The 288,358-nt window shown below is 40.5% G+C and overlaps 13 protein-coding genes and 1 long non-coding RNA gene across 23 annotated transcripts; 4 read left to right on the top strand and 10 right to left on the bottom strand.

The window, feature by feature from the left end:
• Nucleotides 1-34,748: 34,748 nt before the first annotated feature.
• LOC145443235 (solute carrier family 49 member A3-like) lies at nt 34,749-36,557 on the bottom strand. The gene has a single exon (XM_080321225.1). It carries the CDS (start codon nt 36,493-36,495, stop codon nt 35,047-35,049), a length of 1,449 nt encoding a protein of 482 aa, XP_080177351.1. The 5' UTR covers nt 36,496-36,557; the 3' UTR covers nt 34,749-35,046.
• Nucleotides 36,558-41,571: 5,014 nt separating this feature from the next.
• LOC145443457 (uncharacterized) lies at nt 41,572-58,310 on the bottom strand. The gene is made up of 13 exons (XM_080321426.1): nt 58,109-58,310; nt 57,585-57,705; nt 56,798-56,940; nt 54,413-54,618; nt 52,614-52,748; nt 52,016-52,248; nt 50,430-50,491; nt 49,651-49,746; nt 48,458-48,569; nt 46,764-46,909; nt 46,080-46,285; nt 45,820-45,954; nt 41,572-42,000 (listed from the first exon to the last, which is right to left on the bottom strand). Exons 1-13 carry the CDS (start codon nt 58,170-58,172, stop codon nt 41,683-41,685), a joined length of 1,977 nt encoding a protein of 658 aa, XP_080177552.1. The 5' UTR covers nt 58,173-58,310; the 3' UTR covers nt 41,572-41,682.
• A 3,940-nt stretch (nt 58,311-62,250) lies between these two features.
• On the bottom strand, nt 62,251-76,306 carry LOC145443232 (sodium-dependent glucose transporter 1A-like). Of its 3 annotated transcripts, XM_080321216.1 has the most exons (13): nt 75,985-76,219; nt 75,234-75,411; nt 72,569-72,695; nt 68,776-68,892; nt 67,873-67,980; nt 66,963-67,114; nt 66,798-66,897; nt 65,632-65,819; nt 64,612-64,749; nt 64,451-64,544; nt 63,546-63,682; nt 63,214-63,337; nt 62,251-62,439 (listed from the first exon to the last, which is right to left on the bottom strand). In XM_080321216.1, exons 4-13 carry the CDS (start codon nt 68,861-68,863, stop codon nt 62,411-62,413), a joined length of 1,158 nt encoding a protein of 385 aa, XP_080177342.1. In that variant the 5' UTR covers nt 68,864-68,892; nt 72,569-72,695; nt 75,234-75,411; nt 75,985-76,219; the 3' UTR covers nt 62,251-62,410. The 3 variants fall into 3 exon arrangements, 2 of the variants coding, with proteins under 2 accessions (XP_080177342.1, XP_080177341.1); XM_080321215.1 differs by lacking the exon at nt 72,569-72,695 and having other exon boundaries at nt 75,985-76,233; XR_013916355.1 differs by lacking the exons at nt 62,251-62,439; nt 63,214-63,337; nt 72,569-72,695 and adding an exon at nt 64,095-64,288 and having other exon boundaries at nt 63,544-63,682; nt 64,355-64,544; nt 75,985-76,306.
• A 7,881-nt stretch (nt 76,307-84,187) lies between these two features.
• On the bottom strand, nt 84,188-96,738 carry LOC145443233 (solute carrier family 60 member 1-like). Of its 7 annotated transcripts, none has more exons than XM_080321217.1 (12): nt 96,549-96,738; nt 94,088-94,265; nt 93,422-93,538; nt 92,300-92,407; nt 89,668-89,819; nt 89,508-89,607; nt 88,746-88,930; nt 87,871-88,008; nt 87,710-87,803; nt 86,988-87,262; nt 86,798-86,921; nt 84,188-84,445 (listed from the first exon to the last, which is right to left on the bottom strand). In XM_080321217.1, the coding sequence occupies exons 1-12, from the start codon at nt 96,606-96,608 to the stop codon at nt 84,417-84,419; spliced, it is 1,560 nt and encodes a 519-aa protein (XP_080177343.1). In that variant the 5' UTR covers nt 96,609-96,738; the 3' UTR covers nt 84,188-84,416. The 7 variants fall into 7 exon arrangements, with proteins under 7 accessions (XP_080177343.1, XP_080177345.1, XP_080177347.1 ...); XM_080321219.1 differs by having other exon boundaries at nt 87,126-87,262; nt 96,549-96,733; XM_080321221.1 differs by lacking the exon at nt 96,549-96,738 and adding an exon at nt 93,954-94,031 and having other exon boundaries at nt 94,088-94,227.
• Nucleotides 96,739-103,247: 6,509 nt separating this feature from the next.
• On the top strand, nt 103,248-107,740 carry LOC145443498 (DNA-directed RNA polymerase II subunit RPB4-like). Its single transcript, XM_080321457.1, has 2 exons — nt 103,248-104,895; nt 106,733-107,740. Exons 1-2 carry the CDS (start codon nt 104,572-104,574, stop codon nt 106,982-106,984), a joined length of 576 nt encoding a protein of 191 aa, XP_080177583.1. The 5' UTR covers nt 103,248-104,571; the 3' UTR covers nt 106,985-107,740.
• LOC145443497 (E3 ubiquitin-protein ligase rnf213-alpha-like) lies at nt 107,728-171,745 on the bottom strand. Of its 2 annotated transcripts, none has more exons than XM_080321456.1 (56): nt 171,383-171,745; nt 169,706-169,834; nt 168,631-168,796; nt 166,828-166,948; nt 166,717-166,768; nt 165,825-165,908; nt 165,656-165,764; nt 163,793-163,941; nt 162,190-162,434; nt 161,599-161,849; nt 160,285-160,524; nt 159,277-159,475; nt 158,332-158,429; nt 157,345-157,528; nt 155,895-155,990; nt 154,901-154,999; nt 154,518-154,679; nt 152,235-152,424; nt 151,525-151,700; nt 150,331-150,469; nt 149,199-149,377; nt 147,885-148,068; nt 147,699-147,824; nt 145,927-146,231; nt 144,411-144,561; nt 143,062-143,279; nt 141,564-141,750; nt 140,748-140,943; nt 139,228-139,368; nt 138,577-138,697; nt 138,419-138,518; nt 137,599-137,802; nt 136,422-136,588; nt 135,694-135,985; nt 135,007-135,182; nt 134,444-134,600; nt 133,126-133,307; nt 131,877-132,014; nt 131,033-131,255; nt 128,745-130,041; nt 127,380-127,899; nt 126,295-126,465; nt 120,440-125,307; nt 119,634-119,784; nt 119,252-119,421; nt 118,420-118,562; nt 117,423-117,513; nt 116,573-116,690; nt 115,602-115,807; nt 114,019-114,184; nt 113,438-113,482; nt 113,300-113,377; nt 112,278-112,394; nt 110,537-110,717; nt 108,892-109,027; nt 107,728-108,208 (listed from the first exon to the last, which is right to left on the bottom strand). In XM_080321456.1, the coding sequence occupies exons 1-56, from the start codon at nt 171,501-171,503 to the stop codon at nt 108,055-108,057; spliced, it is 15,069 nt and encodes a 5,022-aa protein (XP_080177582.1). In that variant the 5' UTR covers nt 171,504-171,745; the 3' UTR covers nt 107,728-108,054. The 2 variants fall into 2 exon arrangements, with proteins under 2 accessions (XP_080177582.1, XP_080177581.1); XM_080321455.1 differs by having other exon boundaries at nt 166,828-166,951; nt 171,383-171,744.
• Nucleotides 171,746-177,793: 6,048 nt separating this feature from the next.
• LOC145442585 (NADH dehydrogenase [ubiquinone] 1 alpha subcomplex subunit 9, mitochondrial-like) lies at nt 177,794-179,387 on the bottom strand. Its single transcript, XM_080320534.1, has one exon. It carries the CDS (start codon nt 179,238-179,240, stop codon nt 177,954-177,956), a length of 1,287 nt encoding a protein of 428 aa, XP_080176660.1. The 5' UTR covers nt 179,241-179,387; the 3' UTR covers nt 177,794-177,953.
• A 12,162-nt stretch (nt 179,388-191,549) lies between these two features.
• LOC145443157 (POU domain, class 4, transcription factor 3-like) lies at nt 191,550-195,307 on the top strand. Its single transcript, XM_080321149.1, has 9 exons — nt 191,550-192,388; nt 193,023-193,390; nt 193,449-193,516; nt 193,578-193,685; nt 193,751-193,841; nt 194,291-194,401; nt 194,462-194,651; nt 194,719-194,847; nt 194,913-195,307. Exons 1-9 carry the CDS (start codon nt 192,212-192,214, stop codon nt 194,928-194,930), a joined length of 1,260 nt encoding a protein of 419 aa, XP_080177275.1. The 5' UTR covers nt 191,550-192,211; the 3' UTR covers nt 194,931-195,307.
• A 270-nt stretch (nt 195,308-195,577) lies between these two features.
• On the bottom strand, nt 195,578-200,794 carry LOC145443158 (uncharacterized). Its single transcript, XR_013916313.1, has 2 exons — nt 200,583-200,794; nt 195,578-196,227 (listed from the first exon to the last, which is right to left on the bottom strand). It is a non-coding gene; the product is annotated as an uncharacterized LOC145443158 (long non-coding RNA).
• A 6,333-nt stretch (nt 200,795-207,127) lies between these two features.
• On the bottom strand, nt 207,128-222,475 carry LOC145442362 (tetratricopeptide repeat protein 29-like). The gene is made up of 10 exons (XM_080320260.1): nt 222,136-222,475; nt 221,875-221,989; nt 221,670-221,811; nt 219,986-220,067; nt 219,258-219,443; nt 219,079-219,196; nt 213,015-213,186; nt 210,917-211,132; nt 208,007-208,271; nt 207,128-207,277 (listed from the first exon to the last, which is right to left on the bottom strand). The coding sequence occupies exons 1-10, from the start codon at nt 222,239-222,241 to the stop codon at nt 207,195-207,197; spliced, it is 1,485 nt and encodes a 494-aa protein (XP_080176386.1). The 5' UTR covers nt 222,242-222,475; the 3' UTR covers nt 207,128-207,194.
• Nucleotides 222,476-223,539: 1,064 nt separating this feature from the next.
• On the top strand, nt 223,540-226,855 carry LOC145442361 (ranBP-type and C3HC4-type zinc finger-containing protein 1-like). The gene has a single exon (XM_080320259.1). It carries the CDS (start codon nt 223,997-223,999, stop codon nt 225,704-225,706), a length of 1,710 nt encoding a protein of 569 aa, XP_080176385.1. The 5' UTR covers nt 223,540-223,996; the 3' UTR covers nt 225,707-226,855.
• Nucleotides 226,856-228,615: 1,760 nt separating this feature from the next.
• LOC145442364 (guanidinoacetate N-methyltransferase-like) lies at nt 228,616-234,165 on the top strand. Its single transcript, XM_080320261.1, has 5 exons — nt 228,616-229,361; nt 230,942-231,087; nt 231,689-231,752; nt 231,808-231,986; nt 234,019-234,165. Exons 1-5 carry the CDS (start codon nt 229,193-229,195, stop codon nt 234,157-234,159), a joined length of 699 nt encoding a protein of 232 aa, XP_080176387.1. The 5' UTR covers nt 228,616-229,192; the 3' UTR covers nt 234,160-234,165.
• A 431-nt stretch (nt 234,166-234,596) lies between these two features.
• Nucleotides 234,597-245,515, bottom strand: LOC145443143 (sodium/bile acid cotransporter 7-like). Its single transcript, XM_080321138.1, has 9 exons — nt 245,201-245,515; nt 244,984-245,090; nt 244,488-244,600; nt 243,717-243,867; nt 243,571-243,654; nt 240,251-240,416; nt 237,243-237,365; nt 235,715-235,884; nt 234,597-234,747 (listed from the first exon to the last, which is right to left on the bottom strand). The coding sequence occupies exons 1-9, from the start codon at nt 245,295-245,297 to the stop codon at nt 234,730-234,732; spliced, it is 1,029 nt and encodes a 342-aa protein (XP_080177264.1). The 5' UTR covers nt 245,298-245,515; the 3' UTR covers nt 234,597-234,729.
• A 10,452-nt stretch (nt 245,516-255,967) lies between these two features.
• LOC145442302 (protein-glutamine gamma-glutamyltransferase K-like) lies at nt 255,968-286,138 on the bottom strand. Its single transcript, XM_080320195.1, has 14 exons — nt 285,985-286,138; nt 285,638-285,823; nt 282,982-283,089; nt 282,389-282,541; nt 274,808-274,926; nt 272,397-272,679; nt 270,820-270,952; nt 264,846-264,993; nt 263,600-263,798; nt 260,751-260,902; nt 260,610-260,679; nt 258,466-258,701; nt 257,396-257,539; nt 255,968-256,852 (listed from the first exon to the last, which is right to left on the bottom strand). Exons 1-14 carry the CDS (start codon nt 285,992-285,994, stop codon nt 256,715-256,717), a joined length of 2,079 nt encoding a protein of 692 aa, XP_080176321.1. The 5' UTR covers nt 285,995-286,138; the 3' UTR covers nt 255,968-256,714.
• Between the last annotated feature and the right edge of the window lie 2,220 nt (nt 286,139-288,358).

The following is a 288,358-nucleotide window of genomic DNA, read 5'->3' as shown; positions in this document are numbered from 1 at the left end:
TTCGGACAGTGGCTGAGCTTGGAGCATATCACTGTTATGGGATCATTATTGAATACAGCTGCTGCCATTCTAATCACCGTCGATTATGCCGGTGTTTCGCACCATGATAATTCTTGAAACATGGTATGTAATGTCCTGAAGGTGATATTTAACACTGCTCCAAGTTTCAGGCAAGCTACTTAAAGATTAGGGTAGTAATTTCGTTTCCGAACTTCGTTGGGTGCCGATCCACCATGTACAGCGAAACAGATTTTACTGAAAAGCCGGTATTGGTCTCCATTGATTTTGACGATGTTCTATACCGACATCGGTCTTGTAATTTGGCACGGTAAGTTTTAATGTTAGTATCGACCGTTGTAACAAGTTTCAAGTTAGTCACTGAACTACTTGGGTGATAATTTCGTTTCCTAAAGCCCTATGCACAATGAGTTCACGACACGACGACGACAGGGGAATAGTGGTGAGATAGCGCAGTGTTATAATCCGCGGCTGAAACACCAATGGGTGTGGGTTCGAGTCCGACCGAGGTCGACTTCCGAATTCCGATACATAAGTGTTGGAGGTTTACCTAGGCTCCTCCTCGCCACCTCATCCGCGTCAGCGGTGTCTTACAAAAGCCTAGAGTTGGGCCGTGCTATAGGTCGGCAGTTACGGAAAATAAGAAGAATATCGGCCTGATGTAAATGACCATAGTAGTCGACAAACACCATGAATACCCCAAAAACAAACAATCGACAGGGGAATCATCCCGTCGTACACGATTCTCGCTATCGGTGATGGATAACAGGCATCGGAGTTGGATCAATTGTGTAATTTGTAATTGAGCTGAATGTAATTAAGTACATTTTTTCGTGTAATTGTAATTGTAATTGTAATTGAAACATGCAAGGAAGTAATTGTAATTGTAATTGAATTAAAATATTCTAATTGATCCAACTCTGACAGGCATTACATTCTTTGTGGTGACATAATAGTTACATAAATTTGAACTTACACATATCACATTCTGCTTTGACGTCATAATGAGTGATACTCGATTACTCAACTCGAAGCATATTACGTGATTCAGAATCGAATCATTCAGGTACTCGATTTTTCCCAGCCCTACTTAATGGTTCTTTTTGGAGTAGAACAGGGTGAAGTTGACATGTGTTCAGCTTGCCATATCTCTCTATGATGATTATCGAGAAAACGGCCGCTTAGACAAATTGAATTGGTACTTCATGCGACAAGCTTATAAATAGCAGAGTATAGCCTACCATGATTGCAGGCAGGGGCATCTCATGGGTCGAACTTGAGAACCACTGTGTGGTACTATGGTCCGGTAAACTGATGACCTGATTAGTATTTCGCATTTACTTATACGCAGCGGCCGTCTACATTAGCCTGTGTTGGCTGGCGTCAATATGCAATTCGATTTTACAAATTGGCTTTAAAATCTTTCATAAATTTTTATTCAACCCTAAAATTTTCTTCCTGCTCTGCGCGATTCAGGGTGACTGGGATTTTTACGTTTTTAATATATCAGTGTCTTTGCAATCTGAGCCTCGCCGTACAAATGCGAACCACGGAGGAAAATGATGTGCCCTATTAAACATACCATGTTGGAATCGTGCGCTTCCACGAATCAAGTTTTTTTTGGTACGTTTGAGCGATTCCAATACATTTTTACTATACCGACAATTCTGATGGGAGTTCAAGAAATAACAACACGCCCCAAAGTGATTAATAAAAACCGGAATATGCATCACTGATATCGTGCTCAAATTTTTCGAAGTCCCACCGGTAAACCTGACCAAGTGGGCTGAGAATGAATAAAATTTTGACAGAAATATGTGGAACTAACAACTATCAATAAAGCTCATTCAATAGGTTAAAAAGATTTTCGCGCCGCGCGCGACTAGAAACCCATTCTCAGTTGCTTTTCCTCACATTTATCCTCACGATTTTGGTCATACATAGTAAGCCTGTAGCGGCTGTAGGGATGTTCTGCTTCTACACGTAGAAAATCTACACGCAATGTATATGATCATAACAAATCATGCAGTGATAACACAGATAACCACAAGGGGTCTCCGCGGTGTAAAGTTTCCAGTAGCCAATTTAACATGATTAATTATGGTCCATATAGCCCATGATAACTCTCCCCTGGAATGCGCTCTGTGTGTAATCGAAATGCGGCTTACTACGGAATCGGTGCATTATCCTATGTGGTCAGGGGTGTACGAGTTTTGAGTAAACGTTAAAAGGGTGTACCACGACGAAAAGGTTGAAGAGTACTGAGCTATAGTAATTTAGCCGATGTCAGGGGACGACATCATACGACTGGCGGGACCATTTTTTCGTTTTCGGACTAGGAAACGGTGACGAAATCTGTGCTCACTGCACCGAAATGGATCAGTGAGTCCCCATGATTATTTAGGATCTAGCCCCCCGTTCCGGCCTGTCGAATCCATATCGGACCGGCGCGCTGGAGATGACGAGGTTGCCCAGCTCCTGGCATATCAGATTGATCAATGATATATACAGTACACATGTATATCATTGGATTGATGCAAAGCATCTCGCTATGTATAATGAACTATATGCTATATCAATGTATAAATTGTATAATTTCAATTTCTGACACAAGAATGAACCTGCGAAATAGTCCATCAAACTAAACAGGAAGTTGAGATATTGGTAAAGTAGCATCCTCTACCTACCATATAAAACTTACCAAGCAATCAATATATCACCGAATGAGATTTGAATTGAATGCTGCTTGAGAAAGGATAGAAGAGTGCTGACTTTGCCTTCAGAAAAATGTAGGTTAGTTCTTAACAGCAAATTCTGAGCATGTTTATAGTAGAATTGCTCTTGGAGTTCCATTGACTTGAATTGACCCGAAATTCAGTTCTGATATCCCCTCGTGAAGTCAATCGTCTAGAAATGACCCTAAGTTTGAAATAAATGTGTTATATGTAAGTTGTGTATATTGAATGGTGCGCCACTTACAATTGTAATAAATACATAGCGTTGTAATGAAATAATATAATCCGTTATCATAGCATTGTACATAGTCAAGGGTGATTGGCATGACAGGAAATAAGAACATTTTCAACATCATTCATCTGAAATAAACTTTATCCGAAAAGGTAAATTTAGAACTTGAAGCTACATACAATGGAGTCAGAACAGGAGAAACTGATAAAAGCAGACAACGCGTTAGCATCTGAAGATATGACTAGGGTTGCATCGGGGCCTACGATACTTAAGATACTTACGATAAGTATCGTAGGCCCCGGTTGCATTCAAAACAAACGGTGTTTTAAATCACTTTGCTTAAAACATGTTTTAAACAGTGTTTGAAAAAAGGCCTTTTTTAAAAAAACAAAATTGTGCTTTTTTAAATAGTAAAATTATGTCATAATTGTGTACATAATTCACAAACAACATGTTTTATGAGCCTACTGACAGTTAACACCCGATATATAGCCGACGTATATTGATATGGGATGGCTGCAACCCTTAAAATAGTCGGTTCAACAGCAATAGTACATATATTTCGTCAAAAGAGCTATTTTTACCCTATATTTTCAATTGTCAATGTCAATCCACTATGACGTCACAATTGAACATTCGTGACGTCATTAATTTAAGAAAACATAAGAAACAATATAAAACATGTTTTAAATAAGGGCCTTGTTTTAAACATGTTTGTTTTAAATGCAAACCTAATCATGACACGTTCGAGTTGCAAGAGAAGCGGTACCTGAAAACCCCTAACGATGGGCTATTCTGTTATTAGCAATGATATATATACAATGATTGGAAACTGCCACGCCCCTTAACGCTATAAGATAGTTTCTCGGCGAAATCAGTCCGTCGCGGGATATGCTTGAGTACAGGAACGGGATTGCGTATGTCGACTGTGGTGGGGTGCTGCGATCGGCCTTGCTGGCATACTAATTCACTGATTTTCCCCAATCGGTTTAGTTTTTGTTGGTTTCTTGAGCATAGTGAGGCAGTGCTGCATAATAGGATGTAATACAACTTTTAACAATGCACATTTATCAAAGTACAGACTAGCTGCGAGGTATTTTAGCATCAGTTGCAACCATGCATTTACGACACAGCCAAAAGAATTTATAGATACTGTGGGTGAGCGTCAATATAGATGTGCAGAACCTGGAAGGATTGTTGAAAGAGGATTTGAAATTTTTCTGGCAGCATTTACGTCACCTGATTTTTTAAAAGAGAAGGGTTGATTACGATAATTGTGTGAGCAACTAAGTTGTTTTAGATAGTATATATTGTAATATTGTGAGGCCGAATTCACCAAGGGCCGAGTTCACTGGCAACCATAGTATCAGTATAGCGATTGTACCTTCATAATATAATATAAAATCAAAACTAACCGGAAACTGACATTGTACTGATTGGTAAAATGCTAACAGATATAACTTTTTACCGGGTCAGGCCGTTGAATTATAGATTACTAACCTACGGATAGATACGCAGGTCCCGTCGTTACGCTCCGGCAAGCAGTGACACTTACTGCTGAGCAATCTAAAAGCAGCATAATTGGTGGTGTTATAACTTGCGACACGAGGGGTGAAATTTAATGAAACTGGTCTTAATCGAGAGCTACTGTCGCACTGATTCTGAGAATACAAATTAAAATCTTGTCAGGGAAATGGAACCACGTCAAAACATCCCTCAAAGTCTGAAAATCGGCATTGTTCTGAACAATCGCTTGACGAAATTGCCAATGTTATGTTCATCGTGTTGCGGTGGGGCCATTGTTGGAACAATGCCGATTTTCAGATTTTGAGGGCTGTTTTGAGGTGGTTCCATATCCCCGACAAGATTTTAATTTGTATTCTCAGAAACAGTGCGACAGTATTTCTCGATTAAGACCAGTTTCATTAAATTTCACCCCTCGGGTCGCAAGTTATAACACCAGCAATTATGCTGCTTTTAGATTGCTCAGCAGTAAGTGTAACTGCTTGCCCGAGCGTAACGACGGGACCTGCGTATCTATCCGTAGGTTAGTAATCTATAGTTGAATTCACATTCCGCATCAATGATGAGAATCGGCATTGTTCCAAACAATATTCCATCGGCAAAACAATGCACTAGAATGATATTGAGGATAATCACTCCATAGTTGGTATTGTGCACATCGACCTGGCGTGATATGTCGTACTACTCTCAATAGTTGAATCTTTCACACCGCGGTGTCCGAAAGCGTCTACCAATGCCCATTTATTAAAAATATACCTGGTAAACGTTTTGGCACTTTGATATGAACTACCGGTTGTGAAGTGTTCCCCATGCATTGCCTGTAAACCTTGAAAATTAACATGGAGTACTCGTTAAGATTGATAGCTGGAAGGATTGTACAAAATAGATGATTTATGCATTTGTGTACGTCTATGGTTCTTTTATGTATAACCTTCATAACTTTTCGCCATTTGCATCACGCTTTATGACCTGAGCATGAGCATCAACTTGCATTGTATGTGCTGCTACCCAGGTTATTTTTCCAGCAATGTAACTCCGCAATCATCCAATGCAAAATCTCTCTCTTGAATATGCACATTGCTCATATATATTGCATATCGGCAGTACGGTAAATACTTGACGGATTGAATAAATAACTTGATTTCAATAGTAGTTGACTGGCAAAACTGTGACATAACAAATTCCCATTCTGTAAATGTCTAATGCATAAATTTTTTACAGGATCGTTAACATTTTTTTTATAAATTATAGTCCATTCTAACTTTCAAGAAAAGATTGTTCGTGTATTGAAACAGCCGCAAAGCAACCCACAGTCGCGAGGAAATTGAAAAGGATTCAGGGATCCTAATAAAAGTGCAAATCATTATCTTATGGGATTTCGGCACGCCAGGCCGTCCATGAGAAGCAACCATTTCATGTTCCACTTTGCTTCAGACATTGAGATATTTTCAAAGATTGTAGTCAATATAAATGTTACTTTGCCGAATGGTGCCGGATTGGATTGATACTCATTGGATCGATTAATGCAGAGAAAAATAGTCTTGCTGAAAGACTATGCATATTATTCGAGTACGATAGAGGTGAAGAGATGGACACTACAATGCAACCTGTGGATAATTTCGTGTGCCTCGTGAATATGACAACCAAGTTCAGCTACAACTGCCATTTAAGCCATATTGCATTCCAGATAATATTTCTTCACTTGTACTAGCTGGAAAAAGATATGCCGCTACTGCAAAACTGGAGATATTCTTATGCCCCAGAAACAGCAACGAAATTCGTGAGCAGGAAAGCTTATCAAAGAGACAAGAAAACAACATCAATGATAAATTTGATACGGACATTTTTGCCAATCCATCGAGCAGACTACCTCATTATCACCAAGAGATTGAGTCTTGATCTGTTATTGGAATCATTTTTATTCTGATCAGGAAATCTGGCCGCACCTGCGATATGGTAATTTTCAAAGAATAATTGATTTCTAAAGAGGCTTGAAACATACTAGTGTTCAAATGCCATGGTACTTGATGCTTGAATGCCCTCCGATGTTCAACGTCATGTGAGATCGCTGCTCTACCATCTAACTGCTGTCCTGCTATTGTCAATAAGAGAGGATAAGAAAGCTCGAAAAAATAACATTTGAGAATATATATTTTTGTTACGTGACAAGAAACATTGACGTTATCAACTACTAGGCACAGTTATTCGATTGTTCGTAATAGCACAGCACAGTTTCATAGATTACAACAAAAATAGATGCAGACAGTACATTTATCGAATGGCTTAAACATAGGTATATCTGATATTGTAATTTGCATAAATATGAAAATCCCTTTTTGCTACATATTCACTTGACTTAAATGCTTTCCGTTAACTAGGATTTTGGTTCTTGTTATTCTGAATTTAGATGACAACAAGTCTGACATGATAACAAAAGTTGTTTATGCAGTTTTCAAGTGTTATAGTAAATGAAATACCCATACCCCGTATAAACTTCTCAATGATATTATGGTGTTGGTATCCTCATTGAAATTTAGACACGACTAGTATCGGAGCATTTAGGAGTCCATGAAGAGGTGAGGTATTTAAGCTGTTCAAAATCCTGCTTCTGTAATACCCATGCGATGACACATTGTTATGATTCTCGGATTCGATCAACTTCTTCCATGATCACCTGGGCCGTTGAGGGAATAGATGGTGATGTGTAAGTTCGGAGATTTGTTGAGTGAAGGGGATTGTTGGATAGCCTCTATTCCGTCCCATTCTTCGAAGTCACCATCTCGCAAGTCAGCTATGATTGTAAGAGTTGACAGACAAACTGGACTGGACATGGACAACATTACAATTTAATGACTATACAAAGTATATGCTGTGAACAATCATTTATAGATCATTGGCTGTGTACAAGTCCATCAAACCTGACAGGAACAATGGCAGGAACTTTCTACCTATTGTGGGTCGCTCTTGCGCACACATACACTTATAAGATATACCATCATATCATGGTAAATTGTACTCATGAAGTACCGTAGTTTGAAAAAGTAGGTTAAGACCAGGTTTTGCAGACGTTTCTTAGTAAATTGGATATTGAAATCTACTTGTTGAAGCAGAAAATGAACGGTCTGAAAAGTACACGAGTAGTATGAAGAAATGAGTTAGACTTTACTTTGTATACATCTGTTAGTCAATTGTATACTGTATGATCTGTATCTAAAAGCTGCTGACGATTACTGCTGATATGTACCAAACAAAAATATTTTTATTTTTATTCATTTGTATATATGAGCATTCGGATTACAAGATGAATGTCCGCAACAAAGGAATAATGACTATTATTACTTCAAAAACGTGATGCTTTTTGCGATATCCTCAAGTAGGTTTTGCCAACTTTCACAACTTCAGAAGGCCTGACTCCAGAGTCAGTTTTAGAACCTGCCTGAATTGACTTGAAAAAATTAGAAATGGAAAGGACGTAGTTTATTTTTGTCCTAGATGTTTTTGCGGCATATACACCGACTCATGATACACATCCACACGATCTGCGCATATGCATACCATGAGTGCATGATGTGCATATGCCGCTGGACAAGGAAGTGCAGATATAGCTTTTACGGCTTTCTAAGTCATGCACCACCCCTCCATGCTATCCCAGTAATGCATGAGCGCCAAGCAGGGAAGCCATGGATACCAGTGTTACTAATCAGGTCTTTGGTCTGACCCGGCCGGGAATCGAACCCACGACCTACCGATCAAGAAGCCGGACGCCTAACCATTACGCTATCTTGACTTCGTGACTTGATTAAAAATTTGTAATGACTTGAAGACAGTGACCTGATCCCAACTCTAGCTCGTACTATGAAGTATCCACCTTTATTTGATACTGCGAGACCACCTCCGATCACAATGTTCATCACGTAGGCACACTGGTACTTCAGTTTCGTCTGAATATTAAGCCATGCTACTGGTATTGGCCAAAACCTGTACAGTATGCACACAATTCACGTGCAAAAGAGGTCTCGATAAAAAACTTTTCACTACGTTAACGCCAGTTCCTGAAGAAAGATTGCTGGCGAACCGTTTGTTTACATCGATTTCATTCCTGTAGTGAAGCATGACTCGCGACGCGCTCAAACGCAGAGCTCACTGGAGTTTCCAATCATTGTATATATATCATTGGTTATTAGTCTGCTGCGTCATGGTATTGGATACATTTAGCTTTACGTTCTTCTCGTTCATTAACGCTTTGACGGCAGTGTATTTTCAAATCACTCCTATATTGGTAGATTTGTCTTCTACTATCAGCGTCATCGGGAGAGCGGGAAGCGCATTGCTTGTTTGCATGACCGGGAATGGATGATACTGAAACAGATCGTCGTGTTTGCATCTGTACTTAATGTGGTCGCGGCCATTTTTATCATCATCGGCGTGGTCACGAAAACCAACGGATTTTTACTGGTCCGAACAATTTCGTTCGGTTTTGCGTTCGGCATTTTTCTGCCGATTGGACAAGTGGTGTCGTGCAATTGGTTTCCGGCAAAAGAGAGCGGCACATCGAACGCTTTCACCTGGGTGGCGAGGCGGATTTCTAGTATTCTAACAAACGTCATCTCTACCGGAGCGACAGGATTCTCGTACACACTGCAGCTGAGTTTCAGCAGGTTGTCCACAACCCGGATAAAGTACTTGATCTCGACCAAAGATACTGATTTGCTTACGCAATCGTATTCGCGGGCCTTGCTCTAACATCGTAGCGTGCGCCATCCTATTTAAGCTTTACGTAACGGACACTCCTCCATTTTGTGGCGAAGGGCGAACAGACTCGACGAATGAAAGCACGCCTCTTGTCGCAGAAAAATCATCGTACAGCTGCAGAAGAGAGCTAAACGACGTTAAATTGTTACTATTCATTAAGTCATACGTCTGGATGACTATTGTTTACACGTTGTCATTGTCAGAGCGACCGTTAGGTACGATACCTGTTACGTCATTGATACTGGCCGAGTTTCAAAACATAGGAGATCAGACTGTTGGAATTGAGCGTACATGTACATTGTACAAGTACATGGTACATTGTACATCGTGGGCGTGTTGCTTGCCTCATTTTTCGGACCCATAGGAGGTCTGATCTTACATCGATTTTCCAGACCCAGACTGACATTCATCATCTCGAGTCTCACTATTGTAACTTTCTCGGTGTGCTTTTTCTTTCATACTACTATTGGAGTTTTTACGTCATTCTTAGTGCTGTGGTCTACTCGAGATATTATGCTGTTGGTATGCGCGTCACACCGTCTCGTCGCAACCATTTCACGTCTACCCCCATCTATGCGTGTAATGGCTTATAGCTTACCCACAATAATAATCAGTATACAGGTCTTAACAAATTCGACTTCAATGCGTTTGCTTATAGAAAATTACAACTCCGCTGTTGCCGTACCTTTCCCGCTTCCGTCTTTGCTCATCTATATTTTGACTTACATATTTCTTTGGTCATATTTGCGAGATCCAGAATAGTTGTAGGGAATCAATATCGAAGTGATGCGTTGGTTTGATGCTACAAAGTTTACATGATTTCGATATTCTCTGATTTATAATACTTGATTGTTATTTAACGTAATACTTGCTTTTAGTAGCAGTTGATGAAGCAGAAAACTTGCTGCGTCACATTTCATTTCAGTTCAGTTCGGTTTATTATCAATAATTTTATCAGATCTATACACCTTGCGTGGCGTGGCGTGGCTTGCGCTTGCGTGGCGAGATAGCGTAGTGGTATAATCCACAGTGGGTTGTGGGTTCGAGTCGGAGGTTTATCTAGGCTCCTACTAGCCATATCATCCTCGTAAACGGTGTCTTATAAAAGCCTAGAAATGGGCCGTGCTACAAGTCGGCAGCTACGGAATAAAAATGAAGAAATTGGCCTGGTGTAAATGACCATAGAAACCGACAAACACCATGCATACCTCAAACAAACAAATAAACCACAAGATTGCTTTACAATGAAAAGATAGGAAGGTGTTGAAACGACTTCGAGTAGTCTATGAAATCAGACACTACCTGGGCCTATAGGTAGGGTTACCATATTTTGGAATCGGGAAAGGAGGGCACTTTTTCAAAATTTTCAAACTCCGAATACTGGAGTAAAAATGGTAAAGTTTTCCCGACTTTGTGGTTGATTGACTAAAATAAATTCATGAAAATACGACAACCGGCAACCTTTTTTGTGGAGCGTGCCAAAATGTCAAAAAAATCTCAAATTAATATCGCTTTGCGTGCCAAACATTCAATTTCATAATACTTATCGTTTCAAGCAAGGAATACCACCATCAGTTTTTCTGCAGCCGTTCGGCACCCATTGCGCCAGTCATTGTTTATTATTGGTCGCGTTTTGGTGTCAGATTAGAGTTGGTGTGACACTAGATTTGTCTGCAAAAGTCATGCTAAAGCAGTGAAGATTGTCGTTGCTTCAGATATATTGGAATCGCTTGCACAACAGACGAAATTGAAAGAAGATCTACTTCCGAGAGCCGAACACGATCACAAATTTTGACACGGGCTCATTATTTTCCTCGGCAGGTCTCATTTGATACGTGCGGCTCAAGTGATCCCTGGAATATTAGGTGCTGGTCACTCCGGCGCCTTGACAGTGGACATAAACAATGTCAGACGTTTTGGCCAGCATGCGACAGACTCTATTTTATGTTAATTTACGAAATAATTTTGGATCGCCTATGAGCTTTGTAAATTTTGAAAACTTCTGTTTCACTTTATGCAAAAACATGATCTCAATATGTTGTTTACGTGAAATCATTTGGCGTGCCGTGAAAAATACCTGAAAGGGTCACCTCGTGAGCGATAGGGGGTCTGAAAGTACGACTTGCCATCACGGGTTTTCCATACGGCATGCCACCGCACCCATAAGAGCTCATGCAAAAAACGTTAGTTCGTTAGCGATAATACTAACTCCGTACGTAGGTATTCTAGCCTACTATACGGTAGGGTTACCATACGTCCTCCCTTTTCAGGTTTTTTAAAATGTCCTCCGAGGACGCCCAGATGTCCTTCTTTTTGAGAGATTTTTTCCTTGTCAAATTTACTATAAAATTGGAGTGAGATACCGTAAATCAGCACCGAAGTAAAGCTCCGGCGGGCATTTCGGGAGCTGAGCTGGAAATATGACCTTTTTTTTAGTCAACCGACCACGAAGTGAGAAAAATTTACCATTCTCTCAAGATTTTTCTCCGGAACTCTGGGTTTGAAAATTTTAAAAAAGTGTCATCCTTTCCCGATTCCAAAATATGGTACTATAGTATAGTACCATATTTTCGTGAAGCAAATTCCGGACACTCTTTAGCGCCCACTAGCGTATTCTAAAATTAGGTGCACCACATTGACGGTCAATATGACGTCACACTAGCAAAGCATTGCCCATCGACTGTATACACTACACAGGAATGGAGTGGAACAAAGGTGAGCTCTGGTGATTGCTACTTGCCAGGGTCTGCAATAGATTCCTCCACGGGCCGGATGAAATCATCTGGCGTGCCGTGTCTGGCCTGTCAGGATTGTGTTTGACAGCCCTGCTGTACTGTTAGGCCGGTGCGGCTATCTGTTTATGTGTTTTAATCAGGCCGGAAACAACATTTTTTCTGCCCCCTTCCGCCCAAAAAAGCACTGATCTTAGGCCCACCATAGGGTAGTCGATATAACTTTTTGGGCACTTGCTATATGCATTTGGCTGTTAAATTTTATGTATGAATTCTGTCAATAATATTGATTCTTCCATATATTAGGCTACTATAAAATGCACCAGCAGGATGCACATCCGGTGATCTCCAGCCTTTTATGGTCGCGACCTCATTTCCCACTTGAAAATGTTCCGTGGCAAAGCTCAAAACTTGATAAGCTGGTTACTAAAATAATTCAGCTTGCCCAAACTTACTCACGGCCTAGGAAGCTGATTACGTCCAACATCATCGCGATCCCCAGATGAAGACGAACGACCCCAAGATTTGGAACCGCCGTCTGTTCCTGAAGCATCAAATCGGCCTCAACCAACTCTAGAAATATAGGCTACCGTTAGCTTATAATTGCGAATATATTCAGACTTATTTCAGTAAATGATGGTTATTTATATTTATTTAGATTGTATTTTTGGCGAGTGTGGTGCCTGGTGCCCATACTAATATCATTATACGTTGCATTAACTCGCGCGCGGCGCGAAGAACAATTTTGAATAGCATAAATCCGCTTGAAAATAATATTGTTTATGCTGATTTACGAAAAACTTTTGAGCCTGCTTCAAGCCTTCAAAATTCCGGACATTTAGGCATATTTTAGAAATTCCTCCCGGACGCAGATTTTTCAGTGAAATTCCGGACATGTCCGGGAAATTCCGGACGTATGGCAACCCTATACTATACGGCCAGTCAAAGTTTCAAGGATTGAACAGTGAAGATTAGTATAGACTCTATAATTCTTGTTGATAAATCAACTGCTAGTGTTGAGAAGAGTATAATTTCAGTACCTGAAAAAATCGTCATTCACTACTCGACTCAAATCATTAAAGTTAACATTCGTCTCAGACTCAAGTACTCGAATCATTGTGACCAACCCCATTCATGACCAGTTTAGATAGTAGCCACAATTATTTCAAAGGACACCGAATCCGATCAAATCGAACCAAATTGTAAGACGTAAATCGTACCCAAATTAAAATCAAGCACCTAATCCTTCGGTTTCCACGACCCAATTACCGGTACAAACGCTGTACACACTGTGCACGACTTAAGCACACCTGAACCCTAATTGGTCTTGGTGACTAGTTAGACAGGTCTAATGGCTGAGGCGATGGTTCAGAAAACCACAAGAGGCCCCTTTTTAGCCAGAAAGGTGGCCACTCCTCAGTCTTCATATACTCACTAGGGAATCTCGGGTTTAATACCTTTGGCCGGTAGCAGGCGCTGTCGCTCCGCGATTGCCCGAAACAAGAGTTGTAGTTTGCAAAATGGTGTCCAATTTGTTACCAAATCGTTCTTTTACATTACACCGAGGCATAGCCAGCTCATGGGTCTTTCATCTACAACTGTATACATCCTTACGCCATTACTCGGATATGTGGTCAGGTCGAATAATGTTCCCATACTAGTGTTTCTGAGACTGTTTTGCGCGCACCACTAATGGTGCGCAAGGGCTATTTTAGGAGCAATCGTTGCGAAGCGAAAATCAAGTTACTGGTACGCAGTGATGAGCATCCGAGGGACTTGGATAGCATTTGGATTTTTGCCGATTTTGTGACATTCGGAGCGGAGTCGGAGATTAATACAGATATTTTTCGGAGTGTTCTAATTTTTGCCTCGGATATCTTTGGATAGCTCTGACCAGAAGTGACTATTCATTACAGACCAAACACAGACAGTTGACAGCTTGTAGACGGGTAACATGCAAAATGTTCGCCAAGGATCCAAGTGAATAAAAATCCGGCATCTGCTGTTATAATAGTATCTGTGATTAGTCATTGCTGTTCTAATAATTTCTGTGATTTGCATTGTTGTTCTAATCATATCTGTGATTTGTATTGCTGTTCTAATATTGCCTATGGTTTGTCACTGTTTTTTGTCATTTGCCTTCGGTCTTAGATGCAATACCTCCCAACGGAGATGAACTTCATTTACACTGCTTCAAGTTAGCGGTGCTCTCTCTGTGTGCTACCCTTGCTAGGTCCTTCCTATGCTTGCCAGTACAATTTTCGATTCATTATTATTTCGTTCTGTTTCAGAGATACAACTACGGTAGTGATATTCTAGTGCAGAACTATTCTCTGCGGAGCTGTACATTTGGGATTTCTCGACAATGTTATTGAATAGCCTACCTCTACCGATATGGATGTTTCGGATACTTGAAAAGATTCTTCGGATTATCTCGGAGTCTGGGATTGAGCTCTTCGGAGTCGGAGGGAGATTTCCTCAGAGACTAAAGTTGTCGGAGGGATTCGGATTCTCGAAAAGCACTTTCCGCTTATCACTGCTGGTACGTGGTGACGGATATTGAGTACTAGCGTCCTCATATAATGAAATCAAAAAAGTCGTCTAATTCGTTCTCAGTTGCGGTTCTCGCTGTAAGTTGTATATTTTCTTCGGACCACCTGAAAAGGATAAATTAAAACAATTTCGTATTTTAGCGGCCTTCATGAAATTGTACTTAGCGTGAAAGATACGCCGTAAGGTTGTTTCTTTATTGTTTCGCCATCTCGTTCTTATCAATAGTTCCCGTTAATCCGGGACAGGAAACGGTTTTTTTAACGCTCGAGAGCTACTCTTCACAGTTACAGCGCGCCGGAAACACGCATCGGGCTCATCAACCACGCCTCTGTTTACAATATCATTCTTACGCAACCTTTCATTGCAATAACTACTGATCGTGTGTAACACGCAACGCCATTTTATTTGCTGCTTCAAACCAGTTATTTCATATGGTGTCTTTGTCGTTACCTCCATCACTTTGGACTACGTTTCCCGGGGTTTCCATTCCCAAATTATTGCTTCGAGTATAATAAACGTTACCTCAGATTCTCCATGAGTCGATGCGGGGCCTACGATATTCATTAGTACATATTGGGAAAAAATCAGAAATTCTTTCTCATACAACTGTTTACTCATTTGCTGAGACCGACAACAGCAAATCCTAAATGCTCTCTCCAGCACTTCATTTTTCCACTAATATCGTAAGCCCCGGTCTATATGTAAATACAACAATCCCCGTACGACCCTTTGGGAGGCTAAGAATACGAAGGATGTGCACTTTTTCAAGACGTAAGAATCTAATTGCTTCTTTTATTTTTCCTGTAATAATCGGCACCTAATTACCGCATTTCAAGAGAATAATATGAGACGTACTGCACTTTAAATATAACGTGGTAATAAGATATAAGATAACACTCGAGAGACCCCAGTGGTGATTATTGAGGTCACTTGTGGGCGTGCTCTCTGGTTTCTTAGTCAATTTGCAAGGTTTACATACATACCAGTGCGGCCCCGCAATTACTATTGCAATTGTTCATTTATAACTGAAGCAGTAGTTATAGGACCACACAACTGTACATAACCATGTTAATTGAAACCCGCACTTATTTTTTTTGTCTAGTTCGCAAGCAGTTGTAGTGCGGTAGTGGTGAGGTTTTATCGCCAGCCTGCTTAGTGGCCACTAATTTTATAATTTGCGCTACCGAAAATATGGTATTGCCTCAACATTTGACAATATGATCCAACGTTATGCATGTAATACGTGAGTTTGATCTAGCATCAATACGCTTTTCTGCGAAATAGATAATCATCTCATCACCTATTTTTTGCGCGGCACAAGCTTTTGCACACCTAATTCCGCAAATACGCAATCCTTCGCGCGCGTAGCCCGGAGGGAACAGTGCGTATGATTTGGCAAATATTGCATCTCCCTCGTAGAGGCCCTTACATAATACACGTATACTTACCCGTCACGTTAAATGCCTTTGATAATATACGCCAGTGATCTGTGTGACGGTTCGCACCAGTGCGAATGAAAATCTGGATTCTGTGCGAATGAAAATCGCGGATTATTGTTAATTTTACTAACTTGGCACAATTCAAGTAAACCCAATAGAAAATTCAAGAGCGTAGCTTTTGTAGTTGCGAGGCAATTGTAAAAATTTGCTTAACTTACGACGCGCCACTAATCGTAGCTCCCACAATCCGTAGTGAATTAATAGCTTCGCACTATAATTATTACTTAACGAGAAGCCCGGATTGGAAGCCGGTGTCGTGGCGTATATCAGCCCATCTGAGCCTACGGTCGGCTGGAAAATGACGTCAAGTTGACTTTCTGCTATCTTTCGCGGGCTTAGCAATCATCTTATTTTCTTAATAACCGTTCGATTAGCGCGAGACACGAGGATAGTAATAAATACCGTCCTTAACAGTCTCACACCCGCAAGTCACTGCAACGCAAATTTTTACCCCTTCAAGGGTTATTTTAGTATGGAACGCAAAGGGTATATTTTCGGGTCGACACAATGCCAGAGTTATTTGTTAATACGTATGTAATAGTTGTTGAATTTATTGCGGAAATCCGTGCGATAGTTTTACATGTCCAAGGTTACTGTGCTGGGTACTGTATCCAATAAGCGAGACAAGTAAAAAATCTGGCTTTATCATGAAAATTCATGATAGCATTTGCCCGACTGTTTTTTTCCTGGAAAACATGGTCGAAGACCGTTGGGATGAACTAGTGTAGGGGTGTGCAATAGGGGGGTCTTCGAAAATGACTTTTTTCTCAAATTGTGCTGGCTACTTGATAAAATTGTTAGGTTACCTAATTTAAGCCTACACACAAAATTTGGTTCAATTCCAACGAGTAGCCGCGTTGTTACAGGAGAAGAAAGTTTATATTTATTATATGAAAATAAATAACAAAAAATTTGAAAATTTTCTGTTCACCCCATGAAAGTGTTAGGTTGTCTATAGAAACGATGTTCATCAAACTTGGCTCAATTCCAACCAGTGGAAGCGTAGTTCCTGCGTCGAAAAATTTGGATTTGAACAAAATAGGATTTACGGTGTCAGTAATAAATAATTAAAGAATTGGTTACCGTAAATACCATATTATTGATAATCCAAATTGTTCCACGGCAATAACTCCGCTTCCACTGGTTGGAATGGAGCCAAATTTGGCGAACGTCGTTTGTATAGACCGGCGGTTGAGGCCGGTGGTTGAGGCCGGTGGTTGAGGCCGGCGGTTGAGAACGACTGCTCTATAGCACCAATTTCATTATATACCCCTATTTTTCATCGTCATTTACAGCCGTCATTCACATCACTGATCAATACAAGGTGAAACACTTCTCTCCTACAATATAATGTTCTCATTAGGCCACGGCATTGGTATGGGCGGTTACTATATCTGAACCGACAATTTGATACTTAGCCTGCATAAGAATTTTACTAGTCGAGACATACTAATAGGTAGAACGGAAATACAGAATTGTTCAAATGTAGTAGTTGATGTAATGACTGAGCCTCGCAATGCATTGTTCAATCGGTTTTGCATTTTAACGAGGGCCTATTTTATACCTACGCGTGCTGGCTTCGAGACATTTAACACATTCTACTGAAGCCTGGTGAACAGTTTTGCCTAATAATCCGAATATTGCTGGAAATAATACCATGGGACACGGTGGAGAAAGAGTGTCAAGTTTACGGTCTTCTTTAGACGGCGTTGAATACTTCATGTTACAAGGCAAAGATTACCACGTCGTCAAAAAAAGATGGGGCGTTTTGCTACTGGTATGCTGTATATTGTTCATGGATATGATCAGTTTCAGTTTCTTCTCGTTTATCAACGATTTGACATCTTTCTACTTCAACGTTGAACCATACATGGTGGATCTACAATCAACAATGCATCTCATCGGTAGAATGGTTACTGTAGTCATCATGTGCTTATTCGGACAGTGGTTGAGCTTGAAGCATATCACTGTTGTGGGATCATTATTGAATACAGTTGCTGCCATGCTAATCACTATGGGCGTCTCGCTAAAAGATTTCCCGCTACTTATGATCGGTATGTTTTTAAGCGGTGCCGGAACTGCAGTTCTGTTATCATCGGTCCAGCTAAATTCGGTTAATTGGTTTCCGTTAAACGAGAGGGGCAAAGCGAACGCGTTAGCGTTTTCGGCGAGACGAATCGCGTATTTGGTCACAATCGTAATCGCTACCAGAGCAACTGGTGTCTCTTACAGCGGACAAGAACTTACTCGCATGTCACCAAACGAAACGCTGTACATTGACCAGCGATTTGAAACCACATTCACTACTGTATTCGGCGCTCTGGCTATATGTTCTTTCATTGGTTGCATGCTGTCCGGTATCTACATCGCCGAAAGCCCACCGTGTGATGATGAAGTTGATGAAGCTGCCAAACAGCTCTTCATTCTTGACGAAAGGACTCCTATAATTCCAAAGAAAACACCATCATACGATTTGAGAAAAGAGCTACGTGAAGTTAAAAGTCTATTCGCGAATCGATCGTTTCTTCTGATCGTTGCCATTTATGCCTTCGTTGCAATGGAAAGGCCGCTAGGCACTATCCTTGTATCATCGCTTGTGTTACGTGAATTCCCGAGTTTGAGTGACCAATTTGTCGGGATTATGCTCTTTATAGGCATCATACTAGCGTCGGTCTTCTCTGTGATAGGAGGTCAAGTTCTCGATAAATTCGGTAAGCCAAGAACGACGTTTGTTTGCATCGGTTCGCTCACTATCGTAGGTCTGGCTGTTTTTTCGCTGTCGTTTCATATCCGTAACGTTATTGCGATGTTTGCTTCATTTCTCTTGCTGTGGTCGACACGAGACGCGTTGCTCGTATGCATAACACACCGTCTGTGCGGCATTACGGGAGATCAACCTGATTCTATCCGAGTCAAGGCGTACTCCATACCAACTGCGGCTACCTCGCTATTTGTTACAATTAGCACGGTAGTCATTCGGGTTCTTTTTGAAAACGTGAACACTGCTGCAGCCGTTTTGTTCCCTATGCCTTTTCTCATAATCTCTGTGCTCTGTTACGTGTTACTGTGGTCATACTTACGCGATTCTACTTCAATATAAGCCGCAACTTTCGGTTTAGATTAGGAGCCGTAAGCTACAATAAATATTTGCTTGAACGTCAATTTATTGGCGAACTTTGTAAATGTGAGATCTGTGAGTTCAAGAGGCTTGGGCACAGGAAATGTCTATTAAAAATCCGTATACAAATACGTCGGGGTTCGACTACATTGATACACACGACTCCATAAATATGTTAGGTCTAGTATCGCATATATGCTTGTATATCGTGTTCGTTGAATCCACGATGTTTGATTGCAATAAATTGCGACATTCAGCAAAATCTTGTCTTTTGTCATCATTGGTGCACTCCGATCATTGAGGTTGGATAGCTGGTAGAGTAGTATGGAATCCATCCGGCTAATACAAAAATGCCAGGTTTTTCTGGGTTTTGATATATTCAGAGATGTTAATATTTGAAGTACCACCGTCCGTTGAGAGCCGTTATCGTGCGCCTAGTTAGTAATTACCAGGGATGACTGAGTATCTGAGTTATTCGATTATGAATAGGGTATCGCTCATTACGACGCCACAACAGTGGGGATGATGTGGAAAGCTCATGTATGTACGATTGTACGTTTCCAGTCTTACAGCCAGCGTCTACATACATTTTCGACCATGAACATGAAAAAGACAAAGCTGCGTTCCAATCGAACTGGTGTTCACGCGCAATATTTACCAAGGGCTTCTACGTCCAACATGCATCCAGAGTTGAAAGAACGTGTTGACAACTTTGATCGACCACATATGTCTCACCGACTTCAACAGCTACGACAGCTTCAACAGCGTTAATAAATTCATGAATACTGTTTTTACATTAAATACGACTTGTTCCTTGATTAGGTTGATAAATACGCGAATAATGTATCGATTCAGTATTCCGGCCCGCCAAGTACTTAATTTTCCCACATCCGGCCCACCGACTGGAGAATTTGTCGTCTCCAGGTTTAAAACATGCTTTGAACAAGGCGTTTTTAAAACATCATTTGTTTTAAATGCTTCCCTAGTTACAGCGGAAATGATAAGGAATTAAACATGACCAGTGAGAGTGACCACTGACGAACGAGGTCCAATACTCGGAAGCGCACCGCACCGTCTTTCGAAAAGGAATTGTAGGATCAAAGAAGGGTTTTGAGAAACCATTCGTACCTGCTGGTCGCGTGTATAGGCAAATGATGACACCATTAGGCACCATTTTAACATAATCTATATTGCTGAATGAAAGTTTCCTCAAATCAATAACTGTTATAGTAGGCCTATTCACGGCTATATTCTCAACAATAACTAGACAAGTTCTTTTCCAATTCTACAAGACCAGATTGACTTATTTATGAAACAGTACTATATAGACCGCTGCTATAATATCATTATCTTTATTCCTCCATTATCATGTTCTTCCTGGGGCTGTCGCATCATTCGTTATTACGTGGTCGATTCAAGATGGCTTGCTTGTCAAGCTTGTCTGCGTCAGCCACCGAGTGTCTGGAATCACCGCACGCTTGGCTTTTACGGTTCGTATAAAACCGTACTTTCTCGTTACACTGGAAATACTAGTTGTATCCGCCATCAGTACCATTGTAATTCGGTTGCTTTTGGGAAATCTTAGTTCTTCAGTCGCGGTGCTGCTCCCATTATACCTTTTGTTGTTACGTGCGTGCTTTAATACGTATTTCTGTGGCATTTATACCTCGCCATATCGAATCCTGGTTCAATTCCAACCAGTGGAAGCGGAGGTATTGCCGTCGAAAAAGTTTGGATTTGAATAAAATAGTATTTACGGTGACCGATTCTTTGCTTGTTTATTATTGTTGTGCTCACCGTAAATACAATTTTATTCCAATCAAAATTTTTTTACGGTAATAACTCTGCTTCCACTGGTTGGAATTGAGCCAAATTTGGTGAGCATCGTTTCTATAGACAGCCTAACACTTTCATGGGGTGAACAGAAAATTTTCAAATTTTTTATTATTTATTTTTATTTAATAAATAGAAACTTTCTTCTCCTGTAGCAAAGCGGTTACTGGCTGGAATTGAACCAAATTTTATGTGTAGGCTTAAATTAGGTAACCTAACAATTTTATCAAGTAGCCAGTACGATTTGAGAGAAAAAGTCATTTTTGAAGAGCCCTAATGTACATTGTACACTTACAGGCTCTGCACGCACGTAACAGGCTAAAAGTAAACGCTTTTCCGGTTCAGTTCATGGTTCAGTCCACGCATTACCATTCCAAATTAGGTTTATGTTCAAAATTCCAAACGACTTTTCGCGGGTCGCTCAGAATCACGTCACGGGCCGCAGTTTGCCCAGGTGTCATATATACAGAAGTACACTGAGTGTTACCCCGAGTGCGTCCGCCTTATTGGGGTGCTCGAGCGGGAAAGATTAGGGTGCTCGATCGGGTCCCCCTGCTTTGAAACCAGTGAGTTACGATGGGAATAAATCCAGTATGTCCAGCGCGATTAAGCTAATTCCGCCGAAAATGTTGGTATGACACTATAACGAAACTTTTTCGCAGATGAAGCCTACTTTTTGAAACACAACTGCGGTTCAAAAACCATCTCGAGACCCACTTTTGGGAAATAGGACGTATGAATAAGACGTTGTATATTTTTGTCCTTGATGTTTTGCGGCATACACACCGACTCATGATATACATACACTCGATCTGTGCACATACTTTGGATACCATGAGTGCATGGTGTGCATATATGCCGCTCAACAGGGAAGGTGCGGAATGTTGATATAGCCTTGTAAGGCGTTCTAAGCCTTGTACCAACCCTCCATGCTATCCCGGCAATGCTGAGCGCCAAGCGGGAATGAAGTCATGAATACAAGTGTTATTAATCAGGTCTTTGGTCTGACCCGGCTGGGGATTGAGCCCATGGGCACCACCTATACCGATCAAGAAGCCCGGGCTGTGGAGCACGGCTCACACTTGTCAGCCACTACATGCCCCAGGTCAGCGTTGGTTTTGCAACGTAGTTTTCAATGTACTTGGCCCAACTTGCATAAAAACGTCGATATTCATTATATGTCTTGCTTTACTAAATTCCAAAAATTCACAGATCTCGCGTTACAAAGTTTATGAATCACTGCCGTAGTCAGCCGCATCTATACATGACTGTGGCGTAACAAGAGAAACTTATTGTCGTGACCGGAGTGCTGTGATCCTGTGAAGGAGCCTCATTGCCGCTGTGATATATTGATGTCGTATCGGCCATCATCCAGTTATAACCATGGTTATAAAACCTGATATTGCTGGAAATGATTGTATATGTAGGCGAAACCAGACTGAATAGTCTCATAACGATGCTATGTAACATGGCATATGAACATAAATTTGCATATTAATCTGTATCATAGTCAGAAACAGAACCCGAGTATACATGCATCTAAACTAGAACCATCGTGAGATCCAATTTTAATTTTCGAGTATACCTGAAAATCCCCTCCCTGTCCAAATATTTCTCATCTTTGGTGTACAACATATGCGATGGCAGTTCAGAAACAATGCATTTGACAACTACGCAATCACCTGGAAACGTTTTGCAACTTCATGCAGGTATCGTATTCTCTTTCTACCGATGGAATGAACGACCATGTATTTCCTTTATTATTGAGCTAATAAAATTGATGTAGCCAATGGAAAACTCACGCAGTCCAAGATACACTGTAGCAGGAAATCGCTGGACTTGCCTTGTAAGAAGTGGGATCACTGCATGTTGTGCTCAGTATGTACGATACGAAAGAACTGATAGTTGACGACAATAAAAGCTTCAGCTTACAGGGCCAACGCTACCAAGTTGTAAAGAAGAGATGGGGAATTTTATTCCTTGTTTGCTTCATACTATTTTTGGACATGTTCAGCTTCAGCTTTTTCTCGTTTATCAACGACCTCACGGCTTTATACTTCGATATTGAACCTGCACTGGTAGATCTGCAATCCATATTGGGCCTAGTTGGCAGAATTGTTACCGTGCTCGCCATTTGCCTTTTCGGAAACATGTTGAATTATAATTATATCATCTTACTTGGCGCTGGAACGAATACCATAGCAGCGACACTGATTTCAATCGGTGTAGCAGTGAAGATGTACAACCTATTGCTAGTTGGGATGGTGTTATCTGGCGTGGCGTCTTCGATCTTGATAGCTCTGATTCAGCTGACTCCCGTGAGCTGGTTTCCACTGACAGAAAGAGGCAAAGCTAATGCTTTTGCATTCACATCAAGAAGAATGTCGTATTTGTTCGGAATTATCATCTCAACACGAGCTATGGGTGTCACGTACAGTTACGAAGAACTTCAAGTTATACGCATGAACGAAAATGAGACACAAATCATAAGACAAAAGTACAGAGCGGCGTACTCTTCTGTTTTCGGGGGACTGGCTTTTTGCTCACTGGTGTGTTGTGTCCTTGCTAGAATATTTGTTTCAGCGAATCCTCCTATTCTGGGGGATGATAAAAATTCAATCGTGACCACAGACGAAAGAAGTCCAATACTAGGAAGTACATCAGCTTACAGTTACAAAAAGGAAATACAGGATATGAAAAGTGTTCTATGCAATCGCTCATATCTCTTGATAGGATGTATATTCAGTTTTTGGATGATGATTAGACCGTTGGGCACCACCCTGACATCATCCATATTTCTGAAGGAATTTCCTCAAATCAGTGATCAGCTCGTTGGTTTGATGTTAATAACTGCTTTGGTAATCGCGGCCATATTCTCGACAATAACTGGTCAGATTCTTGATCGATTCTACAAGCCTAGATTGACTTATTTATGCAATGGTACCATATCGCTTGCTGCTCTAATATCATGGTCGCTGTCCCTTTATTACCACACACTTCCCGGGGCAGTCGTGTCATATGTTATCATGTGGTGTATTCGCGATGGATTACTTATATGTATTAGCCACCGAATATCTGGAATCACCGCACCCTTGTCGTATACTGTTCGTATTAAATCATACAGTCTCGCTACACTGGGTGTAGCGTCGTTATCGGCCATCAGTACTGCTTTAATTCGATTGCTCTTGGAAAATGTTAGCCCTGCAGTCTCGGTGCTGCTTCCATTACCTTTTGCTGTTACGGCCATGCTTTTGTTCGTATTTTTGTGGCCGTATCTTCGTGACGCAAAATATGTCGAGTCATCATAGTGCTACACGGACAACATATATGTTGGTCTGATTCTAAAATAAAGTATATTACCTACAGTCAACTTTGCTTAATTCGGACACTTTGACTCCGCTCACTTTTGGTCGTATTAAGCGGAGATTCGCTTGTTCGTTTCATGGTCATGAATAGAGGCAGACAATGCGATAGAAAAGTAGAAATATTCAGCTGTTGCGTAATATATTAATTGCAGCTGCGCTATATTGCAGTAATTTACACTGATCACATAAATATAAAACGTACGGGCACTGGCGTAGCAGCATGTGCTGCCGCCCCTGGCTCTCGCTTAAAATGCCGCCCCTCTAAGTAGACCGCAGTTAATTTCGACATAGATTCATGTTCAAACAATCTTGTCAATAAAAATAAATACAAATTATATGCCGCGTCTCAGCCTCACCGTCTCAACGTTAATAAGGCCAAAAATATTAAAGACAAGAAATAGCGAACGAATGTATTGTGCAAATAGAAAATCAATAGCCGCCCCAAAACTTAACTTTTCGGGCTTTGCCGAAGCAAAATCAGCGATAATATCCACAAATGCAAGATTTTGAACGTAGTCTCTTTCTATAGACCAGTGGTTCTCAACTGGGGGTCCGCGGAGCATTTTCAGGGGGTCCGCGAAGCCTCTAAATTTGTAAAGTCATTGGCAACCTAATTCACGTTTTTTTTTTAATTGGGAAAAGCATGGGACAGTTTTCGCTTCATAATTACTAAAACTTCAGGACTCACGTCATTAAAATGGTCGTCTGAGATGAAATATCCGACTGTGCAAACTCATTTTACTGTCAACTTACCAATGGCATGCCGATGCAAACATATTGCTGTTTATAAATGTTTTGTTAAGGTTTCTGAAAAATTAAATGTTGGAGATAGCAATTTGGATTTGCAGTTGTCAGTCTCAGCAAATTTGTAAACAGTCGTTTGAAATAGAAATTCCTGAACTTTTTTCCTGATCTGTCCCAATGAAGGAATTGAAACCGCGCTACGAAATCCATTTCTCCTGTGATATAACCACTAAATACCTTCAAGATGAGATGTTAGATAGAAATGACTATAGGCTGCGTGGACATGATATGTTCGTTACAAACACACACCAAAAGCTGTCGTCGGAAGCGTTACGCGTTAATATTACATTTGCCACCAATCTTTGTGGAAATGGATTTTCGGCACTCGTTCATATCCAATCAAAGACGAGGATTTTCAAGATAATAAATACAGATGGAAAATTCGTTTCGAAATATTAAAAGTCTACCCAGTTTCGACGTGTGATGTTATTTTGAATAAAATTTATTTCCTGGCTGTTTATTACTAGCCTACAATCAATGTTTGCACGAGACAGGTAACGGTTACACGATAATTGAGCTAATTATGAACGAAAACTTGAGGGGGTCCGCGGGGATCTGCGGCGTTCCAAAAGGGGTTCGCGAAGACAAAAAGGTTGAGAACCACTGCTTCTGACAGAACCGATAGAGCTGGTAGCCGATCATCATTCATGGTAGAACATAAATAAGACTTAATCAGTTTGAGCTTTGAGAAGCTCCTCGCACGGCTCGCAATTGAAACACCAATGGTCAGAAGAAGTTCCAGACACGAGCATAAATACGGTGTCGAATGAAGTAGCTTTGCATTAACTAACCAACCAACCATTGTTAGGAACAAACGGCCTTGACGGCTATTTCGGAATGGTTCCATTGTCATGTTAACATATTAATTCGTGTTTTTGGAATTAGCGTGACACTAGCTTTCGATTGAGACCAGTTTGATTAAATTTTAGCTCACGGGACGCCAGCTATAGGACTACCAATTACGCTGCTTTTAGCTGGCTGTGTACACTGTGTTAGCCTGATTTTGCCGCCCCCTTGGAGCCTGCCGCCCCTGGCGCAGAGCCAGAACCGCCAAGTGGCTGCTACGCCACTGCGTACGGGAGTTATACCTTCAGGATAGTTGTATTTACGATATTTCGGTATCAAGTGATTCAACAGATGTTGCATATTGCATTACTGTGTAATTGACAGATTTAGGGTTAAAATATTACATTTATTGTTCAAATATGGTGCAGTAAGCCACGCAGGAAAGGCTGAAACGGTATTTTCACTGGATAAATCGACACCGCGAAACAGTGGGAATTAAAATCAAAAAGCTTTTAGCAGGGCAGAAAATTATTTACGGAAAAGCTGTTGACGCTAATTGAAGGCTGTATCCACAAAATACAATGGTTCCATGGACCCGCGCGTTTACGCAGCAGCCGTGGCTGAAATAGGGCGTCAAGTGAAGTTTGAATAATTAACATTCTGCTCTACAAGATGGACGCGATTGTGTTGAATTAAAAGCGACTATGATGCTGGCACGACTTTATATGAACTCATTGTCGATTGTTGCATCACCGATCGCCTTTGTTGCACCATATTCACTCAGCTTGTGTTAGAACAGTGGTTCCCAACCTTTTTCGTCTCATCGCCCCCTTTTGAAGCTCCACACCGATCATCGCCCCCCAAATATTGGGAACCAAAAAATGGGCATACAATCTGGGATCACCGGCGAGTTGACTAATAAAAAAAGGTCAGCTTTTCGGCTCGACCTCGAAATTACATTTCTACAGCTAAATGTTCGTGAGTTGACTAAAAAAAGGTCATTTCTCCGACTTGACTCACATCAGGACCGTAACAGCACTTCGTCAGCCCCCCTCCCCCATAAAATAAAAAATAAAAAAAACGTTGGTTATGGGCGCCCCGATAGGGTGATAAACCAAATCCCAGCCCCCTCAACCAGTCGTTACATATCAGCTATACCCTATTTCATGTGCTGTTTGGTGAGTCACTGTACTTCGCCTAAACGCGGGAAACGCGAAAAATTTATATAATTCATGCTTGAATCGGTCAATATGGTCGGGAATTGCATACATATTGCTATCAATTTTTTATCCTCTCTCTACGCATGTAATCTGATTTATCGGTAGAGCTGAGGGTGGTGTGTTGGAAAAGGTAGGACCCCTAAATAATAATTAAACATTTTCGCGCGGACCCTTTGTTATATTGACTTCGTTACATGATGCTATTTCGTGACCTCCTATATCTGCTACGTCAAAAGATATGGATGTCGCCAAAACGTACCAAACTAAAAGACGCATATTGTTTCAAATGGGTATTTCTTTAGTGGCATATAATTTTTCCCTGCGGTGTGGCATTTGTCTTGTCGGGTTCAGATCGCCAGGATAGGAACATTCGACGCCAGCCATTGAGGCGCCTAAGGACAATTAAACATATATGTATATCGAAGGGCATTCCTTTTTCGTTCAAGGTCTTCTCGCTGCTGATTGTTCTGGCACACTTTTCGGAGTTGCATGTTACATGGCCTATAACTTCATATGTATTGGTGCGTCGCGACGCAGTAAAGGCCGACGCCGAAGTCTCCATTTCCATAAATCAGGCGTATTGTTTTTGGGGGAAGGGTACCCAAAAATCAAGATATATGACAATATTAAATCGCGCCCATAGCGCGAAATTTTTTTAAGAAAGTTGCGTGAATTTCTAAAGAAATACTCCATAATTTGTGTTAATTCACGAAATAATTTTGGGCCACCTTCGAGTTCGGCCCCCAATTGGGGGTTCGGGGTGCGGCAGTTATGGTCCTGCTCCAATATAGCCGTTTTAACGCGCCATCGCCCCCCTATCCCCCCTTCGTTGTTTTCGCCCCCTATCGCCCCCTTCCTCAGTTTTCGCCCCCCTATCGCCCCCTTCGTTATTTTCGCCCCCCCCCCCTAGACCGCCAAATCGCCCCCTGGGGGGCGATATCGCCCACGTTGGGAACCACTGTGTTAGAACGAACGAAGTACTGATTATTTCGTCATAACCAAACGATAAAATTGTGAGACTGTGTCCGAATCAACCGAAGGATTGTTGGAATTCAACAGGATATTTTTACGTGCAATTTGAATTTACGTTCCCCATCATTTTTTCCGAATAAAGCGGTTTTCCGGGTTATCTGGTGTCCAAATTGAGCGGAGTTGACTGTACCTAACTTGCCCATAACTCTATAGACCTCGTCATCAGGGTCATGAATCACATAGGATGAACGTTTGAATCGCATGCGGAAGGAGTAAAAGATACCAGGGCGTGATTTGTGTTGGACCGCCCTGGACTGATTTTTATGTTATTTTGTCAATATGTAAAGACAAATAGCCACTAATCGTAAAGGGATGTGTCCATGAGCGTTCATAGATAGATAGATAGATAGATAGATAGATAGATAGATAGTCTTTTATTCGTCACATCAATAAATAAAAAAGTATACGAAACAGATTGCGGTTTAGACTGGGAGACGACGAGGGGCCGTTAGGCCTTCAGAGTCAGTCGCCACCCGTTTGGAGTGTTTGATGCATATATAAATAATTACGTGAAACATATATATCAAATCACACACATATACGTAGAGTCAACATTCAGTAAATATATGACTAACGACACGATATTAAGCTTTAATATTAATTAAGCTCATTATCATTATACATGCAGTTCGTTTGAGTCACATAAACAGTTATTTGTTGTTTGTAACGAAAATATATGTTATTATCAACTATCAAGGAGACACGCCGATTCAAGTCTTAATAAATAATGGAAACGCTAATCAGACAGAGTTAGTACAGTGCTACCAGGATAGGTAGTATAGGCTGCTTCGTACTGCACGTCTTTCTATAGGTCGCAACTGTTTCCCTCATTTTAGAGGCCATCAACATTCTTAGTCTACAATAATGGTTCTTAACTGCAGTACCTTGAAAAACGTGACAATAGATTTATTTAGGTAGCATCAACAATAATTTTTCCCGGAATCTGAATTCTCAAATATGGCAATCGTATTGTATAGATGGCGAATTGGCGAATCGCGACGCAAAAGAAGACAAAAGGATACGGTCTTGGGTTTAGGCCGTTCCGTATACCTTTCAAGAATCGGAGTTAGATTTAGGTTCCTTAAAGCGATCCGATCCGCATAAGCGGTGGCTTACTAAAGCTAGAACGAAAGTCGGTCGCTCAATATACTTATATGTCCTTGCAAGTCCTCGTCGAAATTGTTGGCAAAGCGACGGAAGATATTGATTTTATGGGATGATTGTAGCATTTGATTGCTTCAGTTTATACATATCGTGACGTTTTAAAAGTCAGCATGTACTTCAAAATTGTGACATATAGTGTGGCCTTATTCGTCGCTAATAGCGTGTACGGTATTCGTACGTACAATACATTAATCCGTCTCGTCACTAAAATGTAGGGTTCGAATTAGCAATATGACGTCGCATGACGTCTAAGTTTCACGTTCGCTTACACCAGGGGTGTCAAACTTAAATCGCGTCGCGGGCCGGATTCAAGCCTTCAAATCACTCGCGGGCCGGACCAGTCAACTGATTCCAAGATGTTTCCTTTATTAACGAACAACGGAATTGGCAAGAAGACGATGATTGTCCGGTTGAATACGGTTAAGAACCGCTAAAACAGTGGCGTTAACCACGATATAGTTGGCATATTCTATGCTACCTTTGATTTAGTCGTAATCTGGCGTTTGCCGTGCATATGCGTTGTGAGGAATACAAGATATCTGATCGGAAACGCGGACGTTGGAATTTGGTTTATTATTATTAAACCGCGAGTCTGGTTTCTCTCATATCTCGGGATCTATTGGGTCGAAAGTGACGCAGCAAAGTGTGACCACAGATATTTCAATTTTTGCGCAACTAATATGTTTTATTTCAATTATATATTTGTGCAACTAATATGTTTTCAAAGTAAACTGCATATACCGATTCCGCATTTGCGTTTTCGCTTCTGTGAATATCAACTTTTTGGTCCATATTTGTATAAAACTCAGAACTTAGTGTGCACTTTTGGCCTTCTTGACATTGGATGTAAATTTAACCGACATGTTACTAGTGGTAACTAGAGTGGAACCACAGCGCCGTAGTCGGGTGGTTATAATGGGATCTGTGAAAAAGGAAGTATTTCGTGCGAAAAATCTCCACATTTGTAAAAAATATCCTGGAAAATATAGGAATTTTTCAATCTACTCAGAATTGCTTTGCGGGCCGGATGAAATCGTCTGGCGGGCCGGATGCGGCCCGCGGGAAGTATGTTTGACACCCTTGGCTTACACTCAGAACTTTTCAAAAAGGTTCGCGTTCACACTAACCTAAACCTTTCAAGGGTTCACACCTTCCCTAGTCGGTAGGTGAGATCGATCTGTCAGATTGTGGTCAGGTAATCTTGAGGGCTGACTAGTATCTTGCGTAAACCATATGGAAAGAAACAACGCGAAAACAATACGCATATTGTTGAATTGATAAAAAGTATCAATTCCTAATCAGGTTAAACCTCTCTAGTAAAATGGAGAAATGAGTGTGCACTGTGGATTGTGTGCAATCATTAAAGAGCCGCAATCAAACGCTGAAAGAGCCGCATGCGGCCCACAGTTTGCCATCCCTGGTATAGCGTGTGCGAGTAAAGTTAACTACAGAAACAATGCATTCGACAATTACGCAATCACCTGGCTGAGTTGCGCAACTTCATGCAGGTATGGTATTCTCTTTCTGCCGATGGAATGAACGACCATGTATTTCCTTTAAAATTGATGTAGCCAATGGAAAACTCACGCAGTCAAGATAAACTGTAGCAGGAAAACGCTTGACTTGCCTTGTAAGAAGTGGGATTATTGCATGTTGTGCTCAGTATGTACGATATGGAAGAACTGGCAGTTGACGACATTAAAAGCTTCAGATTACAGGGACAACGCTACCAAGTTGTAAAAAAGAGATGGGGAATTTTATTCCTTGTTTGCTTCATACTATTTTTGGACATGTTCAGCTTCAGCTTTTTCTCGTTTATCAACGACCTCACGGCTTTATACTTCGATGTTGAACCTGCACTGGTAGATTTACAATCCATAGTTGGCCTTGTTGGCAGAATTATCACTGTGCTTTCCATTTGCCTGTTCGGCAACATGTTGAATTATAATTATATCATCTTACTTGGCACTGGAACGAATACGATAGCAGCTACACTGATTTCAATCGGTGTAGCAGTGAAAATGTACAACCTATTGCTAGCTGGGATGGTGTTATCTGGCGTGGCGTCTTCGATCCTGATATCTCTGATACAGCTGACTCCCGTGAGCTGGTTTCCCCTGACAGAAAGAGGCAAAGCTAATGCTTTTGCATTCATATCAAGAAGAATGTCATATTTGTTCGGAATTATCATCTCAACACGAGCTATGGGTGTGACGTACAGTTACGAAGAACTGCAAGTAATACGCATGAACCAAAATGAAACACAAGTCATTCGGCAAAAGTATAGAGCGGCGTATTCTTCTGTTTTTGGAGGACTGACTTTTTGCTCATTGGTGTGTTGTGTACTTGCCAGAATATTCGTTTCAGCGAACCCTCCTATACTGCGGGATAAGAAAAGTTCAAACGTGACCGTGACCACAGATGAAGGAAGTCCAATACTCGGAAGTACACCAGCTTACAGTTACAAAAAGGAAATACAAGATCTGAAAAGTGCCCTATGCAATTGCTCATTTCTCTTGATAGTGTGTATAGACAGTTTCTGGATGATGATTAGACCGTTAGGTACCACTCTAACATCATCCATATTTTTAAATGAATGTCCTCAAATCAATGATCAGATCGTTGGTTTGATGTTAATAACTGCTTTAGTAATGGCGGCTATATTCTCGACAATAACTGGTCAAATTCTTGATCGATTCTACAAGCCCAGGTTAACTTATTCGTGTTATGGTACCATATCGCTTGCTGCGCTAATATCATGGTCGCTGTCCCTTCATTGCCACACACTGCCCGGGGCAGTCGTGTCATATGTTATTATGTGGTGTATTCGCGATGGATTACTTATATGTATTGGCCACCGAATATCTGGAATCACCGCACCCTTGCCGTATGCTGTTCGTATTAAATCATACAGTTTCGTTACACTGGGGATAGCGTCGTTATCGGCCATCAGTACTGCTTTAATTCGATTGCTCTTGAAAAATGTTGGGCCTGCAGTCTCGGTGCTGCTTCCGTTACCTTTTGCTGTTACGGCCATGTTTTTGTTCGTATTTTTGTGGCCCCATCTTCGCGACGCAAAGTATATTGAGTCATCCTAGTGCTAAAAGGACACTATATATGTTGGTCTAATTCTAAAATACAGTTTATTAACAACAGTCAACTCCACTTAATTCGGACACTTTGGCTCCGCTCACTTTTTGGTCGAATTGAGTGGAAAATCGGTTGTTTGTTTCGTGGTCATTGGTCTGGTCATGCATAAAGGCAGGCAGTACGGTAGAAAACTAGAAATACTGTACTGTTGCGTAATAAATGAATTGCAGCTGCGCTCTATTGCAGTTGGCAGCACTCACGTGAAACGTACGAGAGTTATACCTTCAGGATAGTTGTATGTATGCTACATGTACAATATTTTTATATCAAATGATTCAGCAGATGCTGCATACCAGTGATAGTTCCTAACCGGTGAACCACTAGGGCAGTGGTTCTCAACCTTTTTGTCGTCACGGACCCCTTTTCGACCGTCACGGATCCCAGTAGCTTTAGTTCAAATTTAGCTCAATTATCGCGCAACCATCATCTGTCTTGTGCAAATATTATTGGTAGAGTAGTGAAAAACAGCAGTTAGATGGCATTTTTAATCAGTACCATTATACTATGTGTAGAAATTTGGCATACTTGTATGATTTTAAAGCGAATTCAGCAGCTGTGTCGAAGGACAAAATGGATTCCATGGTGCGGTTTTAATCTCGTTATTGGAACACATCAGGAAAATAAAACTACAGGAATTTCAATTTCAAACCGCTGTTCAATAATTTTCTGAGACTGACAACTTCAAATCCAAAATGTTTAGCAAGCATTTCGACTTCGCCCTGATTGACCTTATTATTACTACTCCAACCTTTTATTTTTGACAAACCCCAACCAAACAGAACAGAACGAAATTCGTATCAGTAAGCTATTGGTAATCTGGTGAGTTTTGATGTGAGTCTTGAAGTTTTAGTAGCTATGAACGAAATTGCCACGTGATTTTCCTAATTTTTTCCTAATTTTCCAGGGCGAAGCTTCGCATTTCTGAAGTTCAGTTCAGTTCGGTTTATTAGCAATTTTTAGCAGTTCAATACACCACATACTTCAACAGTAGGCGGGCCGGACATAGGAAAATTAAGTATACTTGGCGGGCCGGTTGCTGAATCGATACAATTCAAAGCCATTTCTCGCCGATAATGACGAAAACAATGTGGGTTTGAGAACGGCATTGTCATACGGAGCCGCCATGTCTGCTTCTCTCTGGTCAATTAACACACGGTGCAATCCTTAATTAAGATTTCAAGGCATTCGATAAGCCCGGTAATCCAAATTTACCAAGATATCAATTCATTAGGGTAGAGTACATCGTAAATGCCGATAACGCAAGTCTTCTCGCTTCGACGAACTTACACGTAAGCTTAGGGTTACCATATTTTACAAATCTGAAGAGGACACTTTTTCAAAATTTTCAGACTTGCAATACCGGAGGCAAATCCTGAAAAATGGTAAATTTTCCCCACTTCGTGGTCGGTTGACTAAAAAAAGTCAGCTTTCCGGCTCAGCTCCCAAAATAGCCGCCGGAGCGTTACTTCAGCGCTGATTTACTGTATCTTAGTCGAATTTTGCCCTATATTTGACCAAAATTCTAAAAAAAAGAGTATCCGGCCCGCGGGCCGTATGCTTCCCGCCCCTGGTTTAGGTCCTCCGCTATCATACTTGTCTAGTACTGACGCATCTCTTGAATGATTCAACTATATCGTGCTTGTCGATCTATTTCAGCATTTCCCTGGACGTTTAGGTTGCATTGCACATAGTGTCATCTGTAGCTGAAATTCCATATTGAGCAATATGAACTCTGGACAGATTGAGCAATTGAGCATACTTCTGTGCCCCCTGCCCACTAGGGCTGTTAAAAAAAAACTTTTCTTCCTAAATCTTGCTGACTAGGTGATCAAATCGTTACGTTGCCTTAAAAACGACGCAAACCAAATTGGAATTCATTCCAACCGGTAATCGCGGATTTCTTACAGTTTGGTGTGCGTCGTTTTTTAAGGCAACCTATCGATTTAATCATCTAGCCAGCCAGATTCAGGAAAAAAGTTTTTTTTCAACAGCCCTACTGCACACGTGATGTTTATGTCTGTCTAACATCCAGTTTATTTTCATACAGACTGCCCGCCATACAAATATGTCGAGGATGTATCCCTACCTAGTATAATAGCAGTTAATTATATGGTGCCTACATCATTCTTGTCATGCGAAGGTAGTAGCAACCGATTCTGCGAATATTCATGCCTTCTAGCGCAGCAATCCCACGTATGGATAAATAGGCCTATATATAACGGAGATATATATGACTACATATTTGAACATTTATTATGACCTTGTACCCAGTGTACAATGAATATAAGTGTACACAGTACACAATACACACACAGTGCACAGCACACACGACAAGTTCGACAGTGTCGGCATCCCACCTCGGTAATCTGTTACTGCCAATTATCGTAGTAAAATGAAGCAACAAAGGTCAACAGCCCTTGATTGTGTGGGTCAATACACTTCATCATTATCGTCATTTAGCATCTGAATAGACACTACCCATTTCACAACATGCAGCGTAGCCTTAGCTGTTAATTCCAACCATAATGTCTAGATGGCATCGCGTAAGTATCTCCACAGGAACATAAACGTAAGAGACGCCAGAACCAAGAAAGGAATAGGATATAACACAGCGAAGACAGCATTCGAGTATGTCAAAATAAGTCGTATCATTACTGTACTAATTGCGACATTAGCGTACGAAACAGATCCAGACAAACTGAAAGCCTTCACCCGTATGCTATCAGATTCCATCGCCATGGTCCCAGTTATGCGATGCGACAAGCATACCATTGTCGCGTCTCTGCAGAATAGTATTACCACGAACGCAGCGCATGCAGTTTGGATCGACTGCACGTAAAACGATACGGAGAATATGCCTAAAGCTACCGCGACTGCCCCGTTGAAACATAGGAATATCAAGCGTGGTTTTGAACATTTATCCAGAAGCTGTCCTGCAGCAGGTGACCCAAGCGATCCGATTGCTATACCGGCGCAGTACATTATTCCAACAAACTGATCATTGAGATACGGGAATGCTTCTATGATCAATGACGATATTAGAATATCAGCCAAGGGTCTTACTGATAATACAAAGCAGAAATCCATGAAAATAATCAGGAACGACTTGTTTGTAAATAGATATCCAAGTCCTTTCCATTCCCGCTTCAAGCTAAACGGCTTTTCAACGATCAGAGAAGATGTCTCGTCCACGTCAGGTAATTCTATGTCATCCTGAAAGACTGGTGGCCGTTCGGTGACGTAAAATCGGGAAATGACGCAGCAGAAAAACGCCCCACAGGCAAGAACACCGTACACTATTGAGAACACAAGGCGGAAGCGATGTACCAATACGTAGTCGTCGATCGGGTCCAGAACTTCGACGTTGTGTTTCATTTGGAAAATGAAAGTACCTAACGATCTTGTAGCAATCAAATTCGAAAATACGGTAGAAAGCCTCCTAGTTACCCATGGAAACGATAAAGCCCTGCCTCTTTCCCATAATGGAAACCAGTTGAAGGCTACTAGTTGAACGACGGATAATACTAGAGAGGACGCCGAACCGCTTATTATTTGACCCACTATGACAAAACCGAAATTATTTCGCGACAATACTCCACAGACAATGAGAACATTAGCAGCCGTCATCAGCGCAGACGCAATCATCGCAATTTTGCGGAACGTCAGCTTTTCGCTGAAGAAACATATCGCCACTCCGAATACAGCTCTTGCTACCAAATTAATGCTGGCTAGTAAGTCTGTCACGGCCGGGCTGGTTCGGAAGTAAGCCGAAGTCACGTCGTTTATGAATGCAAAAAACGCGAGGGTGATGATGTCCAACAACAGAATCCAGCATACAATCAGCAGCATTCCCCATCTTTTCGGCACAATGCAGTATCGCTTTCCACGGAATACAAACGTCTTCGACGAGTCTAATTTAGTCTCCGAATCGCCCGTACCCTCTTCTGGGATGAAGCCGAAGTTAGTGTCAGCAGTCATGAGGGCTTTGATATTATACTTTCCCACTACAGATGAATCGGGCACTGCTTCGCCTAACTCAGTCGTCCAACAATAGTTTGAAATTGAAACAACTCAGGTGAAGTAGGAAATCCCTGTATTTATTGCATCATTAAACTGACTAGTTTCGTAGAATATTACGGGATTCGCATAACGGCTCGAATGTCACCGGCCGATTGACGACGTATATCATCTCACTTAACTAGTATCAATTTATAGCATATTGCTGTAGAATCTCCAAGCAATGAGAATCTTCAGAGTCCCGGAAGGAACGATTTCGCACCACTGGATCTATGTATGATTAGCGGTTGCCGCCGCATTCTGCTACTGCACGGGCATATATAGGTTCATGATTTCGCTCTCTAGTACATTTACTTTACACATGCATCATACAGGGTGAACTAAGCTAGGGAAAGCACGATCTTCAAGTTATTGACAGTACAAACGTCACAATTGTGGGACTCGTGGTTCCTTATTACGTCAAATAATAATAATAATATATGTGCCGAAATGACGATTCTGTGCTATTCACTTAGTCTAGTTCAGGGGTCACAAACAGGCGGCCTGCGGGCCTAATGCGACCCGCGAGGTCATACTTTGCGGCCCCTTGACCTGATTTGAGATTTCGGAAAAACGCTTAGTAAATAAATAATAAAATGGTGCAATTGACTTCAGTTTAAAAGTATCATGTTTGTTGTTCGAAATAACCTATTCTCCTGTGCCTAACACCACTATTCCTTACTAGCTGATACGGACTCGGCAATGGTAATGGTAGTCCATGGAGGAATATTTAGCTGATACGAATGGTCGCTGAAATTGGTGGCTGAAATGAGTTGTCAGGTATCGTGCGCAGTTCAAAAAGGAATGAAAATGATGATCATGACTATTTTGTTGTATTTGTGTTAGTTTGGTACAGTGGTTCCCAACCTTTTTGACCTCGCGGCACACTTTGAAAATGAAAAATAGTTCGCGGCACATTAGCACAGTGGTTCTGAACTCTTTTGGCTTACGGCAAAGGCAAACTACGAGAATGCGTATAGCAGCAACCACAGTCTTACATAGGTGGTCACTGACGAAGTACTTCTTCCTTTTCGGAGTACTCTAGTAGGCTTTTCTCAGCTTCAAAGAATAAATTAAGTTTTCTTTTATCTCTGCGGACATGTCACAAATACGTCTACGAATGGTATCATTTGACATGGGGATCGTTTTCAATTCTTCTCGAACATTTTTTTTACAATTTTATTGCAGGCAGGAATAAGAACTTTCTCTGAATCCGTTTGAGGTTTTGAATTATCGGCTATTACCTCTGCTGGCACATAACTTGCCTGCTGAGATCACGTTGAAACCAGTGACGTGCGGTCCAATGAGGCAGGTGAGGCAGTGCCTCACCTGTCGTCAGGGCGAATAAGTGAAAGTTGTGAAAACCCTCCATGAGTCGATGATTATTGATATTTTACATCGATGTTCATAAATAACTAAATTTGAACATTTTTTTCACACAGCATCATCTATTTGCATTATTATTAATCAAAAATGCAGCGCGAAAGGAGAGTTGCGGCACAGGTGAGGCACGGGCAGGTCGTGCCTCACCTGCGACAATGCAATTCATCATAAATAGCTCGGAATTCATAACAACTGGTATCAATCAAATGCTATCGTCACACTGATTCCAAAAGTCCAAATATTAACAGTGCCAGATCACCAGAACCCCCACAAAATCGCCAAGGAAAGTGACATTCGGCTTTATTACAAACAATGCCAACGCAGAGAAACAATGGCCAGGTGAGGCACAAACGAATTTGCCACATGCACTATTCGCTAACAATTGGACAATTGCAGCACAGTGAAACGCGCTATCGATTTCGGACTACAACAATCTCGACTGTCTTGTAGTTGTAGGAATTATATAATAGCGACGGCCAATACGTATTGCGGAGCAAATACATTCCCTTACTTATGTAGCTGTTATTTATTTTCCGTTAAATTGTGACACGGTATGTAATAGCTATACTTACATAGGCTGCATTATTGTCGCTGCTTTATGCTTCGAATAATTTATACCGGTACTTGAAGAGATAGTTTATTATTATCCGTCTAAACTTGCCCATTTAGCACAATAGCGACCATTCCTACAAGTATTGTATAATGTGGAATTGCAACGGCTATCAGTGTGCAAAGAAAATGCTCTCTATACCAGCTGCTGTTGTTATTCACCTTTTTGAATCTATTTATCAGGTAGGCTACTTTACGTGCGTGTGTGTTTGTGTGTGTGTGTGTGTGGGGGGGGGGTCCGTGCCTCACCAGCCATGAGCCTCACCGCACGTCACTGGTTGAAACATCAGGCTGAGGTTAATTTCATAAGATTGGCTTGACAATAAAGTCTGCCCACTAACTCGTTGTCGATGTAATTAACCGTCGCATGGAAGAGTCCAATCACGATCGCCACCAACAAATCAGACGCGTAGCGGTGTCTATACTTATACATGGAAGCCAAGCGCTTTTCCATGCAGATCGTGTAATAGCTTCTGTGAGGATAGCAATACCTCAATAGTCTTACTGGCAGCCAGCCGCTGTTCAATTGCAGCTCCAGCAAACCGGGATAATAAACCTCAGAGCCGATGAAATTTGTTAAATGATATAATTTGATCAACTTTAATTCTCAATTCTCAAATTTGTTGCCTGCAACACTATGTTGCGCCCTGAGCCTACATTTTGCCTGCAATGCTGGCACGCTACCTAACAATCCCAATGTGAATGGCTATGTTGGCAATTCTAATTAGTAAACGTGAACATCACTTCCAAATGAGTTCATTTCTCGATGGTGTGAATGCCTTCCTAGGTGTTGGCTCATACTCGTCCTGCGATCTGTAAAAGCAGGGTCTTGCGAAAAGTGGGCCGTGCTGTAAGTTGGCATCTCAGAAATCAAAATGAGTAATATCGGTATGGTATAAAATGATCATCGATAACGAAGACATGTGGCAAGAATACGACTACAAATAGAAACAGAAAAAGGTCATCAACTGCGTCATGTCCCTGTTCTGCCTCCGGTCTTGATGGGGTGACAAGAAAAAGGTCACCTTCGGCCACACCTCAAAATCACGGTCCAATTGCCCGAGTTTAGTTATCTATCACCGTCCTAAATGCTACTATATGTAGGCAAACTAGCGTATCACACCCATTGACGGTGGAGGCCCCAGTTTCATTCATGGCAGTGCAGTAGCAAGTAACGAAACGTCGCAGATTTATGAAATTCTCCTATCCTATACGTTGCTGTGCTCAGAGCGTCTTTACAACAGAAAGCCAAAAAAAGACCCAATCCATGACCTAATGCTGGGGATGCCTGATTGAGATACCGTTATTACTATGGTCGTCTCGACATCCTTGTACCTGTTCACTGCATCGGATTGTATATCGCGTGTCTTGATATAGAAAATTCAATAGAAAATCCAACAATGACACACTCAAAATTGAGATTTTTGTTATATTTCGACCCAGTTTACCACATGTGCTCGCGGCACACCTGAGCAGTCCAATTGGCACACTAGTGTGCCGCGGCACACCGGTTGAGAACCACTGGTTTAGTACAATATTATTCTTTTGTGGTAACTATGTCCGTCGCTCATGCTACATAGCATACCGCCGCGCGGACGTAAAGTTTTAAAAACGTGATTTATCTCGATATTGAATTTTTGCGGCCCGCGGCCTGTATGGAATTTGAAAAGTGTCCCGCGTCCCGTTTTGAGTTGGCAACCCCTGGGCTAGTTGCCCGGTTCGTAGTTATTCACAGGCGGTGTGTAGTGTGTATATAGTCCACTATGGAGATAGTAGGGATGGTGTGAACCTTCGAAAGGTTCAGGTTCGTGTGAACGCGAACCTTTTTGAAAGGTTCTGTGTGAACACGAACGTGAATCTCATGACGTAACGTGACGTCATATTCCTGATTTCAACCCTACATTTCAGTGAAATGATAGCTTATATTATTGGCCACATAATGCCACAAAGCTGAACTACATATTGACGTTCTAAACGTCGCCAAATGTATCAACTGGTGCAATCAAATGATATAGTAATCCCCTAAAATCAATATCTTCCGTCGCTTAGCCAACAATTTCGACGACGACTTGGAAGGAATATAAGCTTACTCCTTAACGGTCTAGGCCAGACTGACAATGTATTCGGCGTCCGAGTATTGCTATTGCTTGATATTGAGCAGGTTGTAAAATGGGTTTCTATCCTTGCTACCGATATTACCCCATTATAAGTATACAGCAGTAGCCAACACCCCCATCACACGGATTTCTTTTATGATACAATAAACATATGAAATCAAGATTGACCAGGTACGCCTGCTAGATTTTTTACATCAGACAACGACATCAATTTCATTGATTGGTTGAATAAGCATCATTCGCTGACTACCTGTATGCTACATGTAGTGTATTTCGCTCTTGATGTTGAATGATTGCGGGTCAAACTCACAGCAGAGAGTCACTGAATAGTCACAAACGGAAAGCTGGATATTTCGAGCAAACTTTTGTAACAAAGCAAGTAAAATATTTGAGATTGGCAGGTGCATGCCCGTTTGGTGATGATATTTTTTATGCTGCCAACGTCATGCGAGTGTTGCGAAGTTGAAATGCAAATAATTTCAACAAAAGATGTTAAAAGGACGTGAAAAATGGTAATCTATAACAAAGGTTCACAGTGCAGAACCTACCAAGGTTCGTTTGTGAACGTGAACCTCTAGATTTCTGAGGTTCACACACAGAACGCGAACGTGAACCTCACGTTTACACCATCCCTAGGAGATAGTATCTATATAGAAGACGATGCTTTCGGTGTGTCGCAGTGTAGTCAATATGTAACCTGAACTTTTTCTTACTAAAGTTGACCTTTGCAAAGTTGCTAGGCAATTGCGTGCATATGCATAACCATTGCCTGTACATTTTGACATTCTGTACCAGACACGTCACAGTCGACGACAAGTCATGTGCCGCATTGCTCGCCACCAACAGTTAACGCTATAAGCCCGAGCCGTGTTAGAATGACGAGCAGCAGTTGCAGTATGGTTAGTTTCAATTTTTTTCTTTGAATCAACGAGACAAGTATGTCGTATATAATGCACGTGGATTGAAATTCAATCGAAATTGGAATTCGAAGAACCGTCCCTCAAGGTTGATGGAAGACTTTCATCTCTATATCCGTGGCATTGACTGCGGGGGGCGTATACTCAAGAAACGGATCCTCAGTCGCTTCGGTAACATCTTCGGCGACGTAATCAAGAAACGGGTCGTGAGTTACTCCCTCCGGGTCTTCATCATTTGAGATTCCATCTCCGTATGTTTCCAAGTCACATCCCATCAATTCTAGCCGCAACGCGATGCGGGAGTGATACTTCAGCGGCACGAATCGAATGTATCGAGCAATCACGGGTTCCGGGAACATATTCCTCTTTATGCCGTTGTTATTTGAGTTGCCAGCGAAAACCTAGTGACAGGAACGAAATACGAGACTTACATTCAGAGGTTTGACTAAGTATAGTTAGCGTTGGTGATATAGTATAAATAGAAGTAACGTCACGAATTACGTCTATAGTAGGGATGGTGTGAACCTCTGAAAGGTTCAGGTTCGTGTGAACGCGAACCTTTTTGAAAGGTTCTGTGTGAACGCGAACGTGAACCTCATGACGTCACGTGGCGTCATATTGCTAATTCCAAGCCTATCTTTCAATGTAGGGATAGCCTATATTTCAATGTAGGGATGGCCTATATTATTGTACACGATACCTAGCGACGACTCCGGCCACATAATGCCACAATGCTGAAGTACATATTGACGTTTTAAACGTCGCTAAATGTATCGACTGAGGCAATAAAATGATATAATGCTCCCATAGAAGGAATATCATCCGCCGCCTTGCCAACAATTTCGAAGAGGACTTGCCAGGGAATATAAGCTTACGCCCTAACGGTCTTGGCCAGACCGGACAATGTAGTCGTCGTCTGAGTATTGCTTCATTGATATTGAGCAGAGTGTAAAACAGGTTTTTGTACTTGATACCGATATTAGGCTACCCCACAAGTTATACAGCTGTAGCCAACACCTTGCTCGCACGGATTTAGTTTTAATGATATACAGTGAACAGATGAAGTCAAGATTGACCCCGTACGCCTGCTAGATTTGTTACATCAAAAAACGATATCAATTTCATTGATTGGTTGAATAAGCATCATTCGCTGACTACATGTATAGGGTATGTCGCACGTGATGTTTTGTGATTGTGGGCCAAGCTTACAGCAGAGAGTCACTAAACAATAAACATTCACGAACGGAAGGCTAGTAAAATCTTTGAGATTATCAAGGTGCATGCTCGTTTTATGGTGATTTCTTATGCTGCCAGCCCCATGCATAGACTGGCCCGCAGTTGAAATGCAATAAATTCGAACCAAAGATGACATAATGAAGTGAAAATTCTAATATATGAAAAAGGTTCACAGTGCAGAACCTACCAAGGTTCTGTTGTGAACGCGAACCTCTAAATTTCCGAGGTTCACACACAGAACGCGAACGTGAACCTCACGTTCACACCATCCCTAGTCTATAGTTACAAATCGAATCAGCGATTTCCGATACATGCCATGCCATAACAACTTCAATTGGAAGTATAATATGAAAAGTATACTGAAGCAAGTAGTTAACAAAGATTTGGCTGAGGGGTGGCATGATTGTAGCAGTTATTTGTATGTGGATACTTTCGTAATTGCAAGGTCGATCTACCGCAACTAATTCGCAACGACTAATCACACTACAAGTAGATGAAAGATGAAAAAATATCTAGTTATCGACCCGTGATATAGGGCAATTTCAGTCTGCCGTTGAGACAATTTCACTCATATGAATGATGTAGACAGTTCCTAAATCGCTTTTTACTAAAAAAAATGTAAAAAGTAAGTAGTTATGTTGAAAATCTGTTAAGGGGGCACTTCTGTTTAATATTAATTTTATAGGTGTTCACATTTGTGACCATAACGTCCGAACGGTAGACACAAGCCCCACGACCCACATATTGCTGGAAAGGGCAGGAAATTTTCTTCCTTTATTTTGAACCATAGGAATGCACCCCAAGAGGCCCCAACCTTAAAAACATATGAAAAGTTTTGTCACCCGTGCACAAAAATCCTAAAAAGTCAAAAGGCTCTCAAGATATTCTTCCCAAAATTGGTGGAGTGATAGTACATACAAATGTCTATAAACCAGTGTTGGGATGACTCGAGTCATGACTTGACTCGAGTCAGACTCGGGTCACCTTTTTCGCATGACTTGACTTGACTCGAGTCAATTTGCTAAAATGACTTGACTTGACTCGGCGTTTCAGAAATGTGGATTGACTCGTGACTCGGACCAAAATTCACGAGTCAATTTCAAGTCATCAAGTAATCGGTGGGGATAAAAATCACTGTATCTTGCATATACTCGGATTTTTCGCGAAACGCTGGTGTAACCCGTGAGAGCGAATAATCATTCAAATATTGTGCGCTTCACTAAGTCTCGATTGTTCTCTCACAAATAAATTGACCGCAAACGAAGTGCTGATTGAAGCTTACAGCTTACGTTGTCGTAACTTGAGTACTAAATTAATAAAATAGCGAAATGTCTATTTCTGTTCTCTGTTCTTACCTTAACCAAACCAAACTTTTTGTCTTCTTGAAATCGAATATAGTTTATATAGTTCTCAATCATTGGCGCAGGCTAGAATTGTATCATCAATTTGTAAATGGGTAATGTGTTGCATCTTATAATTATGTTTGTCTATTCTCTATTTCGGCTGGTAACTATAAACTGAGGCTATGCAAATACGTAGTTTAACAGTTACACGTATATGTGATCGATACAATCTTCTTCTTGCGAGTATATTTAACTCTGTATTCGTTCATCGGTTCGGAAGTAATGACCACTCAATCTGTATTTCAGACAGCTAGCAAATTGCAATGATGTAATAATGCATCATACTTCAAAAAGGCAACTTGACTTGAAATGTGACTTGACTCGTGATTTGACTTGACTTGACTCGACTTGACTCGAGTCACATCCAAAAATCGAGTGACTTGACTTGACTCGAGTCACCTTTGAAAATCGATTGACTTGACTTGACTCGAGTCAAAATGTGCAATGACTCGAAATGACTCGTGACTCGAAGGTAGTGACTTGATCCCAACACTGCTATAAACCTATTGAGGGATTTTCAAAAAAATGCCTCCCAACAAAGTTTATGAAATTTTTAGTAACGAACCCTAAATGTTGACTTTTTCAACATTTTTTTTCTCCGTAAAAAGATTCCTGGACAAAAGTCTGAGAAAACGCCCAACTAGAAGTGGAAATTGTAGTAGCCACAAAGCATAATCACTAGGGCAAGTTTTTGTTGCACTAAAATCGCGAGAAAGTTGCATATATTTTTAACAAAAGTTGCTGTAAAAAATTGCTTTTATAATTTTTGTTGAATTATTAGGTTTTGAGATACTCGAAATGTTCCTTTGTACAACCTAGTTCCTGTAGAGTTGTCAAATTTGTTACTTGATTGCCATTTAACGCACAGTCTGGCGAAACCGCAAAAAAATTTCAATACGAAATGCGGGAATAATTTCCCCAAAAAAATCAAACGGCATAGCCATAACCCCCTCCCCCTAAAACAAGTCATATACCATACTCCAAATACCCTAGGTCTGCAAACTAGATTCAAGGCGTTTTAGAGAGAAACTCACTCTTGGCGACTTTAACAAATCTAGAGCCTGAATAAGGTGACCCAACGAAAATGTAGTTTTTGGCGATACCGCTTGGGCGTTCGTGAAATGGGAAACTACCTCAAATTTAAACGACAGCCTCAATAAAGCGATATATTTACATATTGTTGGACACGGTCGTGCTTGGCGGGGTAGTTTAACTTTTTGCTTGCAAGCCATTGTGTCATAGATAACAAAGTGAGATGCTGCTAACCTATCACATAACTCTTTGTTATGCAAATCAAAGAGAATAGAACCATACTAGAAATAGTTTATAGCATGTTTTTAAATCACTCCTTTAAATTTTGACGCAATATTTGATAAAAGTTGCAGTAAAAATTGGTTTGAAAAATACAGAAAAGTTGCAAAAAGTTGCACTGTAAAATCCCCCAAACAGCTTAAAACAAGTAAAAAAAGTTGCAAAAGCTGCAAAAACTTGCCCTGGTAATCATCTTTTCGCACTGACGCATTGCTCAAAGTTTAAATATGGAACACATTTACCGTTGTACCCGTTAATAACCATATATACCTTCGGAATAGTCTTGTAGTTTATTCCATCTTTACTATGCTTAATCTGGAATGTTGTCACCCACATTTTCGTGCCATATCGACTCGCTCCTTGAGTCAGGATTCCAGTCACAGCTGCAGGCTGTTCAAGGTCTACCTGATATGCAGATGACATCGTTAATCATGCGTCAGTCCCAAACGTTTCTATTTCGTAATCGTCAGCAAATCATTTGCGACTATTCACAGATTTAGACTATAATACCGTGACAACATTAATCTTACCTCTAACCATTGATGTCTGCCGTTAATTTTCGGGATCCACGCGTTCACCAGATCGGTGTTGTGCAATCGCGCAATCGAAGCACTCCATTTTGAATTCGAGACCAAGGGGAAGCGTGAGTGGAACTCGGATGATGCGTACAGTTGTGAATGATGAATCGTTCCATTCTGCACCCCCAAGGGGTTTGAGCATCTCCTCGTGGAATCTCCTGAGAGTAAAAAAATCCACGATACAATTAACGAGGAGTTGCAAGGGCTTTCAAACATATACGTTTACGCATACGTAAATGTCGAGCCAACAACCAGAGTTGGATAAGTCCTGAATGACTAAGAATTATAACGAAAATAAAGTTCAGCTCATATCAAATCGCAGGGTCGTAACCAAGTCACACGGTTCCGAATTGCAAGTCAATCTCACTTTTATAGTTTTGACTGTAGTCAAGTCGAGTCATTTTCAATTCACTGTACCGAGTTAAGTCCGAGCCCAAGTCGGTGAGCAGAGGGTCGAGTCTGAGTCATAGTGTTGCGACTCGTGTCCAATTCATTTTGTTCACTGCTCAGTTTCGAGTTCATACGATGTTTTACCCACATTTAAACACTCAGCCTGGGTGATATCGAATACCTCGCATTCATAATAATGTACTAATTTTACTCACATCGGCACATATAGGCTAGATAAATGCATACCCCGAAAGCAGTAGGCGTGCCACTGGTTGTTGCCCCAATTACAGCGATGAAGACCCGCACGTCCTCCGCATTCAGGTTTGGCGTGAGTCATGGGGTAGTGAGCTGTCTTGTCTAGAGTCCACCCACACCGACACATTGAATAACCACTGAAAAATACGCGACACCGAATGAACTTAATTGTTTCTACTAGTAAAATGCATCCGGACCGACTGTGCGGTATATATATTACTAAACTGTTTAGTATCCTTCTGCAGAATCAAATTATAAGTCTGACGGATATAGCCTTATCGAAGTATCATGCCTGCTACCATCTTTAGTCAAATATTACTCAGTCCTCTTATTTTCGCGATTTTGAAACGGTATGAATATTAAGGATGTTAAAAAAACATTTTTTCTCAAATTTCATCGGCTTGGTTGTCAAATCGTCAGGTTACCTAAATAAACGTAGCACACCAAATTTGACTGAATTCCAACCAGTAGGAGCCGAGGTCGGTGAAATCGAAATTTCGGTTATTTTTGAAATATAATAGTATTTACGGTGACCAATTTCGTCACACGGCCATGACGTGATGTCTTTTCCATTTGTTTTGATCTTGACAAGGGCCTATGGTGGAGTTTGGATGAAGACATCGCCTGTAAACGAAAAAAAGTTATGACACAAATTTGCTGGAAATGCTGAAAAATTGGTGTGCAACGTTGTCTTAGGTAACCTGACGATTTGACAACCAAGCCGATGAAATTTGAAAAAAAGTTTTTTTAACACCCCTAATGAATATGAACTCGCTGGAACGAAAAATTGTGGTTCGTAATAAGCCCGTTATAGGCCTGTAGTGACTGCGTACTGCATTTTCCTTTCTAACATTCTAGACACGGCCCTCTTTATGATAGTGAAAACTTTCGCGCCCCCCTTATCGTCAAATCACAAAACAATCCAATGCAGGGAGGGTTATGACTGTTGATGAGAGAATTCTAAAATATGAAAATCAGACTATAAACAGAGCAAAAACTAGGAATTGGAGGAAAATCGTGAAGACCGCGAAAAAAAATGCAGTTGGCCTCAGCTTCGCGCTCCTCTTCAGATGCTTTCACGCACCCCAGTTTTAATACCACTGATCTATGATATGGTATTGATAAATGTGATAATCTATAGTTAGGCCTATACATGTAAAAAGGGTTGCATTTAAAACAAACAGTGCTTTAAAACACTTTGTTTAAAACATGTTTAAACAAAGGTCTTTAAAAAATTATTTTTTTTTTAAGATGTAAAATTATGCCATAATTGTGTAAATACTTTCCAAAAACATTTGTATTAGCCTACGGACAATTACCACCCGATATAGCCGACATATATCGATATGGGATGGTTAAAACCCTCAAACTATAGTCGGTTCAACATTGATAGTAGAGATATTTCGTCAACGGAGCTATATTTACCCTACATTTTTCAATGCCAATGTCAATACACTATGACGTCACAACATATCATGACATCATGGCTTAAAAACAGCTATAAAAACATGTCTTAAATTAGGGCCTTGTTTTAAACATGTTTGTTTTAAATTGATTTTTTTAAATGCAACGTTACATGTAAATAATCGTGTCTCTTGTTGTGTGACGTAACATTATACACAACATGAATCTTAATTTATGCCATCTCGAACAGATATCTTGCCTTGTTTCAACTATGTACTTACGCCCTTCTGAGTTCCTCCAATTCGTCTTTGGTAGCGAGGTGGGCTCCAAGGCTCGCGCAATGGTCAAATGCCTGTGTATAATCCATTACACGTTTGGTTTCAGAGATGAAGACTAAAATATATGCATAAAGGTAAATTGCGCTGAAGCTATAATTGCGGGAAGATCGACGGGACAGGTATAGTCTAGTCACGTACTCCCAAACACCGGATCATGGCCTAATTATGATTGGCAATCGTATTTCCGGCTCACGTATCTATAACTGACGAAATGGTCGTGTGTGTACTATTGGCCTACGGGTCATGGCTTTTCGGGATCCTTCTCCTGCTCCAATCCTGTTTGGCCAAACCTTGCGATGCGATGTAATGAACAAGTATGCGAGGAATATTTCGATATGACCAACTGAGGTCTGTCTGTATCCACGGGCACGGTAATTCTAGTATTCCTAGTAATATTTCCCGATGTAATAGGATCTTAATTTTGATATTTCGACAGCAATTTTCTTGAATATTGATGCATCCTCGCTCTTTCCATCAGTTCTTTGTCGGGTCTTCTCTGGGCCGTAAGAACAGCGACACACGAGTGGAGCTCAGATATAGGTCAACACGCGCTGTAGCCGAGACTAGAACCGCAGTCGTATTATATTATTATAGCCAATTGCTCCAACTGACTGGCTATTACGTGTCTTGTGGTATATTCCGTAACTACATATGATACCCTCGACATATGGAATGGAATGAAGGAAAACAACACCGGAAAACTCACTTTCATATCCGAGGACACAACTAGTCAATGCAAGAAGAAATCCAGATCGAATGAAATCCATGGTTCAACAATGAACGAATAGATTCTGTATCAAGTACTCGATCTGTTTGTTAGTACAACACCTAATAGAAGTTTCAATGTGTTAAATGCTGGACTCACTCAATATATTGGTTACTGGCTCTTTGCCGAGTTTAAATCCCTCAGCACTGTACAGTGTACAACACATAAGCCTACGACAATTACCAGTAGTCTATTTTCCACTATATGGTGGTCCACCGGTAACCGTTTACTGAAAACTAACACTCTTGTCGGTTTATTTGGTGGCTGGGATCATGTTACGCTAATAAACGTCTTGACATTGGTTAACTTTCCATCCAGGCCTCCACATAAACCTAAACCCGAAGTCAACCTAAGTCTTAAGCGAACTCACCACCCGCTTCACCATTACATGCAGGACACCTGCCGCCATCATCTGAGTTGCTTCCCCAATCAGCAAGATCTGCCGTATAGGCCCGTGACCATCGGCCTTATACATTTAAATACATTGGGACATCGGATGTGAATTACTTCCTATCGCTGGAAGAAATATTGATGCAAAAGAACATTCTTCAGCAAAGAGAAAATTCGAAAATGATTGCGTGCATGTTTTCGTGACGAATTCTTGAACCAAAAGAATATGATAAATCACGTATCCGATCAAGATTAAAGCAGTGCACAATGCACATAGTAATGCATGGCATGGAAAGGGAAATTCCATATTCTACTCTCCTCACTAGTTCCGTGCCACACTTACAATTTCCATACGATACCTTACGCATTTTCCGTACTTACACATATGTCCAATATTTCAGATTCAATTTTAGTTTTGATGTGTGGAAATTCGTCTGTGTGTAGGCCTACACCAGACCTGGGCAAAGTGCGGGCCCGCGAAGCTATTCTGTGCGGCCCGCGAAAGTTTGCTGGGAATTCAAAATATAATACTTGCTTTTTGAATGAATAAAACCATAGGCTGTATCAACTGAACAGGAAATTTGTTTACTTTGAAGCCTGTTAATTAATATGCCACGATTACGCTGCCTGTACGTAGGCCTACCTCGCGTGCGTAATCCAGATTCAAAATAAAGTGCAGTAGTTCCCAACCTTTTCCGACTTATCGCCGTATTATCAAGCTCAACACAAATTTTCGCCCCCCCCCCCTTACTTACGGACCCAACAAATGAGGCATATGAACGGGCGATTTTTTCACCAAAGTCTGATCGCCGGTGAATTGACTAAAAAAGAAAGGTCATTTTTCTCGTCAACTTTCGAATTATATGCAGAATTAGCCGTCTTCATTTACATTTTGGCCGTCATAATTAAATCTATCTCACTGGACGTTCTAACATTTTCGCCCTGTCGCCCCCTTTGGTATTTTCACCCCCTCGTTTCTCAAAATCGCCCGCGTTAAGAACCACTGGTTTAGAGAACTTAATATTTGTATACTGGAGTCAGGGGTGAACCAGTCCTTGTAGTTTTTGCAAAGAATATCGCCGAGATTGTATAAGGATTTTAATTGAAATCGGTCTTATGACGGAAACACGAAACACTCGGTTCAGGAAGGGCGAATTTCAGATAACTGCAAGCTTCGCTCAACATCAAGGCTACTTACTTTACACATTGCTCGGAATGCAGCGACCAATACAATAAGCTTTGTAATATCGATATGCATTTCAGTGCTGTGGTTCTCGAACTGGGGGCGTGAAAGCATCTAGAGGCGCGAAGCCGAAGTTTACTGAAAATGTTTTTCGCGCTTTGCGCGATTTAATCCCAGCGCATGGTTGTTGCCCGACCTTGTCCGACTTTGATATTTCAGAATTCTATCATCAACAGTTATAACCTTCCATACCATCAAACTATCCGTTGGGTTTGCTAGCATTCTGGTTGCGCTTTTTAATATTTTGTGATATCATGATAAGGGGGTGCGAAATTTCTCACTATCATAAATGGAGGCGTGCTTAAAGAAGTTTTAGAACCACTGTTTTAGAGTCTTAATAGAAGAACCAGAATAGGGGTTTCAAGAGACTAAAAATGTATCATCAGGCTTAATATTGTTTCGAATCATGACGGCAAATAGATATACCCTCACTTTCTCATTACCTAACATCAACACATTGACTCTCATTACCTATAACATCAACACATTCACTGAGCAGCATTTCTTAACAATGTAATTTAGAAATAAAATCAGAATACGCCGGGGAATATAGCTAGAATTTTTCACTTGGCCGCCAGCGTATTTTCTACTTCTCATTTGGCCCGCGGAGGAAAATAATTGCCCACCCCTGGTGTACACTGTACAGCATTCTAATTATTTTGTGTGTCATGATCCATATAAACAGCCCTGGTGCATACATTCCATCATCAGTGTCGTTATGTCATGTGCCAGCCATTTTGTGCGGATAATGTACATGAAGCAAGTAACGGTACACGACAATGTAAAATTATCCTGTGGTTGTATTGAACCGTAGAAAACGCTGCAAATTCTCTCGCGTACCCTGGTTTGAGAACCCCTGAACTAGGACAACTCCCGCTTGCAAAATCATATTCTGATTTCGCACCGAACAGCATCACTATATTTTCCTTATAAACGCATGTATTTATCGGATGTTTTAGCCTATATCACGAAGCAGTCAGGTACGTTAGTAGGCCTATTATGACACGTGAAAGTTGAGTAGATGACGAACGGGTCATCACCTCTCCCTTTGGTAGGCCTACATGAGTCACGACAAAAAAACGCAAATTCAGAACAGGATGACTAAGCGTCTTCAGGCTCGAATTCCAGAAACGGATCTCCGCCCGTGGTCGCCGTCTCCGTATCGTCGCCGTACAGACCGGACTCGTAGGTTTTCAGGTCGCACCCGAGCAGCTCCAGTCGCAGAGCGACACGGTTGTGGAAGGCTCTCGGGTGAAGTCGAATGTACCGGGCGAGTACAGCTTCGGGAAACATGTTTCTTTTTAGCCCGTTGTTGTTCACGTTTCCGGAGAATACCTTGGGCGATGAAATTTGATATTAATTTATAGAAGATAGGTACAAAATTTCAGTATACAATTGAATAATATATTCATGTTCAAATAAACTCAGATAATTTCCGCTAACCTAACATTCGTCAGCAACTAGTAAAGAATTGAAATAAGAACATTGAACATTGTATTTCAAAATAGTTGCTGACGATATTTGGGTTTATTTCAATATGAATATATTATTGAATTAATTTTACAAATGAACACAGTGAGTAAGGAAGCCGTAGTGCTATGAACAAGGATATACAATCCTGCTCTGGTCTGGACAAGGACTTTTCTCGTCTTGTGAATATGATAACGTTCGTTGTGTATTTCTGATCTATACGCCCTCACCTTCGGAATAGTTTTGTAGTTGTGTCCATCTTTGCTGTACTTGATGGTGAACGAGGTGATCCACATTTTCTTGCCGAATCGGCTGGCACCTTGCGTCAGAACACCCGTCACAGCAGTGGGGTTTTCCAGATCGACCTGTATACATACCGTACGATTAATATCCGTGTCGTCGATCAGCGACAGCGTCAATTCCAGTAGAACATTGCACAGAGTACTTGTATGGTATATTAGCCTAAAACAGGGGTGGCCAGCCTTTTTGCCATTCAAGGCCGCATTTCGACTACTCATGTAGCCTACGGCCGCATTCCAGGGCTGTACGTCAAATACACATGCAAAAGTGTCCGTGTCCATTTCCGGTGGACACCGGAGTAATATTTTAATGACATAGGCCCAATATACGCACCGAAATCGTGAGTGTTCAACGGTTATGTCATGGGTAGCTCATATTCGCGCCAAGCGCGAAAATTTTTGTCAGATTCACTAAGGAATTTCGTCATTTATATTATTAGTTTTGCTATCACACATTTATCCTTTCTCAGCCCATGTGATCAGATTTGCCGGCAGAGTTGATGGAGGGAGGGGTGTTTTCGAAAATTTAGGGCAATTTATACATGATGATGTATTTTCGCTTGGGCCAATTGTTATTAGTCGCTCTGTTGCATGCGTTTATTTCTTGACCTCCCATCAGGATTTTCGGTATAGTGAGGAGCACACGATTCCAAGTTGGTATTTCTATATAAGGCACATCATTTTCCTCTGCTGTTCGCATCTGTACTAGGGATCTGATGACAAAGAGCGCCATACTATGATAAAATGGAAATATGAAGTTACATTGAATCGCGCGCAGCGCGAAGAAAATTTCAAGATTAATTAAAATCTTTCAACAAATCGGGAGTCAATTCCCAAATTCAAACTGCATGTCGACGGCCGCCAATACATACTAATTGAATTACGTGACCACGGCCGCACAAATTTCCTTCTACGGCCGCAGGTTGGCCACTCCTGGCCTAAAACAATGAACATCTGGCTATGCCAATGTTCAATTGAACTCAGTACCGTTTGTTCTCGTTAATTCCATCATTCAGAACAACAGGATGGCGAACGACTAACCACTAATAATTATTATAATTTTCATCTTGGGATAGACGAGGCTGGAAAAACGATTTAGTGGAATCTCTTTCAATCAAATCACCACCACAATCGTTTCCTTGCGATTGAGAAAGTGGCGGCAATAGTCCGAAAAAACGTTCAGATTGAATTTTTCATGTTGTACGATTGTTGCGAAACGGTACCGGTATTTGGTCATGGAATTAGGAATATTCAGAAATTTCTTTGCAAGTTTTGATCGGACATGACAGCGTTAGGACATGGCATGACATTCATTCGAATTTTCATTTGTACATCGAATTGTAGCACCGATAATCCGTCATGTTATATCTAATGAACCAGGCGACACCGGATATCAAAATAGTGCTATTCAATTTAATCCACAAAAAGTGATCTATGGTGTTATGATATGCTTAGACTGCTGAGGCAATTCACTTCGAATTCGACTTGTGAAGGCGCTCGACTACTAGTTATAGTCTTGCAGCTAGAAGCTCGGCGATGTCTGCGTGTTCCTGTCCCATTTTAACTGTGCAGAAGCATGACCAACTAAAGAGTAGACTCTTAATTTACAGACCAAAATGTTGGGCGGGAAACCGTGTGTTAGTTGAACATGGCAGAAGGCATTCGTCCGCCATAGCTCACAGATTCATTGACGTTTCTCGTCTGGATCAAATACCGCCGAAACGCTTTACCTCAATATACTGGTTTCTTCCGTTGTATTTCGGAATCCAGGCATTCACCAAGTCCGCATTATGCAGGCGAGCAATCGAAGCACTCCATTTCGAATTTTGGAAAATCGGAAACCATGAGTGGTACTCGGACGATGCGTACATCTGGGAATAGTGCATATCCCCGCTCTCGATTCCAAGAGGTTTTGTGCAATTTCCTACTGCGTCACCTGAATCAATCATATTATGATGTACTAACTGTCTCTACTAATAGTAGAGTAATATAGATTCTACCAGGTATATTATGAGTGTCCGTGTTAATTCCCTTCCAAATGCTATTTTGTCAAGTCTTGAACTTGTTCCCGTATATTTATTGTTTTTCCATACGATTAGATGCACCCCGTAGTATTTATCAGCTGTTTTACGAAGTTTCATGAGTTTCATCTAACCATTGGACCAGACATTATGATGTCAATGCAGGCTACACATTTGTTTGTTGTTTGCGGTATTCATGGCGTTTGTCGACTTCTGTGGTCATTTACGCTACACCAATTTTACTTTATTTTTATTCCGTAGCTGCCGATTGGTAGCACAGCCCACTTCCAGGCTGTTATAAGACACCACTTACACGGATGAGATGGTGAGGAGGAGCCTAGATATATCTCCAACACTTGTGTAGGAATTCTGAAGTCGTCCTCGGTCGGACTCGAACCCACAACCGATTGGTGTTGTAGCTGTGGATTATACCACTCCGCATGGATTGCACGGTCGCTATTTTGATAATCACGACGCGAAAAGGTAATCTATTCTGTTGCATATATATTTCCGCTGGCGTGTAGCGAGTGTAAAAATTATGTATTAAATGTCTATTCCACACGTCTTTTTTTCTACATCAGTGTTTGGCTATGTCAGCATTTAAGAAAAATTGAAGATCATCAGATAGTGGACGGGACTTCTTGGCAATAAAATTAGCGGTAAAATGTTGGAACTTTACTTCATACTATGGTTTTCATATATACGGCAGATACAATTGCAGAGGCGGTCAGTAACGAAGTACTTCTACTTTTTCGAAGTACTCTAGTAGTTTTTCACTACTTGTCGTACTCAAGTAAATCTCATTATCGCTACTTCTACTTCGTAATATTTTCTACTTACTTACTTTTTGGTATTTTCAGTTTGTCAAGTAGAAGTACTATAATCCTCCAATTCGGAAGTCAAAGAGTATTTAATCATAGAGTATTTAATTTTCATAAAAGTTAAGTAAAGCCCAGAATTTTCATCGCGTTTCGCGCAAAGTAGATATGGAGTGACAAGTATGTTTTCACGAAAGCATTGGTGAATATAGGCTACAATTTAGGCAGCGGTAACGTGGCTCCCTTTACTCACACCGCATTGCCTCCCAAAGGAAATTGTTCAGAGTAAATATGGTCCATCATAACGTTTGAAACTAGTGGTTTCACAATCTAGCATATGCCAATGATATCGTAATCTAGCAGCCCAGCATGGCGTGTCCTAATCTGGAGAACTGGTCTCTGACTTTTTGAGCGTGATACCTGTTTTAGCAGCCAACTGTTGCAGCTATCTGGACAAGAGACATATAACACATTTTCCGATTTTCAGAAGTATAGTGCTTGTATTTCCCTTTTAATTCGCAGTATCATTAGTTTGAGTTTTGATTAGTTTCAGTTCGTTTGTCTGGATCTACATGGAGAACTTACATGTTGAAGTTTATAATCAAGTGTAGTAATGCCTCCATTTTATGAAATAAAATTACGTTATGATATGGCATTTTTACGATCCGCCATATTTTTTATTAACGTATAATAATCTCGCAAAGTTTTTACACCGTATCCGATACAACTTCCTGGTATTGCTCTTCGACTAAACTATGGGCTTACTAAAATGGGTGAGGGCGCCGCACCATGACGTTTTCCAAAACGTGTTCGCGTAAACTTAAAGATTAGCGTGCATAGCGATACTATCATTTGCATCCCATAATGCGGACGAATGCTTATGTTCTCGTAAATTGATACCTCATGTGATGCATCAATATGAATCAAGCTCGCTGCACCTTCCGTATAGATCAATTTGCAGCTTTTGACAGTCCATGCGAACGTATTATAACCGCTTTCAAAGCTACTTACTTACTTGAGTATATTTCAAGCCAGGAAATTCTACTTCAACTTCAAGCAGTTTCAGGTTGCTTTGAAAAAGAGTACTTCTACTCGTACTTGAGTAGATTATTGCGTCGCTACTTTTACTTTTACTTGAGTAGCCTTCTTGACTACTTCGACCACCTCTGGACGATTGATTGCTAATCCTATAACATAGAATGCAGTGTATGGAGGAAGGGATGAAATATATGATTTCACAATATGAGTCTGTGTATAAAGCACCAGTCATCTATACCTCTGAAGCAATACGCGTCCCATCTGTCACCCCAGTCGCAGCTATGCATAGCAGCCCTGCCGCCGCATCCCGCGGCGCTGTGAGCCATCGGGAAGTGCGCCGATCGATCCAGAGTCCATCCGCATCTGCACATTGAGTAACTCCTGCAATGTATAAACCGTTTTGTATTGGGCTATTTACGTGTAGAGAAAATACAATGCCGGCCACAAAAATCAAGTTAGATACGATTGCATCTGTGTTGGACAACAAGAAAAGTTTCATATTTTCCAAATTGAATTAGAATTAGATTATAGCTACATAGTTTTGTCCAAATTAGATTGGGAAAGAATCACTGAAGTCGCAAAAACTTGGGAGTTGAATCGACTTCCGGTTTAGGAGGAAATGCAAGAAAAACCAACTTCAGTTCACATACCATCATATTTCTTTTTCATTTTCCTAAGCACGAGAATGGTAAATGTCTGTACACAAAGCTTGGCTCGTTTCGTACCATACAGCTCTCCCGTAGTATTTTCAGAAAAAACAGAATTAGTTTAGAATGAAAATGAGAGAATAGGAACATTTCACAAATTACATTAACAATCAATTACCGGCGTTTCGCTCTAATGTCTAATTAATCCCATTAGACAACTAAACTTATCTACTTGACCTAGTACGCGTCTGGCCGACTATATCATTATGTGAATCATAAAGCTAAAGGACACACCGACGATACCTTAACCACAGTTGATAAAACGCCAATTTAGCGTGAGCGGACATTTTATGACGCCACAGTCATGACTCTACTCACGTCTTCCTGAGCTCCTCCAATTCGTCTAAGGTCGCGAGATGGGCGCCGAGACTAGCGCAGTGTTTGTGGGCATCCCAGTAGCTCATTCTATAAGCTCCGTTGGGACTGGATGAATGGAAAACTGAAAACAGTACAGCACCTTGATTTTGATGGTTCATTTGCAAATATTCGGCATGATTGACAGGAATAGTTAATGGAAATACAGATAACAGTGAGAGTGAAAGTGTTTAGCGCTTAGTCGAGTATTTACGATAACTGTGAACAGCAGGCCCCCAAGGCATACGTCTTATACTAATTTCGAACGCCTTCAACAAGTGTATAAATGCCAAGAATGTAGTTAATGAACAATATAATAACGTTGCCATATAGCACGGGTCTGATTAGTCACCGCGTATGCAGTATGCATGCAAACTAGAGTTTGGAGTTATTATGATACTTGAGATATGGGCGAGTATATAAAGATTAACAACATAATCCACTCCTTCAGATTCAGAGGTCATGAAACTATATAAGAAACAACTTACTGTCGAAGCTGTAGACGGCAGCAACGCATGTCATGCATAATATCACAATTCGGAAACCTCCCATAATGTCTCTTCAATGCGTAGTGATGTATATATTTATTTTATCAATATCAATATAAATGCTGACAAAATATAGACTGCGAGATAAGGTGAAATAGCATACGTCATGATCATATACGATAATTCCTGCCTCTGCCTCTGCGTACTTACCAGTATTTATCCATGCCACATTCTGTTTATATCTCCCTAAACGCCTGATTACTGTACTGTCAAAGTACCATCCCAATGCCTTAGCTACTAATTCTGCTCAGAACACCCAGTATATAAATCCTTCTTATCGCCACCCTTGCAACATTCTTTGTAACAAAGATACCACCACAAAGAATATGCGTTGCAACAAAACACGGTTCTTTGCGAGAACGTAAACTCAACCAGCAAAGATGTAAGTATACGATTCGTAAAACATTTATCTGGTATTGCATTGCGTTATCAAAACGGTAATCAATCAATCAAGAGCCGTAGGAACACTCATCAACTTCAATTTTACATAACCACTACATGTAGCAGATATGCCAACGCACCGCTGGCTTTGTGTCAGATTATATTGCATCGAATTCCCCTACAAATATTCAGATGGGAAGTATTTCTAGGTTATCCAGCAAATTCAGCATTTGCAGAATGACGCATTGGCAGTCGAGACGATGTCCCTTGCAATGTAGCTGTTCGATCGTCGCTTCGATTGAAATACAAATGATTAGAAAATGGAATATTTCCGCTTGAGGCGATGCCTAACTGTAGGGAATTTCGAAAAAAGGTGTTGGTGACGCGTTTGACATTTTCCAGAAAAACAATGTACAGTCGAAGGAAATGTGATTAGGTGATAAAGCAAATATGACTCATTCTCGTGTGTGAATGATGAACTGGTTTGTAGAAAACCTCTTGCATAAGAAATTAATCTCAAGTCGATCAATGTGGGCATTTGTTAGGTGGTTACATACATAGGCCTACCAGCACCAAGGGTATGGCGGTGGCAATGTGACCCGCTCGTGGTTGCAGATGATAAATTATACCTATCAATTTCATTGGTGACGTAGTAGGTTGTTCATCACGATTGTTATTGTGACGTGATGATGACCATGTAAAACAGGTGACTCTCGATCATCAAACATTAGACCTATTTAAGGGCATTGTCTGTCAAATTATGGAATATACAATATACAAGTATGTATTAACATAATACCAGTAGTATGATGGCAGATGTATTCACGGCTATTCACGACTATGACGAATAGCAACCCCGAAATATTGTCACTCGAATCACCGATCCGAACACGCAATGTCCAGAAGAGTTATTGTGTTTGTTCATTACGCAACAGACCATCGCGATCGCGCAATATAAATTCATGGACGTCTATTGAGTCTTTGTTGGAATGTCTTTAAAGCGCAAAGCTTAGCGTAATCACGAAATATGTAAAGAGTCTTCCATGGCGGACGGATGGCGAAATGACAAAAACTATTCTTGGATATATAGATTGTATGTAGATCAGTACAGATCGCTTTTAACTGTATCTTCGAATTAAGCGAACCATTATACACAGAGCTTCCTGGCTATTATCGCGAATTATAAAGTTACTAAGTACTGTTCCGTTATCTCAATACTCCGTACGCTTAGATCTTTTACCAAAAACCTAACAGTAGCCACAACACTGTGTTATATCTTGTTGCTAACCTACGGACATCAAAATACTGTCAACGGAAGTACGAATGTAGTACAATAAGTAGATCTAGCCCAGGGGTGGGCAAACTACGGCCCGCGGGCCGCATGCGGCCCGCAACATCGTTTTGTGCGGCCCGCGAGAGTCTCAAGAAAAATATGGAAATATTGATAAAATTCGTACAAAAAACCTACAGGGACCAAATTAAACTTCTTTAAAATATAATTTACCATATATGGTAATTCTAAGGTAAATACTTCCTATGTTATTTTTTATGAATAATTCCTGGCGCGACAGAGTGACCTCGAGGCCCACGCATTTTGAAAGGTTTGAACTGCTAAACATCACAGATATCCTAAACGGGATTGATATAATTCGGATCGCGAGTGTGATTCCAGATTGGCCACTTCCGCAGCAACGTTTATTACTTTTAGTGCTGTGCTTGAAGAAAGCAATTCGCGAGTGTATTGGGTAGATTCGTTCTCTGTATGCGTAAAACAGGGATGGCGAACCTGTGGCCGTAGAATGAAATTTGTGCGGCCGTGGACACTAGACACGCAATTCAATTAGTATGTGTTGGCGGCCGTCGACATGCGATTTGAATTTACGAATCGACTCCTGATTTCTTGAAAGATTTTAATTAGTCTTGATATTTTCTTCGCGCTGCATGCGATTCAATTTCACTACATTTTTCGATTTTATTATAGAAGCGCTCTTTGTCATCAGAGCCCCACAGTACAGATGCGAAAAGCAGAGGAAAATCATGCGCCTCATATAGAAATACCAACTCGTAATCGAGTGCACCTCACTATACCGACAATCTGATGGGATGTCAAGAAATAACAGCAGGGAACAAAGTGACTAACAGCAATTAGCCCACCCGGAGATGCATCATTTATAACTTGCCCTAAATTCTCGGCAACACCCCTCCATTAACGCTACCGGTGAATCTGATCACATGGGCTGAGAAAGGTTAAAGTTTGATAGTAATGTGCAAAACTACTAATATTAATGACGAAATTCATTAGTGTATCTGAAAAAATTTTCGCGCTTGGCGCGGATATGATTGTTTCCTTTCCATTTCCAGTGACCACTCGTGACTTCGGTTCGTATACTAAGCCTATATCAGTAAATAGACGAGTCCGGAGCTCACCGGAAATAGACATAGACACTGTAACATTGATATTTGGTGCCCAGCTTGTTCGTTACGAATATGCTCAGGATTGCGGCCGTATAGGCTACATGAGTAGTCGAAATGCGGCCATGAATGGCAAAAAGATTGTCCACCCCTGGCGTAAAAGTAGGCTATATTTTATCTACATAGGGTATCTACACAAGTAGGCTATATTTTATCTACACATGGTATTTTATCTACACGTGTTTGAAGCTAACATGGTTTTGATGCTGTCAGCATTGTGTGTCCAGTCCAGGAACTGACCCAAAAGTGCAATTAGCAAATCTATGAACAGATAGCTGCTCACCGATTCAAATCTCAATCCCTTTTCTAAGAATCGGGAAAACCGACTCTCATCCCTATAGTTTTGACAAATTGGCTTTTGAGGTCGACCAGCCTATAAAGTCTCGCCACTGTTTCTGACGCGTGTAAGATTTCGTCAAAGCAATCTTTGGTTGGTTTTGAATAAGCATATATATTATATCCATATCCTCGCTATACAATCAAATACCAATATTGTGTTTTGGTTTATAATCCCAATTTTATATAGTGCGGCCCGCGAATAGATCCAGATGTTGAATGCGGCCCGCGAGCTCAAAAGTTTGCCCACCCCTGATCTAGCCAGTTATCGATGTGACCCGTGCTATCTGCACGTTATATGTACAAATAAATTGTGTTTGACCGGCGATTTCGGAGAAAAATGCTTCTGTGTGTCCTTTTTCGGAAGATAATATCGAAACGTCAGTTACCGATAGGTTCAACCCGATTCATTCGTACGCTGTGATCTTTGGACTTTCGCCCACGCCTATAGCCGATGACGTAGGGTAAGCTGTATGCAGCCGATATAACAATAATATACAACAAGTATTTTATCATCATCTCTGCAGGAAATCCGAATATTTCCTACATGGAAAATCAAGACCTACAACTCCATATACATCATTCGTTATCATTTTAAATTTCGTTGTCGAGGGATTTCACCTCCCTTCTTGCAATATAAACTTGCGTAGCCTCAATGTACTCAATAGCCTTGAAGTTTTACAAGCAGCTGCTCGCACTAAAGATCTGGCCCTTGATTATCATTATCACGTCTTTAACTACGCTTACTGCGTTGCATAATCAACTCGCAGCCAGAAAATATCTTAGTTGCTTTCCTTCGAACTAAACCCTGCATGTACTCGTACTGTACAATGTACATTGTACACAACTGGAATACTCAACCGACACGTTACGGTATAGAACTAAGCCACACATTTTTCATTTGATTCACATCCCTCCATGCAAATATATTTCCAGCTATAAATTCTTTTGTAAGCAGACGAATTCGTATGTGGAACCAGAAAGCGCTTGCAACGCGGATCTTGCATAACGGACGAGATGTAGCGCCTGCAACTACCGGCTTCAACAATCAGTTCAATCCTGGACGAAAAGTTTCTTCATTTCTGAACGAAAGCCAAAATTAGATTGAATCAGTTCTGACTTTGTCTATTTCTTTACCGTGGTATGACTCAAGCGAGGGAGTCGCGTTTTCTGAGACTTCAAATATAGTTGGGTCAGATCGAGAACAGTGACTATGTACACTTCTACTCTTACAAAGTGATCAAGTATATTTCGGCTACTTGCCCTATTTACTCAAGTGGCTGTATTTTTAGACTGCTCCCACTTCCAGTTGAATAGTTTCTTTAGACAAAACTACTAACATTTTAGTACAATTTGGATTTAATTAAGTAAAAAAGTAAGTTTGGTATAGGTTGGAATCACTTTGATGTGTGAAATCGTCATAAGAACCGCGGGAAATAGTCGTCACAGTAACTGCTGGATATATTTTGATAATTACACCAATCTGTAGCAAACCAACGATACACTGCGAATAGCATGACGCCCTTGACCAGATCTACTTTTCGTAACTACTTAATTTGGTACTACTTTCATTTTCTACTACATTTTCTACTATTTTGACCCCTTCTGTTGAAAGCTACGAATCACACTCGCTTGGTGCAGCACTAAGTTGATAATGCAAAGCATAGGCGACTTGGCGCGGTTGGTATAAGTATAGGACGATATTTGAAACCGAATTTAGACAAGAAACAAGAAACGTTTTCCCGTTGTTATATTATCAAACGCAGGGATATCTAGAATTTCTAGATATCCCTGATCAAACGGATCAACACTTTTCCTGAAACAAACGACGACTATAATAAATCTCAATCTCGAACCTTCGCGTTGCCCGTTGCTTGTGAGTCTGGTCCGCTTTAAATTATTCTTGTGACGGTTACCGACGCATACCGCCACACCGTAAAATGTGGCATTCACTGCCGCCAATACGAAACACTGCATCACCTGTGAACGACATACTTGAACTAAAAAATACTTCCAAATTCAATCACATTATTCCAGATGCTCAACAGCCGCGACAGTAATATTCTTACGTCCATATTATCCGCTGACGGTAAACCAAATCTCGGATGAACATAACATACCAACAACTAGCCTGGACTCTTTGCTGTTAGACCGTAATCTATTAATTATAAATGCAATGAAACCTTACCACGCCGAACGGACTGTAGTTATAGAATATGTAGCCGGCGAGTGGCAGCATAGTAGAAGTGGCCAGGAAAACCCCGATTGAGAAGATGGACATGTACGTGATTGAAACGTTTGTAACTTCCGAGATCCACGAGACGCCTGTTCCAAAGTTTGAATAGGGTTATAGCTTAGGGTTACCATATGGCCTCGTTTTTGGCAATCCATCCTCCTCTACAACTATTACAGTTAGGCTATTGGACTGAGTCAACTGAAAATGCGCATAGATAACTCGACATAGGTATAATGCGGACGTTCGAGCAGATCATTCGGGAGTCCAATCATAGTGATGACCTTTGTTTTAGCCAACACAGTAAGATTTCCAGCAAATATTTTAAAATCAGCTGTTTTCAATTTCGGTAAACTAACTTTTATGGTTTTTAAAAAAGGATCCTCTTCTGCGGATTCTAAAATAAGGTAACCCTATTATAGCTAGGGTTGCATTTAAAACAAGAGGTGTTTTAAACCAACTGTCATTTAAAAGTTGTTAAATATGCCATAACTGTGTGAATACTTTCGGAAAAACCAGATGTATATGAGCCTTCGATCAGCTGGCACCAGATATAGTCGACGTATACGATATGAATTGGTTGGAATCGTCGAAATCGCCGTCAGTTCAACAGTTATAACACGTAGTTTCAGATCAATGCAACGAAATGGATGTTCTGATGATAATGGACCAGCGACTGTAAAAATGCTACATGACGACTTAGTCGTGGAAAGAAAAAGTAAGCGTCAGTTTTGTAATCTGACAGCTGATTGCAATATACTCACGTGTATATAATATTTGTAAGCTTGAATATCAAATTAACCTCCGCGGAATATCCAACAAAAGAATAATCCTCCACAGAATAACTAGTATCTTTTCACCTGAGGGGAACATCACTGATGTTGTTAGGCCATGCAGAAACGATACCGACCAAGATATCCACACGTGGTTCAACCCGAAAAGGGTCATGACAAGCTACAAACACGTTATACATTGAAGCGAACGCAATATGTCAGGACCATTGTCACTGGTATGCACTTACAGAATCCACAATACTGCCTGCAATGCTAGCGATGATGATCGTTCGTGGTGTGAAAAACTTGGAAACCAATATCCCCAGCAGTCGGCCGACTGCCAGACCAATCCATGTCAACGAATTCGCCAAGGTCGCTTGCGCCACCTACAGGTATCAAAAGTTAGAAACTAACATACGGACGGGGTCTCACAGATCGGAACAGTTTGAATCGAATTTGTATCACAGCTCTCAAGAGATTTCTAGGTGCGGCAGACTTGAGCAACATGAAAATTTTCATCTTTTACAAATTAGATTAGTATTAGAATTAGAATTACTCAGTTTTTTCCCAAGTTAGCTTAGAATTTGAATTACTGAATTCGCAAAAACTTAGACATTGAATCAGGTTCAGCTCGTAGCAAATGATAGTTCATTCTTACGAGCAGGAGAATGCAAAATGTCTGTGCAGCAAGCTTGGCTCGTTTTGTGCTATACAATCCTTCTGTAGCATTTACGGGACAGCCATAAATTAGATCAGAATTCGAATTAGAGCAAAAAAACATTCTGTAAAGTTGTTTTAGAAGTAGATTGCCGGCATGCGAAGATAAAAATGTATATCAAATATCGCTAGACCAGTGGTTCTCAACCTTTTTCGACTCGTCGCCCCCCAATATTTACGCGTCCAAAAAAGTCGACATACATACAGGGTGTTTATTCACTTAACTCCGATCGCTAGTGAATTGACTACAAAAAGGTCATTTTCCGAGTACGTTTCCGCGTCTACTTTCCGTTGAGTTGACCCTGTTTAGTCAATTTTCGCGTCATACGCAGAACAAGCCGTCTTCACGTGCATTTTTGCCCTGTTAATTTGATATATCTCATAGGACGCATTAACATTTCGCCCCATATCGCCCCTTTTAGTATTTTCACCACCTTGTTTCTCAAAATCGCCCACTGGGGGGGGGTGATACCGCTATCGTTGAGATCTTGGGGGCCACCGCGTTAGACACTAATAGCAGCATCAATATTCCTTTAATCGTTAGGATATACCGTGAACTGTAGACCAGAACAAACTGTGATCGAATAGATGTAGTTGTAGAACACGTTTTCCGTGGCGACGGAACAGAAGAAATATCCTATTGTGGGCAGAAGGATCCAAATCACGTCACATAGCGGCTCTTCAGTGCGTTGTTCGCCATAATAGCTTTCTTCGCGCTTCGATCTGCCAGACATCTTCTCTGGATATCCAGAGATACATGTTGAACGCAGTGTGATATCACAGTTCAGATACAAATATGCGACATATCACGTCATAATTTGTAAAATCCAAAATATCGACGGGAAGTAAAGAGTGTCTTCTTTAATGATACAGCTTGACTTCACTAGGCTAGTTTTTATCTAGTGTGGATGTGCATGATTCTCATCATCATCATTGGTTTATTAGCAATTTTATCAGTTCAACACACCACAAAAAATGCGATACAATGAAAAGAAAGGAAGATGTCGAAGCGACTAGGAGTTGTCTATGGAATCGGACACCCACCTTGGCCTAGGCGATGTAAAGAGGAGGCATGCACACTGAATGAAAGTAAAGAAGAAAGTATAGAAAAAGGAAGCGACAAGAAATAGGGCGTCATGTCATGGGAAGCAAGATCGATAGGTCAGTCGTGGTCGTTCTTATCTACATGATGTAGGTTCTGGGTGTATGATTAAAATAATACTATGTCGTTTCGATACCCTCCTATCTATTCGTTGCATCGCAATCTTGTGACGTCTTGGCCGGATGGAAATTTCAATAAAATGACTAACTATACACTTGGTTTTCCAACAGGTTGTGTACAAGGATATTGTAACCTTTGCAATTCCTGGGCAATTCATGATTTAAAAGCACCGTAGTGCTTACCCTACTTTCGAGCCGTATTACAATATAGTCGGCAAAGAGAAACGCGCACAATTTGACACCAATTGGTATTGAGTCAGTATGTGATGTCTCGCTAGCAGACGGTTTCGTGTCGGCGGTTGATGGATTAGAAATTGAGCGCGAGCATGACTTTGAATACGACCGAAATAGAGTAAAACAACTTGACAATACGAGGGAGTCCAGTTAGATATATATATACTACGGAACTTCTGTCATAATAGCAGAACAAATTCTGGAATTCAAAAATTCTGTGAAGTTGTCTCCGGTGTTTATATTACAATAGATAACAACCTACTTTCAAAGCTGCATTTCGCGAGGATAATGACCAAAGTCCCCATCATTAGCAACCAACATGCGGATATAACGTACGACCATCCGACGGGGTTAAATTCGCGCTGTTGCAGTTAGAAATATGGCAATGATTTAATCAAAATATATTCATTGTATACAAGTAAATCACCTCGTGTTTTAAAATGCTCTCTTGCGTTGCGAGCAGTTTCGACAGCATTGGAGGAGCGGTAGTGTTCGATGCGTCGTCTGCATCATCTCCGCCCGAATGGCAACGAGCGTTTTTCGATCCAGATTCGTATTCATTTGGTGTGAAAGGCTTCACTGATATTATGATGAACATAAGCTTATGTCGCAAACGTGTCGCGGTACATTCGCTATAACTATATACCTTACGAAAATGTCAAACTGAACCATTCTTCGTCGGTCGTTTCGGCAGCAGGGTGAAACCGGGTCATTGGTTTCGGTCTACATGCGGCGATTATTTTCGGCTCAGGAGGTTGTTACGAATGGCTAATACCAGTCGTGTTCCTACCATCGCAATTGTGAAGGCTATGAATTGCTAACATTGTTAACATCTGGATATTCGACCATGCTACAGACTTGTTGAGGGATGTGTCTACGTGACACAATCTTACTCTGATTGAACGGCTAACCCGACTTTGAATATCAAGGGGGCAGTTGTCAAGAACAATAAACAGAACTAAAACTGGACCAGTAAAAAAAAACCTACTACATGTTGGGAATAACTCCGCAGAAATATATAACTACAACCTAATTTGACTCAGTTGCTGATGATGTCTGACACCGAAAACAAATTTTACGCCCAAATAGTGTTTCAGTCACGGCGTAAAGCCGTATGTGGGCCGAAAAGAATGCATCCGATAATATATTGGCTGCTAAATAGCCGTCGCATGTAGGCCAAAACCTACGATCTAGATTCGTATTTGCGCCGAAAAATAAAATCCCAATCGCTGCAACGTATATAGGTTGTAGCTTTCAGAGGATTGACAGAGTTAAAGAACGATCACTTATATATTCTGTTATCACACGAATGAATATTGTCAAAATGTGCCAATTACCTATTAGCGGAGCAAACGTGGCACCGAGTACGAATGTGAAATGAAATAGTTGAATGTGAACGCGTGACTTTACATCTCCCCATATTTGCAGCAGCAAGGCTTGGAAACCTTAATAAAAAACGGAATTTTTAAAACATAATAAACGAGTCACACTCTACACGAATTAGCATATCTTGCTCGCAGATTGGTGGTTTCCGAGGTCAGTTTCGACGACAATGCCATGGATGGATCAATCCACAATAGACTGAAGCCACCTAATAATTTCTCCTCGTCGGTAATCACCCGTTTCCGCAATCAACACCCTTTGTCTTTGCTCAACGCTGAGAGCAAAGTGTTATTAGGCGGATATCGTTATATAGCGCTCGGTAAGTCGGTTAAAAATAGCCGTAAAGTTGCCTTGGGTCAAAAGGAAAGTATGACGTAACCCAAATGCAGTGAGCCGTTCAATCACGCTGTGTCCACATCATATAGGACACTATGGTTATGGTTATATATTAGGTTCGCATGATTTCGTTTGGCTAAGACTGGCTGTTATTTAAAATATCGCAAATTGGCTTTACTTGAAGGTGAACTTGAGCCTGCTGCCAGTATTATTCTGTTTGACTTCAAGTTGTATGCCCTACCATTAGGTACTTTAATGTAGTAGCATACGTGAACGACTTGAAGACACTTAGGCTGTGCAAGCGAAGATAGACACATTAGACACGTCATGCAGGACGATGGGGACATGCACAACGTAGCGATACAGCGTTGAAGTCTTAAAGGACCATGATGTTAACCCATATAAACTTAACCAAAGCCCCTATATGATAGCCAGATGTAAGAAATTGTGTGTGCTTTGACGCCATGTAAATTGAACCCATGAGTCCGTGGTGCCGTTTGCGCTGCAAAAATACGACCTACCTGCGTCAAGATATCCGTACATGATTCCGGCGAAGCCCAGGTCTACGATTAGCACCCACAAAGACGAAATCCAAGGTACCAAGAACATCGTCACGCCAAGGAATGCAACAGCCAGACCTGCGCGGAGATTACCCGTTTTCACCACGGGAAAGCGATTGAAATGTTTTTCTGGGGCCGCCGTACATAGGGGTAAGCGAAGGCAATGGCGCCTTAGTATAGTATTAGTTATGATAATAAAGTATAGGCGTTAAACCGTCGAATTAAACCAAGATTTAAATCTGGCCCGATACTACAATACAAATCATAATTAGTATCGGTATCGACTAAGTATGGAGTACCTAAACCAGTGGTTCCCAACCTGGGGGGGGCGTGAAAGGATATGAAGGGGGGCGCGAAGAAGCGGTCACCTGAAAAAAATTTCGCGCTCTGCGCGATTTGCCTCCAGTTCACGCGTGTTTCTCTATATATAGACCGAATTTCATATTTTTTAATTCTCTCATCAACAGTCATAACCTTCCATGCCATCAAACAATCTGTTGAGGTTGCTAGCATCCCGGTTGGATTTTGTGACATGACGATATTTGGGGCGCGAAATTTTTCACTATCATAAAGGGGGCGTGTCTAAATAAAGGTTGGGAACCACTGAACTAAACCTACGTCTTGCGTACAGTTGTTCAGTAGCTTTTGTTAATACGCCCTAACAAGGCTAGTGTTTCAATGAAAAATATCCTATCCTACAAGGTGAATCATTTTCATAAGGAATGGCTGTATATAGCGGATAAGTCGACAATTTATATCCTCCCGCAAATACCCGGTCAAATTAGGATAATATTCATTGACCCGAGCGCTTTGGAATATAGTGGATCGATCACCTTCGTATTCGCCTGGCATTGAATTCCTTGCTTACATTTTTGATTCGTCGTTTGTTAAAATATTATCATATAACTTACTGCGAAATATCCAGACTAGACCTAGACCCAAGAGCAGCGGTTTTTAAGCGGTGTGCGGCGGAACATTATGGTAGGGATGGTGTGAACGTGAGGTTCACGTTCACGTTCTGTGTGTGAACCTCAGAAATTTAGAGGTTCAAGTTCACAAACGAACCTTGGTAGGCTCTGCACAGCGAACCTTTTTGATATATCACAATTTTTACTTCATTATAGCATCTTTGATTGAAATTTATTGCATTTAAACTCCGGACCACTATAAGCATGGCGCTGGCAGCATAACAAAATCAACACTAAACGAGCATATGCACCTTGACAATCTCAAAAATTTTACTTGCTTTGTTACAATAGTTTTCTCGAATATTTAGTGACTCTTTGCTGTAAGCTTGACCCGCAACCACACAACATCAAGAGCGAAATAGGCCTGCACTTCAACGAACGATGCTTATTCAACCAATCAATAAAATTGATATCGTTGTCTGATGTAAAAAAAAATCTAGCGGGCGTACGGGGTCCATCTTGATTTCATATGTTTATTGTATCACTGTATAACTTGATAATTGTGATATATCGGTAGCAAGTACACTCAGCTCAATATCAACGTAGCAATACTCAGACGCCGAATACATTGTCTCCGGTCTGGCCTAGACCGTTATAAGGCGTAAGCTTATATTCCCTTGCAGGTCCTCGTCGAAATCGTTGGCAAAGCGAAGGTAGATATTGATTTTATGGGATTACTATATCATTTGATTGCCCCCGCAGTTGATACATTTGGCGACGTTTAAAACGTCAATATGTACTTCAGCATTGTGGCATTATGTGGCCCGAGTCGTCGCTAGGTATCGCGGACACTGTACAGTACATTAATATAGGCTATCACTTCACTGAAATGTAGGTGTGGAATTAGCAATATGACGTCACGTGATATCATGAGGTTCACTTTCGCGTTCACACAGAACCTTTCAAAAAGGTTCATGTCCACACGAACCTGAACCTTTCAGAGGTTCACACCATCCCTACATTATGGATTCCCTGATCCAGTTTCAGTGTTTCCTGGAGGTCAAGTGACACATTCAACTCATAAATATGATTTTTAATGACACGCCCGTCTTGGCCATCATTTACAAATCGAAACCCCGTCCTTCCGAAATAACACTTTCCAAGGTGAAGCCTCGCATTTCTGAACGGGTAGGTGAAAGGGAAAAGCAGATTAGCAATAAATTTTCATTATATCATTTGTGAACCAATAATCTACGGTAGTGTATCAGATGTGCTCTGGCAGATTTTTGTTTTTATGACACAAACGAAAATTTGGTGTTCCACGCAGGCTTGCCGATTAGCGTAAGTGTCGCGAATGGTAGTTAAGGGTCACGAGAAGAGAATTAAACCATAGATTAGCAATATCACATAACGTCGTGAAATGAACGGACTTCAGTTTGCCATTGTCGATAGATTTCGCTGTTATTGTAACGGCAGAGTCTTAATTCAGTCAAATTCACTACTAAAATGAGAGATCTTGGCGTGATGTGAGGGAACTTCATTAAAAACTGACTGCCCAAGTGCCCAGGTCGCAGAAAGTCATGTTCAACTCATTAGAACTGTTAGTCTTGAAATTTAAGATGATAAATAACGATCTGAGACTTGAATGCTATTATCATTCCAATAATTTCGTCGTCTTGCAATAAATATACTATGCAACTGTAAAGTATGCACATGCACATTGCACATGGACAGACCAGGTGTTGATCAGATGAGTAATATATCATATTGATATCTGAGTATATTTACGTCCAAGAGGGACACTCAGAGAGAGACAGTTTTGGCAGCTGTTTGGCAGTTCAAGCAAATTAGTTGGTCATCAGAACAATCGAATTAGTTGGTTATTAGAACATTCGAATATACCGTTCCCTAAAATCCATGATGTGGCAGTTTATTTTCGTACTAAACATGCCTGCCACATTTTAGGAGACAACTGTGATTGTCCCAGGGTTAATCAACCGAAATGTACTTTTAATCTGCTCAGGTCACACGAAATACCAGCAGAGTTGGGGATTGGCATTGGTATTGACGTCGCGCACGCATTGTTTCATAGCAACGCGTCGAGCAGACCACAACATATTTTTGTGGGATTTGCAGTGCTAACCGAGCCAAATTTATTGTATTAACTGTGGGAATTACGGTATCGAGGTCTAAAACTTACTTCTATTACTTGAGGTACAGAGCTTCAATATACAATTAAATAGTGTATTCATATTGAAATCAACCCGAATATTTTCGGCTGACTCTCGTCAGGGGTAATTGTCAGTAACTAGTAGAGAATTGGAAAGTTCATTGCATACCAACAATCGTATCACAGAATATGACGTCACCAGCTTGAAATGAGATCTTAAATAAGAGAGCGTTCAATGTATTATATTTTAAGATGGTACACGAACTCCTTTTGTAGACAAAGCTTGGGCTGATGTATTTTGATAAAGGTCGACTCCAAGTCACACAGATGAAAGTGTGAGCGGCCCTTTCCGATGGCGCGAAATCTGTCGTCTCGATGATTTTTCGCACTTTCATCTGTGTGCCTTTGGAGTCGACCTTTATCAAAATAGAATCAAGTACAGAGCGATCCTATTTTGATTACAGCCATATGACCGTGACTATCTGCGGGCAGGCAATGGGAGAACAATCGAATCGTCGGTCCAGTCATACTCTAGTCCGGGGGCTCTCAAACCGCGGGCCGCATGCTGCCGGCAGACCTTTATCTTGCGGCCCGCGACATCTTCCATTATGAACGCATTTACTTCTGGCACAGTATTGTTGCACATTAACTTGATTACTTAGCTCTATCATCGCACCGTCTCTGTGTCGTTTGAATACCCATTCTTTGATGTGTTCTGGTTTCTTGATTATGCTCGAGTTTAGATTTTTTGAATCGGCATTCCTCTGGACTCCAATTCAAGAGAATCCCGCTGCGTAGAACACCTTTAAAGAGTGTTTCACTCACCGCGAATGGTTTGAACAGAAACAAGAAAAAGGAACGGGAAATTAAACGGCGAAAACTGTGTTTGTAACACTGCGTGGAGCAAGCAATTTGCTTTCTCAGATATATATGGAAAACCGATTTGTCATATTTGTCGACGAACAATTGTCGTAACGAAAACTATAAGCTTAAATTGACACAACGAAAGTTTCTTCTGGATTATGCATATCGCCTGATCTTGAAAAAAGCTGCTAACTAGGTGTCAACTACAGCAATCCATATTTCGAGGCATTGTTAAAATTGCCGACGACGTTACAGACTCGTTGGAATACCGATAAACCAAAGAAATCTGCTAGAGAAGGTGTAATTTCAAAACTTTAACATACTGCGCGAATGTTCGCATGTTTCCGGAACTTAGCAGAAAGGACACAATCACATGACAAATTTCGAAGCTACAGTTGTCTGATGCAACCGTAACAAGAAGAGTAGCAGCAATGTCAGCCGATCTTTTATTGCTGGTTGCCGCGTATACCACATTAGCCTAGCATTGGACGAATCCACCGACTCCACAGACGTTGCGCAGCTAATTATCTGAATGCATTTTATTAGAGTGGACATATTTGCAGAGGAAATGCTGGCAAGCCAAACGTGGGAAGGGGGCCAGCGAAAAACATCAGCTTGACAAAAGCTGACTTGTGCAATTATTGCTGACCCCGAAACACCAGACTTTTTTTTCATATCACTGACAGCTCAGCGTGATAATGGCTTCTGTAACGAAAAAGTTACCTCGCCGCTGGAAGATACATATTCACGCAAAAAACTGCAAACTTACAAACCCTGTCCATTATTGCTTTAGAATGCATAAAAATGTACTAAACGCACGTATAGGACTGGTAAATAGGCCACAGCAGTCTAAATTTAATAGTAGCGCACAAATACATGTTTATTATTTTCTGCGACCCGCGACGTCTTTTGCAGTTAAAATGCGGCCCGTTATACATGAGAAGTTGAGAACTCCTGCTCTAGTCTATAATAGCACCAACTTATTTGTTTCATGTGACTGTTTATGATCACAATGAGCAAACAATGGGTCGTCTGCAACTGTAAGCCTATAATGTAGGCTACAAGCTGTACTATGTTAAATGATATTATCATAGGCTTATACGTCCTCTTTTAAGAGGATTTGTCCTCTTTTTTGACTTTTTTGAAAGTGTCCTCGGAGGACGCCCTTTTGTCCTCTTTTTTGAGATTTTGTCCTCTTTTTTGAAAATTTAGGTCAGATATAGAGGAAATTGCGAGTGTCCTCTTTTTTCATTTCCGAAATATGGTAAGCCTATATTATCACCGACAGTGCAAACGTCTACGATAGAAACAAAATACCGGTTGCCAAACAATTTTACCAAAAAAGTTTAAGTTGTGGCAAACCAACGTGTCGAAGAAAGTCTTTCATTCATTTCCCGATCTCAATGAATCAACTGCAATTACAAAATCATTCAGTGAATCATGGACACATTGTATGGACTTCAGTTTGCGCTGCGACGTCCCTTTCCGGAGCTCGCTGTCAACAACTTTAGATGGCAATAGGTAATCAATTTGGTAGCAATAAAGTAGGCTTACCATATTTTGGAAATCTAAAAAGAGGACACTTTTTCAGAAATTTCAGACTTGCCATACCGGAGAAGAATTCTCAAAAACCGGTGAATTTTTCCCACTTTGTGATCGGTTGACTTAAAAAAAAGGTCATCTTTTCGCTCAGAGCTAAATTCACCGTTTTTCACTCCGAAATACCCGCCGGAGCTTCACTTCTGTGCTAATTTGCGGCATATCACTCGCAATTTGCTCTGAATCTGACCTAAATTTTCAAAAAAGAGGACAAAATCTCAAAAAAGAGGACAAAAGGGCGTCCTCCGAGGACACTTTCAAAAAAGTCAAAAAAGAGGACGTATGGTAAGCCTACAATAAAGTGCATAAGTACGACACACGCGCGTTCACGTCGTCCAACTATCACATGGTAGACAAAAAAGATCATCGCTCTATCAAATATTCCGGACCGGATTTGCGGAACAGTATCTCGCCGGCTTTCCGACAGTCATTGAGCATGTCCACATTCAAGTCGAAATACAAACAATCTAAACTAGTTAATCGTCTAGTTTACCGGACCACGACCTGACATATCGATCTCACCACATGCCACCTTTTTGTCACCTGCCCTTTTATATTATATTCTTTTACTTTTCTTTCAGTGTGCATGCCTCCTTTTTACATCGCTTAGGCCAGGTGGGTGTCTTCCTATCTTTCATTGTATCGCAGTCTTGAAGTGTATTGAAATGATAGAAATTGTAAAAATAAATTAAATTGAATAAACCAAGCAATATTCCTGCAGAATAAGAACAGAAAAGACCCACGCAGCCTGAAAATATTTCTTTTGTAAAACAAATTTTTCTTTCCTTGTAAATGCGCCGCGAGCGTTATGTGATTTTTCATGTATGCCATGAGCTGAGAACGCCTGAAAACTACTGTATATTAGCGGGATAGCTTACCTAGCGTTGATAATTGGCCAGATTTCGGATAGAAACGTTTAATGAATCCACACGATACGGCCCCGATCACGATGCCGACAGCGCGACCGATAAACATATAGGAAACGGTCCCAATCGTTGAATCGACATTTGCGGCCAAATAAAGCATAGTGGGTCCAGTGATGCCTTTGAATAAGCCCTGTGATAAACACGATATTTCGCAGTAAAAGCAACCAATTGAAACAACACGATATTAAATTACATTCTGTCGGGTCTTTGACAAATTGGTCAGGTCATGGTAGGCCCAAGCCTGTAGAGTAGTTGAATCTACCTTTATTGCTAGCTTACTTCTAAGCCCCGGAAGTGTAGGGTGAATGGTGGATTGGTGGGCTTGAGAATAAATCGCTGGATGCCTCGATAGGCTCTTAAATTATAGTGCCGATGCTTTGTACGTGTACTGTAAAAGCGAAGCAATTTCTACTATATAAATACTAGTCCGCCTCCAAGATTACGTGACCACGACGTGCCACCCCATTTTTGTCGCTTGCTTTTTTATTATACTATCTTCTTTTACCTTTCATTCAGCGCGCATGCTCCCTCTTTACTTCGCCTATGCCAAGGTTTGATTGCAAAGACTACCCTAAGTCGTTTCGACACCTTCGTATCTTTTCATTGTATCGCATTTTTGTGGTGTATTGAACTGATAAAAATTGCTAATAAACCGAACTGAACTGAACCACTGTCGTCAATCTATGCGAGAAAACATACTCACCATTCCAAGTCTAACACCAGACACGGCTAATGTGAGTATCACGGCCAAATACCCTTCCATATCTGAAGTTCGACCAAGCTTTATCAAGTCGCTTCGCGACCGAACTGCGGCTCTTTGACAGCGCGAGCCAGGCAGGCAGAGTATAGCCTGAAGGGCTAGACTGACAGAGCGCGTATAGCGTAGCTGTTTGAACGTAAAGCCTATGCTCATGCGATGCAGCCAGACAGGTCGCGTACGAAGAAGCGTTCTCTCGTTTTTCGCGATCGCGCACGATCGCGTATCGCATTTTTTAACTTATGTGTCGGCGTCGGCGATTCGACTCGCTGCTTCATCCATGCCGATCAGAAGTTAACTATGCGTCACCGATCGTTATGCCTCTCCTGCTATGGCTTCGCCGCTAAAAGTCATTTAGCTCAGGGGGTGCGCGTAGCCTTAATTGCAAACGGCCCGGATATCGTTTACTGAGCTCAAACGCATGCTGAGCGTACCATGACGTAGTCTCTATGGTAGTTGCAGACACATAATTCACTCCGACTAACTATAAGTTAGTATATAATTGCAACGAGTACCAGCGTACCATAACATAGGCTTTATAGTAGCTGTGGACACACAACTAACTCCGACTAACTTGTAAATTAGTGAGGCAACGAGGACCAGCCAACCATTCAAAATGGGCAAGAACAGAGTGACTTCTCGATCAAATTATATCTGGCTAACCCCTATTACAACCGTCTGTTCCGCAAAGTCACGCAGAGAACTAATCTAGCGATAGAATAATGAATATACACTGAGAATAACAAACTGTTTTTCCCGAAAATGCTGCAAGATAAGTGAATAGTGCGAAACGAAGCCGGGCTCGGTGCAAAGACATTCGCTCTTCTCATGCATACGTGATTGAACTCTGATTTGATCTGAACCGAACTCGATTTTTGTTGTGATTCTCAGTTTCCCTCTTCTTCTTCGGAATTTCATTCAATTTCCAAGTTTTTGCGAATTCAGTAATTCTAATCAAATTTGGAAAAAGCCGTGCAACTATATAATGTTTACATTTCTATACAGTAACTATTGAAATTCTAATTCCAATCTAATCAGGAAAATCCGAAAATTTTCCAGCTCTGTCGCTAGGACAGTATAGTTCAACGTCTTTCACACCACCGAATGCTTTATATGCGTTACTAAACTAGGGTTGCCATACGTCCGGAATTTCCCGGACATGTCCGAAATTTCACTGAAAAATCTACGTCCGGGAGGAATTTCTAAAATATGCCAAATGTCCAGAATTTTGAAGACTTGAAGCACGCTCGAAAGTTTTTCGTAAATCAACATAAACAATATTATTTTCAAGCAGATTTATGCTATTTAAAATTGTTTTTCGCGCCGCGCGCGAGTTAATCCAACGTTTAATGATATTAGTATGGGCATCAGGCACCACCCTCACCAAAAATGCAATCAAAATAAATGTAAATAACCATCATTTACTGAAATAAGTCGGATTGCAATCGCAATTATAAGCTAACGGTATATTCCTAGACTTGTTTAAGGCCGATTGGATGCTTCAAGCACAGACAGTGGTTCCAAATCTTGGGGTCGTTCGTCTTTATCTGGGGATCGCGATGATGTTGGATGTAATCAGCTTCCTATGACCTGAGTAAGTTTGGGCAAGCTGTTTTTTTTTACTATCAGCTTATGGGGTTTTGAGCTTTGCCACGGGATCTTTTCAAGTGGGAAATGAGATCGCGACCATAAAAGGTTGGAAATCACCGGATGTTCAACCTACTGGTGCATTTTACAGTAGCCTAATATATGGAAGAATCAATATTATTGACAGAATTCATACATAAAATTTAACAGCCAAATGCATATAGTAAGTGCCCAACAAGTTACATCGACTATCCTATGATGGGCCGAAGATCAGTGCTTTTTCTGGCGGAATGGGGGGGGAGCGAGAAAAAATGTTGTTTCGGGCCTGATTAAAACACATGAACAGATAGCCGCACCGACCTCACAAACAGGGCTGTAAAACACAGTCCTGACAGGCCAGACACGGCCCGCCAGATGATTTCATCCGGCCCGTGGAGGAATCTATTGCAGACCCTAGTAAGTAGCAATCACCAGAGCTCACTTTACAGATGGCCCAATTCATGACCTATGTTCCACTCTATTCCTGTATAGTGTATACAGTCGATGGGCAATGCTTTGCTAGTGTGACGTTATATTGACGGTCAATGTGTTGCATCTCATTTTAAAATCCGCTAGGGGGCGCTAAAGAGTGTCCGTAATTTGCTTCACAAAAATATGGTAACCCTATACTAAACTCTTTCGGAACGTCAAACGAAATGTATTCATGACGCAGTCGAAAGAAGGAAACTGACACAACTATTTGTACACCATCAGTTTCGGCCAATAAATATGCTATACGCTGGAACTGATGGACATGCACTATAGAAATTAAACATGGAACGGCAACGACCGATTTTGCAGCTTCGTTCCGCTTCGCCGAGGCTGGAGTGGAGAATTGTTTTGCACAAGCGACTGTAGGAATTCTGGCAATCCAAAAGCTATCTTTCCGAGCGCAGAAATTATTGAATCTGGTCTTGATCGAAAGCTACTGTTGCACCGATTCCGAAAATATAAATTAAAGTAATGATCAGGCACTGATCCACCTACAATCCGTTCTCCAAGTCTGAAATATCGGCATTGTTCGAACAATCGGAGAGTCGCAACGGGTCATTGTTAGGGCCATTGTGTTGCGGTTACCCGATTGTTCAGAACAATGCCGATATTTCATACTTGGAGGACAGATTCTAGGTGGATCAGTGCCTGATCAATATTTTAATTTATATTTTCGGAATCGGTGCAATAGTAGCTTTCGATCAAGATCAGATTCAGTAATTTCTGCGCTCGGGAAGATAGCTTTTGGGTTGCCAGAAATCCTACAGTCGCTTACGCAAAACAATTCTCCACTCCAGCCTCAGCGAAGCGGAACGAAGCTGCAAAATCTGTCGTTGCCGTTCCATGTTTAATTTCTATACATGCAAGGTAAGCTATGCACACCAAGATGCTTTACTGGCGAGATAGCGTAGTGGTACGATCCACAGCTGCAACACCAATGAGTTTCGGGTTCGAGTCCGACCGAGGTCGACTCCAGGATTCCTACCCAAGTGTTGGAGGTTTTTCTAGGCTTCTCCCCGCCATCTCATCCGTGTAAGCGGTGTCTTATAAAAGCCTAGAAGTAGCCCGTGCTACAAAAGTCGGCATCTACGGAAAAATGAAGAAAATTGGCCTGGTGTAAATAACCGTAATAGTCGACAAACACCATGAATACCAGAAACAACAACAACTACCAAGATACTTTGTGTAGGGTTCAGGTTAGGAAATAATTCTCTCAGCTAGTGTATTCCGGTGTGGGTTGCAGGTTTAAAACTTACAACATACTATACTTTTCCATTTCCTTTGGAACATCCTCCTTCGACGCATATATCTTATTATTTTCCCAAGATACATTATTATAACGGAATGCATCCCGATGACGTCCGACGAATTAATAACTCCATTTTGAAAATGTATTTTCAACATTGGTATCAGTCGAATTAAGAAAATGCTCGATCGGACTTAAATGATATCTTGTGCCTGCAACCAGAGGCACACAGACCACATACACACACACACACACACGCAGAGAGAGAGATCACATGATATCTTGTGCACCCGTTGTTAGCCGCTGAACGACATTTCATTATTTGTGATATAATTGCCCAATTATATCACCATCGTTTTAACGTGGCTCTTTTACTGAAGCTGACAAATTTGCAGTTAATCAGTGTGATATCTTTTTTCATTGAATGACACTGTATTTATCCATACTCTATCACAGACCCTTGTCAAAAAAAGAAACACATGGAAAAAGCATTTCTTGCCCTAAATACTTTGTTTCCAAAAATGGCCGAAATTTCAAGTTGATCTGACGCGGCGTCTACTGGTTGGAATTGAGCCAAATTTGGCATGCAACGTTTTTTAGGTAACCTGACCGATTTCAGGAGTGAAACGCTGAAATTTGAAAGAGCATTTTAACAACCTTATTGAGCAACCAGGGCCTGGCGCTTTTTGACCTTTACACTACCCGCTACACTTGCTACAGGTGAAAATCTGCATACAAGGTTACCGTATCCCGCTTTGACAGCACTATATGGTATCGAACGGTGAGATGACCTAGTCGGATAAAACTTTTAATCTTTCTGGGAACCATCAACACTTTTATTTCTGCCACTGGCCCGAAAACTTCGGTAACTTCTTTACCTCGGTAAAAAAAAGTGCATAAGTACGACACACGCGCGTCCACGTCGTCCAACTACTACATATGGTAGACAAAAATATCATCGCTCCATCAAATATGCCGGACCTGGTTTGTGGAACAGCATCTCGCCGGCTATCCGACAGTCATCGAGCATGTCCACATTCAAGTCGAAATGCAAACAAATTCTATAGGGGAGACCGCGGTCACAAATGTTACTAGGGGCAAATGTAACAATCGACCTCACTGCTAGCAAGGTGGAGAAATCGCCTTGATATTTTGAGTACGCATTCGGTGGTTATCCCTCCTAACACGCCTGAATTTACGTTGAGCTACAACGCGAAACCCCGGAATAATTTAAATTTTAGACACTTGAGTAAATATATTGAGGTCTGGAATAATTTGTTCAGATGAATAATACCTCAAGTGGTTACAACGTGATATATGTAGCTGGAACAATTTTACCATAGTATACCGCGATGATATGAAAACTAGGACTTGCATCGCCGGGAAGGTACCATACTGAGACATTAATCATGGTCGAGCGTGTCAGGGGCAATTGTGACACTCAGTTGCTTTTGTCCCGTTACAATATCTTTTCAATGCTGAATATCTTTGTTTATATCAGTGGTTCCCAACGTGGGCGATATCGCCCCCCAGGGGGCGATTTGGCGGTCTAGGGGGGCGAAAATGACGAGGGGGCGATAGGGAGGCGAAAATGTACAAAGGGGGCGACGGGGGGCGAAAATAGCAAAGGGGGCGATAGGGGGCGATGACGCGTCTAAACAGCTGACCTTTTTCTTTCATTCAACCCACGGAAATTCAGTTACAAAAGTGTCAAATAAGCCTTCGAGCCGGAAAGTTGACCTTTTTTTAGTCAACCCGCCTGTGGTTATAGTTTGTATGCCCAATTTTCGGTACACAAAATTTGGGGGACGATGATCGGTGTTGAGCTTGAAAAGGGGGCGATGGGTCGAAAATGGTCGGGAACCACTGGATGTTGGTATAACCATTTATCTGCTACAGATGGATCTTGCAACAGCCAGAAGTTCGATACCAGAACAGATAGCCTACTACTTTGTCATACCAATTGTAGCATGATCATCTGCCGGAACGGCCATACCGAAGTGGTGATGTGAATCTTAGGGTTCGGTTATTTCCGTGATTCTACCACCCTTTCTCATCTTGATCGACTTTTGGTGTTTCGATCTTCAATGGTCCCTTAAGAACTTGCCCATGACTGAATCGTCATCCCCTGAATTGGAGCATGGCTCACTTACATTTTGTCATTTGGTATGAACAACTTATTTTAATTTTGTACAGAACAGAAGAATGCCATTAACTTTGACGCCACACGATGTTGTGTCCTCGTTTTGCTTGCACTATCGTCGGCTCATTCAAACAAGATATTTTAGCCAGGTTGGTTTCGCACCTTCGCAGGTGACCGAATGCCCAACCCATTTTGCACGCTGAACAACAGCACCTTGGAAGAAGAAGCCGAATATGTGCAGGGAGCAGAGGTGGTCAGTAACGAAATACTTCTACTTTTTCTAAGTACTCAAGTAGTTTTCCTCTACTTCTGGTACTTACTAAAGTATATCTGATTTTCGCTACTTCTACTTCGTAATATTTGGTGATATACTTACTTACTTTTCGCTATTTTCAGTTTGTCAAGTAGAAGTAGTTTAATCCTCCAAACGGGAAGATGGCCTGAGGAATTTCGGAGCTGTTTTCACGGAGCATCAACATTTAATTTTTATAAAATTTGAGTAAAGACCAGAATTTTCGTCGCGCTTCGCGCGCAGTGGGTCCGGCGTAGCCAGTAATATATCACGATAGTATCGGGGAATATAATTTATTGAGCGGGGTGGCGTGGTTCCGTTCACATCGCGTTGTCGCCCTTCGCCATATCAAATATTTCATCACAGAATATAATATTATGGCTCATCATAACGTTTGAAACTGATGTTTCGCAATCTAGCATTTACTTATCATATCGTAATCTAGCAGTCCATGGCGAGTCCTAATCTGGAAAAGTTTTAGAGCTGTTTTAGCATACCAACCTTGGAAACTTTCTGGACTAAGGACATGAAATACATGTTCCGCTTTTAGAAGTAGTATTTACAAAATATCACAGAATATAATATTATGGCTCATCATAACGTTTGAAACTGATGTTTCGCAATCTAGCATTTACTTATCATATCGTAATCTAGCAGTCCATGGCGAGTCCTAATCTGGAAAAGTTTTAGAGCTGTTTTAGCATACCAACCTTGGAAACTTTCTGGACTAAGGACATGAAATACATGTTCCGCTTTTAGAAGTAGTATTTATATTTCATTTTCAACTCCCAGTATCATGTCCTTTAACTTCTAGTTAATATCAGTTCTTTTGTCTGGATAACATACATGTTAAAGTATAAAAGCAAGTGTAGTAATGCCTTGAATTTCCGGAAATAAAGCTACGCGGTATTGCATTTTTACGATCTGGCATATTTTTTATTAACGCTTACCTATCGCGCAAAGTGTTTACACCGTATCCTATACAACTTCTACGTACTGGTCTTCGACAAAACTACGGGCCTTATAATATGGAGGAGGGTGCCATACCATGATATTTTCTAAAACGTGCTGTTCGAATAAAGAGAGGATTAGTATCGCATTTCCATATCAATACTATCATTTTTATCCCATGATGCGGGCGAATGCTTATGCTGTCGAAAATTGGATACCTCGTGGTATGCATCAACTTGAATCAAGCTCGGCACCCGTCGCATAGCTCGATTTGCACATTTTTGACAATCCATATGAACGAATTACTACCGTTTTCACATCTACTTACTCACTTGAGTAGATTTAAACTCAGTCAATTCTACTTCTACTTCAAGTAGTTTTAGGTTGCTTATGGAAGAAGTACTTCTACTCGTACTTGAGTAGATTTTGTCGTCGCTACTTCTACTTGAGTAGCTTTCTTGACTACTTTGACCACCTCTGGCATGGAGATGATAGAATGTATGTGCTTTTTTGACACTTCGAGCTCATGAAGAAGGCACAAAGGGTGACACTGTATTTAGATGCCAAAATGCGATGGGGCGTAGCCTGGAAGCGTTCAAACCTCTCTTTCTTTAGTTTAATGCAATATAACAATTTGGCTCCCGTTTTCGTTGTTCATTTCGTTTGTTTTCAGTTATAAATAACAGTGTTATTATTTCCCCGCATGGGTGGTACAATTGCCCCTGGGTACGGGGCGATTGTAACATTTGAACGGCGATTTTCGCGAGCCATAATTTCCATGATTGATTGAGTTCCATTTCAGTTTTTATATCAACTATCGAGTTGTTGGCTTATTTATATAAAACTTTGGAAATGAAATTTCCATATGTAATGTAAGGAAATACAAAGAGTGTTACAATTGTCCCCGGTCTCCCTACTGAATGAATACTAGTTAACCCTCTATAGTTAACCGGACTACGACCTGACATATCGATCTCGCCTTCCGACACATTCCACGTTTTTTGTCACCTGTCCTTTTATATTATCTTCTTTCACTTTCATTAAGTGAGCATGCCTCCTTTTTTTACATCGCCTAGGCTAGGTGGGTGTCTGATTTCGAAGACTACTCCAAATCGTTTCGACACCTTCCTATCTCTCATGTCGCAGTCTTGTGGCGCATTGAAATGATAAAATTTTTAGCAATATATTGAATCGAATTAACACGGACAGTGGCACTGTGTTGCAAAATCATGTTACGGACCACAAAAAGCTCCCCCGTAGACCTAAGCCTCGATCAATTATATACGGCCATGCAAATATCGCACGAGCTGTTCCCAACAATGATATATATATAGGCCTTTCTTTACCCCTCTCCTGATTCGCGATTAAAAATCATGCTATCCAGAAATATGCAACACACTAGGCTGATCAACTGTAATAATATCAACAACCCTTGACTTGACCGTTATAATGAAGAGTAGACCGTGCATTTGTGGTAAACAGTAAATCCGCATCCTCCAGTGCAAAAGCATGTGAAGCAATAAATTCATTGATAAATATACAAATCGAAAACAATCTTGCATTGACGAAGCGCTTGCAATTTAAATATTGCAAAACGCTACTTCATGTTTACGGATCCGTCAAGCAGTTCAATCCTGGAGAAACAATTTCTTCATTTCTGAAAGAAAATCGAAACGAGAGTGAAACCATAGTGTCCTATATGGTGTCGACACTAGCAAATCTCACGCCTCAGTGAAATTGTATCACGTCACAATTTCCATTTGGCTACAGGCAATTTGACGGTCATATTTGACCAGCTTGCCGAGCATTAAATTTGGTAAAACGGGTATCAATCGAAAGCTTACTCTGCACTGAAGACGAAAATATAAATTTTATTCCGCTCGTGGCCCTGGAACTCCCACAATCAGCCTCGAATTTTTCATTGTTATGGAGATTGGCATTGTTGCGTCCCAATGCCAATCTCTCGTTTCGCCAGACAGCATTGTTGCGTCCCAATGCTAATCTCCATAACAATGAAAAATTCGAGGCTGATTGTGGGGGTTCCAGGGCCGCGAGCGGAATAAAATTTATATTTTCGTAATCAGTGCAGAGTCAGCTTTTGATTGATACCAGTTTCACCAAATTTAATGCTCGGCAAGCCGGTCAAAAATGACCGTCAATTTGCCTGTAGCCAAATGAAAATTGTGACGTGATACAATTTCAATGAGGCGTGAGATTTGTCTGTGTCGACACCATATAGGACACTATGGTGAAACAGCTTGTTGTTCGCATGCCACCACTACGTGTGGACAAAAACTTAACCGTTCTGCATTATCGTGACCTGACCTGGCTAAGGTATATTGCTACTCAACTTAGTGCATGGGGCTTGCAACTTCTCCAGTCGGCGGGCCTGATACGGGAAAACGAAGTACTTGGCAGGCCGGATTCCCTAATTGATACATCAACTGCGTATTTATCCACCAATACAAGGAAGTAATTATTAATTTATTAGCGTAATGTACTTCAATAGCTGTTGAAGTCAATGAGACATCTGTGATCGATCACAGTTGTCAACAACTTCTTTGAACTCTGGCCGCATGTCGGACGTAGAAACCCTTAGTTTGTTTTGTTTGTTTGTTTTTGGGGTATTCGTGGTGTTTGTCGACTACTATGGTCATTTACACCAGGTCGATATTCTTCTTATTTTCTAGGCTTTTGTAAGACACCGCTGACGCGGATGAGGTAGCGAGGAACCCTTAGTAAAGACTGCGCGTGAAGACCAGTTCGATTGGAACGCAGCTTTGTCTTGCCTTGGGGACACGATTTCAAATTAGGGTGCATTTTTTCCCTCTGCGGGTCGCAATTTTGCCGCGACAGTCAGATTGCAAGGACGACACTGTTCGCTGCCGACTATTTCGACTACCGGACGTAGAGAAATATCGAAGGTTTCATCGCCGTCAATACTTTTTGGCACCGCATTTTGCCCACTAGATGTATTCAAAATGACTTCTTTTCTAAAATCGTACTGGCTACTTGATAAAATTCTTAGGTTACCTAATGTAAGCCTACACACCAAATTTGGCTCAATTCCAGCCGGTAGCCGCATTGCTACAGGAGAAGAAAGTTTCGATTTATTATCTAAAAATGAATAACAAAAAATTTGAAAATGTTCTGTTCACCCCATGAAAGTGTTGGGTTGTCTATGAAAACGATTTTCACCAAATTTGTTTCAATTCCAACCAGTGGAAGCGAAGTTATTGTCGTCGAAAAATTTGGATTTGAATAAAATAGTATTTACCATAATAATTAAATAATTGAAGAATTGGTCACCGTAAATACTATTTTATTCATAATTCAAATTTTTCGACGGCAATAACTCCGCTTCCACTGGTTGGAATTGAATCACATTTGGTGAACATCGTTTCTATAGACAAACTAACACGTTCATCAGAGTGTACTTTGAGTACACTCTGCTTTCATGGGGTGAACAGAAAATTTTCAAATTTTTTTGTTATTCGTTTTTAGATAATAAATCGAAACTTTCTTCTACTTTAGCAATGCGGCTACTGGCTGGAATTGAGCCAACTTTGGTGTGTAGGCTTAAATTAGGTAACCTAACAATTTTATCAAGTAGCCAGTACGATTTGAGAAAAAAAGTCATTTTTGAATACCCCTATGCCCAGCCGCATATTGGCCAAAACTTCCTGCCTTCATGTGTCCCGTTGCAGAAAGAATCGTCCCGAAACACATGTGCATATTCGCCCCACACCCGCTCATTGTACAATGTACATTGTACCCCTACATTATAGAGCATCCCAACCGTCTCCGACGGTGTTTCCTATTCGCCGCGTGCCACGATGCAGTAACATTGCTACGCAGCTTGCCTCAACTTATAGCTAATATCAAGATAAGGACTCAATTAGGGCACGGCTTCAAACAATATCTGGTGATCTTGAAATTTTGTTAAATGCAACAGCTATTTTTCGTGGTTCTAACAATGACACGAGGCAGAATATCAAATATAGCAAACCTTCGTTTCCCCCGTTGCTTGCCCGTCTCTTCCGCTTTGCAGTTTTCTTGTGACGGTTGCCGGCGCATAACGCCATGCCGTAAAATACCGCATTCGCTGCCGCCAAAATGAAGCACTGCGTCACCTGCAAACGACATGCAAAAACTTACAGATACTTCGAAAATCAAACCGATAATTCCAGATACTCCACCGCCGCGACAGTAACACACTTCAGTCCAGATTGCCCGCTTGTGGTTAAACAAATCCAGGCTAAACAGAACATACCGACAAGTGGTCCGGCCACCATGCCGTTGGACCGTAAATTATCGAAAGTATCATAATCCCTTACCACACTGAACGGATTGTAGTGATCGAATATATAGCCGGCGAGCGGCAGCATGGTGAAGGTGGCGAGAAACACGCCGATGGTGAAGATGGACATGTACGTGATTGAGACGTTTGTGATTTCGGACAGCCACGAGACGCCTGTTTCAAATATTAGAGAGCGAATAACATTAACATCATTTCGCATTCGGCGACACTTATCGCTATGACATGGAGTTTGTTTGAAAAAATTCCACGTATAAAGCAAAATCTATATCAAAGATATACTAGTAAGCATTTGTTTTGTCTCGGCTGTAATAGTATCCACATCCACATGGAAATCGAATTAAGAATAGTAAGCCAGAGATGGTCAAAGTAGCCAGAGTTGGTTCTCAAGGAGAAGTAACGCCGAAAAATTCTACTCAATTAGATATAGCGATTAACAAAACACGCCAAGACTGCATAAAGTGGAAGTAGAATATATAGGTATGAAAAGTACTCAAGTAGTATCGAAACTAAGATTTTGTGGGGTAGTATAGTCAGATACTGACCACTTTTGACAATATCCAACAAAAAATTTTGATCAGTAAGATGACAATATTATCTCACCCGAGGCAAACATCACTGACGTCGTCAAGCCATGCAGAAATGACACAGACCAAGAAATCCACACGTGATTCTCCCCGAAAAACGCCATAATGAGCTACAAAATTTACAAATTGAAGCGTACGGTGTTCACTGAGACCATAGTACAGCTCGTCTCTACTTACAGAATCCACAATACTGCCCGCAATGCTAGCTATGATGATAGTGCGCGGTGTAAAATACTTGGAAGCTAATACCCCCAGCAGTCGACCGATGCCAAGACCGATCCATATCAACGAATTCGCCAGAGTAGCTTGCGCCACCTTGAAATGAATTTTATCGCTAAAGAGGTCTTACTAGAAAATGATGGAACCATTTGTATCGTATTTTGTTGGCTGCTTTTATATAAAAATACGTTCGTCTTGGATAATTATAACAGTATTCTGGAACACACTTTTCTACTTGTATTGATCGTATAGGATTGTGGCGAAAAAGTAACGGAATTAATGTTTCTGAGCGAGGACTAGTCTTTCCAGATGGCATATGATATATTCAATATAGTATATGCCATATGAAATACACGTGATTTGGATGCGAGCTTGTTAGTGGTTATTCTCATTATATTTCGTAAGTTATATATACAACTATACACGTCCAATTACTTTAGGAATTTTAGTCCACCGAAGTCAGATTGACTGTTAATCCACTTGAGCGTTATAATATGTTTGGCCAGACTTATCTTTAAAAAAAGTTTATGGAAACATGGTCTACCGTGCGAGAAGCCATGCCTTATAATCACATTGCGCCCGATTTTCTAGTCAAAACTACCAAACTCGAAGGCGTATGTCAATCATTGGCAAACAGTGCTAACAAAGGTTTATCTAGGCTCCTCCCCGCCATATGAGCGGTGTCTTACAAAGCCTATGCAACGAAGTTGGCCGTGTTACATGTCAGCAGATAAGGAAACATATAAGTGAATATGGGTCTTGTGTAAATGGCCATAGTATAGTGGGAATATCATGAATACAAAACAACAGCTACTCCTATATTTGGGATTTACCGTGAATTGTAGGCCAGAACAAATTGCGATTGAGTAGATGAAGTTGTAGAGCACGTTTTCAGTAGCGACGGAACAGAAGAAATAGCCGATCGTGGGTAAAAAAATCCAAATCACGTCGCGTAGAGGCTCTTCGGGGCGTTGTTCGTAATAGCTTTCTCCGTGCTTCGACTTCACATACATCTTCTCTATAGACAAAAAATGACAAGTGTGATGCACTGGGTCAGTTTCATCATTTCAAAACACCACAAGATTGCATACAGGGAAAAGATAGGAAGGTGTCGAAAACAATTGGAATTAGTGTTTTAAAACAATGCCTTCACTGAAAAAACTATTTTTTTCAAAAGTTGCATTATTTTACCATACTTGTGGAAAAAAGACATGTTGTAAGAATTGACGGACGATTTGCACCCGACAGAGTCAACGTACGATATGACATGGCTAAAACCCTCGAAATCGTTGAATGGATGTTCTGATGGTGATAAAGATGTTTCTATCCGTTTAAGGCAGGACAGGGGGTGGTAATTGATAGACAGAAACTTGCTCGTTTCGACACTCTCCCATCTGTTCAATATCTCGCATTATACATCTTGTGTAATGCGTTGTCGATTTTGTGTCCCGTCATAATATGTATGAAAACTATAAATTACGGGATTTTCATTCGTGCATGACATCAACCTAATCCAGGAAGTGAATTTGTAATGAAGCCTCACAGTTGGAGTCGGCAAAATATCAAACATGACAAGCACTATTGATATAACTTACTCTCGAAGCTGCACTTCGCGAGGATAATGACGGACACTCCGATCGTCAGCATCCAACACGCGGATATAATATACGACCATCCGATGGGGTTGAATTCCCGCTGTGGATGGTGAAAGGATGTCATAACTCTTCCAGAATATGTCGCATTCACGGAAATCACCTGGTACTCAACAATACTCTCTTGCGTTGTCATAAGTTTCGACAGCATCGTTGGAATGCTTGTGTTCGACACGCCGTCGACTTCTTCTTCGCTAGAATGGCATCGAGCGCTTTTCGATCCAGATCCGTCATCATTTGGCGTGAAGGGCCTCACTGATATTGCGTCAGGCATAAGTTTTTTTACGAATATCGCTATACTAATAGCTACCTTTATTAGATATTATCCTAACTAAAGCAACTTTAGCTATCTAGGAGACAGTCTATATCAGGGGTTCTCAACCTGGGGGCGCGGGAGGCTCTCAGGGGGGGCGCGAGAAATTGACAAAGTCAGTATAAATTGCACGTGTCTAAACATGTGTTTCACATCCATTATGAGAAGACGATTAATGAAGATGAAATTTATTCCATATTCAAGAAAGCTTGCAAAATACAAACTCTAGCAACCGCGCTCAACGGAGTATAGTCTGATTTCAACTTCATTTAAGCAAATTTTTGAAATTCTTTGGAGATATAGAGAGCAATTCCCACGTGTAAGTCATTCATTGCTTCATAGCTTTGACAGTAGCCTAAAGCTTGTCGCGCTGGGCAGCTCTTGTTAGTAGCTTGCGAACTGCACTGCCTAAGACAGACTTATATGCAACATAGGTTGCCCGGTTTCGCCCTCAATTAGGCTATAAATCAACACAATTTAATTAATTTCCAAAACTGATCAAATTTAGCCTGGCAGGACAGAACGAAACCTTGCTCTCTGTACTCACTACCAGCATCAGGATTAGTCTCAGGGTGACCTACCTCGAAATTAATTAATGGATGTCTTGTTTGAAAATAACAAAAAAAACATTGAACAAGACATCCAATAATTAATTTCCAGGTAGGTCACCCAGAGACTAATCCTGATGCTGGTAGTGAGTACAAGCAACAAAAAAAATTGAACAAGTTTGGAGAAATTTGTCAGCAATGTAATAAAAGACTCAACAACTGGAATGCAGATTCAAAATTGGCGTAAGATATACCTTATGTATACTATTAGATCAGGGATGGGCAGCCTGCGACCGTAGAAGGGAATTTGAGCGGCCGTCGACGCCTAATTCAATTAGTATGTGTTGGCGGCCGTAGACATGCAAATTGCAATTACGAATTCACTCCCGCATTTTCGAGAGATTTTAATTAATCTTGAAATTTTCTTCGCCCTCCGCGCAATTCAACAAGACTTCATTTTTCGATTTTATTGCAGTAGCGCCCTTCTTAATCTGAGCCGGAATGGGAATTGGCAAGAAATAACAATTCGTTCGCGGCCCTGAAAGATTTTCGCGCTCCGCGCGACAATATGCACCTCCCGGCAACTATTCATAACATGGCCACTCGCGATTTCGGTGCGTACAATAGGCCGTTGTGAAAAGTAGAATAGTCCGGAGTTCACCGGGAATGGATATGGACAGTTTAACATAGGAATTTTGCGTCCAGACCGTTCATTGCGGCTATGCCCTGGAATGCGGCCTTACGCTACATAAGCAATCGAAATGCGGCCGTGATTATCAAAAACGTTGCCCACATCTGTATTAGATGATGTGCTCTTTTTGACATTACGATAAATGCAAGGGGGGTCAGGGGGGGCGCGATTTTTTTGACCATCTCCAAGGGGGGCGCGTGTCAAAAAAGCTTGAGAACCACTGGTCTATATGAAGATTGCAGTAACGTAGTAAAGTTCAAATTTTTCGCATTACTCAATTATGTATTGCTTTTTGCTCTATGCTTGCTCAAGTGGATATGTTTTTGTACTTCTTCCGCATCAACAGTTTTTAGGGATTACTACTTTTCAACTGTAGAAAGTAGTTTTGGGGTAAGTTAGTTAAGATCAAAACTGAGCGAAATTCTGATATGATAAGAACTAAAACAAATGGTTGTGTAAAAACATGTTTTAAACAGTGATTTAAACAAATGCCTTTTAAAATAATTGTGTTTTTTAAGTCGTAAAATCATTCCATAATTGTGTTAATACTTTCCAAAAAATATGTTGTATGAGACTATAGTACGGACAATTACCACCCGATATAGCTGACATATACGATATGGGATGGTTGGAACCCTCAAAACAGTCGGTTCAACTACTGTAACAAGTAGATATTTTGTCAAACGAGCTATATTTTCAATCGTCAATGTCAATCAACTATGACGTCATAGTTGAATAGTCGTGACGTCATGTCTTAAAAAAAAAAAAAATATGGTTTAAACAAGGGCCTTGTTTTAAACATGTTTGTTTTAAATTGATTTTTGTTTAAAATGCAACCCTAATAAGAACCCGTGAAATAGCCTCTGTGTCGTGTTAAATCGATATATTTTCAGTTGTGTCATCACTATCAGTCGATATGCGTTAATCGCGAAGACACATTAACTGCTAAAAATATTAAACCCCACGACCAAATTCGCTTTTTGAAACGACTTGCCAACTCTTCGGACCTATCATTTTTACTTCCCCTTGAAGCGCTTGTAACGTATCCTGGAGATGCTACTTCAACTTGAAATTGAATAGACATTTACATGTACAAACACTGACTAAACTTTGATCGCCTATCGACAAGGGATATAAATTGCGCTACATGACGAGCGAATTGATACAAAGCCGTGTCAATCACCTATAAGAGGAGCAAACGTAGCGCCAATCACGTAAGTGAAATGAAACATTTGGATGTGAATGCGCGAGTTGATATCCCCGTAAACCTGGAGCAGCAAGGCCTGGAGACCTAGAAAATAGAATAGAAAACTAATGAAAGCATGATATGGGGTTTCGGAGGCGTGTTCATGGGCTATCTGTTTCGTGGTATCTCTATAAATCTATATATACAAACATTACAGGTCTTTTGACTTTGTCCGTACACTATTCGGGATGTTATGACGTACGTATTAGTTAGCCGACTGCATGAAGCGAGTGGCGCAGTGTGGTCAGCGAGTGGCGCAGTGTGGTAAGCGACACCGTCACGACACCAATGGTTGTAGGTTCAAGTCTCGGCTCTGCCTTGTTTCTATGTGTGGGAGGTTTATTCGGGCTTCTCATCGGCGATCCCGCTCTTAAGCCGGCGCCTCGGAAAGCCTAGAAGAAGAGTGAGCCGAACTCGGCAGCATAGGCCGGAAAGTGGACGCACGAAAGCGAGAGACAATGAGGATATATAAAATGTACTGTCGTGAAGGCCTGAACAGGCGATAAGCGCCTCTGTCGTCGTGAGTCGACTCATCTTATCTAGCACATAGTCGGATTCGAACTGGTCTGGTCGTCTACATAACGCCATAGTAGTAAAGCACCGTTAAACCCACGTACAACAAAATAACAACAATTATTCCGACCTACATAGGGTTTAAGAAGTGAATACAATTAGGATGCTTTATAACTATTACGACGGTGTGTGACACGAGATAAATCTCGTGCGATTTCCATATCATTGCATCATATACCTGAATTCCAGTAATCCGCTTTTCCCTATTCGGGATGGATGCTAATTCCGTCCCCAAACCACCTCTTGGGTTAAATATAATGGCGTTATTGGCTAGGCCTGTATAAGTGTATATCAGGCTAACACACATCTTTGAAAAAGGCAATCAAGGATGAGTGATCTAGTCACTAGTCATGTATCATATCCTGTGATCATTTTTTGAGAAATATATATCGTTTCGACAGGAAATACTTCAGTCACGACTTGTTTTGGGACAGCCTGGTCGCTGTCGTTCCGGTGACATTCAACATGCACATTGGTATATCTTACCTGCATCAAGATATCCGTACATGATTCCGCCGAAGCCCAGATCTACGATTAGCAGCCACAGGGTCGAAATCCAAGGCACCAGGAACATCGACACGCCAAGAAATGCAACAGCCAGTCCTGTGTGGAGATTTGCAATTGCCAGCACGGGAATGCAACAAAAAATCCTCTTCGGCACCGTCGCACGTTATGGTAATCGGTGCTATATTAGGCTATATTGCAGAAGTGATGGTCGCGGATGCGTCTAACAGTCGACATAACCTATCAAGGATATAGGCTACTTTTATCAACATACTTATAAATCACTAATCAGTAAGCTAATGACTATGTAGTATATTGCTTATTCAAAGCCCTATGATCAGATATTTAGTTTTCGTTTCTAATCTACAAGAGTGAAGAGGGACATATATTGTCATATGAAACGTTAACATAAAAGGACTGGTAGTAGGCCCAGACCAAGTAGTACACAGTAAATACCATTGGTTACGATGATTCATATTTGTAATTGCCCGAATATTTTAGATTTGGCGCTTACCATTGACGAATATTTGTGAATCTTACCGTGTATCTTTGCCTCGATATAAAGTTGAGAAGACTTATCGAAACGCAGGACCTGACTGACATAGCATTAATGAAACAAAAACAGCAAGCACCAGTGGGATATCTTACCGAGAGTGGATAATTGTCCAAACTTCGGATAAAAGCGTTTAATGAGTCCTCCCAGCACGGCACCGATCAGAATACCGCCAGAGCGACCGAGAAACATGTAGGAAACGGTGCCAATCGTTGAATCGATATTTCCAGCCAGATAAAACATAGTGGGTCCGGTGATTCCGTTGAATAGGCCCTGTGACAAATACGATATTTCACAGGAAAGGATGCTATCCATGCTAACTCCCGGATGTCTATCATCCGCATTTTTCACTACAAGATAGAAATTGAACATGTTTTTATTTGGTCCCGGTGAATCGTCATAATGGCGAAGTTTCGACTTCTATTATTCTCCTGGCACAAATTCCGGAAACTCTTTAATGCCCCCTAGCGGGTGTAAATTGAGGTAATAACGATGATGACGTCACACTGGCATGTCTTGCTTATCGATTGTATACAGGAGTGTTATTTTAATATAGGTCGTGAATTAACTAGTAGACTATCAAGCCATCTTTAATGTGAGCTCTTATGATTGCTGTATTGTATTCTCATTTGGTTTGCAACTAACTTCTTTACGGACCGGATAAAATTGTCTGGCCCGCCAGCCGTGTGTTTGACAGCACTGCTATACTGTTGTTGGTGGGGATATTATGACTGTGTGTTGTAGCCAGGGCCTCAACAACACTTACTCTCGGCCTAGAAGCGGATTAAGTTCAACATCTTCGTGATCCCCAGGAAAGAGCGAAGGACCAAGCTTGAGAAACACTATCTGTGACTAAAGCATCCAAACGGCCTTACCGACGCTAGTAATATACGGTTCTCTTAAAATTGGGATTACTTCAGTAAATGATAGCTATTTTAATTCATTTTTATTGTAGTGTATGCGAGGACAGAGGTACCCATACTAAAATTAAAATGAGACACTAAATCGGGCGCAGCGCGAAGAAAAATTTCAAGTAGTATCTATCTTCCCAAAAATAAGATTTTTTTTTATGTTGATTTACGAAAACATTTTCAGCTCCCTTCAAGCCTTCAAAATTCCGGACATATGGGCATGGGCAATTTCATATTTCCTCCCGAACGTAGTTTAAACAGCGAAATTCCGGACATGTCAGGGAAATACCGGACGTATGGCAACCCTATGTGAGAACTACTTTCAGATACACGCACACACACAGTCCGCACACCCAAACCACGTACTTCTATTCTTAATAATGCTTTGAACAGTCGGCACTCAGCAATAATATGTTTTGTACACGGTAACGCTTGACTGAAATTCCACAGCAGCCTTGGTTTTATCTTGCTTTGTTGAAATGACCTACATATTTTTTCTGGAAGCGTACACAATGGATTCAGCAAAGATGTATACTGGAATGATAACAAATACGTTACGCGCATTCGTCGTGTCCGCATTAAAATGGGCTTTGAATTAATGTGGTCATATGACGATAAACATTATGGCATTATGGCATTACGGCATTATGCTCATCATTCACGAAACCCTACATATGGTGTGCACCGAATTCTATCCGACTTAGTTTGATAGAAGCTACGTATCTCGGTAGGCTACTTACTTCCTTTCATGATGGATATACGCTTCTCCGCAACTATATTTCGGGCGACGTACGTATTACGAAGAATATTAGGAAACACTTTCTACTTCCTGATTCGGAAATGTAAAGTATAAGAAAGTATTGAATAAAATCAGTGCGGAAGTCCATTTACCGGTACTGGCGACCAAATTGAATTGACTATTTCCGCAAATCTCATCGGTGTAACAAACACAAAACTCACAATATTTCGTATCACCGGCAGGTGTTACTGAATTACACGCAGTATGTGATTGTTTGTCGATTTACCCTACGAAGTCCAACAATATATACGTATTTTTACCCGCATGCATGTACCGTACAGTACATACTGATGAGGTTTTCACTACGATTTTAGAGGCTTACGGAATTACGCACATTTCCGGAAACCATCCGCAATGCTGTTCAGAGTGTTCACTGTCCAGTTTTCACGTTATAGAGCGCGCGTGACTATAAAGGCGAGTAGCGAAATGTGCTGCACAATTGAACATACCCCGACGGCATGTGCATTGTGCACAATATTTATGTGAAGGCATTCAGTTGCTATGGTCCTCTTTTTATGCATAGTTTCTACAATGCGAAGATCTGCAGCGTATGCGTAATTCGCACCTGCATAAGTTGCTGCAGGACACTGCGATGACATTGATGGGCTGCATGCTGAGAGACTTGTAAAATTATCCGTATCAGGTAGCATGTCTATAACTACTGACGGTATTATTTCTATGACAACCAAAACTGACTCAGTCTCTTTGAGAAATATGATGATATGTAGGCTACTATATTACACAACTTTTAACTTTATACATATTATTATTGCTTTGTAAATCAAACAAGCGTACGCATTTTTACAAACGTAAAACATAACAATAGATACAGCATAGGCTACTTACCATTCCAACTCTTACGCCAGACACTGCCAAAGTTAGAATAGCTGTCAAATATCCTTCCATATTTGAGGCGTTTATCAATTATGTTTTACCAACTACCTCTGTGACCGAACTGCGATACCGTACTGTAATGGCGGAATGCTTCGACGAATCGACGCTGTGTATCTCGCGCTTTTTTTCCCCTGCGGTTGCAAGGTTTGTAGCCAGAGGCACGTCACAGAAGCAATGATCGAGATACATACGCGTAAGCGTTTAACGTAGCAATTCAGTATGGATAGGCCTATATGTATTAAATATTATATAATCTGTTTGTGAAACGATGCGGATTTTTCATAGCTCGTCCAACATTATGCATTTTGAAGGGATGTCGTGTTCTGTGTTCAGTCACTACTATTACGAGTCGGAAAAATCAAGAAGAAGGTTAATTTGACTTCGGTAACTGTTGGAGTAGCAGTATAATAGCTTAAATACAAAACAGCACGACTAGCCTAATATATGAATAGGGGAACCCTGAGCAGGGCAACAGTTTATTGGTTTATTTCATACATAAAACAGTGGTGCGTATCGCCTATTAAGGTCATGTGCTACGACATTGACTTTGTAATGTTCAGATTCTTTGCCTTCGTAATCTTCAGGACGACTTTCACACTCTTGCGCTTCCAAAATGCATGCAGATGCAGTCCCTCGTTTTGCATGCGCCCGAAACTTTATCTTTGCTTCCGAATGTTTTTTCTCGGCTCACCATCACTCCGGGATTATTGATACACTGCTATGGCATTGAGGTCAGCGATTAACAACCCAGTTAAACGTCCGACACATAGAAACTTGGCAAAGTCGAGACTCTAACCAACAACCATTGGTGTCGTGACGGTTTCGCTTCGCACACTGTACCACTCGCTTCCTAGCAGGGTAGCAGTGGTCATCGTTGGTACACAATTAGAAGTAACTTAATGTGATAATCCCATGATTACAGTACGCGACTTCGTCAACAATGGCATGCTGGCAGAATCATTCCTCACATACAAAAAACTTCGACCTGCGTGAGTTATGGGGTCTGTGACAAATGATCAGAGGTGGTCAAAGTAGTCAAGAAAGCTACTCAGGTAGAAGTAGAAGTAGAGACGAAAAAATCTACTCAGGTACGAGTAGAAGTACCTTTTCTATAAGCAACCTAAAACTACTGGAAGTAGAAGTAGAATTGACTCACTTTAAATCTACTCAAGTAAGTAGTTGTAAAAACGATCGTAATTCGTTCGCATGGATTGTCAAAAGGTGCAAATTGAGCTATGCAAAAGGTGCCGCGCTTGATTCATATTGATGCATACCAGGAGGTATCGAATTTTCGACAGCATAAGCATTCGTCCGCATCATGGGATGAAAATGGTAGTATTGATATGGAAATGCGATGCTAATACTCTGTTTAATCGAACAGCTAGCACGTTTTAGAAAATATCATGGTGTGGCCATGGCGCACTACCCCATATTATAAGGCCCGTAGTTTAGCCGAAGAGCAATACGGAGAAGTTGTATAGGATTCGGTGTAAACACTTTACGCGATATGGTGGATCGTAAAAATGCCATATTGTGTAGCTTTATTTCCAGAAATTAAAGACATTACTACACTTACTTTTATAACTTCAACATGTATGTTATCCAGACAAAAGAACTGATATTAATTAGAACTCAAAGTATATGATACGGGGAATTGAAAGTGCAATATAAATACTACCTCTAAGAGCGGAAAATGTATGTCATGTCTTTAGTGCAGAAAGTTTCAAAAGTGATGGTATGCTAAAACAACTCATATATAGAGGCTGTAAATCATAGTTACCTGTGGTGTTTTCTCGCTATTAGAAGGTATTTGAAAGTCAAAAGGTCGATTTTCCGGTCATATGCATGTTGCTTTACTTTTGTAAGTTTCGGCGGAAATCAAAACGTGATTTTATCCCAACATTTGCGTTGATATAATTTATTTAATTCTTGTAGGTTGCGATGAAACATTCTTCATTGGCATGCTGAGGCTTAGATTATAGTACACAGCAAAACAAGTTGAAAAATTTGAGTTTTGAGCGTTTGTCTCAAAGGTCCCATGGTCGTGCATGTGCCATTGGACCCACCGGCGATGACACGTTCGAGTAACAAATTTTAAATGTTTCTAAAAAATTTGGAAAAGGAGGATATCCAAGTGAACGCCCGCGATAGTTAGAGCTTGTATCAAAGTGTTGAGACAGCAACAGATCCGCTATTCTCGGCTGAAGATGTGAGGGACAGAGATCATTTTGCAATTTTTGATCCCTGGGTAGCCTACCACATCTCCCCTAATTCTATTTCATTTTATTCTCTTTCAGGCCACATGATCGGATGTATTGATAGAAACGGTGGAGGTGATAATGTTTGTCACGATTTTATTGATTCTGTCTGATAACTGAGAACAGTGAACACATTATATTATGAAAAAAAGAAAACGGTCGGTTGAGACGATCGAGGGAATAAAGAGAGAGAGAGAGAGAAAGAGAATTCTTTTATTCGTCAACCATGAAATATAGTAAAGGCAATGTCCACAAACAATTCACGTCCAATAGTATACATTTTTTTTCTAATTTTCCTACTATATTTTACATGGTATAGACTAGGAGACCCGATATGACCGAAGTCTTCTAGGCCGGAGTCACCCAAGCATATTGGCAGTATTAATAATATTATGAATCAATTTCTTCTCTCAGTCGAGTAGCACCGCAAAGAGTAACGAAATAAACAAAAGTAAATAAAAGACAGCAACACCAGTGAAGGACGGTTATCATAGTTAACAGTGTGATCAGACAATTTGACCCATGTACACAGTGGTAATATTATTGTAACATATAAAATGAAACAAAACAACAAACAACATCACTGTGGTCATGAGATATGTTCTTCTTAGTACTTGGATAATATAAATTGTAAATGTACCGAGAATGATCAAACTTGAAAATTGTGACACATGATTTGCTTGTTTACATTACAATATATTAAAACGCAATTTCATCGCTGTCATTTTTGCATATTTGTGTCAAGTCACATTAGCCTATACAAATATAGAGATCTGATCTCACCCTCATCAATTTTCGTTCTCCTATGTGCGAACATGAAGCAGGACAACAGAACAATAATGAGGTAATACGTTGGACAACAAAAGAATACGTTGGACCATAGGGGATTGTCGATTATCTTGGATATAGGGTCACCAAACGTCCTCCTTTAGGAGGTTTTGTCCTCCTTTTTCAGATTTTTGAGAATGTCCTCCGATGATGCCTAACTGTCCTTCTTTTTGAGATTTTGTCCTCTTTTGAGAATTTTGGTTAAGTGAGAAAAATTTACCATTTTTTCAAGATTTACCTCCGGTATTCTAAGTCTGAAAATTTTGAAAAAGTGTCCTTCTTTCCCGATTCCAAAATATGGTAAGTGGTAATCCTAATCGAATGTAAACATGGAATGGCAACTGACATGAACCAAAATCGTTCCTCGGCAGCATATGCTGGACTTCCGACATGACTTTTCTGTTGAGTCGGAGTCACCCGGCCAACCCGTTGCGACAAAGTACAACGACATATGGTGTCAAAAAAGAAGAGGCAAAGGTAGTGTAAGCTAAATATTTTATTCGGAATCGAATGATTCATACTCGTGGGATATTGTTGGTGTAATGGTAAGTCCGCCGCAATCGCGCTGGTGGTCCTGATTCCAACACTTTCGGAGGCGTTGTAGATTTATCAATCTTGCATTGTTCCTCTTTCCCCTCTCCCACCACGTCACTGTAAGCCAGAGGTGGCCGATCAAATATTTGAACATGTTTGCTAAAGCCATGTCCCTTTCACCATCCGTGACCCTTTCCATGTCAAACGATGTCCCGCTTGTTGTTGAATATGGTGTTGCTGATATGGGACACATCAAGTACTTCCTTGCGCCAAAGATAGAAGATGAAGATGACGACGATTGAGACAACTGATAAAAACACTAGCGTTGACATTCTTCTTACATGCTCTTTTTTCTGGAGCAGGACTTGATCTATTTTAAATGTAGTAGAACTGGATCTGGATTTTGAATTTGATTTTCGCTAGATATGCCAAATTGGATTGGTTTCAGCAGGATTATTTGGGACTATATGAATAGGAAATCAAAAAGTCCGATTTTTTTGTCAGACTGTGAATTGAAAATTACGAGCCAGAGCCGGATTAATTCGGATTTCAAAAATTGGGAACCCGACCATTCCCGCAATGCCGTGAGGCCAGAGCCAAAAGTGACCATAATGACCAAGACATCAAGGACGAATACAAGAATGAAATGAGCTATAGGACGCCTCAAAAGGAAATATATCGAACACTGTTACATCTTAAAGCGTAAGACATAGGTGGATGGCAGATTGAGAGACCAATGATCGTTTCGGGATCCCCCAACCGCCGTTCATTACTCGTATTCATTGTGGCTGGTTTGTGGCATATTGTACATAATATACCATGTCTTGAGCGGATAAAGTAAAATTAACTATTTGATTTATTGGTGCACATATTGCACAGTCTGTCTACGTCCTAGGCCTATAATCTTGAGTATATGAACAATGAGCATAAGCATATGCGTTTACTTTACATTAGGCCAATGATATTTATATATCATTGCATTAGGCTTACCATATGTTGGAAATCTAAAAAGAGGACACTTTTTCAGAAATTTGAGACTTGCGAAACCGGAGAAGAATTCTCAAAAATCGGAGAACTTTTCCCACATTGCCGGCTGGTTGACTTCACTGCTGTGCCAAATTACGGCCTATGACCTACATTTTCAAAAATTAGGACCAAATCCCAAAAAAGAGGACAAAAGGGCGTCCTCCGAGGACACTTTCAAAAAAGTCAAAAAAGAGGACAAATCCTCTTAAAAGAGGACGTATGGTAGGCTTACCATATTTTGGAAATGTAAAAAGAGGACACTTTTTCAGAAATTTCAGACATGCAAAATTGGAGAAGAATTCTCAAAAACCGGTAAATTTTTCCCACTTCGTGATCGGTTGACTAAGAAAAAAAAAATCATCACAAAATAACGTTTTTCTCTCTACATTGCCAGGTGGATGACTAAAAAAAAAGGTCTTCTTTTCGCTCAGGGCTTAAATCACCACTTTTCCCTCCGAAATACCCGCCGGAGCTTCACTTCTGCGCTAATTTACGGCATATCACTCGCGATTTCCTCTAAATCTGACCTAAATTTTCAAAAAAAAGAGGACAAAATCACAAAAAAGAGGACAAAAGGGCGTCCTCCGAGGACACTTTCAAAAAAGTCAAAAAAGAGGACAAATCCTCTTAAAAGAGGACGTATGGTAAGCCTAACGTATGGTAACGCGACTTTACATGACCTAAAAGACCGCTCCAAGTCCAGTCCGTCTTTTCATTATTTCGTAATCTTGATAAAAATTGTAAATAAACGAACGAACGAACTAACTAACGAGTACAGGCGATCACAATCCGGTTCAAGAACATGAGAAGGATTTAATAGGCCTTTAACGTAGGTTAGTAATCTATTGTCCGACTGGTTCAGTATTTTAAAAAGTAAGATTTGAGCAGGATTTTCCATCGCTATATAAAAAATAGCAGGAGTCGAAGCCGGATGGGTTCGCATTCCGAAATTCGAGAATTCGCTCATTTGCCAGTAAAACTGCACTCAAGCCACTGCAGAAACTACAGCATAAAGTGCTCCGAATCATAGCTAGGGCCCCAAAGGGGCCTGGCTGCCCATCCAATAAGTCGCTGCTGAAGAGATTCGGCGTCCTAAACATAGAAGATATGCGGAAACTAGAAATCGCCAAGTTTATGTATCAGTTTCACTGCGGTCGTTGCCCCGAATATTTCAATGACTTCTTTACCTCTGAATCAAAAGCGCACAAGTACAACACACGCGCGTCCACGTCGTCCAAAGATCATATGATCGACCGAAAAGATCATCGCTCCATCAAATATGCCGGACCTGATGTGTGGAACAGTATCCCGCCGGCCATCCGACAGTCGACGAGCATGTCCACATTCAAGTCGAAATACAAGCAATTACTACTAAATAAATACAGCCCATCCTCAAGATTACCGGACTACGACTGACCTATCGATCTCGCTTCCCATGACATGCCGCCCTATTTCTTGTCGCATTCTTCTTCTATACTATCTTCTTTACTTTCATTCAGTGTGCCTGCCTCCTCTTTACATCGCCTAGGCCAAGGTGGGTGTCAGATTCCATAGACTACTCCTTGTCGCTTCGACATCTTCCTGTCTTTTCATTGTATCGCATTTTTGTGGTGTATCGAACTGATAAAATTGCTAATAAACCAATGATGATGATGATTTGTGTTCGTAAGTAGTGGAGCGTGAAGCAGCATAGGCATTGAGATTACAAGCAGGACGGCAACGCGGAAAGCCTCAGTAATGGAAAACTAAAACAATTTCAAAGTAACGGGTTTGCATGTTGCTTTTATCAATGAGTTCTAACGTCAAGACGGCCCTTGGACTGTACAAGCACCTTATAAAGTGTTGCGATAAGCTACCACGGGGACCGAAAGCCCATTACCGCCATTTCATTCGACAAGAATTTCGAAGCCACGAAGACGAGAATGACCCCCAGAGACTTCGGCAGATCATTGATAGATCAGTTGAAGACGCAGAATGGATTGTGAAAAAATACGCAGATAAGAAGTGAAATTCAACCACGTTCAAGTGTTACACGTATTTCCGTACCAAATTTATTACGAGTGCTCGTACGTTGCGTCGTTGCCCACGTTCTGTGCACCCGACAGGAATTAATAGCCACCCATCAACTTTTTTTCTATATTTTCCGCCGAATTTTAGTAAATCAATGTGATGTCACTTGTAATAAAATAAATTTGATTATGTTATTATGACACTGTGACAAGTTGAATTGGAATGACCTTGTATGTATGTCTGTTTTGACAGTTTTGTAACATATCAGACATCAGTGCGTTATTACCCTCATCATTTGCTTTGTTATTGATTACCGGCCATAGCCATTATGCCACTTTTGTGAGTCAATCTGTCACTTCCAATGTAGCATGCTGACTAGCTGACCTATGTTGTGTATTTGAGTTGGGGACAGTGTATTGCCTAGATTAGTGGTTCCAAAACTTCTTAAGCCTGTGACACACTTGTAAACGAGAGAAACGAAGTTCCTTAAAATTGTTTTTCCGTGTTGCCGCAACGGCTGTGGCTGTGGGTGCTCATGTGAGGATGTTGTCACTGTAGAATCGAAGTAGGCCTACATTTTAAAAATTTTGAGGTCCATTTTACACATTCCGAAAAAAGCAAGTTTTTGCAAAATTTTCATTGTTTTGGCCATGATCATATTTGTCACAGTATTTCCAAGTTAACCGTTGCCAAGATATGGATGAAAGAAATGAAAACTTTACAAAAACCTAATTCTTTCAAATGTGTAAGATGGACATAAGCTCCTTTGATTACACATCGCGACCATATATGATTGAAACAAGGTTGCATTGATGAAAACCATACCATGATATTGTCGTCTAATCCAAACATCCGACCTCATCTACTGTTTTAATCTAAGTCAAAACGAAAAAGTTATGTTCACAAATTATGGCTGTAAACCGATACTGCACATATTCTTTTTATATATGTTAAGGATTTTGTCGGGCTGTCTCAATATACTATACTTTTCCACAATTAGCTTCAGATTAAGGATTATATAAACTAAGATAATCTGAATTTGATGAAATACTGTAATTAAACAATCTTTACCGACTGGCCACTCCCTCACCCGTAGCAAGGAATGGGATAATACCACTTCACCAATTGTTCTACAGAACTAATGACATGGAACAGAGAGATTTATTTCAAAAATGGCAGTCCAATTAGCAATTACGGTACCTTACTCTTTCGGCGTGAACTGTTTTCATGGTTACATATGCTTATTTATGAACTATTGAAGCAGTTCAATCACTGACCTAGATTACGCCCAAATACCTGCTAACAGCATATTTCCTATCATGGTTTGTACAATGTACATCGATTGGAACTTTCAACATACAAATTCTTTAAAGGTGATATGCGGTCTGGATGTTACTCTCAATATGTGCCTTCTTTTCGTCAAAATTTTCAGATCTCAAGTTGATGTACCTATAACACTGAGCATGGCATCATCGAAAGCTTTGAATTCTCTGTTGGAAGATAAGGAAGAAGATTCTTCGCAGCTTCATTTTCCTGCGGAATTTGAAAATGCCGAAACATTGCTCAATTCGGAAGTGCACATGCTGCTCGAACATCGAAAGCAACAGAATGAAAACGTGGAGGAAGAACAGGAACTTTCGGAGGTGCGTTAGTTATTGTATTGAGCTATCCATCATGTGTCATGAATCGGTGTATATGCCGCAAAAACATCAAGGACAAAAATAAACTACGTCCTTTCCTATCCATCCTTTTGTGTGATGTTATCGTTTTAAAACACCTTGGCATTGGTGAACAGTTGTTGGATAATTCTGTTCCCGCGAAAAATTTACGTAGACAAGACAATATAGCGTAATATTGAAGCGTCTTTGTTGGTAGGTCGTGGATTCAGTCCCCGGCCGGGTCAGACTAACGACCTGATCAGTATCACTGGCATCCATGACTTCCTGCTTATCGCACAGCATGGAGGGGTGATGCAAGACTTGGAAAGCCTTGCAAGGCTGTATCTGCACCTTCCCTGTCCAGCGGCATATGTACATCATGCACTCATGGTATGCATAATTGCATATGCACAGATCGTCTGTATCATGTATATCATGAGTTGGTGTGTATGCCGCATAAAATATCAAAGACAAGATACCTGACGTCCTTCCCAATTCTCGCCGATTATTCGAAATTTCATGCTAGGGACGTCAATACTTTGTGACGTGATTGTTGATGTACAATATTCTTTCCCATTCTCTACTAGTTGCTGCCGATTACTCATGACTAGGGCGATTTTTTTTTGGCCTAAAAAACGGAAGATTTTGACCCAACAAATCGAAATTTTGACTTTTTTTGACCTAAAAAAACTGAATTTTGACCGAATCTTGACCTCACGTATGCAAATTAGGCGTTTTCGCACTTGATGTGAAAATTGTAGGCTACTACTTATCTTCATTTCTGGTTGGAACTGTCTGTCCTTATGAAGTATTTTGGCTGGCCTGAAAACACTTTTTTGGCTTGAAAACTGACAAATTTTTACATGAAAAAAGCTAGTATTTCTACGAAATCTGGCCCTATGAAGAATTCCAGTAGTTACATCACGAATTATGGTAGAAATAATTAAAATTTGTTGTAGTACAACGAAAGATACTTTCCTACATTCACGGGTAGAAAGTGTCTGTCCTTACTAAGTAGCTTGCCAAGAATGGAGAAAGAACGTTCAACAGCAGCAGTTGTTGCCTTTTTGGCTGACAGCATTGAAGTTGTGCGTACACTGCAGGTGACACACCGTGTTGCTTCATTTTGAAAATGCTATCTACATCACAATTTTTCATTATGCGCTTCTTGATATAAGAACCCTGCACTGCCCACGCAGTCTTGCTTCAGTTAGGATATTGAGGCACATTGACCAAACACCACATCAGCCTATTTGTTTCATTTGAATGTTTATGATTCACAATGAATGAGCAGACAATGGGCCGTCTACAACAGTAGGCCTATAAAATAGGCTACAAGCTGTAAAATGTCAAATAATAAGTTCACCGACAGTGCAAAATCTACGATACAAACGAAATGCAGGTTGCAAAAAAGTTTCAACTTTTTAAACAATTTTGACATTTTTTGACCTAATTTTGACTTTTTTTTAAATGTTAAAAAAAATCGCCTTACTCATGACGAGTGTCAGCCAAAAATATTCGGGTACATTTCAATATGAATATACTATTCAATTGCGTATCGGAGTTCTGTTCCAAGAAGCTCTTCAATTCCCTACTAGTTGCTGACGATTACCACTTTGCTGACGATTACCACTGACGAATATCAGCCGTAAATATTCGGGATATAATGAATATAGGCCTATTATTCAAACAATCCTTAGCCCAAATCGTTTATGGACCGCAATTCGCGCACCGCATCAAATAAATCTTTCTGTAAAATATGAATTCGATGTTTGAATTGTTGTGATCGTGACGAATAGTATATTCTCTCTCTCTCTCTCAGGTATTCATGAAAACGTTGAACTACACGCAAAGGTTCAGCCGCTTCAAGAACCGGGAAACCATCACCAGCGTACGAAGCCTGTTGCTGCAGAAAAAACTTCACAAGTTCGAACTGGCGTCGTTAGCCAATCTTTGCCCCGAAACCGCCGAGGAAGCCAAGTCATTAATTCCGAGCTTGGAAGGCAGATTCGACGACGACGAATTGCAGCAAGTGCTCGAAGACATCAAACTGAAGCGAAGTTTCCAGTCTTAGTGGCGACGGTTCCTGATACCGACTTGGAAATCAGCCCAATGATACTGTGCCTACTGGAAATTACCTACTGATGGTATGAACTGGGAAGCAAGTCTACTGCTACAGCAGAGCTTGGGTGTTGCGGAACTGCATTGATCGTGAATGACTGTACAATGCTTGCCGCGTGTAACAGCAACGGATTAGGCACACGGCAAGGGTTTGGTTTTGTCAATTGCGGTGGATTTGTTTCAATGGACTCCCCCTAAAATACTTCTATTATGCAGAGTGCCTAATGTTTTTCAACTACTTCTACTTGAACAGTTTTTAGACACTACCTTTATAATTTGAATTTTGTAGTGCGAAAGTAGTCTGAGAATAACTTACGGCACAGTGACTAAATTGTCATAAGAAGGGTGTATATTTTCAAAGATTTCTTATATCGATAGTCATTTTGCGTTACCGGCGAAGATCCCCTCTCGGATGTAGCCATCTCCGATGATCTGCTAAATGTGTGTGACCCTCTCAACCAAAAGACTACTTCTTGGAACTATATACACTTGAGTACTCGTGGATTTGGAAAGCTAGGAAACTTTTGAGCCTAGATTCACCTCTAATGATGTGACCCTCTCAACCAAAACTATACACACTTGAGTACTGTTCTACTTGTAATCGTATGCTACAGATGTCGATCGTCACCGCATATCTCAGATATACATTCCATGATTGCCACTCCTATCTCAGTTGCATACAATACAACCAGTCCCTTGTCTTTTCATGATAACAGAGCAGCAATTTATTAGCCATGCTACAAGGTTAGAAAGTAGAGTGAAGAGATTCGTCACTTTGTGATAACAGAAACCACACAACAATGCCTGACTTGATTAGTCACATGGCCGATGAAATTAAATAATCAGTATATATAAATAGAGAATTGAACAGGGAATGGAAGATCAACTACACCAATGTCAAGTCAAGTAGACAACAACACCACATTGCCTACTTCTGCATGTAGCAACGCCATAGGTAAGAAAATTAGAGAGCTATCAGCATTGAAATAGAATGAAGAGTTTTTCGGTGTGACATATACATAATCAATGTCGCAGCGCATTCCTGTGGTGCTGGACAGTGAGTGTGAAGAGATGTCGAATATGTTTGAAGCAGACTTCGTCCGGCAGTCTTTCGTACCACGAATCATCATCGCCGGTATCTCCGAGGAATTCGTAATACGGGAATATGTCCTTCAAGCTGGAATAGCACAGCGTTAGCAAACTCACATAAATGGACGACACCGATAGGCGATAGCTGATCGAAAATGATACAAAAATCCAGAAATATTTTTCATAGCCTACACTCGCGAGCAAACTTACGCCAAAGCTACTTTCTACATTAAAAAATCCGAAATGCATGAAACTGTGAGTCAACAAGGTTTGGATTTTGGAGGGGACATTGGAGAAATATGGTGTAGTAGGGACATACGATTATATAGTTCAACAATAGTCCTATATATCTCTCGAGTTCTGCATCGCATATCACCGTTCGACACAAAGGATGATGCTGTTCAGCATTGTGATCCACGACCTCACGTGAACGTTATAAAATATGGATCATTTTGTTTGGAATACATTCATGTTAAAGTGAATAACTGGGTGAGGTACTTGATTCATTACCCCATTATGTTTTTACTACAATCCTTAAAAGAAGGGGGGGCGACAGACCTAAGTACATTTTTAAAAAGGCGCTGGAGGGAAAAAAGGTTAAGAACCACTGTTTTACAGCTTGTGAAGCACACACAGATTAAGCAGTCAGTTGAGCAGATCCACTTGAGTTGGTGCTGCGAGTAAGCGAAGCTCATATGGGGACTTTGAAAAATTAGAACTACTTATTACTGGCACCCTCTGGTGCTGCGATTATCAAGCTTGCGTTCATACCTCCAATTCGCGTTGAAGTCCGTTTTCTTGATCAACACTTCGTTCAACTTCTGCTGCAGAACGATGACGTCCGTGTGTTTGAACGCCTCTGTGATGTCAGCAAGTAGCTTTTTGCTCGAAATAGGTTTCTGGTCACCTGTGGGAAGATCCAGTTTTAACAGACAGAATCCATATTTGTCTACCTTGCAAGTCGATAACTATGGCGATTTTTTTCGACATGTCAAATTTTGTCAGGTCAAACTTTGTCAAATTTGTTCACAAAGATGAAATATTTTAGACCTCTGCATTCCATTTGTATCGTAGATTTCGCACTGTCGGTGAACTTATCATTTGACATTCTACAGCTTGTAGCCTACTTTATATGCCCATCGCTGTGGACGGTCCATTGTCTGCTCATTGTGAATTATAAACGGTCAAATGAAACAAATAGGTTGACATGGTGTAATGGTCAACGTATCGCAATATCCTAACTGAAGCAAGACTGCTTGAGCATTGCATGGTTCTTACATCAAGAGGGGCATGATGAAAAATTGTGATGTGGACAGCATTTTCAGAATGAAGCAACACGCTGTGTCGCCAGCAGCGTACGCACAACTTCACTGTTGTCAGCCAACAACTGTTTCTGTTGAACGTTCTTCCTCCATTATTGGCAAGCTACTTAGTAAGAACAGACACTTTCTACCCGAGAATGTAGGAAAGTATCTTTCGTTGCACTACAGCAAATTTTAATTATTTCTACTATAATACGTAATGTACCTACTGGAATTCTTCGTAGTGCCGGATTTCGTTGAAATACTAGTTTTTTCCATGTAAAAATTTGTCAGTTTTTAAGTCAAAAACGTGTTTTCAGGAAAAATTACTTCGTATGGACGGACAGTTAACCAGAAATGAAGATAAGTAGTACAATTCTAACATTATGTGCGAAAACACCCAATTTGTACACGTGAGGTCAAAATTCAGCTTTTTGGGACAAAAAAAGTTCAAATTTTTATTTTTTAGGTCAAAATCTTCCATTTTTAGGTAAAAAATTGCTCTATCAGTAACAAAAACGCAGTTTGGTGAAATGTGATATGTAGATAAGCAAGGTATAGACGGGAGGCTCTGTATCGCAGAGTCATCAAAGATGAGCCACCAAGCCAGGAGCGTCTTACTACAGAAGTCGTCAGGGTTGTAATGACTCGAGTCATTTTTTCAAATGCGTAAAATGACTCGACTCGAGTCAATTTTTGTATGGTCTCGACTTGTACTCAAGCCATTGTGCCTGACTTGAACCAAGACTAGCACGGCTAGACAGACATGTTCTTGTAACTTTGAAGAATAGTAAAGTCACCACGTTATTGGTTTTCGTCTATCAGTCTTGATACTTGGAAAATGGGGCCAGAAACTGAAGAAAATTATGATATTATGAATGCGAGCCATTCTCAAAAACTGAACAGCGCGCATAATGACTTGGACTAGGACTCGAGTCAAATCACTATGACTCGGACTCGACCATCTACTCATTGACTTTGACTCGATGGTAAATTGAAAAACACTTGATTTGAATGAGTCAAAACTATAAAAGTGCGATTGACTTGCGACTCGGTGGCAACCCTGTTCAAAAATCCGATATCGGTCTGGCTTTGACATGCGTACGTTTGCTTACCAGTGGCGTCCTTGTATGGATTCAGTCCTCTCGTTGTAAAGCTCACGGCTTTGTGCCAAGACAGTCGGTTGTACATGGACATCGTGTGTTCGATTTGCGCCGATTTCGGAATGCAATTGGACGGTAGGATGAGGTCTTTTTCGAGAAAATCGACCATGTTCCTGCCCGGATTCATCTGCACCTGGAGACGGGAAATTTCAAGATTCACTAGCTGCAGATATGCTTTCTGATCTCTTGCATTATTGGTCTCAATTACCTCATAGCATGGTGATGTTGATTAGGGTCTGACTTATTAGACAGATCTGGTAAGTGACAACAAAGTAGGTTACCCAAGCGGTTTTGTTTCCAGACTGCTTCTACTTTTTAGGCAAAACTTGTTACAGTTTACAATTTGGATTTTGAAAAGGCGAAATGAATATGCCTCGTATTTGTGAATGAAATCTCACGGTAACTCAATATATTTTCGAAGATCGTAGGTATCTGTGGTGTAAATTTTCGTTAACTAAGATACATCTCGCACTTAAGTAGCCACCTCTGATAGGGTTACCATATTTTGGAAATCTTAAAATAGGAGACTTCTTCAAAATTTTCAGACTTACAATACCGGAGAAAAATCCTGAAAAAATGGTAAATTTTTCCCACTTCGTTGACTAAAAAAGAAAGATCATCTTTCCGAAATACCCGTCGGAACGTTATCGAGTACTGATTTCCTATATTTCAGCCGAATTTTACCCTATACTAGGGCTACCATACGTCTTCTTTTAAGAGGATTTGTCCTCTTTTTTGAAAGCGTCCACGGAGGACGCCCTTTTGTCCTCTTTTTTGAGAATGTAGGTCCAATTTACGGCCAAATTCGACTGAGATGCCGTAAATCAGCAACGAAGTAACGCTCAGGTGGGTATTTCGGGCGCTGAGCCGGAGATGACTTGTTTTTAGTCAACCACTTGAAAATGTGAGGGAAAAACTGTATTTTGGGCGCCGAGCGGGAAAGTTGACCTTTTTTCTTGTTTTTAGTCAACCGACCACGAAGTGAGAAAAATTTACCATTTTTTCAGGATTTTCCACCGGTTTTGCAAGTGTGAAAATTTGGATAAAGTGACCTCTTTTCAGATTTTCAAAACATGGTAACCCTACCCTATACTTACCTTGTCCGAGTCCAAGTCGTTGGGTTGACTGTGGAGTTTCCAGATAAAATCTTGTTAAACCCACTTTTACAACTCTGTTTGGTGATATCGAATGGTCCGCATTTATAATATACTAATTTTCCTCGCTTTTAATAGTTTCCGGTCGCATTTTCAAGTACCAGTACCAATAGACGATGTCCCAATAGGGTGGCTATACTTTACTACTCTTCGAAATTGCAATGAAACGTCGCTCTTGGCCGTCTGAGTCTCGAGTCATATGACTTGGTCCGAGTCATACGTAATGACTCGAGTCCAAGTCGAGTCAATACAAAGATTGACTCAAGTCGAGTCATTTCCGTATTTTGAGAAAATGACTCGAGTTATGACTCGAATCATTACAACCCTGCCACTTGGTTTTGTAGTTTTGGCAATTTGTAATTGATTTGAAATTACTCGAGTAAAAACTACACAGCTACTTTGTGCTACTTACTCGGGTGACTTTACTTCATTTTTGAGTTACGTCTACTCAAGTAGCAATACTTACTACTTTGACCACCTGATCACAGTTCAGTGGCTGTAACATCCAATGATAGATATGTTAACGTTAAAATATTTACCTTCGCAAGAAAAGTAATCGCTTGAGCCAAAGTACGTACGCCTTCGCACACGTCTGCTGATGTGACGGCCGACACCATCTGATCCAAATCTTGTGCGATTCTGCCGGGAAGCACGACCTAGAGAACAGGAAAAGTGGTTATCAAATGGGACTTGAAATTAAACTCAAGTGGTGAAAGTTGGTTGGTGTGCTTTAGATATACGGTCATAAAGTTTGCAGCGACTGGCTATTAACAAAATAGACAGTTATAACATAGATTATTGCTAGGGCAAGATTTTGCAACTTTTTTACAGCTTCCGGCGGCTTCCTAAATACTCGGAAGATATGTAGAATGCTGTTTCAAGTTGTTTGAAGGAATCTTATAGTGCAACTTTTTGCAACTTTTGTCCATTTGGTTAAATTCTAACTAGTGGAAGCGAAGTTATTGGCGTCGAAAAATTTGGATTTGAATAAAATAGTATTTACAGTGGGCACCACTATAATAAATAATTAAAGAGTTGGTCACCGTAAATACTATTTTATTCGTAATCCAAATTTGTCGACGGCAATAACGGAATTGAACCAAATTTGGTGAACATCGTTTCTATACATATCCTAACACTTTCATGCGGTGAACAGAAAATTTTCAAATTTCTCGTTATTTATTTTTATATAATTAATAGAAACTTTCTTCTCCTGTAGCAGTGCGGCTAGTGGTTGGAATTGAACCAAATTTGGTGTGTAGGCTTAAATTAGATAACCTAACAATTTTATCGAGCAGCCAGTACGATTTGAGAAAAAAAATCATTTTTGAAGAGCCCTAACGAGCACCCTTGTGTAAGATTGTAGTTTTACAATCTCAAGCATAAGACTTGTGTTTTGACTTGGATGCGGACAAGCGATACACATACTCAACGACCGTTTGATTGCTGACAAGATACCGTAAAACGACAGCTGCTGCCCAGACTCACTGCTTGCTGGTTCAGGTTGTGTACGTAGCGCGCAAAAATGCAAAAATATAAGTGGAGACAAAGCAATACGCACTTGCGCGGTGTTTTCTAGCACCTTGTCCCAGTCGTTTCCGATGCCGACGTCCTGCGGGTACTGCATCAAAGGCAGACTCTGTAAAAGAAATCTAAACGTTCCTGTCTAAAATCAGGTAAGAAGAATGAGAGACGTTACCCGCTTCGCAATCAGTTTTCGGTACATCACAAAATTCTCTCGGACCTGAAACAGTATTGATATTCACAAATTGAGGTAGCAGCAAACCGTTTTGGAGTGTCGCAGATATTAACATCACTCGAGAAGTGCATACCAGTGTTGGGAACAAATCATCGCTTGCCAAACCAGGTGTCCAGAATGTGCACGATAATTCAGATTCGAGTCACCGCACATATCAGAAACGCTGAGTCAAGACATTTCTGCATAGTGACTTAGTTAAGTCAAGCCATGTGAAAAAGGTGACTTAAGCTGTCAGAACACTGGTGCATATCCAAACTGCTTACCCGACTCACCTGCTGCAAAATTATGACGTTGAGATGTCATTATTGTTCGTCACATGTGATTAATTCCCATATGACACCCGCAAAATATGAATAAACTCAAATAAATTTGACCGCACTACTATGTCTGACATTGATTCATATTCTAAATTGTCCTGTGTTAAAAAAATCTTCGAAAGTTTCTTTACTTGATAAAAGAATGCCTAGACTTCTCAAGCCTAGCATTGAACTGAAATTTATTGTCGACATCATAGCAAACACCTGTTTCTCAAGCGCGCTGACGTTGTAAGATATGTGATGGTGCCGGCCCTTGTCTCTCGTAATGTCGTACTTGGTGTGCATTTGAATCAACGGCAGAAGGTCGGCGTGTGTGTCGATTTGAACGTAGTCGGAGTGGTATAGTTCCACGACTTTACATTCGTGAATGCTGAAATATAAAGGAAACGTTTCAAATCACCTGTGTGATAGATATTTCATGGTTTGAAGACGGAGATGGCCGAAGCAGACAACGTTGGTACTCTGTAGAAGTAATGCCATGAATTTCTATTAACTTGCAATTACAAGTAGCGAATACCTAGATTACTTTCAGGGCCTTGAGGTCGGGCTGAAGAACCATTAATAAAATAAAAAATACTACCGCAAGGCCACAACGTATCAGTATCACGGGTAAATATATAAAGAAGAATATCTCAAATTCAACTGTCAACCCCATGGAATTGCTAAGTTGTCTAAAAAACGATACTTAACAATAATTGCTCACTTCACACCGGTAGAAGCGAAGTTATCGCAGTTGAATATTTTTGATTCTCAAAATTAGCCTGGACAGTGGGTAATCCCAGAATTATTACTCGAATAACTTCGCTTCCACGGGTTGGAATTGCGTCAAATTTGTTTCGTATTGTTTTTGTCGACAACTCAACAATTTGTTGATAGTGAAATTTGAAAAAATGCTTCCGATTTTTATAATAAATTCAAAATTTTAAAACTCCTACGCGTCGACGCCTACCAGTTGGAATCGAGTCAAAAATTGGGTGTACAGACCCCGTCGTGCGTTTTGCATGACGAAAAAGGTATTTCGTGCCAGACTTTCCGTCGAACATAATAATTTACGCGTGCGCCTTTTAAAAACATTTCCGATAATCGAGTTACTCGCGGAGCGGCGCCGAGCTCGTCAACCCCCATCAAATTATGCTTGAAAGTGTACAAAGGGCTGTTAAAAAAAAACTTTTCCTTCAGATTTCACTGGCTACTTGATAAAATTGTTAGGTTAGTTAAAAAACGCTGCACACCAACTTTGGCTCAATTCCAACCAGTAGAAGCGAGATTTGTGCAATAGTAAGTTTTGAATTCATCTTGAAAAATAAAAAATAAAAATTTCAAAATTGTTCAGTCAACCCCATAAAATTGTTAGGCTGTCAGTAGAGATGATGCACACCAAATGTGGGTCAATTCCAACCACTAGAAGCGAAGTTACTGCAGTAGACAAATTTGGATTTGAATAAAATAGCATTTACGGTGAAAAACTCCTTTAAGTTATTCATTATAAAATCATGGAATTAGAAATTCTTCTACTGCAACAACTTCGCTTCTAGTGGTTGGAATTGAGCCAAATTTGGTGTGCATCATCTCTACTGACAGCCTAACAATTTTATGGGGTCGACAGAAAATATTTGGAATTTTATTTCTTTATTTTTTAATAATAAATTCAAAACTTTCTGCTGCAAGAATCTTGCTTCTACTGGTTGGAATTGAGCCAAAACCCGACATATGGTAATCGACCCACATACCCGATGACCCACATACCCGATTCCGCCCGGGCCTGCTTGTGATCCTAATTTAAGTACCTGTCGTCTCCCTCGAGCACTTGCTTGCATTCGGTCAAAAAGTCGTTTTGAAGATCGATGAGATGCTCCGCCAGCAATTTAGCGCACAGTCCCTTGCCCCTGGCGCTGGGCAACACCACGGAAATCGGGCTTAATATCGAAACGGGTTCCAGATACTCCAGGACGCGTTCGTGCAACGAGTATTTCGCCCGTAACGCAGGGCATAGCTGAAAAGCAACGACAGATTAACACAGTCGTTCTCAAACCGGGTTCCACTGCCCTTTTGAGGTATGCATGATAATTTTCGGGAACCACAAACACCTTTCAAAAAAAAAAAGAAAGAAAAAATGTGGGATATCAAAATTTTCAGGTCCCAAATTATTACGTAAATCAACATGAAGTAGCCCAGTCACATTCACTCGATTTCAAAAGCGATTTGGTTTCACTAGATTGCTTGATTTTATAATGTGTACAATTTTACATAGATCAGTAAACTGTATTTTAATCTAGAGGTGTGCAACCTGTGGGTGCAGGACTAGGTATAGGTTGATTGCCTATTGCCTTTTTGGGGGGTGGGGTGTGAATTTGAACGGGCTGTATGTGATTGACAATATTTTTTAGTTTGCTTTGTTTTGAGTATGTCGCTGTCATGTTTTTTACAACTTGCATTGCTACTATTGTACCTTATTCTAAATTTGTTGTTTCCATTGTTACAATACAAATTCCGCGGTTTGTGATTTTGATTGTTACGTCGCGCTGTGCCGTGTTGGTTTCATTTTTGAATCTGTCTGTAAAGAGGAAACCATCATCAATCTCGATGATATTTTGGTTGCTCTGTCGAAAGCGGAACCAAACATACCCGCCTGGTTACAGAGGAGCCGTTGCACCCGTCACATTCATACCGCAGAACCTAATGTGGTGTTTAGCGTTATTCTTTTTTTGTTAATTTCGAGAAACACTGTCTTTAGATCTTGTAAATTAGTACCACTGACCTTATTCCAAATTGTGATGTAATCGTCCATATATTTCCTGTAGGGTTGGCCGCCGTCGTTTTCAAAATTCTTCAAAGTTATCTTTTCGGCGTCATCCATGTCGATGTTGTTCTGATATCTGAAAATTTCAATGAAATCGATTTAGTCCTAAAACGCGTAGAAGACGTAAGCTGAAGTAAGTGTAATAAATTTGTTCCGAGTAGCGCATTTGTTGACACCATTTTTAGACATAGCCTCGCACATCTTCCAAGTGCACGCATAATCACTGGTTCTCAAGACATGTCAAATATAATCCATCAGGAAGCAGACAATGGTATTGGGACAGTGAACGCTCGTGGCCCTGGAACTCCCACAATCAGCCTCGAATTTTTCATTGTTATGGAGATTGGCATTGGGACGCAACAATGCTGAACAATGCTGTCTGGCACTTTTTCTCTTGAGCTACTCTCTCGTTTCGCCAGACAGCATTGTCCCAATGCCAATCTCCATAACAATGAAAAATTCGAGGCTGATTGTGGGAGTTCCAGGGCCACGAGCGGAATAAAATTTATATTATCGTAATCAGTGCAGAGCCCGCTTTCGATTGATACCTGTTTTACCAAATTTAATGCACGGCAAGCCGGTCAAAAATGACTGTCAAATTGCCTTGAGCCAAATGGAAATCGTGACGTGGTACAATTTCGCCGAGGCGTGACATTTGCTTGTGTCGACACCATATAGGACACTATGCTAATACTACAGCAGGTGAGATTTCATACCAACAGAAATACTTATTTGCTGACCACTCCTCATAACGGCAGACCTGTACTACATTCACGAATGTAATGCACATATTCAAATGACAACGTACTTATCGATGAGAGCAGACTGAAGTAGCAGCACCGACTCCAGATATTTCAGCATGCCGAGATTTGTAGTTTTCATAATGATCTTGAGAATACCTACAAGAAAATGGTAATAACTGGATTAACTTTAATTGCAAAGGAGGGACGACCCATAGTTAATAATAGTTTTGAGAACAGTCGGGTCCCAAGCACAAGTGTAGAACTAGGGCTGTTCAAAAAAAATTCTTCCGATTTCACTGGCTACGTGATAAATTGTTAGGTTGGCGAAAACAACGCTGCACACCAACTTTGGTTCAATTCCAACCAGTAGAAGCGATTTTCTTGCTGTAGACAATTTTGAATTTATCATTAAAAAATAAAATTTCTGTCAACCCCATAAAATTGTTAGGCTGCCAGTAGAGATGATGCACACCAAATTTGGTTTAATTCTAACCACCAGAAGCGAAGTTATTGCAGTAGAAAAATTTGGATTTGAATAAAATAGTATTTACGGTGGCTAACTCTTTAATTACTTATTATAAAATCATGGAATTCGAAATGTTTCTACTGCAATAACTTCGCTTCTAGTGGTTGGAATTGAGCCAAATTTGGTGTGCATCATCTCTACCGACAGCCCAAAAATTTTATGGGGTTGACAGAAAAATTTTGAAATTTTATTTTATAATGATAAATTCAAAACTTTCTACCGCAAGAAAATCGCTTCTACTGGTTGGAATTGAGCCAAACTTGGTGTGCCGTGTTGTTTTTACCAACCTAACAACTTTATCACATAGCCAGTGAAATCTGAAGAAAAAGGTTCTATTTTTAACAGACTGGTGTAGTACTCTCAAGCCCTCGTAGGCGGAATTGCTGTTACCGGCCCAGCTTGCATTAAACTCACTATTCTAAACAGCTTCTTGGAGGTACAGAACTTCAATATACAATTGAATGGTATATTCATATTGAAATGAACCCGAATATTTTCGGCTGACACTCGTCAGGGGTAATCGTCAGCACACTCACTGTTCTCGACGTCCCAGCGGTCCTCCAAGACTTGCAGCAGATGAGACGAGTCCGGCCTTCGAATGTGCAGCCACAGTAATGGGTCCGTCCATTTGAAATTGGACTTGCCAGATTTCCCGGTGAATTCCAGTTCGTGCGCCAGTCTTGATAACAGACGTGAGCAAAAAATTAATATGCTCGTGTTTTGGGAAGTGAGCTTTTCGTTTGTAAAATTGTGTCTAGGAGTCAGGGTTGTAACCAAGTCACAAGGCTCCGAGTCACAAGTCAATCTCACTATTATAGATTTGACTCGAGTCAAGTCGAGTCATTTTCAATTCGCCACCGAGTCAAGTCCGAGTCCAAGTCAGCGAGCATTGGCTTGAGTCCGAGTCATGGTATCGTGACTCGAGTCCGAGTCCAAGTCATTGTGTTAACTGCTCAGTTTCCAGTCAAAATCTTGTTAAACCCACTTTGTATAACTCTGTGTGGTGATATCGAATTGTTTGCATTTATAATATACTAATTTTCCTCACTTTTAGCAGTTTCTGGTCGCATTTTCAAGTACCAGTACCGATAGACGAAATCCCAATAGTGTGGTTACTTTACTATTCTTCGAAATTACAATGAAAAGTCGGTCTTGGCCGTCTGAGTCTCGAGACATATGACTTGGTTCGAGTCATGCGCAATGGCTCGAGTCCAAGTCGAATCAGTACACAGATTGACTCGACTCGAGTCGAGTCATTTCCGTATTTTGAGAAAATGACTCGAGTCACCCGAAAATCGTGACTCGAGTCGGACTCGAGTCATTACAACCCTGCTAGGAGTCTAGTAAGATTTGCAAATCTGAACATACTTGTACAAAGCCTTGACGTTTTTCTGTTCGGCGTTGCTGATTATAGCCGCGGAATCGGCAACGGTTTTATCAAGTTTTTGGAACGCCGGCGTGAGATACTGCTGTCGAAATGCTTGTTCCCAGTTTTTACGACTCTGCATGCTGGACCAATCGGGAAACGCGTTTGTTTTCTGCAAAATTTTCATGGTCAAGAACATAAATTCAATTATAAGCGGAAGCAGTGATTTCCAAGACATCTTCAAACCAATTACACGTTACTAATTCGACCGATACTATCAAATCATGGTAGAGCGTTTCACCATAAACACGCAGTCTGCCCACGCCTACCGCCCTGCCTTCTCCACATTCCCCTTCATCCATATCAAGGGAGAAATGTACGTACCTTTCTTTTCATCGTCAACACGATATCATACAACACCAGTATCGCCTCATCCATGTTACGGCCCAATGCATTCGCGAAGGCATCTAAATTTTTTAGCAATTCTCCAAGAAGATAATTTGCCGCGTTTTCCTCCGTGCCGACATGGACCATTCTAAAAAATGAGGAAATTTTGATGAAAAAACTATGGTGGCTGTTTTCACTGTGTGACATAACCCTGCTATCCTGGCATGCTCGTGTCAAATTTACTTACAAAAAATCTAGAAAATTACCATGGAATTAACAGAGCATGATTTGGAAATCATATGTGCTTCTGATTTGGATACATCAAACCAAAGGCTGTAAGCAAACCGACTTTTATCACTTGAGTTGTCACTACTTCGATTTCTACTCAAGCAGTTTTCTTGGGCTACTTCCCAGCCTACTTTACAGTGTCTCAGGTAAAAATTCTACAGTTTTATGAGTTTTAGACATAACTAGGCCGAGAAGACTCACTTAGAAACCACTTCAAATAGCTTATGTCCATTCTACACATTTTGAGAGAATTCAGTTTCCGTAAAGTTTTAATTTTACTGTCCAAGCTAAACTTTGAAACAACGTGACAAACATAACCACGTTCAAGGTATGGCTGAAAAAATGCAAATTTACTAAAACTTAATTTTCTCAAAATTTACAAAATGGAAGAAGTACTTTAATTACACAGCAACTATTTCGACATATAATCGAGCAGAAATTTACAGTGTAACTTCTATGATTCTACCCAAACTCGAGTTCGAACGTTGACTACTCAATGATAATACACTTCTTACCTTGCGACGGTGACAGGGTCATTCTGCAATCCAACCAGCATACACGCATGAACCAACGTATGCACTACGGCCGCTCCTTGCTTCGAAATCCTATCCGAAGCTTCCACCACCGCGTTACCCCCAGCGTTCAACAAGTACCCCGCCTGGCTCCATTCCTCTTGCCCTTGATACCTCTGATTGCCCGCTGCGGCGCGGTGGTTCTGACCACCGATAGTAGCCCCACAGTCCGGGCACCGCGCGGTTTCCATAGGCTGACGGCATTCGCCAACCGCGTACAGATGCCCGTTGGGGCACGTGTACATCATGCTGTTGCGTTGCGTGCGCATATCTTCCGGAATACTGTATATCGCGCTTTCTGGCATTCCGGGAAGGAATGAATTTTCTACTGATCGGGGATTTGACAGCATTAGTGCAAAGCCAGCTGTTGCTATGTTGCCATCGGTAACAGCGTAGACAATCGTAGTCACGAGTTGGAATACAGTGTGAATTTGAGTTTCAGTTAAATCATCGCTTTTTCGAATCGAAGGCAGAAATTTTGAAAATATCGTACCAGCAGTGTACAAAAATGATGGATTTTTCGGCAAATTCTCGGTAACTTTCGAGTTGAAGTCGTCTTTTTCAGCGTTGTCTTTGTCGTAAATCACCGCTATACTTGCAAAAATTTTGATGCTATTTTGGGTCATATTTACCATCGAACGCGCGCACTCACAAACTTGCTCTTTTTCAGGGATTTTGTACATTTTCGTGACTTCCGACACGTACTCATTCCCTAGCAGCACCCAACGGTCTGTCTTTTCGTTGTCCCTGTCCTTATCCAAAGACACGGGCACCAGACTTTCGAAATTATCGTTAGACCTCATTTGGTAAAACCAGTCGCTGCCGAAAACATGAAAAGCAGATTTGACGAGGAACTTTTTCAATGCGGAAACCCCGCTGTCGTCCGACATGCCCACGCGTATCAGATCCGATAGAAACAAGTCCGTTTTCGCGTTCACGTCGTCGTCGAGCTTTACTTTCTTGAAAATATCCTGTATCCGACAAGCCGCCTCCGTCAGACAGCACCTGACTTCAGCCGCGGCACGCAGCATCTCCAATTTCAACCCTTCCGTCTCGTTTTCCGAAGCCAATCTCTTGTAAGAAGTATCAAAGAGACACCGCCAACGTTCTAGCTCTTCCACAGGTCCTGCCGAATCACCGTTAACATCAGAAATCGCTTGGTCTTGAAAGCATTTCAAAATCACACACACGACGGTTTCCATTTCGTCGCGTGTAACGCTTGCCAGTTTATTTTCAAGAACATCCTTCGTGATTTCAGAACAGTTATCGAGCAAAATTCTCAACGTACAAGTTCTAAAATTAACGTTTAAATCAACCGCGGTCAGATCGATCTCAAGTTCTTTGCCTACCGGGCTTTGAAGCACGATCTGCGACGCAAGACTGTCCACCATTTTACGAGTCATGTCGGGCGGAGATTTTTCTGAGAACTTGAAGCAAAAGCGGGCCACGTATTCCACGAAAAAGGACGTACAGTTAGATTCGAATCGTTTTAATTCTGCAGTCTGACCATCGTCTAGGACCGCGGGCGATAAGCAGTAACCGTGCGGGATCTCTTTGTTACATTTCGGACACCGCCAGGCTCCTTCGAAAGCCATCAGCAACCTACGAACGCAGTCTTCGCAGTTGAAATGCCCGCACGGTAGTTTAACCGGGGTATTGATGCTTTTACGGCATATCGAGCACATCGGATCCTGCCAGTCGATCAACAGTTTGTTATACAGCTCCTGGCGAGCGTGCTTCAAAACGTTCAACGTGATTTTTAACACTTCGAAAGTGGTCGCGTCGCCGCGATTTGAATATCTCCATAAGAAATGCGCTTTAGTGGAAATAAGGCTGAGATAGTCACGGAAAAATCCGCTTTTCGTATCATCTGGAATCATGTGGTCGAGAAACAGACACACAAATTCAACCGGACCCCATTTTTGATCTATTGAGGCTTTATCGACGGTCCTATCGATGCGATACCTCAATTGTTTGTACAATGTTTTAGCAGATATCGCGTCTCGTTTCCACCTTAAACACTCGTCCGAATCTTTCATTTTTTCGGCTGATTCTGCCAGTATTTTGAGCAGTTCTCTGAACGCGAATACGTGAATGTTTCTCACGTTGTCATTACGCGACCAGTTTACTAGCTCGAGCAAATCTGGAAAGAGGCGTAATATGTCTGAAAATACTTTTAGATTATCGGACATCGACTGGTAGCACACGAAAACGATCGGACATTCATCTCCCTCATTGAAATTTTTGGAATTATTGTATCGTTCCATCGATAACTGCCGAATAATATCAGTCACAAGGACAATCTCTTTTTCCGAACCTGACTTAGCCACGTACGCGTACTCTACTAAATCAGCGGTGTAGCACTCGATGAAATTACAAATGCCAGCAGCGACACTAGCTTTTCCGACGATATCGCAAAAATCAGATTTTCGATAAAACGAAAACAACGCCTGGACCAAATTGGTGGAATTCTGCTCGTTCAAAGTGTCCCACTGGTCGCGCAGGAATTTGTGGATCAAAAAGCTAAACGGGATCCGGCACGGCACCGTGACTTTATGATGGGGCTGTTCTGTAATCACAAACTCGAGCCCGCGTCCGATAGACGACCAGGACAGCTGCAACACTTTGAACACGCCAATCCACATTTCGGCCACCCAAGAGTGGTCCGACGTCAGCAGGTCTAAATTGTTCTGCCTGTCCGCGACACTGATAACGTAAGCTATCAAACGTGACAGTCTTGCTTTCAAACTGAGCCACAGTGTCTTCCGAAAAGTCCCGGCTTCTTGAAGGTTTTCGCGGCTGCAAGCTTCGGCCACTGTCCACGGTCTAGTCGCGTACAGCACCTGTCCGTCCTCGGAATACAGTCGGACTAGTTTAGCGACAAGAACTTTACGAAAATCCTCCCCAATCAGGGCCGAGTCACCAAAAAGAGTTGATATTATCGCGATACGTTTAAGATACCTCCCACTATCGCTGTGCCGGCTTTGTACCCTGGACACTGCGTCACAGACGCAATCATTCAACAAAGCCTTGATATCGACCAATTTTCCGGGGCAGTTTTCGTCCTGACCACTGTCGCCTGACTTCAAAACGTCAACGATAGTCTTTTTGTAAAAAAAACTAGCAGGACGCATTGACTTTTCAGACGGACGCAACTCGTCCACGTACACAATCTTATTGTCGGCAGCGTGTTGTAAAGATAGAGTATCTGAAATCAAAGCGCTGTTCCCTTCACGCTCTGCCGAAAGCAGAATAGCGACTATCATGTTTTTCACGCCACGCTTATCAACGCGTGCTTTTAATTTGTTTTTGAGGCTGAATTTTGCGCATTCAACCAAACGCCCGCGTCTTTGCGCCTGCGCGCATTGTATCAGCAACACGCTTTTCCCAGTGGTGCCTCCGGAAGTTTTTTTCAAAAACCTGTCCAACTCTTTGTTGTAGTCCCGTTCCGTTTGGAATTGTTCTAGAGATAACAACGTGACTGATGCATCTCTGCCTAATCTTGCCTCGATTTCAGACCGATCATTCTCCGATAACACGTTAGAGTACGATACAATTTCCGTAATAAAACTACCGTCAGATTCAGGAGTGTTACGTAACAGAGATAGTAAATCGTCATGAGTTTGCTGACGTAGATAAAACTTTTGGATATCTTCACACTGTCCGCCGATATTTGACTCTTCAAGTCGAAACACAGCATCCATTGACGCAGACTCGAGGAGAATATTGCGCAACTGGTCCTCGGAATTTCCGTTTGAGAGCACAATCGAACACACGGTGTCGGAATGATACCCAGAGAAAGCGTCTTTTCCTCGGAAATCCGCGACTTTACGAAACTTATCGACCCATTCTTCTAAAGATGTGGCAGTCGCGGTTTGCTCGGCGGACAGCAAGCTTTTGGAATCCAAATGGTGCTTTTCAAGTCTGTTTATCAACGGGATCGGGTACCGCGCGTACACGACCTCTTTTTGCTCGACCACGATAAGCCGAAATTCCGGGGCTACCCTGCATTTCACCCTGTGCCCACCTAGTCCCAAGTCAACGTACCTCTGCCCGCCGAAAGTCACGTAATGCTGATTCAAAGCATCGTAAAGAGACTCGTGTATCTCAGTCATATTTAACAGCACGACTGATTTCCCGGTTTCCATGTACGCCTTGATTTTGTTGATGTTTCTACACACGTCCGTGTATTTATGATCGCCCGGGAAGCTCGAACCGAATATGATCTGAATTTGACTACTTGATTTTTCGACACACAGTTGAAGCAAGCTTGCGGCCGAAACTTGGTTAGTCAGCAGGAGAAGATACCTGCTCTCTTTCTCACTCAAATTATCGGATATTACGTTCCGAAGGGGAACTGTGGGTGACATGATCTCGTTGTACAAATGCTGAATATTTTGACGGAAAACCTCGAAAAGAGAACGCTTTCCTCCGCTGAAATTGCGATGTATCGCCATAGTGACATCACAAACTGTTAACTCTGCGGATTTACATTTCGCGTGCAGCATTTTGATAAGACCGTAGTGGTCTCGCAGTCCGAAATACTCTACGTCTTGGTCTTCGTAGACTTTCATGTACGATTCCGTGAGCTTATTCAGCAGTTCCAGGTTTTCATTGATCTTACTTTTCTGATTACGGAAAATGCCCTTTGCCGTTTTTTTCAAGTCGTCTCTGGTCGGTTTGCTGCGGTTTACGAAAATGCCGCGGTTCATCTTGGCCGGGTCCAGGGCCCAGTTTGATATGCCTATGAATCCGACTCTAGGGCCGGACGCTTGGCCGATGCCGCTGCCTTCCAGCAACGGGTGTAGTACCTGGATAGGAATGTCTCGGGTAAAAAATGTAATGCAAGACTTGGGCTGAGCACAATGATTGGAGTGCTCGAATTGGAATTGAGTATTAATCGTAACAATTCGAGTCGAGTAAGGAGGTTACATTATCAACAAGATGCTTTTCCTAACGTGGAAGCCTTGACACCTCGGCTGGTAGTATCACAGCAAGTAAACATGTAGTAAAACCCGACACACGTTAGCAGAAATGGCATTTTTGTTAACACGTGATAACTGGGGCGATTTTTTTTGACAAAAATTTTGACGGAATTGTAGCGTTAGGTGATAAAATTGTCTGTAAAGTCAGAATTTTTTTGCAACCTGCAAGTCGTTTGTAACGTAGATGTTTGCACTGTAGGTGAACTTATCGTTTGACATCTTGCGGCCTACTTTATAGGCCTACCGTTGTAGACGGCCCATTATCTGCTCGTTGTGAATCATAAACGGTCAAATGAAACAAATAGTTTGAAATGGTGTTATGCTCGACGTACCGCAATATCCCAACTGAAGCAAGACTGTGTGGGCAATGCACGGTTCTTATGTCACGAAGCGCATGATGAAAAATTGTGATGTAGACACCATTGCCGGAACGGTTTGTCTTCAGTCTTCAGTGTTGTCAGCCAACAACTGCTGCTGTTGAACGTACCTTCTCCATTCCTGGCAAGGTACTTAGTGAGGACAGACATTTTCTACCCGAGAATGTATGAAAAGTGTCTTTCGTGGTACTACAACGAATTTTAATTATTTCTACCAGTACAGGAATTCTTTAAAGGTCCAGATTTCGTTAAAATAAAGTTTTTTCAGTCAGTTTTCAAGTCACAAAAACGTTTTTTTCAGGCCAAACTACTCTGTAAGGACAGACAGTTCCAACCAGAAATAAAGATAAGTTGTAAAATTCTAACGTTATTTGCGAAAACATCTAATTTACATACGTCAGGGCAAAAGTTTTCTTTTGTGTAATTAGATCGTCACCTTAAGCGGCATGTTAGGCGAGTCCTCGGCCAGTCCGATTTCATCCAGCACCACCACCGACGAATATGCATCTGGGTCTTGCTTGGCTTGAAGCTGACCGCATTGCTTGAAGACGGTTTCGATGCCGATCGCGTCGGTCAGAGCGCTGCACTGGTACGAAATGATGTGGATCTGGAAAGAAATAACACATTCAGAATATAAATATAGAAATAAACACAATATTGTGTTCGTTTCTGTGGCGTTCAATGTTGTTACACTCGAGATTTGAATATCCCGCAACGAAGGGTGTCGGCTCGAAAAGCTCCGGGTTCTAATTTTATTTATGAATATATTATCAAAATGAATATGTTCCATGAGATCTGTACACTTTTCTTCGGACGCGAGGAAACGGAAACCAGTTATTTCGCACTTGGGGAATTCAACACTTGGCGCCCCTAATCTTAGTCCTAACCTTACCCCTATAACAAAGCGAAGAGTGCCACATTCACCAATTCACAATTCACGCTCACATAGAATAAGGCTGGGCATAGTGTTTTGAGTCGAGTAATGATAGAAGATTTTCTTGATTACTGAAACTATACGTTTCTTGACAACATATCAACGGGAATTATAATTTCGCATGCAAAACATGCATGGTAGTAAAACTGACATGACATTGTAGCACCGATCAACCCATAGCGTCTCTGAGGTAGTAATCTACCAAGAGCATTGTCACAGAGAGCGATGAAATAGATATTGTGGAATAAATACCAAATCATACTTTATGTCATGTAGAACTGTAGAATATTGTTTTTGGTCGCGTAAAAGGTTCGAATTTGAACTATCCGCATGATTCATTCTATTGTGACATCATCATGATCGATACTCGAGTCCTCGATTCAAAGCCTAACACTTCATAATCGAATCACTCAGGTACTCAGGGGCCCAGCCCCAATATTCAATGAAACATTCGTTTGCAAATATATTATTACAATAATGATATATCGCTTTCATAACGGTATTTACATTTCCAATGTTTAATTCACCAAGTGACCAAGGAAACTAGTTGAACGAGCTCGAGTGCCGCGAGTTCATAACCAACTAACCTGCTTCAATTGCTTACACAGAGCCGAGTGCGACAAAGCCCCTCTCATATTGTCGCCCACAATCGTTTTCGCCAACGATTTCGAAGTCCCCGGCTTTCCGATCAGAAACAACGGTATCCTCATGTCGGCGCACACGGCCATCATGAAAGCGTTCTCCTGCAACGCGTCGTTAAGCGCTATGTTATCCTCCGTCTTCATGTCCCGCAGAAAAACAGCCTGCGCCGCTAAAATCTCCTCGCGAATGTGCACGTCGGATACGTACAGTCCTTCTTCGTCCTCGCTGAAAGCTTCCGAGATACGTTCGCGGAATCTTCGGCGGTCTCCCAAAGACGCGTGGTAGCACACGCCGACGGTTTGGATGAGAGTGCGTAGCTCGTCGGAAGTATGCGGCGGCACGTCGGTCATACGCGAGTATCTCTGCTTGATTTCTCTTTCTATTTCGGGGTAGAGAGTTTCGCGGCGGCGGTAGAACCATTCGTACACGACGATGCAGCGTTCCACGTCGCGTAAGCTCACGTACCTGCGAGGAGTGAAACAAAGTAGTCAATTGAAGATAATCTTGGAGGTATATAACTTCTGTATACAATTAAATAGCATACTTATATTGAAGTAAACCCTCAATGTTTTCGGCTGACACACTGAGAGTGCTGTTGATTTTCAATAAACAATGCTGCCTTAATTCTCTGTTATGTGCTGACGATCACCCCTGACGAGTGTCAGCCGATAATATTCGTAGCGTTTTAAATTTATACTCATGTAAAAGTATTAGAAGTGACACTTGGAGGCAAAAATCTTCAATATAGAATTGAATAATATATTGATATTGAAATAAACAAGAACATATTCGGTTGACACTAGTCTGGGTTAATCGCCAGAAACTTGGAGACATCTCAAAAGGACTTTATGCATCAACAATCGTATCACCGAATATGGCCAGCATGAAACATTCGAATAATCGAAGCAAACAAATGCCTGGGTTCGATGTACTGGTTTTAAATCAGTGGTTCTCAACCTTTTTTACCTTGTGGACCGGTGTAACATCAAAATAAGTGCTGTGAACTGGTGTATCTTCAAAATTAAAAATTCACCCAAACTGCAATTAACCCCGATTTGTTGTGCATCGTTTTTTCGGACAACCTAACAACTTCATTGGGTAGTTTTTATTTTTATTAAATAAATTCAAAACTCTTTTCTAATATAGAAACGCCACTATAGGTTGGAATTGAGCCAAAATTGGAGTGCAGCATTTTTTGGGTAGCCTAAAAATTTTATCAAGTGGTCAGTGCAATTTGAAAACAAAACATTTTTGAACCGAAACGTTGTTCCACATCAAAATCCACCCTCTCAATACACACACAGACGTACCTGCATTCATCCGGCCGCGAACGCATGTATTTCTGCGCTGCGCACAAGATAACATTGAACATCCTCATAGCGGCGCTATCTAGCCCGAGTTTTTCCCCAAGCTTCATCGTCATTTGCTGCACGTAAATTTTTTCCGCCTCCGCGCCGAGCTGTCCGAAATCCCACACGAAAGGCTGCATGCTGGGAGGCAAGGCCACCACCCTGTACACCAAAGTGCGTATGGGCACGTTGCCGAACAAATGCGTGGTGTCGCAAGTTTTGACACGGTATCCTAGTCCCGAATCTTCCAGCTTTTGGATCGCTTCCGAAGATAATTGCTTGTAAGGATTGCAAGCGGCCACTATCTTCAAATTGTGATGCTGAAAAGATTCTCCATCTACAGTGACATCACACATTACTTCTTTCAAAGCGTAAATCGCTTCTGTAGTGTTAGCTTCGTCGTAAAACAAAACAGTACCGAAATTTTCGATCGAATGCGCCATTGCGCAAGCGTCCTGTACGCTACGATAAATATCATCCACCGTTACACCACCGTGTATTTTTAGCGTCACCATACTCTGTGTCAGCCCTGGGTCTCTCCCTGCTTTCAACTTGCTGATAAAATCTACCATCCTAGTTTTTCCACATCCAGTTTCACCCATAACAATAACCGGTATTTGACATCGAAATCTCATGTACACTGCCAATATTTTGAGGACATTATCGGTGGTCAGCTTGTAGGTAGGGTCAGGGTCGAAAGCCGGTTCAACGCCCATCACTTGGCATATCGTTTCGAGTTTTTTCTCTCTCGTAAAAGTGTCGAAGTTTAGATCTAAAGACACGCCCTGTGTTTTCAACCCTTGTACTAGATGTGGAGATATTATCGACGGCACTACCGTTTCTCCGTTTTTATCGAGAAGATTTCCGTCGTCGCTGATGTTAACGTTGATGAAAGTCAGTGAAGCGCGGTCTTCGTTAAAAAACATATACGGATGGGCCGACTCTTCCCATTTTCTCCGAAATCGGTAGAGTCGCGCGTCCTGGGTGTCAGGATCGGCGTGAGTCCGCGCCGCGCTCTCGTCTGATATAACAAGAGATGGCGTAGCGAAATCTTGGGACATTCGAATCATGAAATCTATGGCGAACGGCCGCAGTCCGCGCAGTATGTCGCCCGTGACCCGGCGGTCGCAGAAGATTGAGTTTTCGCAGTCGCGGAGTTGCACGTTCAGGAAGCTGGCGAAGTGACGCAGCTGAGCCCAGGACGGGTCTGGAGCGCAGCAGTGCTTCAGGAGGACCTGAAGGCAGTGCTTGTGGGTCCCTGAAAATGCAGAAACGGAGTCGATGAGACGTGAAACTTATCTTGTGTCTGGGCGCAACACGATAAAATTGGCGAAAATCTCAAGAAATTCCATGTCCAAGTGTAGCTATGGTTGGTACATCTGCTCAATGAAATGCTGTGAAGGTTTTGAAATGCGCCTTGAGCTAGATGCTATGTCTTTAGACACTCGCTGCTATGACGACACCTACGATTTTAAATGCGTCGTTGTTATGAATCTTGTCGTTTTTAATGCCATGCTATTACGACGATTGCCATTTTGACCGCCCTACTATTCTCACACGAGCTATTTTCAAAGTAAGCCAAAAATAACATAGCTCAAGGTTGGGGGAACAACTTGAACCAGATTAATGCTGAAGAAAGTGCACGTTTTTCAGGGTGACGAACTAGATATTGGCCAGGGTTGTAATGACTCGATTCCCGCTCGAGTCGCGAATTTTTGGTGACTCGATTCGACTCAATCTGTGTATTGATTCGACTAGACTCAAGTCATTGCGCATGACTTGAACCAATTCATTTGAGTCGAGGCTCAGACAGCCAAGACCGACATTTCAAGGTAATTTTGAAGAATACGAAAGTTACTACACTGTTACTATATTGTCTATTAGTACTGGTACTTGAAAATGCGACCAAAACTGTTAAAAGTGAGTAAAATTAATATATTAGGAGCGCGAAGTATTCGGTATCACCGAGCATAGTTGGAAAAGGTAGGCTTAACAGGACTTTAACACGAAACTGAACAGTCAACACAATGACTTGGACTTGGACTCGGACTTGACTCGGATCAAAAGTTTTGCAGTGAAATTGACTTGTAACTCGGAACCTTGTGACTTGGTTACAACCCTGATATTGCCTGTATTGCCCGAAGATGACTTGTACGTCTACCTGAACAGCTTTTGAACTGAGATCACTATAACAGCATTTTGCCAACGCATGCGCACCATTTTAATGAGTGCCGTAGTGGGTAACACACCTGCAGGTTTCGTATATCGAAAATCGTCCAAATCTCCCTTTCTCACGTCGTACAGAGTGAGATATTGAAACGGGCGTTGATACGTTTCGGAACGAAATTCTTTTTCGTCCATGCCGACAAAGTGGTCGTTCTCGTCCGATTCCAGGTTTTCGAGTATCTTCCTGGGCGGGGAACAGCTTACGAACGGCAGCAGCTTCAGGATATGGCGGGAGGAAAAGATCTCCTGTAAAGGAACAATTATGGTAAACAACAATATGAATTGATGTAATAGCGCGACCAGACGTTGTGCGGTTGGAGTGCAGGGTTGTAATGACTCTAGTTATCGCGATTGTTAGGTGACTCGATTTGACTCGAGTCACTTTTTCATATGCGTAAAATTATTCGACTCATGTCAAATTTTGTATTGACTCGACTTGTACTCGAGTCATTGCGCATGACTCAAACCGAGTCATATGACTCGACAGACATAAGACAGACATTTCATTGAAGCTTAGAAGATTGGTAAAGTCGCCACAATATCGCTATTTCGTCTATCAGTCCTGATACTTGGAAAATAGGGCCAGAAACTGTTAAGACCGAGGAATATTACTATATTATGAATGCGAGCTATTCTATATCACTCGAGCTGAGTTGAAAAAAGTGGGTTGGACCAGATTGAACTGAAACCGAACAGCGAACCTAATGACTTGTACTCGGACTCGAGTCAACACGCTATGATCAGATTTGTAATGTGGTGGATTTTTGTTCGACAATAATTTCTAGATACATTTTTAGACCTACTTGGAACAGGAGAGATTCCGTCAAGAGCTCGCAAATCACACCACCCGTACAAAAGAGGTCTTACTTTTTCACGATGGTCACCAAGCGTCACTTCAATCATGTAGAGCTGGTGAGGGTCTTTCTTCCAGACGTAACCATTGCTATCTTGAAGAGACCCGAGCACCAACAAGTTGAACACGAACGATTCGATACCTTTTTCGACCTGCACAACAGACGTGTTTAGGGTCATCCGAAAATATTCGACTTCATTTTCAATACGAATATAGTGTTCATGGGTATGTAGAAGTTTTGTACCTCAAGGAGCATCTTCGGATTTGGAAATGTTTGTAAATTCAAGTATTTGAAGAGCTTCTTGGAGGTAAAGAACTTCTATATTCAATTAAGTTTTTACTGGTATGGATTATCTGCGGAAGGAAATTTTGGTATCAAATGATCTCAAATCTTGATCAAACTTGGCTCGATACCAGAGGCAGGCGTGTTCTACCTGGTAGAATGATAGAATTTTGAGTCAGAGTCTTAGTTATCTACTTATGATTTGTTTTCTGAAAAAAATTCGAAAACTCGGTACCGTATATGTGTCAAATCCACTTTCGGGTGATTTTTTTCTGCGTAATTGAAAATTTCAAGTATTCTACTAGGTGCTTAGGGGTCCATAGACACTAAATAAATCATTGTGTGGAGTTGATAAGCATTCCTTGAAGAGACAGACTTTCCAACATGACAAGAGTTCGATTTGAAAATCTCTCCCCCAATTTGGGCCGAAGGATATATCTCCCCCAATTTGGGCCGAAGAATATATTTTGAAAAACCAAAATTTACACAGAATATGGAGTATGGTACAACGAACTCACACACCAAGTTTCAAGAGGCTAGGCTGTATTGTTTGGAAAATATAGCAATTTTAAATTTTCAGTAACATATCTGTACCTTCCCCCCTTAAATAGAATATTCATATTGAAATAAACCTCGTGATTTCAGCTAACACTCGTCAGTGGTAATCGTCAGCTACTAGTAGAGTATTGAAAAGCAACATTGTACATCAACAAACCTATCACTAAATATGAAGTAATTGGCATAAAATTTGAATACTTGAGATGAAGAGATCGCTTAAGCTAAATATACTATTGTTATATGGTACACAAACTCTCTCTGTTGGCGCAAACTAGGTTGGTATATTTTGACTAAAGTTGACTTCAAGACACACAAACGAAAGTGTGTGCAGCCTTTTCCGGCGGTGATGTGTTTCGATATGAATATATATTAAATTCAAGTGTAAATTTCATATCACAAATAAAAATCGTGTGGATACTCACGGCTGGTGTCAAGTCAATGTGTACAATCAGCGGAGTGTCGGTGACGTTTTGGTTTCTGATTGGTCGCAGCAATCGTTCCACGACGTAATCGGTATCGATGGCTCTCTCCAATAACCGTACTGTTGTTTTGCGGCATTTCGTTTTGAGGTTTTCACACGTACGTTGTACGTACAGCGATTTACCTGAATAAAAAACAAATAATCAAATCGGCAACATCAATTCGCCAGCCTATTGCCAGACGTGGTCTGTATTGAAATACTTCTACTCTTGCGGATTTCTCCTGTTAGTAGATTTTGCCGAATTGGATTACTTGCTCAGTAATTATGTTTTCAGACTACTTTTCAGGCAAAATAAAGTTTCTACAGATATATTTGAGCTTGGTATCAGAAACTGGAGGTGGTCAGTAACGAATTATTTCCACTTTTCCAGAGTAGCTTGTGCCTAATTGCACAACCTCGACCTTCTCTGCATGTTTCAATGTGCTTTCAAGGCTGTTTCAGACAAGCTGTCCAGCTGGGTTCAACACCATCTTAATGCGGTTTATATCAGGGTTGTAACCAAGTCACATAGCTCCGAGTCGCAAGTCAATCTCACTTTTATAGTTTTGACTCAAGTCAAGTCGAGTCCTTTTCAATTCACCACCGAGTCAAGTCCGAGTCCAAGTCATCGAGCAGAGGGTCGAGTCCGAGACATGGTATTATGACTCGAGTCCGAGTCCAAGTCATGGTGTTAACCGCTCAGTTTCCAATTAAAGTCTTGCTAAACCCACTTTTTATAACTCTGTTCGGTGATATCGAATACTTCGCATTTCTAATATGCTAATTTTCCTCAATTTAAGCAGTTTCTGGTCGCATTTTCAAGTACCTGTACCAATAGACGAAATCCCAAGAGTGTGGTTACTTTACTTCTCTTCGAAATAACAATGAAATGTCGGTCTTGGCCGTCTGAGTCTCGAGTCCTATGACTTGGTTCGAGTCGTGCGCAATGACTCGAGTCCAAGTCAAGTCAATACACGGATTGACTCGAGTCGAGACGAGTCATTTCCGTATTTTCAGAAAATGACTCAAGTCAAGTCGAGTCATCAGAAAATCGTGACCCGAGTCATTACAACCCTGGTTTATATTATAGCCCTGTCCTAATCAGATCATCATGTATCAGTTATTCATCGCTTTCTTAATCAATATTTGCGATTCTTCTATTATTTAGCAGGTTACTGTCACTGACTGCGTTCTTCAATTGCCATTCAACATGTACGCTGAGATTTCAGTTAGTAAAAGCCTGCTAATCTGCAGTCTTTTGTACACCAAATGACACTTACCGACTCCTGACCTCATTGAATTCACGACACGGACTGTTGAATGGTCTTTGTCAGCCCGGGCCGCGCTCGACGTGAGATTGCGCGAAAGCTTGAGATTATTCTTGAGGTAAGTAGCAATGTCTGGATTGCCAGCCATCCATTTGCCTTCGATCAGGAACTGAAAAAAATCGGAATTAAATAAGTGGAATAGGTCCTCGAAAAAGGCATTATATCAATGGAAGAGTATATTCATAATGAAATAAAGCCGAAGAATTTCAGAGGTAATTGTCAGTAGATAGAAAAGAATTGAATATAACATAGTATAGCAACATTGTGTATCAAAACCATGTTATCATCCATTCTCTCCTAGTTGATTACGATCTCCCTTGACGAGTTTCAACCGAAAATCTTTGGGTTTATTTCAATATCCAATATATTATTCAATTGCATCTCCGAGAGTATCTCCGAATAATATCAATCATTAAAAATGTGATAGTTTAACCCGAGGTCAGCCTTTGCAGTTGCAAAGCTGCCACAATTATGTACGAGTTGGGGTTGAGCTAGAGACACCCACTATCTCATACCTTATCAAAGCAGGTTGCGATATAATGCTGCGGCTTGCTTAGCAGTATGACGAGTTGATAATCCGCGTTCTTTGTGGCTGACGTCAGTTGGTTGAATATTTGTTCCGTGGCCGCGGAAACGTTGAAATTGAGTTTGTCAGCAAAGGCAAGTGTGAAGAGCATCTTGCTTGAAGACTCTGTAATAACACAATAACATCGTAACTACGGCAGGACGTGAGGTTTATGTGCGTATTAGCAATGAATCGAATTATCGACACACAGCATCTGAATTTGATCTCAACTTCACGTTTCTTACATGTTCTGAATGCTGTAGCACGAATAATCGTGGTTTCAAAGATTCTAGGTTGGGATCAAAATATTGTAACTAGAATTCTCGTCGATTTATTATTTCTTAGCGAAAACGAGCGTGTATATTCGGAACTAGAAAAAAAAATCGCCTGTTATTACTCTATCCAGTTTCGAGTAGTAGAATCATTGTGCGTAGCCTTAGTAACAGCCCAATTCCAACACGGTTCTTGATTGCCAATGGCTCATTTTCAATTGAACAGTAACAGTGTGTCTAGCGTATTACATTGTATGATCTGTGTCTTGAGAGGATAAAAATCATATAAATACGGTGTTCCACCTCGTAAATTGCAGAAAGTACCATAAGTCCACATAAAACCAACTAAAGCACACCATTGATACCTGTTTCGCACATAGCTCTCCTCATAAAGCGTTCCACTTCGTCGACCGTCGTGCTTTCAGAGCACAGAAGTACTTCGGACACGGTCGGCAGAGGTTGACCCCGGTCCATCATGTACAAGTACAACACCGAATGTAAAATCTCGTGCTCGTGACACATCGCCAGGTTGGGCCGGCCTTTCGAGAACGGCTCGACCAAGTTACGAGCGACCTTTGGCCCCGGATGCTTTTCGCGGAAGAGATTCAGAAATTTGCCGAGATGCTGTATGCTCAGCGAATCGTGCAGGGTGATAGTCTGTAATAAATGAGATATCAGATAACACACTCAATAAAATATTTCGCAACAAGCAATCTGTTCATATTGCTTTCACGATATTCATTGCATTGGCATAGGGGTTTTCAGCTGGGGAGGGGGATAAAGGATCACTTTGAGCTGAACCCCAGAGTTATTTAAAAATTGTGGATTCAGTTATATTTGTCATATAATTCCTGCAAAAACATACATTCCATTGTCAGCCGTCTCTACTAGTTGATGACAATTAACCCTGGCGAGTGTCAGCCGAAAATATTCGGGTTCATTTCAATATGAATATACTACCCGATAGTATATTGACGTTCTGCAACTCCAAGAAGCTCGTTAACTAGTTGTAATTGATTCGAAATTCACAGAGTTAGCTGTACTTCTACACGAGTACAGATGCTGACTACTCTGGTAACGCATTCCGCCTCACCGTAGTTTCATCGTGGTATCGCTTGCAGATTGCTTCTACCGAGTCCATCGCCGAATTGGCGGCCATGGAAGTCTGAAGACGGCTGATCACTCTTTCTAACGTGTCCGCAGACCGGTCGTAGAGAATATTAACGATATTTCTCTCATTCATCTGCAGATGGAGAGCCTCTGTAGAGAAGAATGGCACAGTTAATGGGTATATTAAGTGAAGGTGATATAGTCAGCGGTTTAAGATGTCTTTTAAAAGACTCTTGGTGGCACAGAACTTCACCTTACAATTGAATAGTATATTCATATTGAAATAAATCTGCATTCGCCCCGGGTAATTATCTGTAACTAGTAGAGAATTGGAAAGAACATTGTATATCAGCAATCGTATCATGACGAGAGTCAGCCAGAAATATCCGGGTACATTTCAATATGAATATACTACTCAATTGTGAGCTGACTTTCTGCCACTACCTGCGTCACGATTAGGGCCAGTAAAACGATTCGAGAGCTCAAATCCGAGCCAAGTATCAATTGTAATGCTTCGAGTTAAGTGCCAAAAATATACGGCTTCACACCGAGAGTTATATTTTATCAACGAAAAATATAGATAAAATACATATTTGCACTGCTGGAGTCACGAATATGGGTTAAAAACTGTGAGGTCTTAATTCATACCGAATTGCAAGTAGAAACCGCTGTTTTTTCAGAGTAAATATTTTGACTTTAAAAAACTATCATGTCATAAATTTACACTCAATTACAAGTAGAAGTTACTACTAATCTCATGCTGGTGACGTCATATTTTGTGATACGATTGTTGATATACAATGTTCTTTCCAATTCTCTACTAGTTGCTGACGATTACCCCTGACGAGCGTCAGCCGAAAATATTCGGGTTCATTTCAATATGAATATACTATTTAATTGTATATTGAAGTTCTGTACCTCCAAGAAGCTCTTCTACTTTTCGAACGAAATTTATTTGGATTCAAAAACTGTGATGCCGTAAATTTATACTAGATTAAAAATAGAATTAGCTATATATAAGTACATAATGTGGGAACAAAAACTGTAATGTACACTCTATTAAGAGTATTCAAAGCAGCTAATGGTAAATATTATAATCTGGTTCGTTATTACTGCAGGCCTAATCCGTGCCGTTCTAGCTGGGTAACTATTAAACACACCCGATTCCCTGTTGAACTCGTCACGCAGCTGCGCGATCGTCTCCTCTTCAAATTGATTCATTAAAATCCAGGTGAGGTAGTCCGGTTCGGCCTTGCCAAATTCAGCTTGAACTGCGGCTTTCGCAGCGTCTTCAGTGATTTCCTCTACATCCATAAGCCTGCGAACCAGCGTGATTTTGTCGTCTTCTACGTTAGCTTCCCGGTCTGCATGGGAAAAGGAGACTAGGGGAGAGGTGGCAAAGATGAGACACTTTTCTGATATTTCAACGCCACTCAAAGAGTAATGCTCTCTGAGCATCCATTTTGGTACTAATGGAAAGCATGTGATCTATACTATTTATGTCTATGATTTGAACAAATAATCTCTGACATGAAGTGAGCTTGCCTTTATCGCATTTCTTTCTGATGCGGAAGTTCAGCCAATTTCCAAGTTTTTGCAAATTCAGTAATCACAATTCGAACCTAATTCGGAACCTTGAACACATATTCGAAAACAATACAATTCGTTCAGTATCTGCCGACTATACCATTACTTACGTATACGGGTATTATTTGTGATGTAAAGATGGGCACTGGGCAGTGTAGTTGTGTAGTTAGTCGATAACTCGATAGAAAGCACTATCTCTTGCCCACAAATGTTGAGTTATGTCATACTCCTTTTACAAACATATCGGTTAGATATATAAAATATTCGAATACGATTAAGATTACTTTAGATTTTTTTCGAATGTATTCGATTACGACTATAGACCACGGTTACCCCGTGTCTGGTAGCAACCCCACCATCGAGAGAAGCTGAAACACTCTCTCGTACCCTTACCTCGCGGTGGCGCGTCCACAATTTTCATCGCGTCATCCAATATCTCCTGCAGGTCCATGCCCGGACAAGAATTCCCCACAAAAGACAGCAGAGTGCTCACCTGCCGAGAAACGTGATCGGGAATGAACCGCGTTTCGGCATTTGTAAACACGACGTACCTGATCCGAGATCTTGTTAGGTTTGGTTGCAAGCTCTCGGCACAGGTATATGATTTGCGGCATGTTGAACGCGTTCAGGAAGTAAAACTTCATCCTCATGTCGTCGACATAGTCTTTCCATCTGCGAGAAAAAGTGCGATATATTTGGAAAATGATCAACAACGCTACTGCAACTGTATGAAGCCCAGAAATAACACTCCATTAAAAATTTTGCTATTTCAAAATTTCTAAATCAGTTTAAAATTTGTTGTTTTGTGAATTGAAATATACTTGGCGGACCGGGCAGAATATTGACGGGGACTGCGGTTGAGAGCCACTGGTTTAAAGTCCTTTTAAACCACGTCGAATCACTAAAAGGTCTTGATGACAGAGCAATAGAATATATTGAAGAAACATAGAGGTACACTCTAGGGTTGTTAAAATATAACATGTTTTTATTAAATCCGAAATTTCCTACCATAATAACTTTCCTTCTACGGGTTGGACTTGGGCAAAATTTGACGTTCAGAGTTATTTAGGCCAGCTAAGGAATTCCCGGTGAGATATAACAAAATTTTGAACAACCCTTACCTACACCCTACCTTAACACTGAACACTTTAGGTTTATTCGATAAATTTTACGAAATAGATGGTCAAACATTAATCGCGTACCTGCTCAAAGATTCGTTTAGAATATTCGACAACTTGCTCAGATCCGCGATAGAAGTGCTTCCCGTGAGTGGCGGACAATTTTCGCCAAACTGGATCTCGACCAGCAACGAATCATCTTGGTCCGACTCGGCGTTGTTACACCTTGAAAGATATTTGTGTAACTTTCAAAATATCATATTGTGCTTTTGAATATGTCATCACAGTGGAATGCTGGAAATCAGAGTGTGTATATAGGATGGGCTTTGAAATTCGGAATTATACAATTGAATAGTATATTCATATTGAAATATACCCGGATATTTTCGGTCGACACTTGTCAGCCCGTCACTAGTTGTTGAGGATTACCCCTGACAAGTGCCAGTCAAAAATATTCGGGTTTATTTCAATAGGAATATACTATTGAATTGTATATTGAAGTTTCATACCTCCAAAAGTCACTTCAAATTCAGAATTATCTCACATTTCACATTTTCATTTGTGTGCCTTGGAGTCGACTGTAATCAAAACACACCGGCCAAGGCTGCGTCAACAAAAGGACTTCGTGTACCATCTCAAAATAGTACATTGAACGCTCTCGTATTCGAAATTTCACGCCGGTGACGTCATATTTTGTGATGCGATTGTTGATTTACGATGTTCTTTCCGATTCTCTACTAGTTGCTGACGATTGCCCCTGACGAGTGTCAGCCAAAAATATTTGGGTTCATTTCAATATCAATATACTATTCAGTTGTATATTGAAGTTCTGTACCTCCAAGAAGTATTAATGTATCTAACTATTGATAACTAACCTACGGATAGACGCCACGGGACTGCTCGTTGGCGTCGTTCTAAAAAAACCTTTTTCCAAATCTTGCTTGCTAGGCGATTAAATCGTCAGTTTGCCTATAAAACGACGTACACCAAATTTGAATCCATTACAACCAGTTATTTTGAGGTTATCATAAAATATTACATTTTTTTTTCAATTTTGATGGCTACCCCTTGAAATTGTCAAGTTGTCTGAATAAACGACGCATAACAATTTTGGTTAAATTCCAACTGGTAGAAACGAAGTTATTTGAGTTTGATTAATAATTTGTGGATTACCCACCGTCAATGCTATTTTTTCAAATGTTTCAACTACGGTTTGGAATTCAGCCAGAATTGTTCTGCATCATTTATTGAGACAACTCAACAATTTCATGGGGTACCCAGCAAAGTTCGAAAAAAAAAAATTCAAAATTTTCAAACTGTAAGAGCTTCGCAATGATCAGTTGGAATAAATTAAAATTTGGTGTACATCGTTTTTGTAGGCGACCTGACGATTTAATTGTTTAGCGAGCATGATTTGGAAAACAAACTTTTTTTAACAGCCCTACTGCACGATCACGGTCACGGCTAGCAATTCCTGGTAGCTTCGTGAACAGATATGGTAATCTTACAGCTTGCAATCTGAGCGCACAATTTATCAAAAAAATACACATTTGGATTTAATAAATTCAGATTTGGCAGTTCCATCACGGCCTGGCGTTTCATACCTGATTACGGCCGACCATCGATTGAACAGCATGCAGCCGGAGCGCACCAGCTTCACGAAAGTCTCCGCCACGTGCCGAACGATTTCCAAGACGTTCACGAAATTCGAGACGTCTCCCCATCCGCTGTCCGAATCTCCAGCGATCAGCATGAGCTTGCATTGCAGATCGAAGAGCTTGTCCAAATCGTAACGCTCGTCTGCCAAATAGGAGGCAATTGAATAGTTTATTCATATTCAAACGAACCCAAATTTTTTCGGCTGACACTCGTCAGCGGGTTATTGCCGTCGAAAAATTTGGATTTGAATAAAACAGTATTTACGGTGGGCACCACTATAATAAATAATTAAAGAATCGGTCACCGTAAATACTATTTTATTCATAATCCAAATTTTTCGACGGCAATAACTCTGCTTCTACTGGTTGGAATTGAACCAAATTTGGTGAACATCGTTTCTATAGACAACGTAACACTTTCACGGGCTGAACAGAAAATTTCTAAATTTTTTGTTATTCATTTTTATCTAATAAATCGAAACTTTCTTCTCCTGTAGCAAAGCGATTACTGGTTGGAATAGAACCAAATTTTGTGTGTAGGCTTAAATTAGGTAACCTAACAATTTTATCAAGTAGCCAGTGCGATTTGAGAAAAAAAGTCATTTTTGAAGTCCCCTATTGAACATACATCTAGCTAAAAATAAGTAAAGAGAAACATACAGTTGTAAAGAACTTAACAGTCCCACCGTAAAAATCTAAAAACTTATGATCACAACCCTAAAGCCAGATTCCCCCTAGAAATATCAAGATTCCGACACTCACTCTGCTCGTTCGGGACAGCGAGAGAGACGCAGTCTTTGTAAGAAATTGCCCCGCCAAAGTCCTTTCTTCCAATTGTGTACACGCCGTGACGGTTGATCTCACGAGCCAGGTCCAGGGATTGTTTCTCCACGGAGCCGCGTGCGTTTCCGACGCCCCTGAACCAAGCCAGATGTTTGCCCGTGTCGCTCTGCAAAGAAAAAACGGAACGCGTAAATCGCAATTTTGTAAGGCTGGAAGTCACGTGTAAAAGTACCACTCAACGTTAGAGTTAGAATATTTTGAGATCTGCATAGTAGGACACTTTTCACAGGCTGCTGAAGTCGCTATAGAGGACAAGAAAACGGGTGGTTTTCAAATTCGTACAGTTAATGTCATTGATTGGGTCGATTGAAAAAAGGGCATTTTTCGTGTTATTCTTGGTCATTTCGGGCATTTTAAGCTAAAAAAAAGGTTAATTGACGACGAGGAGGCTATTTGGGCGAAGGGAGGAATGGTAACCCTGCTCAATATGACACCGTGACAGTATGATTATTTGGAAAAGTTTCAAGAAAATTGTATCTCGAGCACTGAGATTATAAGTCTTTTTTGTCGCCAAGTTATTCTATCAACAAGAGCTGTATTTTTATACCCTTAAAACTGGTTGAAATTGGTTGAAATTGAACACAACTTGTAGTACAAAGCCACGTGTGTTCAAAAATGCATTTTTTTCAAATTTTTCTGCCTACTTGATAAAATTGCTAGGTTTCCTAAAATATACGCTACACACCAATTTCGGATTAATTCCAACCCATAGAAGCGATGTTCGTGATATTCAAAATCAAGTATTTGAGATCATAGTATTTACGGTGGGTAGATCTATGATAAATGATTAAAGAATTTACCGACGTCAATATTTTTCATATTGGAATTAATTACTTCGCTTCTACTGGTTGGAATTGAGCCAAATTTGTTGTGCATTGTTTTTTCGGACAACCTAACAATGTGGTAGCCAGTAAATTTGAAACAATGTTATATTCATTTTTATTAATTATGTCCAAAACTTTTTTATTATTTAGCAACGTGTCTACGGGTTGGAATTGACCCAAAATTGGTGTGGTTTTTTTCATAAACCTAAAAACTTTTGCAATTTGCCAGCAAAATCTGAAAAAAAGTTATTTTTGAATAGCCCTAATGTGCATTCTTCATGGAAACGGCATTTCTAAGATGGATCGAACGACACGGACCATTCTCAAAAAGCGCTATGAAGTAGGTATGTTCAAAATATACCGCATTATCGTCATGTCGCTGTAAGTGGCATTATTTTCTTTGTAGATAAAAAGTGAATATGTCAACTTTCAAGGTCATTCGCTGGTTCGAATCGGTATAACACTAAGTCGTTTTGGTTATTAGAGGTAAAAAATATCGTCAATTTTCGTGATATCTGAACATGGTAGTAGGTGGCAAGAAATAAGGGATAACATAAACAGACTAGTGATGAAAATACACACACAATACATACCCATTTCTCAAGTAGTTTGTTATCTCTACCGATATTCTTCCAAATATCGTCGCATCGCGCAAGCAGCTCCTCAAACCCGGCCTCCACATCTAGATCGAAAATCAACGGGGCAAAACCCATCACAGCCCCGAGTAGACACGACACAATATCGACTTCGTACGGAGTTTCGCCAGCTTTCATCAAAGCCAAATCGCACATGACTTGCACGTCCCGAATATCTAAATACCAAAGCCAAAATTAATACCAATGGATGCTGTGAAACGATAAAGGTCCTGGGTAAGTTTGATGTTCGTTTAATTGTTAAGTGGCCCATGAATACATCATACTTTTGTTTAGTTACACCTGAATTTAACATTACACATATTTTAGTAGTAAAATCATGATCGGTCAAGCACACAGCCTGCTGTACTTCATACAGCGAGCCAGCAATGCTACGTTAATGAAAAAGTGCTTGTATTACCCTGCAGATTTGTATCAAATGTTGCGATCTTAAACAAGAAGTACTTCCACGCTAATAATCTCTCAGAGAGCAAATGTTGAGCTTCACTACAATCGTCCAAACATTGAAGGGACACTGCACTCTGAAAACGATGTGGTCTCAAATTGAAGGGCAAAACGAATAAAAAATTTTGGCCGCAGCCGTTTTCTTCAGAACGCCACCGTAATGCAGCTGCAATTTATTGAAATTTCCACAAGTGTTTCACGCTCCAGCAGTCGTACACGCCAAGGTGGTTTAGATACCGCGTTTAACGGAAGATGTCCAGTAGGGCTGTTCAAAATTAACCTTTTTTCCTGAATCTTGTTGGCTACGTGATTAAATTGTTAGGTTGCCTTGAAAAACGACGCACACCAAATTCGAATTCATTCCAACCAATATTCGCGGGTTACTTAGAGTTTGAAAATTTTGAATTTGCCCAAAAACGCAAAATTTTTTTTTTAATTTTTTTGCCAACCCCATGAAATTGTTGGGCTGTCTTCAAAAACAATGCAAAACAAATTTGACTCAATTCCAAGCCGTAGATAAGGAGTTATTCCAGTTTTTCGATGATAATTCTTGGATTATCCACCGATCAAAAATAATCCCAGAATTATCGAATAAAAACTGAAATAACTCCGCTTCTACGGCTTGGCAATTTTTGAACAGTCCTAATGTCCAGAAAGGAGGTTTATGTCAAAATCGGGCCTGGTGTATTCTATTTCTAAAAATAAGACAAAATAAGGACAGGTTTTATCAGGAAAATTGTTGCAGTTTCAACATTGGCCTTTCATGAACCCCTGTTACGATTAAGCGTTTCTACTCTCTATTAAGGCGATGAAAAGGCGCTGATATATTTCCCCTTGAAGCCTACCGTTCATGCTTTCTTTCAGCCACGCGATCAACTCTTTTTCCTTGATGAAGCATTTCAAGAATTGAATTTGATTTTCCGCAATTTTGCACACGACGGGCATATCGATGTCGTTCGGAAGATTAACAATGTGTCCCGTGATAGACATTCTTTCCTAAAATGATAAAATTGAATGTATAATATAACAGGGGCTCTTTGATGATCGCACATGCGTGTTTCAATATCTCTAGAGAGGTTTACCCTGGTTATAAATTGATGCAGTCCATCACATATTAACAATACGCATGCTGCTTTCGTGCTGTTTCTTTCCTTATGGTTATGTAACACTTGTAACTACGTTCGGGCAGTAAATTTGCAAACAGGACGCAGACTAGAGATGAGGAAAAAGGCTTCGAAAGTTGATCGTGATTATAATAAGACTCAGGATCGAGTCAAATTTTTTTGGTGACTCGACTTGACTCGAGTCATTTTCTTGAAATACAGAAAATGACTTGACTCGACTTCAATCAATCTTTGTATTGACCCGTCTAGTACTCAAGATAAGACTCAAGACTCAAGACTGGGACTCTACCACGACATGCATTTCATTGTAAATCCGAAATAGTAGTAGTAAAGGTAACGTGCCATTGGCATTTCGTCTATCAGTATTGGTACTTGAAAATGCTACTAGAAACTGGTAAAAGTAAGGGAAATTTGTATATTATGAAAGAGAAGCATTCGATATCACCAAGCAGACTCGTAAAAAGTGGGTTTCACATGACCTTGACTCGAAACTGTTCAGTAGGGCTCTTCAAAAATGACTCAAATCTTCAAAAATGACTCAAATCGTACTGGCTACTTGATAAAATTGTTAGGTTACCTAATTTAAGCCTACACACAAAATTTGGTTCAATTCCAGCCAGTAACCGCTTTGCTACAGGAGAAGAAAGTTTCTATTTATTATATAAAAATAAATCATAAAAAATTTGAAAATTTTCTGTTCACCCCCTGAAAGTGTTAGGTTGTCTATATAAACGATGCTCACCAAATTTGGTTCAAACAAAACCAGTGGCAGCGGAGTTATTGCCGTCGAAAAATTTGGATTTGAATAAAATAGTATTTACGGTGACCGATTCTTTGTTTATTTATTATAGTTGTGCTCACCGTGAATACAATTTCATTCAAATCCAAATTTTTCGACGGCAATAACTCCGCTGCCACTGGTTGGAATTGAACCAAATTTGGTGTGTAGGCTTAAATTAGGTAACCTAACAATTTTATTAAGTAGCCAGTACGATTTGAGAAAAAAAAGTCATTTTTGAAGAGCCCTACTGAACAGTCAACACAATGACTCGGACTCGACCCTCTGCTACCTGACTTGGACTCGGTGGTGGTTTGAAAATGACTCGGCTTGACTCGAGTCAGAACAATAAAAGTGAGATTGACTCGTGAGTGTGACTAGGCTTCAACCCCGATAAGACTACTCAAAAACGTCAAATATAGTAAATAATATTCCACTTGTTAGAAGAAAAAAGGCTACCTTCATTCTTTCCACGGGCGAAAAATCCCCACTCAAATTCAGCACGTCCCGAATTTCCAGCAGTATCCGAACGGTTTCTTCCGCTTTTTCAAGCATGAAAAAACTAGCCAACTGCTCGCTTCTGAGCGTCATATTGACCACCGTCTCGTACTCTTCTTCCTCGTCATCGGTGTAGTCTGAATCTGGGTCGTATTCCGAGGGCACGCTCTCCTCATCGGAATCCTCCGGGCCGGACTCGTCAGAGTCGTCGGAGACTTTTAAACGTGACTGCGTATCCTCTTGTGGTTTCGGATTCGCAGCTGCTTCTGAATTCGAAAAAGTATTTACGCGCCTCGGAGTCAGAGTTAGGCAGCTAGAAAATGCACTGCTTTTTCCAATTAGATTAGAAATAGAATCACTGAATTCACAAAAACTCAGAAATTGAACGGAATTACGAGTGAAATTGTCACAACTAGGGCGATTTTTTTACATGTCAAAAAAAGTCAAAATTTAATCAAAACTGTAGCGTTAGGTCGAAAAATTGTCAAAATTGTTTACAAAGTCAAAAAAAATTTTGCGACCTACATTTCGTTTGTGTCGTTGATGTTTGCACTGTCGGTGAACTTATCTTTTGACATTTTACAGCTTGTATCCTGCTTTATAGGCCTACCGTAGTAGAAGGTTATAAGTTTTTCAGGCCATTCTACTCCGTAAGGTGAGACAGTTCCGGCCAAAAAGTAGTAGAATTCTAACGTTATGAGCGAAAGCATCTTATTTACATACATCATGTCAAAATTTTGTCAAGATCAAGTTTTTTAAGGTCAATAAATGCCAAAATTTCCGTTTTTTGGTAAAAAAAAACGCTCTAGTCATAACTGCGTGGCGACATAACGCCTCTAAAAAGATGCGCTTTGCTGCCAAAAGTATGCGGCCTAGGGTTGTTAAAAAATAACTTTTTTTTCGGAATCCGGGGATTCATGAATAATTTTTATGTTGCGTAAAAAACGCTGCACAGCAAGCTTGGCTCAAATCCGACTGGCAGATGTAAACGCACAGGAATTTGAAAATTTCAAATTTCATCGTCAATCCAACGAAATTGTCAAGTTGTCTACAAAAACGATGCTTGACAATTTTTGCTCACTTTCAATCGGTAGAAGCAATGTTACTGCAGTTGAAAATTTTGGATTTGCAAAAATAGCCCGGACGGCGGGTAGTCCCAGAATTGATGAAAAACTCAAATAACTTCGCTTCTACAGGTTTGAGTTGCGTCAAATTTGTTTTGCATTGTTTTTCAGACAACTCAACAATTTCATGGGGTTGACAGTAAAGTTTGAGAAAAAAATTTCAATTTTTTTAAATTAAATATTTTGTAACTCCTGTATGTTTACACCTACCAGATGAAATCGAGCCAAATTTGGTGTGCGGCGTTTTTTTTTTGGCAACGTAACAATTTAATCAGTGAATCCCTTGAATCCGGGAAAAAAAAGTTATTTTTGAACAGCCCTAGTTCACATACATCGATAACCTCACTTCCAAGGGACGGAAACCGGTCAAATATGCCGTGCGTCGTTTTTGTAGGCACCGCACCAATTTCATGGGGTAGCCAGTGAAATTTGATAAAAAATCCCAAAATTTCTACCATAACTTCTACGGGTTGTGAAATAGTGCCAAATTCGATATGAAACGTTTTTGACGCGATAATTTCATGGGGCTAGCCAGTAATACTAGAAAAAAGGTGTTTTCGAATCGCCCTATAGTTCGCGGACCCTAGATCCGGGGTAGATAGTGCCAACCTGCTGCTTCGTCGATTCCTGACACCATCCGATAGAACTTGTACAAGGTCGCGACCTCGTGTCTGATAACCTTAGGATCGCTGCACCTTTGAAACCATTCCTTCATCGTCTCGAGGCTCATCGACCCTGTGACGTAATAATTTCGATGCTTAGACGGTTCTGCGATAAGCAAACCGGCAAACCCACCGTCATCAATCGCTTGAACGCATTCGGTAATATCCGAACGAGTGTCTTTCCATATCCGGTCGACAACTTCTCGCCAGGGCACATGCCACAAGCCGTTGTCCCCCAGGTCACATCCGTCACCCTCGCCCTCGGCTTTACTCGTCAGCAAGTTTTGGTGGAACATTTCCTGGAAAACTTTACTGTCCTGTATAAAAACACGAAGCATAGAAAGTAGATTAAAAAAAACCAGGGTTGTAATGACTCGAGTCATGACTCGACTCGAGTCAGACTCGATTCACGATTTTCGGATGACTCGACTCGACTCGAGTCATTTTCTCAAAATACTGAAATGACTCGACTCGAGTCAATCTGTGTATTGACTCGACTTGGACTCGAGTCATTGCGCATGACTCGAAGCAAGTCATTGACTCGAGATTCAGACGGCGAAGACCGACATTTCATTGTAATTTCGAAGCCAACACACTATTGGGATTTCGTTTGTTGGTACTGGTGCTTGAAAATGCGACCAGAAACTGCTCAAAGTGAGGAAAATTGATATATTATAAATGCGAACCATTCAATATCACCAAACAGAGGTAAAAAAGTGGGTTTAGGAAGACTTTAACTGGAAACCGAGCAGTCAACACAATGACTTGGACTCGGACTCGAGTCATAATACCATGACTCGGACTCGATCCTCTGCTCGCTGACTTGGACTCGGACTTGACTCGGTGGGAATCGAAAATGACTCGACTTGACTCGAGTCAAAAATATATAAGTGAGATTGACTTGTGACTCGGAGCCTTGTGACTTGGTTACAACCCTGAAAAAAACCACACATAGGAATAGGACGTATGACATTTTTGTCTTTTATGTTTTTGTGGCATATACACCGACACATGATATACATACACACACGATCTGTGCATATGCATACCATTTCGTTGTAACTTCGAAGAATAGTGAGTTATCACATCATTAGTGTTTTGTGTAGTACTGGTGTTTGTAAAATAAGCCCAGAAACTGCGTAAAGTGAGACAAATTACTATATAATGAATGTTAGGCATTCAATTTTGCCGAAACAGTTGTAAAAAATAGAATTGTAAAGGATTGCACTTGAAAATGAACGGTCAACACAATGACTTGGACTCAACTCGAGTTTTCACAGTGTGACTCGGACTCCCGAGCCTTTGGATCTTGACTTGAACTCGGACTTGAACGCGGTGAATTAAAAATGGCTCGACTTGACTCGAGTCGAAGCTGCCCAAGTAGAAATGACTTGCGGCTCGGGGCCTTGTGACTTGGTTACAATCTTGCAACGAAAAATTGACTTACTTTCACGAAAGATATCTCTTCAAAGTGTTTCAGTATCGCCGAGGTAAGCTTCAAAAACGATTTGCTCGACGTAACGCTCCCCTCTTCCGGTGATATGTGCGACAAAACTTTGTGAACCACGTTAGCGCTGTCCCGCAATTTCTCCTTCAATTCTGTCGTCCTCACCATGCATTCTCCACCTGTGTCACAGATTTGGATTATCTTCAACAACCTTGGACAGAACTGTGTATACTTTATCATACGGGTTCTGAAAGTATGGGTCGTGCGCGATCGCTTGATATGCATGTAATACGGGACAGGGCAGAAAACTTTGATCATGAAAATGTGCTTACCATCGTATTACGCAAGTCGTTTTGATCTCGCGGGACCAGTAGGATATGACTGAAACTAGGTTTCTCTGGAAAAATCGAACCTGTTATGGTAATAGGTGTGTAGGGTGGACGGCGTAGAGAGCGGGGATTTAACTGCCACACCCCGAACCCTCTGTTGTAGGGGCAGCAAGATCAAAGGTGGCCAAAATTTAGTTTGCAAATCAGCACAAGGAAAGGTATTTTGGGGCAGATTTGTGTAACTTGCCATTTTTCTTTGCGCTTTGCGCGATTTGGTACCGCTAGATTCAGTCTTTTAACATGGATACCCCTTACTCTCTCCTCCCCAATTTTTTAAACACGCACGTGTCAAACATACGGCCCATGGGCCGCATCCAATCCGCCAGATGTTTTCATCCAGCGAAAGCAATTCTGAGTAGAGCGCCTGCATTATCCAGCACATCTCAAACAACTGTTGAGTTTTTAGTAAGAAATACCTACTGAATAATCCCTCAAGACAGCAAAGGTCGAGCACGTTCATATGCCTAATTATAACCATCCGACAGCTGTATTAACGTGTCATTCTGTTCGCGGGAAGGCTAGTAAGTGCACACTGCCGAGTTTGGATTTATATGGAAAAATGGAACAAAAGATAGTGATCCACAGAAGCGAAAACGCCAATACAAACGACGATATTATGTAGGTTACATGGAGAAAATAATAGTTGAACAAAATTATACTTCAAATATCTGTGATCGCACCGCTGTATCACTTCTGACTCAAAAGATTCCAGATCTCTAGAGAAAGCATATTCGCAGCCGTACCTTCGTCGAGCTTTGAGCAGGCCTGCAAAAAACCCCGGATGTGTTCGGTGGCGGTCTCGTAAGCAAACAGCTGTTTCTTTCTCTTTTCAATCAGTTGAAGCAAATTCACTTCTCCGTGGTCGACATTAGAGATCGGAACCTACCATGAAATTAAAGATCTAATATACTGTATCCTACTACAGTATTACTAATGTACAAAAGGTCACAGACATGGAAATCAAAAATAATTATTGGCCGCAGTCATGTTCTTCAGAAAGCCACTGTAATGGATATTCGCGGATTTCGTAGAGTTTGAGAATTTTGAATTTACCCAAAAATGCAAAAAAAAAATTTTTTTCACATTTTTCTGTCAACCCCGTGAAATTGTTGAGCTGTCTTCAAAAACGATGCAGAACAAATTTGACTCAATTCCAACCCGTAGAAGCGGTGTCATTTGAGTTTTACGGTGATAATGAATGACGAAAACTTCGACGATGAAAAATTTGAACTTGAATAAAATAGTATTTACGGTGGGCACACCTATAATAAACAATTAAAGAATTGGTCACCGTAAATACTATTTTATTCAAATCCAAAAATTTTAGACGGCAATAACACCGCTTCCAATGGTTGGAGTTGAGATCAATTTCGTAAGCATCGTTTCTATTGATAACCTAACAATTTCATGGGGTGAACGGAAAATTATGAAATATTTTTATCCATTTTTAGATAATAAATAAAAAAATTCTTCTCCTGTAGCAATGCGGCTACTGGCTGGAATTGAACCAAATTCGGTGCGCAGGCTTCAATTAGGTAACCTAACAATTTTATCAAGTAGCCAGTAGAATTTGAGAAAAAGTCAATTTTGAACACCCCTAATGCATAATAGACATACTGTCGAGACTCTGTCGAACATTACCGGTACCCTGCTGGGCCAATGCCGTCTGATCGAATGGGGAATTAATATAGATGGATATTTCGTATATCAACGAATGCACAATTCAAAAGAATGATATAACGGTGGTGCCGATTGTGCCTCATTATAATTGATGTAAAATGACAGCATTTTGTAGTGCATACGGTAAACTGCTGCCCCTTCAACACGTTAGTGTAAATGGTTTCGCATGCTGAAAATCGTGTGCGGGTATATGCGTTTCAAAATCACACAAGTTACAACCTAAGGCTGCAATTCACTACCAGCATTCACAAAGTTACCTCGATACGTTTGCATAGATCGACGAATAATTCCCTGTGATTCGCGACTTGTTGAAGTTGCGCGACGACGATATCTCCCGATATCAGCGACCGCACTATTTCCGCAAAACGCTCGGCTACGGAAATAATCAGATGGTGCGTTTTCTCCGAAAATTTGCTCAACGCTTCTTCTCGATCTGATAACAAAACAAGGCGTAGTTTTGAGTGATTGTTTTCAAATTTTACAAAACTTTTTGCAGTTTCCATCCCAGAGGTGGTCAAAGAAGTCAGCCTCGGTACTCCAGTAGAAGCACAATAACGCCGGAAATTTCAACCAAGTACAAATCAAATTAGATATTCAAAAATATGTCAAAACTACATTGGAAGTGGAAAATGACAGATCTGAAAGCCCTCAAGTAGTTTCAAGATGTAGATTTGGTAAGAGGTAGTTAATCGAGGGTGTCTCATTTCATATATTCTCAAAGTGCATCTTGGCGATTAACGCAAAATGATTGATGACACTGCAAATAGGCGTGATTACCGAAAATATGTTCGTTTACTGTGATAGAGGAGCTTTTCATCCAGTCTTTATCGCGATTTCACTCATAAAAGTGGAGCAAACATCCCCAAACTAGTTCTACTTCGCATATTACAAAGCATAATAAGTAAGTAGCGTTGTCTAACACCATAACCAGTCGAGTAAACGGCGCAGGCACGCAAAACCTACTCACAGAAAAGCTCGTAGAATTGCAACGCGAAAGGCCACGAAAACAGCACGGTCAACGCTTGCAGAGGCGGGTTGCCGTTGTGCCGCACGGCAGCTTTCTGGTGCTCTTTTTGGAACAAACGGTCGAAAATCGCGATGAAACGCGGCTTCTTGATCCACGACATCATGTTTTTGTAGACGGCGGAAGCGTACGACTTTGGAAAAGAAAAATTACTTCATCTTTGCGACATTTTTTCATTACGAAACACTCTTGGAGGTACTGAACTTCAATATACAATTGAATAGTATATTCATATTGAAATAAAACCGAATATATTCGACTGACACTCGTCAGGGGTAATCGTCAGCAACTCGTACAAAATCGGAAAGAACATTGTACAGTTTATATATTTTACGTAGAATCAGGGTAGTGACCAAGTCGCAAGGCTCCGAGTCGCAAGTCAATCTCACTTTCATAGTTTTGACTCGAGTCAAATCGAGTCATTTTCAATTCACCACCGAGTCAAGGCCGAGTCCAAGTCAGCGAGCAGAGGCTCGAGTCCGAGTCATGGTATTATGACTCGACTGTTCAGGTTTTAGTTAAACCCGCATTTTATAATTCTTTTTGGTGATATCGAATGGTTCGCATTTATAATATACTAATTTTCCTCACTTTTAGCAGTTTCTGGCCACATTTTAAAGTACCAGTCCCAATTGTGTGGTTAGAGGCCTACTTTATTATCCTCCGAAATTACAATGAAATGTCGGCCTCGGTCGTCTGAGTCTAGTGTCATACGACTTGTTTCCAGTCATGCGCACTGACTCGAGTCTAAGTTGGGTCGAGTCATATCCGTAATTTGAGAAAATGTCTCGAGTCAAGTCGAGTCGTCAGAAAATCGTGACTCGATTTGGACCCGAGTTGAGTCACGACTCGAGTCATTACAACCCTGCATAGAATGTTCTTTCCCATTCTAATTAAGAGTAATTTATTCATGTTGAAATAGGCCCGAATATTTTTGGCTGACACTCGTCAGGGGTAATCACCACCAACTAGTAAAGAATTGGAAGGAACATTTTATATATCAACAATTGTTTGTTCTTTTCAATACTAGTTGCTGACGATTACCCCTGACGAGTGTCAGCCTAAAATATTCAGGCACACTTCAACATGAACAAATTATTAGATTAAATAATACAGTAGAAGCAGACAGACACGCTGTGAGACACTGGTATTAAAATTTGAAGTGAACATTGTTTCAGATTGAAGTCGGCCATCGAGAAAATGATATGCCTATGAACAGGCCTATCACCAAATATGATGCCGGCGGTATACAGAATTCGAATAATCCAATGCAAACAGATAGCTTAAGCTCAATTTACCGTACTATTTTTAAATTATACACATACTCCTTCTCTTGACATAACCTGGGTTGGTGGATAATATAGTATACCGTAATTTTCCGAATATAGTGCGCTCCCATGTATAATACGTGTAAATGGCGCGTAAATTCTGGGAAAAAACCTGTACCCATGTATAGTACGCACCCTGCATTCGCAGCACATGAATAGTTGTGTTTTGGTACACGATGTGTTCTGTTTTGCGATGTCACTGTCGAACAATCATGACATAATGATCGCTAATCAAAATACAATTAACGGCATTGTCTCTACACGAGAGTAGATAGTAGCCAAAGCCTGCGACGCCGCCGACGCGATAGTCCAGGCTAGCGACACACGACATCTTGCGCACTAGGCCTATTAGAATTACAGATGCGATTGCTCAGGTTAACGGTTATGTCGGGCACACCAATCCTGTTGGAGATGCGACTGATTACGCAAGCGATTATATCTTGCGCACACGGCCTCTTGTGTATGCGATTGTTAAGGCCTGTCGTTGACGCGATGAATCAGCTAATTTCGTACAAATGGCAAACTAACGCAGCAAAAGATCGCGTGCTGTGCCGTCGACTCTGGTTAATTGGCAACACGCTTTTCGTTAATTGGCAACACGCTTCTCTAATTGGCAGCAGTCACACTCTATAATACGAATTACGGGGCAAGATGGCTAGAGGTGATGCGCGATTGGAAACAAACATGAAGAAAGGTGTGATTTCAAGTTTTTGATCAAGGGAGATTTTTTTTCAAGGCTTGCTGTACCCATGTATAATACGCACCCCCCCCCCTATTTTAGGGCAAAAAATCGGTAAAATTTTGCGCATTATACATGGAAAATTACGGTAGTTTAGTATATTCTTCAAATACAGTGGTACACAGTTAGCAAAACTAAATATGAAAGACAGGAGGTCACCTTTTTGCTTTTATTGTCGAAAGAATACTTAGCCAGTATCCTGCCCGTGCACAAAAAAGCTTTCTCGCTGAGACAGCTCTCCACCGTTTCCTGGAGACCGATCGTCTCCAAAGTCTTGGCGTAGAATTCCAAAAAATCTTGGTCTTTTTTATCGGGCCACTCCTGCAAGGGTTGAGGGGTTAGAAATATTTTGACCGCAACGAATTTAGGATGACACATTGTAATATCTTTAAAGGTAGGTTAAAAACGCAAAGAGATATAGACATTTAAGCAAGATTTTACTCGGTGGTGGTAAAAGATGAAATGATGGGAGTGGAATAGAAATCGTACCAGCAATTTTACGGAGGGTTGAGCAACGCCCCTTTACCATCTAAGGCTCATACCTTGGCTAACTTGTCTTGTAGTTCGTTCTTGATAGTCTCTCTCCATTTTACAAAAAGCTTCTCCTCTGGCCAATCCAGCCTCACCACATCGTTCAGAAACTGCAAAGCACAGAAAAATAGAGAGTTTTAAATATAATTTTTCGATAATGCCTTATATCTCATGAAATTCGAGACATAAATAAAATGGTCTACGGTCACACAGAGAATATTATTGTTATTGTACATGTACATTAGGGTTGTACAAAAATAACTTTTTTTATTCCGGGATTCACTTGATAAATTCTTAGGTTACCGTAACTGATTAAAATGCTGCACACCAAATTTGGCTAGCTTCCAACTGGCAGATGTGAACTGACTGGAGTTCTAAATTTTTCAAATTATTAAAATTTACCTAAAAAAATATTTCCAAATTTTACTGTCAACCACATGAAATCGTAAAGTTTTCTAAAAGAACGATGCTTAACAATTTTTGTTCACTTCCAACCGCTAGAAGCCAAGTTATTGCAGTCGAAAATTTTGGATTCGCAGAAACAGCCTGGACGGTGGGTACTCCCAGATTATGAATGAAAAACTCAAATAACTTCGCTTCTACGCGCCGGAATTGCGTCAAATTAATTTCACATCTTTTCTATAAACAACTCAACAATTTCATGGCGTTGACAGTAAAATTTTTGAAATTTTTCATGATAAATTGCAGATTTTAAAACTCCTGTGCGTTCACATCTACCAGTTGAAATCGAGTCAAATTTGGTGTGAAGCGTTTTTTTTTTTAGGAAACCTAACAATTCAATCAGTGAATCCCCAGAATCCGGGAAAAAGGTTAGTTTTGAACAACCCTATCGAAAATCAAACTTATGACAGCATTCAAAGTTTGTTGGCATACATGGCTAGACACTTTCATAACGATGCTGCTTCAACGAATACGCTAGCCGTAATTATACTATTGATTTAGCAGTGTGCAAGTTACAAGTTTATAACATCCGCAGTAACTTACGAGTAGTTGTGTTTCGTTGATAGCGCATTTGTGGATCCAGTTCGATACGCTCGCAGACATTTTGAAGGCCGCTTCCTGCAACTCGGCGATCTCCAGCTAAGAAAATAAGAAGTAAAAAATTGAATTTGGCGTCAATTACAAGCAGAATAACGATTTCTAGGCCATGTCAAAACTGCTTCCAGTGGAAATAAATAGTAAATGTCTGATGGTCCTCAAGAAGCAGTTATAAAATGTATATTTGGTCAGAGGTCGCAGTTTTTCACGGTTAATCGGAGGTTAGAAATTGCCGGGTGCGTCTATAGGATTAACACTAAAAATAGGCACGCTTTTCAAAATTATATTCAGTTACCGCGTTGCAGGGGTAGTCTAGGGTTGTTCAAAAATAACTTTTTTTTTTCGATTTTCGCGGCTTTTAGCTAAAATTATTAGGTTGGCTAAAAAAAACGTCATACACCATTTTTAGCTCAATTCTAACAAGTGGACTTGAAGCGGTTAGAGTTTGAAAATTTTGACCAAAAAAAAATCGTTTTATTACACTGCTCGACAATACCGTTGAGGTGGACAGAAAAATTTGAAAAAAAAATTTAGGGTTTTACGCAGTAAATTCAATATTTTCGACTCTGATAGCTTCACTTCTACGAGTCGGAATCGAGTCAAAATTGGTGTACAACGTATTTTTTAGCCAAGCTAATAATTTTAGCAAATAGTCGCGAAAATCTAATAAAAGGGGCTTTCTGAACAACCCTGTGGGGCACTTTCGCCCGATCGTTATGACGATTTCACACATAACAGTGATGAAAAAGTGTAAAAAGTAAGTATTTTTGCGTAAAAAACTGTGAAGTAGAAGTGGAAATAGCCTAGAAACAAAACCCCTTAAATAGCACAAGTAGGCAAAACACTATTCCAAAAAGTAGAAGAATTTTTTACAGACCACCTCCAGATGTCATACATTTATTCATGACGACAGCCCTTACACCCCTTGATGTTTCATGAAATTCTCTCATACCCCCTATCCAGGATAGGAACATCAATTTGTCAGGGCACCCTAAACTTGCGGTCTTCTGAGGTTTTAACACTACTTCTGGGGGCTTCACGGAGGCCCGAAGATACAATTTTCTCATGATCGCGAAGGCTACAGACTCGTTTCTGTATCTAATGTTCTATTTTTTCTATTAGCATGCTGTTATTTTGCCAGAAGGGATTGCAGCCGAATTGAAATTGCGCAAATAGTGATTATTAAGATGAAGTAATTTGCACAAAACCTTCTACTTAATCTTGGTTTGTGAAATGATTGTATGCCTTAAAAAGTGTATAATTGCACACTGTATTTCTCAACCTCTGCTTTCGTGCTTCATGCTCCCAAGCGTCCATGGACCCCTGGTTAAGAACCACTGCACCAGCTAGACATTGCACCAGCCTGTAATATCGAGAGTACTTCGCAAATTTCCACCTGCATATCTCCGCCACTGTGTGCACGAGCCAAGGATAACGCCACGGTCATTCTTCCGATTTTGAGACACCATAACACGCATTCGTTGATGATACGCGGTGTCTCGGTCGTACTTGTAACATCCGCCAGGAAACTGGACACCCAATTAACGATGAGCCGACATGCTTTTTGATTCTTTGCAACACTAAAACCAAGACAAACAGGATTGACAGGGAAATTTACGGCGACAATAATTACTCAAATGTGCACGCTCACAAATACATGTGCATGACAGGCAGTTATTGAATAATATAATCATTAGACTGATGAAAAAAAATTTGTATTCAGACTGGCTATGTGATACAATTGTTAGGTTGGCTAAATCAACGCTGCACACCAAATTTGGCTCAATTCCAAAGAGTAGAAGCGAGGTTCTTGAAGTAGAAAATTTTGAATTTATTACACAAAATATAAAAAATTAAATTTCAAATTTTTCTGTCTACCCCATAAATTGTTAGGCTGTCAGTGGAGATGATGCACACCAAATTTGGCTCAATTCCAACCACTGGAAGTGAAGTTATCGCAGTAGAAAAATTTCTAATTCCATGATTTTATAATAAATAATTAAAGAGTGAGCCACCGTATATACTATTTAATTCAAATCCAAATTTTTCTACGGCAATAACTCTGCTTCTACTGGTTGGAATTGAGTCAAATTTTGTGTGCACCATTGTTTTAGCCAACATAATAATTTTATCACGTAGCCAGTGTAATATGAAAGAAAAAATTGTTTTTGAACAGCCATAATAATCATATTGAAATAAATCTCAGTATATTACTCATCACCAGTAATCGTCAGAAGCTAGTATGGATTTTTAAAAAACGTTTTAGATCAACATTCGTAACCAATAGTCGAGATGAACGGATGGCTTAACCCACGTGTCTTATCTTCAGACCAATTGCCGATTAACCAATGTCAAACACAGCCAGACAGATGTAAAACCTTACTTCTTTCCGCCAGAATTTCCATAATTCCGCCCCGGTTGTGTCATTTCATTGAATCTATCTTCAAAATATTCAGTGAGCTTCGCGAAATCTGATATTTTCTGAAATAATACCATTGACCATTAGCTTTGTGACGAGTAATAAGAGGAAGCGTCCTCAATCCCAAAAATGCTGAGTTTCACAGTCAGTCAATCAATTGTGAAATAGCAACTATTATTATTACTTTGATTGCATTAGAACAATATATTGCTCTTGAATATCAGTAATAAAGAGAGAGAGAGAGAGAGAGAGAGAGTTGTGTATTTTGTCACTCTGAAATACAGTATTCGAACCTATAAATTTCTAAATTGTAAAAAACAATATATAGATATGGGTCAAGATTACTAATTTTCTTTGTATCCAAGTAACGTTGGGCCCACCAAAACTGAATTGTGCAAGTGAGACAGGGAAGCTTCATGTCGTAAGTTACTGAGAATGTTCAATGTAGTAATGACCAGGGTTGTAATGACTCAAGTCACGATTTTCTGATGACTAGACTTGTCTCGAGTCATTTTCTCAAAATGACTCGACTTGGGCTCGAGACTCAGACGGCCAAGACCAACATTTCATTGTAATTTCGAGGAATAGTAACGTAACCACGCTATTGGAATTTCGTCTATTGGTACTGGTACTTGAAAATGCGACCAGAAACCGCTAAAAGCGAGGAAAATTAGTAAATTATAAATGCGAACCATTCGAAATCACCAGAGTTATAAAAAGTGGGTAAACAAGACTTCAACAGGAAACTGAGCAGCAAGCACAATACCATGACTCGAACTCGCCAGTATACTCCGTGACTTGGACTCGGACTTGACTCGGTGGCGAATTGAAAATGACTCGACTTGACTCGAGTAAAAACTAGTTGCTCAAGTTTATTTCGCATGGATACAAGATGAAAAAATAACTTACTATTTCGCCGCGATTACTGGCGCAACCAGTCAGAAGCTGGTACAAGACAGATTCGATTGGAAAGAGATGGCTTATTTCGTCGCGGCTCGTAATCATTTCCAGCAGCGTCGCGTCTTTGAGCAGGAACTGATAACATCCGATGATAGTCGGGTGGTATCGAGATATTTGAGCGATAACTTTGGAAAAGCGAACCAGACTCCTGAACCAAGTATTAATTGTCATCAGGGTTGTAATGACTCGAGTCATGAATCGACTCGAGTCCGACTTGAGTCACGATTTTCTGATGACTCGAGTCATTTTCTCAAAATACGGAAATGACTCGACTCGAGTCAATTTTTTTATTGACTCAACTTGGACTCGAGTCATTGCTCATGACTTGAATCAAGTCATATGACTTGAGACTCATATGGCCATGACCGACATTTCATTGTAATTTCGAAGAGAAGTAAAGTAACCACACTATTGGGATTTCGTTTATTGGTACTGGTATTTGAAAATGCGACCAGAAACTGCTAAAAGTGAGGAAAATTAGAGTATTATAAATGCGAACCACTCGATATCATCAAACAGAGCTATAAAAAGTGGATTTCATAAAAATTTAACTGGAAGCTGAGCAGTCAACACAATAACTTGGACTCGACCCTCTGCTCAATGACTTGGACTCGGACTTGACTCGGTGGTGAATTGACAATAACTCGACTTGACTCGAGTCAAAACTATAAAAGGGAGATGGACTTGCGACTCGGAGCCTTGTGACTTGGTTACAACCCTGATTGTCATACATGCTGATTATGTGTATAATAAGAGGTGGTCAGTAGACTTGTTCAAATTTCGGGGATTCACTGATTAGATTGTTGGGTCACATAAAAAAGCGCTGCGCACGAAATTTGACTCGATTGCAACCGGTAGATGTGAACGCACAGAAGTATGAAAACTTTGAATTTGTTATAAAAATAAAAAATTAATTTCAAATTTTGTCAGTCCCACGAAATTTCGATGCTATCGTACCTTTGCGCCGAGTTATTTCCGAACGCGCCCTTTACGTCGTACAATTTTAAGGCGCGAGGCAGTCCCGAATTCAAAAGCAGAAAATCCTCCCCGGAACGCGACTCGATCAAGTCTGACTCAAAGTCGTCCCTCCCCGATATCAACCAGTATATCGGCAACGATAGCAAAAAGTCCGGGATCGCATAACCGTAGAGCCGTCTGTACGAGGCTTCGAGCGCTTCACGGATAGCATCAAGGCTCCTGCAAAGAATAATCATAATTCGGGCGATTTTTTTTCGACATGACAAAATAAGTCAAAATATTGTCAAAATTGTTTGCAAGTCAAGATTTTTTTGCAATCTGCATTTCGTTTGTGTCGTAGATGTTTGCACTGTCGGTGAACTTATGATTTGACATTTTACACCTTGTAGCCTACTTGAAAGGCCTACCGTTGTCAGCTCATTGTGAATCATAAACGGTCAAATGAAACAAATAGGTTGACATGGTGTTGTGCTCAACGTACCGCAATATCCCAACTGAAGCAAGACTGTGTGGGAATTGGTTCCAATATCAAAAAGCGCATGATGAAAAATTGTGATATAGACAACATTGTCAGAATGAAGCAACACGGTGTGTCACCAGCGGTGCACGCACAACTTCAGTGTTGTCAGCCAACAACTGTTACTGTTAAACGTTATTTCTCCATTTTTGGCAAGATACGTAGTAAGGACAGACACTTTCCACCCGAGAATGTGGGAAAGTATCTTTCGTTGTACTACAATAAACTTTAATTATTTATACCGCAATGCGTGACGAAACTACTGGAATTTTTCATAGGTCCAGATTTTAAGTCAAGAAATGAAGAAGATAATTGGTACAATTCTAACATCATGCGCGAAAACAGCTAATTTTCATACACGAGGGCAAAAGTTTGTCAAAATTAAGGTCAAAAAATGTCCGAATTTGGATTTTTTAGGTCAAAATCTTCCGTTTTTTAGGTCAAAAAAGATCACCATAACCATAATAATCGAGCACACACACACAGCCAAGGAAAACGAGAAGAGGATACAGAAATTTTCCGAATTTACCAATATATTATTATGAATAAGTCAATGGTTCTTAACAGGTGTGGCAGTGCCAGACCAGTGTTAGCGAGACACATACCCGACTAATACATATGAATACCATGAGTGCATGATGTGCATATGCCGCTGGACAAGGAAGGTGCAGATATAGTCTTGTAAGGCTTTCCAGGTCCCTCCATTATATTTCCAGCCCTCACATTTACAGGAAAAATCACGCACACAACAACAGAAAAACGAAAATGCCACTTACCCTCCTATCTGCCGTTTACAATTCTGCGATATCTCGTTAAAAAGAGACAGCCGCTGTTCTTCGGCGAGCTGATGAATTTCCAAACACATAAAAATCTCTATGAGCAGTTTGTCGTGAACAATCATGCTTCTGGTGACGTAGAACGCCACCAAGATCGCCAAAGCGGTGACGATAACTTGGATGTTACCGGATTGCCTTCGGATTCTGTGCGTTAACTTTCCAAACCATCCGTACAGAATATCTTGCGTCACCTAAGTAAATGTGATCACGTCTTCAAATCATGGAAGTGGGATAGTAGGTATGAAATTGCACTCAAAAGAAGACAATTTCAGATTGTTTGTATAAAAAGTTTGGAAGTTTAACTACTTAACTACTACTATTACTTAATTACTACTTTAATTACTTAACTACTACTGACGTGAAAGATAAGTATTCAAGGTCTAGTTTGGCCTAAATACTGAAAACTTTTAATTAGAAGTGGTATCAGTCTAAAATCATAACCACTTGAGCTTAAGTAAGTACAAGTATGCAAAATCCTAAATAGGTCTATATAAGTACATTGTCACTGATGCCCTCTACATCTCAACTCACGTGTGGAGGAATAATGACAGGGTCCGGATGAGCTTTACGCAGCCTCCACCCGTGTTTCGCACGGTACAGCCAACAAGACAACGTCTGACAAAACTTCTCCTTGTCTGAATCCACCAAAAGCGAATACTCTGCGGCCACGAGATGATACAGCATGTCGTCTTGGCAAGACAACTTCCAAGGCTTCGCAGACCTGCGCTTGTCGGGAAAGGAAGCGACGTCTTGAACTATCGGGCATCGTTTTAGATCTGCAACGCACAACAGTATCGGCACTTGGAATCATAAGAGAACAAAGTAGTTATTGCGTAGGAGATATACATTATACAAGTATGTATACAAATCTCTGCAGTTGATGACGATTTAGCTGACGAAATGTCAGCCGAAAATATTCGGATTTATTTCAATACGAACATATTCTTATATATTCAAGTATATATTCTTATATATCAATTGCATTCAAGATGTATTACCCAAAAGATCTATTCCATTAGAAGTAGAAATCTTTAACGCATGTTAAAGTCGCTTAATTGGGTGCAGAAAATAAAAGGATTGGATAGAAGCCTACCCGAGTAACCAGTTTCAAAACGTAAATTTCGTGGGGTAGTCGCATGCTTTTAGCAGCCTAAAAACTGTTAAATGGAACCGGCAGTAGCCCAAAATCATAGTTTCTTAGGTGTGTAAACATACTTGCGTTCAGGGTTGCAATGACTCGACTCAATTTCGTAAAATACGGAAATGACTCAAATCGACTGAAGTCAATCAATGTATTGACTCGACTTGGACTCGACTCATTGCGTACTTACTCGACTTGGACTCGAGAATCAGACCGAGATTTCATTATAATTTCGAAGAATAGTTAAGCAACCACACTATTGGGATTTCGTCTATTGGTAGCCTACTGGTACTTGAAAATGCGATCGGAAACTGCTAAAAGTGAGGAAATTAGTATATAATAAATGCTAACCATTCGATATCACCAAACAGAGTTAAAAAAAGTGGTTTAACGAGACTTGAACTGGAAACTGAACAGTCAACACAATGACTTGGACTCGGACTCGAGCCATAATACCACGACTCGGACTCGACCCCCTACTCGCTGCCTTAGACTCGGACTTGACTCGAGTCAAAATTTTAAAAGTGAGATTGACTTGTGACTCGGAGCCTTGTGACTTGGTCACAACCCTGCTCGCCTTATCTAAAGAAGTTGAGGTGCTTTGTCACTGAACCCCCTCTCTGCTAGGTGGTGACGTAGATTTTTCAAGAAACGTATATTTAGAACCCCTTATTTTGCCAATTTGGAAAGCCCCGCTTTTAGACGCAATTTACAAAAATACCACAAAACAACCAATTTCTAGAATTAGTGTTTACTTTTATCATCTGCGTTTGTAATAATAATATTTGCCAAGCATTAGTAGTGGAGATGTGATTTACTCCGAGGACTTCATTTCATAGTACTGATAGGGATGAATGCTCTGCCCGTTAAACCTATCCACCATATTTATTTTCGTATTTCTTGTGGTCTGCAAGAGGTCCAACCTTACAGCATTACCAGCATCACTAGTTCAAACCGGCGTACATTTAAAAAAAATCATCCCCACAAATTTACCTTCGAGATGCAAAACGCGGGTGGCATCATGACTACCAATGTCAGGAAAATGCTCGGTCTTGATAATCCCGCTTTGATCGCACAAACAATATCTGTACTCGAACTCTTCTCCTCGCAACGGAGGAATCACATAGCGATAGATGTCCCCACTGGAAAATATAAATTCCAGGGCTGTAATGACTCGGGTCGTGACTCGACTAGAGTCCGACTTGAGTCGCGACTTTCTGGTGACTCGACTTGACTCGAGTCATTTTTTTCAAATGCGTGAAATGACTCGACTGGAGTCAATTTCTGTACCGACTCGACTTGTACTCAAGTCATTACGTATGACTCGACCACGTCATTTGACTCGACACTAGGACGGCCAAGTCCTATCCTGTATATTTCACCACAGCAAAATAGTGCCAGGTCGATTGTAGTGTCTATGTAGTTGTGATTATATAGTGGTGGTAAACGTGTTTCGTTAGTTTAATTATCATTTGGCACGTGACGAAAATTGTTCCGATGCTTCAGCACAATGGACAAGGGAATTAGCATGTACTGCTTTCACATTTTCAGACTAAATTCTGTAAAACATAACCTCAACTCCTTACAGAAAAGGGAATTTATCTTGTCTGTGTAGTCTCACAGTTGTCAATAACCTAGCATAGCTTCAATTCTAATATTTTGAGATGTGTTCCAGTGAATACGCAGACAACGCACTGCGCTCTAAAAATGATGTGGTCTCAAATTGAAGGGCAAAACGAAAAAAAAATTTTGGCCGCAGCCATTTTCTTCAGAACGCCACCGTAATGGAGCTGTAATTTATTTAAATTTCCGCAAAAACTTCACGCTCCAGTGGTCGCGCAGAGATCAAACTTTATATAGTTGTTGGCCGATGTTATGAAGGAAATATGTCGTACACGCCAAGGTAGTTTAGACAGAAATAGATCATGTCTAACAATGTTCTATACCTAAGAATAGGACATGATCTATTTGTCCTAAAAAAATAGAATGTACTAGGCCCGATTTTGACAAAACTCTCCTGACTGAACATCTTCCGTTGAACGCGGTATCTAAACCACCTTGGCGTGTACGACATATTTCCTTCATAACATCGGCCAACAGCTCTATAAAGTTTGACCTCCGCATGACTGCTGGAGCGTGAAATTTTTGCGGAAATTTCAATACTTTGCAGCTCCGTTATGGTGGCATTCTGAAGAAAACGGCTGCGGCCATAAATTTTTATTCGTTTTGCCCTTCAATTTGAGACAACATCATTTTTAGAGTGCAGTGCCCCTTGAAACAGCCAGAAGGTGGTGATTTTGTGAAATCTACATTGGCGATACTAAACACACTCGCATGCAGATAATGACCATCACTTGGGAAATACATTTTGCTGTATTTTACCTGCTTGTTAGTTTATTTACTCTTTGCGGACGGTGAATTCAGGGTCGAATCCATTTCATTTGGGAATTAAATCAACATTGCTTTATTCTCAATGAATTTCCGGCTAATCAGTGTTGTAATTTATCTTCATAAAGTATTATCAATCTCTTTAGTCAAACGCTATCGCAGGCCTTGAGTTTGGTCATGGCGTAGTGACGAAATTTGCCACCATGCATTCGATATTAAACATAGTTGAAATTTCAAGTTGTAATAACTTCACTTTTACTGGTTTGAATTCAGGCAAATTTGGTTTGCAGCGTCACATTTTTGGCGGTCTAACAATTTATCAACATGCCAGTTAAATTTGGAAAAAAGTTTTTATGAACAGCTTTACGGTTCAGGCAAAATTCAAAACCCTGGCCGGCTGGCCCTATACAGTGTACACCTGCACTTGTGTCACAGAATAGTCCTAGGACACGTGGCTAACATACATACCACGTCATCATGGTCATCTTGACCATCGTCCAATCATTGTGGTCTCGGTAAATAACACAGACGTCGTACTTTTCGGAAACGCCAGAGAGTACGACACGCAAATCAATTCCTGTTGAGGACAACCGTAGAATGTGAAGAAACAATTTTAATCAAAAGTATGAATATTCACCTTGGGTGTTGTTGCTGGATGACACTAAGTGTCTGGCTTCACCGCCACGAGCCGCAGTGGACATTTCGTTGGATCGAACATCAGCTGATATGCAAAATATAGCTTACGATAAGGCAAGCCAACAGCTTTGAAACATATAATACCGGTAATCATTTCATTTGTCACCATTTGGGGGCATGGCAGAAAAATAATCACAACCAACAACATGGTTTCTGGTAATCAACATATCCAGCAAAAAATCAACAAATTCCAAAGGCAAGCTTATTGGGGGGATCTCATAAAACAGCACGTTTCTAGATTTACTATAACAAGCGCATCACATTCGAAAAGAATGAATGCGACAGTTGACAGTAGCCTATCTTTTCAGTATATCGCAATCTTGTGGTGTTTTGATTTGATGAGAGTTTTTATAAAATTATTATGATGATACCCTGAAGCTTGATTCAGAACCGACAGCTGCCATGAATTCAGTCATTGGCCAACATTTAATGGATAATCCTATTTATGTGCAAAATTATCCAGACGACGGAACTCTTGTCGTTATCGAGTCTTCCGTTTATGTACATTGGAATTCCGGCGGACCTAGTTTGTGCCAATAAAAGGAGTTTGTATATATTCTAAAAATATTGCATTGAGCTTCAGCCTCGCCTTGATTACTCAAATTTTCATGCCAGTGCCGTGATATTTGGTGATACAATTGTTGATATACAATTTTCTTTCCAATTCCGTATGAGTCGCCCACGATTACCAATGACGAGTGACAACCAAAAATATCCAGGTTTATTTCAATAGCAATATATTGTTCAATAGTATTTTGAAGTTCTGTAAACTCTGCAAACTTATTAAATAACTCATACCATGACCCGCATGTTATAAGTAAACAATGATTTACCTGATAATGAGCGCATGCCTTGTACAATATCTCCTTGCCTGGAAACCTCCATCTACAAAGTAAACCATTACCTCAATCTCTGTCCACGGCAGACTTACAATCCAAAAATACCTTGTCATTGAAAATATTTTGCACACCGTTCACGAACCGGTGCACCTGATCTTGACGATTTTCCTTCAGACATTTCAATAGCAGCTCGGTCAACCACTGATTGGGCAGTAGAGTGTTCAGACTACTGCAAAATGTCCAATATTAAAAGAAAACCAATAACATCATAGAAGCATAAATATTATCGAATCAAAATCTTCTCAATGAAAAGTAGAACTCTCAAATTCCAGAGCACATCAAAACTAGTTAAAGTGGAAGTAAAAAGAAAGTTTTAAAGAGCACTCGGGTTTCGGTAAGTAGTTCTAATTAATTAGTAGATTTGGTCAAGGGGTCGCAGAGCTTATGCAGTTCATCAGATGGCTTCATTCGAAATTGCAAAAGATATATTTGCGGCTAACAAAAAAAGCATATGCGGCACACTTTCCACATTTCAAATCCATAGTATAAAAAGTGAATAATTTTGATTAAAAAACTGTTAAGTAGAAGTGAAAGTAGTCTAAATACCAGGGTCGTAATGACTCGAGTCATGATGGATGAGCCAAGTCGTATGACTCGAGACTACGACGGCCAAAACAGATATTTCATTGAAAACTTCAAAGAATAGTAAAGTTACCACATGATTGGTATTTCGTCTGTCAGTCCTCCTACTTGGAAAATAGGGCCAGAAACTGTTAAGACTGAGGAAAATTACTATATTATGAATGCCAGTGATTCTATATCACTCGTGCAGAGTTGAAAAAAGTAGTTTGAACCGGATTGACCTGAAAACTCGACAGTGACCATAATGACTCAGACTCGAGTCAAAACGCCCTCACCCTGACTCGGACTTGACCCTCTACTAGCCGACTTGGACTCTGACTTGACTCGGTGGTGAATTGAAAACGACTCGACTCGACTTGACTCGAGTGAGAAGTATAAAAGTGAGATTGACTTGTGGCTTGGAACCTTGTGACTTGGTTAAAACCCTGCTAAATAGCCTACATAGCCACTAAAGGAAGGAGTGCAAGTAAACAAATTCTAATTGAGTAGCCTACTCCAAAAATTAGTACGCCCCTATTGGTGACAGATAGTTATTCAATCAAAATACCAGAAGTACAACGCAGACCAAGCCTCGATAAAGTCTAGTCTAGAATTTATTAACTTACTGACTAACAATGTAACGATACACTCCTCGCTGCGGATTTATAGATTTAATAATTACGTGTTCTGATATGCACACTGCACAGCTTAGGATTTATTCATCAAAAATCAATATAAAATTTTACTGGCTACCCAATGAAATTGTTAGGTTGTCCGGATGAACAATGCACAACAAATTTGGCTGAATTCCAACCAGTAGAAGCGAAGTTATTTGAGAACAAATGATTAGATTTGGAAAAAATAGTACTTACGGTGGCAAATTCATTATTTATTATATATCTACCCACCTAAAACACTATGATTATAAATTCTAAATTTCAAACATCAATAACTTCGCTTCTATGGGTAGGAATTGAGCCAAATTTTTTGAGCATGGGTTTTTTTTTCAGAAAACCTAACAATTCCATGAGTACCCACCAAAATTTCAAAAAAAATTAATTCATTTTTATTAAATAAATCCAAAACTGTGTTCTTCTGTCTGATAAAGCATAAAAAACACGAAATGTGAGGTCTTAGCCTCAACGTTTTGATTTACTTTGTCGAAAGAATGTTTAACTTTGCATTGCACGAGCTTTTCGTGGGAAGTCACATTTCAAAGGATATGCAACGATAGCATCTCCTGTGAAATTGTGAAATTCCGAACTTTCACACCAATTCACAACTCACTTCCTCATTTCCGGCCATATCTGCCCTTGAAGTTGGGCTATTTCGTACAACTTTGCCATCATCTTGTCGCATATCTCGAGCAGGTAGAATGCTTCCGATGAAACATCGGACGATTTGCGGAAGATAAGTCCAATCAGCTCTTTCAACGAATCCTCCCCAGGTAAAACTAAAAGTGAGGTATAATATTTTTAACTGTTGGTTAAGGTAACTATATTGATACCAGTCATAAGAAGCAAGGCCGTATTTCTTGCATCAAATAGGCCCACATGTGGAAGTGTTTCAAAGTCAAACTCAGGGAATGAGGTGTTTGAAATGCACCCATGTCAGCAGCTGCAATAATTTGGTTATACAGCGTTTCCCTGGTGATATTTTGGTATTGAGCTAATTGCAACGGCTTTCAAATTTAATCATACTTATGTGTAGCCTATCTGATGTGGAATAGGTAATCATGCTACCAAAGATGTTACCAGTAGGCTATGTCAAAATTTTTCTCAGCGATCGCCATAAAATGCCTATAGGCTACTTTTTAGTGCCCATATATGTTATGGAGTCATTACTGATCAACTTTACTATACAATGTAGATTGTCCAGTAGGGGTATTCAAAATTATTTTTTTGTTCTCAAATCGTACTGGCTACATGATAAAATTGTTAGGTTACCTAATTGAAGCCTACACACCAAATTTGGCTCAATTCCAGCCAGTAGCAGCATTGCTACAGGAGGAGAAAGTTTTGATTTATTATATAAAAATAACTAACAAAAAATTTAGCAATTTTTTGTTCACCCCATGAAAGTGTTGGGTTGTCTATAGAATCGATGTTTACCAAATTTGGTTCAATTCCAACCAGTGGAAGCGGATTAATAGCCGCCGAAAAATTTGAATTTGAATAAGCTAGTATTTACGGTGAGCACCACTATAATAAATAATTGAGCCAAATTTGGTATGTAGGCTTAAATTAGGTAATCAAGTAGCCAGTACGATTTGAGAAAAAGTCATTTTTGAATACACCTATTGTACAGTCTCGGGCTCTAGGCTGTGTAGGCTACGTGTCAAAATTGAAAAGCCTGTTGTAACCTGACACGGCCGCAAATAGGTTTTCTTTCCAATTCTGTGCGTCTTTCTCGAATGTGAGTTCAGCGAGCGAACCGCAAGCTTCTTCCAAAAATCCATTCTTGACATTTGAAACGATCATTCGATATTGAGCTGGAATAAGTAGGAGAAAAATCGCTTAAAAATCAGTATGCACTGTACAGTATTATCTCATAATAACAGGGTTGTAACCAAGTCAGAAGGCTCCGAGTCACAAGTCAATCTCACTTTTATAGTTTTGACTCGAGTCAAGTCGCGTCATTTTCAATTCACCACCGAGTCCAAGTCATCGAGCAGAGGGTCGAGTCCGAGTCATGGTATTATGACTCGAGTTCGAGTCCAAATCATTGTGTTGACTGCTCAGTTTCTAGTTAAAGTGTTGTTAAACCTACTTTTTATAACTCTGCTTGGTGATATCGAATTGTTCGCATTTATAATATAATAATTTTCCTCACTTTTAGCAGTTTCTGGTCTCATTGTCAAGCACCAGTATCAATAGACGAAATGCCAATAGGGTGGTTACTTTACTATTGTTCGAAATTACAATGAAATCTCGGATTTGGCCGTCTTAGTCTCGAGTCATGCGCAATGACTCGAGTCCAAGTAGAGTCAATACAAAAATTGACTCGAGGCGAGACATTTATGTTTTTTGAGAAAATGACTCGAGTCATTACAACCGTGCATAATAATAGTCATCATTTAGATCTGTTCAAGTTTTCAAGTTCAAGTTTATTCATAGAATTTGGTAATTTCAAAACATCACAAGACTCCGATACAATGAAAGATAGGAAGGTTCCGAAACGACTTGGAGTAGTCTTTGAGATCAGAAACCCACCTGGGACTAGGCGATGTAAATAGGAGGCATGCACATTGCACACTACATGAAAGTAAAAGAAGATACCGTAATAGAAAACGGCAAGCGACAAAATCAGGTGGCATATGACGGAAGGCGAGGTCTATATGTCAGTTCGTGGTATGCTAAATGTTGAGGGCTGACTAGTATTCATTCAGAAGCGATTGCTTGTATTTCGACTTGAATGCTTGTTTGTATCAGCCAATTATGTTTGAAATCGATCTAAATCTATTACGGTGATATATTCTAAATCATCGTTGAGTTTTACAGGCTAATGTACACGTACTTTGCTACTGCAAGTGCAAGGACTACTGCTCATGGGTGTAATTTATCCTTAGTGTTTTTTGGCTCAACTAAAGCCCTGGTAACATTTATCATTATTTATCATATTTATTATGGTAACAAATTAAACTAGATATTGATATCTAATCGATTAGGTCCATACCGTAAAAAACATGATCATGGATATTCCGATACTCAATTTTGGTGACAATTTTTCAGATAATGCATGCATAGACGATATGAATATAAGATACTTCATTCCTTTTGTAGTAATATTGTGCTATAGTTAAGGATTGATCCAACTTCCATCAAGCTGGACCGAATAGAATACTGCAATATAAACTATGGCAATCCTCAACTATATATCAAATACTTGACTGCGAAACTAGCCTATAAATAAGTTTATATAGGGTGTCACACAACAAGGTCTGGAAAACATCACTCAAACATCAATTTAATTGCGGCTTCCTCTTTTACAAACTGTTTTTTTCTGGTTCTGTCAAGACATTCCCAGTTGTGATGATTACCTGATGAAACAAATTGCGTTTCGTGCAGAAAATTAGCAGCTTTATGAATACAATCCGAATCCTTCCTGATGCATTGCATCAGAACAAGCCGCACGCATTTCACCAGGCTTCTTCTTTCCATTTTGATTTTACGAAAGCACGTAATCCATGATCATTGCCTTCTATAGTCCTAGGAAAGATTAGCCAGAGACCTGCTATATAGATACGGAAATGAGTTGTCATGCAATATACATAATTATCTAATATTTGTCCGAATTCCCAAGTTACAATGTATTGATCGCTTTTCATTGTTTTGTTGTCAGAACGCGAAACCGTGAGCCACAAGGTCATACTATTACAGTATTTCACAAGAGTACATTATAGCTAGGCTTACCATACGTCCTCTTTTAAGAGGATTTGTCCTCTTTTTTGACTTTTTTGAAAGTGTCCACGGAGGACGCCCTTTTGTCCTCTTTTTTGAGATTTTGTCCTCTTTTTTGAAAATTTAGGTCAGATATAGAGGAAATTGCGAGTGATATGCCGCAAATTAGCGCAGAAGTGAAGCTCCGGCGGGTATTTCGGAGGGAAAAGCGGTGATTTCAGGTCTGAGCGTTTTTTTTTTTTTTTTTTTTAGTCATCCACTTGGCAATGTGGAGTGAAAAACGTGATTTTGAGCTCTGAGCTGATGTGATGACCTTTTTTTTTTTTTTTTTTTTTTTTTTCAGTCAATCGATCATGAAGTGGGAAAAATTTACCGGTTTTTGAGAATTCATCTCCAGTTTTGCATGTCTGAAATTTCTGAAAAAGTGTCCTCTTTTTTCATTTCCGAAATATGGTAAGCCTATTAATCTATTATAGCAGTATTGCGACGCACATTAATTCTCGGTGCTACGGCAAAGAAACAGAGCGCAACATGACCTAAACGCATTATATCCGGAAAGCGGAACCAATACAGTACTGAATAAATAAAGGTTCGTAGCCGGGTGTCGGCAATGTTGACTTCATTTTCACAGCTCCCAGCAGAGTGTACTCAAAGTGTACACTCTGCTCCCAGCATTCAGCTTTGTCACGAGTCTCGGTTATGGGAATTCCCCGAATCCGTGTGACGAAAAATCAGAGTTGCTACTCAAGTAAAAGTATAACTAGCGCCGTAACTGTCTACTCGATTACAAGTGGAAGTAGACATTTCGAAGACATGTCAAAACTACTTCAAGTAACGCAAAATTGAGACCTGAAAAGTATCGCAAAATGCAAAAACATAACCACTCGAGTACTCGGAAAATGAAGACGTTTTCGTCTGGCGCGAATGCCAATTTATGCTATTACATTATTTTACGATCTAGTCCAGGGGTTCATAACCTGGGGCCATGGTTCACTTGGCTTAGGTATTTGCGGACTAGTTTTAATGGGTCGATGCGATGTCAATATTGACACTACTGTAATAAAACTACATTTTCCTTCGTGAGATATCTGTCCTTGTGTCGTTATTTTGTCTTATTTTCAGTGCTCTTGCTCATACTCACCATATGTCACAATAGCCGCACGAATGATGCTAGCGCTAATAATAATTGCACTCCAACCGCTTATCAGGTTCTTGAAATCAAGTCATCGGAACGCCAAATTTTCTAGCAAGGGGTTCTGCGGAAGCTCCCATAAAGATTTAGGGGTCCGAGCTAGCAACACTGAGCTATATCAGAACCCCTGATTTAGTTATTGGTCTGATGCGCTCTCGAACTTCCGACTTCCGAGCAAGAAGCTTGACGATGTACCATTGCGCTATCTCTAGTCGTACTCGAACTTCGTTACTGAAGACTGACTGCTTCTGCGAACAAGATACATTATCGCCAGTCCTCAGCATACACGCACTACGGTGCATTGACCGAAACAAGCAGAAGATAACATTAAAAGTGCATGCGATGTTGTAGGTGTCGACAGGCGCAATTAATATGACAGATCTTGGTCTGGTTTCAATCTATCAAACAGGTTTATCAATATTTTCATCGTTTCAAAACATCACAAGACTGCGATACAATAAAAAGATAGGAAGGTGTCAACTTGGAGTAGCCATTAAGATCAGACACCCACCTTAGCCTAGGCCAGGGGTTCTCAAAGGGTGGGCCATGGCCCACTGGTGGGCCACAGAGCATTTTGAGGTGGGCCACAGACCTATTTAGAAAATTTCAGAATTAATGTAAGTTTAGTTATATTTTTTATGTTATTCGCTAAAAATATATTCGTATTATCTAATTATACGTAGGCTACATAGCTACAAAGCTTTTCATCCGACCCTGATTAGAGGTAGTGGCCCGTATGAAGTCAGCATGTACAAATCGAAAACGTTAGGGAGAAACGGTGGCTTTTTCTACTGGATATGACAACCTACGGCTAACAGCATAAAGTAATTTCAAGCGTATAATAACTGCAGATAATGCTGAAGTAACCAAGTATTCCGGCAGCGTCATATGCCGTATGCCGTTGAAAGAGGTATGCAATGAACTCGCAATGAAGTGAAATTGATGTACAGATTTACTGTACTTCGGCAGGCCGTATTATTGTAAGCTAAAACTAGCCATAATTGCAAATAATCAACAACTTCTGGCGGAGGTATACTGCGCCACATCAACGACTCTTAATGGATTGAGGATTTATAGGTGCGCATTAATCTTTGAAGTCGGTTTAAAATGTCCGGCCTGGAAATCAGTGTACATAATGAAAGAGTCACAGGTTGATTGTATCATTGGATTGAATATTCTGACATCGCAACTTCAGTTGTTTGGATACAAGACATACAAAGTAGCCTACACCATGCATATTGAAAAATCTTTCTTCACTTCTCTGTCGTTCCCCATCCACCAATGAATTGTTCGATGCTGGCCCAGAATGTATCACCAAAGTCCCAATCACACAGTGCGGGGATCTGATCATTGTGTTTCGCGACGCGAATGGAGCAGCGGACGAGTTTTAGCTTATGATCTACCAGGGCCGTAACTACCGCACCCACAACCCCAATTGGGGAACTCGAAGGGGCGCACGATTATGTCGTTGATTTCTTTGTTGGAGGATATTTATTAAACTTGAGTTTTTTCGCGCTTCGCGCGATTTCATATCCCAGGAGATCGAGATTAAAATATCATCAGTTAGAGAAAATGCGCATATTTTATAGAAATAGGCATATTGGCGCTATCCATGACCAGTTGACCACGCATTAAACAGGATTAGGTCTCTAAGATATCAGGTGGGCCACAGCACATTTTTAAACCGGGAAATGGGCCACGGCCACGGAAGGGCTGAGAATCCCTGGCCTAGGCGAAGTAAATATCAGGCATGCATACTGAATGAAAAGTAATGCAGATGATACAAGACGCAAGCGACAAAATGAGGTGGCAAGTGGCGGTGGGCGAGGTCGATGTTAGGTCGTGGTACAGTAATACTGAAGACTGGCTACCTCCAGTGAAGAATGGTATTCAACTATTCATTCATCCACCACCTGGTTAACTTTATAGGTCAATGGCATCTTTCCATATTGTCGTGAGTATGGCATTGTTCGCTGACGGTGAGACGATACTCATCTTCTCGCTTGTGCGAATACTTCTGCAAGCTTCAATACCCTCGACCCTCGTCTGTAGTCAAATATATCCGAGTGCATCGTCAGAAGATCCATGATAGCCCGCTTTCCTATATGACATGAGACAAGAAGACCTAGGAAATTTTTAATTCAATTCAGGGTGTTTGAAACCACAGCAAGTCGGCGTCATGAAACCGTTTTTCGCCGCCCGCAAGTAAGATACACTCGGTGTGATTCGTGACAAAATCGGACCCGAGTTGAGAAGAAGTCTACAAATATAACCACTCGAGTAATGCAAGCCGACTAAGTAGCTTCGTTATTGACAACCTTCGCTTGAATTCCCCGTCCCACCACTAGCTGCCAACATATGTAATGCATAAGTCCCATATGCAAATCAAGCAGGGTTGTAGCCAGTGGCGGCTCGTGACAATATCGGGTGGTGGGGCAAGGGCTGCAAGCGACTTTTTATCAAGATGACGTCACAATGGCGTTTTCCAACGTAAACAAGTAACTTAATGATGGTACGGTAACATGAATTTCCCGGCAACAGTGATTATAACGTATGTGCCACGAGAGGTCCGCTGGTGAGCTGTGACTTGAAGTGTGGTAACTGCGTAAACGGCGTACGGAACAAAGATTCAACACGGTTCATGTTCGAATTAGACCTGACTAATTATCTGCAGAAATGGAAATGACTATAACTCGAGAGATAGCGTAAGCCTAATTGTAAAGGTCAACGAATTCGGACAGATACGCAATTGTTATCTCATAGATTGGGCCTGTCCTATTGAATCCAAAACATCATTCTAAAGAACTAAGAATAGCAGCTTAGGAAATTTGGTCTCGGTAGTCGGTACAGCATAAGAGATTTTGGCCTTGAAACTGCAGACTGTAACACGACACATACGTTTTTATTACTGTCTTATAGGTCTGCTGCGAAATCGCCTTTGGAAAATATATTACCGAATAAATACGTGGATGAAAGCCTTAAACTTGGTACACTGTTACATGACATTATCGAGAAGTGGCCTCATGGCCCTTTTCGGTATGGTACACTGTCAAAATTAATGCGAACAGACCAACACCGAATTCTGCGTGAAATTTACTGAGGAATAGGCTGATCAAGTGATCAGCTGTTAGCCGCCATCGAAAACCTAATAACTATCGCGCTTGACAGGGGGTTGTAAGCAAAGGGCTTGAAGACCACAATTTCACGGTGAAATTGACATTGGAGAATATAATATCAAAGTAAATATTTGAATGCAAACTGAGAATGATATCATCATCTCAGTTAACGTTACCGCAGATACACCGGCTTTTGGGTGAAATCCGCAATGTGTTGTAGGCTAAAGTGTCAGATCGGAGCACATCTTTACCATACTCGACCTTGATAACGAAATTACTGCCCTAATCATTGAGTGTCAACCTTGAGACTTGGCACAGCGTTCGATACTAAAATCAAGACATACCGTGCAAAAGCTTATGACGGATCTAGGTAAGGAGCATCGTTAAAATCAATAGAGACCAATACCGGCTTTGCGTATAATCTGTTAGCGATAAATGACGAGTCAGCTCTCACTCGAATTAGGAAACGAAATTACCACTAACACAGTTCAGTGACAAACTTAAAACTTGGTACAGCGTTCGATACTAACATTAAGACTTACCGTGCCAAATGTCATAACCGATCTCAGTATTGAACATCGTCAAAACCAATGTATACCATTACCGGCTTTTGAGTAAAATCTGTTTGCGATACATGACGGATCAGCACACACTCAACTTCGGAAACGGAATTACTACCCTAAACTTTAAGTAGAAACCCTGAAACTTGGGGCAGTGTTAAATACCACCATCACGACATGACATAACAAGTTTCAAGAGTTTTCATGGTGTGAAACCCCATTAAAATCGACCTATACCAGCAAAGGTCGACTAAACGCATATGACGGTAACAGAGTTTAACTATAGATACGATTGTTACATCACACCTTAAGGGCACAGAGCTATCGTGCCCCGGTTGCTCGGTAATTTTATGAATAGGAGAGAGTAAATCACCGTTTCTTTATTGGGCGCGGCTTTGAGAGAATAGATAGTGGAAGCTTGTTATGAGCGCTACCGGGGCAAGCCCCGGCTAGGCATTCGCAAAGCGAAAACACAGAAGAGAATTCGATTTTCGCAGAGACTTCGCTATATATGGGCGTTTACAAGCGAAAGGACCAGAAGTATACGTTTTTCGCTGTGATTTCGGTTTATATAGATAGGTGTGCGTCTATACATGGTAAAGAATTGTTATTTAACAGAATTTTAGGTGGGGCAATGCCCCAGTTGCCCTATAGGACGAGCCGCCACTGGTTGTAGCCAAGTCACAAGACTCTGACTCACAGATCAATTCGATTCTTCACAGAGCCCAAGTAAGGAAGCAACGGGTCGAGTCCGAGTCACTGTATTAACTGTTCAGTATCGAGTTCAAGTCAGGTTCAACTCATTTCTGTGAAACTCTTAGGTGATATCGATGTCCTCGGATTCATAATACTAGTTTTCCTCACTCTAAACATATTGACTTAAACAGATAAAAACAGTTTCCGGACCTATTTTTCAATTTATCAGTCCTGATATACGAGACTTGAATAAGTAATATAGAATGTGTGAAATCATTGACTCAAGTCGAGTCAACAAAAAATTGCGAGTCATTACAACCCTGCCATCAAGTCAAATTTCGATGTGAAAGTAAGTATATTCTTGCCTGAAACATACCCAATAAAATCAGACAGACCGACTTTCCCACATATCAAACGAAGATATATGTTATTCTACCCTTTGTAAACCCATATAATAGCCCAAATTACCCATTTGTTCCACACAAATTGCAAGTAAACATCTGTATTCAGGAGATATAATTTGTGGTGAAACAAACCAGCTATGACATCTCACATCACATCGACTATGCAATCTTCAAAAAAGGTCAAAATTTTCCAAGAATCCAATCAATTTAGCATAGTTCAAGCAATGCTTGCGGCCTTCCATCTACTTCTCGGCAATTCTTTCGATCAAATTAGGCTGTTGCTTTATATCGGGATATTTCTCATAGGTCGGTATTTCGTATCTGTGAAAGTCAAGGTGAGATCCCCATATAAAGTGTGCCTTGTCCTCGAAAACAGTCGGAAAAATTCCTAGTTCCTGCAAGCCAGGAGCACCCGTCGCGACATCTGAGATGTGAATCTGGTTGTAGTAATCCTCAGTAGCCCATTGATCGTAAGGGGACTTTCTTCTCGTCATCATGTCAAGAAAACGCGGGCGTATTCGGGGCATGGTTTGCCTTTTGAAGTACAAGGAGAGACACTTCCGTAGAAGAGCTTGACTCGGCGACGCCAGTTTTTCAGACCAAGGTCCCAATGGGTTGTACGGATAATAAGGCTTGTCTTTGTAGACTTTGTACAAGTATTCCACGAAATCTTTCATGACATACCGACGTGGGCCGACCAATTCAAAAGTCTGTCCTGGAGCATCAATATGTTTCGATATCCTTGCAATACCTTCAGCCAAATCGCCGACATATATCGGTAGGATTGTAGTTGATTTCCCAGCGTCGTAAAGCAACGGTATCGCGCCAAAAATGGCGAGGTCTTTCTCAAATCTTTCACTTAGAAAGAAGTTAGTGTAGGTATCGTTGAGACCATAAGCGTTAGCAGATCGCACTATTATTGTCTCCGGATATATTCTTCTCATAGCAATTTCAGCCTCATGTTGCATTCTCATCAAATTAGACACACTTTGACTTTCAGCACGATTACAGTTCAATGACGAAAGCTGTATCAACCTTGTACCATCATCTTTTTCAGCAACGAGTTTCGCCAAACGTTGAGGCCATTGTACGTTTACTTCGTCCAAAGTGTACTGCCTGTATGGTCTGTTGCTCCCGATCAAGTTGATCACACAATTTGAATACTGAATTAACTCGCGAACTCTATCGTCATCGTTTTTTAATGAGAATTTCCTCGGAAGCATTTGTCCCAAGTCTGCCATTACTTTGACTCTGTTGATATGTTGATAAGATCCGCGGTAGGGCAGGACAATACTAGTGCCATTTTTTGCTAGCCGGTTGAGAACAGTGTGACCGACGAATCCAGACCCACCAAACACAGTAGCGACCACGCCGCTAAATGACGACCTTCCGCCTTGACCTGATACCTGGTATGACTCGTGCGCGTTCCTTTTTTGAGACGCAATCACATTTTGACTTTGAGACGTAGTAGACCGGAGAATACTGTACGCTAATCTTGCAGAGCACACCTCCACTTTTAAATTGAGCATGGTTTTGGTTGCGGGTCGGAAAGAATAGAAATCGTCACCTGATCAGGAGTGCAAGATCTGTTTGCAAGCACCTCATGTGCTTTACACTCAGATGTTATCAGTATACTATCTGATAACCTGAAGACAAAATGATAATATGTACATACATATGATGATATGAGCAAGACTCGAGTAAACCTTAATTCAGTTATTCTCGACCTTTAATAACCAGGGGAACCCTGCAAGCCTTCAGGGACAGACTTGCGCAACTAGATAATGCTAGTTGTCTCATTAAACTAATTAGAGCAAGGTTTCGGTAATTTAATCCTAATCTAATTTGTGAAATCCTCCCGTGCTCCAATTTTAATTTCAATTGAATTCATGATTTCCCTGGAAGTGCTACGGGAGAACTGTAGGCTATAATGCGAAACAAGCCATGTTTACTCTAATCTAATTTAGATGTATAGCAGAGGTCTCAAACACACGGCCCGCGGGCCGCATGCGGCATTTTGTGCGACCCGCGACGGCATTTTGGAATTTCAAGTAATCAACAATATATTCAAGTGACATATCCTTTTTAGATATAAGAACTTAAAGTTCATACTAAAACTACTATAAAAATCATTGAAATCTCAACAATTTTGCTCAAAATAGACAGGGGCTAACGAGAAATCTCATTGGATGTACAAGGGGTACGATCGCTAAGAAGGTTAAGAAACAGTACTATTACTAATAATAATTATATTTAAGTTGTTATTGATATGTTCCAATAATAATCGAAGGCAAAATCTAGCGCTGATTTAATTTGACTTTGGCAATAACAATAGCTTATACTTATCACGACTATATTAAAGACCGGGATTAGGCCACACCGCTCAAATGCTCTAATATCAGATAAATCTTCAGTACATTTTAAAATAATATTGTGGCACTCATAAATTTAAAAAATTAAGGCCGGCACAAAATCAATTTTATTTTATTATTTCAAAACGTGAATTTTTTCCGTGTCAAAAGTTGATTAGATTTCCATTTTCCACGATGTTTGTGGAATGTCTGTATACAAGGTCCGCTAAATAAGGCCTACTTGGAAATTATGCATCGAATATTCCTATTATTGATGCTGCGGCCCGCGGCATCGTCAAAAACTAGGAAATGGCCCGCAAGCACATTTGAGTTTGAGACCTCTGATGTATATCAATGTATAGTAGGGCTGTTCAAAAATAACCTTTTTTCCTGAATCTTGCTGGCTACGTGATTAAATCGTTAGGTTGCCTTGAAAAACGACGCACACCAAATTTGAATTCATTCCAACCAATATTCGCGGCTTTCGTACAGTTTGAAAATTTTGAATTTGCTCAAAAATGCGAAAAAAATTTTTTCTCAAATTTTCCTTCCAACCCCATGAAATTGTTGCGCTGTCTTCAAAAAAGATGCAAAACAAATTTGACTCAATTCCAAGCCGTAGAAGTGGAGTTATTTCAGTTTTCCTTTGATGATTCTGGGATTATCCTTGATCGGTGGATCATCCCAGAATTATCATCGAAAAACTTGAATAACTCCGCTTCTACAGCTTGGAATTGAGTCAAATTTGTTTTGCATCGTTTTAGAAGACAGCGCAACAATTTCATGGGGTTGGAAGGAAAATTTGAGAAAAAATTTTTTTTGCATTTTCGGGCAAATGCAAACTTTTCAAACTGTACGAAAGCCGCGAATATTGGTTGGAATGAATTCAAATTTGGTGTGCGTCGTTTTTCATGGCAACCTAACGATTTAATCACGTAGCCAGCAAGATTTAGGAAAAGGGTATTTTTGAACAGCCCTAATGTATAGCTATAACTTCAATCTAAATTTGGAAAAGCTGGAAGTTTTTTTGAGTTGTCAACTCTGTTCAGGGAACCTCCCTCTCTGAGTATACAGGATTACAGATTTGGAAAAGCTGGAAGTTTTTTTGAGTTGTCAACTCTGTTCAGGGAACCTCCCTCTCTGAGTATACAGGATTACACTTCTAATACATTACTATGGATTACTGTTGCACAAAATGAGCTGAACATAAACAGAGTGCTGAAAGAACAAAACCATTAAAACATGATTTTCACACAAAACAACAACATAATCCATATTTATTGCAAATCAGTGTGACTTCTGGTTTTCCCTTTCTGGTACCAGTTTGAAATGCATTCTACGGTCGAAACGCAACAGCGTGATACCAGTTGGGGGGCAATTGCTTAATTGCAAACGAGCTCAAGCTAATAAATATCGGAGTTCGAATCGGCATTTCCGAGTAACAGGAATTCAAACTAGAACCCAAACATCCCCTGCGTATGAAACTGCATATGATATGACGTAACGCCACGATACTACACTACTGATGATCGTACCTAATTGCCTGCACCCTATGTGCCTGAGTGGACTGTGTGTCTGGACCTCCGTCCCCTGGAATATTTCGGTGCTGACTGGATAGTAGCTTAATTGTTCCTAGGTATCTTCATCGACAAAGTACCGTATCGGACCAGACGAAAATAAACTGCCTGCCTGCCTCCTCCATTATAATTTTACGTTTTTGGATTCACTAATTTGAAGTGAAGCTGCAGATAGTTCATTATTACATTTGATTTCTAGGAAGCTCTATGTTTCCTGCGTAGCAGATGGACAATATAAAGATATTACCTTCATTAACTGGCTTATTTGAAAAGGACTCTCTAAAGTGCTTATGCATATCGCGTCGCGTAAAAATTGTTGCTCCACATGCGTGAACGATTGGTTTCATCGCCTTACCTTTCTTGAGTACATTTGATCCGCCTTATCAACCACAAACGGAAAGTTAAACACTAGAACACAGACATTTACGATGCCGAAAGGAAAGCTAATTATGAAATGCAACCGGAGGGTTCTACAACTCTATGAATTCTCGGTACCCTTGTCACATCAATCAAAGACACTAACTGGCGCGCTACGTCGTTATTTGATCTCTGTGGTTGAGTCGTAAGTTCCATTTGTTTTATTCGTAAATTCTAACTACACTCGTTCGTATGTAAGATTGCAAGTCAATCATATGTTCGGTCGTTTACTAATTTTCGATATTGGATAGCATCGCAGTACTGAGATCACACAAAAAGGCACATTCACCCCCGGTGAGCAGAAATAGTGCGGCCTGTTCTACAGCCTTGGGCGCTTCATGCCAGCATGGGTTCTTCTGATACTCTTTAAATCCTTAATCCAATCGAAGTTACATTATGGCATCCTCTGTTGGGGGGCTCCCAGTAAAACTGCACTCAAGCCACTTCAGAAACTACAGCATAAAGTACTCCGAATCATAGCTAGGGCCCCAAAGGGGCCTGGCTGCCCATCCAATAAGTCGCTGCTGAAGAGATTCGGCGTCCTAAACATAGAAGATATGCGGAAACTAGAAATCGCCAAGTTTATGTATCAGTTTCACTGCGGTCGTTGCCCGAATATTTCAACGACTTCTTTACCTCTGAATCAAAAGCGCACAAGTACAACACACGTGCGTCCACGTCGTCCAAATATCATATGATCGACCGAAAAGATCATCGCTCCATCAAATATGCCGGACCTGATGTGTGGAACAGTATCCCGCCGGCCATCCGACAGTCGACGAGCATGTCCACATTCAAGTCGAAATACAAGCAATTACTACTAAATAAATACAGTCCATCCTCAAGATTACCGGACCACGACTGACCTATCGATCTCGCTTCCCATGACATGCCGCCCTATTTCTTGTCGCATTCTTTTTCTATACTATCTTCTTTACTTTCATTCAGTGTGCATGCCTCCTCTTTACATCGCCTAGGCCAAGGTGGGTGTCAGATTCCATAGACTACTCCTTGTCGCTTCGACATCTTCCTGTCTTCTCATTGTATCGCATTTTGTGGTGTATTGAACTGATAAAATTGCTAATAAACCAATGATGATGAAATAGTAGGGCAAATATTGGTTCGATCTGGATAAAGTCGAACCACATTTCATCCGGCAATGGCGATGCTTAAGCTGACATCTACGTTTCTCTGATACCTAAGGACAGGACCGCTTGTCACACCATGATCACATGCCACTCCGATCTCTTACTTTTTGTCAAGTAGAAAGTAGTGTTTGGATTGATTCCTTGTGTGTGCAGTGTGCACTGATGTTACATCCGAATACATTATTACCGTAGCAATTTACAACGTTGTAAATGGCTATGTTATCACCGTTATGATGTCGTGATAGATGGTCTTCCTCGACTCAAAATCAAATCACTCTGGTAGTCTACCTAAAATCGTTTAACAACTGGGCGGTGTAGCGCAGGTATTCGACTAGAAAAGTAAACAGCATTGGATTTCAAAAATTATGGTATATTGCTGTTAGGGATCATAGATCCTGCATTCATGGAAGTTGCCACCTTCGTCCTTTCTACTTCAAGGTGTCCGACACTTGAAAACAGGGACCTTGTATTAAAATTGAATTTCATAAGTCATAACATTACTTAAACTTATGCTAAAATAAAGGAATGCTAAAATAAAGGAACTGGACACAAAGGTGTCATTATCGAAGTCGAGTTATGAGCGTAGATTTTTGCCAGTGCCTTGTAACTGAAGTCAATTTTCTTCGAACCTGAGATGTTTACCTAGAAACCGAGACGTAACGCAGCACTCCCCTTACCAACCCCTTGACACGGAACGAATCAAATGATTGATATGCATGACAATCGACGGTGAATCTTTATATACATACCGTCATCATGAAAATGGATAGTTACAAAGACAATTTTTCAAACTCAAATCGTCAATGAAATATATGCCCCACAAAACGACCCAGGTATCAAAAGAGCATTTCATTTTCTTTGTACTAGAGTTCAACAAGAGCATTGCACTCGGAAAGTAAGACACGATTTCAACAGTTCGTGGCCATATGAGCATGCCGCAATTGAGCATGTGGGTTCAAGTTCAGGGCTAGATTAAGGGTTAAGGTTAATTTTGGGGTTACCAATTTACATTCTCAAGTGTCGCAGGCTCAACTGTTGATTTTCATTACGTCGCATGCAATTCATTTCACAAACAAAACCAATGGTGACGAACAGTCACAAAACCAATAGCACGTAGGGGTCGTTTTCCTTTTCATGGGGGCTGTGAAGATGCTGAATTATTTTTAGTAACCAGCATACCTAATTTTTGGGAGGATCCCGGAACATTTTCAGATCGGATATTGGGTCACGATCATAAAAAGGTTTAAACACTGCTTAGTGGGACGTCCTCACTAAAGTAGCACAGCAAATGTCAATAATAGCTCCCAAAAAAGGCACAGTCGAAATATTTACAAAGATGAACACGTTAGTACAGCGTGACACGCATATCTTATTTCTTTGACTGCTTCGTTTTATAATCTTTCAAAGCTGCTTGAATCGCGTCCTCCGCCAACATGGAGCAATGTAACTTCACAGGGGGAAGAGATAGCTCTTTGGCAATGTGAGAGTTCTTGATAGCGGACGCTTCATCCAAAGACTTTCCCTTAATCCATTCCGTCGCGAGAGAGCTCGACGCAATCGCAGATCCACAGCCGAAGGTTTTGAATTTCGCATCAACGATTTTCCCATTATCGTCAACTTCAATTTGAAGACGCATGACATCGCCGCATGCCGGGGCACCCACTAGTCCAGTTCCAACCGAGTTCTTTGCTTTGTCCAACGTGCCTACGTTTCGGGGCTTTTCGTAATGGTCGATTACGCTCTTGTGATATCCGTTTGTTAAAAGTACTGTCAATGGAGTCACCAGGCGTTGAGATCTGGCGGCCAGTAATGTCTTTTGAAGTGACAACATTTTAGTGAAATCGGGCCTATTGAACTAAATCATAAGATTTGAATATGGTTATTTTTTCACCGCCATAGAGATCAATAGTGTCAGAATCAAGTGAAATTTCATACCAGACGTATCAAACTTGCATTCTCAATATAGGGCTGTATTGCCTATAAAGTCGCAATTTTTTGTTGACTCGAGTCATTTTCTTTAGAATGGAAATTTGTGTATTGATTCAACGTGTACTGGTGTCATTGCGCATGATTCGACCAAAACATAACATTATCCAAGTGTTGTATAGTAGCACCGATATATCAGGTGAGCAGTGATGATTCTCCAAGTTAAAGTTATTTATTAAAAATAATTAAAAAATGAAACGTAGTGTGAGCACAGGACACCGATTCCATACAGGCACTGAGATATAAAATTTCGATGACGGACCAGCAGTAAAGTTTCTCAGCTTCTCAGCGCACAATATGCGACAGGGTGATTGGTTGTAATAGTTGACAAGTCTGTATAATTGAGGGTGCCCTGAAAATATATTAGGGTGATCAGTGATCACCAATTTGAGTAATTCAGATTGAAGATCACTCAACATTGTGTGATAAAGTCTAGGTAACTTCAATCATATCCATAATCGCAGTTCTTTGAGATCTAGCAATGGAGTAATTCAGTCATTCAACTCGTATGAGGTGAGCATTAATAATTACAATTACTACTAAACATACAGAAGTGCCGCGTAGTTTTACTTTGAACTTACTCCTTGAATTGATACCCAATTTATCCTTGTATGAAATTTGAAATGTGAGTTTGACATTTGGTTATAATTTTGGTGGGCGATATCTTGGCCCTGGTTATGTTTGTCACATTGTTTCAAAGTTAACCACGGCCAAGACGTGGCCGGAAGAAAATGAAAGCTTCACAAAAACATTAACTCATCAAATCTCTCAAAATGTGTAAAATGGATATAAGCTACTCGACGATATAGCTGTGAGTCCTGTGACAATATAACTGAACATGAACAAGGATGGTGTGAAATGTCACCGCTCCTTTATAGCTTAGCCATATACCATGAAGACAGCTATCTCAATTTCAAGCAGATCACACCATTCTCTCTTGCCGAATGCAGTCCCTTCCTATGTTTTGTGGTGGATGTTACGTAATGAATATATATTCTGCGTGATTGATCGCTCCGAGCTCATTGTCCACATGAGACTTCTGCTTGAGTCATACTGTTTTAAATTGATTTTGATTTATATAATCACTAATATTTATTTCTAATTTTTAATGTAACTAGACATGCTTTTAAACTGCTAATTGAAATATTCTAATAGGTATTGCTTGAAAGGGTAAATATTTATTTCTCAACAGCGGTAGTGGGCGATGAAGAGCTATAGCCATCATACGATTTCTAGGTCAAATTTTAGCGTAGGACTCTGTTGCCAATGCCTACATGGTCAAATTTGCTGCATTATGCACATTGCGCACTGCAGTCATTCCCTGTGGGTTTAGTATTTGATCTTCAAAAGCATATCTTTAATTCTCCCAGTATCATGTGCAAATCCATATATCCAATATTGACGAAATATTCGCTCAAGAGTCGCAGTAGCAATTTTTCAAGTCTAACTCCGTATGGTGTTAATCTATAGTTCGAAAAAGTCGTAGGCCCGAATCCGATCCGAACCATGAAACACATTAATACCGCTTTCTCAAATACAAGTGCATCCCGATCTCCATACTTAATTTGGTCAGCTCAGCTTGTAAAATTATGCCATAATTGTGTTAATACTTTCCAAAAAGCATGTTGTATGAGCCTACGGACAATTACCACCCGATATAGCCAACGTATATCGATATGGGATGGTTGGAACCATCAAATAGTCTGTTCAACATTAATAGTCCAGATATTTCGTCAAAGGAGCTTTATTTACCCTATATTTTCAATTGTCAATATCAATCCACTATGACGTCACAATTGAATATTCGTGACGTCATGGCTTGAAAAAAAAATGTTTCAAATTAGGGACTTGTTTTGAACATGTTTTTTTTTAATGCAACCCGACCTGTTCTCTTTTTTTCTCTCCTCATAAAAAAACGGATTTCATCGAGTAATTGACGAGGTCGTCTTGATGAGCTCTGGATAGCAAATAAATTCCCACAAAACGGATACCCAACACTGCGACTGGAAATGTGACGTCACTACACGAAGTCACATATAGTGAAATATCATAATTGAGAGGGAGACCATGCTCCTTGTACCGTAGCCTATACCTACTAAAATTCCTACATATAAACTTGCGGTGTGCAATAAGGAATTGACAAGGTCACTGTCATATCATTGTCCTCTTCTTTGAATGCTGTCGGCCCAATGGGTGGGGATTTTGATTGATTGACTTTGTCAATTTTTTCGACTGCTACCTCCCTCTTCGTTTTATTGCAATTCTTTTGGTTGTATATATCAATAAAAATGTTAATAAAGTGATACTGATACTGCGATACTATTGCTGCGTGAATATCATTGACTTCACGAGTCGTTAGTACGCACTGTCCCATCGTGTCAATTGGTACAGTATCGCGTTTGTGGTGTTCTGAAATGATGTCATTAATAAAGCATACGAAGATGAAGGTGGTGATAATTGTAATGACGCTTCAATCTCATCATTTACAGTCGCACGACTCAGGTTTTCCACCTCGGCATCTCTACAACTATCCAAGAGGCAAATAATAAATGCATAAAGATGACAGAAGATTTTTGAGGCCGATATACTGGAATATACATTGACCTCTACAGCAAGATAAAGGCTGCAACAAATTCAAATCAGTTTTACCGAGGCTTACATATCGCCCTCTTTCTCTCTGCATCGCAGGAATTTGGTCTGTGATTACTGCGTAGATTACGGCCTTCACTTATTGCTGACATTCTTCTCCTACAAACGACAGCCCAGTGTCACATGACGGATCGCACCAGTCACACAGCTCCGTAACCCGCGCCTCGTAGCTCTAATCGCATTAATCATCGCTAACGTGTCACATCGGGTTCCCCATGTGCTTCGCCGAAAATATAAGCCTGGACATCGGATTACCATCAAATCTAAAGGCTGTTATGGTGAGGTGGGCTTGGCCTCGAGGGACGCGATGCTGAATTTATACGGAGTTTCGATTGATTTTCGCTTTTTTACGCAGGCAGTTAAGTCCTTCGGTAGGCGATGATATGTATGCGTTGAGTATCGAAGCTCCGAATCCCAACTGAACTGATATCTTCCCCCTACATTCTATTTTGAAATGTACAACTGTATCGATCAGGGGCTCGCTCTTCTTACAGTTTCTCCCGCTACGCTAGCTGCGTCGATACGTGATGGATTTTGATGTCGTAATTTCAGTCACTGGCATTTTGTTTTTGTCCTCTGGGGTCGCTAATTCCCACTTTCAGCGAGAAATGGATGGCGGGACCCGCCTCCGCAACCTTTCAAGAGAAAACGCGCTGAGCGTACTCCTTATCAATTATTTATTAACGAACTGTGGAGCATTACATCAGAAGATATATATTTGAGAATGGAGCGGAATTGTGGTGCGTATCGTACATCCAAACCACATGGAAATTAAGATATCCAGAGCAGATCCAACAAACTACACCTACACGCACAGTTGCACACACACACAGGGACACAATGAGAGGGAGATTATACCAATGATTCAATGCCATTTATAACAGCACATTGTGTCAATATATTTAAGCATAACATTAAATCTTTACCATTATTGAGCCACAGAAGTCTACAAGTAATCTTTGAACATAATATACCTGACTCTTGCATAATATCTCAAAAATCATAGACTTTGTCTATCAAGATTAGGAAAATTAAGACATCTTTGCTGTAATATACCGAATATCTATAAATAAACAACGGATTGAATATTTCCGTGGTTATAACGATTAAGATCGCTTTTTAAAAAATGAATGAATGCGATTTCACACCTATTCAAGTTAAGTGGATATCTTGATTTCTTTGGGATCTTCATTAAATATATATGGGTCGCATAGTACGGCGCGGGTCGGCGTGGGAACCGTTTTAATTTTTAATAAGGCTTTTCATTCATGAAATGTACAAGCAAAAATTAACCAGTGATAACGCAGAATTATTCATACCAGAACGGGTGGTTCAAGCATTTGTGATTACTTTACTAACTGAAAGGGGGAGTTGAAAAATCTTCCAATGTATGAAATAGAAATATAATATATTTAGTAATAATATATATGTTCTAGCATTTTCTTCTGATGCAAGCCTATCGGGGAGAAGAAGGTCAAAATTCTAGTTCCGATATCTCCATATACGGAATAGGAAAGTCGATCCGCATGGGATTGTTCAAAAATAAGTTGTTGTTTTTTCAGATTTAAAAATTGTTACACATCGAATTTGGCTCCCTTCCAATCTGTATTTTGGATTTGATTAAAAGAAATAATTTTTTATTCGAATTTCAGTGGCTGCCTCATGAAATTGTTACGTTGTCTAAAAACACGCTGAAGCGAAGTTATTGGAGAAGAAAATTAGGGATTAAAAACAAATTCTATTGATGGTTGGAAATTATGTTATTTAGCTACGCTACTTCAATAACTTCGCTTCTACACGTCCGAATTAAGCCAAATTTGTCATACATCGCTTTTTCACACAACGGAACAATTTCATGGCGAAGCCACTACAAAGTTGGAGAAGTTCCATCAGCATTTAACAAGACATCGGGGATCCATCATTGCGAACGTATGCGATGCTAGTTAAGTAAAGACGTTACAAGGTTTATCTAGCAGGCTTTGACGATGAGCTTAACTCTCTGTCAAGATCAACGATAGATGTGTTCCATGATTGATACAAGCTACTAATCATTAACGATGTACTATGATGACTGGCAGACTGAATAGAAATGCTGCTCATGTGATTGACAGGTGCGACTGTACCGGTACACACCAGGCTTCCTACTTTCTCCACCGTCATTAACTGTCTATTCCTTTCATCTCTCGCGAAGCAGCGGTTACTGGCTACCCATATGTCCGACACGAACGACAGCTATACATATCCAATGAAGACGCACGTAGTATGAACTTACTCACTCGTCGCAGATTGCCTTCGCAATTAACACTCTGAAATCGCACTTGCTACATGTCTGCTATTCTAGTATTCTGAGTAACTCGATTGCTCTATGCAGGGTCTCAGAAAAAATAAGTTTTATCATTTGTTATGGTAAATCCTGGTATTCATTTTAGCGTCATATTCAGATATCTTTCTCTTCCAATAATTATAAACCCCAAAGCGAATGAATAATACAATAATTGCGGACGCCATGTACACAATTACTTCCGTCTACTTCCGGATTAATAGCGAAATGGATATAATCCTGGGAAATCTCATTGCATAAGCCGTGTGAGTCTGTGACACGTTATTTGAAAGATGTCAGAACCGACGATGTTGATGAATGTCACTCAACTATAACAGATCACTCATGACGTACGGTATAGTCCGTTTGTATAAGTTAACATTCGTTACCAGCCACATTGGTGAAAGAAACCTTTGCTTCCGAAACGCCCACATAGGCTACCATGTACCGACATCTGGCCTACGTAATACATTTGTCCAACTATTTGAAATCTCCAAGCTCACGTCCGTCTTTTGACTCGATTTGATCTCTACATCATATCATGTATAAGGCAAGCAATTAAAATATAAAATTCATCCTTTGTCACCTAGTTAATTATTCTGATTTGAAGTTTGTGAGCGTTCAACTTGAATATTCTTATTGTGATGACCAGGTTCAATATAATGTGTTGATTGTAACCACATGTCATGCTATACAAGTTGGCAGATACGGAATCACAATAAGAATTTCTATTTGGTGTTTATGACCATTGTTAGTCGAAAAAACATCATGATACCACAAAACAGACATACCACATGCAAGGCAAGTGAGTTTTAGAGTTGCTGTCATTTGCGAAAAAAATCGTAATAACACTTGTATTCGTAGACGGGAGTATCCAATCCTTCCATAATTGTAAGATTGCACCCTACATAGTTCCAGATAGTGTTTATTTACGGCAAGGGGTATGGAATTGCAGAATTGAGAAAAAGGAAATTGGTCAAGTGTTCTCGAGATATACTATACGATTATGTGTCAGCATTTTAACCTTGAAATTACTGCTATGGAAACGCATCAGTAGGAAAGATATATATATCCCCCCGAGCAGGTGCACAGCATGGTAAATACAGAATCGAACAGGTAGAGAAGTACGTCTTCATGAACCATTTTAAAGCCCGTCTGCTCTCAAGGTGAATATACACTACTCGCCTTGCGATACCGACTGCAGGTCGTCGAAGAAAAATATGTCCGAGAGAAAAAAAGCAAACCGACTCGATGCGGGGCCGATCGGGGAAAAACGATGGCCAATCTTAGAATACCTTGCTTTTCGGTGCAGTTGGTTGCTATTCGCTGCTCGCGGAGTCTTAGTAAAATTAAGATTTGCTTTTCAGCAATTACCAAAGACAATACGGCGATTGAGATATTAATTTATGTGGTGCAGAATTTATGAAGTTCTGGATTTGAGGCAGAAATATGCTAGCAGGAAAGTTCATTGATGAATAATATATATCTCATCTAATATTAAAATCATCCAGTCCCTAGCGGGCTTTTGTCTAATCTAGGTACAGCAAGGCGATAAATGACAAATAGTAATATCCCTAAGATTGTTGAATTTTTCCGACGAGGTGAAATCTGTCGAGCTGGTATCAAGAATTATGTGCGGACCCTTTTAGAATTGACTGAACATTATAGTAGCTTGTGTGTAAGAAAAGCAGACATTTAGTCTGTGATTGTGAAACTTATACAAATATGTTAACCAGCAATCGTGTTTTGAAGAGACTTGGATGTACAGAACTTCCGTATACGATTGAATAACATATTCATTTTGAAATAAACCCGAATATTTTCGACTGACTCTTCCGTGATAATCGTCAGCAACAATGGAGAGAGTTAAAAAGAACTGTGAATATCATATAGTTGTATCAATTGTGTTTTAGGATACGCAACTGACCTTCACTGTACTGCTTACGGAAATATTGTGTTTTGCATTTCTTACGCATATCCTAAAAAACTGACCTTAAATCTATTTTGCTGTACTCAGGTCACGAAACTTTAGATACATTCCTTAGCTGCACAATGTATAGCAGTATGTTAACACAACAACATCACCACCATCAGCCGGGATCACCTGCGATTGGATCGATCGCGAACACCAGCAACGGGTCCCCGGCACCCGAACAAAAATACGCGCCGCTACACAATGCCGCAGATGCAATGAGGCGCCACTGCATGCCGTCTCCAGTCGCGTACTCGGTACGGGCAGTGTTTATGGGTATTCCTACATAGTCAATGTTACAACCCCGCCGAGAGGTTCATGGACACGCGTTATGCCGTTTGATATGCTAATTATCAACATTACCAATATCGATTTCAGTACTTTCTTAGCTACATTAAAGGGTATTTTTGTTTAATGGCCGATGGACGTCAGTTATATAAATCGATTCTCATTTCCCTAGATTCGCGTATTTGTTTTGTGATAAACTACCGGTAACGAATAAGCTCGGTCTTATTATCGGCGGTAATACGTTTGGGATGCCGATTTTTCTCATCTCGCGGCCGGACATATGTTCCGAGAGAGCGTCTCGTGTTCGCAATTTCACGCTTTCAACTCAATTTCTGTCATTCGACGATCAAAATGGCCGAGTCTGACTAAGGCCGAGCCTCGCATATGCTTTTATTGTTGAATTACATATCCGAGCATATCGAATCGAATTAGGCATAAGGCACGTTCAAGAAACGAAAAGCCGACCGATATCGTAACAGAATGCGCGTTCCAGTCCAAATTTATCGCCTCTATTTGAAGACACCAGTTGGGATTTGGAAGAATTACTAATCCTATCATTAGAGCGATTTAACACTCAATGACTCATAACTTTTTGCATCGCAGGGGAACCTATTCGCTGGATTCGATGAATCTTTCCTCGCCAGAGCAGAAGCCTTGGCCGCTGTCGATTACACCGCAAAAAGTCAGTTCAAACCAGAACCTCCAGTGACAAGTTATTATTCAATGGGCCCACCGCCACCTCATCACATGCCACCACAGACCCATCATCACCACCATCACCACGGTATGTCAATGGCAGCTGGGGCAGTACCTAACCCGATCTACGGAGCCATGCATCCCCCACCACCACCTCCAGGGATTCATCACCCTTCACCGTTACACAGCGTTCCACAGTGTGTTGCGCAAGGCTCGTTGAATATTACAGAGTCAGGGGTGGATCTTATGGAGCAGCTCAGCAATCCGTCTCATTGGTAATTGTTAAATTGATCATTTTGTGGTGATTGCTGTGAAATTCGTTTTCATTTTCAGTTCGTCTTTTTCTTCTTACGCGCCGACGTCTTTCAGCACTCCCCCTGGGATTATACATATTTCGGAAGGTATACGTTGTCAATTTTAATAAAGAAGGTGTAAATTTGGAACATTATTCGTTTGACACAGCTCCGACTTATAATTCTCAACCCTCGATGCCGTTTCACTCGACCGCTTCTATGGCCGTGTCGTCATCAAGTTCTCCGCTGGAAAATAATTCTCACCATCACAATGCGAGTGAGTAGTTTGCAATCTCCTGGCGACAAACAAGATGTATAACAAGCAACACGCGTCGTTTTCAGTCGGCTGTTCGTCAACATCGATAACACACGCAGACATTCCGCCCGGCGACTTAACCGCGGAGCCCAGAGAATTGGAAGCGTTCGCGGAAAGGTAGATTGTCGAATTATTCATGAACTTCACAAAAAGGCTAATAGTCCGTGAAATGGATGTAAAACAAAACAAATTCATCCAGTCTTTACGATATTGTTCAAAGTCCATGCACATTTGCACTGCTGGCAATCAGATGCCATTTACACACCATATTTGTGGTTATTGTTATAGCTATGATAAATGTAGTGTTGCAATGGATGTTTAGATGAAAGCAATCTTCAAGTTTTGCCCCACGAACCAGCTGTTTGTTGTTGTATATTAAACAAAACATTCGGTGCTTATCACCTGTTAGTCTTCTGCACCACGGTCAATAATGGCGTATCAACACACCATAGTTACAACTTTTTTGCAAGGATTAGCTGCGTAGACTTTCTACAGTCCTCTACTTTCTAATATAATGAAAGATATAACATTGGCTTCTGTTGAACCATGCGAATTTTGTGTTACAGATTCAAGCAGAGAAGAATAAAACTAGGAGTGACACAATGCGATGTCGGGCAAGCGTTAGCGAAATTGAAGATAAACGGAGTGACATCTCTTAGCCAAAGCACGATATGCCGGTACGCCGTGCCACTATAGTGCCACGTAACATTAATGTAACACCGTTCTTTTCCCTCCAGATTTGAGTCGTTAACACTAAGCCACAATAATATGGTCGCTCTAAAGCCAATTTTAACGACATGGTTGGAACTGGCGGAAGAGGAATATCGAAGGAAAATGGAACAATCTGGATTGGCCGAGAAAAAGCGTAAAAGAACATCAATTGCAGCGCCAGAAAAGCGATCACTTGAAGCGTACTTTTTGGTGCAGGTATATAACGAAAGTTTAAAATAGAGGGTGCTATCACTCACGATAATATTATACTCTGGTCTATTAGCCGAGACCGTCCTCTGAGAAAATCGCGGCCATCGCGGAAAAGCTGGACTTGAAGAAAAATGTCGTCAGAGTATGGTTTTGTAACCAAAGGCAAAAGCAAAAGCGGATGAAATTCTCTGCGTTCAACGGGGTTATTATTACAACACAGTTGGCAATGTGGTCTTAGACTAACACATATCAACCGCGTTGTTGCAGGAAAATGGTGGGATGTAATCGCCTTCGATAATAATGGATACACGCCTCCACAAAGTATGTGTACTTCTGGTGATCTCGGAAAGCAAGAAAAGTCGGAACGGCGAAGACTTGAGATTCCACGCGATTAAAACAAGTCGAAAGGACACGAAAAACGACGTGCCTCGTGTTTGCAAGTGTGTAACCAAAGATTGTGGCATGTACTCGACACTTCAATCAGAATCTGTTGGTTTCAAGCGCTGCGCTGCTATATTCTTCAAAATATTCGACACAGCTTCGCGTTTTCGATGGTTAAGCGAGATATGCTCAAATGATGTGAATCTGCATTTTGCTTCATCATAACCCAACTCTAGTGCTGACCAAATCATACTCAAAACGTGATTTTAAATCAAGGAAAAGTGACTCTGCACGACATGAAAATGATCTTGGAAGAATACGCTTTGAATTAGCGGATCATTTCATGTATTACATTCGAACTGTGTCTTAACTGTGCTTGCAGTTTCGTACTATGAATATTTTTCAAAGGGTTGAGCGTCTAAAATCTAAGCCTGATGTCAGTCCATGCTAGCGTATGTATTTATAAGTTCTGTACGCGTGCAGACTGTTATTTATATGCTTCGGGGGTGGAAATTAGACGCAAAACCCAGTTCCTATCAACTAACTATATATCTGTTCGTATTTCTTAATTTTATTTATTCCGCAATATTTTCAAGGCAATACAAATAATAAAAGAGACATCTTCAACAACGACTGTATGAAATTCAAAAATTCGAATTTTTCGCTGTAGCGACCCGCGTATCGATATGCGGACGGCAGACGGTCGATATAAGATCAGATATGGTTTGGAGCTCTCTAATTGTCTTTTTATGCGTCTGGTTTAAAGTTATGTACAACTACAATTAGTGAATATGGGCACGTTCAACCTTCTGGTAATCGAACGCGAGGCAATCAAATATCCCGCGGGCATTTATAGACAGTTAGACGGTCATGTGGCACGCGTTTCTATCAAATATATTGTAAGCTCCTAGGCGCACCTTGAGCAGTTGTTCGCCAAGTTGCATAACAATGTCGTCAACAACGTGAGTCATAAAGCATAGCATAGCTTTATGACGTCATCAATGGGTTGTTCTTCGACATCTTTCCCATCCGGAAAGTTAAGATGCACAATTGCACAATCAAGTTTCTTGTCACGCTTTAGAGCCGCAATTACACGGGCATCGAATTTCCAGAGTCAATTAGCATCATTTCGTCGCGAGCCCTTGAAATTCCATCGACAACCGTTCCCTTCACGTTTCAGTAAGACATCAGTGACGATGTTCTGCAAGAGAGAGGAAATTAATGATTGTCAGCGTGACTGAGTGCTGTGCCTGTAGAATATAGTCAATCAGAGGTCCATGAAAATTGATTTTCAATTAGCGAAATATCGACTAACAACCTAACTGTTTACTACCCGAATTGTCGCCGTGACCCTCACTACCTTTGTACGCAATCTTTGACAATGTCGCAAACGGCCTACAGGTAATAAGCACCCGTTTTTGTTTTGTTTAATAACGAACAACAGCATGAATTTTCTATGTGCTGTGCAATTAACCCTTTTTATCGTCGGGATAGAACAGGATCGAGGTATGGCGGTGTTCGGATTGAATCATGCATATGGGAAGTCGAATAAAATCGCAAAATATAGTCTCATTCATTCGTGCGACAGACAAGTTTAAGTACAATAGGTGCACAGGATAATGGGGGAATTGATGGCGCCGTTAGAAACCAAGTTCTCGTCATACGTCACCTATGATAGTCGACAATAAGGCAACTACCTCAATAACCAGTCCACCGGCCCGGCCGCCATTCGTGAAGTCAAACATATATGGCAGGAATTGAGTTTATAACGTCCCAAAAATCGACTACAATTTGCATTGTGGTATGTCTGTCGCGGTGGAATCAAAGTGTAGCTTACTTCCATTTCTTCAAACTTTGAGATCCAAGTTTTTGTATAATTTTCATATTTTTTTCGGCCAAATCTTCATCATCATCATCATCATCATCATTGGTTTATTAGTAATTTTATCAGTTCGATACACCACAAAAATGCGATAGAGAGAAAGGAAGGTGTCGAAGCGGCCATTGGAGCAGACACCCACCTTGGCCTAGGCCAGTGGTTCCCAACCGGGGGGGGGGGGATTTTGAAATTTTTAGGGGGGAATCTGGCTTAATTTTTTGGGGGAAATGTGGCTTTGCATTGTATCGGAAGATACACTGGGTTCACAAAGTTTTCAGATTTTTGTAGTACAGAACTGTTAAGTAGAAATTAGTTCTTTACAAAGCTAGGTGTATGTTTAAATACCTTCCGTAGATATTACACCCCCTGATAAAGTGAGGCTCACGAGACGATTTCGTTGGGTCCGCGACAGCCTCTCGACCAAATTGCTACTAATCATGAAAACGTCAAGCCGAATTCACCACAAGGCCGCTAGTGAGACTGTTTAACTTTTTAAGCCACCATATGAGCTAACGTGAAAAACATACCGTATCAAATTCATCGATTCAACTCAAGTCCATAGCAAGCGGACTTGATGATTTATTTTTCGTCAGCGGCTACCCGACCGGTCAAAAACAGGTCAAATTTGACTGTACTTTACCAAAGTTTAGTGGGGTCCGCATTCGCCATAGTTCAGGCATATCTGAATATGTTGGCCATTAATTGCTCAGTCAACACATGGTTGCGCGTTAAAAAGCACATTTTTAGTCATAGACAACTTTTTCACAGGGGGGGGGGGGTTTAGCTCAAATATCGGCCAAGGGGGCACGAGAAGAACAAGGTTGGGAACCACTGGCCTACGCGATGAAAAGAGGAGGCATGCACACCGAATGTGATCAACGGTCAATAGTCATTTTCAAGTTTTTGTCCCAAGCCCGCAATGAACAGGGCGGTCGGTAACAAAGTACTTATACTTTTCTGGAGTACTCAAGTAGGTTTAGCCTACTTTCAGTTTTTAGGCCTAGCATTTAGCCTACTTGGAAATCATCACTTCTGCTTGCACTCGAGGAGAAATTTTCGAATTTACAACTACTTGAGTACCAACGATGTCTACTTTGATCACCTCTGTCCAGTGAGAGGTAACTCGCATACGATATGGGGCGAATTCGATGATGTTCCACAGAACACTAGAATGTGCCCAGTGCGTGTTTACTGTTTACGCGCGTTAATAATGCAGCATTTCTGGCTTTCGCGTCATCAACTGTCCCGCTGATCTTCCGGCAATCAGCGTGCGCGTTCTTTTTCATCAGGCAAATGAAATATTCAAGAGTTTCAGCCCTGTTCGTAATCAACTTAAGTGGCTGAACAGGAGATCAGCATGGTTTACTTTGTAAGACGAGACTATTCATAAATATTCAGCGCCATATCGGGCGTTCGCACATACTCATCCCACTCTTCAAAATTAACCCGTCCTTTGATTTATTCATGAAGCCCTTGTACACTACGGACGTGCTTTTGTGCCCTATACCTTTCTCTATTATCTCATCCGGACTGGGCGGGACTGGAGGAGGGCTGGAAAAGATCCTGGCCTCACAAAAGCGTATGAAATATTCAGCAGCTCTATGCTGAGTCCTCATTACTTATTTATCCCAGAACAGTCAGGAATAGGCTAGGCCCCGGGTTGCAGCATGTCGTGGCTCTTCAGCTGGCGGGCTTTAGACAGTGTTTCGCGGGATAGATCAGGTTGATTGCCGGCTGAATATTTCATGTGCAAGTCGAGCTTATATGTTGTTTATTTCGTTTTCTTCAGTGGGACAGAGAGTGCATGGGTCATTCTGTTCTGCATGATAAGCTACCACTTAAAATGCAACTGATGATGTGGCTCATGTCAGTCAATTTCTCTTACCGCATAGCCTTACTGTAATTTTAGTTGAGTATTGCGTAATTCCGCATAGTGTGCTGCGATGATTATCATTTCTTGATTTCGACCATAGCCCTGTCCTCAAAACGAGGATATTCAAAATCGATTGAGCACGGACTTCGTGGTGCGTAATGGCCCGCAAGATTTTATCATCGTGTGACGTAATACATCCTTACACAGTTAGATGTGCATTTACTGCGCTACTGAGCGTGGTATTGATTTAGGGATACACGCTTTTTAGGCAACCTTTGGTCTTATACGCCGGTACATAATCCAATGTTTTACGCTTCGCCTCGGGTTCTTGCCAATTTAACCGGATGGGGTCTAGTAACGTCGCGCAATGGCAAATTGCATTCGTGACATTGAAATCATAGGTCGTGAGATTAACAATCTTCGTGCGACCGTTCAAAAACGACTATAACCGTATCCTTTACGAACGAAGAAATCTAAAATCCGATTCCAACTGTGCGTATGCGCAGTTTCTAAATTCCAAGCAATACATCCCAGTACAGCAATTACATGGACTGCACGACAGACATGTGTCGGGAACACGTACTAGCAACAGTTGGTCAGTTTGACGGCGAAGGTGTTTCCTCAATGAAACTCTTGGATATATTATGAATGTTTCCCTGATTGCTGTAAACAGGATTCGTTTCGAACATCCTATGCCATCTGATTGATCATAGGGTGGCATTTGAGTATCAAATTGCGAACCACGCAAAGGAAACTAAAAACTACCCTTATCATATGAACGAAATCGTCTGCCCAATGCCCATTTCTAGTTCCGCCTATGAACTGAAGCGGGTCGCCATCGCAATCTTAAAATGTTTCGCATTGGGTAACAAAATAAGTACAAAGCAAATTCCTCGAATATAATTTGAAATGTCATACGCCTTTATTTCTATCCTCCCTATCATTAGCAAAGTGTGGCAGCTACCAACCGCTCAAGAAAAGTGGCGCGTGGATCACTTAATAGTTATGTAACAATAATGAAGCGTACTATTACGTTATAGAAATATAACGCTCGAGTAACCTGATTGATATCATCTTCGCGTTGAATGCGGGCTGGACCGTCATTGATAACATAATGTAAAATTTCATAAACTATACCACAACAACTCATTTTAGGATAACAACGAGGGGTATATCCCTTTGTACGCGCGAAAAGCTAGGATCAAAAAGTGTTACATAGTCGAGTTATTGGCCTTCTGTTCGAAATGACATTGAGTTGAAGCATAATAATATTGATATCACTTCAGACGAAGGGAATTGAATTCCGCGTTCTACGACCTCAGGTAAAGATAATTAATCCAAAGCACGCGATGTAACTAACCCCGCGCTCAATATTTCTACGAATCACTAGCAATAATTTCTCACACTGGCAATGTATATTAGCCGAAAACAGTATTGACTACGTGATTGCGGACGATGTCATTATTGCGTGGGCCTACTTTTCTGCCATATTGGTAAACGACGATGCAATATTGTTATTCACACCCGGGTATTCAGTATCTATAAACCGCAAGGCTAATATATGAACAGAAAACTCCGTGACGGAGTGCATACATAAATGACATGGTATCACGCGCTATAGCGGTCTATTACAACTATTTTTGACTGATTGGATATAATTATCATCAAAATTGATTCGCCATAAGACAAGATTTAAGAGTAATATAAATATTTGTAGAATTATAGCTTTGGGTACACAATAGCGATACGAAGTGGTCATATCATAATCTGACTTCGATGCATAAAAATTGAATAAACTGGTCACCTTATTCCTCACTTCAAAAATGGTACCATTCTTTCTCTATCGGTATGTCCAAAAAGATGGTCCAACATCCGTCTGATCTTGCAATCCATATCTGTGGGCCACTTGCATCAAAGCAACAATAAAATAGCAGAGATGGCATGCAGTTCCTATTTTAATAGAAGATGCATCTTTTATTTAAATGTTTAGTCGCCCATGCACTATTCTAACCATATCCCAGTCCACAGGGACAGTCCCCTTTAATTTTTTATTACTAATATGCCGAATTTTCTGTGTGCGAGCTGCGAAGTTTATGCGTTATTTATTATTTGGCGTTGGGATATCGCGTGGTGCTGTAATTTTAATGGGGACCCGATTCGCATGGGGACGGTGACAGTCGAATTGTATGGATTCTGCCATAAAATATTCAGTTTCCATTCGCTGTTCATTCATGTATAATTCGCGGAATTTTACGTTTCAATGAATATTAAAAAGCCCAATTTTGTGAGAAGGCAATCATGTCTCCCGAGCGAAGTAGGCTACAAAATTATCAAGCTTTTCACGGTCCTGTACAATTGTACATATACGGTACATACTCGTTGGTTAGTCGCAAACTTGTATGCAATTTTGTAAGCCTGACTACAGATCTGCGTTTAAATATGGCAATGAAATCATGTTTTGCAATGGCTAACGGTTTAGATAACATTCAGTGTCATGCATGTAAAATTCGCTGTTGTTTGACAAAGACTTATACTGGCGTGTCAAACAGTATGGTCAATTCGTCAAAGCATATCATACGCACTTGTTGGTATAATACGGAGACAATCGTGTATTTCCTTGGGTCTGTACTTCTCTACAAATTGCGAGACAGCCTATATACCCGGGATAGTTCCAAATAGGTTTGCACTGTGTATAATTCTGAATTTAGTGCTAATGCTGAAGAGCTCAGGAAGATATTTTGCCTTCCACAATCCTAAACTTCAGCGGTGACAGTCGCTGTTTGGATTGGAAAAGCAACGAAACCCCTGTGAAATGTATGGGTTTTTCAGTAAAACAAACAAGTTATTGTCATAATTTTCACGCCTAGACCACGCCATTTTCTTTTTGTTTCAATCAAAGGGCGAGGTTGCATATATTTCGTACCTTCTCATTTTATTGCGCCTGCTGTTGCTTCAAATTTGAATAAAGGAGAACATAGTCAAAATTTCGCTCATTAGGCAAACATGGCAGATCAACAGTCACTGCGTCGGTGTTTCGTATGCTATGGGGTGCTTGGCTTGAGATATCAGTAATGATGGAAGCAACATAAAATCGATATTATAAGACTTTAAGAGTTTTGATCTAGCGCAAATATCATTATAAAATTCCCATCCCGTTATTTGATGAGAACAGACCTAGACCATAAGAAATTTGACCTTTCTATGTGCCAAGCTTCATTTTGATATCTTATTCGCGCAAACCCCCAACCGTAATAATAGCATACATTAGTTTAGCAATAAGGATTAAATGTACTTGACAGCTATGCGATTTGCCGTTTGAATCATTATAGCGTTTACCACGCCGTATCTGAACAGTGAAGTCTCTGAATGTGATTGCGTGTCGAATGGACTCATTGGAAACTGAATATCTGTCACAGTATAATTGATACATCTTAACTTGAATGTTGGGTCCTGTCTATCGCGATATATTAGCACTTTCCATTGCATGCGGCTTGGATTCGAATGCACTCATATGCACTTAATGAGGGTAGGATTCTGTAACTCTTTGCAAGCGTAGGAATTCTCCCAAACACAAAAAATCGACCGGTCGCACGTTTAGCCGCCTATGATGTAGCGTTATGTCGTCTGTGTATTGATCAGCGATTTTTTGTCCCTGAATAATTTATGGATTACTGCAAAAATAAGCTGAATCAAGTCCAACGCCCATGAGAATTCGCGACATTGTTGCAATGACAACCTCTGCAACCCTACTGCTAGAGCTGCTTTGTTGCGGCTTGGGATTATTGTCAGATCACAACGCTAATTACCGGAACGATGGCGTCATCTATATGAAAACAATCGCTGGGTAGTGTATCGAAAACAAATTGGATAACAGTACAAAAACATGCTTTGTACATCCGATCCTTCGGAACCCTACAACTGAAATTGCATTTCAAATCTCGGAAACCATGGTTTTGGCTGTGAATTGCGTTGAGTGTAATTTAGCACAAATTTCAACTAATGGATTTTGTGCACATCGTCGTCGTCATAAATATTATACCAAAATGGCCGACGTACAAAATTTATTGTCACTTCGACTATTGACCGACCATGCAGTGTCCTTCACCGACGCGATTATTTGTTGATTACATCCAGCACAATTGTACATATAATGTACAATGTAGTCATTCGTGATTACTCGGCTGTGAAATTCAGGCTACATTTCTGATCATGTCAGGCCACATACACCAGTTGAAAACTCGTGGCCAGAACGTTTTCCCGCCCCATCAAACACAACAAAGATAGCATAAAGGTGCGAAATCATCATAAGTCATAACATTATAGTCATTGCAACATTTCGGCCATTCATGCCGTGTAAATAATAAGGATATCCTGGGGAATGGTCGTTAGTCATATAATAATGTCCAGTTTGTTCAGTTCCGTTTATCTATAATTTTATCAATTCAATACACCACAAGATAGCGATGAAATGATAGTAAGGACTCGAAACGACTTGAAGAAGTCTTTCGAACGATCACCTACCCTGGTTCAGCCCTAGCTAGAACACGTAAATAATAGTAGCCTGTACCGTACAGTGTACGCCACGTACCTACACACTGACTCCAAAGTAACACAAGATGGCATAAAATGGACATTGGACAAGCTCCGACAATGCAGTGATATGTGTCTGTTTCGATTATGTGAGATGGTTATCCAGTAACGTTGACCGCAGACTAGTAGCATTCAGAATAATCTGTTTGTGTTTTAACTCGAATGTGGGCAATATGCTCGACATCTGATTGCCGGCGAAATACGGTTGCATATGGTCGTTGTCGATCATACTTTAATAGAGCGATTCGTTCTCCAGTAATTCGTTATGAACATATGGTAATTGGACGACGTGAACGCAGTGTGTTGTACTTACACGCTTTTGATTCAAAGGTGAAGAAGACGTTGCATATTTTGAATAAACTGATGCATAAACTTGACAATTTCTAGATTCCTCATGTCGTGCGTTTATAACACAAAATCTTTTGAGTAGCGAATTTGTGGTGGCACATCCAGGTCCGTGAGAGGCCCAAGCAATGATACCAGAGTCGGAAAACCAGCAATTTTCATCTTTTTCAAATTAGATTATAATTAGAATGATAGCTACACCGTTTTTCCCAAATTAGGTTCAAATTTATATATAAGCTTGACTCATAAGTCACATTAGACTAGAATTATCTAGCTGTCCAAGTCTCAATGATACAAAACACCTGACATTGAACTTTTACTAGCTATGGTAGCGATAGTTAGATTTGCATCATGAAATGATCGAATCAAAGAAGCTGATAATAGTAATGATGTCGGTAATGTCTATACATGCCACATTGACAGTGCCGTCACGTAACGGGCCGTGAAATTAAGAAACGCGTGTCGCGACAGGCCTACATCGCTCCGTAATTACCGAATGGAAACAGATGGATTCCCGAGGGAAGAGAGGATTCGTGAAAAATTCGATATTCCCTGCTCAGTGCTCACATGCGCGGAGGAAAAATCTCAAAACTCTGTTTACGTTCGCACGATGTGTAAAGATGCGAACCGTGAATGTCAAAATATAGTAATTCCTGGCCCCACAAATGCCAGAATAATGCTGGCTTACGCTCGCGTCAAATCGGGCAGATTTTTACTGTTAGATAATTCTAGCTGTCTATTAGACTAATTAGAGCGATATGCCGGTTATCTAATTCTAATCTAATTTATAAAATGTTTTTATGCTATAATTTTTTTTCTAATCTAATTTCCTGCAAATGCCTTTCCTGAAAATTCTACAGGATTAACTTTATAGAGCGAAACGAACCAAGCCGTGCAATGTACATTGTACATACGAGAATGAACTGAACCATGGCCTACTAAAAGTAGGCCATGACTGAACTTGATTTTGTTGTGTTTTCTCAAACGGGAAGTTTTTGCGAATTCATTGATATAATTATGTCGGCACGGATTTGCGACTTCTTCGTTTTGGGCTCAACAATTAGCCGGCAAGACGCGTCTAGTCTAGGCGTAAATATCAACGCCGCCGATTATGATTGTAATAATGACTAAAGCGCGGCGTACGATTGACTATTCAAGTTGCGCTTGTTGATTAAATGAAGATGGTCAAAGTGGTCAACGTTGCTGCCCAAGAAGAGTTAAGAATTAATGCTATAAATTTCTACGCAATTACAAATAGATGCAGCGGTTCAAAATGCAGGAACAGCCTATCTAATAGAAAATAAGAGGTTATAACTGAATTGAAGTAGGCTATTGAAGCAGAATATCGTAGGCCCGGATAGTCTCTAAAAGTTTCTTCGGTCGAGGCGTGACTGAGGTTTAGTATTGTGTTACGTGACAAACGCAAAGAAGTGAATGATGACCCTACAACAAATATGTTATGTTACCGTGGTAGGGGCTATATTGTCCTGTTGTCATGACATTTTCAGTCTCAAAAGTAATGCAAACTTATCCCAAACTATTTTCACAATCCAAAAGTGTAAAATATATGTAGTTTCACACATCGAATTAAACTACGTTACTGGCTATCTCTGTGTTTAAGTAGAGATTACTAACCTATAGTTTAAGCTAGTAAGTTTAGTTGCGCGACAAAATGAACAACGGTGGTTGAGCGTGAGCGTGTGAATTGTCAACTCGAAAACTAACCCACACCCAAACCTATCAATCTAACACTAACCCTAGTCCACACACTAAAATGTATTATGCCCATGAGCAGGGGTGGTCAAAGTAGTCAAGAAAGCTACTCAAGTAGAAGTAGAAGTAGTGACGAAAAAATCTACTCAAATACGAGTAGAAGCTTTCATAAGCAACATAAAACTACTTGAAGTAGAAGTAGAATTGACTGACTTTAAATCTACTCAAGTAAGTAAGTAAGTAAGTAGTTGTGAAAACGATCGTAATACGTTTTCATGGACTGTCAAAAGCTGCAATCGGCGCTATGCGGAAGGTGTAGAGAGCTTCATTCATATTGATGCATCCCAGGAGGTGTCAATTTTTGACAGAATTAGCAGTCGTCCACATCATGGGATGTAAATGATAGTATTGTATGGAAATGTGATACTAATCCTTTGTTTACTCGAACACCCGGTTTTACAAAATATCATGGCATGGCGCCCTCCCCCATATTACAAGGCCCTTAGTTCAGTCGAAGAGCAATACGGAGAAATTGTGTCGGATACGGCTTTAACACATTCCGCGATTAGTATACGTTAATTAAAAATAGTGCAGATCGTAAAAATGCCATGTAGTGTATAGCTTTATTTTCGGAAAATATAAGGCATTACTGCACTTTATTTTATACTTCAACATGTTTGTTCTCAAGACAAAAGAACTGAAACTATGATTAGAACTCAATGTATAATACTCGTAATTGAAAAAAATACAAATACTACCCCTAAAAACCGGGAAATATATTTCATGTTTTTGTCCAGAAAGTTTCACCAGTGGTCTGCTAAAACATGTCGAACGTAAAAAAAGTCAAAGTCCACTTTTCCAGATTAGGACACGTCATGGGCTGCCAGGAAAATGCTAGATTGCGAAATGTTAGTTTCAAACGTTATAGGGGCCATACTTACTGTGATGAAATATTTGATATAAGCGACAATGCGGTGTGAACGCAACCCGGTATCTAAAATTATATTCAGCGATACTTTCGTTCAAACATAGTTGTCACTCGAGAATACTGTGCGCGAAGCGCAACGAAAATTCCGGGTATTACTTGACTTTTATGAAAATTAAATGTTGGTACTACGTGAAAACAGCCCCGAAGTTCCTTAGGCTATCTTTGTTATTGGGGGATTAAACTACTTCTACTTGACAAACTGAAAATAGCGAAAAGTAAGTAAGTAGATCACAAAATATTACGAAGTAGAAGTAGCGAAAAAAAGATCTACTTGAGTAAGTACCAGAAGTAGAGGAAAACTACTTAAGTACTTCGAAAAAGTAGAAGTACTTCGTTACTGACCACCTCTGCCCATGAGTCAAGTGACGTCGTATTTGGTGATGCATTTGTTGATATACAATGTGCTTTCCAATTCTCTACATGTTGCTGGCGATTACCAACTACGAGTGTCAGCCGAACATTTCGATTTATTTCAATAATAATGTACTATTCCATGACCAGTAAATTTATATTAGAACAAAGCTTAACGCTAACATCCGTGTAGATGTACATTTACGTGGGTTCATAATGTATCCACCGGATAGACCTCATGTATACGGAGTACGGACGCGTAACAATCGTATGGAATACTCTGACACAGCCGTGGACTGAACGATCGTAACTAAAGATTTGGTGTTGGATTACTCAATTGCGACACCATCCGGACAGCAGACTGCATACGATGAGTTGTATTGATAAAAGGACACGGAAGACGGAGTAAAAAGAAAATAAGCAAACAAATCAAGTCTGAACGTCCGAACTGTCGGCTCTGAACGGCTCTGTCGGGTCGGGGATCTTTTCCGGCTCTACCACGGGCGGCGTACCTGGAAAATGGAATAATCGGGCGTGACTTTGCTGACAAATACGTAACGATTCGATCCCAATCGTTGTGTTCAGTCACAATTTAGTAGCGGATCCAATATGGAAACAGTACATAAAACAATATTAGCTCACTTCGAGAATATCCCGTAATCAGGAGATGGTCAAAGTAGTCAGCGTTAGCTCTCGAGTAGAAGTAAGGGCGTTCATCTCTACTCAATTACAACTAGAAGTAGCAATTTTCAAGACATGTCGAAACTAGTTCAAGTGGAAGTAGAAAATGAAGTTTTATGGGTTCGAAAAGTACTCTAGGCCTGTTTTTTTACATGAAATACTTAAGACTGTCAGGCACAAGTGGAAGTTGTCTTTAAAAAAACCATTTGTTACCTTAACCTACTCGGGAATAGTCGAAGTAATTCGTTGCTGACCAAGCATTTAGAGCTGAGTTTACTCGTTATTCATAGCATTAGCTACATAAGCCGATATTTTCGAGAGAGACAGAGTCTTTATTTTCATCCAACCAAAATATATAACACACGGCAGTGATGGTGGTACAGAAAATATGCTTGCACAGTATTCGGTATTAGATAGGAATGATCGATAAGACCGTGAAGGTCATCTAGTCTGAACACCAGCATCAAACAGGTACACTTGACTCTAGACAGTCTGGCTGTAAAAAAGGTTACAGTAGTTAAAAAAATAAAATAGAAGAACATAGAATAAAATCAACCCACTTGGTTTAGGCAACGGATCGCCGAACTGGTTGGCCCTCATGTCTTTCCAGTCGATAATCCTCTCCATCATCTGTCTCTCAGGAATCTCCATGTTACCCGCGAACAAGTCCAGCATCTGATTCCCTTTGGCCACGCCAAGCTGCAGCGCGCATTCTTGTAACTTAGACCGGTCGCCGTCCGAACTGTCCGGGTCTGCGTCGTTCGTGATCTCTTGCATTACGTCGTAGGAGTCGGTGAAGTGCCGGATGGAAGGGTCGTACTCGCCCTGCGGTCGTGTAAGTCGTATGGTTAAGTCTTGGGGAAGCAGGGGTGGTCAGAGCACGCTCTTAGCGAAAAAGGTGCGGATTCACACCAGTGGATCACCCGTGATATACCATCGATTTTAGAGTGAAAAAGTTTTTCCCGGCCAAACTACTTCGTAAGGACAGACAGTTCAAACCAGAAATGAAGATGAGCTGTACAATTCTAACATTATGTGCGAAAACACCTAATTAACATGGATGAGGACAAAATTTTGTCAAAATTCATTTTTAAGGTAAAAAATACCAAAATCTTGATTTTTTCTGGTAAAAAAATCGCCCTAATTATGACGTAACGGATCCAGATTTTCAAGTGAAAAAGTTTTTCCCGGCCAAACTACTTCGTAAGGACAGAAATGGAGGTGAGCAGTACAATTCTAACATTATGTGCGAAAACACCTAATTTACACAGATGAGGACAGAATTTTGTCGAAATTAAGTTTTTTAAGGTAAAAAAATCACCAAATTTTGATTTTTTAGGTAAAAAAAATCACCCTAATAATAACGTAACCGTGATGTTCGTGGATAATTCCGAGGTCCTTACGACAGTTTCACTCAGGAAAAGGATGCAAAGTTATCCAAAAACGACTTCCTATATTTTCAAAATCCAAATCGGAAAAAGTAGCTTGTTTAGCCGATAAAACGTTCTGGTAGGTGGAAGCGGTCGAAGGCATAATCGTTCCGCGTCTTGTTGGAGATACACACGAAAACGGTAACCCACTACACCTCCTGGATATATCTCCATATGAAATGGTGCGTTTGGCTCAATTACACCATCGGCGAGGGGTGTGAAAGAAAAATTTGGTACCTGGAAGTGGCGTTTACCTGATTACATGCCACGCTACGGTGGAATCTGAAAAATAGACTTACCGATTCCCCAAAACATGCAAATTAATAGTGTTGGAAAGAAAAACAACAAAAATCATGAACAATTCATATCAAATCAGAATTAGTCGCCATAAGCACGAGAATGGCAAATGTATGTACATTGTACACCAAACTTGGCTCGTTTCGCACGGATATACCGTAGGGCTCTTCGAAAATGACTTCTCAAATCGCACTGGCTACTTGATAAAATGATTAGGTTACCTAATTTAAGCCTACACACCAAATTTGGTTCAATTCCAACCAGTGGAAGCGGAGTTATTGCCGTCGGAAAATTTTGATTTGAATAAAATAGTATTTACGGCGAGCACAATTATAATAAATAAACAAAGAATCGGTCACCGTAAATACTATTTTATTCAAATCAAAATTTTTCGACGGCAATAACTCCGCTTCCACTGGTTGGAATTGAACCAAATTTGGTGAGGATCGTTTCTATAGGCAGCCTAACACTTTCATGGGGTGAACAGAAAATTTGTTATGATTTATTTTTATATAATAAATAGAAACTTTCTTGTCCTGTAGCAAAGCTGGTTGGAATTGAACTAAATTTTGTGTGTAGGCTTAAATTAGGTAACCCAACAATTTTATCAAGTAGCCAGTACGATTTGAGAAAAAAGTCATTTTCGAAGAGCCCTATAATATACAGTTCTCCCGGAGCATTTTCAAGAAAACCAGAATTTCGATTGGAATTATAATTAAAGCATGGAAACATTTCGCAAATTTGATTAGAATTAGATTATCGGCATTTTCCTCTAATTAGTGTAATTAGTAGGGCAAGTTTTTGCAAATTTTGCAACTTTTTTTACAGCTTCCGGCAGATTCCTAAATACTCGGAAGTCACGTGGTATGGTGTTTTAAGCTGTTTGGAGGAATCTTATGCTGCAACTTTTCTTCATTTTTTCACGCAACTTTAGGCAACTCTTTTCGGTTTTTCATGCAACTTACTTTGTACTGGAATATTTGGCAATATATGTAAATAGACCGCTTGATTATTTCACTGTCGTTTGAATTTGAGGTCCTTTTTGATTTGACGTACATTCAGGCTGGACCGCCGAGAATAATATTTTCACTGGGTCAATTTTTTCGGGGTATTGATTCTGTTGAAGTCGCCAACCTTGAGTTTTGCTACAGTGGATACGGAACGATTCGAGTATCTGATACTGTAATAATTTCAAGGAACTTGTCCATAAATGCAATTTTTTGTGCAAATTTTGTGAAAAATAAGGGCAACTTTCCACGGATTAGACTGCAACAGAAACTTGCCCTAATAATTAGACAAACCGAATTACCTACAATTAGAGAGAGAGAGAGAGAGAGAGAGAGAGAGAGAGAGGGAGTCTTTATTTTCATCCAACCGAAATACGTAACAAACAGATGGCAATGATGATTGTGGTACAGAAAATATGCATGCACATTGCACACTTGCACAGTATTCGGTACCAGATAGGAATGATCGATACGTCTGTGAAGGTCAACTATAGTCTGATCACACCCGCATGAAACAGGTACGCTTGACTCTATAGAGTAAAATCTTATGTCGGTCACGCGGTGAGCTTATTCCTACTAAAAGATTACATTTCCTTCATGCGGAATGCAGACACCTGATAGCTAGGACCCTTGCGTTAAAAGGACTAGCGGTCCGCAATGCATGCACACTGCACAGTGCACAGTATTCGGTATCAAATAGGAATGATCGATACGACCGTGAACTACAACTACTAACCATCGAATTGTATATCGTGCCGAGACAGCTGCGCGCGTCAACCAGGTCGAGCTTCCTGCCGCTGTGTTTCGAATTCTCCGCGAACATCTCCAGGAATCGCAGCGAGGTGGCGACGCCGCCGATGGTCTGGTGGGACTTGGCGAGCGCCTCGCAAGCTTTGCCTATCAGCTCGTTGTCGTTGAACTCGGTCGCTATCGAGAGGGACTGCTCCAGACACTGGAAACGAGAGGGAAGGCGGTGTGAGGGCGTGGAACCTCGAAACCAATGGCCAACTTATAGCTTTAGTGGGGATGTAGAGCAGAGAGACGAATTTTCCGAGTACTAGGATCATACGAATATTTCGAATAACAGATATAGGCCTATTATCAATGAGAATTATAGTTTCGTTACTTTTTTTCCGTAGTGGGAGCCTTGAAACCTATCACAACGGCCACGTAGCGAGGTACTCATACGATAGGCTAACGCCAGTGGTTCTAAACCTGGGGGCTTGAAAGCATCTGAAGGGGGGCGCGAAGAAGCGGTCAACTGGAAATTTTTTCACGTTCTCCACGATTTACCTCCAATTCACGCGTGTTTCTCTATATATAGACCGAATTTCATATTTTTGAATTCTCTCATCAACAGTCATCACCTTCCACGCCATCAAACAATCTGTCGGGGTTGCTAGCATCCCGGTTGGATTTTGTGATATGACGATAAGGGGGGCGCGAAATTTTTCTATATCATAAGGTAGGGGGGGTCTAAAAAAAGGTTGAGAACCACTGGGCTAACCATATTTTGATATCCAAAAAAGAGGACACATTGTACAGGTTACAAAAGATATCGCAGCGGACGAGAAAACGGGTAATTTAAATATTATTGAACATTACTGGGTTTGACCAAAATTTTTTTTTAAGTCATTTTTCCCAAATCGATCCCCGGTTGGCGATGACTTTTTTAATTAACCTTGCCGTCACTGCCGTCAAAATCAAGATTTCGCGTCAGTTAAACCTTTGTTAGTTGCCCGTGTACGATCTCCCCGCTCTCATATAGTTATCAAGGTGGACGTACGGTAACCCTATCATATGATGTCAAAGGGTGTCGAAGTCGAGATAGCTTATGGTGCGATCCACAGCTACAACACCATTGGGTCGCAGGTTCTTGGGCGACCGAGGTCGATTTCAGAATTCCTAACCCAGTAGGCCAATTCCCGGGCTCCTATTCGCTATCCGATTCGCGGCAGCTGAGTCTTAAAGAAGCCAATAAGAGGGTCGTGCTACAAGATACGGAATCATAATAAAGCATATCGGCCCGGTGTAAAATGACCATTGTAGTCGGAACACGCTGGACGCACGAGACGGATTATTATCATTAGTGATTGGATACGCGATTTCTCTTTCGCAATCAACTAATCACATGTTTCGTGTATTCATTCTAGCCTGCTTGATGCGCTGGTATTGTTTGCATCGTTACTTAACTCGGCGCGTTGTGCTGCAGCGCTGATGCAACACCAGATTCTCAGTGGCAATAAATCTGCATTTATCCAATTCGTTTGGACGGGAACTTTCTATTTTCCAATAAACTTGATCGCCGCCGTATGGATTGCGTATTTGGCATAAAGTGGATCTCTTTTGATTAGGTTGAAACATTAGCTTGTATTGCGCTTGCTGCAGTTACACTTGAATATTCGCGTCGTTTCTAGATAATATCCGATTACAGGTATAGCTTGATATAAACGAGTGCGGTATTAAAACGTCACATAGGTTTTGCTGGCATGTGTAGTAAAGCGCTTCCTCTTGCGACTTTGACAGTATCATCGATAAGAATTGACGAGACTTAATATACCCTTGGACACAAAATGACGATTCGGCGCTCTCACATGAGTATGAGTTGAAATTTCCGAGGCTTGTCAAAACGACTTCATGACGCTAAATGTCGAACGAACGGACCATTCGAGAGTCCAATCTTAGTGATGACCTTTTTTCTAGTCAACCACCATAAGATTTTCGGTAAATATTTTGTAATCAGCTGTTTTCGATTTCACTAAACTAACTTTTAGGATTTGAGAGGTCTGAATAGTATATCTTTACCGGTAACTCCACACGGGACGCAGGCTCACCTTGATGGCGGTTTCCGAGTCGCGTGCCGCTTCGTAATCTCGGCCCAGCTCGTACGCGATGCCAGCTTGCTGCAGTTTATCTTCGCCTTCTTTGGAAACGTCGAAGGCTTTGTGTAAATGCCGGAGCGATTCGGCCTTGTCGGTAGCTTGTCTGGCCAGAGTCAGGTAGATTCTGGCGGAACAAAAGTTACAGCCTTGGTAATCCGGCCGGGTTGCGCCAAGTGTGCATCCGTGATTCCGTGGTAAAAAATCAGTCGAATAATTGGGCGGATCACTGAACACGTATCTGCTGTGACAAGCTGGAGGAAACTTTCTTTGGGGGCGGTGTTTCGCCTACTTTATTGTTCCTATAATACACACAGCACGTGATTAGCAGAGTTGGTCAACTATGGTCATGTAACGAAGTACTTCTACTTTTTCGTAGTACTCAAGTACACTAACGTCGGAAATAATAAAGTTAGCTGATCCGGGAGAATGCTAATCACGTGATTAAAAACTGCTAATCGGGACGCATTTTAGGCGGAGATAATAAAGTTAGCTGATCCGGAAGAATGCTAATCGCGTGATTAAATACCGGTAATCGCGACGCATGAAGTTGGAAAAGGTTACGCGCGATGGTTAGTCGAGGTGCACCGAGTTTTCAATCAAGTGGCGTTATCTATTGCATCATAATGCGAAAACGCTTTAATAGGCCGTCAGTTGTCAATTTGTTGAACGAAACAGCAGCCTGCTGAAAACGATACTGCCACTGCAATAGCTAGAATTATCACCATCGCGAAATGAATGTCGTGTCCAATTCGTACGGTACAGCTAAGCTATAGAATATCGATATCGCTCTGCAATGGCGGGTACATAATTCGTTGATTGTTTACTGAAGCCATTACCTATAGACAACTAGTTATCAATAGTTTGTTCATGTTTGTTATCATATGAGGTTAACACTAACTTTATGCGCTGCGATCAACCGGTTTCCTTAGTCCTGGGTTGATAAATCCTGACGAACGCGATAATCGACTTTATTGCTAATCCAACTTAATTATCTCCGCCCAAATCCTAGTTCTGCGTCCGTTTTCAGTTATACAAGCAAAACTATAAGCCAAGAATACTTAATTTTTGATTTATTTGAAAACCGCAACTTCTAGTTGGAGAGTAGATTCGGAAAAGTAGAGTAGGTAGCAATTTGCGAAGATACTTCTACTTCTACTGGAGCATCCGAAGTGACTACTTTGACTGCCTCTGAAAAGTAGAAACTGTTGAAGTGTTCCATTGGAGTAGTAGACTTAGCTGGCTTTGGCGCCGCCCCTCAGGCTATTTAGAATGTAAACACTCTCATAATATAATTTGCGTCGGACTATGCCCGGTTTATGATGTCATCACAGAGGAATTAGGCGACTGCAATGCTTTGTGAATTTCAATACCGATTTTCCATGTGTATTTAGCAATATGTATTGAATACCTTTGCGATTTTGAGCGCTGCGACTTGATAATATCAATCCCTACGCTTCTGATGCATGATTTTTGATGTGTTAAGGACCTTGGTAACATTCAGAGTCTGCAACGATTGTTTGGATATACATTATAGCAATACCCCGCCAAACTATAGGCGGTTATATTACTCTATTGGTCAGAGATAACTCATCCGTCCATATTTTTAAACTTGATTTTATGTATACAAGTTACGGTCTCTGCAGCCTCAACATTTTACGACTTATTTTCATTAGACGCAGGCAAGCGATTCTCCAGTTCGGAGCTACGAAAACAAGTCACTTGCATGTGCGCCTTCCGAATAGTCTTGTAGAATTTTCTAAAGCCGTAACAGCTAAGTAGCATATACGCGAATCCCAAGGCGAAAATAATCGAACGAAGTATAGCCGTGGAAGCTAGTGATGATGACCTAACAATTACTGCTTGGGGCTGTCTATCCTTATTAAGGTACTTGGTAAGAGCGTGGTAAAGCCATTGAACAGCAATTTTACACTCGCGGTTTTATTGTTATATATTAAAATTTATACATACATTTCGCGCGATCAACTACGCATGATTTTATGTGAATTTCACCGATAGTGTCCGAGTTCTATGTGACATAAGTACAATTTCAGCATCGGTATTTGCAATAAAGCCTAAAAATTAGAGTTGCACCTTTTCGCGATTTATGCAGCTATTCGCGCAGATTTGCCGCATTTGCTATATCTGAAGTAGAATTTCAGCGTCGTTATTCACTATAAACCGAGAAATGCACCTTCGCGCAATTTAATGATAGTGACAAATTAGCCGCATGAAAGCGAGTCTAATGAATATAACGACAGACAACAAGTTAGTTGAAAAGTAAAACTAATCGTGACCGATGCAAGACGACGTAAAACAGCGCTTTCGCTCGATTCTTGTAGTGACCACATTTCATACGATTCAGTCCTTTTCATGTCACTAGAATAAGGGTGATTAAACCAACAGTGAAACGCCGCCGGCGTCTTATAACGTAATAATGTAAGCTGCGCCGGGTGCTGCTATAATGTTAGGAGCGAATATAGTAGAAAGTCCACGTCTGGACACCTGTAAGCAAGTGCGCATACTACCGTAGTAAACGCATAACAGAATTCATGCAAAAGTCTATATTGCTTTGTGATGATTTTAATGTTGTTCCATACCGATTGGGAAGATAGGACTCCTAATTTCCTTATCCCGGAACGTAGCAAGAAAAATCGTATAAATTTTGTAAAGTAGATAGAAAACTACACTATTCCGATGCAGTAAAGACTCTTACACGCTGGATTTTGTGCAGTATATACTAATTTTACATTGCGGAGTATTCCATAAACGTTAATCCAGTGACCCTCCTTCTATTTTCAATCACGATCCGCTTATTATTCTAGGCTTCGAACCCCACACCCAGTACGTTTTATGGGGATTAATATTTTTAGATTAAATATAGGGTATCGAGACTTCGTGAAACTTACTCGGAAATAGTTATTTCTACCCTAATTTAATAGATTTCTCAGATATCGTAGCAACGGAACTGGCTTCAGCGAGCGGTTAAGGCGTTGGACTTAAGTTTCAATGAACAAGTGTTCACATAGGTTCGAATCCCACACCCACTACGTTTACGAGAATTAATATTTTTAGATTCAAATTTAGCGTATTGAGTACTTTTTCTGCCTTTTTCAGCGCATTAGAGACGTTTACACTATTGATTTCGTGAGCTTTACTTAAGTTTTATAAATTAACGTAAAAGTAGCCATTTCCGAGTAAGTAAAACGTTCGTATTGTAGGTTCATTTCTGCTTAATACTATAATTATCATGGAGTTGAAGCAGTCCAATATCAAAAACACCCGAAAGTATTTGTTGCATATAGCTAAAAACCTAATTGAGTACTCTGAAGAAGTACAAGTAGCACAGTGTGTGGTATTTCTATGACATCGAAATTTAGCTAACCAGAACTTATACTTGAGTACTCCGAAATGTACAAGTACTTTACCTTTACACGTCGTTTCTGTAAAATGAATACTGATTTTATTAAAAAATAAAAAAGCACGAAAAATTACATTTTATCCCAAACCATCAGAATACTAAAGTAGCTTATCGCGTATATGGACCTAATACTAAAGTGTTTATGATTTCAGTTCGCTTCAACTTCATGACATTTTCAGTATTAAACAGAAGTATAGGCCTAGAATGCTAACTTTCTTCGTAAATTGCTACTTCTGCCTTAATTTAACGGCTTTATCTGAGATCATTGCTTTACTTAATCTCTCCAAAATGTGCATTATACTAGTACGTCACCATCGAATCCCTCTGGCTATAACTACCCGATAGTATAATTGAGCCAAATACTCGAGTACTAATTTTAAAGTAGCTTAGGTATCTAAATGAACCGACGGTCAGTAAACCATTTCGAAGTGCAAGTACAGGAATATCATAGTTCTTGAACCGTGCTCAATGCTCAATAGACCATTTTTGCTATTTTTCATCGCCATAAGTCATTCTGGACCGCGTAAACGCATTGTACGTTATAGATGAAACTTATGCAAATCCCTGGAACGCAACAAGAAAAATCGTATGAATTTGTAAACTACTTATTCATGACATAATAATAATTCTACTTGTACACATTTTCACATTTTATAACACTTTAAGTAGTACTTGAAAGTTTTGTCAAGTTAACAGGTTAAAAACTTATACTTGAGCACTACGAAATGTACAAGTACTTTACCTTTACACGACGTTTTGTAAAATGAATACTAATTAAAAAATAAAAAATAAAAAAGAACGAAAAATTACATGTTATCCCGGAACGCAACAAGAAAAATCGTAGGAATTTGTAAACTACTTATTCGGTAAACTACTCTTTACTTCACAAAACAAAGTTACAAAAGTAAGCAGATTTATATGAAAACCCGTTAAATAGAAGTAAAAGTAATAACAATGCATCATACCAAATTTGATCGCAATTTCATGATGCAATACCTTTAAAACTAACGCAGTTCTCTATACACTTTTGCGTAAATCTGTGTTTCGCTAGCGTAGCACGTACCTATACATAGTAAGCTTCAATAACGGAATTACCATGCTAATAATCAAATCCCCACCCTGAAACTCGGTACGCGGTTGTAGGACATTATGAAAATACAACAAACCAAATTTCATCAGACATTTCATGATGTAACACCTTTAAAACCAACGCAGTTCTATACCGACTTTTGGCTAAATCTGTTATCCATAGCGCAGCACGTACCTATACATAGTCAACTTTAAAACGGAATTACCATGTTAATAATCGGCTCCCCACCTTGAAACTCGGTACGCAGTTGTAAGACATTATGACAATGTAGCATGTCAAATTTTGTTACGCATTTCATGATTGAACAACTTGAAAGCTAACGCAGTTCTATACCGACATTTGCGTGAAACTGTTTTGCGGGAGCTTAGCGCATACCTATGCGTAGTCAACTTTAATGACGGAATTACAGATGTAATTAGGTTTCAACACTTTTACAACGATTCTTCTTGCTTCCTATAACATCGCACTCGAAGCCCTCGTTATTAGGCTATGATCTCAGCCTGAGCTATGTCTTGAAGCCTACGGGACTTTGCAAATTGTTTCGATTTATTCTATACCCGCAGTGGTATAATCCGCGGCTGCAACACCAATGGGTGCGGGTTCGAGTCCGACCGAGGTCGACTTCCGAATTCCGATACCTAAGTGTTGGAGGTTTACCTAGGCTCCTCCTCGTCACCTCATCCGTGTATGCGGTGTCTTACAAAAAGCCTAGAGGTGGGCCGTGCTATAAGTCGGCAGTTACGGAAAATAAAAAGAATATCGGCCTGGTGTAAATGACCATAGTAGTCGACAAACACCATGAATACCCCAAAAACAAACTAGCTTCCACGGCTATACTTCGTTCGATTATTTTCGCCTTGGGATTCGCGTATATGCTACTTAGCTGTTACGGCTTTAGAAAATTCTACAAGACTATTCGGAAGGCGCACATGCAAGTGACTTGTTTTCGTAGCTCCGAACTGGAGAATCGCTTGCCTGCGTCTAATGAAAATAAGTCGTAAAATGTTGAGGCTGCAGAGACCGTAACTTGTATACATAAAATCAAGTTTAAAAATATGGACGGATGAGTTATCTCTGACCAATAGAGTAATATAACCGCCTATAGTTTGGCGGGGTATTGCTATAATGTATATCCAAACAATCGTTGCAGACTCTGAATGTTACCAAGGTCCTTAACACATCAAAAATCATGCATCAGAAGCGTAGGGATTGATATTATCAAGTCGCAGCGCTCAAAATCGCAAAGGTATTCAATACATATTGCTAAATACACATGGAAAATCGGTATTGAAATTCACAAAGCATTGCAGTCGCCTAATTCCTCTGTGATGACATCATAAACCGGGCATAGTCCGACGCAAATTATATTATGAGAGTGTTTACATTCTAAATAGCCTGAGGGGCGGCGCCAAAGCCAGCTAAGTCTACTACTCATTGGAAGGGTAACACAAATCCATTGGCATTACGAAGCAGTCTTGATGCATGTACGTACAGACTGAAACAATTACCTGCACATATGTCGACAGGAAATATGGTGTAAATTCGTGTCGTCTTCATCCGACCACAACCTCCCCATCGTAAGTTGATAAAACTCTAACATATGTCTGCAAGCTTCTTCTATCTCGCCTTCAACAGAACACGCAATAAAACAGCTATACTCAGGTCAGAGTCGAGTATACGATCTTACCCCTTCTTTCGCAAGCCAGCCCCATGTGACAATGCGCTTCTGACTCCCGGCGTCGCCCGTCCAGCTTGATATTGAGACTGACGTCGAGGGCGGTTTGAAAAAAATGGTCGGAAAGCCAAAAATCTTCGTTTTCCAAGAAATATCGGGCGAGGGCGTGACGACACGCGTACACGTCATCCCATTTACCTGTGCAGAGTTGGATGACTTGGAACTTTTCGGATTTTGGAATTAGATTACAATCAGAATTATAGCTACACTGTTTTCTCCAAATTAGTTTAGAATTAGAATGATAGCCACGCAGATGTTTTCCAAATTGGATTATAATTAGAATGATAGCTATACAGTTTTTCCCACATTAGATTAGAATTAAATTTATTGCTACAGGTTTTTCAAATTAGATTAAAATTATAGCTACAGTTTTTTTGCAAATTAGATTAAAAATAGAATGATAGCTGCACAATTTTTTCACATTAGATTAGAATTAAATTTATATCTACAGTTTTTTTCAAATTAGATTAGAAATAGAATGATAGCTACACAGTTAATACTTTTCAAATTGGATTAGAATTATAGCTACAGTTTTTTTCAAATTAGATTCGAATTAGAATTATAGCAATCGTTTTTTTTTCAAATTAGATTAGAATCAAAATGGTAGCTACACATTTTTTTTCCAAATTGGATTAGAATCGGAATTTTCCACACAATTACGAAAAATCGCGAAATCCCACCTAATCTCGCAGCGTATTCGGCGTTGGTAAGATATTTGCATATTTCGTCAAGTTTTCTGTGTTGTTCCTCGAGCGGTTGTTCCTGTTAACGGTACAGATATTTGCCGATAGTGATTGACGAAAAATATAAATATCCGTTATCCCGCTTGTGCTGATCATGAGTCATATGACAAATTGACCATGCATGAAATCGTGCAAACACTTTCACTTTATGTAAGTACTTAAGTAGTTTTTGCCTACTGGACTACTTACTCTGGTGGTGATATATTTAGACCCCTTCCATTTGCAATATATATTTTAGATTTTGGATGTTGTAAAGCAGAAATTAGTTTCTCGATAAGTCAGCATCACTTTATGAGTGAAAATATCATAGAAACCGCGTGAAATAGCCCCTGTATTACAATATCACCGTACCATTGCCAAGGCCCTTAGTGAGCCTGAATGTGCAACCGATCAATCGCAACTCAAAAGATTTGGTGTTCTAAACATAGAAGATTCGAGGAAGCTTGAAATTGCCAGGTTTATGTATCAGTTCCATTGAGGTCACAGTCCCACAAATTTCAACGACTACTTCACTTCGGAATCAAAAGCGCGCAGTTTCTACACTGGCGCGTCCTCGAAGAACAACTACCATATGATCAGGACGGAATACCAATCAATCAATCAATCAATCAATCATTTATTTTGTCACACCAGCGAAACTCCGGTACGGACCAGGATGACGAGAGGCCGCAAGACCTTAGCCCACAGTCACCACCTGTAGACGCATACTATATACATGCCAATCAATGGCGCATAACAATGAAAATAAATATACAAAACTATAAGAAATGCAGAGAAAAAAATTCAACAAGGATACAACGAGCTATATGCATCAAAGTTTTGGGACTGCAGTGCAGGACTGAGTCTATAGTACAGATTTCACGATACTTTACAACACAGTAACACTGAAGTAATTGTAATATCGGCATTTAATCAATACCTATCTAATATCTTTTTCCGATAAAGTTTTTTAAATAGATGATCAGGAAAATTTCTGAGGTCTACTGGTAGAGAGTTCCAGTTAACGGCACCAATATAATAGAAACTTATCTGAAAGTGCTCTATCAAGTATGCCGGGCCTGTGGAACAGCATCTCGCCGGCTATCCGACAGTTGTCGAGCATGTCCACATTCAAATCGAAATACAGGCAATTTCTACTGAATCAATACCAGTCTGCCCTCAATATTACCGGGCCACAATCTCACGTATCGACCTCATTCATTTTGTGGCTTACTTCTATGTTATCCTTTCTTTTATCCAGTGTGCATGCCTCTTATTTACAGGCTGTCGGCCAAGGTGGGTGTCTGATTACTCCAAGTCGTTTTGGCACCCTCCTATCTTTTCATTGCATCGCAATCGTGGGGTGTATTGATTTGATACTTAAACTTGAAGCAGTTATAACCGGTCTTGCGAATTGCTACTTCTACTTCTAAATGCTTAGTAATTTTTGACAATAATCCATCAACGCTTACTTTGAACATCAGACCCAAAAAAGACTGTAAGTAGTTATGACTAATCTCACAGATAAAATTAACTTAGTAGTTATAATATAAGAATACGACTGTTTATCATAGATATTTTGTAAGTCGTTGGATAATATATTGTGCTGGAGTGATGTTTCAGAAAAGGTCCAACACCCTACCTCCCAGATTATTGAATCTGGACCAGCTTCTAATCTTTCCTGGTTCCTTCTGCTGTTCAGGGAAAACAGTTCGTCAAATGATTTATGAAATCCTTCTTTCAACATCTTCACACATATATTGTGAATATAGCTGTTTCTGTAACTGGAAAAGCAGATATACGATACTTAGATGGAATGTACATACGTATATATATGCTGTACGTACTGGGAAGTTTCAAACTTGTTCATAAAAGGTTGGCTTTGTTTAATTTCTTCGGCTTTCATAATTTCTTTTTCATGTTGTGTCATGAATCTCATAGGCCTTCTGCTTGCAGTTTGAACTGAAATATGAGGATATATTGAATGTCCGTGTATAGGTCATGTCCACGTGCGACAAATAGGTTATTGGTATGCCATCATGGAAATAAAGGTCAAAATATATATGGTATTGGTACGGTACCAATCCATGAAAACAAATATCCCTTACCTGGCGTAACATTTGATCTTTCTTGACTATAATTACCGCGAGACTGCTTTGCGGGAGACCGGGAGGCCCTGTTTTTGTGTTGGTGAATGGACGGCAGAGAAGACATGATTACTACTGTGCTATATTGTTGGATGTTACCAGTATCTTGGAATTTCACTCTCGCTAAAAACCAAAAATCGTCACCAAATTGCTCACTATTCGATTACATTATAGGACTAATTCATTCCTCAAGCGTAAATAACCTTGTAAAATCGGGATAATAGAAGACTGCAGGTAAAAATAAGTTATCAAATGGTACATTTTTTGATAAGTAATGGCAGAACATGGCAAACATCGCAAAGCAATAGCAATTCTGCGTCGTTGCCATGGAAGCAACTTAACACTTGAGGGCAATATAGCAAATATCGCAACATTCGCGTGCATGACTGTTGAAAATTCCACTGAGCACCAAAACCCAGGTTAACTGTATTTTTGATTAAGAAGGTAGATAAAATGCGATAATATCAAATATAATTTTGTTTTGTGTTGTTAGGAAAAGCCAATGAAAAGCTAGAATACGCAAAGGAAAATGATGATTCATTGCATTGCACCACACTTTCGAAAAATTTTAGTACTTCAATCTTAGATTAAGAAATACATTCCCCCTGTAATATCGACAAGAAGGGCAATAGATGCTCATTGCTTAGCCGTGTGCAGTATCTTTTTGAATCCGGAAGACGGAAACGGGATCCGGAGTGGATCAGGAACAGAATATTAGATCCGGATCCCGAAGAGAAATTCCAAATCCAATTTTAATGTAGATAACTAAGGCAAACCGGTATACCTGAGTTATCTATAGCTTGAAACACATCCAGGTCATGTAGTACTTTTCATATCATCTTCAATTCATGTTCATGTCAGGTAACGACTCAACTCCGTTTTGAAATCAGCAATATTTTTTCGAAATTTAATGTCCAAATCACGAATATTAACCGAATCCAAATTTATTTATTTACAAATTCATTTCGTGTGTGGCTCAGTTCCGCTTTCGGCTTTGCCTCTTGTTGTGCGCTTGTCACTCAGTCAGTTGTCAGTGAGCTGAACTGAGCAAGTCATAATAGAGAAGACTACATTATTATCGTATTGGTTCTGCTAATAAACCGAACGCATGCATAGGTGTAGGACTGCTGCGGTATAGAGTGTACCGACGGAGTTTGACAGCTATAGAAAATTATCAGCTTTTCCTGAACTGAAATTAGATTTGTATTAGAATCATAGCTGCTAAGCTGCATAGTTTTTCCAAATTAGATTAGTACCGTATTAGAATTACTGAATCAAAAAACAACAACTCGGAATTGAATGGTAAATCCCGAATTATGAATAAATGCAACAGAATTCAAGTTCAGTCTTCAGTTCATAAATCTAGAGTTGATTTTCAATTTTCATAAACACGAGAATGGTAAATGACAATAAAGTGTACAGTGTACACACTAGCTTGGATTGTTTCACACTATTATGCAGTTTTCCTGTAGAATTTTCAAGAAATTCAGGAATTAGAGCATTTTTTAAATTAGATTAGATTTAAAATACCCACATTATGTTCTAAGTATAGTCTAATTAGAATTATCTTTACTTTTCCAAGTCTAGATGGGATCTTGTTCATGTTCAATGTTTGGCAGGTTTAAACTACCGCACTGCCATGTACCATGATATATTAAGGTACAGTAGCGAGTAGCCTAGATAGAGCCACATCGATTCTACTTGTCACATTCGGCAAAAAGTCATTCCAGCAATCATCAGGTTGAATTTTCATTAGGTTATTATCGATAAACGCCTGAAGAAATTGATCACATTGTGCTGACATTGACAAAATTACTCCACAATGGCAATGAGTGCTGCTAAAGCGGAAGCTGATAAGGAATTGGAAAGAGTGATTGTCTCCTATATCAAGGATTTCACAGTTGTTCGAAACTTCTATGAAAACAACCCATCGAAGTTCAGCGACGGGATCGAACATATAAACAGAGTGTTGGCTTTGCCTCACAAAGACGAGAAACGCGTAACAATCGAACTTCACTTAGAGTTACGTTTTAACTCGCACGACCCAATCGATTTCTCATGCTCCCCATCATGGACAGTTCTGACAACAAAATATCAGATTTGTGAACAATTCAAACAGTACGACGTAAAAAATTTGTACGTACTATACCGCACTAGTATTGCAAAGGATTGGGCTTATCTTAGCGATTGCGGTATTGAACAAGACGGTGATATCCTTTATGTATATATCCGCAGTCCTCAATCAAACACTATAAGTCATCAACAAAAGCGAATTCGTGAAATATCCGATGTAAATCCACACAGAGAACCCCCTGTAGCTTTCCCTGAACCGTTACGTAATAATTTTATGGATATTAAATTTGAATCACCGACTGTTATGACTAAATCTCCTATGGTTCCTGAAGCTGTTGATAATCATAGTCTAGGGTCGTTGTGGACTTGCAAAATATGTACCTTCCTTAATGAAAGTTGGCGTAAAGAATGTGTTCTGTGTAATTCTCCATGCGTTGGAGATATGGACGTAGCTAAAGCTACTCCGGTTGATATATTTGGGAAGATAGCCGATTTTGATACTGTAATATCGGGATGGAAATGCCCGCAATGTACCTATATCAATGAACCAACTCGGCCTGGATGTGAAATATGTGCAGGTGCGCGGCCTGCCGATTATCTAGTCCCAGACGATTATGAATTGAGCGATAAAGAAAAAGAACGTATTCTGAAAGAAAAACAGGCCGAAGAGAATGCAAGAAGACTAGAATCTTTCGAAAGAAGAGAAAATTACACACAACATATATCCGCCGAAGAGCGTGATATAATACCAAGCAGTGAACCCGTAGAGTGCATGATATGTTTCACTGAGACTGATCCCGAAGATAGCATTGTGCTTAGAGAGTGTCTTCATAAATTCTGTAAAGATTGCGTCATCGGTCAGATAAAAAACACAGAAGAAGCGACTGTGCCTTGTCCATATAGTGATGACGAGTATCAATGTCGTAACACTATCACTCATCGTGAAATAAAAGCTTTGCTATCGGAAGAAGATTTCCAAAAGTTTTTAAACCGTGGTCTTATGCAAGCTGAGAGTGCGTCTCCAAACAGTTTTCATTGTAAAACTCCAGACTGCCACGGTTGGTGCGTTTACGAAGACGATGTCAACACTTTCAAATGCCCCGTTTGCCATAAAGTCAACTGCATACTATGTAAAGCTATTCACGAAGGCAAAAACTGCAAGCAATATCAAGATGAACTAACGCAGAAATCGGCAACCGATCAACACGCTAAAAAAACGAAAGATCTCTTAGCGAAAATGCTGAAGTCTGGCGACGCGATGCACTGCCCGCGGTGTAATATTATTATTCAGAAAAAGATTGGGTGCGACTGGATCAGGTGTTCAATGTGTAAGGAAGAGATCTGCTGGGTCACGAAAGGACCTCGGTGGGGGCCGAATGGACCGGGGGATGTGTCGGGCGGGTGTCGCTGCAGGGTTAATGGAAAACCGTGTCATGTCAACTGTAAAAATTGTCATTAACATGGTAACCTGTTTACTAGAATTGTTTTATTGTGCTCAGTAACTTTTCAATTTTTAATTTGCGGTCATTGTTTAACCGCAAGCTGAGTATCTTTTCCATTTCTTTTGCAAATGTCCAATATTTGAAAGCTGTGGGGTATATTGCGCTCACCCAGGTCAGACTAGCTGATGCATTTTATTACATCGATGTTGTGAAATATTGTTGCTGCGGATTTCTATTTATGTGTACTAGAATTTTGCAAGATCAAACCCCAAGTGGGCCTTGGCCTCGCGGTCGTGATGGGATTCTAGTCTGAAAGTGGTTTGAATATCATGGCAGTGGTACCCAGAGGTGGACTTGGAAACCCATATGATTGTAGTTGTCCAATTCGACTAATTATAGCGAAAAGCCGGTAATGTAATTGCTGAAATGTTGCTATTCTCTAATTTCAATTCTAATCTGGTTTGCCTGAGAATGATACAGCAAAACTGAATAGTGCGAAACTAGCCAAGCTTGCTGCACAGACATTTGCTACTCTCATGCTTATGGAAACGAAAGTTTTTGCGAATTCTAATTCTAATCTAGTTTGAAAAAAGCTAATTAATTGTCATTTGAAAAAAATGTGTAGCTATAATTATACTTTAATTTGGAGAAGATGAACATTTTCTAGTGGCCAAGTCTGCCCAGATGGAGGTCACTGGTCAGTAGTAAAGTAGATTACTTTTAATTTTCAAAGCACCGAAATATGTTTGTCTTCCACTACTCGCGTTAGGCGTTACGCTTCCAGACCACTTCTGCTTTTAATAATATCTGAAGACTAACAACTTTTTAGGTGTTAGATTTTATAGAGTACTCAGTGGTATTCGAGTTGATTCACATCACTTTCATGGGCGGAATTGATATGGTAAATGCAGACCTCGTATGACATTCACAAATTATAATTTTGAAGATGACAACTCTTTTCATCTCTATTAGTCATTCTCGGACGTGCCCAGTAATAATAAATATTTTTGTATTTCAGTACTACCAGTGACTATTTTGTCCGCCGACGATTGTCCTTGTATCGTTATGTATAGATCTGTTCGGCAATATTCATATCATGTGCCTAATATGCAAGTTAACGTACCGTGTCATTGGGGTTATTGTTAACATTGAGCACCTGTCAAGTACTGGAAATCCATTTGCAAAAGTAAGACTTATTTAACTTTGTGGTGGATACTCCGGCATCTTATCCCAAAACGTAACAAAAATTAGAATGATTTGGGCTTCTAATCAGACAAAGACCTGCACAAAGTCATTAGAACATCTTGTCCTGTTCTTTACATTTCAACGGCAATGTTGGTGACCTGGATTCGTCATCGGCACATTATCATGCCCTGCGCTGCTCAGAAGAGCTAGGCATCGTCTACCTACTTCGGTGGTTCGGTATCGGTTGGTACGATTTATGCTACGTCGAAAGCAAACTAATTGTTGATTGTTAGCGGTTGAACGTACACCTGATGTTTGAACACTTCAGTTTAGGGTCGTTCCAAACGCCGGTGGATTGTCGTGCATTGAAACGTTAGAAAGGAGTACAGAGTCCAAAGGATTTGTCTTCCAATCACACACTTTCTAAAATAAATTAGAAGCAACAGAAGACATCGTAACTAGACACTGCAATAAAAATGATGTGGCGTCTGCCGCCGGGAGAAATTGAGATGTCGGGTGAGCCCAGACGCAGGCTGGTATACATATACAGATACACGCATCCACAGAGTGAATGGGCTGGTACAGGACTGTGCTCCGCTGGTATCATCATCATTGGTTTATTAGCAATTTTATCAGTTCAATACACCACAAAAAATGCGATACAATGAAAAGAAAGGAAGATGTCGAAGCGACTAGAAGTTGTCTATTGAATCGGACACCCACCTTGGCCTAGGCGATGTAAAGAGTAGGCATGCACAGTTGCACACTGAATGAAAGTAAAGAAGATAGTATGGCAAAAAGGAAGCGACAAGAAATAGGGCGGCATGTCAGGGGAAGCGAGATCGATAGGTCAGTCGTGGTCAGGTAATCTTGAGGATGGACTGTATTGGCGCTTTAATGATAGTTATCACCTGTTTATGGCGTCGTGGCCGTTCGGTAGATGCGGAACTGCTTGTGATTGAGGTGAAGATGCATCAGACTGCGACAATACCCCTGCGATAAGGAGTCAAGTGTCTGAGTATCGACTTTTCGATAGTCTGAGCTTTGATGTTTATGGGAAGTACTCTAGTGTTGACTAAATAAATGGTCATTTTTACAATCAGACTCCTGAAAGACGCACTCAAACGTCCAGATTCAAGATTTCGCGTCATTTATTGCGTTTTTATTTGTGCCTGTCCAATGGCCTGCCTGTCAAAGCTACAAAGGCGGACCAAATGCCGAAAACGAGGAAATGTGGACGTCCTCGGAGGAAATTTTGTTTTCTTGAAAAAGCAAGACAAATCCTCCTACAGTAGGACGTATGGTACCCCTACTAAATGCGAGTTCGCGACCCATGTTATATATCACTAGTCCTGTGTAAGGAAGAAATGTGAGGCTCTGTGATATTTCACGCATGAGTAGTTCGATTGTTTTGTTTCTAAGGCTGAACTGATCAGGTTAGGTTACCAGTAAAGAACATTGGTTAATAGGCTATTGTATGGAAGGGTAGCTTAGTGTGTAACAATTGTGTACTTCAGTAGCGATACATCAATGCTCCGAGGAAGGGTATAGGATCCAAAAGTGTTACCGCTGTTTTGACGGGATCTACCTGCGTTATCGGGTCCTGTGTCACATCATATGACAGAAGGCAATGTCAGTATGTCACCATTTCATTACGTATCTTGTTGTATTTGTACAATATCCGGTTTTGAATCAATGGTACATGTCTCTCGGCAACGCCACATGCATTATAATCAAGGGAACGATTATAAATGTGATAATCAGGGATGTTTTTTGACTGTCAACAGTTGGCGGTGATATATTTTACCGGTACCCATTGACGATACATCCAGGGATAGGTAATAATCAGTGACAGAAGTAACACCACCAATGCGCAGTTTAATAATAATTAGAGGCGCTCAACCGGTTTTTAGAGGTTGTTGTGTTGAATAGAAACAGTTAAGAATTTACCAGTACGGTTAGAATGTATGAGTTGAATACCTGTTCTAGTTAGCCGTTGATTTACAGAACATGGTAAGTTGGCTTCATGCTTGTGAAATCACTGTGCAGTACTCAGTTCAGTTTACTGTTAATGATTTTGTCGGATAAATACACCGCAAATATGCGATAGGCCTATACAACGAAAAGATAGGAAGGTTTTAAAACGACTTGCAGTCAATGAAATCAGACACCCATCTGGGCCTAGGAGATGTTAAGAAGAGGCAGGCACGTTGAATGAAAGTGATAATAATAATAACCTTGTCTGTTCGTCATCATTTAGTACATTTGTATTACCTTACTTAGAATTATATTGCTGTGAAAATTACTTTGTACCGAGCATGGAATCAAAGATTTTTAATGTGGGCGAAAATTGCGTCTCGGAATGGTCGAACGCGAAGGCATCTTACAACGAGGCCGACACGCATTTGGAAATTATGGGCAAGCCAGTAATGGAAAGATGGGAGACGCCGTATATGCATCTGTTAGCAGAAACTGCGTCGTCGAAAGGTGTTTACGTCCCTTCTGGAGATTCCCTTTGGTTATTGTAAAATTTTGTCTCCACTATTTTCTCACACACTTCATCACAAGGTTGTAACCAAGTCGCAAGGTTTCGAGTCACAAGTCAGTCTTACTTTTATGGTTTTGACTCCAGTCAAGTCAGTCATTTTCAATTCATCACCGAGTCAAGTCCGAGTCCAATCGACAAGCCAATGGGCGAGTCCGGGTCATAGTGTTATGACTTGAGTCCAAGTCATTGTGTTCACTTTTCAATTTCGAACTATTATCTTAGTAAACCAACTTTCTACAACTCCGTTTGGTGATATCGAATGCTTCACCTTCATAAGTTTGCTAATATCCCTCAGAAGAGCTTCTTGGAGGTACAGAACTTCAATATACAATTAAATAGTATATTCATAATATGAACCCGAATATTTTCGGCTGACACTCGTCAGGTGTAATCGTCAGCAACTAGTAGAGAATTGGAAAGAACATTGTATATCAACAATCGTATCACAAAATATGACGTCACCAGCATGAAATTTCGAATGAGAGAGCGTTCAATGTACTATTTTTAGGTGGTACACGAACTCCTTTTCTTGACAGAGTTTTGGTTGGTGTATTTTGATAAAAGTTGATTCCAAGGCACACAAATGGAATTGTGAGCGGCATAAACCAACATGTCCCCAGATTTATCAGAACACGTGCGTCACGCGATGTGAAAAGCTCACCCTTAACTCATCCACTTAAGATTGATGCTGATCGATCAAAGGCCATTATTCTGCCATCGGCAAACATCTGTTGGATAATCCGATTTGTGCGAATAATTATCGAGACGACCGATTTCGAATCGTAGGGCGAGGCCGCTCACAATTCCATTTGTGTGCCTTGGAATCAACTGTTATCAAAATACACCAACCAAAACTCTGTCAAGAAAAGGAGTTCGTGTACCACCTAAAAATAGTACATTGAACGCTCTCTCATTCGAAATTTCATGCTGGTGACGTCATATTTTGTGATATGATTGTTGATATACAATGTTCTTTCCAATTCTCTACTAGTTGCTGACGATTACCCCTGACGAGTGTCAGCAGAAAATATTCGGGTTCATTTCAATATGAATATACTATTTAATAATATTCCTCACTTTTAACAGTTTCTAGTCGCACTTTCAAGTAATAGCCGAAATACCAACTTCAGTATTCTTCGAAATTACAGCGAAATGTCGGTCTTGGTCGTCCTAGTCTCTAGTCATATGACTTGTTCCGAGTCATGCGCAATGACTCGAGTACAAGTCCAGTCAATTTCGAGAAAATGACTCGAATCATTACAAACCTGGTTCTTATTACAATAAATCTCATAAAAGTGATGCAAATTTAACCAAAACTACAATTTTTCGAAATAAAAAAGTAAGTAGTTTTGTAGTGTTGCCTAAAAACTGTTTCAGTCGAAGTGGAAGTAGTTTATGGTACTTCTCACAATTTTACCAACACAATTCCATAGTAGATCAAAACTTTTGCACAAGTATAGACAATAAAGCTTATGTGTAAAATGCTCTGGTTTGAACGCTAGCGATCTCTACTGTTCAGGGGGCAGAGTTCTGGAGATCGGCTTCGGAATGGGAATAGCGGCTGGAAGAATACAGTCTTGCGATATAACGGAACATTGGATCATTGAATGCAATGACGGAGTTTGCGATCGGTTGGAGGCATGGAAAACGCATCAGCCGCATGAGGTGTGGTTATCGCGATTGTTGGCTGAGTTAGAAAACCTTACTAGGACTAGATTATTCTAGTTGTATTTCCCTGTAATTTAATTTAATTACAAGATTTTGTGGATTCAGTAATTCTAATCTAATTTGAAAAAAGCAGCCATAATTACAATTGCTATCTAATTTCAAAATTGTCCATTTGATATGAATTGAACTTTCTCATTCATAATTTAATTAAATTTCCAAGTTTGTTTGCTACTTCAGTAATTCTAATCTAATTTGGAAAAAACTTTGCAGCTATAATTCCAATTCTTTTCTAATTTGACAATTGTCCATTTGTCCAATTCAAGGTCAAAGTAGACAGCTTTGGTGTTGGAGTAGAAATAAAGTCATACATTTCTACTCGCTTACAAGTGTACGTAGTGATTTCCAAGTAATTAAAAAGTTAAAAAGTATTCTAGGCCTAGTTTTGCAGAAAAAATTCAAAACTGTTGGATAGAAGTGGTGTGACAGTGGTAGAATTTAATTCAATAGCAAATATATTGCTTAGTCAGTAATTCTTTTTCTGATCAAATTTGGAAAATCTTTCTAGCCCAACTTTGTGACGGTAATTAACATGATTTAGGTCTTTGTGAAGAAAGGACTGTGGCAGGACGTAGTACCGCAACTTCCAGACAATCATTTCGATGGTAAGTGCTTCAATTCGGTGAATTTCTCTCCTTGGACCGACCGATAACTTCTCAGGAATACTATACGACACTTACCCGCTTTCCGAGGACACGTGGCACACCCATCAGTTCGAATTTATCAGGAACCACGCGCACAGACTTTTAAAAGGTGGCGGGGTGTTGACGTACTGCAACCTGACCTCGTGGGGAGAATTGCTGAAGACGCAATACGATAATATAGAGACTATGTTTCAGGTTTGTAATTTGTATGTGTGGACAATAGGGCTGTTCAGGAAAAAACTTTTTCTTCAGACTTCACTGGCTATGTGATAAAATTGTTAGGTTGGCTAAAACAACACTACGCACCAAATTCCAACCAGTAAAACCGAGGTTCTCGCAGTAGAAAGTTTAATAGATGAAGTTATTGCAGTAGAAAAACTTGTAATTCTATGATTTTATAATGAATAATTAATGAGTTAGCCGCTGTGAATACTATTTTATTCAAATCCAAATTTTTCTACTGCAATAACCTGGCTTCTAATGGTTGATATACGATAATGTATAGTTTGATAATAAAAAGAGATTTGCGGTGAGTGGGAGATGCACGAACACGATGCAGACATTGCCTGAAAATCGCGTTTTTTTATGGTATGATTAAAAGAAATTCGTAAATGCTCGCATTTAGTCATGAGCCGGCAAACGCCGCCCGTCTCCAAGCGCCTACTTCCGGCCAGAGATATGCGACTTTGTTAGGTTTTGACGACTTTATGCGCACGCCCGGTAGTATCGCAGCGGACGAACAAGCGCGGAATAGGGCGGTGGCATAAACGAGGGCGATCGCCAGAGGTGTGGTGTGAACAGTGTACGTCGTACACGAATGTGTGCTTTTCGATGGCTTTACCAGCCGTACGGCTGAGCGTGTAGTACGCGCGAAGATAATTAGGCCTTAATTGCAAGCACGCAAGTCAGTCAATTATTACAGAGTACACACTGGGATAATGACTTGATCGACAGAGAAATTTGTCAGCCGATATAATTAGGTTAACTTTACTACTAGGCCTACTCAATTCTCCCGTTCAGCGGCAACATAGGCCTGTATTTCAACTACAGCAAGCCACCTAACAATCGGGAACGTGGATTGCTAGGCTTGTATTTTGAATGTGACTGTCAATCGTAGGCCATTTCTCGCCGATAATCGCGAAGACAATGTGGATTTGAGAACAGCATTGTCGTACTGTTGCCGCCGTGTCTGCGTCTCGCTGATCAATCAACACGCCGTGCAATTCTTAATTAGGATTTCAAGGCGAGCAGGTGTAGCGAATTCGCGGGCGCTGTTGATTGCCGACAACTTCGTCTTGGCAATTACGTATCGCGTCGACCAATTAGATTAGATTTTCCAATAATGCGTCTCTCATTTTAGCAAGGCGAGAGAGAAATCAGGGGAAGAAAGTTGAGAACGTCTGCAACTGCCACAGCTGAAATGGAGCTGAACAAGGGCAGAATTCGTACGGAATTTGCGAAATATGATGACTTATTTTAACCTTTCGACTAATTCGGCGCATAATTCCAATATTTTGTAGGGGTTATAGACCCCCTAAATAACATTAGGACACCATATTCGCCTTGTCATATGAAATAACGGATATGTTAAACTAATAAATTAGCTAATATTAGTGGCTATATTTGACATCAATTTTTTTAATTTTGAAAAGGGGGGGGTTCCGACCCCCTAAAACCCCCCCTGGATACGCCACTGGTTGGAATTGAGCCAAATTTGGTGTGCAGTTTTGTTTTAGCCAACATAATAATTTTATCACGTAGCCAGTGAAATTTGAAAGAATTTTTTTTTTTTTAAAAGGCCGAGGACATAAAAGGTTGTTCTATAATATATATTTTTTAAATTTTACTGGCTAGCTGATAAAATTGTCCAAGTGGGAAATGAAGTTCTGGAAAGTTGATTCGGCCGAGGCGCCACACACTTTTAGCTGTTAATCTTGAAAAATTGCAAGACCAACGCAATATGATTTAATGGCACTGCAAATAGGATCTTTGGAATTGAATTCCGTGCAGGAGCTATTTCGCTCAGTTATTATGAGAATTTTCTTATTAAGGTGCCGTAAACATACCACAAAACTACCCTCTACTTAATGCAATATACAAAATCTCAAGAAGGAGTCAAAAACATTACCCGTTGGAGTAAGCACTCAGCAGTGTGATTCGAGAACTGCAATATTCATTAGCCCTTTTGAAAATAATTATTGGCTGAAACTATCATCTTTTTTTGCAGGAAACCCAACTTGATGAACTGGAAAAAGCAGGATTTTCTAAAGACAATGTTACTACTAAAGTCATACAGAACCAACCGCCGGAGAGTTGTCAATATTATTCATTTCCTTATATGCTTGCTCCGAGGGTTATAAAATGTTAAAATGCTCGGGCGAGTTCATCACTCGATATCTCTCGATTGGTACAGAACTTCAATGAGAGAATTTGTCCTCTTTTTCTATAAAGAGGATTGAAATGCGGCTAAAAACGTGAACCGGACGCAGTGCATGTCACAGTTACGTGATGGCCTTTTTAAAAATTTTTTAGTCTACACCACACAATGTTGTAAAAAAGCAGGTAAATCGGGAGTCGAGCTGAAGTCACGATGTTTTAGTCAACACAGTACTATTGGTCAAAAAACGGTACTGGAGCTTTCAGAATTCTTTCTAGGATCTCAAAATATGGTAACCGTATACAATATGTAATTGCATAATGTGTTTTTATTGAAACAAACCCAAATATCTTATTTCAATATCAATAAACTATTTATCATCTCCATATATATTGCTGACAATACTAATCTAGTAAAGACCACACTGGTTCTCTAAAAACTTTGCTTTAATGGCCGGATACAGAATGACACCTTTCAGTACAAATAACGAATGCATCGAACAAAATCTCTCTACGTCAAACTAGTGCATATATATGAAACCTGGAAGCAGCATCCCCCTCTTCACGCGCGATCTGTTATCTGGAATAAAGTTAGCCGTTCAGTTCAGTGACGACGAAGCGCACTATCAAACAGGCAGATCCAACGTTACAGAGAAATGCCAGTAATCTCTAATCTAATTTGTGAAATGTTTCCATGCTCTAGCTTTCAATCTAATCTAATATCTCGATTTCCTGAAAATGTTACAGCTGCATCATGCGCGACGAGCCAAGCTTAGTGTACGTACATTAGGCGTGTTCAAAAATGACTTTCGTAAATTCTACTGGCTACTTGATAAAATTGTTAGGTTACCTAATTTAGGCCTGCACACCAAATTTGGTTCAATTCATACCAGTGTAAGTGAAGTTATTGCCATCGAAAAATTTGGATTTGAATAAAATAGTATTTGCGGTGGCCAGTTCTTCAAATATTTATTATAGTTGTGCCCACCGTAAATACTATTTTATTCAGATTCAAATTTTTCGACGGCAGTAACTCCACTTACACCGGTTGGAACATCGTTTCTATAGACAACCTAACACTTTCATGGGGTGAACGCAAAATTTTGAAATTTTTTCATATTAATTTTTATATAATAACTAGAAACTTTGTTCTCCTGTAGCAATGCGGCTACTGGTTGGAATTGAACCAAATTTGGTGTGTAGGCTTTTAAATTAGGTAACCTAACAATTTTATCAAGTAGCCAGTACAATTTGAGAAATAAATTCATTTTTGAACACCCCTAACGTACATATATTTGCCGTTCTCTTGCTGGCGAGGTTGCACCATGACTTGATAGGCACTGAAACTGGTTGAGTTTCTTCAATTCGGTATTTCTAATTCTAACCTAAATTGTAAAACCGCGCAGCTATAATTGGGAATTCAGCAATTCTAATTTTAACCTAACTTCATAAATCTCAAAAGTTTCTAGCTATTCAACTCTAGCTCTGACCCTATAAAACCTTATTCAGTGACACTTGGTGTTGTATAATTTTCGGAGTCAACCCACCTTTTCATTGGACTTGGAAGCGGCAATCTTCCCCTTCTGAAGCCACGCTTTCGCAGAAGGCACCAGCAATCCGCCTAGAACGATTTGGGTCGGATGGTAGATCAGCAGAGGAACGCACAACATTGACAAGTAGTCCGTGCCGTGATAAATCACTTTTAACATAGGAATGCCTGAAATTAACACAAAATACCAATGAACATCGAACTTCTGCCATTCACCATGAAATTTTCGCAGTCGCTAGATGTCGTTATGTTACATACAAAAAACAATGGTTCTACTCTGCATATTGTGGATTTGAAGGACAGCAAATGCACCGACACCGGAAACGAAAAATCTCGAAATTGTGAAGCCCATTTTTCCGATATAACGCCTTCTTTAGGAAGTACTCAGACAGTGGCGCGCTATGCTAAAATTTGAAGGATTACGTGCAACCCATCTCGGAGAAATTTCATTTCAAAATTAAAAATTCAAATTTTTTCCATAAATTTGCTGTAAGTTTGCTTTGAAGTTCTGTAACCCCTAGTATGGTTTTTGGTTTACCGTGATGCGACGTAACAAAATTTTATAATTGAGAAAAACACTTACAAACAATTCAATGAACAAGTGTTACCAGTCCCAGAATGCTTGAATGACAACTGACAACAATCTTAACAAATTTGTACCCAGAGATAATATAGATATATCCATTTTCTAACGGTCAAACATGAACTTGAAAAAAAAACACCCCCCCCCATTATCAAAGGAAAATAAAATTGAAATTATTACTGTTTGTGTGATATATTTTGCCACGAGGTTACAGCAGAGATACAATGTTAATATTTCCAACCAGAAAAAAAAATTGATTTTTTTTGCAACTTTTTGACTTGCTGGTCCCCTCAAGTGAATGCTGCAAAGGAGGAAGCTTTTCACAGGCTGCAAAAGTTACTATAGCGGACAAGAAAACAGGTGATTTTCGAATTAATACAGCTAGCGTCATAGGGTTCACTAAAAAAAGGTTATTATTGAACTCGACTCCCGAAATACCAGTCTCTCGTCAATTCGACCTACATTTTTGAATCTGTTTTGGTATTGTAAGCTAAAAAGGAGGACAAATCGCCAAAAAAAGGACATTTGGGCGAACATACGCACTATCAAAGTAGACCCAACTCTAGTAGTTATGAAAATTCAACAGTTTCTGGTCGCGTTTTCAAGTACCAGTACCAATAGACGAAATACCAATGGTGTGGTAACTTCACTATTCTTCGAAATAACGATAACATGCCTGAGTCTCGAGTCTTATGAATTGGTCCGAGTCATATGCAATGACTCGAGTACAAGTCGAATCAATACACATATTGACTCAAGTCGAGTCATTTCCCGTATTTTAAGAAAACGACTCAAGTCAGGTCGAGTCATCACAACCATGTATCCCACAAAACTGCTTTGTAAAAGACAAAATCCAAAGCCTAAAAAGTCCATGATTAAGTGTAAGCAGGCATTTTAAGAAGCGTTGTTACTAACTAGGCACATACAATTGCAATTGACTTACCTAAAGTCAATGACTTGTGTGTAGCGCAGAACATGGCAGCGATTGTGTCGCTGCGTGGAAACGCCAAGAATCTTGTGGTCAAGAGGAATACAGAAGTGATGAATATAATCTGGAGAAGTACGACTGAAAAAGATAATACCGCGGACATGAACTGACAAGCCAGATAATGGTGTTATGCTATTGAACAGTTAGGTATCTATATTACTAATCAATTCACCCTTACATTTATACCATGTAATAATTCTAGCTAGGCAAAACCTGAGTAATTCAATTCTGAATCGAGTATCATTCACATTCATTATGTCATGACTAGGTCCAAATTGTAGTGTTAGGTCAAAAAAATGTCAAATTTTTTTTTGCAACCTGCATTTCGTTTGTATCGTAGATTTTGCACTGTCGGTGAACTTGTCGTTTGACATTTTTCAGCTTGCAGCCTACTTTATAGTCAAACCGTTTGAACGGCTCATTGTGAATCAGGGTTGGGATGACTCGAGTCACTTTTTCGTATGACTTGACTTGACTCGAGTCACTTCGCCAAAATGACTTGACTTGACTCGGCGCATCAGAAATGTGGATTGACTCGTGACTCGGAGCAAAATTCACGAGTCAATTTCAAGTCATCAAGTAATCGGCGTCGATAAAAATCACTGTATCTTGCATGGTTGGATTTTTAGCGAAATGCTGGTGTAACCCGTGAGAGCGACCAATCATTCAATAATCGTGCGTTTTACTGAGCCTCCATTGTTCTCTCACAAATAAATTGACCGCAAACGAAGTGATCGAAACTTACAGCTTACGTTGTCGTAAACTAGTATAGTAAAGTAATTTAATAGCAAAATGTCTATTTCTGTTCTCACCTTGATAAAAGATATTGCTTGATTGAAATTAACTTCGAATATACTTAATATAGTCTTCAACCACTGGCGCAGGCTCGAATTGTATCATATCAATTTGTAAATGGGCTATGTACTGCATGTTAATATTCATTTCTTTATTCTCTAATTTTGCTGGTAACTATAAACTGAGGCTGTAGGTATATGTGAGCGATGCAGCGCCTTTTTGCCTGCATATTTAACTCTATATTCGTTCATTGGTTCAGAATCAATGACCACTCAATCTGTATATCAGCCAGCTAGTAAAACGCAATGACGTAATCATTCCTAATACTTCAAATAGGCAACTTGACTTGAATTGTGACTTGACTCGAGTCACCTCCAAGAATCGAGTGACTTGACTTGACTCGAGTCACCTTCGAAAATCGATTGACTTGACTTGACTCGAGTCAAAATGTGCAATGACTCGTGACTCGAAGGTAGTGACTTGATCCCAACACTTTTGTGAATCAAATGAAACAAATAGGTTGACATGGTGTTACGCTCAACGTACCGCAATATCCCAACTGAAGCTAGACTGCGTAGTGCGTGGATTCTCATATCAAGAAGAGCATGATGGAAAATTATGATGTAGACACCATTGTCAGAATGAAGCAACACGGTTTGTCGCCAGCAGTGTACGTACAACTTCAGTGTTCTCAGCCAACAACTGCTGCTGTTGAACGTTTTTTCTGCATTCTTGGCAAGCTACTTAGTAAGAACGGACATTTTCTACCCGAGAATGTAGGAAAGTATCTTTTGATGTACTACAAAACTTCCCAATTATTTCTACCATAATACGTCATGTGACTACTGGAATTCTTCATGGGGCCATTTTTTTTTCGTGTAAATATATGTCAGTTTTTGAGTCAAAAAATGTTTTTTCAGGCTAAACTACTTCTTAAGGACAGACAGTTTGAACCAGAAATGATGATAAGTAGTACATTATGTGGGAAAACACCTAATTTGCATATGTTAGGTCAAAATCTGGTCAAAATGAAGTTTTTTAAGGTCAAAAATGTCAAAATTTTGATTTTTTTTAGGTCAAAATCTTCCGTTTTTTCTATGGTAAAAGAATTGCGATATTTATAACTAATCAATTCACCTTTTCATTCCATACCACATAATAATTATGGCTAGGCAAAATCGAGTGCCCGAGTAATTCAATTCTGAATCGACTATCATTAACATTCATTATGTCACGACAGTATGAATGACGTGGAAAGTTTAAATATTTTATACGGCCACAAAGAGTGTAATGCCAGATTTACATCACATTAGAGAAAATCTGGTTTATTTTCGACAATACCTACTTTATTAAACTATGTGACAATGCCGAGGGTTGATCGCGGCTCCACAGAAATGTTATTCCCACTAACGCGAGTAGTGGGGTTGTTCAAGAATAAGTTATCATACGGATTCCTGGGATTCACTGAATAAATTGTTTGGTTGCCGAAGAAATTCTGCACGGCAAATTTGGCACGATTTCAACTGGTAGAGTTTGAAAATTTTTAATTTCTTATAAAACAACCCCATGTAATTGTTGAGTTGTTTATAAAAACGATTTAAAACAAATTGAATGCAATTCTAACCCGTAGAAACTAATCCAAATCCGAATCCAAAATTTTTAACTGCGATAACTTCGTTTTTACCGGTTGGAAGTGAGCAAAAAGTTGGTTAAGCATCGTTTTTTTACAATCTAACACTATCATGGGATTGACAGTAAAAGTTTTTTCAATATATGTATAATCAATTTTATTCAAAATATTCAAACTCGTGTGCGGTCACATCGACCAGTTGGAATCGAGCCAAATTTGGCGTGCAGTGTTGTTTCAGGCAACCCAACAATTTAATCACTGAATCCTCGGAATCCAACCCTAATGTGTAGCTTTGTACTTCATGTTTCGCAGTCTGCGAGCATCGAGTGTTCAAGGCTTCCACAGCAGTAGTAGTATAGTATCGAAACTATAATTCTCGTTGATAAATCAAATCTTAATGGTAAGGAGCACATAATTTCAGTATTGTAATTCTGAAGCATCTCTCATTATTTGAATCGAAAGAGACTCCAATCATAGTGCTCAGCCCTAGTTATAATGTAAGGTCTTGGAATATACACAGTGCCAATAAAGAACTCACCTACAATAGCAGTTGACACCAGGCTATATCTGTCCATGTCCATCGCTGTATTGGAAAATGTGTCGCAGAATGTTGTGTATATGATGAGCAGAAGGTAGCAACTGCCGAAGGTTCCGAACGGCGGCTTCGTCCTGTCCAGCCATTCTTTCACGAAACGTCTTGCTATCTGGTAAGAAGATGATGTAGCCGTGTATCACGTTCAGCATCATCACCATGAAACCATCAGAGAGAGAGAGAGAGAAGGGGGTATTCGGTTTTGCCTACACCATCGAGATGCGACACAACCCCATCTACTCTGCACCCCCGTTTTTTTTCCTCCATGCTACCCGTGGATGCTGAGCGCCTACCAGTTATCGATTCTCTGGTCTGACCCAGCCGGGGATCGAACCCACGACCTACCGATCAAGTAGTTGAACGCATCATTATTACACTATCCTCAAAAAGTAAAGAATTGTGCGACAATCAATTTTGTTGATGGCATAATAACATTTTACGGATTCGTACAATGGAGGTAGTGCTTCATTGGAGAGTCTTGGAAATGCTATTTCTACTTGAACCGCCTCTGGTCACGACAAAGAATGTGCTGAATACTTATATTCCTATTATGTTTCAATACATCAATGCGAATGTGTGTTAGCTATTTATCGATGCTAACAAAGCGAGGAAGCCTCTGACGGGATACACACTCGATTATGCAAGACTGGTAAACAATATGATGAGCATATCATATTACTGAGTCATTCGTCGAAATAATAAGTAAATGGTGAACCGTTTTATAATTTTTAAAGTGGGCAATAAACTCTTCTAGAAATTGTCACTACTGTGTTCTTTCGAGTGGAAACGAACTAATTTGCAGAATCTGTGTCAGAAGACATTGTGATGCTTTGGTGGATCACAATCAAACAGATGCTGGACACTGTTATCTATATAATTACCTTATCTTGCAAAATGAAATTGATCAATCAACAGGTTTACGCGTTTGCAAACAGCACAAAATCAATGCCAGAGACGTATAGTGTCACTTCCACTTGCAAGCATTTGCTATTATTGATTTCAAGAGAACCTTGGAAATACAGAACTTGAGTGTACAGTTGAATGGTATATGCATATTGACAACTTTTATCAAAATCTGCCTACGGTACCAATTTTGTGCAAACAGGAGTTCGTATATGATCTAAACATAGTAAATCGAGCTCAAGCCATACATGACAGCCACAGATCTGTTCGCCTTGATTAGTCAAATTTCCATGCTGGTGAAAACATATTTTGTGATACGATTGTTGATATATGATGTTATTTTGAATACTCTACTAGTTCCTTGCAAATAACAAAAAAATTTGAAAATTATCTGTTCACCCCTTGAAAGTGTTAGGATGTCTATAGAAACGATGTTCACCAAATTTGGTTCAATTCCAACCAGTGGAAGCGGAGTTATCGCCGTCGAAAAATTTGGATTATGAATAAAATAGTATTTACGGTGACCAATTCTTTAATTAATTATTATAGTGGTGCCCACCGTAAATACTATTTTATTCAAATCCAAATTTTTCGACGGCAATAACTCCGCTTATACTGGTTGGAATTCAACCAAATTTGGTGAACATCGTTTCTATAGACATCCTAACACTTTCAAGGGGTGAACAGAAAATTTTCAAATTTTTTGTTATTTATTTTTATACAATAGAAACTTTCTTCTCCTGTAGCAATGCGGCTACTGGTTGGAATTGAACCAAATTTGGTGTTTAGGCTCAAATTAGGTAACCTAACAATTTTATCAAGTAGCCAGTGCGATTTGAGAAAAAAGTCATTTTTGAAGAGCCATACTAAACATAATCTCTCCCCAATAGAAATAGTACAGTTAACTCCCGGTTAAGTACGCACCCGTTTAAGTTCGCATCCCAGATAAGTACGCAAAAATTCTTCACAAATTCTGGGTTCAACTTTTTCAACAATTCATTCATTTCAAGCAGTAAGCACAATTAACAGGATGTCAGAAAAAGCTGAACGTCTACTTAGTAATAGTTCACTGCTTGAACCGTCGTACGAAGTCATCTGATGCATATTTTGCTTGGCTTCCCACGTCACCTGTCTCAGATTTCGCTGAAAGCATTCGAAAGTGTTTTTGAGATTATCGTCAGCACTTCCTGCTTGATCTTGTAAGGCAACGTAGCTGACCTCAACTTCAAGCACTTTGTTGTAAAGTTGTTAATAGGCACGAAAAACGATGCTGTTTTAGTCAGGTGCACAATTGTTGCTTGGGCCAGCCTCATTGTCAGTATCATCATTTTGAATCTGCATCGTTTCCAACACCTCATTCACGTCACCCCAAATCGCCCATGAATGCTCGATTCCGGAGATTTAGGTTTCCCAATCAATGTGCATTGTGCATGGAACTTTGTGTGTTTCTGTGGCATTGACACAAACAACCAGAGATACATGGTCTTTAGCGTTCTTCCCTCGGATGCTGCTGAGATATTCGAATGGCATAAGGTATTAGGTAGGTAGCAGACAAAAAAACAACCGTGTTTCAACCATGGTATCAGCATTTTCAGGATCAACAGCATAATTATAGCATGTAAATCATGCAACGCAGCCCAAATCTTTGGGTCTTATTTGTCAACTTCAGTTCCTTCAACATGAAGAAGAACTTTCTGCAATCCTTGACGTGCTCTGAATCGGCTAAGCCACTGTCATGGCGCTTGAAAATCATCTTCTGATATCGATAATTATTGAGCTTTTTGTTTTGGTATTGCAATGACCTGTGAGGGGGGAACGGGAAGACTTGCACGGCGCATGCTATCAATCCAAAGATATAGAATATATTCCCGCTCAGGAAACCGACCAACGGATGCTCTAAACTTTTTTGTGTTTGTCTCTTCAGACATTAATAAAGCAGAGCAGAACGCTTTCGAAATGGCTTCCCGGTTTTTCAAAATCTTTCGAATAGCGACTTCACTCATGCCATACTCTCTTGCGATACTCCTTTTACTCGGAGCGGACGGCACACACAACTTGGCGATGACTTCCAATGTTTGAGGTTCACTTAAACGCTTACCTTTACCTGACATCAGGCGAACGAGAAAATTGTACCCAATAAATGAGTTGTGCTGTAGGCCTACTGTACACTTGCAGAATGGCACACAAAACCCAGCATGGGCAACGCTTCATGAGTGACGTATTAATGCAAAATCTGTGCGTTGGGTACCCTAGGTGACTGTATAACTGCTAAGTACGCCCTACCACATAAGTTCGCACAAACTACTCAAGATCAAGTTGCGTACTTAACCGGGAGATGACTGTACATTGGAATATCCTGTTACCTGGCCCAATATAATTGGTAGTACGACCGTAGAGAATAGAGTCAGAAATATATTTAAAAACGGAAGAGCAGTCGAAACTCCAATCTGAAAAAACAACACGCCAGTTCAAAATGCCTCAGAATGATTTGCATATTTTGTGCACTCACAAATAGTAGAAGTAGTAAAGGCGTGACTGTGATCCCCAAAAAGCTTCCGAGGGCAGAATTGAAAATGGCCGCCGCTTCATTCCCGCCGATAGACTTTGTGATGATGACTGCCGACGACACTGGCGGTGGCATGCAACCCACCACTTGCAACCTATATGTATAAAATTGACATAATCTGGTTCCACAGGGACGGTACTGTTTAATTGTATACAAACTATTATAGTCGGCTTCTCATTTACAAGATTAAGGACAGAGGCGGCCAAATTACTTGAGCAGAAACAGTGATTTACAGACGTGTCAAAGCTACTTCTTGTGGAAGTACAAAGTGAAGCTCTGAAGAGTAGTCAAGTAGCCTAAGTAGTTTTAAAAAGTAGCCTAGTTGTGGTCTGTGAGTCACATAATTTCCGAAATTGAAATTGAAAAAGAATTTTAAATGACCATTTAAGTGACCGATTGCATCTGCCCATTAGGCCTATATCTTGTGAGCCTTGTCGAAATCAAAGATATATCGATGAAGAAGTCATCTAAAAAATTATAGGATATATGAGTTTCAAGCATTTTTCAAGAGCCACAGCGAGTAGCGAGGGAGAGAGAAAAAAAGATGGTTCATCATCGAAAAAAAATTCAGACATGCATTCAAACTACAGATGAAACAGAAGGATTGAACGATATAATATGTAAAATGATAGATGTACACTGAGGCTAGAGTAGTGATTAGTGAACATATCATGCGAATCGAAATAAGCAGGCTAGCCAAGCTCTAATGCATACCCTTTCAGCAGCCATTCGTTGATCTCTGCGAGTGCCAAAATTTTCAGCAAGAGGAACACAAAACAAGGTATGAAGCCCAATGTGAAAAACTGTATGAATGCATGTAGCTTCACCTGAAGAATAAGAATGTCGGTCCATCAATTACATACCATATCTAACAAATATTTGAGTCAGACTTATACATACTACCAATCCTGTTAGTTTAGCGCTAAATAACTACTAGTTTTTTGAATAGTTCCAGTTCTTGTCAAGGATTTTTAAATGATATTAGTTCTACTTGAACTTTTTGAAAAATGAGTAGTTCTAGTACATATTTAAAAAAAATATGTTGCTGAACAACTCGAAAATACGAGTTGTTGTATGGTTTGAATCGTGATAGGCTAGTTCTAGTTGCAAGTTCTGATTTCTGAAAAGTCTTTAGTTTTAGATTTGCGTAATTTAAAAAACCAGTAGTTTGTACAAGTCCGATTTGGGTATGCAGATGACAAGGACGTACTTGTTTAACTGCACTTGCAAGTTCTTCGGCCTTGAGAGAGAGGCCACTGTTGAAGAAGATCAGGAACACCGCAATATACTTTACTGTGATCTCAGGCTTCAAGGGTCCTGGATGAAATCAGAAATATCCATATAAAATAATGGATACGAACCTATATCATTTCTAGAATAAAGTGAATTGTTTGGCTCGGCCGGTTGGCCCTAATTGACAATCTTACCTCCTTTTCTTCCCAAGGCCGGATATAGCTTTGCAGATGCGATAACAACAACAATCCCAATAAGAAACCAATTTCGGGTTATCCGTTCAAGAAGCATTCCGTTGCATATGCATATAGCACCTAGGCTATTAGTACTATATTAGTAAAGTGTTACCGACGGTATCAAGGCGATACTTCAGCTTAGATACGTTCCTCATAACTCAATAACTCTAGTGATACAAATTTATTCGAACCTCACATTGTAGTTGGAGATGCTCTATCTAAATCAAGATTTGCGATCTCCGATTCATATAATTCCGATCAAAACCTACCAACCGAAATACTTTCTCGTTGTCTAATTTCTCATCTCTGTTTTGACCACTGTGATTCTATTAGAATTTTTGGCGAAAATCGGTGATTGGGTGAATCATGGAAATATACTCGGGTGTCATAACGTTTTGTGCTTTGGAAATTACATCGGCATATTCAGGAAGCTCTTGCCATACTATTTCTTGGTGATGCATTCAATGACAAATGCACGTAAACGACTGTTTTCGGGTGTAATTCCAGGTATTATGACGAAAAAACAATTTTAAGAAGACGAATAGATACCTACTACACAGCCGTTTGACTGAATATTTTGCAGAGAAATCGTCAGAAATGTGTCGATGATAACGCTCAACAGACCATGTCTATCGACAATCCTTAGGCATAAATATATTTCGAAGAGTGCGGGAATGATTTCACACCGGCGGTTGCTACGAAGAATCATCATTTACCCGAATATATGATCACGACGAATAGTAGAACACTTTAAAAATAATTTAGGCTCCGGACTCTACATATATCTCATTAGAATCGAATTGAAATAGGACATTTTCGGAATTCCAGTACCCCAGACATATTTATGGCCCACGTTAGATCCTTGGGACGTCGACTTGAATAATAATTTTGGTCTTGATAGAATCGGCCAAACGATTAGAATTCATTTCAAAAAGAATTAGGCTTCTGACTCTACATATATCTCGTTAGAATCGAATTAAAATCGGACATTTTCGAAATTTTGATAATCCGGACACAATTATGGCCCCAGTTCGACCCTTGGGACGTCGACTTGAATAATAATTTTGGTATTGATGGAATCGGCTAGACTAGTAAAATCCATTTCCAAACGAATTAGGCTTCGGACTTTACATATATCTCATTAGAATCGAATAGAAATCGGACATTTTCGAAATTTCGATCTTCCGGACACAATTATGGCCCCAGTTCGACCCTTGGGACGTCGACTTGAATAATAATTTTGGTATTGATGGAATCGGCTAGACTAGTAGAATCCATTTCAAAACGAACTAGACTTCGGACTCTACATATATCTCATTAGAATCGAATTGAAATCGGACATTTTCGAAATATTGATAATCCGGACACAATTATGGCCCCAGTTCGACCCTTGGGACGTCGACTTGAATAATAATTTTGGTATTGATGGAATTGGCTAGACTAGTAGAACCCATTTCAAAACGAATTAGGCTTCGGACTCTACATATATCTCATTAGAATCGAATTGAAATCGGACATTTTCGAAATTTTGATAATCCGGACACAATTATGACCCCAGTTCGACCCATGGGACGTCGACTTGAATAATAATTTTGGTCTCGTTAGAAGCGGCCAGACTAGTAGAATCCATTTCAAAACGAATTAGACTTCGGACTCTACATATATCTCATTAGAATCGAATTGAAATTGGACATTTTCGAAGTTTCGGTAATCCGGACACAATTATGGCCCCAGTTTGACCATTGGCACGTCGACTTTAATAATGATTTTGGTATTGATGGAATCGGCTAGACTAGTAGAACCCATTTCAAAACGAATTAGGCTTCGGACTCTACATATATCTCATTAGAATCGAATTGAAATCGGACATTTTCGAAATTTTGATAATCCGGACACAATTATGACCCCAGTTCGACCCATGGGACGTCGACTTGAATAATAATTTTGGTCTCGTTAGAAGCGGCCAGACTAGTAAAATCTATTTCAAAACGAATTAGGCTTCGGACTCTACATATATCTCATTAGAATCGAATTGAAATCGGACATTTTCGAAATTTTGATAATCCGGACACAATTATGACCCCAGTTCGACCCATGGAACGTCGACTTGAATAATAATTTTGGTCTCGTTAGAAGCGGCCAGACTAGTAAAATCCATTTCAAAACGAATTAGACTTCGGACTCTACATATATCTCATTAGAATCGAATTGAAATTGGACATTTTCGAAGTTTCGGTAATCCGGACACAATTATGGCCCCAGTTTGACCATTGGGACGTCGACTTTAATAATGATTTTGGTATTGATGGAATCGGCTAGACTAGTAGAACCCATTTCAAAACGAATTAGGCTTCGGACTCTACTTATATCTCATTAGAATCGAATTGAAATTGGACAATTTCGAAATTTCGGTAATCCGGACAAAATTATGGCCCCAGTTCGACCCTTGGGACGTCGACTTGAATAATAATTTTGATATTGATGAAATCGGTTAGACTAGTAGAATCCATTTCAAAACGAATCAGACGTCGGACTCTACATATATCTCATTAGAATCGAATTGAAATTGAACAATTTCGAAATTTCGGTAATCCGGACAAAATTATGGCCCTAGTTCCACCCTTGGGACGTCGACTTGAATAATAATTTTGGTATTGATGAAATCGGTTAGACTAGTAGAATCCATTTCAAAATGAATCAGACTTCGGACTCTACATATATCTCATTAGAATCGAATTGAAATTGGACATTTTCGAAGTTTCGGTAATCCGGACACAATTATGGCCCCAGTTTGATCATTGGGACGTCGACTTTAATAATGATTTTGGTATTGATGGAATCGGCTAGACTAGTAGAACCCATTTCAAAACGAATTAGGCTTCGGACTCTACTTATATCTCATTAGAATCGAATTGAAATCGGACATTTTCGAAATTTTGATAATCCGGACACAATTATGACCCCAGTTCGACCCTTGGGACGTCGACTTGAATAATAATTTTGGTATTGATGGAATCGGCCAGACTAGTAGAATCCATTTCAAAACGAGTTAGGCTTCGGACTCTACATGTATCTCATTAGAATCGAATTGAAATTGGACATTTTCGAAATGGGACGTCGGCTAGAAGAATAATTTTACCACATATTGGTGCTTCTTCTGTTTGAAAGGAACTCACCCAAAGTTGCGAAAAGTTTCGGAATTCTGAAAAACGCTTCTGCAACTTCGGTTCTATAACGTTAGGATTGTTCGGTTATTGATGAAATGACGTAATCTTAGAGGACGATTTTTTTTACGAACATTGCGAAGAAAAATAAAAACCAGGGGGCAAAATCACTTTTTTTTTCCGAAGCAAAATCATAATGGACAACTTGAAAACTTCTGAAATTTTTGAGGAAGGATCAAATCCAGCCTACACAAAAATGAATAATATTCTTCGGATTTCGCCGTCAAAATGTTGCATGTTACATGTGTCGGATCGGTGCCACATCAGGTCTCTTATGCTCAGATATTTGACCATAGGCATGCTAAAATGGAAGATATTCAAAACTACGTGGTGTAAGAAAAATATAGTGCTTGTTACAAAAGTGTGGCGGTAATATGGTTTCCCTTGCTGCCATAACGTCGGACGTCAACGATGTCGAAACTACTCTCTGTGCAGAGACAGCAGGAGCTAGGGGACGTGGATAAACCAGTGAAGTTCTCCGGTATTACGCTTATAAATTTAAAATAATCGAGATTAATAGGACACGTACGGGCAGAGGAGGCCAAAGTAGAAGTTTAATTTGCTCTCTGTAAAAACTATTCAAATAAGTAAGTCTTCAGAAAAACTTGGAAATTGACATATACAGACGAGGCGGAGCTGAGTGTGCGCTGCTATACGTCTCATGCAGAAGATATATATTTTCAACAGGATAGCGATTCGACCGCAATATCTGAACCGCGCAAGTGCTATGTAGATTAATATGCCGAGACTTTCGTAGATCTATTGTATAGTGATCTTTCCATACATATTTCGCGCGAACCATGACTAAAATTTATGTCTCTCAGCGAAAACTGGTCCTCAATTTCTACACCTTGGTCTCTCTCTTCCTCTTGTCCAGTGGTTCTCAATCTTTTTTAGACACGCCCACCTTTATGATAGTGAAAAGTATCGCGCTCCCATATCATCATATCTCAAAATCCAACCGGGACGCTAGCAACCCCAACAGATTGTTTGATGGCATGGAAGGTTATGACTGTTGATGAGAGAATTAAAAAATATTAAATTCTGTCTAAATATAGAGAAACTCGCGTGAATTGGAGATAAATCGCGCAGAGCGCGAAAAACCTTTTCAGTTGGCCGCTTCTTCGCGCCCCCAGGTTGAGAACCACTGCTCTTATCAGATGTACATATTACTTATTTTACGTATAGATGAGAGAGTTGTACTCGAAAGTCGAAATGGGTAAGGAGAATGCTGACTCTCAAATCTGTAAAAAGCTTAATGTTCCAAGCGAGATAGCGCAATGTTGATCGAGTTCCGTTCTCACTATCTTATAGGTTACGTTATAATTAGACGACAGAGATAGAAATCTATACATTTTTTATATATCAAATCAATGGATGTTTCAATTATTTCAGAAACGATCTTAAAAGACCGCGTCTGCCAATCGCATATAGCTCGGAGGATTATGATATAACCACGGAAGAAGGCAAAAAATCCATGGGAAAGCGCTGCAAAATGCAGTAAATTTCATTTCGTCAACGGTTACCTACGAGAGAGTTCCGATTTTCACGACATTTGAAGCACCGATCACCGAAATTTTATCGGAGGAACAAAGCAAGGAAATTTTTGAGCACGATAGCATTTGCGTAAGCTCGCTAACCAACTCAAATCAGGAGGAGCGACACGTTCGTCGCCACGGACTATCAAAAATCATGACAGGTTGAAAATGCATTGCTATACAAATCAGATATGGGAGTCCAATGACGTATTATCGGTGTGTAAGTAGCAGAGGTGGTCAAAGTAGTCAAGAAAGCTACCCAAGTAGAAGTAGCGACGAAAAAAATCTACTAAAGTACGAGTAGAAGTACTTCTTTCATAAGACACCCAAAACTACTTGAAGTAGAAGTAGAATTGAATGACTTTAAAAGTACTCAAGTAAGTATAAGTAGTTGTGAAAACGATCCTAATTCGTTCACATGGATTGTAAAATGGTGCAAATTGAGCTATGCGAAAGGTTACGAGCTTGATTAATATTGAGGCATACCAGGAGGTATCCAATTTTCGATAGCCCAAGCATTCGTCCACATCATCGGACGAAAATGATAGTATTGATATGGAAATGCGATGCGAATCCTCTGTTTTCTCGAACAGCACGTTCTAGAAAATGGCATGGTATGGCGCCATCCCCCATCTTAGAAGGGCCGTAGTTTAGTCGAAGAGCAATACGGAGAAGTTGTATAGGGTTATAACTCAAAGTATATGATACTGGGAATTGAAAGTGAAAAAAAATACTACTTCTGAAAGCGGAACACGTTTTTCATGCCTTTAGACCAGAAAGTTTCAAATGTGGTATGCCAAAACAGCTCTTAACAAAAAAAGTCAGAGTCCACTTTTCCAGGTTAGGACGCGCCATAAACATGCTAGATTACGACACGACAAGTAAATTCTAGATTGCGAAATAGCGGTTTCAAACGTTGTGATGAGCCATATAATACTGTGATGAATTATTTCATATGGGCGAAGGGCGACAATGTGGTGTGAACGCAGGGATATCTATATATCTAGTTCGAGATATTCCTGTGTGAACGGAACAACGGCAACCCGCTAGCTAAATTATGTTCATCGATACTTTCGTGAAATCATACTGGTGACTCCGTATCCACTGCGCGCGAAGCGCGACGATAATTCTGGGCTTTACTCAACTAACTCTTATGAAAATTAAATGTAGATATTCCGTGAAAACAGCCCCTAAATTCCTCAGGCTATCTTCCTGATTGGAAGATTGAACTACTTCTACTTGACAAACTGAAAATAGCGAAAGGAAAGTAAGTAGATCACAAAATATTACGAAGTAGAAGTAGAAGTAGCAAAAATCAGATTTACTTGAGTAAGTAACAGAAGTAGAGGAAAACTACTTGAGTGCTTCGAAAAAGTAGAAGTACTTCGTTACTGACCACCTCTGGTAAGTAGCCTACCTTAAGTCGAGACTTTGCTTTCTGAGGACGTTTGCGAATAAATCAAATGCAACCGCCAGAATATATCCGTGACCACGGGACTTAACATTCGAGGTAATCAACCCTGGCGTTATTGCAGAAAACTGTGATGTGATGAAATTTTTGAAACCAGATTTCAAAGTCCATTCATATTTTTGACTAGTAATTTTGATTGAAATAATAATCAAACAAACCATGGTAAAAATAAACACAACTATACAAAGACGCTGAAGAACTCGCTAGGATGTTGATCAACGATGATGACGGATTGATGAATAGAAAAGCCAGAATTTTGAATGTGGCTTCCCGTACTTGTTATCATCATTTTGTACATTGTACATTGTACATTCTTACATTTCGAAAAAATGATAAAATCGGATTTGCTATAGTCTTGTTTTATTGGTCCGTCCGTATCATTGGTGAAAGCATTTTTAATTCTTTCAGTCTCAGCAGCTGTGCACCTACATATATCTATATATATATATAGGATAAGAGGACAGAGCAGGGCCAAAACTTACACACTCCGAACCCAGGGGTGAAATGGGGTCCCTGTGTGTGTTTCGGGTACCGAAATTTCGAAAATGTCCAATTTCAATTCGATTCTAATGACATATATGTAGAGTCCGAAGTCTAATTCGTTTTGAAATAGATTCTACTAGTCTGGCCGCTTCTAACGAGACCAAAATTATTATTCAAGTCGACGTCCCAAGGGTCGAACTGGGGCCATAATTGTGTCCGGATTATCAAAATGTCGAAAATGTCCGATTTCAATTCGATTCTAATGAGATATATGTAGAGTCCGAAGTCTAATTCGTTTTGAAATGGATTCTACTAGTCTGGCCGCTTCTAACGAGACCAAAATCATTATTAAAGTCGACGTCCCAATGGTCAAACTGGGGCCATAATTGTGTCCGGATTACCGAAACTTCGAAAATGTCCAATTTCAATTTGATTCTAATGAGATATATGTAGAGTCCGAAGCCTAATTCGTTTTGAAATGGGTTCTACTAGTTTAGCCAATTCCATCAATACCAAAATCATTATTAAAGTCGACGTCCCAATGGTCAAACTGGGGCCATAATTGTGTCCGGATTACCGAAACTTCGAAAATGTCCAATTTCAATTCGATTCTAATGAGATATATGTAGAGTCCGAAGTCTGATTCGTTTTGAAATGGATTCTACTAGTCTAACCAATTTCATCAATACCAAAATTATTATTCAAGTCGACGTCCCAAGGGTCGAACTGGGGCCATAATTTTATCCGGATTACCGAAATTTCGAAAATGTCCAATTTCAATTCGATTCTAATGACATATATGTAGAGTCCGAAGTCTAATTCGTTTTGAAATAGATTCTACTAGTCTGGCCGCTTCTAACGAGACCAAAATTATTATTCAAGTCGACGTCCCAAGGGTCGAACTGGGGCCATAATTGTGTCCGGATTATCAAAATGTCGAAAATGTCCGATTTCAATTCGATTCTAATGAGATATATGTAGAGTCCGAAGTCTAATTCGTTTTGAAATGGATTCTACTAGTCTGGCCGCTTCTAACGAGACCCAAATCATTATTAAAGTCGACGTCCCAATGGTCAAACTGGGGCCATAATTGTGTCCGGATTACCGAAACTTCGAAAATGTCCAATTTCAATTTGATTCTAATGAGATATATGTAGAGTCCGAAGCCTAATTCGTTTTGAAATGGGTTCTACTAGTTTAGCTGATTCCATCAATACCAAAATCATTATTCAAGTCGACGTCCCATGGGTCGAACTGGGGTCATAATTGTGTCCGGATTATCAAAATTTCGAAAATGTCCGATTTCAATTCGATTCTAATGAGATATATGTAGAGTCCGAAGCCTAATTCGTTTTGAAATGGATTCTACTAGTCTAGCCAATTCCATCAATACCAAAATTATTATTCAAGTCGACGTCCCAAGGGTCGAACTGGGGCCATAATTTTGTCCGGATTACCGAAATTTCGAAATTGTCCAATTTCAATTCGATTCTAATGAGATATATGTAGAGTCCGAAGTCTAATTCGTTTTGAAATGGATTCTACTAGTCTGGCCGCTTCTAACGAGACCAAAATTATTATTCAAGTCGACGTCCCAAGGGTCGAACTGGGGCCATAATTTTGTCCGGATTACCGAAATTTCGAAATTGTCCAATTTCAATTCGATTCTAATGAGATATATGTAGAGTCCGAAGTCTAATTCGTTTTGAAATAGATTCTACTAGTCTGGCCGCTTCTAACGAAACCAAAATTATTATTCAAGTCGACGTCCCATGGGTCGAACTGGGGTCATAATTGTGTCCGGATTATCAAAATTTCGAAAATGTCCAATTTCAATTCGATTCTAATGAGATATATGTAGAGTCCGAAGCCTAATTCGTTTTGAAATGGATTCTACTAGTCTAGCTAATTCCATCAGTACCAAAATTATTATTCAAGTCGACGTCCCAAGGGTCGAACTGGGGCCATAATTGTGTCCGGAATATCAAAATTTCGAAAATGTCCGATTTCAATTCGATTCTAATGAGATATAAGTGGAGTCCGAAGCCTAATTCTTTTTGAAATGGATTCTACTAGTCTAGCCGATTCCATCAATACCAAAATTATTATTCAAGTCGACGTCCCAAGGGTCGAACTGGGGCCATAATTGTGTCCGGATTATCAAAATTTCGAAAATGTCCGATTTCAATTCGATTCTAATGAGATATATGTAGAGTCCGAAGCCTAATTCGTTTTGAAATGGATTTTACTAGTCTAGCCGATTCCATCAATACCAAAATTATTATTCAAGTCGACGTCCCAAGGGTCGAACTGGGGCCATAATTGTGTCCGGAATATCGAAATTTCGAAAATGTCCAATTTCTATTCGATTGTAATGAGATATATGTAAAGTCCGAAGCCTAATTCGTTTGGAAATGGATTTTACTAGTCTAGCCGATTCCATCAATACCAAAATTATTATTCAAGTCGACGTCCCAAGGGTCGAACTGGGGCCATAATTGTGTCCGGATTATCAAAATTTCGAAAATGTCCGATTTTAATTCGATTCTAACGAGATATATGTAGAGTCCGAAGCCCAATTCTTTTTGAAATGAATTCTAATCGTTTGGCCGATTCTATCAAGACCAAAATTATTATTCAAGTCGACGTCCCAAGGATCTAACGTGGGCCATAAATATGTCTGGGGTACTGGAATTCCGAAAATGTCCTATTTCAATTCGATTCTAATGAGATATATGTAGAGTCCGGAGCCTAAATTATTTTTAAAGTGTTCTACTATTCGTCGTGATCATATATTCGGGTAAATGATGATTCTTCGTAGCAACCGCCGGTGTGAAATCATTCCCGCACTCTTCGAAATATATTTATGCCTAAGGATTGTCGATAGACATGGTCTGTTGAGCGTTATCATCGACACATTTCTGACGATTTCTCTGCAAAATATTCAGTCAAACGGCTGTGTAGTAGGTATCTATTCGTCTTCTTAAAATTGTTTTTTCGTCATAATACCTGGAATTACACCCGAAAACAGTCGTTTACGTGCATTTGTCATTGAATGCATCACCAAGAAATAGTATGGCAAGAGCTTCCTGAATATGGCGATGTAATTTCCAAAGCACAAAACGTTATGACACCCGAGTATATTTCCATGATTCATCCAATCAGCGATTTTCGCCAAAAATTCTAATAGAATCACAGTGGTCTGTTTTGTTGTGTTGATTCAAGCTCCGCGCCACGTTTCCTGTGCGCATCAGTAATCGCTATCATAATCCATTCGCATTTTCATCAGGCAGGAAGTATATAAAAATAGGGTTAGAGTCAGACATGAGGCGAGTGAACCATTATTCAGGATTCCATTAATTTTGGTATTAATATTGAAGGGAAACCGTCCTCTTAATATCACGTTGTCCTCAATTTGAGTTGAAAGAGTGAACAACACGTCGGCAGCGTCATTCTCTTCAGTAAGCCACCGTATTCGAACTGCAGCTAAAAAAATCACGAATTGTATCATTCCACTCCATTATATTACTGGGGTATCAAGGTCACGCGTCATCGCTTCTTAACCCTTTGCCTACTAATCGTAACTAAACTGCCTAGGTTACTTCAGAATATCGGCTGACGACTGTCTAAAATTCTCTCCTTTTGTTGACAGAGTTCGTGTACCACCTAAAAATAGTACATTGAACGCTCTCTCATTCGAAATTTCATGCTGGTCACGTCATATTTTGTGATACGATTGTTGAATGTTGATATACAATGTTCTTTCCAATTCTCTACTAGTTGCTGACGAGTGTCAGCCCAAAATATTTGAGTTCATTTCAATATGAATATACTATTCAATTGTAAATTGTATATTGAAGATCTGCATCTCGAAGAGTCTGTTCTAACAAAGTTTATCAACACCACTTCCCTGAAGCTGTGACAATCTGCAGGCGTACCCTGTCTTTATTGTTTGAAATAACCTGAGCCTTCACCATACACCAGATTGCGAACAGTATTAAGACAGACACCATGGCTACGAGCACTGTATTACGTGATAAGACATACTACAAAATAGAAAAGCTTCACACAGACCACGATAAAACTGCATATGGGAGCAAAATCGGACGGATACAGTCCTGTGCATGCAATACAAAAACGATGAAAATCAGAAACATCAATGGCTACATTAAAATGATTGCCGGAATTTGTTCATACCAAATAATATCAAACCCAGGTAGCGGAAAAGCCTAATATAAAAAGAACCACACCAAGTAGCGGAACTATCCCTGCCGAAAGAAACGCTAATTTCAGCGAAAGGCACTACTAAAATAATCTACGCTACAGCAATCACACGGTTACATGAAATGATTGGTTATACGAAACGACAGCGACTACATATCAAATGCATCATGATTAGAGCCCCACCGATTATTATTATTATCAGATCATTTTTGATATCATGTAGCACAGGAATATCGCTATCGATTGATGGAGGTATCAAAATCGGATATTTTTCTGGTAATAGATAGTCAGAGAACCATAATCTGTGACTGTGAATCTACTTCTTTCAGCCTATAGGTGTCCAGATGCAGCTTTTCTAGATTTTAATGCCAAAGTATGGCAAGCTGTTCTGATAAAGTTTTGGAAACGCGCCTCAAACTGGATGCCACATCTTTTGAATATCTGCTGCATATATCATGGTTATCTGTAAAAATCCAATATCGGTCTGACTCTAACCGTGAGCACACTACATCAAAATTCTCCTACAAGCGTTCTAGGTCGACACGTTCAAAATCACACTGCCCTGCACGCCGTTCAGTACGGTGGAAGCGTAACCAGCGATGATCATTCTGGTGCCGAATCTCTTTGGTACAACCGTGATGGTCTTGGAAAACTTGGCTTTGGCTCCGATCTGTTACAAAAGGACCAACATCCGTCATGCAGCGTTATAAGGAATGGAATGGCCATGTTAAACAGAGATGGTCATCGGTCATTGATCAGTAACTAAATACTTCTACGTTTCCAGAGTACCGTACCTGTACTTCTTAGTACTCACTAAAATAGTTGCGTTTAAAGACTGAGCTATATACCTTTTTCAATTTGGATTGCGTAAAGTAGAGTTTCGGGGTATGTCTGCGACGCATTTCAAGTGAAATCGCGATAACGACCGAGAGAAACAGCACCCGCATCACGGTAACTGAATATATTTTCGAAAATGCCACAAGTTGGAAGTGTTATTTGTCAAGTGCAAGTAGAGTATTTTAGGTGTGGTTTTGCCTAAAAACTGGAAAACCGCCTGTTTGACTACTCCGAAAAAGTAAAGTACTTCATTACTGAGGTAGAAGTGAACGCAGTCTAAAAACGCAACAAAGACTATTCGAGTACTCCAAAAAAGCAGTACTTTCATTACTGCTGACCGCCTCTGCGTAACAGACACACCGTGAATCGCACTTACACTAGGCACACTCAGCTCCAAGACGCCGACGATTCCGGAGCCCTCGATCCTGAGTTTCCCGGCGGGTAGCTTCTGAGAAAACGGGTTCGTGAAAGCCACCGTGACTTCCACGGACTCGCCGACTTTCACTCTGGTACTCGCCACCTGAAACACGCATTTTGATGAGGCTGTGTATTGACTCGACTTGGACTCGAGTCATTGCGCATGACTCGAACCAAGTCATATGACTCGAGACACAGACGGCTAAGACCGACATTTCATTGTAATTTCGAAGAATCGTAAAGTAACCACCCTATTGGGATTTCGTCTATTGGTACTGGTACTTGAAAATGCGACCTGAAACTGCTAAAAGCGAAGAAAATTAGTACATTATAAATGTGAACCATTCAATATCACCAAACAAAGTTATAAAAAGTGAGTTTAACGGGACTTTAACTGGAAACTGAGCAGTCAACACATTGACTTGGACTAGGACTAGAGTCATAATGCCATGACTCGGACTTGACTCGGTGGTGAGTTGAAAATGACTCGACTTGACTCGAGTCAAATCTATAAAAGTGAGATTGACTTGTGACTCGGAGCCTTATGACTTGGTTACAACCCTGTGCCTCACCCACAGAGGGCGTCGGTAACAAATTCTGCAAGGTTTTGCCCGCTTGCGCCACGTGTGTCCTTATATTACCTTCATTTCTACTCCATAGTTTTTAGGAAAAATTGCTTGCTTGGATTATCAAAATTTCATCACTACCGGTACTAAAGTGGTCATGTCTTTACATTGCTTCTACTTTGAGCGCATGACACTTTTTAAGGTTACAAAAGATATAATAGCGGACGTGAAAACTTAAGGGAAATATTACTGGGTTGACTCGATCGAGTCAAGTCGAGTCATCACGAAATCGCGACTCAAGTCGAGTCATTACAACTCTGGTCTTCGACACAGTAAAATAGTATATATATATAATTCTTGTTGATAAATTAACTCTTAGCTGCGGGGGACGTATAATTCCAGCAATCGAAAAAAAACATCACCAACTACTCAACTCGAGTCATTAGAATTGTTAGGGACATACCGAGACTGATAACGCCGGCTTGTCTAATTCCACGCTATCGTTGAACGCGAACGATTGCAGAACCCCGCCAGCGGGTTTCTTCACGCCGCCCAGCACAAAGAGCTTGACGCTGTTGTTGGTGCTGCGCGTCTTCGGCAGATACATGGAGCCTTTCAACGTGGCTTTGATGGTCTTCGATTCCCCGGCGGCCAGCGTGAAGTTGCTGCTGTCGTCGTGGAGTTTGGAAACGATAGCTCCTGGAAATTTCGGGAAATTTTCTCACTCGAATGAAGAATAAATGCCTAATTAGGCTAATCAGAGAGAAATATCGGTAATCCAATTCTAATTCAAGTCGTGAATTTGTTTCAAGGTTCTCATTTTTATTTGAATCTAATTACTGGTTGTCCTGAAAATCCTACAGACGAACTGTACAGTGCGAAACTTCCACTTCTGCTCGAAAACTTATTTTCCAGGCAGAACTACTCATTTTTGAACTTTGGATTCTGAAAGGCAGAGAGTAGTCGGGGGCTGGTAGTTCGAACAGGGGCGGCCAACTTTTACGGCCTGAGGGCCACATGAGATAATTACGAACCATTGCGCGGGCCACTTGAATGTTGATGACCATCCGATAAGAGCGAACCGGATTAGGTAACGGTGAAAAAAGACTACCGTATCACGTTGTGCAAAAGTTTCATCGCCGACGATCTTTCTGCGAGGTCGCATGTCGGATGACACATTCCCTCATAATCGCGAATATACTTAGACTCAATTCTGTAAATTGGGCGTATTTTTAATTTTCAGAAGGGGTTACCAATACTAAAAGCTAGAAATTGAGTGACAATAAATCGCGAAAAGCGCTAAGGAAAATTTCAAGTCGAATAAATCTGTCACAAAATATTCTACGTTATGGTCATACACGAAGATCTACCGTAATTTTCCATGTATAATGCGCAAAATTTTACCGATTTTTTGTCCTTAAAATAGGGGGGTGAGTATTATACATGGGTACAGCAAGCCTTGAAAAAAATCCCTCAATCAAAAACTTGAAATCGCACCTTTCTTCATGTTTGTTTAAATCGCGCATCACCTCTAGCCATTGGGCCCCGCAATTCGCATTATAGAGTGTAACGCGCTGCCAAATAGAGAAGCTTGTTGCCAATTAACGAAAAGCGTGTTTCTAATTAACGAGAGTCGTCTGCAAAGCACGCGATCTCTTGCTGAGTTAGTTTGCCGTTTGTACGCAAGCTGAATCAGGTCGCTGATTGCTACAAGCGTGCGCGGCAATCGTTGTTGATTCATCGCGTCAACGACAGGCCTTAACAATCGCATACACAAGAGGCCATGTGCACGAGATATAATCGCTTTTGTAATTGTAACAGGCCACGTGCGCAAGATATCGTGTGTCGCTAGCCTGAGCTATCGCGTCGCCGACCTCACAGGCTTTGGCTACTATCTACTTTCGTTTAGAAACAATGCCGTTAATTGTATTATGATTAGCGATCATTATGTCAAGATTGTTCGACAGTGACATCGCAAAACAGAACAACATGGAATACTAAACCGCAACTATTCATGTACTCATGTACTGCGAATGCAGGGTGCGTACTATACATGGGTACAGGCTTTTCCCCAGAATATACACGTCATTTCAAGGGTGCGTATTATACATGGGGGCGCACTATATTCGGAAAATTACGGTACATAAAATATGGCTGGCCCCTGGCTAGGCTAATGCAGTCATTGACATCCCAAATTTTAAATTTTCAGGAGGTTACCAATACTAAAAGCTAGAAATTGAGTGGCAATAAATGGCGAAAAGCGCTAAGGAAAATTCCAAGTCAAATAAATCTGCCACAAAATATTCTACGTTTTGGTCATACACGAAGATCTACGTAAAATATGACTGGCCCCTGGCTAGGCCAATGCAGTCATCGACATCCCAAATTTCGCGGTCAGGCTAATCAAATTTTAGTTGGCCTTGCAAGTTCACAATTAAATTACCTGGGTAATTTATTTTTGATAATACAACTGATTACGAGAATTACCGCGTAACTAAATATCAGTTGAAAGTTCAAGAGTCGGAACTGCATCCCGAAACTTTCGACTGCAACTAAACCCATTTACGAATAGACTAAATAAAGCATTCCACACAATCACCAACATACCGTTGTATTGCATGACTTTGGCCACGATACCGATGTAAACTTCCCTTGCCACACTGTCTATGCTAGTGATCTGAAAAGCAAAGATTAGCGCATGAAGCCTATTGCCTATTACTGGAAATTGCCAGTGGGCATCCAGCAAACCTTGAAAGAGGCGACAATGTCTTCACCGATCGCTACCGAGTCTGGAACGTCGGCTTCAAACTTGACCGCGTCTGCCGAAGCCACCCTCTCGGACTTGGTGAATTTCACATACTTTCTGGCTATCTTGAAAGACAGCTTTTCCTGAGGAGTCCCTGAATATTAAATCATCGGTAGAATACTTCCAAACACATTGGGTCAATGTAGTAGGCATTGCTACGCAAGTAGAAGTGGTAGTAACACCAGGGTTGTAACCAAGTCACAAGTCAATAGTAGTTTATAGTCTTGACACGAGTCAATTCGAATGATGACCTTGAACTCTCTATTACAACACCACACAGAAAAATACATTCAAAACTTCTGAATCAATTGAAAATTTGATGTGTTATTTCTCTAATCAGCAGAAGAGCTTTCAACATCTTGCATTCCAGAATTGACATGTCAAATTCGAATTTTTTTGGCAGACTGGCAGGAAACTTGTCACAGGCCAGCACCAGTTCGTATATCGACGGTCGAAAAAAACTGCCTTGGTGGTTAGCGGTTTTCAGTTTTCCAGTCAAAAGTAGGCCCGGATAACTTCTTTACTTGGAAATCGCTAATTCAAGACGAACCAAAGTAGAACATCAGGAATTTACTTCTACTTTGGGCGCCGAGGATGACCACATTAGCCACCTTTGCATCTGCGCGAATGACGCAAAAATACTTTTGGCAGTTGATCGGCGGTGAAATAATGCAGAACAACTAATCACGATATAGGCACAATATTCTAAAATATATTCAGGAGCTTGTTCAGTGGCTATTTCATGCGGTTCTTATGACAATTTCACATATAAATAGCGATGTGCGCATATCCCTAAACTATTTACAGATGTTAGGGTTGTAACCAAGTCACAAGTCAATTTGACTTAATTATAGATTTGACTCGAGTCTAGTCGAGTCACCGCCGAATCAAGTCAGGGAGCAACAGGCCGAGTCCGAGTCACAGTGTTAAAGGGGCACTGCACATGTGGTCTCAAATGGAAAGGGCAAAACGAAAGAAAAATTTTGGCCGCAGCCGTTTTCTTCAGAACGCCACCGTAATGGAGCTGCGACGTATTGAAATTTCCACAAACACATCACGCTCCAGCAGTCACGCAGAGACCGAACTTTATATCGTTGTCAGCTGATGTTATGAAGGAAATAGAATACACTAGGCCCGATTTGGACATAAATCTCCTGACTGGACAGTGGACATCTTCCGTTGAACGTGGTATCCAAACCACCTTGGCAGGCGCGTAGCCAGCCGAAAAATAAGGGGGGGTTGAAATAAAAGGGGGGTTTCGATTTTTTCCGAATTTAGTAACGTAGCATCGATTCATTAGGGTTAAGTACATGCGATGCGTAAATAACGATTATACAACATCCCCGTGTTGGCGATTATAGGCGTATGATAAGCTTGTTGACGAGTCCGGAAGTGCTGTTAATTAGCGACTCCCTGATCTGTCGAGAACAATGAAATACGCACGCGTCGAACATTTGAATACGAGCGCTTATCAACGCGCTGAACAATTAAATTGGCGCGCTTATCAAAGCGTCCAACAATTAAATACGCCCGCTCTTGCGTCTTGCGTCTTACGTAGCTTCGGCGACGATTTGCGCAAGTAAAAATGTACGAGTTTTTATGGAATATGTGCTATAATGACGCCGATTTCAGGTGGTTCAAACCTTACCTCTTATAACTCAAGCCTACTGGACTATAACTGAAGACTAGTGGAAATCAATTACGCATGTACGCACGCGTCGAACATGATTGCGGACATTCGATGTCATTCAGTTACGAGATGTCACTCTTTAATCACAATCGCTAATCAGCTTATACTTAATAGCATTTTATCTAAGCCATCGAGAAATAGGAGCCAAAGCATGGTAGGCCCAAGACGCGGTAGTTAGGCTAGCGATATCTTTAGTACTAGGCCTATTGCAGATGCGATTGTGTAGGCCAGCGAAGATATCGTGCACACCAAGCCAATGCAGATGTGATTGTGAAGGCCAGTGACGATATCGTGCGCACAGTGCCTATTGCAGATGTGATTATTCAAGCCAGTGGAATTAGGCTTGTCGGAGACGCGGTAAATCAGGCTAGTAATGATTGCCGAACGCGCGACAATGAATGACCTGATTTCGCCAATCATCTCAGCGGGAGATCGTGTCGCTTTACATTGTGCAGTGCAATGCGCATGGACGAACCTGGCTAATTAGCCACACGTCTTTCGTTAATTTGCCGCGCGCAATACTGATAATACGACTGTGCAACTGCAACTGTGTATTAGCGTCAGAGCGGTCATTTAAAAAGAGCAAGGTTTCGCGTTAAAGGAGGGGGTTTCGCGTTTCTAAAAGGGGGGTTTCGACCCCCGAACCCCCCCCTGGCTACGCGCCTGCACCTTGGCGTGTACGACATATTTCCTTCACAACATCGGCTGACAACGATATAAAGTTCGATCTCTGCCTGACTGCTGGAGCGTGATGTGTTTGTGGAAATTTCAATACGTCGCAGCTCCATTACGGTGGCGTTCTGAAGAAAACGGCTGCGGCCAAAATGTTCCTTTTAATTTGAGACATCATTTTTAGAGTGCAGTGCCCCTTTAAGACTCGAGTCCACTGTAAACATGTTTACTAAAACAGATAAAATACATTTTCTGGGCCTATTCTTCAAATATCGGACCTGATATACGATATTCGAATAAGTTATATAGAATGTGCCGAATCATACAACTTATTTGAGTCATGCACAGTCACTACACAAATTGACTCGAGTTGAGTCAACGAAAAATTGCGACTCGAGTTATTACAACCCTGCGCGCCGCTCCACCGACCTTCCGCAAACTTGTACTGGCTGGTGATGTCTTCTCTCAAATCGGAACCGACACGTTTGGTGGACATGTTCTTGCCCACGGACCCCTCCTCGGAGAGAATCTCCTCCCACTTGTCGTCCGCGATTCTCCTCCAGTGCCGTTTGGTGCCGTTCACTTCGGCGTAGATGAATGGGCCGTCGTAATTGTGGTAGATGAGACCCTGGCGTTTAAAAACAGAATTGAAATGTTCTATAGGGGTTGTTCAAAATTTTTTTCTTTTAAATTTCACTGGCAACCTTATAAAATTGTTATGTTGTCTACAAAAACGATGCATAGCAAATTTTGCTCAATTCCAACCGGTAGAAGCGAAGAAAATTTTGGAATTGAAATAATAGCATTTCCGATGAGAGAATTATAACTAATTAGTAGTCGAAGAATGTTCCAGAATTTTTTCTTCAAATCCAAAATTTTGCGCGGTTCATCAACTTTGCTTTCACCGGTTGGAATTGAGCCAAATTTAGCATGCATCGTTTTTGTGGATAACTCAAGAATTGCATGGGGTTGATGGCAAGGTTGTATTGTAACCAAGTCACAAGGCTCCGAGTCACAAGTCAATCTCACTTTTATAGTTTTGACTCGAGCCAAGTCGAGTCATTTTCAATTCACCACCGAGTCAAGTCCGAGTCCAAGTCATCGAGCAGAGGTTCGAGTCCGAGTCATGGTACTATGACTCGAGTCCGAGTCATTGTGTTGACTGCTCAGTTTCCAGTTGAAGTCTTGTTAAACCCACTTTTTATAACCATGTTTGGTGATATCGAATGGTTCGGATTTATAATATACTAATTTCCCTCACATTTAGCAGTTTCTGGTCGCATTTTCAAGTAACCAGTACCAATGGACGAAATCCCAATAGGAAGGTTATTTTAGTATTCTTTGAAATTACAATGAAATGTCGGTCTTGGCCGTCCTAGTCTCGAGTCATAGGACTTGGTTCGAGTCGTGCGCGATGACTCGAGTTCCAGTCAAGTCAATACACAGATTGACTCGAGTCAAGTCATTTCAGAGTCATCAGAAAAACGTGACTCAATTCGGACTCGAGTCGAGTCATTACAACCCTGGTTGACAGTAAAAGTTGATTTTATAATTTTTATATTAAATTAAAAAAATTCTAAATCTAATAGCTTCGATTCTGCAGTTTGGAATTCAGCGAAATTTATTATAGTCAAAAAGTATGTTGTGTCACAAAACAAAGTGTTGAGTAGAATACCTGCTTGATCGCGTCCAGGGGCATCGGTCCGCACCGCATCACGCCCGAGCTCTCCTCTTGTGGCGTCGCGTCCAGCGCCTGCCACCCGCCAAAACCTTTGGGCAGGTCGGGCCGGGCCATCCACACGTCGTTCCAAACGTGGAAGTTCCTTCGTAAATAACGTCGGGATAGAGCCACGATATACTTTGAATGTTCGAGAAAAACCGGACGCTTAGTTTCTGAATAGCTGGAATCTAGTCATCTAATTCCAATCTAAGTTGTGAAATGTTATTTTGCTCCAATTCTAATCTAATTTCTGGCTTCGCTGTAAATCCTACAGATCTGTAGAGCTGTGTAGCTATAATTCTAATTGTAGTTAAATTTGAAAAAAAACACGAGTAGCCATAGCCATCATTCTCATTTTCATCTAATCTGGAAAAGCTGAAATTGTTCTAGTACGACTGTGGATCACATCAAATTGGTTTGTACAGAACTTCGTATCGGAATGATTGGCATACTTTTTCTACAAAAGGGGTCCATCATTTTCTTGCTATGAACCCAAAAGTGGTCACTGGGTACTAACGAAGTATCTTTAATTGAAATTTTTGAATTTATTATAAAATAATAAAAATTTCCAATTTTACTGTCAACCCCGTGAAATTGTTGAGTTGTCTGCCAAAATGATGCAACACAAATTTGACGCAATTCCAACCCCTAGAAGCGAAGTTATTGGATTTGAGTTTTTCATCAATAATTCTGGGAAATATCCACTGATATATCTCAACTTTCGTTTGCCGTATTATGTTCAATTCCGCAACCATGGCTCATTATAATTGAACACTAGTCGACCGTGACTGATGTCGCGCTCCGCTCGTAGTCGCCAGGCTTCACGCTTACGCGGGAGCTTAACGTTGTTTGCTGCATTTCTTTATCCTTTCAGATCATAGTGTGATTGGGGTTATTACCTATTAGCTTGCAATAAAACTGTAGTCACACTCATACTGTGTATTGCGTGGGATTTATTAATGGTGACGAGGACAAATCGGATATACTATCGCAACGCAACGTAACCCCAATGTCGGAACAAGAATCCAAAGCTTCAATCGATCGATTCGATCCAGAACATCATCGCAGTAATGTTCATGACGCATTCTGTGAGTTCGTACGCACGTTTCAATATGAATACGCTGCAATGGCCAAAGAACCTCCTGCCGCAGAGCAGGACAAAGAGGTCTGGATCGAGGGCCATAAAACAAAAATATTCTTGGGTCGGTTTTCTTCACGAAATTTTCAGAGAGATTTTGAAGATACCGTACCAGAAAACGACCGTAGCACACTTAAATTCAAAGATCTGGTGAAATGTATGAAGTCCCGGTATGAGCCAACCCGGAACTATACTCTTGCGAATTACAAGTTTCACCGTCTGTCTCAGGAAATGGATGAGAGCTTCGACGGATTCGTCCACCGCTTGAGGCATGAAGCAAAGGCATGCAAATTTGTATGTGAAAATGCAAACTGCAATGTCTCCGACATTATGATCAGGGATCAAATAATAGTCGGCATCAAATCAGATGACATACGGACAAATGCGCTCAAGAACCAATGGGATCTGAAGGCCTTGGTAGAGAACGGCCGTAAGATAGAAGCGGCTTCACACTCCGCCCAGTTGATCAAGAATGAAACTGAGGCTGCAGGAGCGTCTGACATTTGTCGTGTGAAACCCAAACAACGCTATCACAAGCATAGGGGTTCAGGTGCAGATGCACAACACAAGGGTCGTTGCAAAACATGCTCCTCTAACATCTGTGAAGGAGGAAAATCGTGTGTAGCAAGAAACATGACATGTCATAAGTGTGGTAAAGAAGGCCACTTCCGAGGATCAACAGCATGCAAGAAGAACAAACGCGCGAAGGCAAACCGCGTAGAATCCGAAAGTGACGTCAGCAGTTCATCAGATGACGACGCTGATTCAGTAAGCGATGCCAGCTCTGATGCGTCGCGAAAGAAAATGCAGAGCAGGAAAAAGAAAGGAATCAAGAGAGTCAACCAATCGCAGCCTTACCGCAAGGTGCGTAAGGTATCAAAACCAAGATACCGGGTGAAGGTTGCAATGGCAGGAAAACCTGTAAAAGCCTATGCGGACACGGGTGCCGATTTGAATGTGATGTCGGCAAAGAGGGCAGCAAAGCTTAAACTACGTCTCCGATCCACGAAAACGTACATAAAGCCTTATGGGTCGAAGCCAATCCAATGCTGTGGACGCTATGAAGGTTTTGTAACTTTCAAAAGTTCTGTGGTGAGTGCTCGCTTCTATATCGTCCCTGGTAAAGTAGAGACTCTACTTAGTGGGCGACTGTGTGAAAAGCTCGGCATCATCAAATTCGATGGCGACATGGAGACGGAAATGTCTCGCAAAGTGAACAGGGTTGCGAAAGTGGACAAGCTAAAAGCAGATGTGATGAGGGCATATCCATCTGTGTTCACAGGCATAGGAACATTGAAGGATCATGAGGTTTCGTTCTATATCGATCCGGAGGTTCCACCAGTGGCCCAAGCCATACGTCCAATCCCTTTTCATCTGCAGGACAAGTTTCAGAATCTAATATCACAACTGGAAAGTGATGGAATAATCGAAGAGCACACAGGTCCAGCGCCATGGGTTTCCAATCCTGTGCTTACGCCGAAAAGCGATGGCAGCCTACGCATGACGATCGACCTGAGGCAAGTCAACCAGGCGATCAAGGCTACTAACATTCCTATACCAAGAGTGGAGGAAATCAAAGCAAGGCTGGCAGGCAGCAAAGTATTCAGCAAACTGGACTTTAAATCAGCTTTCCACCAATTGCTGCTGGATGAGCAGTCGAAAGCAGTCACTGTATTCCATGCTGGCCATAGACTCATGCGTTACCGAAAACTCACAATGGGTGCAAAACCAGCATCAGGCGAGCTCACGAGAGCTCTGATCCCGCTCTTTGCTAATATCAAAGGGGCCCATGTCATTCATGATGACGTCATCATATCTGGAGAGACTCCTCAGCAACATGACCTAGCTCTCGAAAAGGTCATGAATCGCATCCAGGACGCTGGAATGACCCTGAACGCTGACAAATGTGTTTTCAAAAAGCCAGAGATACCTTTCTGGGGTATGATAGTGACTAGTAAAGGTATTAAACCAGATCCGGAGAAGGTCAGAGCTCTGGAGGACGCTTCCCGTCCGAAGTCAAAAGAGGAAGTGATGTCATTCTTGTGCTTCGTTCAATCATTTGGGGACTTCATCTCGCATCTCTCAAGCAAAACGAAGCACCTCCGCCAATTGACTCAAAAGCACCAAAGGTTCAGGTGGACATCAGAATGCAGCAAGGAATTTAAAAGCCTAAAAAAGGCTCTTAAAGCAGATACCGCACTGCGATTCTTTGACGTCAAGGCGAAGACATACATATTTGTGGATGCTCATGTGTCAGGCTTGTCTGCAATTCTGGCCCAAGGTCCAAGCGCAAAGGAATCTAGTATTGTGGCGTTCGCAAGTCGATCCACACGACCGGAAGAAACACGGTATCCGCAGCTAGACTTGGAAGCCATGGCAGTAGACTTTGGTTTGAGAAGATTCCGCCACTACGTCACTGGAGGACCAGAAGTACTGGTTGTAACGGACCATAAACCGTTAGAGGGCATATTCAAGAACCACAGGAAAGGCTCTATCCGTACCGACCGTATCAAGATGCGGCATCAAGATATAGCCTACAAGGTGGTGTGGGAGAAAGGTGTTCTAAATCCAGCCGATTACCTTTCAAGGCATGCCCAGCCAATCGAGTTAGCCCCGCGTTCATGGCTAAATGAAGCATGTGAGTTGGAACGCACTGTTCTCATGATCCAACATGCACCCTACACGGAATCATTGTGTATGGATCGCATCATCAAGGAGACAAAGAAAGATAGCCTCCTTAAGCGACTTAGAAAAAGCATCCGGAAGGGTCACATATCAAAAAATGACCCAGATCTAAAAGTATTCCGCAAATTTCAAGATCAGTTAACCATCTCGAATGGTTTGGTGCTGAAACAGGACAAGATCATTCTCCCAGAAAAGCTCTGGGAAACAGCCATCAACAAAGCACACCAAGGAGGTCATCCAGGAATGTGCAACCTGAAGCGACGCATCCGCAGTCACTTCTGGATCAAAGGCTTGAATGAGTTGGTGGAACAGAAAATCAAATCCTGTACGTTGTGCCAGCAGTTTACATTGCCAGGCAGTAAACAGCCACAGAAACTCATTATGCCGCCTAAACAACCCTGGCATGAAGTCAGCATAGATTTGTTTGGGCCAATGCCGGATAAACGTCACGCAGTGGTGGTGCAAGACCTGACGACACGGTTTCCGGATGCGACAATCGTCAAAAGTACCGCAGCTAAGCATGTTATTCCTGCAATAGCGAAAACATACGCTCGTTATGGTCAACCTAATACTCATAGGACTGACAATGGCCCTCCGTTCAATTCGAAAGAATTTGCTGAATTTTCAAGTAAGCACGGAATCGACCACAAAAAGACGTATCCGTACCATCCACAAGCCAACCCTGTAGAGACTTTTATGAAGCCTTTGGGCAAGGCGATGAAAATTGCGTATGCGCAAGGTGTGGACAAACAAACGGCACTGCAAGATTTCCTCATTGGATACAGATCAACCCCCCACATATCAACCGGGGAATCGCCAGGGGACTTGATGTTGAAAGGAGGGTTCCGAAACGACTTTCCAAGGAAAGTACTCAACAACGACCAAGTACAGAAAGCCTTGAACCAAGACCGTCAAACGAAATTACAAAGGCAACAAGTTATCAACAGTTCAAACAAGCGACAACCAAAACATTTTCTAATGGGGCAGCAAGTCATGACTAGAAACCACAAAAGAAACAAATTTGACCCCATATTTGGCCCTGAGCTCTACACTGTCACGGAGATCTTCAATGACGGCGTTGAACTGATCAACGCATCAACTGGTAAGCGGTATCGACGTCATTTCAATGATATCAAACCTTATTATGGAAATGCGCTCACAAAACAAGTGCATGCCAATCCACCCATTGAATGGTGGCATCCGACGGCGGACGAAGTTGAACATTCGGTAAGCCAGCATCCTGAGGAACCAACAACCGTGCCCGAGCCGGTGATCGTCTCTCAGGAACCTGAGGTGAATGATGAGGAGCCAGCGATCATCTCTCAAGAGGTGAGCGACGACGTGCCGAACACTCCTCCCGACCGCACGGCTTTGGCCCTAAGCCGTCTGGCCGATTTTAACTCGCCCGGTTTTCTGGAAATGTACTGAGCCTATTTGTCTTCCCAAAAGGGGGAAGTATTGATATATCTCAACTTTCGTTTGCCGTAATATGTTCAATTCCGCAACCATGGCTCATTATAATTGAACACTAGTCGACCGTGACAGACGTCGCGCTCCGCTCGTAGTCGCCAGGCTTCACGCTTACGCGGGAGCTTAACGTTGTTTGCTGTATTTCTTTATCCTTTCAGATCATAGTGTGATTGGGGTTATTACCTATTAGCTTGCAATAAAACTGTAGTCACACTCATACTGTGTATTGCGTGGGATTTATTATCCACCGTCAATGGTATTTTGCAAATCCAAAACTTTCGACTGCACAATAACTTCGCTTCAACCGGTCGGAAGTGAGAAAAAATTGTCGCGCGTCGTTCTTTTGGGCTGCTTGACAATTTCACGGGGTTGACGGTAAAATTTCAGCAAAAATTTTTGTCATAATTTCAAAATTTTTCAATTGGGTCTGCGTCGGGCTTCTACCGGTTGGAATTGAGCCAAAGTTGGCGCGTAGCGTTTTTTCAGGCGGCCTGACAAGATAATCAGTGAAACCTCGGTATCCAGGAAAAAAATTATGTTTGAACATTGCCTATATTCAGTGATTGGATGAATGGTAGAGCAATTTGAAAACTGAGAAATGCAAAGAGAAAATTGGTTCAAACACATCACTCTTACCAAATCGAATCATCATTGTCTAAGCTTTTATCGTTCTTATCATACATGTAGTCGATCGTCAGATTGGCGTCGGTGTCGTGAGCAGATTCGAAATTCGTAACGCACCGAGCCGGAATCCCGATAGCACGGAGCGCTGTAACATCGATCAAATAGGGGAGAGGAGGCAAAGACGAGACGCGGCAGCAACATGAGACATGCGATTTTTTCATAGAACAATTTTCTAACGGACAGGTTCATTCAACTATATTGTTCCCATAATGACGTTCTACAGTCCTACGATATTAACAAGGCAAACAGATGAGGCTGGGCAGAAAAATGACAAAAACTATATTTTTACAGTCTGTGTAAGTCACATAGATTTGTCGTTTATATTGAAGATCATACAATAATGGAGGTGGTGGAAGGGGGTGGGGGTGGGGGGTAAGATGAGACGAAGCCATGGAGGTAGCCTATGTTGAGACAAGGGTATCAGAAGACTTTTCCATTGAGAGCCTCGCGATATGCAATATTTACTGTTCACAGCACACGTCCGCATGCGACAGTACATGACAAAATAATAACGAAACCCTCATTTTTGCGAGATCCCGTGGATACTTGGTTTTCGATGTCATTTAAATTCGTAAATGATGTACAAACTCCTTTTAAAGTGATTTATTTCACGATTATTGTATTTCATTCATGATGTCGCTAGTTGATTCATGATTTGGGATGAATCGGTGTTGTAATGAACAAGAATTGCTTGGCGTCTCATCTTACCCTCAACCGGGGTCAAGTTGAGACATTTGAGCAAGGATTTTTGAGGGCCGAGAAATCCAGGAGTGTGTTGTTCAATATGACTTAAAATGTGCGCATGAATAGTGCAGATCACTGGCTTTCCATCGGTATCAAAACCAATGCCCAGAAGGCATTACTCTTCAAGTGGTGTTGAAATATCCAAAAGTGGGTTAACTTTGCCTCCTCGCCCCTAATTATTCTATGGCGTCAATTTTTCGTTATAACACGCACGATTAACAAGATATCGAGTAGGGAAATATAAAACATTCACTTTCATAATGAATATAGTTTCCTTTTTATTCCCCCCCCCTCCCACAAAAAATAGGTGCATTGCTCATCGCAAGTTACATATCCCGGTGACTCTTTCTTAAGTATCTAATAAAGAAAAAATTGAATCATTGCAAACAGCCCCGTGGGGTGTTATGATCTGGGTTATACGCAGACCAATCACAGAAGGCCACGTCGCCTTAATTGCCACGCCTACATTGCCACATCATCCGCCCATTGCCGCACCTATAGCACGCCCATTGCCGCACCTATAGCACACCTATTGCCACATCATCCGCCCATTGCCACATCACCTGCCACATTCATCTGTGTCACATCATCAAGCGCCACACCTATAGTGCCACATCATCCATTGCCACATCATCACCGCATTGATTGCCGCATCTATATTGCGGATATTGCGGATGTGGACTCATTTCATCTGATCATACGTGGCCCTAACTTTCATAATACTACACTTGAAACAAATGAAAATAGATATTAAACACACATCTCAAAGCAACGAGACTCAATACCTGTGCACAGCACCCCGGCAAACACCCAACACTGTCCATACTGGACCGGTTCCTTCTTCTCGAAATACTGCTTCAGTATGGCGTAACTGCCTACCCAATCACTGGGGTTGGTGCCGTCGTCGTATTCCCCACTCCAGTTCCCGACCAGGACGCCGTTATCATCGTTAGAGTTGACCAGCGCGGAAAAGTGCCTGGCTATGGCCACTGCGCTGTTGTGGTCTCTGTACCGTAGCGAGCCCATGTCGAGAATATGTAGCACGGCGTCCAATACCTCCTTTTCGAACTGTAATTGCATGCGGGCAAGTTGTATCCTTGTGAAAATTCGAAGAGACTCTTGGCAGTACGGAGCTTCGGTAGCCAATTGGATAATATGTTCATTAGGGGTGTTCAAAAACAAACTGTTTTCTCAAATTGTACTGGCTACTTGATAAAATTGTTAGGTTACCAAATTCAAGCCTACACACCAAATTTGGTTCAATTCCAGCCAGTAGCCGCGTTGCTACAGGAGAAGAAAGTTTTGATTTCTTATATAAAAATAAATAGGCAAAAATTTGAAAATTCTTTGTTCACCCCATGAAAGTGTTAGGTTGTCTATAGAAACGATGTTCACCAACTTTGGTTCGATTCCAACCAGTTGAAGTGGAGTTATTGCCGTCGAAAAATTTGGATATGAATAAAATAGTATTTACGGTGAGCACCTATAATAAATAATTAAAGAATTGGTCACCGCACCGTAAATGCTTTTTTATTGATAATGCAAACTTTTCGACGTCAATAACTCCTTCCACTGGCTGGAATTGAACCAAATTTGGTGTGTAGGCTTAAATTGAGTAACCTAACAATTTTATCAAGTTGCCAGTACAGTTTCAGAAAACATGTCATTTTTGAACACCCTCAATGTTCACATTGTAATAAACCACCCGATTATTTTCGGCTGACATTCGTCAGGGGCAATCGTCAGCAACTTGTAGAGAATTGACAAGAACAGTGAATATCAACAATCGCATCACCAAACATGACGTCGCCGGCATTGAAATACACAAACTCCGTGTAAAATCTAAATATCGTACATCGAGATCACACTTGGACAGGTAGATAATTTTAGCTGTCTCTAGATAGACTAACTGAGCAAAATGTCGATAATCTAATTCTATTGGGTTTCCCGAAAAATGCCACACAAGAACTGCAACCCATCGTGCAAAACTCATGAACTCTGATTTGCTATGAACTGAACTTCCTTCAATGCTCAAGTTTTCGCGAATTCAGTGATTTTAATCTAATTCTGAAAAAATATATAGCCACAATTTTATTTCTAATCAAATCTGGAAAAATTTCCTAGTTTTTCGAGTCTCATTGTGACCACGGCATCTATTCACCTGGAATACTCAATTATAATATCAACAAGATAGGGTGAGTGCCGAGTAGTACCATCAAAATCTACTCAAGTACTCTGTAAAATTAGACCAGAAGAAAGAAGTAGGCCTACTTCGTTGCTGACCACTGCCTATCAGGCTGCACACCAAACGATACAAATTTTGTGCCGGATATAGCAAATTGTGGACAATATAATCAGTAGGGCAAGTTTTTGTTGCACTAAAATCGCGAGAAAATTGCATTTGATTTTAACAAAAGTTGCATTCATAATTTTTGTTGTATTATCAGGGTATGAGACACCCGAAAGGTTCCGTTGTGTAACTCAGTCTCTGAAGAACTGTCAAATTTGTTACTTCGCGATTCAACGGTCTGACGATAACGCCAAAAAACACATTTTTCCCGGCAAACAGCAAGAAAATAATGCAATGCGGGAATAATTTTCCCCAAAAAAGCCAAATAACATAGCGATAACCCCTCACCCTAAAACAAATCGAATAACACACCCTAAACCCCCTAGGCCTGCAAACTTTACCCAAGACATTACAGAAAAACTCACTCTTGGCGACCTTGACAAAATCAATAGCCTGAAAAGGTCACCCAGTGAAAATGTAATTTTCAGCGGGAAACTATTTCAAATCTGAACGATAGAAGTAATAAAGCAATCTATTTGCACATTGTTTAGGCACGGTCGAGCTTGGCAGGGATAGTTGAACTTTCGCTTACAAGCCATTGTGTCATAGGTAACAGTGAGATGCAGTTAACCCATCATATAGCTATTTGTTATGCAAATCAAAGATAATAATAGAGCCAGACTAGAAATAGTTTACAGCACGTTTTTAAATCACACCTTTACATTTTTATGCAATGTTTGATAAAAGTTGCTGTAGAAATTGGCATGAAAAATGGAGAAAAGTTGCACTAAAAAAGCCTTCCAAACAGTGTAAAACATCATTGCACATAGATTATGAGTACCTAGGAAGCTGCCGGAAGCTGTAAAAAAAGTTGCAAAAACTTGCCCTAAATAATCAGTCAATTACCTGTCCAAAGTACCAGTCCATTCCTCCTATCCTGCGAGCTGACCCGTAATATTGCCTGCCCGTGTCGTTCATTACATATTCGTTCCTCCACTCGTCGTTTTTCATGTAAACATCGTCATCTGCATTATTTAATGCATTTTCACGGTACAGAACACCATAAGAGGACTAAAAGAGCCTGGTAAGTGATAGGCCTACAATGAAAAAGTTTGACTGGAAACGAAATCAGTAAGGTGATCCTGGCGATAAGTTCTGACCAGGGTTGAAATGACTCAAGTCGAGTCGGACTCCACAACAAATTTTCTTTGACTCGAGTCATGTTCTTAAAAATGGAAAATTACTAGACTCGAGTGAATTAGTGTACTGACTCGTCTTGTACTCGAGTCATTTCGCACGACCTGAGCAAGTCATATGACTCGATACATTCTCTATTACTTCATTCGAGTCTCGTGTATCAGGACGTATACTTGAAAAATAGGTGCTGAAACCAGGGTTGTAACCAAGTCACAAGGCTCCGAGTCACAAGTCAATCTCACTTTTATCTTTTTGACTCGAGTCAAGTCGAGTCATTTTCAATTCCCACCGAGTCAAGTCCGAGTCCAAGTCAGCGAACAGAGGATCGAGTCCGAGTCATGGTATTATGACTCGAGTCCGAGTCCAAGTCATTGCGTTGACTTCTCAGTTTCCAGTTAAAGTCTTCCTAAACCCACTTTTTTAACTCTGTTTGGTGATATTGAATAATTCGCATTTATAATATATCAATTTTCCTCACTTTTAGCAGTTTCTGGTCGCATTTTCAAGCACCAGTACCAACAAACGAAATCCCAATAGTGTGTTGGCATCGAAATTACAATGAAATGTCGGTCTTCGCCGTCTGAATCTCGAGTCAATGACTTGCTTCGAGTCATGCGCAATGACTCGAGTCCAAGTCGAGTCAATACACAGATTGACTCGAGTCGAGTCGAGTCATTTCCGTATTTTGAGAAAATGACTCGAGTCAAGTCGAGTCATCCGAAAATCGTGACTCGAGTCTGACTCGAGTCGAGTCATGACTCGAGTCATTACAACCCTGGCTGAAACCCTATCATATATATTTTATATCATCCAAGAGCTTCACAGTTAAGTGAGTTCAGCCTGTGTTGAACTCAATATTGAACAGTGACTCTATGACTTGGACTTGACTCGGTGGCGAATTGAAAATGACTAGACTTGATTCGAGTCAAAACTATACAAGTAGAATCAACTTGTGACTCGGGACTTTGCGACTTGGTTACTTATAACCCTGCATCATGCTTGCATCACGAAATTAGATTTTAAATCTATTCGCAGGCAGCTACGATGCATCATCAATAATAATTTGGCATCGTATTTTCATTGCTATGTAACTTTACAAGAAATTACAGTGACGTGATTTAAAATTACATCCAACATTTACCACTTATCCAGATTAGGCCACCAGTGCACTACATTAATATAACAAAATGTTGGTCCAATTTTGTGCGTTAAACGTTGGTCACGAAACTATTTTCTCAATCATACGAATGACATCACAATTCATGGGATGATAAATCAGTTACAAAAAAACTGACAACCGGCATCTTGTGTGTGTGTGGTATATGATAAGGTGCAGTGCAGATGTAGGACTGCGCGTAGATATACTGATGGTACAAGGTATATGCAAGCAATGCATGATACAGTTGAAACAAAATTGATCAAAAACCAGGCAATTTAATATCGGAATGAACCAAACAGCGTTGTATTGCATTGAAGACAATCGAGTAAACCCTAAACAATTGAATAGTGCATTCATATTGAAATAAACTCGAATATTCAATTGTAACTGGAACTCCAAGAAGCTCTATAATCAAGTAACAAATTCCAACTTCGATGTTAGAGAGATACTGGAAAATTTCCGTGTGATTAAATTGATAACATCTATTTTGCCCTTTTATTTATTTATATTTCACCCCGAAGCACTATCATAATTGGAGATGCGCAAAACCGAATCATATATTCAAAATCGATAGAAATTCACAGCTGGACGTTACTCGTTCGAAACAAAATTCAGATCGTTTTGCGCAGTGAAAAGCACAGACATTTAACCAAATAAGAAAATATTCCTAAACGATCTAACATTGTCACGGTCGCATCACATCGAGCAGCAGAAATATAGCATTTTTGAACGAGTACAGCGTGTCTTAAAGTTGATTTATTCGCCTGATCGGAAAGCCAAGAAAACCTCCCCATTCTAAGGCATTGATTAACTTTGATGCTCCATTATTTAAATACACTGCCAACCAGACATGGGGTGATTACTTTATGAATGTAATCGATTGCGATTACGATTACTTCGGAATCACGCGATTACGATTACGATTACGATTACAGCAAAATCAGGCAGTAGTCGATTACGATTACGATTACATTGAAAAAGTAATCACGATTACTCACGATTACATTTGTTTTGCTTAGGACTATAATCTTAAATGATATATGGGAAGACAATACAAGGATTGCGACGAAAAGGCTTAATGAGATATCAACTTTCTTCATACATCATGCGTCATTTGCTTATTACGTCATAATATATCAATTGCCCAACTTTATAGTGGATGATTTATCGCATCCAACGATTTGCATTATTGCCAGGTCTTTACCTGCCGCACCCCAAATTCTTTAATAGAGTGGGGAGCGTGCTCGAAGGGGACTCAAAAGTATTTCGTAAACCAACATATGTTATTGAGTATTTTCGAGAATTTAATTAATTCTTGAAAATGTTTTTCGAGCTTCGCGATTCAAATGGCTCTAGTACAGGGGTCACCAACGCGGACCAAATGAGTCGCCCGCGGTCGCTGTAGTAGTGGTGGCTTTTGGGGTGGGCGAGGTGGGCGGTCGCCAGGGGGGGCTGGTCGAAGGGCTCCCCTATTTAGATTATGCGCTTTTTTCAAGGATAATAACGAATAAACATGGAAATCCGTGTAAATCGAGAATAGGATTCCGTACAGATGTGTCAATCATCATCAAATCTCTGCATTTGTTAGAAAAGTCCCGTATCCCGATAATCATCACGTCTCTGCATGCGGTAGATTAACTTAGTTTTGATGTGGTCTATCCTTGCACACATGCAAAAATAGACCTGGCCGAATCCAGCACCTGGCCAAACCTTGATAGATAGATAATAATAACAGATGCGAAAGAGGGGTCTGGGAGCGAAGCCCCCCATATGTTACGGATAGATACTTATAGGGGGGGCGGTAAGTCTCGCCCAGCCCCCCCCCCCCCCCTACCCGTTCGTATGGCCACAACTGCGCTGTAGCAAGTATACAAATGAGAGATTTGAAAGTTGAAGCTCGTTTCGTATGAGCAGCAGTTGAACATGGGTCGGCCGACGCCAAGGAACATACGAACGCAGTCGCTCGGGGCATTGCTTGTCTTCGCCCACGCGGCGGCTCGACGGGAATCTATAGTTTTATATTCCCGAGTCTAGACGCGGAGATTGGCGCTTCTGCACGCACTGCAGCAACGCAACTGAGCTTGGAGGAGCTGGTGTGAGTCCCTGCGAGTGAGCGTTCTTTTTTCTTGGTAAGGGGCGGAAACCCGGCCCAGTGCTCCGATTGTCTTACTCTAAGTGAAGAAATCTAACTGAACATGGATAAACGACGGGAGTACGTGGTAACCCGTCGGTCGTCGCAATAATCAGTACACACTACACAAGAAGTAGCTTTTTGTTTCAAAACAGTTGGTGACCCCTGATCCAGTAGATAGCTGGGTTTGAAATGCATACCTCTTCCCCTCAAGAAAAAACATACATAGGCTATATTTTATGGGAACAGGCATTTCGGAGCCGGTCATTACCGCGTCACGATCCCACAACACACCAAAAGACATATGCAGTTTCGGCCAACACGCAACTCCACGGGATGTGATACCAAAGAAATACCTTGGCCGAAACTTAGGGAATTCGTCCATTGTCAATAGCCGCGCTGAGTGGGCGTGATTAATAAGTCCTGTCCTTCCAATCTGAGCCCACAATGCAAATGTCACCCGGCGCATCCACAAAGGAATAAAGCCATGACAGTTTGTGTGTGCGTCTCACAAAAGATATTCTTTTAGTCTGCTACGTTTGGGCGAGTACAATATCTTGTGATTATACAACGGACTGGAGGTCGCGAATTAACAACATACAGTAATTATAACAACATACCAGATGCTATGAATATGAATTATGTGCCCCAGCTTTATAGGTAAATCTGACACTCGGGGCTCAGAGAGGTTATAAATGAATAGTAATATAATGCAATTACCAATATTATTGACGAAATTCAGTTTTGAAAATTGACGAACGGTTGGACAGGGGAATTGCTGTTTTGGCTGAATTGCTGATTCTAGCTACAACCCACGCTAACATGTCAGGCTATATAAGCGGATGGTTATGGCGGCAGGTCAAAATGCTAAGTAACGAACTGTGAAATAACGATTGACGTCCGTTTCAAGTAGTTATATGAGAATAAGATATAGTTAACATAAAAGTTCTGCCTTCAACTAAATACATATACAGTGAGCTGCTGTTACGAGAAACGGCTAAGCACGGCTCGGTTATGATATATATCAGCAGCTGTTTATTTGTAATGCTTCGTTGTGGAAACTGCAATGTCTTATTCGACGAGTACAAAATTCCGAATCTTCGTCAGGTGCACGTGCGTACGTAGGCCTCCTGCTCGCCAAGCAGCAATGGTAAACTGCGTTTAACTAAGCACAACCAAACATTAATACATAAGTTACTATTTGAATCTATAGGCAGAGTGGTGATCAATATCTTGCTGCGAGGTAGCGGCTTCTGTAGTGTATTGATAACCTGATATGCACCACAAGAGGTGTTCTTACAATCACACTACAATGTCCATCGCATGTCTGTTTACTAAGTGTGGATACTTGTTACGCAATCACGAGCGGAGCTAATACTTTTGACGTAATAATGAGTCAGTGGCGTTTGAAAACAGACGTTTGTGCTATCGCTAACGTGGTATATTATCTCATTCTTGTTCACGAATATTCAGTTTATGTGATAGTCCTTGTACAAACAAAAAGTAATCGTTCTTTCACAAAAAAATCGATTAGATATGGGAAGTAGTCGATTACGATTACGATTACTTCGGATTTTTTTCGAATGTAATCGATTGCGATTACGATTACTTCAAAATGCTGTAATCGTCGTAATCGATTACGATTACTAATCGCGATTACCCCATGTCTGCTGCCAACAATTGTAAAAAGACTTGGACAACTAGAAAATTTCCAGCTTTTCCAAATTTGATCAGAATTAGAATTACACCTACAATTTGTTCTCCAAATTAGAGTGGAATTATAATTACGGCTACACAGTTGTTGCCAAATTTGATTAGAATTAGAATTATAGCTACACAGTTTTTTCCAAATAAGATTAAGATTCAAATTACGGTGACCAATTCTTTAATTATTTATTATAGTGGTGCCCACCGTAAATACTATTTTTTTTCAAATCCAAATTTTTCGACGGCAATAACTCCGCTTCCACTGGTTGGAATTGAACAGAATTTGGTGAGCATCGTTTCTATAGACAACCTCACACTTTTATGGGGTGAACAAAAAATTTTGAAAATTTTGAAATTTTTTGTCATTTATTTTTATATAATAAACAGAAACTTTCTTCTCCTGTAGCAATGCGGCTACTGGTTGGAATTGAACCAAATTTGGTGTGTAGGCTTAAACTAGGTAACTTAACAATTTTATCAAGTAGCCAGTACGATTTGAGAAAAAAAAATCATTTTCGAACACTTAATGTCCGTACAGCAATCTTGGCTTATTTCGCACTACACGGTTCTCCTGTTGCATTTACAAGAAAACCAAAAATGTGAGTGGAATTAAAGTTTGAGTATAAAAACATTTCAGAAATAAAATTAGAATTAGAGCAACGAAACATTTCACAAATTAGATTAGAATTGAATTACCGGCATTTAGCTCTAATTAGTCTTAATTGGGCAACTAAAATCATCTAGTTGTAGAAGTTCAGTTCCAAGTCTGGTTGTAACTGCAAATTAAAACCCGTCGCCAGCAATTTAGGTTTTCAAAGCTGACTTGATTCATAAATAATATAATACGGTTCGTTTTTGAATCTACGATTTTTTGGCCCTTCCATATTCATAATGACAGGCTTTCAAGACTATATTCACGCTTCAGGTTAAGTGGACTCAAGTGCGAAATTCAGAATGACATGAGACACAGTGCAATTCAGGTCGTGATATGTGTTCCTTGACTTTTCGATGAATTACAAGTAGTTGACTCTGAGCAGAATGCTGAGTTGCTGACCAACTGTTGATTGTCTCTGCTATTTCACGCAAATATGCTCTCAATAGTATACATACAACGTATTTTCTCGCAACGCAAATTGTACATTAGCAGTGTCACACCAATGCACTCGTACACTGCAAGCTAGCTGTTTCTTTACTATTATTAATACATTTCAAGAGAGTGGCGAGATAGCGCGGTGGTGTAATCCGCGGCTGCAACACCAATGGATGCGGGTTCGAGTCCGACCGAGGTCGACTTCCGAATTCTGATATCTAAGTGTTGGAGGTTTACCTAGATTCCTCCTCGCCACCTGATCCGCGTCAGCGGTGTCTTACAAAAGACTAGAGGTGGGCCGTGCTATAAGTCGGCAGCTACGGGAAATAAGAAGAATATCGGCCTGGTGTAAATGACCATAGTAGTCGACTAACACCATGAATACCCCTAAAACAAACAAACAATTTCAAGAGACACTTGGACGTGCAGAAATTCCGTACACAATTGCATAGTATATTCATATTGAGTGATGTCAGCATATTTAGGACTGACAATAGTCAGGGGCGATGTTCCATCTAATCTGCGCAGCGCTGAGACGGTCTCTGTGCACAGAAGATCTAAGTTGCGCACAAAAAATTCTGAAGTGATGACCTTTTTTCTAGTCGTTACGCACTGCTGTCGAAGGGTCTGCGCAGTGAGCCCTTTTTATACTTGGAAGGGGCTTTATTTGTTTGAGCAAGTTTTGAAAAGTAGTTGTAATTGATGGGGATGTTGCTCAGTCATAAGATCAATCACTACACGCTTTTGACATCCTACCCACTGCTTCAGTGCTTAATTTTACCTATAAAATCAATAATTTGCTTGTAACTTTTTTTCTGTTCATTTTCAAGAGTAAGTTCTATGGAAGTGAGATAGAAACATGTTGCTCCTGCATCTTTTAAGCCCAAAAGTAGCTTTCTAGTGTAAGCGGTTATCAAGATATGGCGAAATTATGTATTTTCGGCTCGTTCGGTGAAAGTGCACGACCACTAGAGGGTGTACGAACTCAATATTATGATAGAATTTATTTATTTGCTATTTGGCACCACATATCAAGACACTTTTTGAAGTTCAGTAATTTTCATTTTTCACTCCACCCTAGTCCAGAGTTCATTATTGAGATCAAGTATTATTGGATGTCTCGAGAGTCGACAAATAATCGCAACTCTAGTCGAGTCCTGACTCGAGTCATCACAACCCTGGTAAAACGAGAGAAAAACAAACCCTTATTCCACGGGTTGAAGAGAACCACGACGTCTTCGGCAACGACAGACATCACTCTCCTACGGGACGTCCTTCTCCGGTGATACATGACCAGGCGCCATTGCCCAGCGCCCATATCGGACGAGGTGAAAACCTCGAGTACCAGTGAATTTCCTGAAAAAGAAAGCGATATTCGATGCTACCGGATTAGTTTTAACGCAGCTGGTCTTTAATTTCTCACCAATCACAGTATTATGAGAGGATATCACAGAAAATGATAATACACCAAAACCGTTGCGGTGAAATCAAAGTAGCTGCTGTCCATTTTTTAAATTTCGAGAAAATCAAGTTTTTGTGAAATTTTTTCTTTTTTTCCGGCCGTTTATCAGTTATGTTTGTCACATTATTTCAACGTTAACCATCGGCAATAATATAATCGAAAACAAATGAAAACTTTACCAAAACTTAATTTTCTCAGAATGTGTAAAATCGACATAAGCCTACACTGATTCCACTTAATAACGTCGGTGCATAATCTGAATATTCAACTATTTATAAATCAACATTGTTTGATTTGCATGATTTTACTACAATTCAAACGACAGTTTCTTTACCTGTATTGATCCGAGAGTATTTGACTCCAACGGATGGTTGATCGCCAGCGCGTGGATCCATATCAGGAAGATAGATCCTCGACTTATGAACCGTCCTGGGGCTACGCCCTGAATGCAAACACGGTTTACAACAAAAGCTGGAAAGGCGGCTTGCACAACGTTTATTATCATCTTTAACCCCCAACACAGCACAGATATATGATCTAATGCAGCACAAATTAGTTATCAAGCCATCCACAGTTAAACAATTGGGCCATTTTCGAACCGCAAAATGCACAGTTGTGTTACGGAAAGTTTTCAAGAATCTGGAGGCTCAAAGATAGCTTTAGAAATAACAATTTGGTTTGGCATTTCAACTTTGACCTGATAAAATTGTTAGGTTGGAAGAAAAAATACTGCTCACCAAATTTGACTCAATTCCAACCAGTAGAAGCAAAGCTGTTGGAGTAGTATTTACGGTGGGCATTTCGATAATATAATCAACAACTACACAATTTCCCATCGAAAATATTGTTTCTTTCAAATCTAAAATTTTCAACTCTAATTACTTCGCTTCTACTGGTTGGAATTGATTCAAATTTCCTGTTAATCGTTTTTTTAGACGACTTAACAATTTCATGGGGTTGTCAGAATATTTTTAAAAAAAGTTTGAAAATTTTCAACTCTTATAGCCTCGCTGCTACATATTGGAATTGAGTCAAATCTGGTATGCAGCGTTTTATTAGCCAACCTAACAATTTTATCGAATTATATCTGAACAAAATTTTTAGGTATGTAGCCTACTCGGTTGAAAATCTTCAAAACAATTTTCAGTTACTGACTGAATTTTGCCAATAACAATTATGCACCAATCTCGTACATGCATCGTATGGACTATTTTCTGTCCTCTCTGAGCCTACATGACATGACCTTCCATCAAAATGGATACAGATGGTGTTGATCTGGCATGATACGCAGCAGTTTAGCATCGTAAGCAAATAATCTCACAAGTTTAGTGCAAGTAAGACGGATGAAATTGGATATCTTGTATCCGGATATCCATTGTTTGTACCAAACAGCTTGGTCTTCTCGCGACATTCTAATGTACAAGCTTTAACATTCCATGGTTAAGAGACAAACTTGTTGAAGCATGCATTAAAGTTAGGGTGCAACTTGTTGAACGTTGGTAGTCAGTAGGCCTTGGAATTACACACATGTAACAGACGAAAATAGGAACTCTCTAGTAAAAAGCACTGCACACCATTCAAAATTGGCACTTCTTTGGGGGCTGCACAATTTCTCTCTGTACACCTCTGATCTACTAGATCAGATTAGCATGATAAAAGTCAATCAAAAGTAGGCCAGTCAAGTTCGCAAATACTGATATTGCTAACCTAAAACTATATCGAATAGCTCGTAACTAGGGCGATTTTTTTTGACATGTCAGAGAAGTCAAAATTTTGTCAAAATTCTAGCGTTAAGTCAAAAAAATGTCAAAATTTTTTTGCAACCTGCATTTCGTTTGTATCGTAGATTTTGCACTGTTGGTGAACTTATCATTTGACATTTTAAAGCTTGTAGCCTACTTTACAGGCCTACCGTTGTAGACGGCCCATTGTCTGCTCATTATGACGTAGAAACATTCCAATGAAACAAAAAGGTTCACATGGTGTTATGCTCAATGTATAGCAACATCCTAACTGAAGCAAGACTGCGCAAGCATTGCATGGTTCTTATATCAAGAGGCGCATGATGAAAAATTGTGATGTAGACATCATTGTCAGAATGAAGCAACACAGTGGTCAGTGTGTCACCAGCAGCACAACTTTATTGTTGTCAGCCAACAACTGCTGCTGTTGAACGGTCTTTCTCCATTATTGGCAAGCTACTTAGCAAGGACAGACACTTTCTACCCAAGAATGTAGGAAAGTATCTTTCGTTGTACTACAACAAATTTTAATTATTTCTACCAAAATTGTGAAGTAACTGCTAAAATTCTTCATAGGACCAGATTTTGTAAAAATAAAGTTTTTTCATGTAAAACTTTGTCAGTTTTTGAGTCAAAAAAGTTTTTTCATGCTAACTACTTCGTAAGGACAGACAGGGCAACCAGAAAGTAAGATAAGTAGCGCAATTCCAACATTATGTGGGAAAACACCTAATTTGCATACGTTAGGTCAAAATTTTGAGTTTTAGGTCAAAATTCTCCTTCTATTAGGTACTCATAACAGATTCACACACACCAGAAACAAATCTTTACAAGCCATGCAAAGACCATGCAAATACTATAGTTGAACAGTAAACACTGGGCAAGTACATTCAAAATTCAAGGCTCCAATGCACAGTCGCAAATATAACCATTCATTGCAAGAACGCAAACAGATGTAGTGCATGACATGAAATATAACAGAGACGATAATGCAACCCTGGTCGTTACCTCATACTTGAAAAGTGATGAAATGATAAGTTCTGCAAGGGTCTATAAAATATAGTTGAGTTGATAGAGATAAGACAAAAAAGAAGAGATGGATGATCATGATAAAACATGAAGTTCAGAAATGTTGTTGACATTTTTCATTTTACAACAGGAATCAAAGCAGTTCCTATAAGAAATCACCGTTACGTGCTGAAGAACAAGCATAATTGCATATTGTCAAGTAATCAAGCTTCAACCCACCCATATGCAGCTCGAATTTCAAGTCGTCAGTCGGAAAGTTGGTGTCCCTGTTGAAAGTGACACGCAGGCGAAAAACCTGTCCTCTCCTGACCACCAACCTTGCGGACACGGTATCATAATCATCAGTGTGATGAGCTTTGCCGTTTTCAACCTTCAGCAAATCGCAGCTCGCAGAAATAAGGGGTTCTGGTGGGAAGTATTTGAATGGTTGTAATGCAAAACGGACATTATGCGAGGCGCAAAGGTGAAAGTTCTATAACAAGTGCATACGAGGAGTCGAGAATATCAATTGACTCATTCAAGTTAATATTAAACCTAATAATATGTCTCACATTAAGTATAATTACCTGACGACATCACCGATTTGATAGCAATAGCAGTTTTCCTCGCGAAACAGATACAGCAGCACAAGCTAACAGCGTCTCAGATTTCAGGAGACGCCAAAACAAAACAAGCGGCTACTACTGTATTTGCCGGTCATCACGTGACTTGGATTCGCCGCGTAGTTGTTGTTAACCCTTGGATCGCGGAGCGTTGGAAAATGAGTCATGACGCCTTCAAGTTAAAGTTCATTCATAAAATTTCATCATTTCAAAAATCACAAGACTGCGATGCGATGAAAGATAGGACACCCACCTGGGCCTAGGTGCTGTAAAGGAGGCACGCACGGCATGTACGCGCACACTGAATGAAAGTAAAAGAAGATAATATAAAATGATAAGCGACAAAATCAGGTGGCATGTGACGGAAGGCGAGATCGATATGTCAGGTCGTGGTCCGATAAATGTTGAGGGCTGACTAGTAGCCTATTTATTCAAAACGAATAGCCGGCGAGATACTGTTCCACACTTCAGGTCGGGCATACTCGGTAGAAGGATGATCTTTCGCGTCGACCATATGATAGGCTACTTGGACGACGACGACGCGCGTGTGTTGTATGCTAATTATGTACTTTTGATACCATACTATAAGATTTGACAATTACTTTATTGCAACGAGAAGGACAATCAAATCTTGTGCCACAATCTTGTAAATTTCAGGTGATTCATTCCACAATCTACCGAATAAATACTATAATCTTGTTTCAAAGACTACTCGTTTCGACACCTTCTTACCTTTTTTTCATTGTGTCGCATTCTTATGGTGTATTGATAAACTGAACTGAACCGAATTAGTCAGCGCTCGAGATTACCCGACCACGATCTGACATATATCGACTTTTTGCCTACCGACTTATAAATGCCACTTCATTTTCATCTTATGTTACTTTTCATTCACCGTGCGCGTGCGCGTGCACGCCTCTCATTTACTTGTTCTGGAGTCCAAGGTATGGTGTCTGCTTGAAAGACTTGAACGGCCCCTTGTCATTTTTGCATTGTATCGAAAATTGTAGCAATATGATAATGTAGCAATCGTGCCTTTATTACAACGCGGCGAAACAATGTGCTTGTACAAAATGCATAATTGCACGTGCATGATTGCACGTTTATGGCGTGACGCAGATGGGCCATTTGCCCGTGCCGTTTTCGCGCCTAACGGGTTAAAGTTGAGAAAAAAACATTCCGTAGTATTCCGTATTCATTATCTCGTGGCACGATTGAGCGTTGTAAATGGCACCCCGGCTGAGAGCCACTGTGTTCGATTTTGGGACACGTCATCTCAATCAATTAATCGAATATTTCAATATCATACAAGAAATGCGACTAATAATGGAAAGAGAATTGATGAAAAATGATATCAGGTCTAGGACACGAAAGCAATGGGTAACCTGCAGTCTGTGTAAATAGAAAAAATAGGTTATGACTGACTAAAAAAGTTCATTAGTCTATTTAAATAATAAGAGAATCAATTATTAAGCTTAGTAATAATAACTTAATAAACAAAGGTTGGTGTCTTGCTACCACCGTACGATCCGCGCATGCTCAATTGCTCAACGTCACCCGGTAGCGTTATAATGTGCACTAATCTAAGAGTGATGTAAATCTATCCAAACACTAATACTTCTATTTGACAAAATATAAGATTAAAAAAGCAATTAATTTGGGCTCTAAAACTATTGAAGTATCCTATGAGAAGTGGAACTATATAGGCTAAATACATGGCCGCTTGAGTAGGTGTGTAGTTGGAGTAGACAAAACCAACTTGAAAAGTAGGCTACTCCAAAAAGTAGAAGTATACTCCGTTACTAGCCAGTTCTGTATAGGGCCTATAACCCTAATTGGGTTCGCCAACTCCAAACTGGTGGCGGGTCACTTTTCAAATCTCGCGGGGGCCGTGGACTGCAAAAATTAGATCACACTGTTTGCAACCATGTTTTTAAATCTTTACGTCAGTACAACGTGTTGTGCACCCTAACATGGGCGATTGGCATAGTTTCAACAAAAGAAGTAATATTTTATTTAAGAAATACAAATTCAACCGAAAATATCATGATCAGCAACTTCATTTTATTTTGAACTATGAGCGGCATGCGCAAGATACCTGACAACCGATGTTCCCTCTACGCTGCGCACGTGCGTAAATGCGCAGTGCTGACACGGTCTCTGCGCACAGAAAATCAAAGTTGCGCATAAAAAATCCGAAGTGATGACCCTGTTTTTAGCCGTCACGCACTTTTGTCCAAGGGTCTGCGCATTGAGTTGGTGGGTGTGCGCAGACTAGTCAAAAATTAGAGGGAGCATTGCTGACAACGCTTTTCAGCGACTAAGGGATCGATACTGG

This window comes from Botryllus schlosseri, chromosome 7, assembly GCF_051294905.1.
Source record: "Botryllus schlosseri isolate E-star chromosome 7, Bs_hap1, whole genome shotgun sequence".
NCBI classification, from domain to species: Eukaryota; Metazoa; Chordata; class Ascidiacea; order Stolidobranchia; family Styelidae; genus Botryllus; species Botryllus schlosseri.
The sequence above is the reverse complement of the archived record's forward strand: the minus strand, read 5'-3'. Positions and strand labels throughout refer to the sequence as shown.

Excerpts from the sequence above, each read along its gene's own strand:
- LOC145443143 (XM_080321138.1), bottom strand. The coding sequence starts at position 245,297 with ATGCTTCTTGAACGGATAACCCGAAATTGGTTTCTTATTGGGATTGTT. Across the intron at positions 245,091-245,200 it reads GGCCTTGGGAAGAAAAGGAG|GACCCTTGAAGCCTGAGATC; the intron begins GTAAGATTGTCA and ends GATTTCATCCAG. Across the intron at positions 240,417-243,570 it reads TACCAATTATATTGGGCCAG|ATAGCAAGACGTTTCGTGAA; the intron begins GTAACAGGATAT and ends TCTTCTTACCAG.
- LOC145442585 (XM_080320534.1), bottom strand. The coding sequence starts at position 179,240 with ATGCTCAATTTAAAAGTGGAGGTGTGCTCTGCAAGATTAGCGTACAGT.
- LOC145443497 (XM_080321455.1), bottom strand. The coding sequence starts at position 171,503 with ATGGAAAGAAGAAGCCTGGTGAAATGCGTGCGGCTTGTTCTGATGCAA. Across the intron at positions 113,483-114,018 it reads TCAGCGCGCTTGAGAAACAG|GTCCGAGAGAATTTTGTGAT; the intron begins GTGTTTGCTATG and ends ATACTGTTTCAG. Across the intron at positions 109,028-110,536 it reads TCCATACAAGGACGCCACTG|GTGACCAGAAACCTATTTCG; the intron begins GTAAGCAAACGT and ends ATCTTCCCACAG.
- LOC145443235 (XM_080321225.1), bottom strand. The coding sequence starts at position 36,495 with ATGACTGCTGACACTAACTTCGGCTTCATCCCAGAAGAGGGTACGGGC.
- LOC145442364 (XM_080320261.1), top strand. The coding sequence starts at position 229,193 with ATGGAATCAAAGATTTTTAATGTGGGCGAAAATTGCGTCTCGGAATGG. Across the intron at positions 231,088-231,688 it reads AAACGCATCAGCCGCATGAG|GTCTTTGTGAAGAAAGGACT; the intron begins GTGTGGTTATCG and ends AACATGATTTAG. Across the intron at positions 231,987-234,018 it reads ATATAGAGACTATGTTTCAG|GAAACCCAACTTGATGAACT; the intron begins GTTTGTAATTTG and ends CTTTTTTTGCAG.
- LOC145443232 (XM_080321215.1), bottom strand. The coding sequence starts at position 76,194 with ATGAGCATAGGCTTTACGTTCAAACAGCTACGCTATACGCGCTCTGTC. Across the intron at positions 75,412-75,984 it reads CTGGTGTTAGACTTGGAATG|GGCTTATTCAAAGGCATCAC; the intron begins GTGAGTATGTTT and ends TGTTTATCACAG. Across the intron at positions 62,440-63,213 it reads AAGCAACGGGCAACGCGAAG|AAATGAAGAAACTTTTCGTC; the intron begins GTTCGAGATTGA and ends GCTTTCGTTCAG.
- LOC145443233 (XM_080321217.1), bottom strand. The coding sequence starts at position 96,608 with ATGGAAGGATATTTGACAGCTATTCTAACTTTGGCAGTGTCTGGCGTA. Across the intron at positions 94,266-96,548 it reads CTGGCGTAAGAGTTGGAATG|GGCCTATTCAACGGAATCAC; the intron begins GTAAGTAGCCTA and ends TATTTGTCACAG. Across the intron at positions 84,446-86,797 it reads AAGCAACGGGGGAAACGAAG|AAATGAAGAAATTGTTTCTC; the intron begins GTTTGCTATATT and ends ATTTTCTTTCAG.
- LOC145443157 (XM_080321149.1), top strand. The coding sequence starts at position 192,212 with ATGTATAGCAGTATGTTAACACAACAACATCACCACCATCAGCCGGGA. Across the intron at positions 193,391-193,448 it reads CTCAGCAATCCGTCTCATTG|TTCGTCTTTTTCTTCTTACG; the intron begins GTAATTGTTAAA and ends TTTCATTTTCAG. Across the intron at positions 194,652-194,718 it reads AAGCGTACTTTTTGGTGCAG|CCGAGACCGTCCTCTGAGAA; the intron begins GTATATAACGAA and ends CTGGTCTATTAG.
- LOC145442302 (XM_080320195.1), bottom strand. Across the intron at positions 260,680-260,750 it reads ACATTGTCGCCTCTTTCAAG|ATCACTAGCATAGACAGTGT; the intron begins GTTTGCTGGATG and ends TTTGCTTTTCAG. Across the intron at positions 258,702-260,609 it reads CAAAGTCATGCAATACAACG|GAGCTATCGTTTCCAAACTC; the intron begins GTATGTTGGTGA and ends CGAAATTTCCAG.
- LOC145442362 (XM_080320260.1), bottom strand. The coding sequence starts at position 222,241 with ATGTCTTCTCTGCCGTCCATTCACCAACACAAAAACAGGGCCTCCCGG. Across the intron at positions 211,133-213,014 it reads ACTCGGAAACCGCCATCAAG|TGTCTGGAGCAGTCCCTCTC; the intron begins GTGAGCCTGCGT and ends TCTCGTTTCCAG. Across the intron at positions 207,278-208,006 it reads CGATCCGTTGCCTAAACCAA|GTACGCCGCCCGTGGTAGAG; the intron begins GTGGGTTGATTT and ends TCCATTTTCCAG.
- LOC145443457 (XM_080321426.1), bottom strand. The coding sequence starts at position 58,172 with ATGGGAGGTTTCCGAATTGTGATATTATGCATGACATGCGTTGCTGCC. Across the intron at positions 52,249-52,613 it reads ACTACAAAACTATTCCGAAG|GTATTCTCCGGAAACGTGAA; the intron begins GTGAGGGCGTAT and ends TCATCGCCCAAG. Across the intron at positions 48,570-49,650 it reads ATGTAATGGTGAAGCGGGTG|TCTTCATCTCTGAAACCAAA; the intron begins GTGAGTTCGCTT and ends CATATATTTTAG.
- LOC145442361 (XM_080320259.1), top strand. The coding sequence starts at position 223,997 with ATGGCAATGAGTGCTGCTAAAGCGGAAGCTGATAAGGAATTGGAAAGA.
- LOC145443498 (XM_080321457.1), top strand. The coding sequence starts at position 104,572 with ATGGTTTGTACAATGTACATCGATTGGAACTTTCAACATACAAATTCT. Across the intron at positions 104,896-106,732 it reads AAGAACAGGAACTTTCGGAG|GTATTCATGAAAACGTTGAA; the intron begins GTGCGTTAGTTA and ends TCTCTCTCTCAG.